Below are 240,079 nucleotides of genomic sequence, written 5' to 3' on the forward strand. Positions count from 1 at the left end.
GTTGGCTCTATCCTTTTAGTATTATCTAGTGACCTTCTTTGCACCCTCTCGCAATCCGGAACCCCTTGGGGGATATAGTCGTACTCAAAGCGGCAAGTGGCTAGGGAGGAGCCCAAGCCCAGGCTTGGCATCGTGCTGCTCCCACTCATCCCAGCCCTCTGTGCCTGCCGTGGGCTCGTGCCCAGTCAGTCCTGATCATGAGAGGCTTGTGCCACCATAGTGGTGCTTGCCAGCCATGAGCCCGGTGTCTGGCACCCGTCAGCTGAGCGGTGCTCCACTGTGGGTGGGTGGAGATCAAAGAACTTGTATGCATATATGCATAACCCATAGACACAGACAATAGGTTGGTGAAGGCCTGGGTTGCGGGTGGGGAAGTGGTAGGCTAGAAGGGGTCAATGGAGGAGAAAGGGGGACATATGTAATACTTTCAACAATAAAGATTTAATTTTATAAAATAAATCCTATATAATAAAAGGGTAATATACAAATTGACCTTAACTGAGGAACACTGGGAATGACAGGTTGCTATCACATGCACTGAGCACCAGGGGGCAGACATTCAATGCAGGAGCTGCCCCCTGGTGGTCAGTGCACTCCCACAGGGGGAGCTCTGCTTGCTCAGCCACAAGCTGGGCTGATGGCTGCAGGTGCAGTGGCAGTGGCAGGAGCCTCTCCCACTTCCTCAGCAGAACTAAGGATGTCCGACTGTGGCTTAGGCCTGCTCCCTATTTCCTTGGGGACATCGCCCGAGGGCTCCTGGGCTTCCAGAGGGATGTCTGACTGCCAGCTTAGGCCCGATCCCCTGGGGATGGAAAAGATAGTCATGAGTATGTCAAGTACAGCCTAGGGCAGTGGTCGGCAAACTCATTAGTCAACAGAGCCAAATATAAACAGTACAACGATTGAAATTTCTTTTGAGAGCCAAATTTTTTAAACTTAAACTATATAGGTAGGTACATTGTTATTAACTTAATTAGGGTACTCCTAAGCTGGCCTTCGCTAAAATGTCCTCAATCTGATTGAGGTATGTTCGCTGAGGTCAACCCCTTCCAACTCTCCCATCCACACTTGTCTTGTATACTTGTTTCGTCTATCTCCTTTTGTTCATCCTCTCTATACATCCACCCCCCACTTCTTCTAACGCCACTTCTTCAAAATAGACTTACCCAGGCCAAAAACTGACTTCTGTGCATGGGCCATGAAGTTTCAATCGCACTGTACGTGCACGCCCGCACGTGGTATTTTGTGGAAGAGCCACACTCAAGGGGCCAAAGAGCTGCATGTGGCTCGCAAGCTGCGGTTTGCCGTCCACCGCCCTAGGGAATATAGTGAATACTATTGTAATATATATGTATGGTGTCAGATTGATACTAGATTTATGGAGGGAGGTGGTCACTTTGTAAGATATATAAATGTCTAACCACTAGGTTGTACGCCTGAAACAAATATAACATTAAATGTCAACTGTAAATGAAAATAAAAAATACATCAGAATATAATGCAGGAGAGAAACCCTTTATATACAGTGAATGTGGGAGAGACTTCATAGAAGGGAAATCTCATGGTACATGTGGACTCATATTGGAAACCAGTGTACATATGCAACAAATGTGGAGAAGGCTTCAGCCAAAAGACATTTCTCAACATTCATCTTCTTCCAGGACCGAACTGGAATTTCCACCAAATCATAGAACAATCATGCTGAATAGCCAACTGAAGAAGGATTTATAGAAGCCTCATCGATACTTTAGGAAGGATGGGGATGCAAAAAGATTGCCCCACATGCACAGGTGCTGGTTTAGGCTCTGGAAGTATATCTGAGCTGTGGGGGGGGTTCCCCCTGAGAAGCAAGTGGCCTCAACTCCAAAGCTGGGCTCCCCAACCCAGACCACCAGAGCTGGAAAGAGTCACCCATATGACAACTGACTGTAAAAAACAGTGGGGTTTTTGCCTGCCGGGGAGAGACAGGAGTCTTCTAGAGATACAGTTTCACTCTTAAAGGGCTAACACACACAATTTCATTCTCAGCCACTTTCCCTGGGCCCCGTCAGGAGGGCAGAGTGGACTGGAGTCATGTGAGGAGAGTCTGGGGTTTGTGACTCTGGGAGAGGGCTGAAGGAACAGCCACCAGGATCCCAATCTTCCATACCACAGACACCATTTTTGGGGGTGAAGCACTCCTTTTGTGCAGCATAAGCCCTGGGGAAAGCTATAGCCCCACCTCTGGACTCCTTTCCCTCCACCGCGCCGCCCCCCCGCCCCCCGAAAGCTTACACCTTGCTGGGAAGTCAGCTGCCTTGGCCAAGTTGTAGAGTTCTGGGAAGACTCAGAGGATGTCAGTGACTGAGTTGTGTGCCTTTGGTATGAGTACTATTTCCCCAATTTCCAGTGAACTTGACTGGCACATTCCCCTCAGTGGAGATCCGCTAGCTCCACCCTCTGGGCTTCTGGTGGACTCACCCACTCAACTGGCAGTGGCTCCACCCTGCCAAGGTTGGAGCAAAATTTGGGACAGACCAAGTTGTGTGGCTCTTGGGCAAAGGGGAGGCCACACCCCTACCTTTCCCAAAGCCTGACTGGCACCTCCCTCACATGGGAGATTCACTAGCCTCAACCTCCCAACTCCCAGGGGTCCCACCCTGTTGAGCTCCATTTCCTTTCAGCAGAATCAGGCAGCCTGATTTGAGTGATTCTAGGACTGGGGCAGAGCCCTCCCTTTACATGGCCAAATCTTGGTCTGTTTGGGCCTGATAAACTCTGCTGCCCTCATCCAGACTCCCTGGGACCCCCCACTCCCCAAAAAGGTGTGAGAGCATGCAATGGGCAGCAGCAAGACTAGTTATACCTGGGACATTTGCTGAGTGGCACTGACATTTAGTTTGAACCTGTATCTATCTGGTGAAAATCGATCACCTGTACCTGGTGACTCGCCTAGAACCTAACTCATGCAACTCAAGTACTGGAGAAGCTCTTTCTGTGACTGAGCCTAACAGGCAGCTGGCAGTCAAAGGCAGGTGGAGGCAGATCTCAGGGTCCCTTGGGACTTTTTCTAACCTGCCCTGGGCCCAGTGCTGGTAAAGGCCAGCCTTGGTACACATCTTGGTCCTTCCTGTGTAGAAACAGGCCCAGCAAGGAAACCACACATTGTGGATCACTGATAGCTCCAAATTGGTTGCCCATGGCCTGCATCAGAATCCTTCCAAGAGACCCAGAGCCAACAGACCCAGTGGCCAGCTTCAGACAACATCAGAGCAGGATCATACACTTCACAAGAGATCTTGGCAAGCACCAGACCATGGAGAGGCGAATTCTACCTCATGTGGTCAGGACCTGCACAGTAGCCTGAATGCCATGTTTAGAGTTGAGCCTTATAGTCAGCAAGCCTGAGGGTTGATCCCATGTGCAAATGGGACAATAGCAATCAGTACTCAATTAAAACAGGAGGGCCCACATAACCCACACAAGGGGCATTGCTGGAGCACCTAGCTCCAGGGATTAAGGAGTCTGCACCACCGGAAACCACAGAATATCTATTACATAAGAATACCCTACCATGCCTGGGAGTCATAGCAGATATTCTATATAATAAAAGCCTAATATACTAAGTGTCCAGTCATCTAGTTGTCTGTTCAACCAATCAAAGCATAATGTGCTAATGATATGCTAAGGATGCTCAACCATTCAATATGATGTGCACTGACCACCAGGGGGCAGATGCTTCAACCAGTAGGTTAGCTTGCTGCTGGGGTCCAGCCGATCAGAACTGACTGAGAAGGGCCAGACATGCTCTGAAGCCCTCCTGCGTCCCTCCTCAGCCCCGATCATGCACCAATGGGGTTCCTTGGCCTGGCCTGTGCCCTCTCACAATCTGGGACCCCTCGGGGGATGTTGGAGAGCCAGTTTCAGCCTGACGTCAGAACGACTGGTCGCAATCCCAGCGATAGATAAGCCGTATAGCCTCAGAGGCCAACCACAGAACACTGCCACCCAGAGGCTGAGCCACAAACTGATTCTTTGCTAAACACAAAATAAGGCAGTCTGGGAAACAAATACGGCCTGCTTTAAAATAAGGACTGTGGTTTACAACACAGAGGAACAGGGTATCGCAGGGAAATTCAACACTCTCCTGAATGCAGGACTAAGGTGAGCCAGACAGATGAGTAGAAGAACCGAAGGAACTTCACTACTGCAATTTTTTTTTCTTTTTTCACCTTTTAACTAAGAAACCAATTTTTTTTTTCTTTCTTCTTTTTCCATCACCTGACTTTACCTTTTTAATTACTACCTTCTTATTTTTAACCAGTATTATTACTGCTACCATTTTACCATTTTTTAAAGTGCCATTTTATTTTCTCTTTATTTTATTTTGGGATTACTGTTCTCCATTCTATTTTCATCGTTCCTTTAGCAACAATTTTCCCTACCTCAATTTTACCTCTATGCTAAAACTCTCTCCCTCACTTTTCCCCTCTTGTTGTCCTGTTTCTCTTATCCTATTCCTGCTTTAGATTTTCCCTATTCCTTCTGTTTATCTCCTGTCAAAATTTCACCCTACTTATATATCCAATTTCCAATCCACTGCTCTAAATCTTATACGCATACCCCTTATCTTTCTTCACTATCCAAAAATTTTTTCTTTTTTTCTTCTTTTATCTTTCTATTGTTTTGTTGCTGTTTGCTTGATTGTTGAGTATATTTTTTGTTGTTGTTGTTGCTTGTTTTTGTGTGTGTGTCTGTGTGTGTGTGTGTTTTAGGACTGGTTGTGAGGCTGTTTTGCTTTTTCTTTTTACTTTTTTCTGCTGTTTTTTCCCCTCCCTCCACCCATCCCCCCAGGTTATTTTTGTGCTTCTGTTTTCCCTTGCCTCTCTTGATATTATTGGTTGTTTCTAGTTTGCATTCATTTCCAGGGAGCTGTTGCTGGAATTTGTTGGGATTAGTGGCGGTTCTATAGGAGTTTTCTCCTCATATAAATAGTCTCTTCCCCTCTTCCACTTCATTCTCTCTTTTCACTCTTTTTTTTTCTTTTCTTTTCTCTCTTTTATTTTCCCCCATCCTTTTTCCCAATTTCATTTTTGCACTCCTTTTTTTTTGGTCCATACTTTTCTTTTCTTTTTTTTCTTTTATCTTTTTCTCTTCATTCTTCCTTATCCCCTAATTCTCTTAATTCGGGTGGTCACCTGTATTTGGGGTTATTAATATCATGAATATATTTGTGTTTAGTGCCTGGTACGTGGTGCCTTGTTGTGTTGTATTTTGTGCCATTAAATCAACGCAGCAGAACCAAGCAACAGCAGCCTCCTGAGCACCACACCCTCTGTCTGAGGAACAGCAGCTGTACGTGAAACCTCCCCCCGCCAGCCAGAAGAGCCACCACAGCTGTGAACAGACCCACCAGAGGAGCTGCTGCCAATTGAGGAGCAGCTGCTACCACAACTGCCTGAGGAGCAACCACATCCCAAAGAGTCACTGCCACCCAGGGAGCAGCCACTGAATGACTCAATGTCTAGATATGTCAGTGAGATCACACATAGGTAGACAAAGAAACCCCCAAATGAAAGAAAAAGAGGACTCGCCAGAAAAGCAGCTAAATGATACAGAGGCATGCAACATGACAGAAAAAGAATTCAGAATAAGGGTTCTAGAGTGCATAAACCGGACGGAGGAAAAAGTCAACAACTTATGCAAGAAGCTAGAAGAAACAGATGAAAAAGTCAACTACCTATGCAAGAAGCAAGAAGAAACAGATGAAAAAATCAATAACATATGGAAGAAGCAAGAAGAAACAGATGAAAAAATCAACAACTTAAGACCCAAGAAGAAATGAAGAGTGATATAGCTGCAATAAAAAACACCATTGAAAGTATCAATAGTAGACTAGGAGAAGCAGAGGACCAAATTAGTGAATTAGAAGACAAGGAAGCAAAACACACCCAAACTGTACTGCAATTGGAGAAAAAAAATTAAAAGACAGGAGGAGAGTCTAAGGGAGCTTTGGGACAACATGAAACGAAACAACATACTAATAATAGGGGTGCCAGAACAACAGAAAGATGAACACGGATTAGAAAACCTATTCTAGGAAATAATATCAGAAAACTTCCCTGAAGTGGGGAAGAAAAAGTCACACAAGCCCAGAGAGTCCCAAACAAGGTGAACCCAAAAAGACCCTCACTAAGACACATCATAATTACCATGTCAAATGTTCAGGACAAAGAGAGAATCTTACAGACTGCAAGAGAGAGACGGAAAGTTACATACAAGGGATCTCCCATTAGATTATCAAATGATTTCTCAACAGAAACACATCAGTCCAGAAAAGAATGGACAGAAATTTACAAAGTGATGCAAAGCAAAGGACTGAATTCAAGAATACTCTATCCAGCAAGGCTATCATTCAAAATTGAAGGGGAAATAAGAAGCTTCACGGACAAAAAAAGGCTAAGGGAGTTTATCACCACCAAGCCAGCAATGCAAGAAATGCTAAAGGGACTAGTGTAAAAAGAAGAAATAAAAAGCTCAGAAAGAAAACAGCCACACAAAAAAAGAAATGGCTACAAACAAGTACCTTTCAATAATAACTTTAAATGTAAACGGGCTAAATGCTCCAACCAAAAGACATTGAGTGGCTGAATGGATAAAAAAACATGACCCATACATCTGCTGTCTACAAGAGACCCACCTCATTAGAAGGGACTCACACAGACTGAAAGTGAAGGGATGGAAAAATATCTTTCAGGCAAATGGAAATGAAAAGAAGGCTGGGGTAGCAATACTTATATCGAACAAAATAGACCTCAAAGTGAAGGCCATAACAAGAGATAAGGAAGGCCACTTCATAATATTGAAGGTATCAATACAACAAGAAGATATAACTCTGGTAAACATATGTGCACCCAAATTCATAAAAAAAACTCCTGGAAGATATCAAAGGAGAGATTGACAACAATACAATCATAGTAGGAGACTTTAATACACCACTGACATCACTGCATAAGTCCTCTAGACAAACAATCAGCAAAGAAACAGCATTCCTAAATGACTCACTAGATCAGATGGACTTAATAGACATCTTCAGAATACTTCACCCCAAAGCCATGGAATATACATTCCACTCAGATGCTCATGGGACATATTCAAAAATAGACCACATATTGGGTCACAAGTACAGTCTCCCCAAATTCAAGAAGATTGAAATCATACCAAGCATCTTCTCAGACCACGATGGCATAATATTAGAAATAAACTACAATAAAAACAACCCCAAATACTCAAACACTTGGAAGCTGAATAGCATGTTATTAAATATTGATTGGGTTAACAATGAGATCAAAGAAGAAATCAAAAACATCCTGGAAACTAAAGACAATGAAAACACAACAATCCAAAACCTATGGGACACAATGAAAGCAGTCCTGAGAGGGAAGTTTATAGCTCTACAGGCCTATCTCAAAAAACAAGAAAAAATGGTAGTAAATCATCTAACTCTACAACTCAAAGAATTAGAAAGACAGCAACAAGAAAACCCCAGAGTGAGTAGAAGGAAGGAGATAATAAAGATTAGAGCAGAAATAAATGACATAGAGACCAAAAAAACAATACAAAAGATCAACAAAATCAAGAGCTGGTTCTTTGAAAGGATAAACAAAATTGACAAACCTCTAGCCAGACTCACCAAGAAGCAAAGAGAGAGGACCCAAATAAACAAAATCAGAAATGATAGAGGCGAAATAAAAACAGACCCCACAGAAATACAAATGATTGTTAAAAAATACTATGGACAGCTCTACTCCAACAAACTAGACAACCTGGAGGAAATGGACAAATTCCTAGAAAAATACAACCTTCCAAAATTCAATCAGGAAGAATCCAAAAATCTCAATAGGCCAATAACTATGGAAGAAATTGAAGCAGTCATCAAAAAGCTTCCAGCAAACAAAAGCCTGGGGCCAGACAGCTTCACAGGGGAGTTTTACCAAACATTCAAGGAAGACCTAAAACCTATCCTCCTCAGACTACTACAAAAAATTCAAGAGGAAGGAACACTTCCAAGCTCATTCTATGAAGCCAGCATCACCCTAATACCAAAACCAGGTAAAGACAACACAATGAAAGAGAACTACAGGCCAATATCCCTCATGAACATAGATGCCAAAATCCTCAACAAAATCTTAGCAAATCGGATCCAGCAGTACATCAGAATGATCATACACCATGACCAAGTAGGATTTATCCCAGGGATGCAAGGATGGTACAATATCCACAAATCAATAAACGTGATACATCACATAAACAAATTGAAAGAAAAAAACCACATGGTCATATCAATTGATGCAGAAAAAGCATTTGACAAAATTCAACACCCATTTTTGATAAAAACTCTCAGCAAGGCGGGAGTAGAAGAATCATACCTCAACATAATAAAAGCCATATATGACAGGCCCACAGCCAACATCATACTTAATGGACAAAAACTAACACCATTTCCCCTAAGAACAGGAACAATACAGGGATGCCCACTCTCACCACTCCTGTTCAACATAGTACTGGAAGTATTAGCCATTGCAATTAGGCAAGATGAAGAAATAAAACGCATCCAAATTGGAAAAGAGGTAGTAAAACTGTCCTTATTTGCAGATGACATGATATTATACATACAAAACCCTAGAGACTCCATCAAAAAGCTACTAGACTTAATACATGAATTTGGCAATGTAGCAGGATACAAAATTAACCCCAAGAAAGCTGAGGCATTTCTATACACCAATAGTGAACTTTCAGAAAGAGAGATTATAAAAACAATCCCATTCACCATCGCACCAAAAAAATTAAGCTACCTAGGAATAAACTTAACTAAAGAGGTAAAAGACCTCTACTCAGAAAACTACAGGACGTTGAAAAAAGAGATAGAGGAAGACATAAACAGATGGAAGAACATACCGTGTTCATGGATTGGTAGAATCAACATCATTAAAATGTCTATACTACCCAAAGCAATCTATAAATTCAATGCACTTCCCATTAAAATACCAACGGCATACTTTACAGATCTAGAACGAACTCTCCAAAAATTCATCTGCAATAAAAAAAGACCCCGAATAGCTACAGCAACCCTGAGAAAGAAAAAAGTAGGTGGGATCTCAATACCAGATATCAAGATGTATTACAAAGCCACTGTTCTCATAACTGCCTGGTACTGGCACAAAAACAGGCATATAGATCAATGGAATAGAATAGAGAGCCCAGAAATTGGCCCGAACCAATATGCTCAATTAATATTTGACAAATGAGGCAAGAACATACAATGGAGTCAAGACAGTCTCTTCAATAAATGGTGTTGGGAAAATTGGACAGATATATGCAAGAAAATGAAACTAGATCACCAACTTACACCATACACAAAAATAAACTCAAAATGGATAAAGGACTTAAATGTATGACAGGAAACCATAAAAATTCTAGAAGAAGCCAAAGGCAACAAAATCTCAGACATATGCCGAAGCAATTTCTTCACTGATACAGCTCCTAGGGCACTTGAAACTAAAGAGAAAATAAACAAATGGGACTACATCAAAATAAAAAGTTTCTGCACAGCAAAAGAAACCATCAACAAAACAACGAGAAAACCCACTGCGTGGGAAAACATATTTGCCAATGTCATATCTGATAAGGGTCTAATCTCCAAAATTTATAGGGAACTCATACAACTTAACAAAAGGAAGATAAACAATACAATCAAAAAATGGGCAAAGGACCTAAATAGACACCTTTCAAAAGAGGACATTCAGAAAGCCAAGAGACATATGAAAACATGCTCAAAGTCACTAATCATCCGAGAGATGCAAATCAAAACAACAATGAGGTACCATCTCACATCTGTCAGAATGGCTATCATCAACAAATCAACAAACGACAAGTGCTGGAGAGGATGTGGAGAAGAAGGAACCCTCGTGCACTGCTGGTGGGAATGCAGACTGGTGCAGCCACTATGGAAGACAGTATGGAATTTACTCAAAAAACTACAAATGGAACTCCCATTTGACTCTGTGATCCCACTTCTAGGAATATATCCCAAGAAACCAGAAACAACAATCAGAAAGGATATATGCACCCATATGTTCATAGCAGCACAATTCACCATAGCTAGAATCTGGGAACAGCCTAAGTGCCCATCAGTAGATGAATGGATTAGAAAACTGTGGTACATCTACACGATGGAATACTATGCTGCTGTAAAAAAGAAGGAATTCTTACCATTTGCAACGGCATGGATGGAACTGGAGAGCATTATGCTAAGTGAAATAAGCCAGTCAATGAAGGAAAAATACCACATGATCTCACTCATTCATGGATAATAGAGACCATTATAACCTTTTGAACAATAATAGATACAGAGGCAGAGCAGCCTCAAACAGATTGTCAAACTGTAGCGGGAAGGCTGGGGAGGTTGGGTGGCAGGAGGGAGGGGTGTAAGAGATCAACCAAAGGACTTGTATGCATGCATATAAGCATAACCAATGGACATAAGACACTGTGGGGTAGGGGAGGCCAGGGGATTGTCAAGGGCGGGGGAAAAAAAGGGACACATATGTAATATCCTTTGTAAGACTGTAAGCAATAAAATAAAATATATTAAAAAACATCAATAAAGACAAAAAATTTGAACTGCAAAAAAAAAACAACAAAAAACGACTGGTCGGTATGACGTGCATTGACCACCAGTGGACAGCTCCTGTGTTGAGTGTCTGCTCCCTGGTGGTCCGTGCACTCCCACAGGGGGAATGCCACTCAGCCAGAAGCTGGGCTCACAGCTGGCAAGCGCAGCAGCGGTGGCAGGAGCCTCTGCCGCCTCCACAGCAGCGCTAAGGATGTCTGACTGCCAGCTTTGGCCCACTTCCCTTGGGCAGTAGGCCTAAGCCATCAGTTGGACATGCCCCAAGAGCTCCCAGACTGTGAGAGGGTACAGGCTGAGCTGAGGGATCCTTACCCTTCCCTGCACCCCGCAGAGTGCATGAATTTCGTTCACCGGGCCTCCAGTATCTAATAAATAGAAATGAACACAAAGAGGCAGTCAAAATGGGGAGACAAAGAAACAAGCCCCAAATGAAAGAACAGGAGAAATCTCCAGAAAATAAGCTAAGTGAAAGGGAGGCAAGCAATTTATCAGATATAAAGTCAAAGTTCAAGGATTCTCAGCACCATGAAAGAGGACATAGAAACCATAAAACAACCCAACTAGTCAGAAATGAAGAATACAATGTCTAAAATGGACAATACACTGGAAGGAATAAATAGTAGTCTGAATATAGCAGAGGATCGAATCAGCAATTTAGAAGACAAAGTAGAAAAAATACCCAATCAGAGCAGCAAAATGAAAAAAGAATTTAAAAAAAGGATGTTTTATGGGACCTTTGGGACAGCATGAAGCATAGAAACACTCACATCATAAGGGTACCGAAAGGAGAAGAGAAAGAGAGAGCAAAGAATTGGCAACATATTTGAAGATATAATGGTTGAAAACTTCCATAACCTAGTGAAGGAAATAAACACACAAGTCCAGGAAGCTCAGATAGTCCCAAACAAGATGACCCCAAAGAGATCCACACGAAGACAAATAATAATTAAAATGGCAAAGCTTAAAGACAAACAGAAAATCTTAAAGCAGTAAGAGAAAGACAGTTAACAGCAAAGGAGCTCTCATAAGACGGTCAACTGTTTTCCAATAGAAACATTTCAGGCCAGAAGGGAAAAGCAAGGACCTACAACCAAGATTACTTTACCCAGCAAAGCTTTCATTTAAAATTGAAGGAGAAATAGAGAGGCTTCCTGAAAAGAAAAAACTAAAGGATTTTGTTACCAGTTTTACAAAAAATGTTAAAGTGCCTTTAAAAACATTTTTTTTTTATTGATTTCAGAGAAGAAGGGAGAGGGAGAGAGAGAGATCAGAACATTAATGATGAGAAAGAATCATTGATTGGCTGACTCCTGCACTCTCCACATTGGGGATCAAGCCCACAACCCGGGCATATATCCTGACTGGGAATTGAACTGTGACCTCCTGGTTCATAGGGCGATGCTCAACCACTGAGCCACACCACTGGGCTGACTTTTTCCTTTCTAATTTGGATGCTTTTTCTTTGTCTAATTTCTTTGGCTAGAACTCTCAATACTATCCTATCCTATATAATAAAAGCCTAGCAACCAAATGGTGGAATGACCAGGACGACCAGTTGACTAGTCGCTATGACATGCACTGACCACCAGGGGCAGACCCTTAATGCAGCAGCTGCCCCCTGGCGGTCAGTGTGCTCCCACAGTGGGAGCACTCCTTGGTGGGGAGCCCCGCAGGCCATCCACCAGTGCGGGAAAACAGCACTAAAGGCTGGCGGCTACTAAGCACCGTCCTTGTGGCAGAGAACACCACGCACTCTCCACGGAACCTCAGCTAATCCCAGAACCCGCCTCACAGGGTTGATCTAAAGGTTTCTATTCACAGCTTTCAGAATGGAAGGAGATTGTCAGCTTTTAAGTAGTTGAGGGAAAACACACACTGTTCCTTTTCCATTCTCTTCGTCCTGCCTTCTCGTGAGAAAACAAACACCGGGCTTCCACGCCCCACCCCGAGCACTGGCCCAGAGCTCAGGGCCCTGGGCCCCCGGTGAGTCTGCCTTCCCATGGCCTTCACACCCAACCGTCTCACTGCTGAGCCCCCCCCGTCCCGGGCGGAGCCCGGTGCTCGCAGAGCAAGAGGGAGCCGGCTGCCCTGTCCTACAGAGCGTGCGTTCCGCCAGGAGAGGACAGGGTGCGGGGAGGAAACAGCCTCAGACAGACGTGAGGTGCAGCCGTCAGAGGATCGTACACCATGAACACATGGGAATGAAGCCACATAGGGGTGAAAGGGCGAGGGCTATGCCCTCCATCTTGCCCCAAATCCTCCATTTTTGGGCAGCAGCCATTAGCCATGTGGTCGGCAAGGAGCTTCTTCCCGGAAGCCCAAGCCTCTGCTCTTTAAACTAACCAATGACAATCAAAGGAAGTGTGCGCCATAGACATAACCACATCCTGGGTAACAAGACCCTGACTTGCACCTGGCCAATCGGCAGGGCCCACAGTCCTCTCTCCTCCCCTTACTCCAAACCCCCCATAAAACCCCTCTTCCCACAGGGCTCTGTCTCTCTGCCCACCCCGCCGCTGCGTCGGCGAGTGTGGTCGGGGAGCCTGAGCTAGCCCGAATAAAGACTCTTTCTGCTTTTGCATCAGACTCGGCTGGCTCCCTGGTGGTCTATTGGGGATCCTGAAATCTGGGCTTAACAGGGCCTCCGGAGGAGGGAGGACGGAGGACGGGGCACAGGGAGGCTCGCTGAGGGGAAGTGGCCGGAGGGAGGAGGGCGGAGAGCAGGCGGGCGCCTGGAGAAGGGCATTGCACGGAGGGGCATCACGCGGAGGGGCAGCGGGAGGAGCAAGAGGCTGAGCGGAAGGGGGTCGAGGCTGGGCCGGGGCACATCCTGCAGGAATGGAGGGCCCGTGAGACCCTGGTGTCCCCCGACTGCAGGGGGAGGCGCCCGGGCTGTAGGCGAGGGCCCGCTGGCTCCTGTGTCAGGAGCAGAGGGGCAGAGGAAGCGGGGAGACAGCAGGAGGCGGCAGCACCCCCCGGGCGGTGCGGAGACCGTGGAACCGGTGGGAGCCGAGGTGGCGGCTCTGGGGTGCGCTGGAGGGAAGCCAGAGCCTGAGGGACAGTGTGGGGTGTGGGGGGAGGAGGCCCATGCTCCGCTCCCCCCGGGAAGGCAGGGTCTCCGGCAGCTGGCTGCAAACCCAGCCCTTAGTGTGACTCCACGCGAGGGACGTGGAGTGTTCACGACCGGCCTCCCACCCTGAGGTCCAGGCAGCGGGTCATTGCCGGCGGAGGTCCTCATCCCTCCACAACCCCCGCCTCGCCGCCCCCCCAAGCTCTCTTCAGTGGTGACAAGTACTTATTGGAAACAAGCAAATGGTTTTATTTTTGGTACAAAAAACAACAAAACAGAAAGTACAGTATTATTTAAAGCAAACGTTGAAAACTAGGAAAATGAAGCCCCCTGTGGACACACAGATCAGCTGTGCCTAGAACCAGGGTCACGGGTGACACAAAAGGGCTCAGGGTCCAATGCAACGGGCTTGCCCAGGGCGTCCGACTCCAGTTCCCGGACAGAGAGGATCCCGCACACAGAACGGAGCGGCCCAGACCAGCCCAAGCCCCACAGCCGAAGGCAATGCTTTTGGTGTTTCCAGAGAAAGAAACGCTCCTGAGATGCTGGGACAGGCGGTCAGCTTCCAGATCAGGGCCTCTAACTCCCACCGGGGGTCTGTGGTGCTCCCAGCTCTGCCCCTCCCTCCCCCTCCCACGGCCCCTCCCGGTTGAGCCCTGGATGCCTTCCCATCCTCCACCCTCCTCAGCTCCCAGGGCAGGTAGGGCAGGTGGGGTCATGCAGGGAATCTGAGGGCCTCGAGGGGGTGCTGCTTGGAGAGTCAAAGAGAGTGTCTGTCCACCCGCCTGCCTGGCTGAACTGACATCAACGAGGAGAGCAGGGAGAGATAGTTTTTTGTTGATTTTTACTTATCTGTTGGACTCAAGGCCGCAAGCTGCTAAGCACAGTAAGTTTTTTCTCTGCCCCGTTTTGTTTTCTTTAACCCCTCCAATACTTGAAATTGCATAGGGAAGGAAGCACCTGCTCTTAGTAATCTAAGAAATACTGGCTGTTTACTTTATAGTAATCATTAAAGGATTGAGGTTTCTAAGAATAAGGAATTACTGAGTAGAAGGTCTGAGGCATGGTTATGCATTTTTAAAGGACATAGAAAGAAGGTTTAAAGGCTAATTTGAAAGTATGAAATTTAGAAAGGTTGTGTATGTGATAAGAAGGAGAAGAGAAATGTTGAAAGGAAATTAATCAAATGGTACAGGCCAGTAAGTCAGAAAGAGTAAATAATTTATATTCTGCCTCCTAAACAGAGGGTAAATAGTTATGCCAAAGTACTTAGGAAGGACTGATAAAAGAAATCCAACAGTTACTGTTTTGTTATAACTCTGGAAAGTCCTTAAAAAGGACTGGCAAGGAAAATCAAAAGATCTTAAGGCAGGTCAGTGGCTTTTTCTCCTTATGTAATTCCTCCGAAATTTGGCAATGCTTAATAAATCATGGCAATACATTTCTTTGCATATATTCAATAAGTCCGGTTTCCAATAGTGGTTTTATTGAATGAAAACTTCGACTGGAGTATCATGTTTTAGAGAGCCCTGTCTGAGCTCTGAAGACTTGAAGCCAATAAGAGTGCCACGGAGAAAGCCTGGTATCTTGCTTGGTAGCCCTGAAAATAGCTGGCCCTGGAGCGTCAGGCCTATGCCCTACCATCACTGGCGGTTGGTCAGCGTAGAAGGGGAGCACGGAACCCCCATGCACTCTGGGCCAAGACGAGTAGGAGGGCTGCTGAGAAGGGCCTTGAAGCAAGGACAATGGGCAGCAGATACTGCAGGCAGGCGGCTAGATGGCTTGGCTTCCTGGCCCTATGGGCCACATTAAGATTCAATCATGAGATTCCAGCAAAGGTAGTCGGTTACCATTCTTGTTGTGTTTATGCAAACAATCAGGCCAAATTGAATACAGTAAGTAAAGTAGTATTTTAATAAACAGAGGGATAATTTTAAGGAGAAAAACTCTATTTCAATGGAGGTTATTAAAACTGAAATGTTTTCTTTCCCTCCCGCCAGACCATTTGTTACAGTTTGTCTCTGCCAGGTCACAAACCCACCTCTTTCTATGCCCAGGCCTCATCGTCCCTCTGACAGACAGCAAGGATCTCTTGGCTCTGAGAGAAACTTCTGTCCCTCCTCAGCATGAAGCAGCTACAGAAGAGAATTCAACGCCCATTTTCCCTGAAAGAATTCAGAGCCAGGATCCTTGAGGTAATATAGTAGGCAGTTAGACAGACATGAGCAGAGCAAGGACGATGGGCCAACTGGCACTGACTCCCCAGAAGCAAGAGGGAACTAGGCTGCAGATGAAGCAGCCCAGGAGGCTGCCCTAAAACCAGTGGGGCCTCTACAGATTCTAGTGACTCTTCCAGACCCTGAACTACTCATCTCACCAGTTTACTCACGTTCTTTCAGGCTTTACAGTCTACCCAGAAAGCAGACCAGAAGCACGTCCAAGATGATCTGCCTGTATCCGGTTCATCCCTTCCAACCTGGTGACTCTGTTTGGGTAAAGAAATTTGCCACCCAAGGACTGACTCCTGCCTGGAAAGGACCACCCCCACGGCAGTCAAGGTCGACAGGATCCCGACATGGCTTCATCACACCCGGCTTAAGACAGCCCAGGCAAAATAGAGAGTCCAGCACTCTTCGGACCCTCTGAAGATTACTCCTGGCCCTTATCTTATAAACAGGCCCACTGACATTATTCTGCAAAGAATTAATTCTATCAAGCTTATAGTCCTCAGGGGTCAATATAACTCCCTCCCCAACAATGACCCAAAAGAGTCAATGATTTGACTCATGTACATAAAACCAGTGGGGAATGTACTGGGCTGCATATCTGGCACTTCGGCCAGATGGGTCGCGCTGTGCTGTCTGTCCCTAAAACACACAGATAGGAAGGTACTGACATCAGGCCAGGCCTTGAGATATGGTCTCATGGCCCCTTCCCAGCACACAGGCCTTCTTTCTCAGATGGCCCGGAAGTCTCATTCCAAATTTGGGAGACAAAAGACTGGAAAAAGTATAAATAAAGAGAGTTTCCACCATAGTGGGGGGCCCAGAATTTGAAAGACCCATTTTTCTCTGGGCCTCCACAATATTTAATATAAAATGTAACTCCTGTAGTCATCCCTGCAGTTCGGCCTCTGCTTCGGCAGGGTGCTGTGACTGTGATCAGCTGGCCAGCTCAATAAAGGCTCTTAAATTTAAATTTGGAGTTGGTGGTCTATCTTGCTGAGTGAACCCATAACATATTGATATGTTAGAATTTTGAGGCTTGCAAAACGGATTTTAATTGAATTACCCACTTCTTAAGAATAAACATATATTAGTGATAATTTGCATGTACTCTCAAAGGTAAAGGCATTCCCATGTCAAAGGGCTACAGCTGCAGCAGTTACTCAAATACTTCTAGAAGGGCCACAGTAACTGGGAAGTCCACATTACCTATATATTTTATGAGAGTTTTGTGAAATTTGGCCAGTACTGCAACATTACCATTGCAATTATCACCTCTAGCCCTCTGGTATTGTGGACAAACTGATGAGGTAATAAGAATCAAATTGTCAAAATTTGTTGAATCTTTTTGTGTGTGTGTGTGTACTGACTTTAGAGCAAGAGCAAGGGAGTGGGGGAGAAACATCAATGTAAGAGAGAAATGTCGGTCGGCTGCCTCCCATACCCATATCAACTGGGGATTGGACTCACAGCCTGGGTATGTGCCCCAACCAGGAATCACACTGGCAACCTTTTGTGCACAGGATGACTCTATGAGCCATATGAGCCAGAGCACTTATTGATTCTTATTTTTTATTATTTTAAACAACAGAAATTAATTTTCTCACAGTTCTGGAGGCTGGAAGTTCAAGAACAAGGTGTTAGCAGAGTGGGTTTCTCTGAGATCTCTACCCATGACTCACCGACTGCTGCCTTCCCCTGCCTCCTCACCATGGCCTGTGTGTGTGCACTCCTGGTATCTTTTCCTCTTCTTACAAAACAAAACAGACACTTTATTGATTTCAGACAGGAAGAGAGAGAGAGAGATAGAAACATCAATGATGAGAGAGAATCATTAATCAGCTGCCTCCTGCACACCCCCTATTGGGAATTGAGCCCAAAACCCGGGTATGTTCCCTGACCAGGAACTGAACTGTGACCTCCTGGTTCATAGGTCAATGCTCTATACTGAGCCACACCAGCTGGGCTTTTTCTCTTTCCTTTCTCCCTCCCTTCCTCCCTCCTTTCCTCCCTCCCTCTCTCCCTCCCTCCCTCCCTCCTTCCTTTCCTTCCTTCCTTCCTTCCTTCCTTCCTTCCTTCCTTCCTTCCTTCCTTCCTTCCTTGTAGAATTATCTTTATTGTTGAAAGTATTACAGATTGTCCCACCTCTCCGCCCCCACTGACCCCCTTATTGAATCTGCCTTTGTTTAAAGCCCTTCCCTTGATATTACTTAACCAAAGACCCACTCCCTTTGGTAAACATTGATTGTCCCCTATAAAAAGTCATTACTAGAAGACCTTTTTTAAAAAAAAATATATATTTTATTGATTTTTTTACAGAGAAGAAGGGAGAGGGACAGAGAGTTAGAAACATCGATGAGAGAGATCGATCAGCTGCCTCCTGCACGCCTCCTACTGGGGATGTGCCCGCAACCAAGGTACATGCCCTTGACCGGAATCGAACCTGGGATCCTTCAGTCCGCAGGCCGATGCTCTATCCACTGAGGCAAACTGGTTTGGCACTAGAAGACCTTTGAGTTCAGATCAGGAATGTATTAACCTGTCTTATTAAGCAGACCGTTTGGCTTATTGTAAAGAATTTATAGAAACTCTTGAAATTAAGACAAGCTTGCAGAGTGATCTTTTCACAGTATGCTCCTGGGACACAAAGACATTGAACATCATAACCTATAACCTGGAGATGTGGTCTGTTGAAAAAGACACCTCTTCAAGGACTCCCTCCAGCCTTGCTGCCGGGAACACACAGGGTAGTTAACTAAGCCTTGCACCACAAAGTTAAAAGGTATTAACTCAGGGATTTATGATTCTCATTTAAAAAGCTCCTGCACTTGCAACCCATTTACCTGATTAGACATAACAGCCTATAGGAAAATTCAAATAAAATTATCCCCTTGTCTGCGACAACGACTCAGACAAAAAGGAGATGGAACTAGAAGCAGACTGACTTCCCACGATCGGGGGCCAGCCAGTAGTCAGCTTCTGCGATGCATAATCCTCATGTGTATTTCATTATTGTCATACTGTTTTTATTCCTGGGCAAATTAGTGACCTCAAATCTCCTGTGACAAGCTGGTCACCCCTCCTATGTTTGTGTGTTCTAGTTATTTCATGCCTTGGCTATATAGTACTTACTGATTTTTTCTGTTTCAAACCTTGTAAATGGGAAACCTTGATATTCAAATAATATGATAAAACTAGAGGCCCGGTGCACGAATTCGTGGTGTCCCTCTGGGTGGCCTGCAGGGATGGGGCCAAAACCCACAGTCCAATGCCGCCTGCAACTCCTACCTGCCGCTCCTTCTCATCCCAGCCCCACTGTGCCTGCCTTGGGCTTGCGAGCCCTGTGTCTGGCGCCCTCCCAAGGGGAGTGGCCTGTGGGATCAGGCTGAAACTGGCTCTCTGACATCCCCTGAGGGGTCCCGGATTGCAAGAGGGTGCAGAACAGGCTGAGGGACCCCACTGGTGCACGGTCTGGCCAGGGAGGGACCACGGGAGGGCTCCAGGGTGTGTCTGGCCCATCTTGCTAAGTCCTGATTGGCTGGACCCCAGCAGCAAGCTAACCTACTGGTCGGAGCTTCTGCCCTCTGGTGGTCAGTGCATATCATAGCGAGCGGTTGAGCAGCCTTAGCATATCATTAGCATACTAGAGGCCCGGTGCACAAAATTCATTCACGGGGTCAGGGGAATCCTTCAGCCCAGCCTGCACCCTCTTCAATCTGGGATCCCTCTTGCAATCCAGAACCACTGGCTCCTAACCGCTCACTTACCTGCCTTCTTGATGGCCCAAACTGCTCTCCCCTGGTGGCCTATCCCCCTAACTTATCTCCCCTCCTGGCCTGATCCCCCTAACTGCCCTCCCCTCCTGGCCTGATCCCCCTAACTGCCTCTCTGCTCTCCCTTCCTCTCCGTGCCCTTTAGACCCCCGGTGCAGGCATTCTGAGACCTCTCCGCCATGGCTCCGCCTCCGTTGTGATTGGTCGTTATGTAACGGTGTCCTGGACAATTTGCATATTCCTCTATAATTAGTATAGATTACACTTTGGTTGTTTGGTTGTTCTGCCATTTGGTCTATTTGCATATTACCCTTTTATTATATAGGATGCTTTCAAACCTAAGCCTTCACAGGGAACCTGTCTGAATGCTTGATTGCCATCTTATGTATGCCTCTATCTCTGGTAAAACCAATAATCCCATAGTTATTCCTAATAGCAATTTCTTAATCATCCCCACCTTTACTGTTGATTTTACAAAACTTCCTTTTAAAGCTCCTATGGCAGGAAACAGCACTATTCAGCATGCTCCTGACTCTATGCAATAAAAATTAACATTCCAATAATTTTACACACTATTAAGGGGGAAATAATTAGTTATTAAGAAAGAATTGTTGAGAAATCAGTTGACAGTCTTGTAGGAGCTTTTTGTAGGTAACTGTGTTTCTTTTGATGCTTTTAAGATTCTCCCTTTGTCTTTAACTTTACTTGTGGTGTGGGCTACTCTGGGTTCATCTTGTTTGAGATTCTCTGTGCTGTATGGACTTTTGTGTAATTTTTTTCACCATATTAGGAACACTTTCAGTCATTATTTTTGTTCTTTTTTCCTTCTGGTACTTATATGATACAGATGTTATACTTGACTAGAGGCCTGGTACATGAAATTCGTGCATGGGTAGGGTCCCTAGGCCTGACCAGCAATCAGGGCTGATATGTGGGGCAACCAGCAGGGTGACTGGGGGGCCCCCGCTGGCACCTGCTTTGGCTGGCCTGACACTGCCCACTCGCTGGCCCCACCCACTGGTGCCACCACCACCTCCCTCTGCAGGGCGACCAGCAGGGCAAATGGAGGGACCTCCCACTGGCACTGGCCTTGGCTGGCCTGGGGCCTGTGGGCAGCTCCTGTGTTGAGTGTCTTCCCCCTGGTGGTCAGTTCGTGTCATAGCAACTGGTTGTTCCACCAGTCGTTCTGCTGTTCAGTCGATTTGCATATTAGGTTTTTATTATATAGGATATTGTCCCAGAGGCCAGAGATCCCCTAAACTATTCTCATAGTTTATTTTTAAAAAAATATTTTTATTGATTTCAGAGAGGAAGGGGGAGAGAGAGAGAGGGAGATAGAAACATCAGTGCTCAGAGAGAACCATTGATTGGACGCCTTCTGCACACTCCCCACTGGGGGTTAAGCCCGCAACCCAAGCACATGCCCTTGACTGGAATCAAACCTGGGACCCTTCAGTCTGCAGGCCGAGGCTCTATCCACTGAGCCAAATCAGCTAGGGCTATTCTTATAGCTTAAGATCCTTTTTTTTTTTTTATTGCTCTGCTTTGGTGTTTTCTGCTACATTGTCTTCTACATCATTGAGTTAATCCTTTGTTTTATTCAGCCTTCCTCTCTGAAATCAATAAAAATATTGATTTCTTCTAGAGCAGCGGTTCTCAACCTGTGGGTCGCGGCCCCTTTGGCAGTCGAACGACCCTTTCACAGGGGTCGCCTAAGACCATCCTGCATATCAGATATTTACATTACGATTCATAACAGTAGCAACATTACAGTTATGAAGCAGCAACGAAAATAATTTTATGGTTGGGTCACAACATGAGGAACTGTATTTAAAGGGCCAGAAGGTTGAGAAACACTGTTCTAGAGTATTCTTCATTTCAGACTAGCGTATTTTATTTGACTGGTCCTTTTCTGTTTTTGTTTTTGTTTTTAAATATATTTCTTTATTGATTTCAGAGAGGAAGGAAGAGGGAGAGATAGAAACATCAATGATAAGAGAGACTCATCGATTGGCTGCCTCCTGCACGTCCCCTACTGGGGATCGAGCCCGCAACTCAGGCATGTGCCCTTGGCCGGAATCGAACCTGGGACCCTTCAGTCCACAGGCCGACGCTCTATCCACTGAGCCAAACCGGCTAGGGCCCTTTTCTGTTTTGTTTTTATTTTATTTTTTTCAATTCTTGCTATCTTTCTATTGAAGTACTAAGCTCACTGAACATTTTAATAATCATTTTGAACTCTGTATCTGGTAGATTGCTTGCTCCTATTTGGTTTGTTATTTTTAGGGAGGTGGGTTTTCTCATGTTCTTTCATTTGGGGCATTAAATCTTTGTCTCCCCATTTGGTTGCCTCTCAGTATGTATTTCTGTTTATTAGGTAGATCTGCTATGTCTCCCAGTCTTGGTATGGTGGCTTTATATAGTACGTGTTCAGTGGGCTCAATGGTGTAGCTTCCCTGTTCATCCAAGCTAGGTGCTCCAGGAATGTTTCTTCCATGGATTATGCTCTCTCTCCTGTTATAGTTCAGTCTTGAATTCTGTTGGCCCAGCAATGGCTGGGGTTGACCCATAGGTTGACTAAGAACTGACTTTGGCCACAGTGTATGAGCTGCTGTGTGTGGGCTGACCCCAGCTACTGGAATTCACTCCAACAGGGTCTGGTGCCTGCTGTTCTCTTTTTGGGCATGCTGCTTGTGGAGCTAATTGGGTCATGCTATGATGTGGTTTGAAGCCAGACAATGGGTGTGTTCATGCTGGAGCATGTTGAAAGGGACTCCAATGCATCTCAATCTGACACTGCCAGTGATTGGCCCTTGGCTACCTGTTAGATGCTACAAGGCAATCCACATTTTTTGGCTTCCTTTGCTGAACCTGTGTACTGAGGCTGGCTTTCACCAGTACTGAGCTTGGGGAAGGCCAGCAAGAAGCCCAAGGCACCTCAAGAGCCACCTCCACCTGCCTGCTGCTTCTTAGGCTCGGCCACGGAAAGATCCTCTGGTGGTATGAGAGTTGCATGAGGCAGTTTCTGAGTCACAAGGTAAGTGTAAGTGTTGTTTACCCGGTTGATACAGATTTAAACTCTGCACCAGTGCTGGGTCTGAGGCCACTCAATAAAAGCCTCAGGCTACACCAAGGCCAGCCACTACCAGCCATGGGTCTGTAGATTCTTTTTCACTGGGGTGGGGTCTCAGGGAGTCATCAGGAGCCAGTTAAGTTCATCAGTTGCCGGAAGCCAATTCCAGCATGTCATAATTTCAAGAGTTTCATCAAAAGGTTGATGGAACTTGGGGACTCAACAGGGTTGAGTCACACATGTAGTCACCTGTTGGAATGGCTAAAGGCATTTCCCCAAACCTGAATAGGATACATTAAATTGATTCTTGGCTGCCAGACAGCTAAAGGGCATCTTAATCTATATGTTATTGCCTCCTACTGGCCAAACACCTGAACAGCCATAGGCTAATTCCCCCATTCTGACAATGGACTCTGTATGAAACCCTGACCTTTGAAGTGTGTATCTCCACCTCGCCTCAGGACAAATTGTGTTAGTAAAAAGCATGGTGTCCTGAGACGAGGAGACCTGAGACCTTAGAACAGGGGTCCTCAAACTTTTTAAACAGGGGGCCAGTTCACTGTCCCTCAGACCGTTGGAGCGCCGGACTATAGTTTTAAAAAAAACTATGAACAAATTCCTATGCACACTGCACATATCCTATTTTGAAGTAAAAAAACAAAGCGGGAACAAATACAATATTTGTATTTGCATGTGGCCCGCGGGCCGTAGTTTGAGGACCCCTGCCTTAGAACTTAGATCTTAGTTTCCTTCAAACTAGGCTCCTCTGACCTCCAAATGCCTTTCAAAATTATGCTTCATCTCTGGACTCTTATTTAATCTACGCACAGCCTTCTCCAGATTGCTGAATCCTTCTAGATGCTGGGACAAGAACCCCGGCAATCAGGCTAAAGCATATTAAAGTTTGGCCATTTGGATAAAGGCTGTATAGAGGAATGTTGACATGTTGGGGCACTCAGAAAAAATGGCTTTTGTATCAAAGCCACACAATTCAGTCTCTCCCTGTGCATCTCTGACAACCCAAGTCTGCCGGTACCTCCTGGAAAGCCTTCCAAAAAGACCGCAGTGCAAGTCTAGGCTTGTGGCAGCCAGCAGACTTTTCTGCAGGCATGAGCAGGGCAGGGCGAGGCCACAGTGAGCTGGCAGTGTGAGGCTAGTCTAGTGCATCTCTTCACACCCATGCTGTAGAGCAGTGGTTCCCAATGAGTAGTGCCCACAGGGAGGCAATTTTATTTTTAATGTTGGCAATTCGAGAATGAGTTATTAACAGTGAATTTTTTTTTTGCATTTCTTATGATTCTAGGGGCCTCATATACAGTAAATAAATATATATAGTGACATATTTATGCATTTCAGTTCTCTATTATGTTTTGAAACTTTATTTGCTATATTTCCATATCGCTTCATATTATTTTTAAAAACAATTTCTTAGTGATTTCTTCCTCAGTACTTCAACTGTCCTTTCATTCTTATTTTTCTCATTCCTGGATGCCATGTTCTTTGGAAGCTTGTTTAGTCCAAGTTAATGGCCTTTTAGGCTTCCTCCCCGTGAATGATAAGAATTGTGTGTCACAGGGGGGCATCCGGAGTTTAGAGATGCTCAGGTGGGCGTGGCCAATAGAAGGCTGGGAACCACGCTGTAGGGGTGACATCCGTCAGGAGCACAGGGACATTGGCACTCGCCCTGAAGCCGCTTCACTCAGTCTGCCCTTGTCTTTGAAACCTCCTGAGTCTGCCAGATCTCCTCGAGACCCTGCCACGGTCTGCAATACTACAGCTAGCTAATTCCTCCACAGGGCAAGAGCTTGACAGGGGGGACCAGAGAAGTCAGGAAATATGTCTAGTGTATCTCCCCAAGTTAATGCCATGTAACGGGTATGCTTGACCAGGAAAGATGGTGCCTGTGGGAGGTGTGGGAGAGGGACTCAGCACAGGAACCTTGACAGCTGTTTCTTCAACTCTTTCCCTGAAGCCAAACAACCCAATCTCTCCCTGTATGACTCCACTGTGCTCTGAGGTGCCATTTTCTACTGGAATTGAGAGTGAGTGGCACAAAGAAAATTTTGTGTGTTGTCTCTTTCAGAGGGTGCCAGGGTTTTTAGCAGTCTTCCATCCATCTCACCCTGGCAGACTGAATCCTCACTAATGTTCATAGCCAGATGTTAGGTGGGTGCCTCTTCCTGGCACTGGTGCTCTGAGCTGGAAAGCCAAGCATGGTGTTGAGACCCTTTCTTTTTAGGGGTACCTCTCCAGCTGAGATAGTTGAGATGGATTCTCAACTGAAGCACATGGGTTCAGGGCCATCTCCTTTCACATTTCTGCCTTTCCTACCAGTCTTGGTGTGACTTCTGTGCATCCTTAGTTATAAGATCTGTTAAACTAGTTTTCAGATGGTTGACCTGGTTGATTGTTGTATAATCCTCACCCAAGGATATTTTTCTTGGCTTTTAGAGAGAATGGAAGGGAGGGGGAGAGACAGAGAGAAACATCCATGTGAGAGACACATCGATTGGCTGCCTCTCACATGTGCCCTGACCAGAGCCAGGATGCACCCGAGGTGTGTGCCCTTGACTGGAATGGAACCCAGGATCTTTCATTCCACAAGCCAACGCTTTATCCACTGGAGCCAACCTGGCTAGGGTGATGTTTGTATAATTTCGTTGTGATTTTTATTTAGTCCTGAAAGGAGGTAAATACGACATAATTTTAAAAGTTAGTGATTTTGTAAATTGTATTATTAGAATTGAAGTGCCATGCGATGGATGTGTTTTCTCTGAGCCAGATTATCACCCACTAAATGGTACTTACGCCCAAAATCTTTAGTAGGTGCTATAGAGGATACAGGAAAAGAATAAGACCTACTCAAAAAAAAAAGAATAAGACCTACTCTTATTCACTAATATTATTTTAATTTAATATAGAATATCAAACTGCTATCTGACAATTAGGGGAAAAATCTGTCTTTATTGGCGGTTGGTCTTAACCCCTCAATTACTGATCCAAGAATACAGTTGTACCACAGACATGCTTTTTGGGGTGCATAAGGGAGGCAACCAATTGATTTTTCTCTCCCACAATGATCTCTCTCTCTCTCTCTCTCTCTCTCTCTCTCTCTCTCTCCCTTCATTGATCTCAAAAAAATCAATAGAAAAACTTTAAATAATAAAAAAGAATCATGATATGAGAGGACATAAAATGGAATTATATTAAATGCTCAATTCACAAAAGAGATGGCAGCCCTGGCCTGGGTGGGTCAATTGGTTGGAGCCTCACCCTATACAAAAAGGTATCAGATTTGATTCCTGGTCAAGGTACACATCTAGGTTGCATGTTTAATCCCTGGTCAGAGGCGCACAGGAGGCAACCAAGTAATGTTTCTTTCTTGCATCAATGTTACTCTCTCTCTCTTCCCCCCTTCTTCTCTTTCTAAAATCAATAAATATATCCTTGGATGAGGATTTAAAAAAAAGAGATGGCAGAAAAGAGGGAATGATTATAAAAAAACAAAACAGAGAGCAAACATAGTGAACAAGGAATCATACAAACATGAAAGAATAAACAAGGATAAACTGTGGTAGGTCCATACAATAAAATATTATTCAGAAATAAAGATAAATGAGTACTCACACTGCAAAAGAAACGAAGAAAACTTAAATGAATATGCTAAATGAAAGAGGCCTATCTGAAGGCTACATACTGTTTAATTTCAACTATGTGACATTTTGGAAAATGCAAAACTATACAGATTTCTTAGTCCTTTCTGGCTGCTCTAAAGAATAGCAGAATCTGGGTAGTTTATAGACAAAATAAACTTATTTGTCAGAGTTCTGGAGGCTGGAAAGTCTAAGATCAAGTCTCTGACAGATTTGGTGTCTGCTGAGGGCCCACTTCCTGCTTTATAGTCAGTTGGCTATCTTCTCCCTATGTCCTCATATGGTAGAAGGGCTAGGGAACTCTCTGGAGTTTTTAAAATACGGACACTTAATCCCATTCACAAGGGCTTTACTCTCATGACCTAAGGTGCCTCCCAAAGATCCTGCCTCCGAATATCATCACTTTGGGGATTAGGTTTCACATATGAATTTTGGGGAGGGACACAAACATTCAGTCTATACAGATGGTAAAAAGGCCAGTGGTTGCCAGGGATTTGGGGGGAGGCAAATTGGTGAAGCACAGAGTTTTTAAGAGTGGTGAAACTATTCTGTATAAATCTGTATGGTGGATGCATATTTTTATACATCTGTGAAAATCCATAAAACTGCAATGCTAAGAGTATACATTGATGTAAACTACGAAGTTAAATTAACAGTAAAAACATTATTTCTATAATATTGAATTTTGAGGGTCCTTTATATATTTTATTTTTTATTTTTAAATATATATATTTTATTGATTTTATACAGAGAGGAAGGGAGAGAGATAGAGAGTTAGAAACATCGATGGGAGAGAAACATCGATCAGCCGCCTCCTGCACATCTCCTACTGGGGATATGCCCGCAACCCAGGCACATGCCCTTGACCGGAATCGAACCTGGGACCTTTCAGTCCGCAGGCCGACGCTCTATCCACTGAGCCAAACCGGTTTCGGCTATTTTTTATTTTTATTTATTTATTTTTTTAAATATATTTTATTGATTTTTTACAGAGAGGAAGGGAGAGAGATAGAGAGCCAGAAACATCGATGAGAGAGAAACATCGATCAGCTGCCTCCTGCACACTTCCTACTGGGGATGTGCCTGCAACCAAGGTACATGCCCTTGTCTGGAATTGAACCTGGGACCCTTGAGTCCGAAGGCTGACGCTCTATCCACTGAGCCAAACCAGTTAGGGCTATTTATTATTTTTAAATAAATTTTTATTGTTCATATTATTACAATTGTTCCTCTTTTTCCCCCCATAGCTCCCCTCCACCTGGTTCCCACCCCACCCCATGCCCTTACCCCTCCCCACACTGTCCTCGTCCATAGGTGTATCATTTTTGTCCAGTCTCTTCCTGCACCCCCACACCCTCTTCCCCCTGAAAATTGTCAGTCCACTCCCTTTCTATGCCCGATTCTATTCTATTCACCAGTTTATTCAGTTCATCAGATTTTTTTATTCACTTTTTAGATTCACTTGTTGATAGATATGTATTTGTTGTCACTTTGTTGTTCATAATTTTTATCTTTACCTTTTTCTTCTTCTTCTTCCTCTTCCTAAAGAATACCTTTCAGCATTTCATATAATACTGGTTTGGCGGTGATGAACTTTAGCTTTTTCTTATCTGTGAAGCTCTTTATCTGACCTTCAATTCTAAATGATAACTTTGCTGGGTAGACTAATCTTGGTTGTAGGTTCTTGCTATTCATCACTTTGAATATTTATTGCCACTCCCTTCTGGCCTGCAAAGTTTCTGTTGAGAAATCAGCTGACATTCGTATGGGTACTCCCTTGTAGGTAACTGACTTTCTTTCTCTTGCTGCTTTTTTAAATTCTCTATTTGTCTTTTGCCCTTGGCATTTTAATTATGATGTGTCTTGGTGTGGTCCTCTTTGATTCCTTGTTTGGGGTTCTCTGTGCATCCTGGACTTGTAAGTCTATTTCTTTCACCAGGTGGGGGAAGTTTTCTGTCATTGTTTCTTCAAATAGGTTTTCAATATCTTGCTCTCTTTCTCCTTCTGGCACCCCCATAATTTGGATGTTGGTACGCTTGAAGTTGTCCCAGAGGCTCCTTACACTATCTTCATATTTTTGGATTCTTTTTTCCTTTTGCTTTGATGGTTTGGTGTTTTTCGCTTCTTCGTATTTCAAATCTTTGACTTGATTCCTGGGATCCTCTAGTCTGCTGTTGGATCTCTGTATATTATTCTTTATTTCAGTAAGTGTATGCTTAATTTCTAATTGGTCCTTTTTTATGTCCTTGAGGTTCTCACTAAATTTCTCAGAGGTTTCTAGAAGATTCTTCAGTAACCTTATAACCGTAGTTTTGAACTCTATATCCATTAGTTTGCTTTCCTCCATTTCTTCAACTTGTGACCTGTTTCTTTGTCTCCACATTTTGGCTACTTCCCTGTGTTGATAGAGTGGCTTTGTGTGCTAAGTGACCTACACTGAGTGGCCAGATTATTATGACCGCCCATCAGTACTTCGTTGGGCCACCTTTTGCCTTCAATATTGCAGTGATTCTTCTTGGCATTGACTCCACGAGATGTTGAAAGGTGATGCAAGGAATCTGACACCATGCCTGATGAATAGCACTGTCCAGTTCTATGAGATTTGATGGTTGTGGAACCAGCTGCCTGATGGCTCTTTTAACTTTGTCCCAAAAATGCTCAATTGGATTGAGATCTGGTGATTGTGGGGGCCACCTAAGCAAGGTAAAGTCTCCCTCATGTTCTTGAAACCACTCCTGTACAATAAGAGCACCGTGGCATGGCACATTATGTTGTTGGAAGAAGCCATCTCCATTGGGATACGCCATCAACATGATAGGATGAACTTGATCAGCAATAATACTTAGGTATGTTGTGCTATTCAAACGTTTATAATGGTCTGGCCCTCTAGCAACTTCAGTGCGAAATTATATCTAATTTGTCTACGAACATCAGGTGGTCATAATAATCTGGCCACTCAGTGTATAGGGCCCAGTGACTCAGCCTCCCTAATTACCTGAGGTGGACTCTCTTGGTGCACTCCTTTGTGGGCTGGGTGCACAGTCTTGTTGTAGTTAAGCCTTGATTGCTGTTGGTATCACTGGGAGGAATTGACCTCCAGGCCAATTGGCTATGAGGATCAGTTGTGTCTACACTGGAAGAACTGCTGTGCTGGAAACACCCTTATGGGGCAGGACTTGCTTCATTGGGGCTTTGTCGCTCACTGAGTCTGCCCCCTGAGTGTGTCTCTTATGGATGTGAAGAGTTGTAATCTGGTATGCTCTCACTCTGATCACTGGGTATACTGGTTCTTGTATCTCCAAGAAGTTGCAAAGTCAGCCATTGCCTGAGGCCACCCAGCAGGAGCTACAGAGAGATCTACAGATTCCTCCTCTTTGTTTGGGGTTTGGAGGTGCCCAGATGAGGTGCAGCTGTGAAGCAATGCAGGCTGCTGATTAGCCTTAGGCCTTCTTTTGGAAGCTCTGGGGTTCTCTGACCCAGCTGCAGTTTGACAGGTTTTTAGGTGGAGAAAGGCCAGGCCATTCATATGCAAAAGCCTCTGAGTGCAGCTTGGGTGGGGTTGTAAATTGGGTGGGGTGTGGTCTCAGGGAATCACCAGGGTGGAGCAAACAGCAATGGTTGCCCTTTGGCCCTGCCCTGGATAGGTCCCTGGGTCTCTGTGTCCTGTGGCCCCGTACAGGAACAATGATGGCTGCAAGCACCTCTGTGAGAAAGCCGCCCTCATGTTCCGGCCGGATGCCAGACCATCCAGTTTCTCTCCATATGGATCTGAGTCCCCAGATTCTCGCCTGAAACTGAAGTTCAGAGCAATCGGGAGCTTGTATCTCCCTCCTGATTGAAAAAGACCACAGTGGACCCAGTTGCCAGCCCTGTTCTCATGCCTCCGTACCTCCACACTTCCACACCTCTGCACCTCCTACTGGACTCAATGTGCTTTTCTCTTTCCTTCTAGTTGTAGAATTTCCACTCAGCCAGCCTTCCCGTGGTTCTGGATGATATTAATTTTATCTTTTAGTTGTAGTTTTAATGGGGTTGTGCACGGCAGCAAGTTCAGGTGTTTACCTATGGTGCCATCTTGGTTGTCTCTCTCAGATTTGTCCTTTATATATTTTAGATATGTGGTTTGGAAATTATTCCACTTGAAAATAATTTCCAATACTTCATTGTATTTATGTAATTCTAATGTGCCACAATGATGCAAGATGGTAAAAATATCAGAAACTCTGGACTGGGTGTTGGGGTGGGTGGGCATATAGAACCATATGAATTATTTGTTCAATTCTGTAAAATTAAAACTGTACTAAAAAATAAAGCATATTACTTATTTTTAAAGTCTGAGTCTCCTTCATCCTCATTTTACAATGAGCACAAGGAGTTAGGTTATCTTTTTATATATTTTCCATGTTTAAAATTTATGATTTCTCTATTTTAAATGTATTGTACTGCTCACTTTTACCGTATACTAAAAATTGGAATGCTGCAGAGATTAGTATGTTCTCTGAGCAAAAATGACACAAATTCATGAAGTATTCCATTTCAAAAATATATCTATACTTTACTTTTTAGAGCAGTTTTAGATTCATAGTAAAATGAGCAAAAGTGCAGAGTTCTTCTACATCCTGCCTTGCATGGCTTCCCCCACTAACAACCTGCAACAGAGTGGTAGATTTGTTACAACTGATGAACCTACATTGACACATCATCACCCAAAGTCCATAGTTTACATTAGGGTTCACTCCTGGACCCTATGGTTCTATAGGTTCAACAAATTTATAATGTATCCAGTACTAGAATATCATAGAATAGATATTTCACTACCCTAAAATTCCCCTTACTTGTCTCTTTTTCCCCTAACCAATCAGAGATCTTTGTGGTGCTGAAACAGTTCTGTATCTGGATTTTGGTGGTGGCTACACAAATCTATACATGTGATAAAATGACAGAACTATACACACACATTATACTAATTTCAATTTTCAGATTTTGATGTACAATTTAGATATAATCATTAGGGGAAACCACTGGAGGTACTCTCTGTACTTTGTTTACAACTTCTTGTAATTTGATTATCCTATCTTATATAATAAAAGGCTACTATGCAAATCGACCAAATGGCGGAATGATGTGCACTGACCACCACAGGGCAGATGCTCAATGCAGGAGTTGCCCCCTGGTGGTCAGTGTGCTCCCACAGTGGGAGTGCCGCTCAGCCAGAAGCCCTGAGCCAGGCTCATGGTGAGCACAGTGGCAGTGGCGGGAACCTCTCTTGCCTCTGTGGCAGCAGCAAGGATGTCTGTCAGACAGCCCCCGAGGGCTCCTGGACTGTGAGAGGGCGCAGCTTGGGCTGAGGAGCCTCCTCCCCCCAGTGCACAAATTTTGTGCACTGGGCCTCTAGTTTCAAAATAAAAAGTTTAAAAAAATAAATGTCTTCATACAAAGAAAATTGCACTGAATTGTCTGAGGTTTAGAAAAAAGGAAACCCAACTTTCTTCAGAGCTCCCACTTACTAGTAGTTGTATCTAATAACTAAGCAAACATTGGTGATGTCAACTAACAGTCTCTGCCACCTATTCAATGCCATCAGGAGTTCCCATTGTGGGGTTTAGTGAAGGGGGAGACTTTAAGCAGCTCAAATGCTGCAGCTAGTGTTGCTGCTCTGATGATACAGCAGAAACTGGGGCAACTCAGCAGAATATGTGCTCTACTGATACAAAGGGAAGGCTGGCTTATTTAGAGAGAAGTTACTGCCCCCAGGCCCTGATTGGTCTATTTCTATGCAAAGGGCGCCAAAGGCACACAGATTGATCCAAATAGCACTGCCTTGATTGGCCAGCTCCACGTATTCTGATTGGTCGTTGTGGAGCTGTTCTGACTGGTCAGTAAAGGTGCAAATGAGGCCAAAGCTCTACAGCTCCAATTGGAGGAGGCACCTCTCAGCCCCATTGGCCGAAATAGTATCCCAGGAACTCCTTTATAAGGATCAGCTCCTGGCAGGAGCACAGTGCAGGAGGTGGCCGCCAGGCCTGGGGGCTTTCCCTGAAATGCAGCCCCTCATAAACAGTGGCTGCTAGGCTCTGGTTATGGTTTTGGGTCCGGTCAACCACAACCAGGTACATTCTTTCTTGGGGTCAACAGTGGTGTTCATGAATCATAGAGAAGACAAACTCAAATAAAAAAAATAAGTAAAAAAATCAGCTCTGTAATGTGAATTAAAAAACTGTTGTTGTTTTTTGTGTTGTTTTTATTGGAAGCATCACCTGAAGTAATTTAAAGAGCAGCAAAAACACCCAACAGAAAGCTACTAACAATAAGGTTCACTCAAGAATTTTACAACACTCATTTTCATTCCTTAAAATCATTTTTACCTCCTTTGTCCTAGCAAAGCACAGAAAAACCAATAGCCAGTCCTTAGGTTCTTAAACAGTCCAGACACACACCTGTCGGGTGAAGCAAGTGCTTCTGCTCATCCGGCATTCTCAGGGGAAGGGTTGTCTCACCTTTTGGTACTTTTCTTTGTTAATCGCACAGGAGGATTTTGAGAGAGTGGGAGGGAGGGGAGGAGGGGGGAGAGACAGACGTTGGTGTGAGAGATGGAGGACCGGGCTCCCTTACCCCCCAACCATGAACCTGCAACCCAGGCTGGTGCCCCGACCGGGAACCCAACCTGGGACCCCGCGTGTGCGGGCGAAGCTCTAACCACTGAGCTGCCGGCCAGGCACCTTTTAAGTACTTTTAAAACTAATTTTGGTTTTTAGTTCACTTTGACTTAATAGTTAAAAATATACCCTCTAAAGACATAGTCATTATTGGGTGGGTAAAATGATCTGCCCAGTTTCACATATTTGAAAACAACTTTACATAGTGATTTATACTGTCAAATAAATAAATAATTCAAAGGACAAAGGAATCCCTGTGGATGAAGTTGCTACTGCCAGTATAAAATTAAATTTTATAAAATTCTCCATAAAACTTAAGAAGTCTTCCTTTCCCTGAAACGGAAGCTACCAAAATTTGTGGTTTCAAATAAAGCCTAAGATAGTCGGAAATATTATCATTGTTTCCTTTATTGTGATTTTAAAAAATTTGTTTTTAATCCTCACTAGAGGATATGTCTTTAGAGAAACCCTGTGCGACTGCCTCCCGCAGGGCTGGGATGGAATCCTCCCTAGGTCTGTGCCGAGGCCGGGCGTTCGGCCAAAGCCCCTGCAGGCGACCACCACCCCGAACCCAGGGCGGGCAGAGGCGCTTCCCACAGACTGTCTCTATTCACAGAGACGGTCTCCCTCTCTACATAGACGGTCTCTCTCTCACACAGACGGTCTCTCTCTCACACAGACGGTCTCTCTACACAGACGGTCTCTCTCCACACAGGCGGTCTCTCTTTCTCTCTCTCTCCACACAGACGGTCTCTCTCTCACAGACGGTCTCTCCCTCACACAGATGGTCTCTCTCACACAGACCGTCTCTCTCTCACACAGACGGTCTCTCTCTCACACAGACCGTCTCTCTCTCACACAGACGGTCTCTCTCTCTCACAGACGGTCTCTCTCTCACACAGACGGCCTCTCTCTCTCACACAGACAGTCTCTCTCTCTCACAGACGGTCTCTCTCTCACACAGACGGTCTCTCTCTCACACAGGCGGTCTCTCTCTCACAGACGGTCTCTCTCTCACACAGACGGTCTCTCTCTCACACAGACGGTCTCTCTCTCACATAGACCGTCTCTCTCACACAGACGGTCTCTCTATCTCACACAGACGGTCTCTCTCTCACATAGACCGTCTCTCTCTCTCACACAGACGGTCTCTCTCTCACACAGACAGCCTCTCTCTCACATAGACCGTCTCTCTCTCTCACATAGACCGTCTCTCTCTCACATAGACCGTCTCTCTCTCTCACACAGACAGTCTCTCTCTCACAGACCGCCTCTCTCACACAGACGGTCTCTCTCTCACACAGACGGTCTCTCTCTCTCACACAGACGGTCTCTCTCTCACACACACAGACGGTCTCTCTCTCTCACACAGACGGTCTCTCTCTCTCACACAGTCTCTCTCTCACAGACCGCCTCTCTCACACAGACGGTCTCTCTCTCTCACACAGACGGTCTCTCTCTCACAGACCGCCTCTCTCACACAGACGGTCTCTCTCTCTCACACAGACGGTCTCTCTCTCACACACAGAGGTCTCTCTCTCACACACGGACGGTCTCTCTCTCTCACACAAACGGTCTCTCTCCCACACAGACGGTCTCTCTCTCACATAGACCGTCTCTCTCTCTCTCACACAGACGGTCTCTCTCTCACACAGACGGTCTCTCTCTCACATAGACCGTCTCTCTCTCACATAGACCGTCTCTCTCTCACAGACCGCCTCTCTCACGCAGACGGTCTCTCTCTCACACAGACGGTCTCTCTCACACAGACGGTCTCTCTCTCACACAGACGGTCTCTCACACAGACGGTCTCTCTCTCTCACACAAACGGTCTCTCTCCCACACAGACGGTCTCTCTCTCACATAGACCGTCTCTCTCTCACATAGACCGTCTCTCTCTCTCACATAGACCGTCTCTCTCTCTCACATAGACCGTCTCTCTCTCTCACACAGACGGTCTCTCTCTCACACAGACGGTCTCTCTCTCACATAGACCGTCTCTCTCTCACATAGGCCGTCTCTCTCTCACATAGGCCGTCTCTCTCTCACATAGGCCGTCTCTCTCTCTCACACAGACGGTCTCTCACACAGACGGTCTCTCTCTCACATAGACCGTCTCTCTCTCACAGACGGTCTCTCTCTCACATAGACCGTCTCTCTCTCACACAGACGGTCTCTCTCTCACATAGACCGTCTCTCTCTCACATAGACCGTCTCTCTCTCACACAGACGGTCTCTCTCTCACATAGACCGTCTCTCTCTCTCACACAGACGGTCTCTCTCTCACACAGACGGTCTCTCTCTCACATAGACCGTCTCTCTCTCTCACATAGACCGTCTCTCTCTCACACAGACGGTCTCTCTCTCACATAGACCGTCTCTCTCTCTCACACAGACGGTCTCTCTCTCACACAGACGGTCTCTCTCTCACATAGACCGTCTCTCTCTCACACAGACGGTCTCTCACACAGACGGTCTCTCTCTCACATAGACCGTCTCTCTCTACACAGAAGGTCTGCGGAGGGGACTCGGCACCGCCCCGGAGTCTATGAGGAAAGAGCGCTGAACTCATTTCTATGGGCCTCACCGGCCGAGTCTCCGTCCTCCGCGTCCACCCCTTCCCTTCGTGGAGCCCGGAGGAAGGCGGGGCCGCCTCGGGACAAGATGGCGGCCACGCGACGCTCTGGGCCTCCCCACCACGTCTCGGTAGCCGGAAGTCCTGTGGGTCTCGCCAATCGGAAGCGGAAGTAAAGGGCAGTCGGCTGTCGGGCTCGGGCTCAGCGAGGCCGGCCGGCGAGCGGAACGGCGGGAAGGCGCGTGTCGGCCGCTCACTGGCGCCGGCGCCGTCCCCGCCCCCAGCCCCGCCCCGGCGCCGTCCCCGTGCCGCCGCGGACGGAGCGCGGTCCCCGCCTGGCCGGAAGGGCACGCGAGCTGTGTGGTGTCGCGGCTGCGCGGCAGTGACAGGTAGGTACCCGGGCTGGCGCGGGCGGTCTCGCGGACGGGAGGGGTGTGGGGCGAGGGGTCCCTCTGCCCTGTCAGCCGAGCTTCCGCCTCTCCCTCTCCCCCGACTCAGTTTCCCCTCCGTGTCCCAGCGCTGACCCTTTGCGGGTGCCCCACCGTCGCTGGCTTCTGTGCCGTCCGTCCTGCGCGCGCGGCCGCGGCCCCGAGACCCACGTGCCCGGCAGAAGCGCCCCGCGCCGCCCGGCCGAGCGGCAGCAGCGCGCGGGCCCGAGCGGAGAGCGCCGGGTCTGCCGCCGCTGCTGGCGGGTGATGCGCGTCGGGGGCTGTCGCGGCTGGAGACTGGGTGGTCGGGTCCACTCCTCGTGCGTGAGCCGCGGGGACACCAGGCCTGTGCTAGGGCCGCAGGTGGAGGATGTGCCCTGTGCTTGGTCCTTGGCCAGACTCTAGATTGCTTTGCATTTCTTGCCAGATTGGAGAACTAGCATATTTTGTGCTACACTATTTTGGCAACATCCGTCATGCACTTGCTGGCTAGTTTTAGTTCGGAGTTTGAAGGCATTTTAAAAAGCGACTTAGCAACATTACAAAATTTGGGATGATTGTTTCCTTTCTTTTTAGCTTGCTTTTGATAAACTTAGCTGAAACTCATTTTTTATTAAAGGAAATGAACATTGCATTGTGCAGTAGCATGTCACCTTTACAGTGCACATTTAACATCAGGGGAATAAATGGAACTCGAGAAAATTCTATTGGACTTATTTTCTGCAGCTACCTGTGATCATTTTCATATCAGATGGATAGATTTATGTGGTTCACAATAAATGGTTTGTAATAGGTATACACGTATATTAAGTTTAATTATTTGAGAAGTCAAGTTATTTTTAGGGAAGGGTACGTCCTAATATTTTTCCTATTAGGATATATGTTGAAACACAGATGGCCATCTCTACACTTGCAGGGTGTGAGTTGTTTAAGAGTTTATTAGCTATTATTTCAGTTTAACAATGAAAGAAGAAAAAGTTGTCAATGACTTATAATTTTATGCCTTTCTTGTTTTCCAAAAAGTGAAAAGCATTCCCATATTGTAAATCTTAATGTTTCCAATATCTTACTGTAGATTCAGAGATAGTGTCTTTAATTTAAACTGAGAAAAATAGGCCACAGAGCAGATTTTACAGATGATACATTTGGACCTAGAACTTTAAAAAAATTTTTTTTCTTTATTGATTTCAGAGAGGAAGGGAGAGGGAGAGAGAGAGAAACATCAATGATGAGAGAGAATCATTGTTCGGCTGCCCCCTGCATGACCCTTACTGGGGATCAAGCCCACAACCCAGGCATGTGCCCTTGACCAGAATCGAACCTGGGACCCTTCAGTCCACAGGCCAACGCTCTATCCACTGAGCCAAATCAGGTAGGGCGGACCTAGAACTTTTTCTTTTAATCCTCACCCGATATTTCTGTTGATGAGAGAGAATCGGGGGGAGAGAGAGAATCAGTTGTCCCCTGAACACACCCCAAATGGGGATCGAACCTGTAACCTCTGGTGTACAGAACAGTGCTCCAGCCGACTGAGCACCGGCCAGGGTTGGGCCTAGGACTTTCTAAAGAGTTTTTTTTTTATTTACCCATCATGCCACATTGCAGCTGCTGACAGCTGTTGTTTCTCAGACTATTCATCTTTATAAACAACATTTAAAGACCAATAAGGTCAGAGTGATAAGGGATCTTGTAAAATGAAGGCATCCTCAAACAAAAGTCCACTTCAGTGAGGTTCTTACCTTTGCTTCTCTAGACCAGCGGTCGCCAACCAGTGATCCGCGGACCACTGGTCTACAAGGTCCGAAAGGTTGGTGACTGCTGCTAGACAGCCATTTCCTCTGGTATCCTGTGGAACCAAGGAAGTGGGGCCAAAGTTGGAAGGCTCTTTAATGAGTACCTTTCCTCCCTTTCTCATCTATAAGGGTGTATACGTTGCCCAAGAACTTCTGTTGCTCTTTTTTATTAAAAAAAATTTTTTTTTGTCTTTGCTCTTTGTGCCACTCTTCTTTCGTTCCAGTTTCTTTCATTTAACCCTTAATAATGAAGCCTGCATTTATTTATTTTGTTTTGATAGTTCCCCGTGTTCTGAGCAGTCAGCTGGGCATATGACAGTGATAGGCAATGCTGCCAGCTGTCGAGGGGCCCAGCCTCAGGACGGGTCCGTTAGGCTGGTTGGATGGTTTACTTTGGTCCCAACTTCAGACCCACGCCCTTGGTTTCAGTTAAAACTGCTCCTCTCTCAGCCTCCTGTGTCCCAAGACCTCTTTCCCTAGAAAATCCTTGTGCTTGCCCTTGGTCTCACAAGAAAGCACCTTGCTCAGTCTGGCTCTGCACAGTTTGAATTCTTACCCCTTGTAAAACAGAGAACCAGGAGAGAGAGCATGGTAGAGAACTTGTAAAATCTGGCAGATGTGGGTTCAAAGCATTGCTGTAGATTACTCAGCCTCTCTGAGCTTCCATTTTCTTATTTTTAAGCAGGAATGGTAGTGCGGATGCAGCATATTCATGGCGTATCTACTGCTTGCCAGGCGCTGTTGCTGTGGTGAACAGGGTAGACATGGCTGCTCCCACCCTCAAGGAACTGCAGTGTTTGCAAAGCACCTGCCCTGCTCCACCCTGAGTGCTTGCTCATTAAAGGCTGATGCTTCCTCAGTTCCTGTAACGCCCCTGTGCAGTGTTGTCCAGTTCCTCATCTGGAATCACCTGCCTTTGGGGGATGACACATCTGGACCCCTTCCGGAAAAGCCATACATGTGGGCATCATGTACCATTGTTCAGTAGTTCAGATGCTCTTGCCAGTTTATAAATTTAGTGACTTTGGGGAGGATTTATTTTTATTTTTTCCCTAGCCACAGAGTTTAGGTTTTCAAGGCATATTTTTGAGGCCATGTAATAATGGTGATATATTATTCTGTAATTTAAAGATAGTTTTTAGTTTTTTTCCATGATGATGTATTTTATTAGAACAGTCTGGCATAGTACTTGGCACTTTATGCAGTGATTTTCATGTTGCCTTTTCATTTTCACAGGGACCTGGTGTGGCAGATACTGTTACTCCTATTTTAGCGACTGGGAGACTAAGGGCCAAAGAAGTTATTAGGTAACATGCTTGTGGTTAAACTGCTAGTAAGTAGCAAACTCAGGAATTGATCTAAAATGTTTTCTCTTTTCCCTGATGTTGTTTTTTCTATCAGGCAGGCTTGTGGGGGAGGGTGTCTATTAATACCCTGAGTTGGGGTGGCCTGAAATTGTGAAAGTTGGTGTCCTCCTTTGCACTTCTGTGGGAAATGTTGGTAGCTTCTGCCAGGTTCAGAAAGGGCCCCACGTTATCCTCTCTGCAACCTCCCTCCAGCAGCTCCCTCCCCCACACTGCTAGTAGGTTTCATTGTCAAAAGTCTAGTTTGGTTAGTGCTAGTCTGAAAATACTGATTGCTTAAAAATACTGATTTATATCAGTATTTTATATCAGTATTTATATCAGTATGGGATGTTCATATTTTTTGTTTCCAAAGAAGCTGGCAGAGCCTGAACTTAAAACCCACGTAAAAGCAACTTTTCTATTTGGTAGAATTTATTTTGCTTTTGACCTTTGCCCTTTAGCGATATTGTGTGTTATATGAACAGAATGATGTCATAAGTGATAATGCTTTTTCTAAAAGAAAGATACTAACTGGTGGCCTGCAATATGGACTGTCTTCCCCAACAATAGACTTTATTGTTTTGTTTTTTGTTAATCCTCACCCGAGGATACTTTCCCATTGATCTTTTAGAGAGAGGAAAAGACAGAGAGAGAAACATTGATGTGAGAGAAACACATCATTGGTTGCCTCCTGCTTGTAGCCTGGGCCAGGCGGGGAGGAGCCTGCAACCAAGATACATGCCCTCGACCAGAATCGAACCTGCGGACCCACCCTTTGGTCCACAGGCCGATGTTCTAGCTCTATCCACTGAGCCAAGCAGGCTAGGGCCTCCAACAATAGATTTTACCGCCAGTATTGAGGAGTTGGGACCAGCCTTTCCAGATGTTAATGCTCAGAAGCACAAGTTTGGTTTAGTGTTTCCCACACTCATTCCCTTCAGGATACAGGTGGAACTTGGATGTTGACTTAGAGAGAGCTCAGACGGAAGTCTGATTAGGAATGAAAAATCAGATCAAAGAAGTCTGAAGCTGGAGACCTTTCTCTGAGGCTCTCGGTGTGCTGGAGGAGGCTGCTGCTGAGAGTCCAAGTGGCCTGCATTTTATGGCTGTGCCAATTTACCAGTGACCTCAGCTTCTTTATTTTGTGGTTGAGTTCTTACATTTCCTTGTTTCAGAACCTACCTGTGAGTTTACTTTGAGACCCATCATATTAGCTTCCTAGGGCTCCCATAACAAAATACCACAACCAGGTAGCTTAGAACAACAACAATTTATTGTCTTACAGTTTTGGAGGCTAGAAGTTATAATTGTGGAAGAAAAGGGGCCATATGCTACACCTGACAAGCTCAGGGAAGGTCTGCACGGCGGCTTTACAAACTCAAGTGACCTAAAATAACCACAAAAGATAGTCTGAAATTAAAACTCTTTTAGCTGAAAGCAGTTTATGGTGGGTAGTCATGTTGTGTCCGTTACTCAGCAAATATCTGTTGAACTATGTACATCAAGCATGTCAGACTTGCGGCTGACAGGCCACACACCTCACGAGTTTGACATGCTTGATGTAGATAGTAGGGCCATTATATTTAGGAAGCATTTCTGTTTCTGTAATATTCATGTTATTTTATGTCTCTAAGTATTAAGATTGAGGTTTAAACAGTTCCTTGTAGCAAAACATTTTTTTTCTCTTTTAGGGATTTGCTGTAAAATGGGACTTCTGATTGTATTCACTGGACTGTGGCTGTTTTCCTTAGTAAAGGCAGATTCAAAAGCCATTACAACCTCTCTTACGACAAAATGGTTTTCTGCTCCATTGTTGTTAGAAGCCAGGTAAGAGACATTTTTCCCTTTCACATGTTTGAGCAAAATACAGACTCTACTAGTGAATTTTCATGAGCTTTTTAGGAAGTGAGGTTATCATCAAATGCATTTATTGAAAGCCTCTTTCCCTGTGCACTGTGCTGTTAGAACACAGAATCTGTCTAGTACAGGGGTGGGCAAACTTTTGGGCTCGAGGGCCACAATGGGCTCTTAAACTGGACCGGAGGGCCGGAACAAAAGCATGGATGGAGTGTTTGCGTGAACTAATATAAATTCAAAGTAAACATCATTACATAAAAGGGTGCGGGTTTTTTTTTAGTTTTATTCATTTCAAGCGGGCGGTAGTTTGCCCACGGCTACTTAGAGACTTCTTAGACAAATGTGTTGAGTTGGTTAGATTGTTACGCTGTCTTCCAGGAAGAGTGTATGTGGTCATAAGGGAAGAGAGAATCATACTTAAAGGAAATTTTCTATTTATTTATTTAAAAGGAAGAGAAGAGAGCTTGGCAAGATTGGGAAAATAACACATGCTCCTCTAAGAACTTGGGAGAAGACAAAATAAGACAGTGCAGGGGGAAGCTGAGGAAATTGCCACACTTTATCTGTTCTAAGATATGCTTGTTCGACATTTGAACATTGCCCCCAAAATCATCAGTGGCAGGGGGAGGGGACAGACTCTCTCTACACATATACAGGCTCTCTACATCTGGCCTCATGGACAAAAGCTATTCCCAGGTATATATTAAGATTGGGCCTGATGCTTTGTAGTTATCCGTGAAGTGGTATATATTTAACTGAAGTCAAACACTGGATATGTTTTGAACAGCTATAGTTACTAACAAATATTATGTAAATGAAGTGCTGTTGAAAACGAAAACATAATCATTTATTGAATGCTAGATAGTATAATGGTCAAGAATACAGCATGATGGAGATATAAATCAAGGGTATTGGAACTTACATTCTAGATTTTCCATTTACTAACTCTGTGCCTTTAAGCAATTCAGTAACCTTTCTGAATTGTAGGGTTGCTGTTAGGATTTGGAGACGTGGATAAATATGCTGAGCATAGTGTCTGCCACACAGAACCACTTAAATACTCATTTCCCTTTCCTTTCTAGCTCTGTATCAAAGAGAGTCCTACTCTGATCTCCCACAATAACTTTAGAAATCGAAGAAAACAAGTTTATTACCAGACTTAGGCTGATTGGTAGACATTTGGTTTTTTCTAGTTTTTTGTTTTCTTTTGCCAAAGATTAAAATCATCTTATTTAATGGCATTCCAAAAACTATTAAAATAGGAGAGAATGGTATAATGTGCCCTTCCTCTACTTTTTTTTTCCTGTTTATTTTTTAATTTTTATTTTTGCTTAAAATATTACAAAGAGTAGTACATTTGTCCCCCCCCCGCCCCCCCATTGACCTTCCCCCAGCCTCCCCTACCGCCCAATATCTTGTGTCCATTGGTTATGCTTATATGCATGCATACAAGTCCTTTGGTTGATCTCTTACCACGCACCCCCCCCCCCCCAATCCTCCTCAGCCTTCCTGCTGTAGTTTCACAGTCTGTTTAATGCTGCTCTGCCTCTGTATCTATTTTTGTTCATCAGTTTATAATGGTCTTTATTATCCATATATGAGTGAGATCATGTGGTATTTTTCTTTCACTGACTGGCTTATTTCACTTAGCATAATGCTCTCCAGTTCCATCCATGCTGTTGCAAGTGGTAAGAATTCCTTCTTTTTTACAGGAGCATAGTATTCCATCGTGTAGATGTACCACAGTTTTCTAATCCATTCATCTACTGATGGGCACTTAGGCTGTTTCCAGATCTTAGCTATGGTAACTTGTGCTGCTATGAACATAGGGGTGCATATATCCTTTCTGATTGTTGTTTCTGGTTTCTTGGGATATATTCCTAGCTGTGGGATTACAGGGTCAAATGGGAGTTCCATTTTTAATTTTTTGAGGAAACTCCATACTGTTTTCCACAGTGGCTGCACCAGTCTGCATTCCCATCAGCAGTGCACGAGTGTTCCTTTTTCTCTGCATCCTCTCTAGCACTTGTTGTTTTTTTGATTTGTTGATGATAGCCATTCTCACAGGTGTGAGATGGTACCTCATTGTTGTTTTGATTTGCATCTCTCGGATGATTAGTGACTTTGAGCATGTTTTCATATGTCTCTTGGCTTTCTGAATGTCCTCTTTTGAAAAGTGTCTATTTAGGTCCTTTGCCCATTTTTTGATTGTATTGTTTATCTTCCTTTTGTTAAGTTGTATGAGTTCCCTATAAATGTTGGAGATTAAACCCTTATCGGTGATAACATTGGCAAGTATGTTCTCCCATGCAGTGGGCTTTCTTGTTCTTTTGTTGATGGTTTCTTTTGCTGTGCAGAAGCTTTTTATTTTGATGTAGTCCCATTTGTTTATTTTCTCTTTAGTTTCCAATGCCCTAGGAGATGTATCGGTGAAGAAATTGCTTTGGCATATGTCTGAGATTTTGTTGCCTTTGGATTCCTCTAGTATTTTTATGGTTTCCCGTCTTACATTTAAGTCCTTTATCCATTTTGAGTTTATTTTTGTGTATGGTGTAAGTTGGTGGTCTAGTTTCATTTTTTTTGCATGTATCTGTCCTATTTTCCCAGCACCATTTATTGAAGAGACTGTCTTGACTCCATTGTATGTTCTTGCTTCCTTTGTCAAATATTAATTGAGTATATTGGTTTGGGTCGATTTCTGGGTTCTCTATTCTATTCCATTGATCTATATGTCTGTGCTTGTGCCAGTACCAGGCTGTTTTGAGAACAGTGGCTTTGTAATACAGCTTGATATCTGGTATTGAGATCCCACCTACTTTGTTCTTTCTTAGGATCCCTGCAGCTATTCGGGGTCTTTTTTTATTCCAGATGAATTTTTGGAGAGTTTGTTCTAGGTCTGTGAAATATGCCGTTGGTATTTTAATGGGAAGTGCGTTGAATTTATAGATTGCTTTGGATAATATGGACATTTTAATGATGTTGATTCTACCAATCCATGAACACGGTATGTTCTTCCATCTGTTTATGTCTTCCTCTATCTCTTTTTTCAACGTCCTGTAGTTTTCTGAGTAGAGGTCTTTTACCTCTTTAGTTAAGTTTATTCCTGGGGATCTTAATTTTTTTGGTGTGATAGTAAATGGGATTGCTTTTTTAGTCTCTCTTTCTCTAAGTTCATTTTGGTGTATAGAAATGCCATAGATTTCTTGGCATTAATTTTGTATCCTGCTATATTGCCGAATTCATTTATTAATAGTTTTTTGATGGAGTCTTTAGGGTTTTTCATGTACAATATCATGTAATCTGAGAATAAGGACAGTTTTGCTTCTGCGTTTCCAATTTGGATGCCTTTTATTTCTTCTTCTTGTCTAATCGCAATGGGTAATACTTCCAGTACTATGTCGAACAGAAGTGGTGAGAGTGGGCATCCCTGTCTTGTTCCTGTTCTTAGGGGAAATGGTTTTAGTTTTTGCCCACTGAGTATGAATGATGTTGGCTGTGGGTTTGTCATATATGGCTTTTATTATGTTGAGGTACGATCCTTCTATTCCCACTTTGCTGAGAGTTTTTATCAAAAATGGGTGTTGGATTTTGTCATGCTTTTTCTGCATCAATTGATATGACTATGTGGTTTTTATCTCTCAATTTGTTTATGTGATGTATTACGTTTATTGATTTGCGGATATTGTACCATCCTTGCATCCCTGGGATAAATCCTACTTGGTCATGGTGCATGATCTTTCTGATGTATTTCTGGATCCGATTTGCTAGGATTTTGTTGAGGATTTTAGCATCTATGTTTATGAGGGATATTGGCCTGTAATTCTCTTTCATTGTGTTGTCTTTATCTGGTTTTGGTATTAGGGTGATGCTGGCTTCATAGAATGAGCTTGGAAGTGTTCCTTCCTCTTGAATTTTTTGTAGTAGTCTGAGGAGGACAGGTTTTAGGTCTTCCTTGAATGTTTGGTAAAACTCCCCTGTGAAGCTGTCTGGCCCCAGGCTTTTGTTTGCTGGAAGCTTTTTGATGACTGCTTCAATTTCTTCCATAGTTATTGGCCTATTGAGATTTTTAGATTCTTCCTGATTGAGTTTTGGAAGGTTGTATTTTTCTAGGAATTTGTCCATTTCCTCCAGGTTGTCTAGATTGTTGGAGCAGAGTTGTTCATAGTATTTTTTTTTAACAATCCTTTGTATTTCTGTGGGGTCTGTTGTTATTTCTCCTCTTTCATTTCAGATTTTGTTTATTTGGGTCCTCTCTCTTTGCTTCTTGGTGAGCCTGGCTAGAGGTTCATCTATCTTGTTTATCCTTTCAAAGAACCAGCTCTTGGTTTTGTTGATCTTTTGTATTGTTTTTTTTGGTCTCTATGTTGTTTATCTCCGCTCTGATCTTTATTATTTCCTTCCTTCTGCTTATACTGGGCTTTTCTTGTTGCTCTCTTTCTAACTTTTTGAGTTGTAGGGTTAGGTCATTTATTATCATTGTTTCTTGTTTTTTGCATTTGGCTTGTAGAGCTATGAACTTCCCTCTCAAGACTGCTTTTGCTGTGTCCCATAGGTTTTGGATTGTTGTGTTTTTATTGTCATTTGTTGCCATGATGTTTTTTATTTCTTCTTTGATCTCTCTGGTAACCCAGTCATTGTTTAATAGCATGCTATTTAGTCTCCATGTGTTTGATTTTTTTGGATGGTTTTTATTGTAGTTGATTTCCATTTTTATGCCATTGTGCTCTGAGGAGGTGCTTGATATGATTTCTATCTTCTTGAATTTGAAGAGACTTTGCCTGTGACCCAATATATGGTCTATCTTTGAAAATGACCTGTTTGCACTTGAGAAGAATGTATATTCTGTGGCTTTGGGGTGAAATGTTCTGAAGATGTCAATTAATTCCACCTGATCTAGTCAGTCTTTTAGGATTGATGTTTCTTTGCTGATTTTTGTTTAGAGGATTTGTCCATTGGTGATAGTGGGGTATTAAAGTCACCTACTATGATTGTATTGCTGTGAATGTCTCCCGTGATCTCCTCCAGAAGTTTGTTTATGTATTTGGGTGCTCCTATCTTGGGTGCGTATATGTTTACCAGAGTTATATCTTCTTATTGGATTGTTCCCTTGAGTATTATGTAGTGGCCTTCCTTATCTCTTTTTATGTCCTTCACTTTGAGATCTTATTTGTCAGATATAAGTATTGCTACCCCAGCTTTTCTTTTCATTTCCATTCGCCTGAAAAATCTTTTTCCATCCCTTCACCATTAGTCTGTGTGCGCCTTTTTTTCTGAGGTGGGTTTCCTGTAGACAGCAGATATATGGGTCATGTTTTCTTATCCACTCAGTTACCCTATGTCAGTGGTCGGCAAACTCTTTAGTCAACAGAGTCAAATATCAACAGTACAACAATTGAAAGTTCTTTTGAGAGCCAAATTTTTTAAACTTTAACTATATAGGTAGGTACATTTGTTATTAACTTAATTAGGGTACTCCTAAGCTGGCCTTTGCTAAAAACATCCTCAACCTGAGCTGGTTCCTTTATTGTTACTGCCCGCTCTGATTCCCAGGTTCCACAAAAACAACTTTCCCCTGCAGTCTCTGTGAGTGACCCCAATTTGGCGATCCTATGTATTGGGTTTAATAATCAAGCAAAGATTTAAGGAGAAAAAAAAAAAAAGCCAGAGTAAGAGCACGAGCATGCAACCCTCCACCGTCCAGCTCTGTGTGCAATTCTCCCAAAGTCTCTTCCACGTGTCCTCTCTCCCCTGGCACTAAGCAGCTGGCACACTGGCAAAATCCGAAGCTGCCTTTTTGCACCCAGTCCAGCTATGGGCTGATTTTTAGAGTTCCCTTCTGCCAGCAGCCCTGCGGGACCCCTTCCACACTCGCGGATTACGCTGGACCCAAAGGCTGCGTACTTTGTGGGGCACAGACTTCCCCCACAGGCGTTGCTCTCTCCAACCTGAATTACAAACCACACCTTTATCTAGGCAAAATCTGGCCTTTCCGTGAGGAGGAGCAGGGCTTGCCTGAGTCCACGTATTCGTGCTGCTTGAGATCCGGTGTTTCTGGGTTTGTAGCTGGTCCCTGGGTGCCATGGTTGCAGGGTCTCTGGATGTATACGCTCCCAATATCAGCCATTCACGATGGCACTGTCTCCGCGGATGAGCTGGTCGCTTTGGGAGAGATTTCAGCAGCAGTGGAGGCTGCCCGGTTAGGGGAGCCCGATCCGGCAGTCTCCCACAGTCCCCTGGAGTATAGCTTTCGCTCACCCACAAATTTACACTCTCGGTATGTCCACACACTCTCCTTTCGTTCTCTCACTCTCACACTGTCTTGCAGCCTTCCTCTGCTTATCATCAGGTTTTTACAATTATCAACTCAAGTCCAATAAACATCACTAGCACCATTCTCCTCCCTTCCCCCGATGGAATTTTATTTTTATTTTTATTTTTTTATGTTTCTGTTGATTTTTAGAGAGAAAGGAAGAGGGACAGAGAGATAGAAACATCGATGAGATAGAAACATCATCGATTGGCTGCCTCCTGCACACCCCTGCCGGAAGCCGGTCCATCCTTGCTGCTTGACACAGTCGCTGCAGGAAAGAAACATCTGCACAGCATATGTTTCAAGGGACCTGGCGTATATAGCATACTGTTCTTAATATGTTTGCTCCCTTTAGCGCTGTGTGTTTTAACCAAGGTCACCTCTCGGAGAAAGGTTGTTTCCCCAGGTAGGAATTTTTCCCTGAAGTCAGGGAGGGGATGCCTCTCCTAGAAAGGTTGTTTCCCCAGGTAGGAATTTTTCCCTGAAGTCAGGGAGGGGATGAAACTCCTTAACTAAGTGCCAGGCGGGTAGTTAATCACTACAAACAATCATGCTTAAGCTACATAATCTTTACTCCCTGGAATGGAGATAAGAAACGCCCTAACCTTTGTAATAGAAATTGACAGGATTAAAATCAACTGGGATAAATACAGATGTAACAAGACAATAAACAGCAGAACCTCTCTGGAGATCGAGACCAGAACTTGGCTGGAGATCCTGGCTGGAGATCCTGGCTAGGCTGCTGATCAACTGAACGCTGTCTCCGTGTCATTCCTTCTTCGCCGACTCCGTCTACGCCTTTGGGAACCCCTGGACCTGCTGGGGTTGGACCCCGGCACACCCCCCGCTGGGGATTGAGCCCACAACCCGGGCATGTGCTCTGACCAGGAATCAAACCAAGACCTCTTGGTTGCTAGGTCGACAGTCAACCACTGAGCCCTGCTATAATGCTTTATTTTTATTTTTTTTGGAACGCTTCTCGAATTTGCGTTTCATCCTTGCGCAGGGGCCATGCTAATCTTCTCTGTATCGTTCCAATTTTAGTATATGTGCTGCTGAAGCGAGCACACTATAATGTTTTAAAGCAAATCCCAAACAGCATATAATTTTATCTGTAAAACTATAGATTTTTTTTTTTTACTCAGTGGAATAGATATAAGAAGCTAACAAACGATTTAAAACAAAAAGCAAACAAACTTAAGTGTACTGTAAACAAATGTCAGCATGCCTTTGAATAGTATCTTGTGTTCTTATCTTTCCTGAGTTAGTTCAGTGGATCTAGTAATTATTTTTCTTAAGACAAATTTAGATGCAATGGGATGAAAAAGAATATATGGTTTAAGAAGTTTTCCTGTAATTATCTGAAAAGCCTATATTTACTTACAGTAAGCCTTTATAGGGGGGCCTTAGCCTCACTGAATCCTTGTTCTCATCATACAGTTGATCAGTGTATTCCTTCCCCCTTCTGCTCACTCATTTGTGAGTGAAGCTTTAATTTAGGAATTTGGTGTTTGTCTGCATATCATAATCTATCTGTCTTAGTGTCTGCCTTCTTCACTGTAAGCCACTGTCAGGTTGGTATGAAGTCTTTGTCAGTTACTAGAAAGCCTAGAAAAATGCCACACTTAGGGAGGCACCAAATACTTCCATACATAATGATCATGCTATTTTCAGAAACCTGTTTTTAGAGCAGCTGTGCATTACCAGGAAATGTTTCCTATTTCCCCCATATACCTGTATTGAACTGTGAAGTAGGGTGAGAATTGTACACCTGAGTGTGACAAGTAATGGGAAAGTCTTCCCTTGGCTAGGTAAGCTGAGCTCCACTGTCGCTCACTTACAGACAGTGAAAGATCACCCCTGGAGGAGAAGAGAACCAGTTTATGTGAATCTTTCACTTAATACATGCATTTTCTTTTAGGGATAAATGACTCTTGAATGAATGAAAATTTAATGTAGTTATTATTTAAGATCAATAGTGTTAAGTAAAAACGAAAAAAGAAAATTAAAATGGCATTGAGTTCTAAGACCTGATTTCATTAGGTCAGTGTTATCTTTAAACTAAAATTTGGTTATTTTAAGAATGTGGATTTGTGGCTATTAAAAGACTAGAGGCCCGGTGCACAAAAATTTGTGCACTTGGGGGGGTGGGGGACGGTCCCTCACCTTGGCCTGTGCCCTCTCGCAGTCTGGGACCCCTCAGATGTCGTCCACCTGCTGGCTTAGGCCCACTCCCCGGGGGGATCGGGCCTAAGCTGGCAGTCAGACATCCCTCTGGCAGCCCGGGAGCCCTCGGGGGATGTCCACTTGCCAGCGGGGAGCAGGCCTAAGTTGCAGTCGGACATCCTTAGTGCTGCTGAGGAGGTGGGAGAGGCTCCCGCCACCACCGCTGTGCTGGCAGCCATCAGCCTGGCTTGTGGCTGAGCAGAGCTTCCCCTGTAGGAGCGCACTGACCACCAGGGGGCAGCTCCTGCATTGAGCGTCTGTCCCTTGGTGGTCAGTGTGTGTCATAGTGACCAGTCATTCCCAGTCGTTCTGCTGTTAGGGTCAATTTGCATATTACCCTTTTATTATATAGGATAGAGGCCTGGTGCATGGGTGGGGGCCAGCTGGTTTCCCCTGAAGGGTGTCCCAGATCAGGGTGGGGGTCCTGTTGGTGTGCCTGGCCAGCCTGAGTGAGGGGCTGAGGGCTGTTTTCAGGCTGCGCACAACCCCTTCAGGGTCGGGGAGTCCTGCTGGGGTGCTTGGCCAGCCTGGGTGAGGGGCTGATGGCTGTTTTCAGGCTGGCCATGTCCCCCGGCAACCCAAGCTCCCAGCCTCTCCTTTTTTTCCTGGGATTTATTTATCTTCTATACTTGAAACTTTGTAGCCTTGGTAGGAGCTGAGGGCCGGCCCCAGGCAGGCGGGCAGGCGGGCAGGCAGGAAGCTTGGCTTCATCACCAGGGGCAAATGAAGCCTCCTGCTCGCTCCAGCTCTGTTGCTGCCATCTTACTTGGGTTAATTTGCATATTTGCTCCTGATTGGATGGTGGGTGTGGCTTGTGGGCATGGCTTGAACGTATTGGATGGACGGTTAATTTGCATGTTTCTCTTTTATTATATAGGACTAGAGGCCCAGTGCACAAAAATTTGTGCACTCGGGGTGGAGACGGGGTCCCTCAGCCTGGCCTGTGCCCTCTCGCAGTCTGGGACCCCACGGGAGATAACGACCTGCTGGCTTAGGCCTGCCACCGGGTGGCAGAGGGCAGGCCCAATCCCTGGGTGCAGCCCCTGGTCGGGCTCTGCTGAGCAGGGCCGATTGGGGAGTTGGGGCGCTGCCCCCTGTCATCCACAGAGCAGGGCAGATTGGGAGGTTGCGATGCCACCTCTAGTCACGCTCAGGGTAGGGCTGATTGGGGGGTTGGGGCACCGCCCCCTGTCACACTCAAGGCAGGGTTGATAGGGAGGTTGCGGCACCACCCTGTCACGCACAGAGCAGGGCGGATCAGGGGGTTGGGGTGCTGCCCCCTGTCACTCACAGAGCAGGGCCCATCACGGGGGTTGGAGCTCCTTACCCTGTCACACACAGAGCAGGGCCGATCAGGGGGTTGAGGAGCTCCCCCCTGTCACGCGCAGAGCAGGGCCCATCGGGGGTTGAGGAGCTCCCCTCTGTCACTCACAGAGTAGGGCTGATAGGGGAGTTGGGGCACCGCCCCCTGTCACACACACAGCAGGGCGGATCAGGGGGTTGGGGTGCCGCCACTGTTGTACTTAGGGCAGGGCCGATGGGGAGGTTATGGCTCTACCCCGTCACACACAGAGCAGGTCCCGTGGGGGGGCCGTTGCGGCACCACACCCTGTCACACACAGAGCCGCAGGGCGATCAGGGGGTTAGGGAGCTCCCCACTATCAGGCACAGAGCAGGGCTGATCAGGGGGTTGGGGCGCCTTCCCTGGTCACGAACAGAGCAGTGCGGATAGGGAGGTTGTGGCCCCGCCCCCAGTCACACACAGAGCCGCAGGGCGATCAGGGGGTTTGGGCGCTGCCCCCTGTCACGCTGATCCCGGTGCCGGTAGGCCTTGCGGCTCCGCTGATCCTGGTGCTGGGAGGCATATTACCCTTTTACTATATAGGATAGAGGCCTGGTGCACGTGTGTGGGCCGGCTGGTTTGCCCTGAAGCTTGTCCTGGATCAGGGTGGGGGTCCCACTGGGGTGCCTGACCAGCCTGGGTGAGGGGATGATGGCTGTTTGCAGCTGGTCACACCCCCTTCGGGGTGGGGGTCCCCACTGGGGTGCCCGGCCAGTCTGGGTGAGGGGTTAGGGCTGTTTTCAGGCTGGCGGGTGACTGAAGCTCCCAACTGCTCCTTTTTTTCTTTTTTTTTCCTTCTGGGCCAGCTTTAGCTCTGAGGCTTGGCTCCAGCTCTTAGGCCTCGGCTGCTGAAAACAGGTATCTGGTTTGTTTGGGTTCTATAATCGAAACACTGTTTCAACTCCAGCTCTGAGGTCCCGGCTGGCTGAAAGCAGGTTTCTGGGGTTTTGTTTAGCTTCTATATTTGTAACAATGTTTCAAACTGCAAGCTCAGAGGCCGGCAGCGGCAGGCGGGGAACGTTGGAGTCCTCCATCACTGAAGCAAGCAAGCCTCATGTTCGCTTCAAGCTGCCTGGCTGCTGGCTGCCATCTTGGTGGCAGTTAATTTGCATATCGCCTTGCTTAGCCAATGCGAAGGGTAGCGGAGGTACAGCTAATTACCATGTTTCTCTTTTATTAGATAGGATTATAAAATGCTGCCTTTAGTTCTAGAAATATTTCTGAGGTTTATGTTTTTCTTGGGAGATCCTCAGATAAAACGTATTTTTTTTGTTCTTTGTAAGGTCTTCAAGAAAATAAGTGAGCAGAACTAGTGCTAGAAAAAGAAATTTATTTCTTTAAAATATTTTAAAATTGATTTTAGAGAGAGGAAGTGAGAGAGAGAAAGAGAGAAACATCAATTGGTTGCCTCCGGCTCTTTCCCAGATCTGGGATCAAACCCGCCTCCTGGGTATGTGCCATGATTGGGAATAGAAGGCTTTGGTGCACAAGAAGACATTCCAGTCAAGTGAGCCACCCGGTCAGGATGAATTACCAGCTTCTAACTCTGTTTCTACCGCTGATAGCATGTTCACAATTAGCCTTCCTTATTGTTTCTCTGTTGTTTCATTTTATTCTAGTTTTTTTCTAAGGAATATCCATTAAACTATTAAATTATTAATAGCTAGTTAGCTAGTAATATTTGCTTATCATTAAATGTATGTATATATTGTGTATGTTTACATAATCCTATATAATCAAAGGGTAATATGCAAATTGACGAACGGCAAAATGACCTTTCACTATGACGTGCACTGACCACCAGGGGGCAGACGCTCAATGCAGGAGCTGCCCCTAGCAGGCCAACCTCTTGGTCCCTCCCCCAATCCAGCAGGCTCAGATCGCCTGATGGCGAACATGGAACTGGGGGTGGGTGGCGGCAGGGAGTGGGGCCGGCTGCTGGTAGCCAGGGAATATGGCTCTGATTGAGGCCAGGCCTAGGCACCGTACCCATGCACGAATTTCGTGCTCCGAGCTTCTAGTCTGTATTATAAGTTAAAAGATAAACTGAACATTTGGAAACTCATAAAAACTTAATTTCCTTTCTTTAGTAATAGAGCTTATATTCAAAGATTTTTATTTTAAAGTTATTTTATTTTATTTTTCTCGCAGTGAGTTTTTAGCAGAAGACAGTCAAGAGAAGTTTTGGAATTTTGTAGAAGCCAGTCAAAATATTGGATCATCAGATCATCACGGTAAATTGAAGCCAATGCTGCTTTGACTTCGTTCTCTGGGAAAATATTGGAAAAACGCTCTTTCAGAGCACGTGTGGCATGGCAGTTAATAGGACCCACTTTGAACTTAATGACTAGAGTTATGATGGCAGCCAGCAGAGCCAACACAGACTAATAATTATTTTTGAAGTTTATAACTTCGGTTTTAAGCACTATCCTTGACTTTCACCTTCTTCTTTTTGTGTTGTTTTATTAAAAATGTGTGACTATTTTGTGGAAGTCACAATCATTTAGTATTAAGTTAATACCCATCAGATTTGACTCACTTTTTTTGTTATGAACCAATTACGTAACCAATCTATTATCTGTTAAGTCTAACTTGTTTATTTATTTGTTTGTTTATTTATTGGTTAATCCTCAGGATACTTTTTCCATTAATTGTTAGAGAGAGTGGAAGGGAGAGAGGGAGGGGGACACAGAGAGAAAAATATCAATGTGAGAGGGACACATCAATTGGTTGCCTCCCACATGTACCCCAACTGGGGCTTGGGATCCAATCTGCAACCCAGATATATGCCCTTGACTGGGAATTGAACCCGAGACCCTTCAGTGCGTGGGCCGATGCTCTAACCTCTGCACAACACTGGCCAGGGCAAGTTTGTTATTACTAAGTTAGTGCCACCAAAAATGTTTTCTATTATGTCTGCCAGACACCCACAGCTTGAGTGTCAAGGTATCAAGTAATTGCAGTGTAAATTTTCTCATTTGTTTACAGATTATGATGTGCTTTTCTATACATTTTCTAATTCAATATAAGCTATATAGAGTATAAACATTAATAGTTAAAGACATATATGAGTAGCTAAAACCTTGGTATTACATTGACAGGCACATACGCCTTTTTTGACGAGAAAATATGTAAAAATTTCGTAACTGCTGCCGCTGCTAACAGTAAACTAAATTGATTTTAACTTCGATTTTTATTCAAACAATATATTAAAAAAGTTATGTCTGAATTTTTTGTGGTATAAATACAGAACAATTTTGAACAAGCATCTGTAAGTTTAAGTTATGTAATTCAGAGTCAACTAGAATTGTTTGAGTTATCAGAAAAATCATTTTACATTTTATAATTTCATGAAACAAATTATAAAGTGGGTTTTATAATGAATTTGAACTCTGACATATAAATGACATGTCTTCATTATAAATGGTAGTGTTCTTGGTTAGAATTATGTGAGTATGAATTCTTGGAAGTGATCGTAAAAGTATGTTAAACATTTTATTTGAATTATTATCTGTAGTCTACCACCCAAAAATATTCATCATTAACATTCTGACACAACTTTGAGATAGTCCTTTGTGATCTCTTTTTCTACTTAGATGCTAATGCAGAATGACCTTTTATATTTTGATTTTTAAAATGTTAATATTTTCTAAAGAAAAGCTATGAGAAAGGTTATACTTACACAGAAAAATCTTGTTGCCTTCCTCTTTTTGTTTCTCTTCCATTTTAAAAAAATATATATTTTATTGATTTTTTTACAGAGAGGACGGGAGAGGGATAGAGAGTTAGAAATATTGATGAGAGAGAAACATCGATTAGCTGCCTCCTGCACACCCCCTACTGGGGATGTGCCCGCAACCAAGGTACGTGCCCGTGATTAGAATCGAACCTGGGATCCTCCAGTCCGCAGGCTGACACTCTATCCACTGAGCCAAACCAGTTAGGCCTCTTTTCCATTTTTTATAACCATTTAATTTAATTTGTTTAGCCTTTAATTTTTTTGCAACAAATACATATGTATTCTTATTTCTCATTCTTTCTTAGAAAAATGATAGCTTATGGTATATATTGTTTTATATGTTGCGCTTTTCATTTAGCAACATATCCTTGGGATTTTTTCATATTGGTTCATGTACTTTTTTCTTCCTAGATAATTTGTTCCAATTGTTTGGTTAAATGCTTTATCTCAAACTGTAGTTTTATCAGTATCCTTTAATACCTTGTACTTCCTCATCACCTGGCTCAGGAGTGTTGGGTTATTTGAGTAGATAACATGTAGCAGGCACTAGGGATACGAAGACAAATAAGTCATAGTTTCTGCTTGTGGGGACTCAGACTATATGGGGAGGGGTAGATAGCGAATAATTTAGTAAATAATGTGAATGAAAGTGGTAAGCAAAGAAATATGAGAGTAAAGAAAAGATGTATGTGGTCCAGTGAAGCATGGGTGGTATTGGGGGTGTCTTCTTGGAGTAGGTAACTAGCAATCCCATGGGGAAGGAAGACTGAACAAAAGGTAGAAGGGAGGAAAAGTCCACTTGCGTTGTGTACTCCAGGGAATTCGAAGCATCTGACAATAGTTCAAGACAGTATATTGGTAAAATGCTGCTTTCATATATATGTCTTTGTATCCCATACCTCTATACCTTACAAACTATCTTACTTGGATATCTCTAGTCATATGATTATTTTGGTTCATATTTTTCCTTGGCAGGCACTGATTACTCCTATTATCATGCAATATTGGGAGCTGCATTTCCGTTTCTGTCACCTCTGCAGCAGAATTTGCTGAAATTTTCTCTGTCTCTCCATTCGTACTCTGCTACAATTCAAGCCTTCCAACAGGTGAGTTCAGTGCTTACACATGACAGTATTTGTTAAGGGATGTATAGCATGATAATCGGATATATTGTAGTTGCATTGCAAAGCTGTAACTTTTCTGCCTAAAATTTTCTAGGATTTATGATTTGTTTGTAAATAAGCAAAGTTGTTAAATCTTCAAACCACATATTATAAGAAATATAATTGCACTTATTTTTATTTAAGAATGAAAAAAAGAATATGTACACAAAAAAAGAGACTACGAGACTTCATTTGTACAACAGAGCCTAGGAGGTAGTCTTTGTTTTGTTAATCATCACATAAGGATATTTTTTTTTATTGCTTTTCCAGAGAGTGGAAGGAAGGGAAAGGGGGAAGAGAAATAAAGAGAGAAACATTGATGTGAAAGAGACACATCGACTGGTTGCCTCCTGCATGAACCTTGATCGACCATGGTTGGGAAGCGAACCCGGAACCCAGGTGCATGCCCTTTGACTGGGAATTGAACCTGAGACCCTTCTGTGTGTGGGCTGATGCTCTCACCACGTAGAACACTCGCCAGGGCAGGAGGTAGGGTCTTGCTAATCCAGTGGACCTTGACTCTGATCACAGCCTATAGATCTCAAAGCAGTTCACAGGAAATAGGGAAATGGGAAATGTGAGGCAGTATCACAGGGTGGTACAGTCAGGAAAATCGAGCATGCGGGAGACTTTAGGGTAACATGATTTGATATCTTCAACAAATAAGTTAAATGGAAAGGGAAAGTGGGAAGGAGACACTTCAAAAGAGATTAAACATATGTCAACTTAATGCAATTTGCAGATCTTGTTCGATTTTTCTAAAAATATATTTTTATTATTGACTAGTGGCCTGGTGCATGAATTTGTGCACATTGAAAGGAAATTAATTAGAAGAAATATTTTAATATCACTATTTGCTCTTTCTCTATAATAGAAGTGTCAGATGAAAGAAAATTAGTAAAATGTATATAAAAATAATATATAAATTGATTAGTAAATAAACAACATGACAACAAAGACATATAAAAACAAAAACATGATATAAAAACAACAAAAACATGTTATAAAAACAACATTGATAAAAACAATGACTGATGAATTGATTAAACTCATTCTAATATCTCCTTATATACCACATTAAGAGTAAAAACACTTTCAGGGTGCTTGACTTATGTCAACAAAAACAATCAAATTCACGATCGACAGTGACAGATTGAAACATGCATGTGATTGGTGCCTGCGAGAGCTTTATATGTATCGCACATACGCGAGTCAACATTTATTTTTAAATTGCCAGTGTGCGTCATATGTACTGGCCCTGGTCAGTCATTTGGACGAACGGATGGACGGTTGGTCAGTCGGTTACTTAGCCATTTATATATATAGATAGTATTACAGATATCTCCCATTTCTCCTCTTTTACTCCGCTCCTCTGAGCCCAGGTCTTCACTACCCTACTGCCTGTGTCCATGTGCTATGCATATAAGTATATAAGTTCTTTGGTTTATTTCTTCTCAAACCCCACCCCCACATTGAGGTATATCAGTCTGTTCCATGCCTCCCTGCTTCCGGTCTTCTTTTGTTGGTTAATTCATTTTTGTTCATTAGATTCCACAAATAAGTGAAATCATGTGATATTTATCTTTCTCAGATTGGCTTATTTCACATAGCATAATAGTCTTCAGATTCATCCATGATGTCACAAAGGGTAAAAGACCCTACTTTCTTACAGTTGCATGTGCTCCATGGTGTATATGTTTGACAGCTTTTTTATCCACTCATCTACTGGTGGGCACTTGGGCTGTTTCCAAATCTTAGCTATTATAAGCACTGCTATGAACATAGGGGTGCATCTACTCTTTCTGATTGGTGATTCAGGTTTTTAGGATATATTCCTAGAAGTGGAATAACTGGATAAAACAGGAGTTCCATTTTTAAATTTTTAAGGAAATCCATACTGTTTTTCATAATAGTTGTACCAATCTGCATTCCCACCAGCAGTGAACTAGTATTCTCTTTTCTCTACATCCTTGCCAGCACTTGTTGTTTGTTGAGTTTTTTATGTTAGCCATTCTGACAGGTGTGAGGTGATACCTCATTGTGGTTTTATTTATTTTTTAATATTTTAAAATAGTTCTTTATTTTTAAAACTATTACATATGTCCCCTTTTCCCCCCCATTTCGCCCCTCCAGCCTGCCCCCGCCCACCGCCCCAGGCCTTCACTACCCTATTGTCTGTGTCCATGGGTTATTCATATATGCATACAAGGTCATTGACTGATCACCTCCCACCCACCCTCCCCCACCTTCCCTCTGAGATTCTGCACTCTGTTCCATGCTTCCATGTATCTGGATCTATTTGGTTCATCAGTTTATTTTGTTCATTAGATTCCACCTATGAGTGAGTTTATGTGATGTTTGTCTTTCTTGCTTAGGATAATACTCTCCAGGTCCCTCCATGCTGTCTCAGAGCGTAAGGGATACTTCTTTTTACTGCTGCATAGTAAAGACAGTTTCTTCAATAAATGGTGCTGGGAGACTTGGATAGATACATGCAAAAAAGTGAAACTAGACCACCAACTTACACCATACACAAGAGTAAACTCAAAATGTATAAAAAGACTTAAATGTAAGTTGTGAAACCATAAAAATCCTAGAAGAAACCATAGGCAGCAAAATCTCAGAGTGATATGTTTACAGATACATTGCCTAGGGCAAAGGAAACTAAGAAAATATATAAAGCTATGTAAAGATGAAATCATGAGTTCATACTGATATTTTCAATTTAAATTAAGGATTACTTTGTTATATGTATGTTTCTTTTCTTCCACATTGAGAATCTTAGTTCTGAAAGATAGAAGGGATGATAGAATTAGACTGTCTCAATATTACTTGTTTGTCTATGTTACATACACAATAGCATTAACAATAAGAGTCATACTATTGCCACCATTACATTTACTGAATACAATAAAAGAATTTTCTTTTGGCCTAGTGATCCCTATTCTCCATCCCCCCATTCTACAAAATGAGTATATTCTACCTAGAACATAGATGTTTCATTTCATATACTATCTCCCTTTAATCCTCATTTAGTTGTGCTTATTTAAATAATAATATCTTTAATGTTCATCACTAGTCCTTTTGCCAACTGTCTCTAGTCAGTTGGCTTTCCGGATGCTGCTTGTTGGTAGGTTTCTCAGGAAGGGCTCACGGAAATGGTATTTGAGTTTTTGCATGTTTATATAACAGTCTGTATATAAAATAGTTGGTTTATATTTTTCTTTCTTGAATATCTTAAGTATATTTATTTACTTTTAGTGTATGTCTTTCTTGTAGAAAAATGATAGTATATTTTTTTCCCTTAAGAGTCTCTTGGTTTTTTGTCTAAAGCCCAATGGATTTCTTTAAAGTCATAGTTTACTAGAATATAATATAACAGTGATTGTTCTGGGCCAGTTTTTTTAGGTATATAGTATGTTCTTTTAATGTAGAGTTTCTAATCATTTTTTATTTCCAGAAAGTTTCCTTAAAAACTTAAATTTGTTCTGTACTGTGTTTTGAAATTGTTTATTATCTATATGTTGAATTTTCTTTACCGGCACATGCCCAGGTTGCAGGCTCAATCCCCAGTGTGGGGCATGCAGAAGGCAGCCCGATTAATGATTCTCTCATCATTGGTGTTTCTAGCTCTTTTCCTTTCTCCCTTCCTCTCTGAAATCAATAAAAATATATATATATATATTTTTTTTTTTTTTTAAATATATTTTATTGATTTTTTACAGAGAGGAAGGGAGAGAGATAGAGAGTTAGAAACATCGATGAGAGAGAAACATCGATTAGCTGCCTCCTGCACATCTCCCACTGGGGATGTGCCCGCAACCCAGGTACATGCCCCTGACCGGAATCGAACCTAGGACCTTTCAGTCCGCAGGCCGACGCTCTATCCACTGAGCCAAACCGGTTTCGGCAAAAATATATATTTTTTAAAAGTGTAGCTCTTCAGCTGGTATCAGGCAGTGCTAGTGTAGAAGATTTCCGTCACCATAGAACTTTCCCTGTGTAACGCTCATCTGTAAGTGCAGAGTGATAGGTTCCCTCTGGGCGGGAGCTGGCGGCAATGGTGGCAGTGGTATCCCCACCCTAATGCACCACTCCCTGTGTCCAACCCATGCCCTGCCTGGGAACTGCAAGGACCCCTCACAAACTGCGGCCTGGTGAAACTCGACTGAGCTACAGTTATCAGGTTCCCCTTGGCCCATTCTGGACCCGCCCTCCTCTGCAGCCTTGCCCTGGGACCAGCCAGGGGCCTCCATCCTCCTCTCAGAGGTGTAGTTGCGTGGCCCCAGCCTCTCTCTTCATCCACCGGCTCCAAGGCAAAATTCATGTTGGAGGGAAATATAAACTGTACGAAAATTGGGTCTGGCTCCTTCGGGGACATTTATCTGGTTATCGACATCACCAATGGTGAGGAAGTGGCATCCCTGTGCTGCAGGAGAGCAAACTCTATAAGATTCTTCAAGGTGTGGTTGGCATGCCCTACATAAGGAGGTACGGTCAGTAAAAAGACTTCAGTGTGCTACTCATGGATTGTGCTGGGCCCAGCCTGGAAGACATGGATCGTATGGGCCCAGCCTGGACACCTCCTCAGTGTCTGTTCAAGGAGGTCCGTAATGAAAACTGTACTGATGTTAGTTGACCCGATGATCAGTAGAATTGAATATGTGCACATAAAGAATGTTATATACAGAGACATTATATCAGATAACTTCCTAATGGTTATTGGACATCACTGTAATAAATTATTCCTTATTCATTTCGGTTTGGCCATAAGTACAGAGTCAACAGGATGAGGCAACACATACCATGGATCGTTTTGGCAACACGATTTTTATACCATGGATAAAAATCTTACTGGCACTGCTGATACGCTAGCATCAATGCACATCTTTGTATTGAACAGAGGTGCTGAGATGACATGGAATCAATAGGATCTGTTTTGATGTATTTTAATGGAATCAGTCTGCCATGGCAAGGACTAAAGGCTGCAACAAAGATATTAAAAAGACATGTGAGAAGATTAGTGAAAAGAAGTTTAATGTAAGGGGTTTCCTGCAGAATTTGCCATGCTTAAACTATTGTCGGGGCTGTGTTTGAGGATGCCCTGGATCACGTGTATCTGAGGCAGCCACTTTTAGGACCCTGAGCCACCAATAGGACTGCACGTTTGGACAATGTTAAAGCAGAAAGCAGCACATGAGGCAGCTTCAGGTGGGCAGGATCAGCAGGCCCATCCCCCACAGGTTTCTGAGCATGAATCGATGAACAGAAGCAGCTGTGTTGTGATCGGAGAAGTATTTATTTCTCCCCAAATGTAGAAGTTTTAGTTCTTATGTACACTAGCCAGTGGTTATGAGGAACCATTTACTTGGTGTAAAGAACTTAATTTCAGTATAAACTGAGTCAGGGCAGCACTGGTGATGCTCTGTCCTGGGTTGTAGACACTCTAATTGTGAATCTTAACACAAAGTGAAGCATTTTTTTCAAGTGGAAAAGTTAACTAAATGGTTGCTTCACACAAATTGGTGAAGAAGTTGTGCTTATACCATTTTTTTTGTTGTTAAAATCTTTCACTATACTTTTAGTATACTTTGAACTATACTGCTTTGAGATCTCATTTCAGAAGAACAGCATGAACAACCTTCAGCCATACCTGTTTTGGTTGTAAATGTGCACAATTGTGCGTTCTTAGAGTTTATCCATGCTGGGGGATTTGCAAGTTGTTCACCTAAAACAGTCTTAATGTGGTGGCTTCTTGTTGCAAGCCAGCTGATTTGGTAGCAGCCAAAGATTCTGTGTTTGAGCGTATGAAAGACTGCCTGCTTACCTGTGCTGGACACAACAGCATTCAAAGCAAGGACTCAACAGTTTAGTGACCACTAGATTATCCTTAGGATTCTGCATTAACTCTGTAATGTTATTGGTATCTCTATATATAAAAAGGCAGCTACCTAACAGCTGGTCACTATGACGTCCACTGTGGCCAGCAAACTGGCCCGATCAGGGGGTGGGGCCGACGGCCAACCTTGAGACCCCTCCCCACTGCTGGCCTGCCTCTGATCCCACTCTCCCACACCGATCAAGAGCGGGACCTCCTGGCCCAACTTTCTCCCCCCACCCACCTGCCAGCCGCGCTCCTGATCAGCCTGCCCCACCACAATAGGTTCACAGCCCCTTCCCCCGGCCAGCCCCACCCCTGACCGCCCCCCCCATCCCAATAGGGGGCAGAGCCAACTGGCCAACCACCCATGGCCCCTTCCCCAGGCTGCTGGCCCTCTATTGGAACCCCCCACCTACCCCATTTGGGGGTGGGGCCTTCTGGCCCACCACCCACAGCCCCTCTCCATGGCTGGCCCTGCCTCCAGTCGGCCCCTCAACCCCAATTGGGGTTGGGGCCCACTGGCCAATAGCCCGCAGCCCCTTTCCCCAGCCGGCCGGCCCTGATCCGGGGCCCTGATCGGGTCCCAGTCCGGGTGGGCGGGCTGGCCGGCCAACCCCCTGCCATCTCCTGACAGGCCCAGCCCCGATCCACCCGGATTGGGGCCAGGCCAGCTGGACCCCATCCATGCACGAATTTGTGCACTGGGCCTCTGGTTAATAATAAAAAAAGCAGTCCTGGCCTGGTAGCTCAGTTGGTTAGAGTGTTGTCCCTATACGCCAAGGTTTTGGTTCCATCCTGGGTCAGGGCACATACGCGAATTAACCAGTGAATGCATAAATAAGTGGAACAACAAATCAATATTTCTCTCTTTGTCTTTCTCATTTTCTCTCATTCTCTCTGAAATCAATAAATTAAAAGCATGTTTGTCACAGAAATTTAGTTAACATCTTAAAACTGAAAATGTATGTATCTTGTTTAGATAAACTGTAAGCACTTATATTATAGTCATGAATTTTATTTTTATTTTGAAATGGAGCTTATTGATTTACAAGTTCATTAAAAACTAAAAAATGTTTCTGTAAAAATAAAAGAAAGGTGTATTTCTGTTATCTCTCCACCCCTTTTCTTACAGTAGCTTTGTATGGGATTTGACATTGAGGCTTTTCTGCTCATTTTGATGTGAAATTAGTTTTACTTAACTTTTAGAAATGACATGGCTCCCCTTTCTGTTGATTTTATGTAAGTTTTAAAAAATAATGGTGGTTTAAAAAAAATAGTGGCTTGCTTTTTGAAATTTTCTGACTTTGTTCCTCACCTGCGCTTTTACTTGGACTTTCTCTCTCATTGCCTCTATCTCTTTGTCTAACTGAAGTTTTATTTCACCCTCAGCAGTTTTTCCTTAGAATGGGGCCCTAGAAGGGAGTCCTGTTTGTGAGTTTGAGAGTTCTGAGTGGCTTACCTGCCCTAACCTCTTTAAACTTTACCGTGAGCCCTTGGGCTCCCCTGACACTAGATTGAACAAAACCCGTTGGCCTGCCACTTTCCAGTGAAATCTCTTGGCCAGTGTGGGTTTTCTTGTTCTCAGGGTCATCTGAATCTCTTGTTTACCTCTGTGTCCTTTTCCATGGCCCCCTGATAAGTTGAATCTTGTTTGGGTTTTGTATCATGGGGATTTCTTTCCATCTAGTTTTTTCATAAACGTGTCCATTGGTTTTTGCTTTTTGTTATCTAGTTGCTTTGTTTTTGTGGGGAACTTGGGAAAATTGAAAAATTATGCTGTCAGTTGCCATTTGTGCAGAATTTTATTACTTTTTTAAAAATATGTATTTTTATTGATTTCAGAGAGGAAGGGAGAGGGGAGAGAGAAATAGAAATAGCAATGATGAGACAGAATCATTTATCGGCGGCTTCCTGCATATCCCCTACTGGGGACCGACTTGGGCATGTGCCTGTGACTAGGATCGAACCCAGGATCCTTCAATCCACAGACTGATAATCTATCCACTGAGCCAAACTGGCTAGGGCCAGAATTTTATTACTTTTTAATGATAATGGTAGTATGTTATTTTAAAAAACTCTTATTGCGCCATACTAAAACAGTACAAATGAAATGAAATGTTATTTAGAATTTATGTTGTAATGATTCAGTGATGTGTCCTAGAAAGGTAAATGGAATAGATTGGCCATGAGTTGATAATTATTGAATACTAGTGGCCTGGTGCACGAATTCATGCACATTGAAAGGAAATTATATAGAAGAAGGTGTCTTAATATGTTACATTAGTGGGATCAGTGCGTACGCCAGTGCTTGTCATTTTATCCTGTCCTTTTCTCTTATTATCATACTCACTCTTCTCAGTGTGCCTCTCAGGAAAGTTGTAGATTGACTGGTCTCATTCTGCACTGGCATTAATGCATTTCACTCTAAGCATAATCACCTAGTGTTCAGCCTTTCCCTTGATTATCTTACTTTTATCTTTCCACATCTACAATTTTTTTAAGCTCTGTTTTTCTGGATCTGGGTTATTCCTCTTATTTTGGTGAGGGGCTTCATGTTAATTTGCATATTACACTTAATTAAGACTGCATCCTTATACTTTGGCACTTAAAATAGACATTTGCAAGCTTAGTTTTCTACAAACTACATACTGCCTTCCCTGGATACCTTTTTATATCTTCTGAGATAGATTTTTAAAGTTCTGTTTTGGGGGTAATAACAACAGCTTCCTCATGGGGCGATATTGGGAGGAACTAGAGGAAATTATACAAAGAAAGCAGCTACGGCCTTGGTGTGCGTGTTGGCCCCATGAACTGTGGACCAGCTTGGCTGCATGCTCTCCCCGAGCAGTTCACTGCATGGTAGAGCGTGGTGCGCCCCCAACCCTGCTGTTGCCTCCACCTCCACCTCGGGACCGGCTGTAGGTTAGGCTACAGTCTTTAAGGAGTAGACGTATTCTTCAATTCTGTGGTGTCCTTGGTCACACATTTATGGAGTTTCTGAAGAACAGTGGAGATTATTGCCAGGCACAGCACGAGCTCTGTGCAGACGAGTGGACTGTAGAAATTCATTACTGCTCCACCAAGAAGCCCCCATGTGAGTGGTTAACCTGGACACAGAAGTGTTGAAAGCTGCAGAGCATTTTGTAAGAGTTCTAACCTGGATGGGGTCGCCCTCAGTGCACTTGCTTGCTATCGCCTCAGTATGACTGGGTTGAAGAATTGCTGCTTCATTTCCCATTACTCCCAACGTCACTCGCAGCACTGAGAGTGTCCATTGGAGTACCCCTGAAGTAGACTCAGTTTCTTTGCATCACTTCTGCATTCAATTTTTAAATTCTTTCATCACCCTATTGAGTGTTTTTTAACTAAATTATCATAGCTCGCATGAATCGTCTGCTCCTGTGGAAGTCACATACAAGAACATGAGATTTCTTATTACACACAATCCAACCAATGCGACCTTAAGCAAACTCATAGAGGAACTTAGAAGTATGGTGTTACCACAGTAGTGAGCATGTGTGGAGCGACTTCTGGCACTCCTGTTGGGGGAAAGAAGACTCCGTGTTCTTGAGTGGCCTTCAATGATGGTGCACCACCATCCAGCCAGATTGTTGATGACTGGTTAAATCTTGTAACAATTAAGTTTCATTAAGAGCTGAGTGTTGTATTGCTGCTCATTGTGTTGCAGGCCTTGGAGGAGCTCCGGTGTTTTCTGCCTTAGCATTAGTCGAAGGTGGAGTGAGATAGGAAGAGGCAGTACAGTTCCTAAGACAAAGCGGTGTGGAGCTTGTAGCCGCAAACAACTTCTGTATTTGGAGAAGTTCCGTCCTAAAATGTGTTCGGCTGTGCTTCAAAGACTCTGATGGTCATAGAAACCACTGTTGCATTCAGTAAAATGGGGCCTGATGCCATTGTCTTGGAAGTGGAACTTGAGATGGGACCTAATTTGTCTTACATCTGAGTCAACATGTTGACATGGTGCATAAGTCTAATGAGGCTTTCATAGGAGTGTTGAAAAGCAGTTTTACCAGGCCATGAGCTTGACAGAATTGCAGTGTCTGTGTTTGGGTTCTGATCAACCTATTTTGACACTTAGCAAAAGATTCTTACTGTTCAGCATTTAAAATGTGCTTATCATTTGTACCAATTCACTTTTCCTGAAATTATGCAGTATTGAGTTATGTCTTTAAATCTATTCCCATGCCAGAATCTTATCAATATACTAGAGGCCCAGTGCACGAATTTGTGCACAGGTGTGGCCCTCTGCCTGGCCGGTTGGCTGGCAGGGGGAGGGACCACGGGAGGTTGGCTGGCTGTGGGGAGGGGCCAAAGGAGGTTCTGATCAGTGCCATCGAGGCTGGCTGGCTGGGGGAAGGGGCCATGGGAGGTTGGCCTGCCGCCCCATCGGAGGAGATGGAGCCTTCTGGCCGGGGGGAGGGACTTTGGGAGGTTGGCTGTGGGAGCGCACTGACCATCAGAGGGCAGCTCCTGCATTGAGCTTCTGCCCCCTGGTGGTCAGTGCACCTCATAGCTACCAGTCGACTGGTTGTTCGATCATTCAGTCGCTTAGGCTTTTATATATACAGTTTGATAAAATGGTGGTGTGTATTGATGTTAGTTCAACCATATATTTATACTGTTTGGGAATGTGTGGTTATAGTTCTGTGGGAAAAATAATTTGTCAGTGTTCATCAGCTTGTAAAATTTAGTGCGAGAGCTTAAACATCTAAATGAATGAGAAGCATTTATCATCATTGTTTTTGCTTAAAGTTAACTTTAGAACATGTTAAGACTGAATTGCGTTTCACTTAGTACCTAGTACCATTTGAAGTAAAGTGTGTGTGTGTTTTAACGAATGATTAAAGGAAGTTGTCATTTTAGTAAACTCCTTATAGACACAGTTTGTGAGGGTCATGAAAACTATTTACAGTAGGTCCTTGGGTTACGTCTGATCCGTTCCTACCATGCGACGTAATGTGATTTTTGCCGTAAGTCGGAACCCACCTACATAAGCACCTACGTCACTCACATGGAGCACGTACACAGCAGTAATGAAGTGAAACAGAAAAAAAATTCAAAAGATAAGAATTCCTGACCTTTACTTGTGGTAAATAAATAATGAAAAACATAAAGCACATATGTACATACGTCGAAATGACGGAACTTTTTTTTTTTATAAATAAATGGGAGACGGCAATGTAACCATGAAACAACATACGTCAAGTCCAACGTAACCCGAGGACTGCCTGTATCCATTATAAACTGCTTTTTAGAGATTTAGATAATTTTGAACCATTGTGTACTATTCTGTACTGAGAAGAAACAGTATATATAGTAGGGGAAGTCTTTGATTTTAATTTCAATTCTACCAAGTAATAACTGGTTAGGGTCAACGTCTGAGCTTCAGTTTTCTCATTTATAAATTAACTAGAGGCCCGGTGCACAAAAATTTGTGCACTGGTGGGGGAGGGGGGTGTCCCTCAGCCCGGCCTGTGCCCTCTCACAGTCTGGGACCCCTTGGGAGATAACGAACTGCTGGCTTAGGCCCACTCCCGGGTGGCAGAGGGCAGGCCCAATCCCTAGGTGCAGCCCCTGGTCGGGCTCAGAGCAGGACTGACTGGGGAGTTGGGGTGCCACCCCCTGTCATGCACAGAGCAGGGCAGATCAGGAGGTTGCGATGCCACCCTCAGTCACGCTCAGGGTAGGGCTGATTGGGGGCTTGGGGCATCGCCCCCGTCAAACTCAAGGCAGGGTCGATGGGGAGGTTGCAGAACCACCCCCTGTCACGCACAGAGCAGGGCGGATCAGGGGGTTGTGGTGCCACCCCTGTCACATACAGAGCCGGCCGATCAGGGGGTGGGGTGCTGCCCCCTGTCACACACAGAGCAGGGCCCATCAGGGGGTTTGGGGCTCCGCACCCTGTCACACACAGAGCAGGGCCGATCAGGGGGGTTGGGGCTCTGCACCCTGTCACACACAGAGCAGGGCCCATCAGGGGGGTTGGGGCTCCGCACCCTGTCACACACAGAGCAGGGCCCATCAGGGGGGTTGGGGCTCCGTACCCTGTCACACACAGAGCAGGGCCTATCAGGGGGTTGGGGAGCTCTCCCCTGTCATGCACAGAGCAGGGCCGATCAGGAGGTTGTGATGCCACCCTCAGTCACACTCAGGGTAGGGCCAATTGGGGGGTTGGGACTCCGCCCCCTGTCACACTCAAGGCATCGTCGGTGGGGAGGTTGGAGCGCCGCCCCATCACCCACAGAGCAGGGCCGATCAGGGGGTTGGGGCACTCCCCCCTGTCACACTCAGGACAGGGCCGATGGGGGGGTTGCGGCCCCACCCTGTCACACACAGAGCAGGGCCCATGGGGGGGTTGGAGGACCGTACACTGTCACACACAGAGCAGGGCCGATCAGGATGTTGGGGAGCTCCCCCCTATCAGGCACAGAGCAGGGCTGATCAGGGGGTTGGGGCGCCTTCCCCTGTTACGAACAGAGCAGGGCGGATAGGGAGGTTGTGGCCCCGCCCCCAGTCACACACAGAGCCGCAGGGCGATCAGGCATCACGCTGATCCTGGTGCTGGGAGGCTTATTACCCTTTTACTATATAGGATAGAGGCCTGGTACACAGGTGGGTGCCAGCTGGTTTGCCCTGAAGGGTGTCCTGGATCAGGGTGGGGGTCCCCACTGGGGTGCCTGGCCAGCCTGGGTGAGGGGCTGAGGGCTGTTTGCAGGCTGGCGGGTGACTGACGCTCCCAACCGCTCCTTTTTTTTTTTTTTTCTTCTGGGCCAGCTTTAGCTTTGAGGCTTGGCTCCAGCTCTTAGGCCTCCGCTGCTGAAAACAGGTTTCTGGCCTTTGTTTACCTTCTGTATTTGAAACAATGTTGCGATCCTGCTGGCTGAATCCCGGTGGACTAAAGTAGGTTTCTGGGGTTTGGTTTAGCTTCTATATTTGTAACATAGTTGCTTAGAGTTGCAGCTCAGAGGCCGGCAGCGGCAGGCGGGGAACGTTGGAGTCCTCCGTCACTGAAGCAAGCAAGCCTCATGTTAGTTTCAAGCTGCCTGGCTGCCGGCCGCCATCTTGGCTGGCAGTTAATTTGCATATTGCCCTGATTAGCCAGTGGGAAGGGTAGCGGTCGTACGCTAGTTACCATGTTTCTCTTTTATTAGATAGGATTATATAACTTTATAGGTTTTTAATTAATTTAAACGTAAGTATTTGGAACAAGAGGGCTTGATAAATGTTAAGTTTCTTTCAGTAACCTGAAATATGCATACATAGCTCATGCTAATCTAAAAGGTCCTTGTCTGTTTCTTTTTTTAAATTACAGTTACATCCAAGTAAAAGACTCAAATTTGAGTGAAAAAAAAAGAAAGCAGCTACATGTAAAGCTCTTCGTGTCACATAACGGGTGTTCAATAGATGATAATTTTTGCCTTTACTGATGTTTTGTTATTTTATTATCTATTTAGATTATGCATGTCTTTAGCTTGTCTTTGGTTAGAAGTTATTTTTAAAAAGACTTGTCTTAAAATGACAGATAGCGGCAGATGAGCCTCCACCGGAAGGATGTAGTTCATTTTTCTCAGTGCACGGAAGGAAGGCCTGTGATGTCGATGCCCTTGAGACTCTTCTGCTGACAGCACCTGAAAGGTAGCTTGTGTGTTTCTCTCTGTAAATGTCATGCGTTTGTTGTGCTCCTTTTTCGTAAACATCAAGATGACTTCTAGTTTTTCATGAGCTTTGTAGTCTCGAGTATGGAATGTGGAACCAGGCTGATTAGATTTGGCTTCCAGCTCTGTGGCTTAAAATATTTTGTGAATGCAGGCAGATTACTTAACCTTTCTTTCTCATCTCATTTTAAAATGGAAATAATAAGAGTACTTGCCGTAAACTGGTTTGGCTCAGTGGATAGAGCGTCGGCCTGCAGACTGAAAGGTCCCAGGTTTGATTCTGGTCAAGGGCATGTACATTGGTTGCGGGCACATCCCCAGTAGGAGTTGTGTAGGAGACAGCTGATCGATGTTTCTCTCTCATCGATGTTTCTAACTCTCTATCCCTCTCCCCTCCTCTCTGTAAAAAATCAATAAATATATTTAAAAAGGAAAAAGAGTACTTAATATTACTATTATTTAGTAGTGACTGTATCTGAGCAATTACGTGTGCTTTGTCATCAGCTCAGTGAGGAATGCTCTGTGCACTAGAGCCAGAGCCTGAAATAACTATAGTCATGATAATGAACTCTCAGGGTAGGATTAGTTTCAGACAAAGAAAACTATTTAATTTGAATATTAAATTGGTATTCAGTGGGCTAGCTTCTGCTTAAAGGTTGATTTCCTGTGGTGGACAAACGTAATAATACCTCTTCTATTGGGCTAGGGCGGTGGTCGGCAAACTCATTAGTCAACAGAGCCAAATATCAACAGTACAACGATTGAAATTTCTTTTGAGAGCCAAATTTTTTAAACATAAACTATATAGGTAGGTACATTGTTATTAACTTAATTAGGGTACTCCTAAGGCTTAGGAAGAGCCACACTCAAGGGACCAAAGAGCCGCATGTGGCTCGCGAGCCGCAGTTTGCTGACCACGGGGCTAGGGCAGTAGGTGTGCACCCTTCCACTGGCCTGATGAACTGGATAGCAATGTCCATTTTTTGTGGTGTTGCTCTGCTGGATCAGAAGTGCTGAGGGTGTTGTCAGTGGGGGTAGTTCTTTCCTGAGGTTATCTGCCCAGCACTTGCTCTCTGTCCAGCAGATGACATGAGTGCTTCTCACTCAGGTGACAACTAAAACCCAGCGGGCCAAGGTGGCTGTGTGGGAAAGTGGTGCTCCTTTGGGGAAAACAAAACAGATTAACTTTTTTTTAATTTGTTATAACAATAATGCATACTTTGTAAGGAAAAGAGTGACAGTGTATCCTCTTTTGAGAGGTGGTAACTATTTTTAATGGTTTGGCTTGTATCCTTTTAGACTTTTTTCTGTGGTTATGCATTTGTACAGGAGGTAGGTTTGTTTTTACTGGAGTCATCTTTCTTTAGTACACGTAAGTCTATCTCATTGAGAGAAATTGGTAGGTCATAAAGTCTATGCAGTAATTTCTATTGGTGTCCTGATGTTATTTTTAAAGAAGTGTTTTTGGAGGGTAAGTTTTAAAATTTAAGGAAAACATAAGTTAGGAAGATCATAGTGAAGATGAAGGAGATGCTCTAATTGGCAAGTTATATGCTTGAAGCATTCCTCTGCTTTTTTGCTTTATTTGTACTTATGTTTTCAGATAAAAGGATAATTATATTCTATTTATGGTAGAGTCATTTATTTATTATTTTAAAAATATATTTTATTGATTTTTTTTTTTTTTTTACAGAGAGGAAGGGAGAGGGATAGAGAGTTAGAAACATCGATAAGAGAGAAACATCTATCAGCTGCCTCCTGCACACCCCCTACTGGGGATGTGCCCACAACCAAGGTACATGCCCTTGACCGGAATCGAACTTGGGTCCCTTGAGTCCGCAGGCTGATGCTCTCTCCACTGAGCCAAACCGGTCAGGTCTAGAGTCATTTATTAAAGTTTTAGTACTATGAGATCTAGATATATATATCTTATGGCTTTCCCCCCTTTTCTAGGAATTGGTAACAATTACTAATCAAAGTCTGCATTTTATAGCTAATATTTTATGTAATGTACTATTATTATTTTTAATGATGATGAAGTAAGACTCATACCTGATAGTATTCTTCCTGAAAACTATTTAACATTTTGATACTTTTATATTAAGATGCTCACAATCTTTACTTAAATTATTGTTGCAGCTATATTTTCTTTCAAAACTTTTTAAAGTTTATAATTTTAAGCTTTTGCTATTTATTTTCAGACCCAAGCCCTTATTGTTCAAAGGTGATCACAGATACCCCTCATCCAGTCCTGAGAGTCCAGTGGTGATTTTCTATTCTGAGATTGGTTATGAGGCGTTTTATAATTTCCACCGCCAACTTGTATCAAAAAGCAATGCAGGCAAAATCAATTACATATTCAGACATTATGTATCTGTAAGTATTGACTTACTTTACAACTCTTTTAAATATTAATTTGCCCCGCATGATTTTATCACATAAGCTAATAATTTTTCCGTTTATAAAATTTTACTTTTTTGAAAAGTTAAGTACTTTCATAAAATGCTTTTTGCACATAGGAGATACTTTGCTTACTTTTCTAAAGTTTAAAACAGTTATGCTTAAAAATAGCGTAATAAAGTTCATATTCTATTTCAAAATGAACCACATAAATTATATTTAATTTGGCCCAGATTTAATATGCTTGCATACTATGGAACTAATTCTTTAATTAATTTCCTTTCTAAACTTCTTTTTTTAAAAATCTTTTCATAAGATGGAAAAGGAAGGATTTCTGGAGGTAAAAACCAGGCAGAATTGATTGAAAATGAAGGTTTTGAATCCTTGTATAGCATTTAGCTTTAAATTATTTATGTGTACAGATTGTTAGCCTTAAAGTTTCTATGTTCTAATAAACTCAATAAATATTGAGTAAAAAATTTTGACTGAAAATTTGTATGAGCAGAAACATTCAAATTAATATTTAATTTTTGACAACTGCACTCCTTCCCTCTGCCCCCATACTCTGTTGTTGGTCTTAAAGATTAAAATGTCTAAAGGCCCATCCTTATTCAGGGTGGTGGTAAGCCTGTGACATTGGGTCAGCCCAAACCCTGAGTGAAGACATTTGAATTCCATCAATGTAAACGTGCCTCCATGTACACATGGCCCCAACACTGCACTGCTGGGCGGAAGTCTCCCTCACTGTTCCCAGCCCTGCTGCACAGGTTGTGAAACTCCTCCTCTTTCTCCATTTCTTCACATGGTTTGGTTCCTTTTCCTTGCCTTTTCAACTGTTCCCTTCCCTGGTTTGGCTTCCTCCTTGGAATCCCCATTTTCATACATGTGGCAGGATATGAACCTAAAGGAGGCTAGGATTTCCTTTGCAGTTCAAGTGTATTCTGAGTGCATAACCCGAGGTGTTAGCTACACGGCATTGACACAGTCACGTTCTGTACATTGTGACATGTGAAGAGCTCAGTGGTGATGGTGGAATTCTTGCTCTACTTGCAGCGCCCCAGGAGAGAGCCTGTGTATCTCTCTGGCTACGGCGTGGAGCTGGCCATTAAGAGCACCGAGTACAAGGCCAAGGATGATACCCAGGTGAAAGGTGAATTTGTAAATTAGACCAATGTGTTTTCTTTTTTAAAAATAATGAGTTAAAGGAGAACCTTTTTCCTAATGATAAAGAATAGATTTAGGAATATGATGAACCTGAGTCTTCTGTCCCATGTGAGTTGGGTGACATTAAGCAAATTCCTATGTCCTAATTTTTTCCTGTGTACAGATAATGATATATGCTTCTTAAAGTATTTGTGTGGAGAAAATAAGATGTATAAGTAAGAAATTAACACAGTTTTTTGCACAAAAATATTCAATAAGTAGTAGCTATTGTTATTGATGATACGCAGTTCACAAATAGCCATTAATTTGTGGCCCAATGTGAAATCTTAAATTCTCCTATAATTAACAAACGTTTTAATGGTTTATATTATTTTCGGTACTTGGAACAGTTTACTATGGATACTTCTTGTCATACTCTAGAGTTTTTCATTTATTATTTCAACCACAAGTTTTATTTTTATTTTTTCAAATATGTTTCTATTTATTTCAGAGAGGAAGAGAGAAGGAGAGTTGGAAACATCAATGATGAGAGAATCATTGCTTGGCTGCCTCCTGTATGCCCCCTACTGTGGATTGAGCCCACAACCTGGGCGTTTGTCCTGACCAGGATTCGAACTGTGACCTCCTGGTTTATAGGTCAATGCTCAGCCATACTGGCTGGACTCAACCACAAGTTTTATGTACAGTCTCCTTTATTTCTTTTGTTTTAACCTTTAAATTTTTTTTTAAATGTTTAGTTATTAAGTTGTTTGTGGTTCTCTTTCTTTTGAGCTCATTTTAAAGTTAAAAAGGATTGGCTTGGCACATGGAAGATAGCCTAGTAACTCATCATTCTGTTCTCAATAATCTATTTAGGGTTAAGTTGCTGGTTGCATATTCTTTAGAATTTTGATATTGAAAATTCCATTGTTTGTAATTTTAAAGGTATTAATTTAGAAAATTTTAATATGTAATTTTCCAAATTTTAAGGAAAAAAATATATTCGTACTTTATCCAGGAGCATAGGCCATATTAAAAACAAATTAATTTTCTCTGTTTGTTTGTTACCATTGCAAAATTAGGTATGAACATTTTAAATGGTATCATAATATTGGGTGTTCTGATTTTTTTTTTTATATTACTCAGATGTATGAGGTTATAGTATTTTTATTTCTAATCTGAGTGATTAGACATGACTTTGCTGTGCCTTTACAGGAACTGAAGTAAACACCACAGTGATTGGTGAAAATGATCCTATTGATGAAGTTCAAGGATTTCTCTTTGGAAAATTAAGGTATGTATATTCTTTTGGGAAATGGTCTTACTCTATTTAAACCTCCAGGCTTCCTCACACTTTACACCATCTTCCATATTGCTGTCTGAGTTACAGAACTCCCAACAGTATTTTATGTGTGTCATCTCATAGGAAGAGATGACCACTTAATTATAGGACAGTTTATGATCTCTAGTCATTCTGAGCACGTATGACTTACATTGAGTTCCTTTTCTGGGCTTTGTGATCGATGGCATAAAATTGCATGTCATTTTTTTATTCACATAGTAGGAGAAATATAATTGTTTCAGTCAATATTTTCCCAAGAAATTAAAATGTATTTTAAGTTAGCGAGGTAATAGCTATTTACTCATGCTAAACGTAGTCTGCAAAAAATGCAAAAGAGGTGTAGCAGGATGTGTAGTAGATTTTATACATGTTCAGTCAAAATATATTAGTATTTGCTCTATGTGAAAGAGAATAGAATATGGTTTTCTTTTGAAGAAAATTTCATAGTCATCCTATGAAGTATCAAAGGATTTTATAGCTGAAAACAGTCTTCTTAGCTCTTTTTTTTATTCATTTTACTAGAGGCCCGGTGCACAAAAATTTGTGCACTGGGGGGGCGGGGGGGAGGGGGGTCCTTCAGCCCGGCCTGTGCCCTCTCGCAGTCTGGGACCCCTCCGGAGATAACGCCCTGCTGGCTTAGGCCTGCTCCCAGGTGGCAGAGGGCAGGCCCAATCCCTAGGTGCAGCCCCTGGTTGGGCTCAGAGCAGGGCCGATTGAGGAGTTGGGGCACCTTCCCCTGTCATGCACAGAGCAGGGCAGATTGGGAGGTTGTGATTCCATCCTCAGTCACACTCAGGGTAGGGCCGATTGGGGGGTTGTGGCACCGTCCCTGTCACACTCAAGGCAGGGTCGATGGGGAGGTTGCGGCGCCACCCCCTATAACGCACAGAGCAGGGCCAATCGGGGTTGGAGCGCTGTCACCTGTCACGCACCGAGCAGGGCCCATCAGGGAGGTTGGGGCTCCGTACCCTGTCATGCACAGAGCAGGGTCAATCAGGGGGTTGGGGAGCTCCCCCCTGTCATGCAAGAGCAGGGCCGATCAGGGGGTTGAGGAGCTCTCCCCTGTCACTCACAGAGTAGGGCCGATAGGGGAGTTGGGGCACTGCCCCCGTCACACTCAGGGCAGGGCGGATCAGGGGGTTGAGGCGCCGCCCTCTATCACCCACAGAGCAGGGCCAATCAGGGGGTTGGGGCGCTGCCACTGTCACACTCAGGGCAGGGCCGATGGGGAGGTTATGGCTCTACCCCATCACACACAGAGCAGGGCCCGTGGGGGTGGGGGGGTTGGGGCGCTGCCCTCTATCACCCACAGAGCAGGGCTGATCAGGGGGTTGGGGCGCTGACACTCTCACACTCAGGGCAGGGCTGATGGGGAGGTTATGGCTCTACCCCGTCACACACAGTGCAGGGCCCGTGGGGGGGTTTGGTTGGGGCGCCGCACCCTGTCACACACAGAGCCGCAGGGCGATCAGGGGGTTGAGGCGCCGCACCCTGTCACATACAGAGCCGCAGGGCGATCAGGGGGTTGGGGAGCTCGCCCCTATCAGGCACAGAGTAGGGCTGATCAGGGGGTTGGGGTGCCTTCCCCTGTCACGAACAGAGCAGGGCGGATAGGGAGGTTGTGGCCCCGCCCCCTGTCACACACAGAGCCGCAGGGCGATCATGGAGTTTGGGCACTGCCCCCTGTCACGCTGATCCCGGTGCTGGGAGGCCTCATGGCTCCGCTGATCCCGGTGCTGGGAGGCATATTATCCTTTTACTATATAGGATAGAGGCCTCGTGCATGGGTGGGGCTGGCTGGTTTGCCCTGAAGGGTGTCCTGGATCAGGGTGGGGGTCCCCACTGGGGTGCCTGGCCAGCCTGGGTGAGGGGATGATGGCTGTTTGCAGCTGGTCACACACCCTGCAGGGTTGGGGTCCCCACTGGGGTGCCTGGCCAGTCTGGGTGAGGGGCTGACGGCTGTTTTGAGGCTGGCGGGTGACTGAAGCTCCCAACTGCTCCTTTTTTTCTTTTTTTTTCTTTATCTGGGCCAGCTTTAGCTCTGGCTCCAGCTCTGAGGCCTCTGCTGCTGAAAGCAGGTATCTGGTTTGTTTGGGTTCTATAATCGAAACAATGTATAGCTCCAGCTCTGAGATCCTGGCTGGCTGAAAGCAGGTTTCTGGGGTTTGGTTTAGCTTCTATATTTGTAGCAATGTTTCTTAAACTGCAAGCTCAGAGGCCGGCAAGGCAGGCGGGGAACGTTGGAGTCCTCCGTCACTGAAGCAAGCAAGCCTCATGTTCGCTTCCAGCTGCCTGGCTGCTGGCCGCCATCTTGGCTTGCAGTTAATTTGCATATCACCCTGATCAGCCAATGGGAAGGGTAGCGGTCGTACGCTAATTACCATGTTTCTCTTTTATTAGATAGGATTATTTTTTTTTTGCTGATAAATTGTTAAAGAAATAATTCTTCATTGTTGAAAGTCTTACATATGTCCCCCTTTCACCTGCATCAACTCCCTCCAGCTCGCCCCACCCCCTGCCCCAGGCCCTCACCATCTCACTGTCTGCAGCCATGGATTATGCATATGTCCATACAAGGTCTTTGGTGGTTTACCCCTCACCAACCTACCCTCCCCCGCCTTCCCTCCAAGATTCCACACTGTGTTCCATGCTTCCATGTCCCTGGATCCACTCCATTCATCAGTTTATTTTGTTACTTAGATTCCACATATAAGTGAGATCATGTGATACTTGTCTTTCTCAGACTGACTTATTTCACTTAGCATGATACTCTCTAGGGTTGCTCCGTGCTGTCTCGAAGGGTAAGAGATTCTTCTTTTTTACCATAGTACTCCATAGTGTAAATGTACCACAGCTTTTTTATCCACGCATATACTGATGGGCACTTGGGCTGTTTCCAGATCTTAGCTATTATAAATTGTGCTGCTATGAACATAGAAATGTATACATTCTTTATAATTGTTATTTTGGGTTTCTTAGGTTATATTCCTGGAAGTGGGATCACTGGGTCAAATGGCAGTTCTATTTTTAATATTTTGATGAAACTTGGTACTATTTTCCATAATGGCTGCACCAGTCTGCATTCCCATCTGCAGTGTACTAGGGTTCCCTCTTCTCCACATCTTCACCAGCTCTTGTCATTTGTTGATTTGTTGATGGTAGCCATTCTGACAGGTGTGAGGTGATACCTCAATGTCATTTTGATTTGCATCTCTCTCAGATGATCAGTGACTTTGAACTTTTTATTTTTTAATATATTTTATTGATTTTTTACAGAGAGGAAGGGAGAGGGATAGAGAGCCAGAAACATCAATGAGAGAGAAACATTGATCAGCTGCCTTCTGCACGCCCCCCACTGGGATGTGCCCGCAACCAAGGTACATGCCCTTGACCGGAATCTAACCCGGGACCCCTGAGTCTGCAGGCCGACGCTCTATCCACTGAGCCAAACCGGTTCTGGCTGAACATTTTTTTATCTGTCTCTTGGCCATCTGTATGTCCTTTTTGAAGAAATGTCAATTTACGTCCTTTGCCCATTTTTAAATTGGATTGTCTGTCTTCTTTTTGTTAAGTTATATGAGTTGCTTATATAGTTTGGATATTAACCCTTTATCAGATGTATCATTGCCAAATATGTTCTCCCATGCAGTGGGCTCCCTTTTCGATTTGTTGATAATTTCGCTGTAAAGAAGCTGTTTATGTCACATTTGTTTATTTTCTACTTAGTTTTCTTTGTCCTCGTAGATGTATCCATAAACATATTGCTATGACAGCTGTCTGAGATTTTGCTGCCTAAGGTTTTTTCTAGGATTTTTATGGTTTCCCAACTTGCATTTAGGTCTTTTATCCATTTTGAGTTTATTCTTGTGTATGGTGTAAGTTGGTGGTCTAGTTTCATTTTATTGCATATATCTATCCAATTTTCCCAACACCATTTATTGAAGAGACTGCCTCGACTCCATCATATGTTCTTGCCTCCTTTGTCAAATATTAATTGAGCATAATTGCCTGGATTGATTTCTGGGGTCTCTGCTATGCTCCATTGATCTATATGCATGTTCTTATGCAGTACCATGCTGTTTTGATTACAGTGGCTCTAGTATATCTTGTAAGCTGATATTGAAAATCTCTCCTACTTCGTTCTTCTTTCTCAAGATTGCTGCAGCTATTCAGGTTCTTTTTTTGTTTCCTATAAATTACTGGAGTATTTGTTTCAGATCTGTGAAATATGCTGTTGGTATTTTATTTTTTTTAATTTTAAAAAAATATATATTTTATTGATTTTAGAGAGGAAGGTAGAAAGAAAGAGAGACAGAAACATCAATGATGAGAGAGAATCATTGATTGGCTGCCTCCCGTACACCCCACACTGGGGTTGGAGCCCACAACCTGTGCATGTGTCCTCACTGGGAATCGAACTGTAAGCTCCTGGTTCTTAGGTTGATGGTCAATCACTGAGCCACACCAGCCGGATGCTGTTGGTATTTTAATATGGATTGCATTAAATTTGTTGATTGCCTTGGGTAGTATGGACATTTTAATGATGTTGATCCTACCAATCCATGAACACAATATATTCTTTCACTTGTTCATATCTTCTTCTGTCTCTTTTTTCAACATCCTGTAGTTTTCTAAATAAAAGTCTTACCTCCTTGGTTAAGTTTGTTTCAAAGTATCTTAATTTTTTTTGTTGCAATGGTAAATGGGTTTTTTGTTTAGTTTATTTTTCTGAGAATTCATTACTGGCCTCATCGATTTTTGGGTGTTGATTTTGTAGCCTGCTACATTGCCAAATTCATTTATTAAGTCTAGTAGTTTTTTGTTGGAGTCTTTAGGGCTTGCTATGTACAATATCATGTCATCTGCGAATAATGAGAGTTTTATTTCCTCATTTCCAATTTGGATGCCTTTTATTTCTTCTTGTCCGATTGTTGTGGCTGGGACTTCCAATGCTATCTACAATAATAAAAGCATAATATGCAAATCGACTGAAAAGCGGAACGACTGTGTGGACAACCTTCCGAACTAAGCTGGGGCTGTGAGGGCCAAGGCAGCCAGGGCTGCGAGGGCTGAGCCAGCTTGGGCTGCTCTTGCACAAATTTCGTGCATCGGGCCTTTAGTGTTGAATAAGAGTGGTGAAAACCGACATCCTTGTCTTGTTCCTGTTCTTAGGGGAAATTTTTTTTTTTAATTAAATCTTTATTGTTCAGATTATTACATTTGTTCCTCTTTCCACCCCTCCCCCCATAATTCCCCTCCTCCCAGTTCCCGCCCCACCTTCCGCCCTCACTCCCCTCCCACTGTCCTCATCCATAGGTACACGATTTTTGTCCAGTCTCTTCCCCCATCTCCCACACCCCTTTCCCTGCCAAGAATAGTCCGTCCATTACCTTTCTATGTCCCTGATTCTATTATAATCACCAGTTCATTCTGTTCATCAGATTATTTATTCACTTGATTCTTAGATTCACTTGTTGATAGATGCATATTTGTTGTTCATAATTTGTATCTTTACCTTTTTCTTCCTCTTCCTCTTCTTAAAGGATACCTTTTAGCAGTTCATATAATCCTGGTTTGGTGGTGATAAACTCCTTTAGCTTTTCCTTATCTGTGAAGCTCTTTATCTGACCTTCAATTCTGAATGATAGCTTTGCTGGATAAAGTAATCTTGGTTGTAGGTTCTTGGTATTCATCACTTTGAATATTTCTTGCCACTCCCTTCTGGCCTGCAAAGTTTCTGTTGAGAAATCAGCTGACAGCCGTATGGGTATTCCCTTGTAGGTAACTGAGTTTCTTTCTCTTGCTGTTTTTAAGATTCTCTCTTTATCTTTTGCTCTTGGCATTTTAATTATGATGTGTCTTGGTGTGGTCCTCTTTGGATTCCTTTTGTTTGGGGTTCTCCGCGCTTCTTGGACCTGTAAGTCCATTTCTTTCACCAGGTGGGGGAAGTTTTCTGTCATTATTTCTTCAAATAGGTTTTCAATATCTTGCTCTCTCTCATCTTCTGGCACCCCTATAATTCTGATGTTGGTACGCTTGAAGCTGTCCCAGAGGCTCCTTACACTATCCTCGCATTTTTGGATTCTTTTTTCATTTTGCTTTTCCGGTTGGGTGTTTTTTGCTACCTCGCATTTCAAATCATTGACTTGATTCTTGCGCTCCTCTGGTCTGCTGTTGGGAGTCTGTATAATATTCGTTATTTCAGTCCGTGTATGCTTAATTTCTAGTTGGTTCCCCAATATAACATCGAGGGTCTCATTAGTTTTCTTGTAGATCTCGTTAAGTTTATCGGCGGCTTCTAAACAGTTCTTGAGAGACCTTAAAAGTGTGGTTCTGAACTCTGTATCCTCCATGGACAATTTTGTCCTGTTTCTTTGTCTCCACATTTTGTTATGCTTCCTTGGTGCACCCCCTAGTGGTCTTTGTGCGCAGTCTTATAGTTAAACCTTGATTGTTGTAGCTAATATCAGGGAGGGTTTGACCTCCAGGCCAAGTGGCTATGAGAATCAGCAGTGTCTGCAGTGAGAGAACTTCTGTCCTCTAGGGAGGTGCTAATCTAGCCTTTGCCTGAGGCTATCCGGCAAATGCCTCTGTGCAGGGATTGGGCGGGGCGGGTCGCACAGGATCAACAGGGTGGGCCGGAGAGAGCAGTTATGGCGGCTCTCAGTCCTGTCCCCAGGGGCTCTGCCTCTCTGAGTCCCAGCACCCACTGCAAACCTCGGAGAGAAAGCTGCACTCGCTCTGATTGAAGCCAGACAATCCCGCTTCTCCCGTTTGTGTCTGGGTCCCTAAAGACTCGCCTGTATCTGGAGCTCAGAGTCTGCGACTCCCTTCCGATTGAAAACGCCAACCGCGCTCTCTGCCGCCAGCCCGCTCCGCGCACTCCGCACCTCAGAATTTGACTTCAACACTGCGCCTCCTCTGAGTGTCCATATGCGTTTCTCTTTCCTCTTAGTTGTAGGACTTCCACTCAGCCAGCGTTCCTGTGGTTCTGGGTGATGTCCGTTCTGTTTTTTTAGTTTCACTTTTGAAGTAGTTGTTCAAGGCAGCAAACTCCGGCGTTAACCTATGCCGCCATTTTGGTTCCCCTGTTCTTAGGGGAAATGTTTTAGTTTTTGCCCATTGAGTATGATGTTGGCTGTAGGTTTGTCATATATGGCCTTTATCATTTTGAGATATGCTCCCTGTATTCCGATTTTGCTGAGAGTTTTAATAAAACATGGGTGCTGGATTTTGTCGAATGCTTTTTCTGTGTTGATATGATCGTGTTGTTTTATTATTATTTTTAAAAAATATATTTTATTGATTTTTTACAGAGAGGAGGGAGAAGGATAGAGAGTTAGAAACATCAATGAGAGAGAAACATCGATCAGCTACCTCCTGCACACCCCCTACTGGGGATGTGCCTGCAACCAAGGTATATGCCGTTGGCCAGAATCGAACCTGGGACCCTTCAGTACGCAGGCCGATGCTCTATCCACTGAGCCAAAACGGTTAGGGCTGATCGTGTTACTTTTGTGTTTTAATTTGTTTATGTGTTGTATCACCTTTATTGATTTGCTAATATTGTACTAGCCTTGTATCCCAGGAATAAATCCCACTTGGTCATGGGTGTAATCTTTTTAATATATTGCTGGATGCGATTTGCTAATATTCTGTTGAGGATTTTAGCATCTGTGTTCATCAGGGATACTGGCCTGTAAATCTATCTACCTACCTTCATTCCTCCCTCCCTCCCTCCCTCCCTCCCTTCCTTCCTTCCTCCCTTCCTTCCCTCCCTTCCTCCCTTGCCTCCCTCCCACCCTCCCTCCCTCCCTCCCTACCCCCCCCCCCCCCCTATTGATTTTAGAGAGGGAAGGAAAGGGAGACAGAGATAGAAACATCAGTGATGAGGGAGAATCATTGACCAGCTGTCTGCTGCATGCCCCCTACTGGGGATTGAGCCAGCAACCCAGGCATGTATTATGGACCGGAATCCAACCTAGGACCCTTCAGTCTGCAGGCCAACGCTCCATTGACTCAGCCAAACCTGCTAGGGCGCTCAATTATTTTTTTTTTGTTTTTTTTATGAAATCTTTATTGTTCAGGTTATTACACTTGTTCCTCTTTTTTCCCCCCATAGCTCCCTTCCACCCAGATCCCACCCCCCCTTTGCACTTCCCCCCCCTCACTGTCCTCATCCATAGGTGCACGATTTTTGTCCAGTCTCTTCCGCACACCCCACACTCCTTTTCCCCCTGAGAATAGTCAGCCCATGCCCTTTCTATGCCCCTGATTCTATTATATTCACCAGTTTATTCTGTTCATCAGATCATTTATTCACTTGATTTTTAGATTTACTTGTTGATAGATGGGTATTTGTTATTCATAATTTGTTTCTTGACATTTTTCTTCTTCTTCCTCTTCTTAGGGGTACCTTTCAGTATTTCATATAATACTGGTTTGGTGGTGATGAACTCCTTTAGCTTTTCCTTATCTGTGAAGCTCTTTATCTGACCTTCAATTCTGAATGATAGCTTTGCTGGGTAGACTAATCTTGGTTGTAGGTTCTTGGTATTCATCACTTTGAATATTTCTTGCCACTCCCTTCTGGCCTGCAAAGTTTCTGTTGAGAAATCAGCTGATAGTCGTATGGGTACTCCCTTGTAGGTAACTGGCTGTTTTTCTCTTGCTGCTATTAAGATTCTCTCTTTATCTTTTGCTCTTGGCATTTTAATTATGATGTGTCTTGGTGTGGTCCTCTTTGGATTCCTTTTGTTTGGGGTTCTCTGTGCTTCCTGGACTTGTTAGTCTATTTCTTTCACCAGGTAGGGGAAGTTTTCTGTCACTATTTCTTCAAATAGGTTTTCAATATCTTGCTCTCTCTATTCTTCTGGCACCTCTATAATTCGGATGTTGGTATGCTTGAAGTTGTCCCATAGGCTCCTTACACTATCTTCATATTTTTCGATTCTTTTTTCTTTTTGCTTTTCAGGTTGGGTCTTTTTTGCTTCTTTGTATTTCAAATCTCTTACTTGATTCTTGTGATCCTCTCGTCTGCTGTTGGGGGTCTGTATAATATTCTTTATTTCAGTCAGTGTATGCTTAATTTCTAGCTGGTCCTTTTTCATATCCTCGAGGGTCTCACTAGATTTCTTGAGGGTCTCACTAAATTTATCGGCGGTCTCACTAGACTTATTGAGGGTCTTACTAAATTTATCGGCGGTTTCTAGAAAATTCTTGAAAAACCTTAAAAGTGTGGTTTTCAACTCTATATCCAGTAGTTTGCTTTCCTCCATTTCTGTCATTTGTGAGCTGTTTCTTTGTCTCCGCATTTTTATGCTTCCCTGTGTTGATAGAGTGGCTTTCTGTGCTAGGTGTCCTATAGGGCCAAGTGGCTCAGCCTTCCCAATTACCTGAGGTGGACACTCTTGGTGAACCCCTTTGTGGGCTGTGTGCACAGTCTTGTTGTAGTTAAGCCTTGATTGTTGTAGGTATCACTGGGAGGAATTGACCTCCAGGCCAATTGGCTGTGAGAATCAGCTGTGTCTGCAGTGGGAGAACTTCTGTGCTGGAGACACCCCTCTGGGGCAAGACTTGCTTCAGTGGGGCTTTGGTGCTCACTGAGTCTGCCCCATGAGTGTGTCCTTCATGCATCGGAGGAGTTGTAATCTGGATGGTCCCACTCTAACCACTGGATACACTGGCTCTTGGATTTCTAAGGAGGTGCTAATTTAGCCTCTGCCTGAGGCTACCCAGCAGGAGCCTAGCTGTGAAGCAATGCAAGCTGCTGTGGGGCCTTGGGCCTTCTTTTGGAAGTTCTGGGTCTCTGTGACCCAGCTGCAGTTTGTTAGGTAATTTTCAGATGCAAAGGGCTAGGCCTTTCATATGCAAAAGCCTCTTGGCACAGCTTGGGTGGGGCGGGGTCTCAGTGGATCAACAGGGCGGAGCAAACAGCTATGGCTGCTCCTTAGTTCTACCCTAAGAGGCCCCGCTTCTCACCGTCCCGGTAATCGCTGCAAGCACCTCTGAGAGAAAGCCATCCTCGAGTTCTGACCGATGCCAGACAGTCCAGTTTCTCCCCGTATGAGTCTGGGTCTCTAGAGCCTCTCCTGGAAACGGAGTTCAGAGCAGTCGGGAGCTTGAGACTCCCTCCCGATTGAAAAAGACAATCGCGTCCTCAGCTGCCAGCCCTTTCCACATGCCCCTCCGTACCTCTGCACTTTACTTCCACACCTCCTTTGAGTCTCAGTGTGCTTTTCTCTTTCCTTCTAGTTGTAGAATTTCCACTCAGCCAGCCTTCCTGTGGTTCTGGATGGTGTCCGTTTTGTCTTTTTCAAATCTCTTTCTTTATAGTGTCTTTATCTGATTTTGGAATTAGGCTAATACAGGCCTCATAAAAAGAGTTTGGAAGTGTCCTTCCTCTTCAATTTTCTGAAATAGTTTGAGGAGTATAGGTGTTAGTTCTTTGAATGTTTGGTAAAACTCCCCTATGAAGCCATCTGGACCCAGGCTTTTGTTTGCTGGCAGGTTTTTTTATTTTTTTATTACTGCTTCTATTTCATCTGTCGTTACTGGCCTATTCAGGTTTTCTGATTCTTTTTGATTTAGTTTTGGGAGGTTGTATTTTTCTAGGAATTTGTCCATTTCATACACATTGTTCATCTTGGTGGCATACAGTTGTTCGTAGTATTTTCTGTGGTGTCAATGGTTACTTCTCAATTTTCGTTTCTGATTTTATTTGATTAATCTCTCTTTTTTCTTGATAAGTCTTGCTAACAGTTCATCAATATTGTTTATCCTTTCAAAGATCCAGCTCTTGGTTTCATTGATTTTTTGTGTTGTCTTTTTAGTCTCTGTGTCATTTGTTTCTGCTTTAACACGTTAAGCGCCAATCCTGTTTTGTCTTCCTTACTGCTTAGCCCACTATCCGATATCACTGATATGCTGGCAGCACCAGTGACTGACCGGTCCAGACGGAAAGTATAGTGTCAGTCACCAGTGAGACATGGCACTTAATGCACTGAGCCATACCAGGCACACTATGTTTGTTTTTGAATAGCATTATGATTTCATGTATTTACAGCAGAATGTATTTTTTTGAGTATTGAATACATTTTTTCTTTTTGGACATTCAGAGTAGTTATTTAGCTATCTACAATAATTAGACCATTTTTTTCATATTTTTATCATGAAAAAGTTTATACTGACTGATTAGAAGTGGATTCTTTGGAAGGTAAAAGGTGTGAGTAAATATTTAACTTTATGCATATTGTATTTAAGAAATGTTTATGCTCTACATCTGAAACTCGTGTAGAATAATATTGAATGTAAACTGGTTGAAAAAAGTTAAAAATTACAAACAAGAAATTTTGAGTTTCTAGCATTTAAAAGAGCAGAAGGACTGTATCAGCCATTTGTCTGTCTGTCTAAATGATATATCTCTGCTTCTATCTTTTGTTGTAACTAGCTTTAAAAGAATGTACTATATTTGAAGAGAAAACTAAACAGAACCCAATACTCTTTGTTAGCTTTCATTGTATTCATGTGACCAAAGGATTTTTGAGCATTTGTGGAAAGAAACTCATTTGGGGATTAGTAGCAATATAGATTCAGTTTTATTTTGAGAAATTATAGACTCATAAAAGTATGGGAAATAGTATAACATACCCACGTATTATACTTGCCGCCTAAAATTGATTGTTGCTATCATACTTGCTTTTCTGTACCAAAGAATTGTTTATCAAGTCCCCCACCCCCAACATACATGTGCTTTTACTTAAGCAAAGAGAAACAAGGTGAAAATCATGAAATAAAAGTGGAGCCAACCTTTGAGTGTGCTTTGAGAAAGAGAAGACACATGACAAGGACTGATTTTATGTTTCTTTCAGAGACCTGCACCCTGACCTGAAAGGACAGTTGAAAGAACTTAGAAAGCATCTTGTGGAGAGCACCAATGAAATGGCACCTTTAAAAGTCTGGCAATTGCAAGGTAATAAAAACATACACAATCACTGGCCTACTTTTTTTTTTTTTAATATATTTTATTGATTTTTTACAGAGAGGAAGGGAGAGAGATAGAGAGTTAGAAACATCAATGGGAGAGAAACATCGATCAGCCACCTCCTGCACATCTCCTACTGGGGATGTGCCCGCAGCCCAGGTACATGCCCTTGACTGGAATCGAGCCTGCGACCTTTCAGTCTGCAGGCCAACGCTCTATCCACTGAGCCAAACCGGTTTCGGCCGGCCTACTTTTTGACTTTATTTTGTGATACTACAAAAAGGTAGAATTTGAATGCAATTGTATTCATTCATATGATTGTAAAGGTACCACTTATTTTAAAGATAGTCATTAATTATGATTAATCAGACAAGACAGTCCTTTTGTAGACAGATAACGCTATTCAGAAGTAATGTATGTAAATGAGTGCCAGATCTTTCATTGTGTGACCAGATGCATAAGTTTATAGTATCCTATATAATAAAGAATTAATATGCAAATTGACCCTCACTCCATCATGCCATTACAAGATGGCTGCATCCATAGTGGAGGCAGGGTTCCTGTAACACAAGATGGCTGCGCCCACACAGGAGGCAGGAACCTGAGGCTGCGTAGTGCCGGGCCAGGGTGGGGGACCTGAAGCTGAACCTCCCACCTGGTGGGGCTTGACAGGGAACTTAAGACAATGCCCCCCGCCTGGCAGGTATTGACAGGGTACCTCAGGCCGCACCCCCCTGCTCTGCAGGGTTTGATGAGGAACCTGAGGCTGTGCCCCCCGCCTGGTCGGGCTTGATGGAGGTGGGTCTGGCCTGGTCTGGATCTCGCCCAATGGGTTTGGGGCCAACTGGGTCTGGCTCTCGCGTGATTTTTAGGTGCACGCAGGTGGGCGGGGACTTGACTCTGGGCCCCGCGGTGTGCCCCAGACTCCGACAGGAGGAAGATTTTCATATACATTTTACTAATTTTCTTTCATCTCTGACACTTCTATTATAGAGAAAGCAAATAGCAATATTAAAATATTTCCTCTAATTAATTCCCTTTTAATGTGCACAAATTTTGTGCACTGGACCACTAGTCCTCATAATAAAAGGCTAATATGCAAATGGTCATCACACTGTCATGCCATAATGACCAATCAGCAGGGACCTGAGGCCGCGTCCCCCACCTCGGGGCCAAGGGACCTGAGGCCACACCCCCTGCTCTGGTGCAGGGGCTGGGGGACCTGAGGCTGCACTCCCAGTCCGGCGGGGCTTGACAGGGGTGGGGCTGGCCAGGTCTGGGTCTTGCTCAATGGGGGTGGGGCTGGGTGGGTCTGGGTCTTGTGCAATTTTGAGGTGCGTGCAGGTGGGTGGGGACTTGACTCTGGGTCTTGTGGCGTGCCACAAACTCCGACAGGAGGAAGATTTTCATATACATTTTACTAATTTTCTTTCATCTCTGACACTTCTATTATAGAGAAAGGCAAATAGCAATATTAAAATATTTCCTCTAATTAATTCTTTTAATGTCCACAAATTTCGTGAACCGGGTCACTAGTCTATACTAATAAAAGAGTAATATGCTAATTAGACCATATCGACCAGACATGTCCCAGACGTCCAACTTCCTTCCGAACAAAGCCACGGTGCCAAGGACTGAGGCAGAGGTGGTTAGGGGCGATCAGGCTGATAGGGGAGCAAGCCATTAGGGGCCCGATCAGGTCGGCACAGGGAAGCATACAGTTAGGGGGCGATCAGGCCGGCAGGGGATGGCAGTTGCGGGTGATCAGGCTGGCACAGGGAGGGCAGTTGGGGGCGATCATGCTGTCAGGGGAGGGTAGTTGGGGGCGATCAGACTGGCAGGGGAGTGGTTAGGGGGCTATCAGGCTGGCAAGCAGAGGGGCTTAGGGGCGATCAGGCAGGGAGGCAGGTGATTGGTTAGGAGCCAGCTATCCTGGATTACGAGAGGGATGTCTGACTGCCAGTTTAGGCCCACAGAGATCAGGCCTAAACTGGCAGTCAGACATCCCCTAAGGGGTTTCGGATTAGAGAGGGTGCAGGCCGGGTTGAGGGACCCCCCTCCCCCACCCCCCCCCCCGTGCATGAATTTCGTGCACCAGGCCTGTAGTTTGTAATAAGAAAAGTATAATATGCTAATTATTCAGGACAAAGCTGGGGTTGTGAGGGAAGCCCAGGTCCCGGGTGCCTGCTGGTGGCCAGAGGGAAGCCTGGGTTCTGGGTGCCAGAGGGAAGCCATTGCCGGCAGCCGGGGGAAGGAAGTTCTACTCTTGCATGAATTTCGTGCATCAGGCCTCTAGTAGAAACATATCTGCCTTGGTCTCTGTGTGTCTCTGTGTATACATTTATTAAATAGTATATCTATCAAATGTCAGAGGTATGTCAGTATGGGAGAGTGTATGTATACTTTTCTGGTCCAAAAAACTATTCATTAATTTTTTCTCCAACATAATTTACTAAAGTCTTATGTTATAATTTGAGATTTGTTGTAAATTCAGAAGAAGGAAATGTATTTGGGATGGATTTATCTTCTGCTCAGTGAATTAGTATATGCCCTATTGTTTCATACAGGTAGATGAAGAAACATTTATAATAGATACCGTAGGGACCTAGGAAGTCAATAAAATCTGAAGTTAAATGGTAGGCACTCTCATGGATGGTTGTATTCTAAGGCATTCTTAATTACCAAGAAAATAGTGGGAAATAAATGTGTTTTCTTTCCTAGTTTTCATTGCATCAGATTAATACACTTTATGTTATATTTTACATTGTTGCAGATCTAAGTTTCCAGACTGCTGCCCGAATCTTGGCTGCTCCTGTTGAATTAGCTTTGGTTGTTATGAAGGATCTTAGTCAGAATTTTCCTACGAAAGCCAGGTAATATAGGGGATTAAGGCTTTGAGGCATTCATCTCCTGAACATATACCTAATTATCTTCACATTTATATGTAATTTGAAGCAATTAAAATACGTAAATGCTTAGAAAATGAAAGTTCTCTTGCTAGCAACACCATTCTGCTAATGGTGCTCTCTTTCTGAGCAGAGGCAAGACTGCATTGCTTGGTTGAAGAGACCCATATTGGTTGTATTCCTGGCATTGCACTTCCTGGCTGTATGACCTTTGTAAATAAACTTTCTTCAGCAGTGAAATAGCTGCCTTTCAGGATTGGATGAATTAACAATCTAACCTAAGCAAACAACCAATCGAGGGTCTCACACGGATGATAGTATTTTTCTTTCTGAAGAGTTTCATATATATCATCTTATTTAATCTTGATGAAGAAAATGAGTTATAGAGGCTGACGGTTCCTAGTGACAGAGTAAGATTCTGAATGCAGCTTTTCCAGTGTCGGGTCCAAGCCCCTCTGCCAGGGGCTGGACCTCCTGGGACCCTGGGTATTTGATGAAGAAGCCATGAGAAGTCATGGGTAGATAAGGGAGTGTTCATTGTAGGAGACAGTGGCTATGTGCCACAGCTAACAAAGAGCCACTAGATAAAACAGTTCTTTAAGCAAAGATCCGCATAGCAGGTAGTCACACACCAGCTAGATAACAATACATCTTTCCACACAGCAGCAGCAGCAGCAGCCTCACCTAGTAGCCACATCTGAACTCATGGCCTCAGTAGCTTCAGTAACATACTTTAATACTACTTAGATAAAAGAGGCTTTCTGCCAAGAGTGACATCATTCATTTGGGTTATAGAAGCTCATGCTTATGCAGTCTAGATTGCTGTATCCTTGCACCTGGGTATCTTAGCCTTAAACATTCTTTTTAAGATTCCCACACTTAGAGTGGCCTTGGGCATCTGGCATACTGTGGCATGGTTCCCACATCCGGTATTGCTTTCAATTGAATAGTGTAGCTCTCCACATCTCATAAATGCATAGCAAAATTGTTTTAAAAGCCAAATTGTTATAAACTAATGACTTAAGTGGCAGTTTTTCTTAAGTCACTGAATGAGGTATTTTGAATTCTGATATGAGAGGTTTTATTAGTCTTGAAAATATTTCTTAGGACTTATAAATCATATAGTATGTTCTCCTTTAGTCAAGCATACTATTGAAGATGTACATGTAGGATTCCATCTTCACCCACAAGTGCTTAAATAGGATCAGCAGTCTGTCGCCTTAATTTATTTAACATTATCCTTTAGCCTGTTAACTATAGAGATCATGTACAGGAATAGAGTTACATATAGTTAACTAAGATCTTGGAAATAATTGTACTTGCATTAAAATGCTGCCATTACTGCTACTTTTCCATGATATTGTATCTTTTAATAATGAAAAAATATGTACACATCTGAGAGGAGAAATATGTTTATCAATTGTAAAGGTTTAAGATTTTTTCCATTAGGTTTTTGTATTTTATCAAGCAATTTGTTGTTTCATATGTAAATATAGGGAAGTTGAAGGTATTTATATAAATATTAAACCAAGTACTGTTAATGTTTTATTTCCTTAGAGCAATAACAAAAACTGCTGTGAGTTCAGAACTTAGAACTGAAGTGGAAGAGAATCAGAAGGTAATAACCAATGGAAAATAGTGGCCTTTCTGTTTTTTTATTATAGTTATAAAGTTGAGGAAATATGAGTTAAATCTGTGACATTAATAGTTTTAATCTTGTTTGATCAAAGATAGTGGTATTTTAATTCATTTCTGTAATCTTTTATATTTTTAGTTTTTAATCAAAGTTGAATATAATTTACAGCACCAAATGATGCCACCTGTTTATTAACGAAAATAGCACCCCCTCAACATGCCTCACTCCCTGTGGGTCCCTTTTCCCAGAAACATCTGCTTCCAACCCTTAGCTGATTATTTTGATATCTGTCTCCAGACTTGTAACAAGCTTAAATTGGTACTTTATTTTTGAATTTCAGACCTTATTTATTGACCTCTTATTACAAGGGTGAGGTGTAACTTTCTTTCACTATCCCCTCCCACCCTTGTCTACCATGACTCCATATTGGCACTTTCCCCATCTCTTCACTTTCCCTGTATTTTTCTGTCATGATTTTATCCATTTTTGATCTCCACTATGGACAGGTTGTTTTTCATGTCTAGTGCATAGCACTTGTCCTGGGACCTTCCTTTAACCTCTTTTGTTGGATGTACTGTTCCTTGAATTCCAGGTCTTTGTTTTTGGTTATTCCCTTATTTTAGTGCAGCAAATCATTCTTCATGAGAAAAGTAGCATGCAAGGTAAATTTCAGACTCTGAGAAATCAATTTTCTATTTTTGGTTTTATTGATAGTTTGGCTGGGTATAGAGTTTTAGATTGGAAATCATTTAGAAGTTTGAAGGCGTTACTGCTTTTAATTTTGATTTCCATTGTGGCTATTGAAAAGTCTGAAGTCTTTGAGATCTGGCTTTTCTTTCTAGAATCGTCTAGGATCTTTTCTTTGACCCTAAAAATCTGAAATTTCACAATGACATGTCATTTAGAAAAATCTGTACTGTTGGGTGATTGATAGGCCTCTTAATTCTGAAAATTATTTTCTCTAGTTTGGGGAAAGTTTTTGAATTATTTATTTGCACTTCTTCCATTGGCTTGATTTTCTGTTTTCCTAGAACTACGTATTTTAAGATTTTGCACATCCTTGGCCTAATTTAAAACAACAACCACCTTTTCTATTTTTCAATTATTTTGTCTTTTACTATTAAACTTTCTGGGAAGGATTTTCCACTCCTTGGTTAAGGTTTATTTGTCGTGGTCTCTTGTCTTTAGTGTTAGAGGCTTTCCAGGATGGCTGGTGTCTGTGATAAGGAAGAATGAGGCAGTCAGAAGCTGATTGGAAGCCCGAAGGGTGAGGCTTTTTGACTGTCAAGGGAACCCCAGTGACAGTGTCTTTCAACCTTTCCCCTTGAGCTGTTGAGTCTCAAGAAAAGGCTCTTCTATAGTCTTCTGCCTGGAGGGTGAAGTTGGCTGCCCACGTGGAAGAGGCCCAGGAGAGAAGAACAGTCAGGAACTTCCACTCAGTACCCTGTTTTCAGTGAGGGCTTTCCACCCTCAATTGTGCTTCATTTCCCATAGTTCCAGATTCTCTGTCTTACTCTTTCCAAGGATGAGCCTCTAGTTTTTTGGAGTGAATCATGACAACACTCACCTGCTGTGTTAAATTAGGGGAGCCTGGGGCTATCTTCAAAAGGCTTTCAATCAGAACTCATATTTAGCCTAATAATTGCCCCTCACACATGTATTTTTTGTGCTCTCACCTCCTGTTGTAACTGTTGCCTCTTCTACTGTTAGCCTAGCATTCAGCTTTCTCAGGATGACTAGACACTACTGCTCACACCTCTCTCTAGCTTCCCAAATTAGTTTCTTTTCTGTTCTCTTTTTTGTTGTGGATTTATAACTTTAAGAGAGTCATTTTTTTAAAAACTGACATTTCCAGAATGTTTCAAAAGATGGAAAAAATGCTTGTGTTCAATCTACTACCTATACACCAGATTTTTCTAAATCTTTATGTAGATTAGTTACTTAAATAGACCTGAGGAATAAGTAAACCAAATATATCAAATATTTGCTAATTTGAAGAAACTTGACAGTTTTTATTTACTTAATTTTTAATTTCCAGGATAACAGCATCAAATATTACCTTAATTTTAGGTCTCCCCCAGGAAAATAAAGGTTATACATCCTGAATTTTTCATTTTTTTGAGTAAAATATTTTATTAAAGTATAAAAAACAAAAATATAAAACACATACAAAAACATGCATGGAATTTTAGTGTGATGGGTTTTCAGTAAGCGACGCCAACTGTGTTATCAGCATCCATATCTACAAGTAGATGTGAGCTGTGTCTTTCTTATAGTCAGAGGGCGCTGTGCTTGCTGCCTGGGAGGGAGTGGACGTGCGTTTTTCTCTCCTGCATAAGAAAATTTAATTTTCATCGATACAACATCTTTCACTGATACAACCCTTAATCTTACTTGCCATTTAATCCTGGAGGGCACAGAAGCAAAGCCTTGGCTTCCTTGTTTGTGTTTTTCCCATGCAGCGCTAGATCTTAAAGATTTATTTCTCTTAGTCAACTGGCCACGGGAGCAGGAAGGAGCTCCAAGTCCCTGTCCTTCCCCAGCAGTGGGAGCATCTGGGTGGCCACGGTCTCAGGGAGCAGCAGCTGAAGGCGTCCCCTTTCCCCAGGGACGCCAGAGAGCTAGGTTGCATGTAGGTGCAGTCCTTAGCACAGAAATTCAGAGTTTCTTTGTGTACCTTAGTTTGGAAGTTGAAGGGAGGTATGAGGTTTTGAAGCCCTTCTAGATTAATTCCCTGGACTTTATCAAGAAGGCCCAGCTGTTATTGACTGCTGTCACCATCTTGGTTGGCATCACCAACAGGGGAAAGTAACAGAAGTCCTCTTTTATGAAAAGTGGCCCTCAGCACTTGGCTAATTTGAACACCCCTCCCTCCATTATAGGCAATAGTGGGAAGGAGCAGGGGAGAGGGTGGGAGGAGAGGAGTAGGCCTCATAAGCCAGCAGTTTGACCAGATAGGGTAGTAAACGCCAAATGGACGTCCGTAAAAGGAAATCTTCCCCCAGCCTTGGGGTTTCCTGTGGGACTTTAGAGGATGGCAGCATTAGTACACATAATAAAGCTAGAAACGTGGACGTTTCTGTTGAACATTCTCTTCTTGCTCAATAATTTTTTTTAAATATTTCAGTATTTCAAAGGAACTTTAGGGTTACAGCCCGGAGACTCAGCACTGTTCATCAATGGACTTCATATAGATTTAGATACGCAGGATATATTCAGGTATGGATAATATTTCCCATGCTCTGAAAGTCTTGATCATGTGCAGTTCCTTGCTGTGCATTCACATTGTTCTCCATGGTGGTGGCATGTTAGCAAGCCTGATGGCTCACCAGGCCCAGGGAGAGCACTCGGGAGGGTCTGTGTTCTGACTGGGAGGGTACGATGACACTTTGCCTTTTTTCCTTAATCATAATGTCCATTTAAGGCCTTGGGCACGTAAGGCCCAAGTGTCTTTTGAGAATGCCCTTTTAGAAGCTAAGTGTTCCTATTAACTAGGAAAGCCGAAAAGAGCGGCTTTTGCTCTGGGAATAGAGTGAAGGAGGTTATTCAATGTGCTGCTTCTGGTGTCCAGAACACCTCCCTTTCTGTTCTGAAAAAAGTGATTTAGGACTAAATTGTTCTAAATTGCCCTCATGAATTTTTGGAGCAGGTTGGTGGACAGTCAGGTGGACTTCCCATTTTATCCTTTGAATTAAAATTGACAGGCGACACCATGGCTTCATAGCAGCAGAAACAAAAGCTGTTGCTAATGCTTCAGAAGAAGCACTTTCCCCAGTGTGGTGTTTCCACACTGACTGAGCTGTATGTTCACACGCTACTCTACAGAGCTAGTGAAAGTTAATAAGGCACTACAAGATTGCCCATGTTTGTCTTTCTAATTAAAAATATATGTCTTTAATTTTCATAGTATTACAGACTGGGTACTTGCTCATAGTAAATTTTAAGTAATTCATCTATGTCAGAGAACTAAAGAGTCAAGTCTTTATCCTGTCCTCTTATTTCCTCTCCCCTAGCAAACCTCTCCAGCTGTGGTCATATGTTGTGTGCCTGTGTAAATTGCTACTGATATTAAAACATGTTAAACATATGTAATCTAGTATTTCTTTTTTTGGTGTTTTTTTTTAATAAACTCTTTGTTTTGAGATAATAGATTCATGTGCAGTTGTAAGAAATAACACAGAGATTACTGTAGCATTTTTTAAGGTGTGCAATGTAAATTCCAGATTTAGGATTATTTTGCTCTGAAATTGTATGTTTATATTAGATCATTACTATATGCAGTGTATATGTTGATAAGTATAAGTAAGCATGAACCAAGAAGTAAGTCCTACTTGCTTTTTTCTACATACTTGACCAGAGGAAACAAAGGGAAGATCACCCTTTTTTGATTTCTCAACTAATTCGATAGGGAATTGAGTTTGAACTGATACAGTTTTTTATGGCAAGGGTGTTTTTAAAAGCTTTTTCTTCTAAATACCTATTTTTTTTCAGTTTGTTTGATGTATTGAGGAATGAAGCTCGGGTCATGGAGGGTCTACACAGACTGGGAATCGAAGGTCTTTCTCTGCACAATGTTTTAAAACTGAACACCCAGCCCTCCGAGGCTGACTATGCCGTGGACATCAGGAGTCCTGCGATTGCGGTGGGTGTTCTGTCAGGCCCAGGGACACCTGGCCAGCTATTTTGTTACTTTTTTTTTATGAGAGGTAAGTTATTTCTGCCAGCTCTTTCGTTGGCATCAAACAGAGATTTACCACAGCTGCTTATATGGGAGTCTATGCGTGTAATACCAGCACTCAAATGCTCTAAAAAGTTGAGTTAGACTTAATATGGTTAAGACAGTGCTTTTTCCACTGGTGTACCACCGCGTGCTTCAGCGGAGCGTGTCTTAGGAAAGAGTGTTTAGTTTGTGTTTGCTCCGTTGCATATGCGACCTGTTTGTATGTGAAGGGTTCCTGCAGATTAATGTCTGCTGTGTGACGCTCTGGCCTTGGTCTTCACACCCGTGAGAGCGTGGGGGGAGTTGAGCTGTCTTGAGCAGCCAAGGCGAAGTGAGGTCCGTGTTGGAGATATGTCTAGCTCACCCTTGCCCCTCTAGTCCTTTATTTCTTGATTTTGTACTGCATTTATTTTAGGGAATATGTTTTTATTGATTTTTAGAGAGAGGGCAAGGAAGAAGAAAGGGGCAGGGGTCGGGGGAGAGAGAGAAATTGAAATTGATCGGTTGCCTGCCATATGTGTCCCAACCAGGGATCAAACCCAAAACCTGGGTATGTGCCCTGACCCGGAAATTGAATCCGAAACCTTTTGGTGTATAGGACATTGGACAGTGCTCCAACCTACTGAGCCACACTGGCCAGGGCTTTAGGGACAGTTTTTAAAAAGAAAATAATATAGAACTTAGATGGTCATTATTTGAATTGTCACTTGGTGCTATTTTGGTGAATACTGCTGTTATTTACTTTTCTATTAAAAATGTTTTTAGTTACAAAGAGTAAAGAGAGTAACATAATTAACAACTGTGTGACCCACCACTATACTTACTAAATGTTAGCATTAATTTTGTGTCAGATCTATTATCTCTCGCTGTTCCCCTCCTATATGTAATTCCTCTTCTGCAGTTGGTGTGCATCCTTTCTGTCCCTGTTTTATCATATTATTCCATACTGTATGTTTTAAAAGTTTGATAAAAGCTATATCAGTGTCCTTCACGAGTTTCCTTCTTATTCAACAATTTTTTCTAGACTTATATAGGTTGACATGTATCAGTCAGTTTTTGCATATGAGGTTTTATCTTTTACTGATTTAAAAATTTTTTTACACAAAGTTTAACATTTAAGACATACAAAAGAGTTTATATTGAAGTCTCATCTCTCAACTCTTCAGTTTTTCTTCCCACAAACAACAGGTATTAGCAATTATTTGTGTATCCTTTCAGAAATACTCTGTTTAAAGTGACTGCTCCAGATACCAACATACATGAGAATTCTTAGTGCTTTGTGTCCTTGCCCACTTTTAGATCTTGGCAAACTTTTACATTTTTTTCAGTTTAATAAGTTTGAAATTTTATTGTGCTTTCAGTTCATATTTCTCAGATGACCAGTGTCAATGTACCTCTTTCCTTATGTTAATTGCTCACATGAGTTTTTAATATAAATTTCTCATTCATGTTTTTTACTAATTTCTGTTTCTCATATATTGTTTGCCTTTTATTGATATGTTAGATTTTATTTATTTATTTTTTTTTTTTTAAATATATTTTATTGATTTTTTACAGAGAGGAAGGGAGAGAGATAGAGAGTTAGAAACATCGATGAGAGAGAAACATCGATCAGCTGCCTCCGCACATCCCCCGCTGGGGATATGCCCGCAACCAAGGTACATGCCCTTGACCGGAATCGAACCTGGGACCTTTCAGTCTGCAGGCCGACGCTCTATCCACTGAGCCAAACCGGTTTCGGCTGATATGTTAGATTTTAATACATATTCATTCTTTAATTGAATTTATTGGGGTAACATTGGTTAATAAAATTATAGTTTTCAGGTATACAATTTTACAGTACATCATCTGAATATATATATATATAGTGTGTTTACCACTCAACTCAAGTCTCCATCTATCACCATTTATCCCCTCTTCATCTTCTACTATACATATTCTCGACACTAGTCCTTTATTGCTTTTGTAGGTTGCAGGTATCTTCTATTCTTGGCTTATGTTTTAGCCACTCATTTTTTACTTGATCTTTATATTTTTGAAAATGGTGTTTTCCTGTGTAATTCTTAAAACAATTTAAAGTCTTACTATTTTTTCTGCAAATTTCATTCATGTTGACTAAAGTGTATGTACCATGTTGTATTTTTTTTTCTAGTGGATTAACAACCTGGAGGTGGATGCCAGATATAATTCATGGCCTTCTAGTCTACAAGAGTTGCTTCGACCCACCTTTCCTGGTGTTATCCGGCAGATCAGGAAAAACTTACATAACATGGTAGGTAAAAAAACTTTTTTAATTAAATCTTTATTGTTCAGATTATTACAGTTGTTCCTGTTTTTTCCCCCCATAGCTCCCCTCCACCCGGTTCCCACCCCATCCTCTGCCCTTAACCCCCCCCCCCCCCCCCCCGCATTGTCTTCATCCATAGGTGTACGATTTTTGTCCAGTCTCTTCCCACACCCCCCACACTCCTTTCCCCCCCGAGAATAGTCAGTCCACTTCCTTTCTATACTCCTGATTCTATTATATTCACCAGTTTATTCTGTTCATCAGATTATTTATTCACTTGATTGTTAGATTCACTTGTTGATAAATGTGTATTTGTTGTTCACAATTTGTATCTTGACCTTTTTCTTCTTCTTCCTCTTCTTAAAGGATACCTTTCAGTATTTCATATAATACTGGTTTGGTGGTGATGGACTCCTTTAGCTTTTTCTTATCTGTGAAGCTCTTTCTCTGGCCTTCAATTCTGAATGATAGCTTTGCTGAATAAAGTAATCTTGGTTGTAGGTTCTTGGCATTCATCACTTTGAATATTTCTTGCCACTCCCTTCTGGCCTGCATAGTTTCTGTTGAGAAATGAGCTGACACTCATATGGGTACTCCCTTGTAGGTAACTGACTGTTTTTCTCTTGCTGCTTTTAAGATTCTCTCTTTGTCTTTTGCTCTTGGCATTTTAATTATGATGTGTCTTGGTGTGGTCCTCTTTGGATTCCTTTTGTTTGGGGTTCTCTGTGCTTCCTGGACTTGTAAGTCTATTTCTTTCACCAGGTAGGGGAAGTTTTCTGTCATTATTTCTTCAAATAGGTTTTCAATATCTTGCTGTCTCTCTTCTTCTGGAACCCCCATAATTCGGATGTTGGTATGCTTGAAGTTGTCCCAGAGGCTCCTTACACTATCTTCATATTTTTGGATTCTTTTTTCTTTTTGCTTTTCCAGTTGGGTGTTTTTTGCTTCTTCGTATTTCAGATCTTTGACTTGATTCTTGCGATCCTCTAGTCTGCTGTTGGAACTCTATATAATATTCTTTATTTCAGTCAGTGTATGCTTAATTTCTAGCTGGTCCTTTTTCATATCCTCAAGGGTCTCACTAGATTTCTTGAGGGTCTCACTAAATTTATTGGTGGTTTCTAGAAAATTCTTGAAAAACCTTATAACCATGCTTTTGAACTCTATATCCAGTAGTTTGCTTTCCTCCATTTCTGTCATTTGTGAGCTGTTTCTTTGTCTCCGCATTTTTTATGCTTCCCTGTGTCGATAGAGTGGCTTTCTGTGCTAGGTGTCCTATAGGGCCCAGTGGCTCAGCCTCCCCAATTACCTGAGGTGGACACTCTTGGTGCACCCCTTTGTGGGCTGTGTGCACAGTCTTGTTGTAGTTATGCCTTGATTGTTGTAGGTATCACTAGGAGGAATTGACCTCCAGGACAATTGGCTGTGAGAATCAGCTGTGTCTGCTTGGGAGAACTTCTGTGCTGGAGACACCCCTCTGGGGCAAGACTTGCTTCAGTGGGGCTTTGGTGCTCACTGAGTCTGCCCCATGAGTGTGTCCCTTATGGATCTGAGGAGTTACAATCTGGATGTTCTCACTCTAACCACTGGGTCCACTGGCTCTTGGATCTCTAAGGAGGTGCTAATTTAGCCTCTGCCTGAGGCTACCCAGCAGGAGGTACGGAGAGATCTGCAGATTCCTCTTCTTTGTTTGGGGTTTGGAGGTGCCCATATGAGGTCCAGCTGTGAAGCAATGCAAACTGCTGTGGGGCCTTGGGCCTTCTTTTGGAAGTTCTGGGTCTCTGTGACCCAGCTGCAGTTTGTTAGGTAATTTTCAGATGCAAAGGGCTAGGCCTTTCATATGCAAAAGCCTCTGGGCACAGCTTGGGTGGTGCGACCTCTCGGGATCAACAGGGTGGAGCAAGCAGCTGCGGCTGCTCCTCAGTCCTACCCTAAGAGGCCCCGCGTCTCAGTGTCCCGGTAATCACTGGAAGCACCTCTGAGAGAAAGCTGCCCTCGAGTTCTGACCGATGCCAGACAGTCCAGTTTCTCCCCGTATGAGTCTGGGTCCCCAGAGACTCGCCTGGAACTGGATTTCAGAGCAGTCGGGAGCTTGAGAATCCCTCCAGATTGAAAAAGACAACTGTGTCCTCAGTTGCCAGCCCTTTCCACGTACGCCTCTGTACCTCTGCACTTTACTTCCGCACCTCCTCTGAGTCTCAGTATGCTTTTCTCTTTCCTTCTAGTTGTAGAATTTCCACTCTGCCAGCCTTCCTGTGGTTCTGGATGATGTCCGTTTTGTCTTTTAGTTGTATTTTTGAAGTGGTTGTGCGAGGCAGTAATTTCCGGTGTTTACCTATGCCGCCATCTTGGTTTCTCCCAAAATTTTTATTGTCTGATGTGAACTCTGTTTCTGCCTTGCCTGTTCTCCTACATTTTGTCACATCTAGAATGTCACTTCTTTCCTTACTAGCTGCTGTTGCCCAACACTGCACTGCCAATGTACTCTTGGTCCAGCTCCATATTCACACGAAAAGTGTTTTGAAATGTATTGATCATTTGTAGGGCTGTGAGATGTCAGTGTATTAGGAAATGCTTCTCAATAACCTGAAGATTAGACTATGTTATTTTATTTTTAAGACAGCTCTTTTTTACTAAGAAGATGCATATGTTGCTACTTGTTTTTCTTAAATATCTTAATCCCTAAACTTTAATAGATCAGCTTATTTCCTTAACTAAGTCTTCTGTCCTATTGGCTATTCCATATTTCAGTGCTTCAGGTAGATAGTGGAAGAGGGTTCTTAATTCACCCTCTTTTCCCTCCCATTTCCTTCTCTGCCCTTATTGGCTCCTAAAGAGGTCAGAGGCAGGTGAGTGCCAAAGCTGGCTCCCTCAGCACTTCAAGGAGCACTGTCCTCTGTACTTCCCTCATTCTCGAAACCACTTCTTTCCTTCCCTGTCAAAATGTCAATGTTTCTTTTTAACCATATGTCTGACTTATTAAATGAAATACTTTTAAAGCATGTGAAAACTAAATGATATTAGCTTTTATTGTATCAAAGTTGAATGCTGAATTTTGAAATCCTTAGAAATTTAATCTGAATTTTCTATGGTGGGATAGTTAATAAAACTAGGGTTTTTAAGGTGTAGTAAAAGAGAAGGTGTTAGCAATCTGGACTGTACCCCATGTTAGCATACAAAAGAGTTTATATTGAAGTCTCATCTCTCAACTGAGAAATTGACCCTGAGAAAACCCGGTATCCTTTCAGTGCCATGTTTTTGAACATAAAGGGAGGGTAATTGCTATTTGTGTGACTCCTGTCTTATGTGGTTCGTGAGTAGTTGGAAAAAGATGGCCTTTAGGTGAAAAGACTGTGGGCATTTTTGTAGGCCCAGGAACATCTTAGTGAATGTCATTTCATGCATTCCTTTCCCTCTGCCCACAGGTTTTCATGGTTGATCCTGCGCATGAGACCACAGCAGAGCTGATGAGCATAGCTGAGATGTTCCTCAGTAACCATATACCACTGAGGTAACACTGGTGTTGGTTTGAGGATTCTAATTAAACTGAGATTTTGTTCGTCATTCTTAAGTGGAAGTCTGGTGCTATTGAATTATAGGATAATTAATAGTGGGATCATTAATAGCAACATGAAGCCAGCATCTTTTCGGATAAAGAATTTGATTCTCAAGGAATAGAAGCTTACCACCACTGAATTATTAATCAGTGGTTTGTACACAAGGAATTTGTGGTCTGAGTTTGCTTGCCAGGGAAAGAGTTTTACTGAGTGTGTGTCTGTGTCACAAGCCTCTTCCCTTTCAGTGCAGACAGAGTCTTGCCAGCAGCTTTTGTTAGACTGTCGGGGACTGCATGTATAGGACAGTCATTGTTTAGGCGCACACAGACCCACTTAAATCACTTATGTTGTGTAATATACCAACAGGGAAGTTGAATGGCTAGCTTTCCACTGTGCCTTTAAAGAACAATTTTTTTTTCTTTTTTACAATATACTTTTACTGATTTCAGAGAGGAAGGGAGAGGGAGAGAGAGAGAGATAGAAACATGAATGATGAGAGAATCATTGATCAGCTGCCTCCTGCACGACCCACACTGGGGATCGAGCCTGCAACCTGGGCATGTGCCCTGACCAGGAATTGAACCGGTGACCTCCTGGTTCCAGGGTTAATGCTCAACCACTGAGCCACACCAGCCAGGTGGAAACAGTTTGCTTTGACAGTTGAAAGTCCCAGCCTCCTTTGGGATCCTGCTTTTTTATTCTGCAAGTGATGAATGCCTTTGCCAACCATATTAGAGTAGGATGTGAACTGTGTTTTTCAACAACGAATAGTTTTCTTCTATTAGTTATAGTGTTTGTGTGGGGTACATTCCTTTTAACCAGTTGCTTTTTTTTTTTTTCAATCACAGTTTACATTCAGTATTATTTTGTATTAGTTTCAGGTGTACAGCATAGTGGGTAGACAATCATATACTTTACAAAGTGTTGCCCTTCATATTTCCAGTACCCACCTGGCACCATACATAGTTATTACAATATTATTGACAATATTCCCTATGCTGTACTTTATATTCCCACTAGAGGCCTGGTGCATGAAATTCGTGCACAGGAAGGGTGGGTCCCTCAGCCTGGCCTGCACCCTCTCCAATCTGGGACCCCTCGCAATCCAGGACCACTGGTTCCTAACCACTCATCTGCCTGCCTGTCTAATGCCCGCAACTGCCCTCCCCTGCCAGCCTGGTCGTCCCAAGTGCCCTCCCCTGCTGGCCTGGTCGCCTCCAATGGCCCTCCCCTGCTGGCTTAGTCGCCCCCAACTAACCTCCTCTGCTGGCCTGATCTTGCCCCTAACTGCTCTCCCCTGCCGGCCTGATCTTGCCCCTAAGTTCTCTCCCCTGCCGGCCTGATCACCCCTAACTGCCTCTGCCTCGGCCCCCACTACCATGGCTTTGTCCGGAAGGAAGTTGGAAGTTCGGAAGATGGCTGGTTGACCGGTCTAATTAGCACATTACCCTTTTATTAGTATAGATGACTATTGTGTAACTACCAACTTGTACTTATTAATTCCTTCACCTTTTTCACCTCAACCACATTCCTCTCTGGCAACCATTAGTCTGTTCTTTGTTTCTATGAGTCTGTTTCAGTTTTGTTTATTCATTTATTTTGTTCTTTAGATTCCACATGTAAATGAAATCACATGGTATTTGTTTTATTTCACTTAGCTTAATACCCTCTATGTCCATCCATGCTGTCACAAATGATAATTCATTTTTGTGTGTGTGTCTATTGATGGGCACTTGGGTTGTTCCATATCTTGGCTATTGTAAATAATGCTGCATTGAAAATAGGGGTTCATTAGCCAGTTGTAGTCTTTACAATAAGTCCCCCCGCCCCTTCTGTCTTGCACTCAGACTTGGTTTAATCTTCGTGGTTAATGATTCTGAAGATGTGGATGGGATGCAAGATGCTGGAGTGGCTATTATGAGAGCATATAATTATGCTGCCCAAGAAGTGGATCATTATCACGCCTTCCAAACCCTGACACAGGTATGTTTTCATTCAAAATATTGAAGAATTTTTAAATCTAACTTACTCTAAGAAACAGTATGTGGTAAGAGAATTTGCTATATCTGTAAAGAGAAAAGGTAAGAAATCACTAGTTAGTTTCTTTTGGTAAATGTGATGTTTTCTACTTGTTTTTAAAAAATGTTTGCTTTTTCCCCTCTTTAAGACCATCATGATATTTTCATTAGGACTCAGTTTATTATTCAAGTCATAAAATTCTTAATGTCTGCTTTCTTCATATTAACTGGAAACTTTTAAATGCCCTAATTTTACATATACTTAAAATTCTTGCTCAAGTTCAAATATAAAAGCTTCATATTCAATAAATTTAAAAAATTATTATATTCAGAAGAAGTTGCAATTACTCTGTTTACAGATTAGTGGTAATCATTGAAAACCATCTGAAGCAATTGATTCTCACCACTTTTATTTTACTTGGAAACATGGAGTCAGTCTGCTGTCTATTATGCTTATTATTTGGAGACTAAAGGCCCGGTGCACGGGATTCGTGCACTGGTGGGGGGCGTGGCCTGGGGATTGGCCTACTGTGGGAGCACCACTCGTCCTGGTCAGCAGGGTGGCTGTGGACCCGCCCTCTGAAGGAGCGCACTGACCACCAGGGGGCAGCTCCTATGTTGAGCATCTGCCCCCTGATGGTCAGTGCCTGTCATAGCAACTGGTCGTTCTGCCATTCAATCGATTTGTATATTAGGCTTTTATTATATAGGATTCAGTCAGGGGTGCTTTTTAATTAGTTAAAATTCATGTTTATTTGGCTAACAGTTACCAAAGGCCCTTTTACCAGACATTGTATTAGCTGTGAGGGATAAAGAAAGGGGGTAGGAAGTCACTTGTGTCCTCAGAGAACTTAGAGTCCAGTGGAGACACCTCTAAACTGTGGGAAGCATAGCTGACTATGGCTACACTAGGGCCTCAGACCACACAGAGTGGCCGTGGGCATTGTTAGGGAGGGGACACTGTCCCAGCTGAGTATAGGAAGAACAACCGGAGTAGTTTGAACAATGGCTGCAAATCGGAGGTAGTGATTCTAAGTTGTTAATAGGAGTTGAGTAGAGTATTGTGAGAGCCAAGTGGAGAGGAGAACCTGGTTATTGAAGCCAGGGAGTGCACAGGCGTCCAGATCCCAGAGTTAAGCTATTAAAAACGTCATTCTGATCACATGTGGAGATGGATCTGATGAAGGTCAGGAGAGTGGCAGGGATGCCGTGCGAGCTGTTGCTGTTTCTCAGCGCAGTGAGGGTGGCGGGAGTTAGCAGGGCTGGGAGAACAAGGAAATCCAGAGGATGGTGTGTGAAGTCTGCTTTTTAAAGATTCCCCCCCATAGCGATGTGAAGAAAAGGATAATAAGAGTTTTCATTTATTTTTGTTTATTCTTAATTGCAAAAGTAAAAAAAATTTCATTGTAAATGTTTTCTCCAAATAATATTAAAGTGTGAATTTAAAATTTAGCTGTCTCCGCCCTCTAATCCTGCTCCTTAAAGTTAACCACCATTAAAAGATTGCCTTGTATCCTTCTAGATGTTTAACCGCACATGTATAGACATCTGTTTTGTGTCTCCTTTATAAAAACAGGGATTTTTGCCATATATATTTTGCAATTTATTTCCTCTAAACATCATGGACATGAGTTCTTATTTCCAGGATCTATGCTAATAAAAGCCTAGGTGGTCCTCCGCACAATGTCATCACAAGATGGCCGCCACAAGATGGCTGATGCACAGTGGAGGCGGGGCCTCTTGGAGGAGGTGGGTCACAGCAGGGGAGGGCAGTTGTGGGTGGTCAGGCCAGCAGGGGAACAGCTAGGGGCGATCGGGCTGGCAGGCAAAAGCATTTAGGGACCAGTGGTCCCAGATTGTGAGAGGGATGTCCCAGATTGGAGAGGGTGCAGACCACTAGTTACTTATAAATGTTCAGATTTTGAAAAATTAAACATAGTTTTACATTTGGGGCTTAATGTAAGTATGAACAGATTGGGTCATTTTAGCAATATATAGTTTCTAAGAAGGCATCTTGAAAATACTAGCAAATCGAATACAACAATACATTAAAAAAATAATATATCATGTTAGAGTGGGGTTCATTCCAGGGGCACAGGATGGTTTAACACACACAAATCAATCAATACAATACACCACGTTAACAAAACAAAGGATAAAAATCGTATGATTTTATTAATAGATGCAGAAAGAGCATTTGATAAGATACAACTTCAGAAAAGAAATGGAGCCCTAACTGGTTTGGCTCAGTGGATAGAGCGTCGGCCTGCAGACTGAAGGGTTCCAGGTTCGATTCTGGTCAAGGGCATGTACCTTGGTTGCCGGCACATCCCCAGTAGGGGTGTGCAGGAGGCAGCTGATCGATGTTTCTCTCTTATTGATGTTTCTAACTCTCTATCCTTTTCCCTTCCTCTCTATAAAAAAATCAATAAAAATTAAAAAAAGAAAAGAAATGGGAAAAAAATTCCTTTTTCAATTGTCACCAGAAGAATAAGATACCCAGGAATAAACTTAACAAAGGATGTAAAGGACCTAAATACCGAAAACTACAAAGCATAATTAAGAGATGAAAAAGACACAACACAATGGAAAGATAGTCTGTTTGTGGATTGGAAGATCAACATTGTTAAAATGGCCCTATTACCCAAAACAATATACAGATTTAATACAATCCCCATCAAAATCCCAATGTCATTTTTTAATGAAATAGAGGGAAAAAATAATCAGATTTGTATAGAATCACAAAAGACCCCGAATAGCCAAAGCAATCCTGAGAAAAAGATCAAAGCCAGAGGTATCACACTACCTGACTTCCAATTATACTACAGAGGTATAATAATCAGAACAGCATAGTACTGGCAGAAAAACACAGATCAATGGAACAGAATTGAGAGCCCAGAAATAAAACCACATGTAAATGGGCATATAATTCTTGACAAAAGGAAACAAAAACACACAATGTAGAAAAGAAAGCTTCTCCAATAAATGGTGTTGGGAGAATTGGAAAGCCACATGCAAATGAATGAAACTAGATTGCATTTTGTCCCCATGTACAAAAATTAATTCAGAATGCATAAAAAACCTAAATATAAGATCTGAAACAATAAAGTACATAGAAGAAAACATAGGAACTGAACTTAATGGACTGGACCTTGAACTTAGCAAACATTTTATGAATTTGACCTCAAAGGCAAGGGAAGTAAAGGCAAAAATAAATGAATGGACTTTATCAAACTAAAAGGCTTCTGTGCAGCAAAAGAAACTGCCAATAAAACAAAAAGGCAACCGACCAGATGGGAGATGATATTTGCAAACGACAGCTCCCAAAGGTTTAATATCCAAAATCTATAAAAAAAACATACAATTCACCACCAAGCTAACAATCCAATAAAAAAATGTGCACTTCTCCAAAAAGACAAGTGCCCAATGGATATATATGAAAATATGCCCAACCTTAGTAGGTAATAGGAAAATGCAAATCAAAACTACAATGAGATACCACCTCACACCTGTTAGAATGGCTGTTACCAACAAGACAAGTAGTAACATGTTGGAAAGGTTGTGTAGAGAAGGAAACCCTCATTCACTGTTGGTGGGAATGTAGATTGTACAACCACTGTGGAAAACAGTCTGGCATTCCTCAAAAAATTAAGAATAGGGTTACCATGTGACCCAGCAATCCCTCTCCTGGGTATCTACCTGAAATAAACGCAAAAATGTTTATTTGCAAAGATATATGCGCATCTGTGTCCATTGAAGCATTATTCATTTTGGCCAAGACATGGAGACAACCGAAGTGTCCTTCGATTGAGGATGGGATAAAGAAGATATAGTATATACAGTATATATTATGGAATACTACTCAGCCATAAAAAAGGATGAAATACTACCATTTGCAATAACATGGATGAACCTTGAGAATATTATGCTAAGTGAAATAAGTCAGAAGAAGCTAAGAACCCTATGCTATCGCTAATGTGGATTATAACTGAAACTTAGATACAGAGAACAGGATGGTGATTACCAGAGGGAACAGGTGGGAGGGTGGGGACTAACGGGGCCTAGTGTTTGGTGACTGAAGATGATTTGACTTTGGATGGTGGCACACTAGAAACCTGTTAATACATTTAATTTTAAAAAAGAAGGCATATTGAGATATATGGAAAAGAGAGTTGCTATTCCCTATTGACCCCATTTGACCTTTTAAGAAAAATAGTCATGTTTTCCTCCACATTCATTAATCTTTTGTAATAAACACTCTGAAATTTAAAAGTGTAGTTGGTTAACCAGTTATTTTTTTTCCAGATATATAACAAAGTAAGGACTGGAGAAAAGGTGAAAGTTGAACATGTGGTCAGTGTTCTGGAGAAGAAATACCCGTATGTAGAAGTGAACAGCATTTTGGGGATTGATTCTGCTTATGATCAGAATCGGAAGGTAAGGATTCTTCGGCATTTCTCATTTGACTACAACACGGTACTTTTCTTACCTCCCTCTTTTGATGTTGTTGTTTGTAGTGGTGCTGGTTAAAGTATTAGGTACTAGCATTTAAAAATTTAGAAACCAGATGACATCTCTGAGCTTGCAAATGTAGTTTATATTTCAGTTTTGTGAAGATAATGATTTTTTAGCCGGCATGTTAAATTGAAAAGCCTTTTCGTTTTCACAATGCAATGATAGTACTTGTATGATATATATTCTGTATAAAATCTATTGTAAGTATGATGTATGACTGATAGCCAGGATATGAGGTATGACAGTGTGTATCATTTATAGTTATTCAGGCTAAAGATGGAAATGTCTTAAGAAATGTAATAAACAGTATGGCAAAATGTGGTAATAAAAATATAGAGAAATATTTTAAAATTTTATTTGAAGCTCGTATGTTCCTTAGGGCAATATTAAGTACAGCAAGCAGGAATGAGGTGGTCAGTTTTTTGAAAACAAATGTTGTGGCAATGAATCAAAATACATTTCCAGAACATTTTCATTTAAAACTATAAAAGGATATTTGTTTACAAACTGCTTTCTTTTTCTCAAATGAAGAACAAGGCCTTTGGTTCTTCTGTTTGGAAATCTGAGCTAGCATTCCTGTAGAAGTCATACTCATGATTGTTTATTTCTCTTTCATCTGAGTACGGAATCCTTTGAGATTTTTATAATCTTCCTCTCCCCTTTTTTAGTTTTCTTACCCACATCTAATTCAGCATCAGCTGTTTTTAGTTTTTCACCTTTTTGAATTTTGCTACTCATTCATTTTTTTTTCTTGGGGAGACCAACTTTTTCTTTTGGCAGTCATATTTTATTTGCTGTATAATATTAAATTATGTGCCGAAACCGGTTTGGCTCAGTGGATAGAGCGTCGGCCTGCGGACTGAAAGGTCCCAGGTTCGATTCCGGTCAAGGGCATGTACCTGGGTTGCGGGCATATCCCCAGTAGGAGATGTGCAGGAGGCAGCTGATCGATGTTTCTCTCTCATCGATGTTTCTAACTCTTTCCATCTCCCTTCCTCACTGTAAAAAATCAATAAAATATTTTTAAAAAATGTTCCACATTTTAGAGATTCAACAAAATACTGTTCAGTAAGAACAAAACGTAACAACTAGAGACGTTTCTGAAATACTTTGAAATAAGGAATAATGTTTGACTTTTAAACATACCTGGTAGTACTGTGTCAGCCCTATATCATAGAAAGTGGAACAAGAGGTGGTGCCTATTGTGGGGGCGTCACACAGCCTGTTGGGGAGTGACACACAGGAAGAGCAATCAGTTTGGTGGTTGTGATGTTAATGTTTGCATGTTGTAGGTGGGTGGCTTACAGTGGGCAGCTCTGCCAGTTTGGGGCAGTGATTGATGAAAGCTTCCTAGAGAGGTGGTGACACTTGTCTACCCTGGGAATGAAAGTTTTTAGAGGGATAAGTGAAAACAAAACAAAACACAAACCCATAGGTTTACTATATGTGTACATTGATATTGAGTACAAAACTAATGAAAATACTGGCTCTCTACCAATTGGTTTGAAAAGGTAAATTCATACCAGGAGTTAGAGGGTCTATGAGGATGACAGCTTGTTTTTCCTCTTTACTATTTCTCCTCATTACTATTTGTATTATGTGCTTTAGTATTGTTGGGTTTACAGCCAATGAAAAATTTTTGTTTTAATTAACTCTTTATTGTTCAGATTATTACAGTTGTTCCTCTTTTTCCCCCCAAAACTCCCCTCCACCCGTTTCTCTCCCCACCCTCCGCCCTCACTCCCTCCCCCCCACTATCATCATCCATAGGTGCACGATTTTTGTTCAATCTCTTCCTGCATCCCCCACACCCCTTTCCCCCCCAAGAATAGTCAGTCCACTCCCTTTCTATGCCCCTGATTCTATTATAATCACCAGTTTATTCTGTTCATCAGATTATTTATTCACTTGATTTTTAGATTTACTTGTTGATAGATGTGTATTTGTTGTTCATAGTTTGTATTTTTACCATTTTCTACTTCTTCCTCTTCTTAAAGGATACCTTTCAGCATTTCATATAATACTGGTTTGGTGGTGATGAACTCCTTTAGCTTTTCCTTATCTGTGAAGCTCTTTATCTGACCTTCAATTCTGAATGATAGCTTTGCTGGATAAAGTAATCTTGGTTGTTGGTTCTTACTATTCATCGCTTTGAATATTACTTGCCACTCCGTTCTGGCCTGCAAAGTTTCTGTTGAGAAATCAGCTGATAGTCGTATGGGTACTCCCTTGTAGGTAACTGACTGTTCTTCTCTTGCTGCTTTTAAGATTCTCTCTTTGTCCTTTGCTCTTGGCATTTTAATTATGATGTGTCTTGGTGTGGTCCTCTTTGGATTCCTTTTGTTTGGGGTTCTCTGTGCTTCCTGGACTTGTAAGTCTATTTCTTTCACCAGGTAGGGGAAGTTTTCTGTCATTATTTCTTCAAATAGGTTTTCAATATCTTGCTCTCTCTCTTCTTCTGGCACCCCTATAATTCGGATGTTGGTACGCTTGAAGCTGTCCCAGAGGCTCCTTACACTATCTTCATATTTTTGGATTCTTCTTTCATTTTGCTTTTCCGGTTGGGTGTTTTTTGCTTCTTCGTATTTCAAATCTTTGACTTGATTCTTGTGATCCTCTCGTCTGCTGTTGGGGGTCTGTATAATATTCTTTATTTCAGTCAGTGTATGCTTAATTTCTAGTTGGTCCTTTATCACAACCTTGAGGGTCTCATTAGATTTCTTGAGGGCCTCCCGCCCTCCGATTGCGGGCGCAGGCCCTCCCGCCCTTCAATCACCATGGCAATCGCTCCATGCAGGCCAGCCGGCAACCCCAACCGGCTTTCCGATGGCGATCACCGGCTGAAGGCGGCCTTTGCCCACCCCCCAGCTCTCGCCTGCTGCCTGGGTTGCCGATCACCATTCTTCAGTCCTTCCCCTTTCACTTCCCAGCATTGCGGCTACATATTCAAATTAACCGCCATCTTTGTTGGTGGTTAACTGCCATCTTGACTGGCAGTTAATTTGCATATCGCCCTGATTATCCAATGGGAAGGGTAGCAGATGTACAGCTAATTACCATGTTTCTCTTTTATTAGATAGCATATAGGATGTCCCTATTTCCCCCCTTTTGCCCCCTCTACCCAGCTCTTGCCCCCCACTTCTCTCTGGCCATCACCATATTGCTGTCTGTGTCCATGGGTTGTGCATATATTTTCTTTGGCTAATCCCTTCTTTATATTCACTTCTTTAAATTTGTATTTTCAGATAAGTGATTATAACTGCACTATTATATATTTTCTATTATATCATTTAGAATTAAGGTTTTTTTAATTGAACCCTTGTAAATTTAAGTGCAATTTAATAAATTATGCTAGAAGCACTTAGGAGATTTTTCATGTGATGCAGATACATTTCAATTAATATTTTATTTTTAAATATTTTAATTTGAAATAATATACAATCTAAATAAACAATAAAATACTACAGCATATTATATATACACTTCACCCAATTTCTTAGGTGTTAATAATTTAAACACAACCATTATACAACTAACAGAATTTGGAATATGTTTTTCTTATAATCTCTTTAATGTTACTTAATCCATTCATTTTGTTTTTGTTAATCTTCACCCAAGGATATTTTTCCATTGAATTTTAGAGAGAGTGAAGGGAAAGGGAGACACATTGGTTGGTTGCCTCCTGCACATGCTCTGATAGGGACTGGGGATCAAGCCAGCAACTGAGGTACATGCTCTTGACTGGAATTGAACCTGGGACCCTTCAGTCCACGGGCTAATGCTTTATCCACTGAGCAAAACAGGCTTCAGCTTAGTTCATTTACTTTTAATCTATATGTGTCTTTATATTTAAAGTGGGTTTTGTTTTTGATTCACCCTCATAATCTGTCCTTTAATTGGTGCATTTATGCCACTGACTTTCAGAGTGCTTATTGATAGAGCTACTACCATATCAGGCAGCTTCTGGATCTTCTGGGTCCCTCCCTGCCTTGCCTTTTTTTCTTTTCTTTTTTCTAAGACATTTCAATTTATTTAAAAGAAGCCAATATACAGGATATAAAGGGTATGATATTTACAACAGTACAGTAAACAGGTTGGTTTCCCGGTAGGATCAGTAGTCCTTCAGTGAGTATTAAACCCCCTTCCCCTTGATGCTCGACCCAGCTGGCAGACAAACAGCAACAGTGGGGTGGGATGGGACTGCAGGATAGAAAGTCTCCTTGAAGGGATTAAAAATCATGTAGACGCTAAAATGTCCACGAAGGGGTCTTGGGGGTGAGGGGTGCCTCTGCCTCATTCCTTTGAGGGCTTGGCAGGAGGAATGCTGAGGGATTTGCCCCAAACTAACACATGGCCCACCCTCAGCCTGTAAATCTCCCACCCATGGAATATTCCCTTCCCGAGAGAATCAGCCCTAATCCCTCAGCCAGGGCCTGGAGGAGCCACCCAGGCCGTGGGCACAGCCAGGACTGTGGACATTTCATGGCCTTTCCACTCCCACTCCAGCTGCCTAACAGCTCTGCACTGCTCCCCTCGCCCACCTCCCCCGTCACCCCATCAGGACACCGTGCACAGGAGGAGACACTGGTTTCCCCATGCCCATTGGGAACTGGCTGTTTCTGTTTTCTGGAGTAAAAAGGTTCCAGTGGGTCGGGCAAGGTCTCTGCTTGGCAGGAAGTTCTGAAACAGAGCTACTGACCACACCCACCTCCTCTGGGCATGGAGCAGCTCCGGCCCTCAGAGCTCATCTCTCCGGCAAAACTGAATGGAAGACCGTGTGTACCCTTCTGTCCCTCACCCTTCACATGCCCAGAACCATCAGTGTCACACTTCCTAATGCCTGTCACTGTATTTCATTAGTTCCATACTGTTTTACTAATCATGAATCTGAACAGATTGGTTCAAAAGGAGATCCTTGTATTTTTAAAGTAGCTGGGGCTTCTGGGGGCGGGCCTTGCCTTGCAGCCTGGACCCGCTGATGGGCGGTTCCCAGGCCCCAAGGCAAGACCTGCTGCTGGGGGCGGGCCTTGCCTGGATCCGCTGATGGGCGGTTCCCAGGCCACAAGGCAAGACCTGCTCCTGGGGCTTCTGGGGGCGGTCCCCACTGGGGTGCCTCGCCAGTCTGGGTGAGGGGCTGAGGGCTGTTTTCAGGCTGGCCACACCCCCTTTAAGGTGGGGGTCCCCACTGGGGTGCCTGGCCAGTCTGGGTGAGTGGCTGTTGGCTGTTTTTAGGCCACCTGCACCCCTTTTAGGGTGGGGGTCCCCACTGGGGTACCTGGCCAGCCTGGATTAGGGGCTGATGGCTGTTTTTAGGCTGCCCGCACCCCCTTTAGGGTGGGGGTCCCCACTGGGGTGCCTGGCCAGTCTTGGTGAGGTCCTGATGGCTGTTTTTAGGCTGCCCGCACCCCCTTTAGGGTGGGGTCCCCACTGGGGTTCCTGGCCAGTCTGGGTGAGGTCCTGATGGCTGTTTTTAGGCTGCCCGCACCCCCTTTAGGGTGGGGATCCCCACTGGGATGCCTGGCCAGTCTGGGTGAGGGGCTGAGGGCCGTTTTCAGGCTGGCGGGTGACTGAAGCTCCCAACCCCTCCTTTTTTCTTTTTTTTCTTTTTTTTTATTCTGGGATTTATTTACCTTCTATGGCTGTCACTGGAGCTGAGAGCCGGCTTTAGCTCTGAGGCCGGTTCCAGCTTGAGGCCTCGGCTGCTGGAAGCAGGTTATCTAGGCTTTGTTTAGTTTCTGTAATTGAAACTCTGTTGCCATCACTGGCGCTCTAAGGTCTGAGCCTGCTGCCAGCTCAAAGCAGGAATCTGGGGTTTCTTTAGCTTCTATAATTGCAACATTGTTGCAAACGGAGCTCAGAGCTGGGCTGCCGCAGGCCGGGAACGTTGGCTTCCTCCGTCACTGGAGCAAGCAAGCTGCCTGGCTGTCGGCCACCAGCTTGGTTGGCAGTTAATTTGCATATCCTGCTGATTAGCCAATGGGAGGCGTTCGGGGGTTAGCCAGTGGGAAGGGTGTCGGGGTTATGGTCAATTTGCATGTTTCTCTTTTATTAGATAGGACTAGAGGGCCCGGTGCACAAAAATTTGTGCACTCGGGGGAGGGGGGAGGTCCTTCAGCCCGGCCTGTGCCATCTTGCAGTCTGGGACCCCTTGGGAGATAACGACCTGCTGGCTTAGGCCTGCTCCCGGGTGGCAGAAAGCAGGCCTAATCCCTAGGTGCAGCCCCTGGTCGGGCTCAGAGCAGGGCCGATTGGGGAGTTGGGGCGCCTTCCCCTGTCATGCACAGAGCAGGGCGGATTGGGAGGTTGCGATGCCACCCTCAGTCACGCTCAGGGTAGGGCCGATTGGGGGGTTGGGGCACCGCCCCCTGTCACACTCAAGGCAGGGTTGATGGGGAGGTTGCGGCACCACCCCGTCATGCACAGAGCAGGGCCCATCAGGGGGTTGAGGAGCTCCCCCCTGTCACTCACAGAGCAGGGCCCATCAGAGGGTTGAGGAGCTCCCCCCTGTCACTCACAGAGCAGGGCTGATCAGGGGGTTGAGGCACCGCCACTCTCACACTCAGGGCAGGGCCGATGGGGAGGTTATCGCTCTACCCTGTCACACACAGAGCAGGGCCCATGGGGGGGGGGGGGTTGGGGCGCCGCACCCTGTCACACACAGAGCCGCAGGGCGATCAGGGGGTTGGGGAGCTCCCCCCTATCGGGCACAGAGCAGGGCCGATCAGGGGGTTGGGGCGCCTTCCCCTGTCAGGGACAGAGCAGGGCCAATAGGGAGGTTGTGGCCCCGCCCCCTGTCACACACAGAGCCACAGGGCGATCAGGGGGTTTGGGTGCTGCCCCCTGTCATTCTGATCCCGGTGCCTGGAGGCCTCGTGGCTCCGCTGATCCCAGTACTGGGAGGCATATTACCGTTTTACTATATAGGATAGAGGCCTGGTGCACGGGTGGGTGCCGGCTGCTTTGCCCTGAAGGGTGTCCTGGATCAGGGTGGGGGTCCACACTGGGGTGCCTGGCCAGGCTGGGTGAGGCGATGATGGCTGTTTGCAGCTTGTCACACACCCTTCAGGGTGGGGGTCCCCACTGGGGTGCCTGGCCAGTCTGGGTTAGGGGCTGAAGGCTGTTTTCAGGCTGGGGGTGACTGAAGCTCCCAACCGTTCCTTTTTTTCTTTTTTTTCTTTTTTTATTCTGGGCCAGCTTTAGCTCTGAGGCTTGGCTCCAGCTCTTAGGCCTCCGCTGCTGAAAGTAGCTTTCTGGCCTTTGCTTACAATGTTGCGATCCTGCTGGCTGAAGCCCGGCGGACTAAAGGAGGTTTCTGGGGTTTTGTTTAGCTTCTATATTTGTTACATAGAGTTGCAGCTCAGAGGCCTGCAGCGGCAGGCAAGGAATGTTGGAGTCCTCCATCACTGAAGCAAGCAAGCCTCATGTTAGTTTCAAGTTGCCAGGCTGCCGGCCGCCATCTTGGCTGGCAGTTAATTTGCATATTGCCCTGATTAGCCAATGGGAAGGGTAGCGGTCGTACGCTAATTACCATGTTTCTCTTTTATTAGATAGGATAGTTTGAAATCAGGAAGTGTGATGTCTCCAGCTTTGTTCTTTCTCAGGATTGCCCTGGCTATTTGGGATCTTTTTTAGTTCCATACCAATTTTAGGAATGTTTTTTCTTTATTTCTGTGAAATATGCCATTGGAATTTTTACAGGGATTGCATTGAATCTATAGATGGCTTTGGGTAAGATGGACATGGGATCATGTACATGGGATGGGATATCTGTGTGTGTGTGTGTGTGTGTGTGTGTGAGAGAGAGAGAGAGAGAGAGAGAGAGAGATTCATTTTTCTTCATCAAAGTCTTATAGTTTTCAGTGAAGAAATTTTTACCCTCTTGGTCAAATTTATTCCTAAGTATCTTATTGTTTTTTATGCTATTATGAGTGGGTTCCTCCCAGCCCCCAGATAGTTTGTTGTTGGTGTATGGACAGGAAAATGATTTCTGAATTTTGATTTGTTTGCTGCAAGTTTATTGAATTTGTTGATTATTCCTATAGTTTTTTTGGTGGAGTCTTTAGGATATTCTACATATAAGATCATATCACCTGCAAACAAAAGTAGTTTTACTTCTTTCTTTCCAGTATGGATGCCTTTTCTTTCTTTTTCTTACCTGATTGCTTTTGCTAGGACTTCTAGCACTATGTTGAATAGGAATGGTGAGAGTAGGAGTTTTGAGTTCTTCTTGATCTTAGAGGAAAAGCTTTTAGTCTTTTACCTGTGAGAATGATGTTAGCTGTGGGCCTATTACATATAGCCTTTATTATGTTGGATAGGTTCCTTCTGGCTCAGTTTTTCTTTTTTTTTTCTTTTTTTTGTCAAATGCTTTTTTCTGTATCTATTGAGATGATCATATGATTTTTATTTTTCATTCTATTAATGTGGTATATCACATTTATTGATTTGCACATGTTGAATCTTCTTTGCATCCTAGGAATAAATTCCACTTGATCATAATGTGTGATCCTTTTAATGTGCTTTCGAGTATGGTTTGCTAATATTTTGTTGAGAATGTTTGCATCTATGTTCATCAACTTGTCATTTTCTTTAGTATCCTTATCTGTCTTTGGTACCTGGTAATGCTGGTCTCATAAATTGTTTTTGGGAATGTTTATTCTTCAGTTTTTGGGATGAGTTTGATAAAGATTAGTTCTAATTCTTCTTTAAATGTTTGGTAGAATTCTCCAGGGAAACCATGTAGTCCTTTTCTTTGTTGGGGGGTCTTTGATTACTGATTCAGACTCCTTACTCATTGGTCTATTCAGATTTTCTTTTCTTCATGGTTCAGTCTTGATAGGTTGTATGTTTCTAGGAATTTCTCCATGTCTTCTAGGTTTTCCAATTTGTTGGTCTATAAATTTTTTATAGTAGTCTCTTACGATCTTTTGTATTTCTGTGGTATTAGTTGTATGTCTTTTCTTTCATTTTTTATGTTGTTATTTGAGCGGTTTTTTGTTAGTTAAATCTAGCTAAAGGTTTGTCAATTTTGTTTATCTTTTCAAAAAACCAGTTCCTAGTTTTGTTGCTCTTTTTTGTTGTTTTTCTGGTCTCTGTGTCTTTTATTTTTTTCTGTGATCTTTATTTCCTGATGATTTTCTGATCTTTATTTCTGCCAACTTTGGGCTTTGTTGTTGTTCTTTTTTATCCTTCTTGTCATACTTTGCCTTTTGTTTGGAGTATTTAATACAGTTACATTTAGAGTAATTATTGTTAGGTAAGAGATGTATTAATGCCATCTTATTAGTTATTTTATGGCTGTTTTGTAGTTCCTTTGTCCCTTTCTTTCTGTCTTCTTTGGTGAAGTGATGATTTTCTGTGGTGTGCTTTAGTTCCTTTACCTTTTGTGAATCTGTAGATTCTGGCTTTGCGCTTACTGTGAGGATTACGTATAACATCTTTTATAGTCTGCTTTACATTGGTAAAAGCTTTTATCACATACAGAACTCTACCCTTTTACTCCATGTTTTTGATGTCACAACTTACCTCTTTTCATAGTGTGTATTCATGAACAAATTGCAGGTATGGTTATTTTTAATAGTCTTGTCCCTAAATACTAGTGTTAAGTGGTCAACAAACCACCACATTACAATATTAGAATATTCTGAATTTGACTGTATACTTACCCTTACCAGTGTGTTGTATGTTTTTATATTAATGATTAGAATCCTTTCACTTCAGCTTAAAGAACTCCTTTTGGCATTTTTTGTAGGGCAGGTTTAGTAGTGATGAACTCCTAACTTTTGTTTGTCTGGGAAAGTCTTTACTTCATTTCCAAAGGCTACCTTTGCCCAGGAGAGTATTTTCAGTGGGCAGTTTTTTCTTTCAGCACTTTGAACACACCAGGTCGTTCTCCTTGCCTACGAGTTTCTGCTGAGAAATCTGCTGACAGCCTTCCTTTAAAGCAGCAAGGTTCTTCTCTCTTCTGCTTTTAATATTCTCTCTTTGACTTTGACTTTCGACAGTTTCATGGTCATGTCTGTTGCTCAGGATCTCCTTTGGTTTGATGACTTCATGACCTTGGACATCAGAATCTCTCCCCAGATTGGAACGTTCTCAGCCATTTCTTAAAATAAGCTTTCTGCCTCTTCTCCGTCTCGTCTCCTGGGACTCCAGTGATTTAACCATATACCATTTCTTTCTTTCACATGTTTTTCTTTGTTCTCCTCTGGCTGTATAATTTCAAAGTTCCGCTCTTCTAACTCAAAGATTTATTTCTTCTGATTGATTGATTTGATGTTAAGGCTGTTTTCATTTCATTCATTGATTTCTTAGCTCTAGAATTTCTGCTTGGTTCTTTTATTATGATTTCTCTGTTTTTGTTAAACTTTTCATTTTGTTTAGATATTGTTTTCCTGATTTTGTTGAATTCTCTTTCCTTTTTTTTTTTTTTTTCTTTTGTAGCTTATTGCATTTCCCTAAAATAGCTATTTTAGATTTCTTCATTGGGTAAATCACAGGTCTCCATGTCTTTGGGATCAGCTAGTAGAAGATGATTGTGATTCTTTGGTGATGTTATACTTTATTTTTCATGTTTCTTGCAGTTTTGCATTGCTTTCTTTGCATTTGAAGTAGCAGTCACTTCCTCGAGTCTTTTGTAACTGCCTTTGGGTGAGAAATGCCTTTCTTCAGGCTGCTAGGAATTCTGAGGCATTCTGACTGTCTGTGGATACACCTGCTCCATGCTCTTTGTTCTCTGTGGGACAGAATTCAGAAGCTTGTATAGATTCTCTTGATTCTACAATGCCCAATATTGGACACTGACCAGCCCCCCTTTTGTTTTCCCCAAGATGGCCCTAAAGCTCAAGTTTTTTGGCTCTTTCTGGCCCACCGATTTGGGCTGACTTTCTGTACGTGCTCACTGGCCATCTGGCAAAACTCTGCTGCCACTGTCAGGAGTGTACACAGGGAGCCGCCACAGGGTGGGAGTGTGTCGGGTGAGCACTGGTACCCGTGAGCCCTTTGGGGAAATCCGTGGAGGAGGTGTCTGGGTGGCTCATGGCTGTACATCTTGATGAAGGCAGTATGATCTGCCTCCATTAGACACCTCTGAGAGCAGCGTCTGTGTTCCCAGCCTCTCCCACTCCCAGGCATGCAGCTTCCAAGTCAGTGCTTTAGGATAGATGAGAGAGAAATGAGCCCCTGTGGCAGCATCCTAGATAGTGGGGAAGCCAGGGGCATGCTCACTTGCTCTCACTTTCCCCTGCAGGAGAAGTCATAGGCATCGAGGATACCTCTAGGCCATGAGTTTGCACTGCCTTCGGGAGGGGTGGTAGTGTAAAGACAGACTTGCTCTTTCCCTGTTTACTATGTCCAAACTTGTAGTTATTTTCTCCAGTGCTGTCCTGGAGCTTCTCTGCTAGAAGCCTGGACTTCCACAAAGGCTCTCTTGTCCATGGATGATTTTGTAAGACATTTTTTCCAGGGGTTCCCAGGCTGTGTCCAAGAGGCTCTAGAGCCAGTTCATGGACCAAGCAGGTCCATAGGCAGGGCTGGAGTCTCTGTGCCCATCCCCTGATGCACCAGGGGCGGGGCTGGAGTCTCTGTGCCCATCCCCTGATGCACCAGGGGCGGGGCTGGAGTCTCTGTGCCCATCCCCTGATGCACCAGGGGGCGGGGCTGGAGTCTCTGTGCCCATCCCCTGATGCACCAGGGGGCGGGGCTGGAGTCTCTGTGCCCATCCCCTGATGCACCAGGGGGCGGGGCTGGAGTCTCTGTGCCCATCCCCTGATGCACCAGGGGGCGGGGCTGGAGTCTCTGTGCCCATCCCCTGATGCACCAGGGGCGGGGCTGGAGTCTCTGTGCCCATCCCCTGATGCACCAGGGGGCGGGGCTGGAGTCTCTGTGCCCATCCCCTGATGCACCAGGGGCGGGGCTGGAGTCTCTGTGCCCATCCCCTGATGCACCAGGGGGCGGGGCTGGAGTCTCTGTGCCCATCCCCTGATGCACCAGGGGGTGGACTCTGCCTGGGCCACGGGGCAGATGGTGCCGGATAACCAGCCCCTCACAAGGGCACTTGAGCCCGCGTTGGATGCCATATTTTGGTGGGAGGGACGTCTCCTTCAGCCGTGATACTGATGTCATCCTGCCCTAGTGTGAGGTCTCCTTGTGCTGTGATATATCAAGGTGGGTATGGAGCTGAAGCTGGGCATGAGATCTCTTCAGTTTACACTGGAGATGGATCCATTATGATATTGCAGCATTCTGCTCAGTCACTTACCTTTTATGATTTTTTTGAATAAGGTAATATTGATATGGACACCCAGTGATTTTTTAATTAAAATTTTAATATGTTTTTATCAAAAATTTTTAGAGGAAGGGAGGAGAAAGAGAAACATCAAAGAGAGAGCAGCATCAATTGGCTGCCTCCTGCACCCCCCGCTACTGGGGATCAAGCCTGTAACCCAGGCATGTGCCCTGACCAGGAATTGAACCAGCAACCTATTTTAAATATACGTATACATATTGTACATATACATATACATATACATATACATATACATATACATATACTATTTTTAGAGAATGGGAGAGGGAGAAGAAGTGGGGGGGGGAGAGAGAGAGAGAAAGGGAAACATAAACATCGATGTGAGAGAGAAACATCGATTGGTTGCCTCCCATATGTGACCTGAGCCAGGAATCGAACCTGAAACCCGGGTAGGTGCCCTGACAGAATCAGTCCAGCAGCCTTTGGTGCACAGGGTTGAACCCACTAAGCCACACTGCCTGGGCCTAGTACTTTTCTTCTCATGTCTTCAAACAGCAAGAATAGTAGGCTGTAGAAAAAGAGCAGATGAGATACAAGAAAGGCCACTTTGGGAAGACCAGAGATTTGAGGGAGTGAATGGAATTTTATCTATTTCACGTTTAGAAAATGTTTAATTCTAATTTATTCTATTGAAGAAAAAATTCATGTTGCCTTTTTATTGTGGGTGATTGTTATATCAAAAGTATTTGCTTGAAAAGTATGCAGTAGACAAGTTTGGGGAAAGGGTGTTCTTACATGTTGTCTTTTATGTGTTTAAATCTTTGTTTTGCTAAAGAATCAAATGGGTGTATCAGACCTAGCTCCTCAGGAATTTCCAGACTTGACCATTTTCCTCATCCGTACTGATTAGTAGCTCTTCCCATATATAAGAGATCATATTACTTGTATATACTACTTCATTCTCTAACTATTTGAGTCACTTACCTTTTATGGTTTTTTTTTTTTTTTTTTTTAAATATATTTTATTGATTTTTTACAGAGAGGAAGGGAGAGAGATAGAGAGTTAGAAACATCGACGAGAGAGAAACATCGACCAGCTGCCTCCTGCACATCCCCCACTGGGGATATGCCCGCAACCCAGGTACATGCCCTTGACCGGAATCGAACCCGGGACCCCTCAGTCCGCAGGCCGACGCTCTATCCACTGAGCCAAACCGGTCTCGGCACCTTTTATGGTTTTTGAATAAAGTAATATTGATATGGATGTCCAGTGAGAGTCTCACTAACCCAGAGCACTAAATCGTGAGCTGCATGCCTGGGAGTGGGAGGAGGCTGGGTATACTCTTAAGAGAAGGATGTTGTGAGATTCCTATAGGTTCTAAGAATCTAATGATTTAGTAAGATTTTTAAACTTGTGGGAGCTGTACCCTCACACAAAAAAAAGCCCAAGAAAATAGATTCTTTTGAAAAGGAGGAATGAGTGCATTCAGCAAATGTTTTTATACTTATAAATATCTGTAACTTTTGTTATAAATCTGAAGCTGTGGAATATTCTATCTCTGATACTGGAAGGAAGCAATTATTTCTAAAACTGGGCAGTACAATTAAAGTAGAACTTTTAAACTGAAGAGACTATCATCTGATAGGTGTGTATCTTTCAAAGCCAGTAAGATAATGGTAGATAAAAAAGTTCTAACTTACACATGCAAACATTTTGCATTTGGCATATTAATTCTGGGTCTTTATTAATCTTAGTTGTCACTTGTAAGTGGCTCATTCATAAGACTTTTCCAGTGATTAATGTTTTAACATTATTTATAATTAACATTTTTGGTGATCAGTTGATAGAAATTCTCACATGTAATTTTTAAACGTGGCTCTTTGGTAATTGGGCTGCATTTTGTTATTTGGTGTGGTAAACCCTTTATAAGTTGTAAAGATGGAAGCTATATAGTCAAAACGTCTTCTTCCCACTCCTGCCTTTCACTTTGTCGTCATTCCCAAAGACCACCGACATTACTTAACTTACTTTTCATTGTCACTTAGATTTAAAATGTGGGTTTTGTTTTGTTAGGGAAATCATTTTCAAAGCTCAAAGTATATTAAAATTGAGTTTTTATAAACATCTTTGAAAAAGCTGAGCTATCACAGAACAGAATTTACATGCTTACAGTTTTGAAAGGGTAAATTTTAAAAGTCTGAACATTGCTCTGGAGAAAAGGCCTTTTGTCCTGAGCCGTCTCCAGGCCTCAGAGAGGTCTCGCGGTCAGGTACTGCTTTGGCCAGATCTGGGTGGAAACTAAGCAGTCCCTGGCCCTGGCTGATGCTGGTGCTAGTTACCCAATCTCTGTGCTCTCTGACCAGCAGTTGCCAACCGGTGGTCCACGGCCACTGGTGGTCCATGAGGTCCGAAAGGTTGGCAACCACTGAAACGGTTTGCAGGTGAAAAAGTTCTGTTTTCAGAAAAATATCAGTTATAAGATATTTCACAAGGAAGTTTTAATTCTGGGGTCTGTGGTTGTTATCTGGGGAATGTACCTGTTTTGACCGGGAAAAATGGCAGTCAGGAAAAAATATATTTATCTGCCCTTTATAGCTGCCAGTTTGTCAGCCTGACATTTCCCCGCAAAGAAAACTCTTTTGTCCTGGAGAGGACAAAGCTTGAGCTCAGTATAGTGTAGAGCAGCGGTTCTCAGCCTGTGGGTGCGGCCCCTGTGGCGGCCGAACGACCCTTTCACAGGGGTCACCTAGGACCATCCTGCATATCAGATATTTACATGACGATTCATCACAGTAGCAACATGACAGTTATGAAGTAGCAACGAAAATAATGTTATGGTTGGGCCACAACATGAGGAGCTGTATTTAAAGGGCCAGAAGGTTTAGAGCAATTTTTGAACACTGTTTTCACATCAACTTTGTGTAGTTTTCTACATGTGTAATTTCTTTTTTAGTGACATGGACCCTTTTTCACATAGAATTGGGTGTAAATATTTCTTCTTAGACTATATGTCCAAGAACACTAATAATTTATGTCAGTCTGTTGTTGTGTTGCCCATTATAGTAGCCTCTAGCTTTCAAGTGGTGTGGTTAGTGGCTGCTGCATTGGAGAGCAAAAATAGAATATCTCCATCATTGCCAAAAGATCTGTTGTATAGTTTTGGTAGCTTGATCTACTTAAAATTACCCCTAGCCCCATACTACTTCCTAATTTACAAGGTTTTGTGTTTTTATAAAGTATCTGTAATTTAATCTCAGATTTACCCAGTAGGATATTAACTATGATATCACCTGTGATTTTTTTAAAATGAAATTTCTGTCGTTACTTCTTGGTGACAATGTTTCTGTTGCGTTTTTGGTTAGAATTTGCATGTATGAAAGATATTCTTTGTTCCATTTGTCTTATGAAGGACAAAAATGTGCTGTTTGTGGTCCCTTGTGCTGTAGGAAGCAAGAGGCTACCACGAGCAGACTGGGGTTGGTCTGCTGCCCGTCGTTCTGTTCAATGGGATGCCCTTGGAAAAGGCACAGCTGGACCCTGATGAGCTGGAAACCATCACCATGCACAAGATCCTGGAGACCACCAGCTTCTTCCAGCGCGCAGTGTACTTGGTGAGCTGACCTGCAGGCTGGTTTTGAAAGAGAATGGTTGCTTTCATTTTTGTCGTAGGCAGTAAACTTCTTTAAGTATCACTATTTTCTATACACTACTGTAAGTGATTTGCAGATTTCTAGCAAGTTCTGCAATAATGAAAATATTTTTAAAAAATATGTTTTTATTGATTTCAGAGAGAGTGGAGGGGGTGGGGAGAGAGAGATAGAAATATCAATGAGAATCATTGATCTGCTGCCTCCTGCACACCTCCTCCGTGTGATCAAGCTGGCGACCCAGGCCTGTGCCCTGACCAAGAACCGAACCTGCAGCCTTTTGGTGTGTGGGTTGACGCTCAACCATTTAGCCACACTGGCCAAGCTGTAATGAAATATTCATGAGACTTTCCATACATTGTTTTTGTAATAGCTGATTTTATTCGTTTCAGGATTAAATTTTATTTTAAAAATTCTTAAGATAGTCATTCTGGGAGATATTTGTTGTACTTGTAAGGAATTTTGACCTAAAAAAAGTTAAAATATTTCACATATATAGTTATTGTTGAAATATAACTCATATGCCTTAAAACTCAACCTTTTAAAGTGGACTGTTCATTGGTTTTTAGAGTAAGCACAGTTACGAAACTATTACCTCTGTCTAGTTTCAGAACATTATCATCACCCCTAACATATACCAACACCCAGTAGCAGTTACTCTCCATTTCCCTTATACGGCCCCTGCCAACCATGAATCTGTTTCTCTGTGGATTTGCCTCTTTCAGACATTGGATTTAAATGGATTCATACAATATGTGGTCTTTTGTGCCTGATTTCTTTCACTTAGCATAATGCTTTCAGGTTTATCCTTGTTAGAGTCTGTGTTAGTGTCTCATTCTCTTCCGTGGACAAATGTAGTTCCTTAGGTGGATGCAGCGCATTTATCTCCTCTGCAGCTGATGGTACTTGGGCTGTTTCCACTTTGGCTGCTATGGGTCGTGCTGCTGTGAGCAGCTGGATACACGCTGTCCTGGGCATAGATCTAGTAGTGGGATTGCCTGCTATGTTAACAGATTATGTTCCAAAGCAGCTGCATGAACATTCGTGTAAGCTGTGTATCCAGGTTTGACTTTCTCCACCTTGTAGCCAACACTTGGTATTATCCGTCTCTTTAAGTGTAGCCTATATTTTCTTTGCAGAAACGTCTATTCAGATTATTTGCCCATGTTTAATTGGGTTGTTTTGTTATTTTTGAGTTGTAAGAATTTTTTTATGTATTCTGGATACTAATCACTTATATGTATTATTTTCACACATTTTCTCCATTTTATGATTTGCCTTTTCTTTTATTGTTTTGTTTGTTAATCTTCACCCAAGGATATTTTTCTTTCCCATTGATTTTTAGAGAGTAGCAGGGACTGAGAGAGACACAGAGAATGAAATGTCAATGTGAGAGAGACATATAGATTGGTTGCCTCCCAAACGTGTCACAACCAAGGCTGGGAATTGAGCCTGTAACTGAGGTACGTGTCCTTGCCTAAAATCGAACCCACAGCCCTTCAGTCTGTGGGCTGGCGCTCTAACCACTGAGAAAATTGTCCAGGGCTGATTTGCCTTTTCACTATTGGGTGGTATCCTTTAAAGCTCAAATGTTTTTAATTTTGATTAAGTCCAATTTACTATTTTTTCTTTTGTTGCTCATGCTATTTGAATCATATATAATAAACTATTGTTTAATTCTAGGTCACAAAGATTTATACCTATGTTTCTTTCCTCCTGAGCATTTTATAGTTTTTCTCTTAACATTTAATTTTTGGATCCATTTTCAGTTAGGTCTCCCAGTGAAAAATCCTCTTTGTTTTTCTTTATCTGGGAATGTGTTTATTTGCCCTTCATTTAAAAGTGATAATTTACTTGAATATGGAATTCTTGGTTGACTGCCTTTTCTTTTCAGCACTTTGAATATGTAATTCCATTGCCTTTTGATCTCTGATTTCTCTTGAGAAATCAGCTGTGAGTCAGACTCAGGACTGGGTCTATGTGATGAGTCCTTCTCTCCCTGTTTTCAGGATCCTCTCTTTGGTTGGTTTTAGGACCTTTCAGGACCCCCTTCCACCTGTGACATTTCATCATTAGGTGTAGGTGTGGGATTCGGAGTTTTTCCTATTTGAAGTACATTACATTTCTTTCTCAACTTTCGTTTGTTTTTTAACAATAAGCTACAGTTAATCCTTGAACAATTTAGGGGTTAGGGTGCCAATGCCCCTGCAGTTAAAAATTTGCATATAACTTTTGACTCCCTAAAATTTACCTACTAAGCCTGTTGTTGGTGACTGGAAGCCTTACTGTTAACATAAAAAGTTGATAAACACACATTTTGTATGTCATATATTATATACTGTATTCTTATAATGAAGTAAACTAGAGAAAAAATGTTAAGAAAATCATAAGGAAGAGAAAATACATTTACAACATTTATTGAAAAAAAATCTGTGTTATCAGTGGACCCTTGCAGACCCGTGTACTTCAAATAGTATTTTTCAAGGATCAGCTGTACAGGTATTTCTATAACATGAGAAGTGTAAAAGGAAAGAAAAATAAATTATTTTTCTTCTCCCCACTGTAATTGTGATTCTGGAAATATGTGGTTACTTGGATGCCTGAAAGTGAAAAGGCTTGGGGCAGTTTTTATTACAAAGTATATTAACTGCTTGAGAGAATTTATATGGCTTTCTTCTTTAAGAGAAACTAACAATGAGCAGATCTCAGAATGTTTTTCTGCTTGTGTTAACTTTTGTTGTTGTTGTTGTTAATCCTCACCTGAGGATATATTTTTCATTGATTTTTAGAGAGAGTAGAAGGGAAAGGGATAGACATAGAAAAACACCCATGTGAGAGAGACACACAACATTGTTTGTGGTTACCTCCTGCACACGCCCTGACCAGGGACGGGGATCGAACCCACGATCAGGTACATGCCCTTGACTAGGAATCAAACCCATGACTCTGGTGTGTAGGCCAATGCTCTAACCACTGAATAACTGGCCAGGGCATGCTTGTATTAACGCTTTATTTTATTTTATTTTATTTACATTTTAAAGTATGGCAACATTTTATTATTTTTGGTGCATCTTCTTACACATTTCTTCAAGGGCTGCTTCTTTCTCTCTCGGCATCTGCTTAAGTCTCCTTATTTTTTCATCTCTAATAGTTTCTTCTAACTCTGGTGGTGTCATAGGAAAAGTGTCTTCAATATAATTTTTGGTAAAGGACTGACTTTGTCCAAAATCTGCATTTGAAATCAATGCCACTTTCTCCTGGTTCCCATGGGTATGTTTTCTGCCTCAGTTCTCCTTTCTCCTTCGGTTTTGCTGCAGCTTGTGACCGTGTTGTGGTGTGATACATGTAAAGTTGTAAAATACAGCTTATGAGTTGGGAACTGGTGACATTAACTCTTAACTAATTTGAGGAACTTGCTTATTTCTGGGGAAGCACAGTGGTATGTGGAGAGATAAAATAAACCTGGATTTGCATTTTATATTCACTTCTCATTAGCTCTGTGATCATGAGTTAGCTATTTAACCTTCTGTGCCATAGGTGCCTCATCTTTAAAAGGGACATCAGTAATATCTGCCTCACATTGTTGAAGGAGTTAACATTATACTGTGCATAATACACCAAGCTATGCTCGGCAATAACAGGGACCTATGATGTGATAGCGCCTGTTTTTAGCAATTACTGGTACATAAGAAGATAATATAAAGTTAATGATTTATTAGTTTCTAATAAATTATTTTGATCAGATGTGTTTTAACGCTCATTCCACCCATACCCTGTTTTTCTTTTTTTCTTTAGGGTGAACTGTCTCATGATCAGGATGTGGTAGAGTATATTATGAATCAGCCGAATGTTGTTCCACGAATCAATGCTAGGATTTTGACAGCTGAGCGAGAATACCTGGATTTAACAGCAACCAGTAAGAAGCATTTCAGGAACTACTTTCGGGCTGTTTTTGATTAGTTTTTCAGAATCTTTGCATTTATGAGATGTCAGTGTTCAGAAGATGACCCAAGATTGTGACACAATTTTATGTTTAAATTCATTGCACCTTGAATTTATAATACAAGCTTCTAAATTCACAAAAGTGTCTTCCAAAAGGAGAGAAATTCTTTCTGGATAAATCCTTGTAAACTTTGGAAAATATTCAGTGCCTTTTACCAACTAAACAAGCTTAGGTGATAAAAGGGACCTGTATCCTTCACTTTCTTAGTTATAAAACTCTCAAGCACTATCTTTTCTTCATCATTATTCTAGAATCAGCAATAATGTCAACAGATATTTTAGGTAGCTTTTCTTTGAGAACATAATGCCTTTCTAAAAAATAAAGCTTCATTGAGAAATAGTGTCATGCCATAAAACTAAATCCTTGAAAGTGCACAATTTCAAATTGTACAAATTTTAGTATATTTTCAAAGTTGTGTGATCATTACCACTATCTAATTTTAGAACATTATCACTCCCAAAAGAATTGATGTGCCCATTAATAGTCACTTTCCATTTTTTTCTTTTATCCTCCAGCAACCACTAATCTAGTTTCTGTTTCTATGTATGTTTCTGTTCTGGAGATTCATATAATGTGACGTTTTTGTGACTGACTTCCATTGTTTTTCAGGTTCATCCATGTTGTAGCATATGTCAGTAGTACTTCATTCCTTTTTATGGCTGATTAATATCCGTAGTATAAGTAGCTCACGTGTTGCTTATTATTCCTCAGTTGATGAGTGTTTGGGTTGTTTCCACAAGAATACCTTCCACGAGGCAGATGTACTACGCCCAGGTGTAGTTTGCTCCTTAGGCCTTCCTGTGAGATCTGAAGGCCACGTTAGCAACCAGCTGGGAAGAAGGGAAGTGTCATCCCTGTCCGAGAAGTCTCACTGCGGGGAAAGACGGGGACTGGCGAAGTCAGAGCCAAGTGTGTCTGTTGTCATGGTGAATGATGAATGTGTAGATCTACTTATGGCTGTTACTTTATGGCAACCATCTCCTAATCTAACTTGAGCCGAATATCTTTTCAGTAGAGGAAAATGCACATAAATGCTTATATTTGAAAAGAAAATAGTCAGAATGTGAACTGCATTGTTTCTTTACATTAGGTTTTTGCTTTTCACCAGAAATTTTTTGTTTCTTTTTGTTAATCCTCACCAAGGATTTTATTTTTCATTGATTTTTAGAGAGTGGAAGGAGGGGGGAGGGGTGAAAGAGAGAGAAAAGGCCATGTGAGAGAGACAACATCCATTGGTTGCCTCCCACATGTGTCCCAGGCCTGGGGATCGAACCTGAAACCCAGGTACATGCCCTTGACCAGGACTTGAACCTGCGACCCTTCAGTGCAACCACTGAGCCACACCAGCCAGGGCGCCGGAAGTTTTAATAGAGCAAGGCGAACAGTGTTGTGAATCTTTATCCTGAGCTTTTGTTGTTTTCATCACTTTAACTGTCAGTAGTTACCTTTGGGGTGTGCGTGAATGAAGAGGTCCTTTCTCTGTGGGCGCCGTGGTAACGAGCTGAGAAACGGTGCTGGTCCCGGGAGCAGTGCAGTCTGCGGGGCGAGCTGTGGGCCTGTCAGGGAAGGCACAGCTGGCCACCTTCTGCCCCAGCCCCGGCTCTGCCACTGTCGCTGCTCTCTTTCAGTCGTGGCGGGCACTGCTTTCTGTCTAGCTTACCAGCTTTCCTGTCTGGAGTCCTGATGGAAAGGGTTAGTGTGTTTTGTGGAATGAAAGTACAGGTGGGTGAGTGGGTGAGCAGACAGGTAGATGGGAGGATGTGCAAGACGTGCTTGGAGGACAGTGAGAGAAGGGTGGCATCTGTGTTGGGGTGAGATAATGCATAAGCTTGGGGAGGTTGCTAGAGATAGAGGGTTTATGATACCAGGCTGGGGACCATTTTGTAGGTAGGAAGAAATTACTGGGTAGATTAGAGCAAGGGAATGACGTGCTGAAACTGGAATTTTGGCAAGAGTAATCTGAGGGGAAAATGATTTTTTAAAAAATATATTTTATTAATTTTTTACGAGAGGAAGGGAGAGGGAGAGTTAGAAACATCGATGAGAGAGAAACATCAATCAGCTGCCTCCTGCACACCCCCTACTGGGAATGTGCCCGTAACCAAGGTACATGCCCTTGACCGGAATCAAACCCGGGACCCTTCTATCCACTGAGCCAAACTGGTCATGGCGGGAAACGATTATTGAGAGCATGTCCATGGGCACTAATCAGAGAAGCTATGTATCGGAAAATTACCTTTTATTTCTGTTTGGGCTAAGGATATACTATTTTCTGATCCATGAAAACATTAAAATGAGAATTTTTGGATTTTCTTTCCTATTTTTGCACACACAACACCCCCCCCCCCCAAAAAAAAATAAGGATAAGGAGGAGCTTATTATGGTGGATGGACAGTGGAAGGGAGAGATGACGCTAAGGGGGATCTTTAGGAAATATTCTCAGGCTGTGAAGTGATAGAAGTGGGACTAGAATAAATTCAAACCATTGAAATGACACATACATACATGAGAGTCATGTGAGATGTGTTCATTTTTATTAACTTTGTGTATTAAAATGTTATTACTGGAATAGGGGTCTGGGATTATAAAGTTGTTTAATAAATATGAAGCAATATATCTCATTCATGCATTCTTATAAAACTTATGGTCATGTCAGATTATCAGTTGAAATTAACATTAGATGGAATTTAGTCATATTAATTATGAATCTATTTCAATTTTTTTTCAGATAACTTTTTTGTGGATGATTATGCTAGATTTACTGCCTTAGATTCTCAAGGCAAGACTGCTGCTATAGCCAATAGTATGAACTATCTGACAAAGAAAGGTAATATTCTAGGCTTATCTTGGATTCAACATTTGTTTTAGTATTTGCAAAAAAATTTAATCATTAGTATCTGTTGGGAGAGGGATGTCATAATTTATTAATTATTATGATTTGAGCATAGAAAATATCTATTTAAAATTTAATTATATAGTTCTGAAAATTTAGATGTTGTCCTTGTAATTTTTAAATTAGATATTAAAGTAAAAAGGAAAAAAAATTCATGGCTCAGAATGGAAAAACATTTATGATGTATTAAAGGGTTAATGGATTGGAAATTGTTTTGTCTTGCCTCTTCAGTGACAGCATTGGGTTGATTTTTTAAAGGTAAACTTGGTTCTAGAAATACTTGTGTAAGTTTTAAAACTGATTTTATGTAGTTATTTATCTAGGTTAAGACTGTGTGAAATGATATCCTTTTGATGGCAGACAGAGGCACTACCCCTGTGGTCACACTGACTGTCCTTTCAGGCAGCTGTTGGCATCCCACTGCAGTCTCTAGAGAACAGGCCTAGTGCCGAGGCCTGTGTAAGTGCAGTCATGGCTCCATTTGATTCTTCAGGAAACTGGTTCTGAGGAGCACTGGACAGTGCTCAGCACGAGTGGGACTAAGGAGCAGAACGAAGCATAGGTCGTGTTAGGCGTTATTTAAAATTTGACTCTGATAATAGGCCATAACCCTAGAAATGACTTTTTTTTTTTCCTTTACCTTTGCCCAGGGATGTCCTCCAAGGAAATCTATGGTAACTTTAAACTTTAGAATGTTCTGTTTCTTTTCTTAATTATCATATTTCAGGGACTGTTATATTTCAGAATTTATTGACCTTTTATTGAGATGTTTATGGAACCTGTGGGTAACAGTAGATAATTTATCCATTTAGATAAAGTTTGTATAAATGTTTGCAAAGAAGTATATTTCAGAAAGTTACAAGTTAATATGATTAAAGACTATATGTTACCCACACGTTCAAAGGTCTTTTTCATTTTATGTGCTAACAGATGCCCAAACCTTAGTAGAATTAATAATTGCATGTCCCTAGTTTATAATTAAGCCATATGGAAGGTACCCTGCTTTCATTCTACTATCAGTTTCACTACTTTTGCTTTGTATCTTTATTAAACTTGTAATCTTCTTATTTTTTGCATGATTTTCAGAAATTATTTTACTTAATAACCATATTGAAACAGAATGTCCTTTCTTCTCTCCAACTCAGTCTATTGTTTTGTTTTTCTACAGATGATTCTTTTATCAGGCCAGTCACTTTTTGGATTGTTGGAGATTTTGATAGCCCGTCTGGAAGGCAGTTGTTGTACGATGCTATAAAACATCAGGCAAGTGTCTACAACTTAATTTTGTCCTCATGAGCATCTGTGTGCTGATATTGCTATTCTGGTGGGAAGGTCAGAGTTTGAGGGAGCAGAGCGCTGCTGCTTCACGGGTCCACCAGCCAGTAGGAGAACAGAGAAGATGGCGTATTCTACTTAGTTAAGGGGTATGCTCTTTTAGAGGAGAAAGAATGAGATCATCGTAGACAAGCTTTTATTGTGTGGCTGCGCACGGTCTTGTTGCCAGGAAGCTGCGGAGATTGTGGGGTGCATTGTGTGGGTGGGCAGGTTCCTACGCTGAGAGCCTGGGGGTGAGTGAGTGATACAGAAGCAGGCCCGGCGAGCAGAGTGCCCAAGCGTCGTAGGCCTGAGTGAATGGCAGTGGGCTCGTGGAGAAGAAACCGACTTCTGGAGAGTGTCATTGTCTGAGGTGTTACATCTCCTTTTCTTGGGCAGCTTCAGACTGAATCTTCAGTCCAGTGTCACACCCCCTGGGTCCCCTGGCACCTGTGTCTTGGAGGCTTACTAACACACTCATGCATCTAGGCAGCTGCAGCCTCACTGAGGAGCGGAGTTCCCTTCTGCTCTAAGAGGAAACAGATGAGTTGCTGTGGTTAATTCAGAGTTGAATCAGGAGCAGTCCTAGTGAAGGATGATCAATAACATGTGTGAGGTGCCTAACTCAGACTGACACGCATGTAAGATACATGTGTAAGGTGCCCTAACTCAGACTGACATGTGTAAGGTGCCCTAACTCAGACTGACACGTATGTAAGGTTCCCTAACTCAGACTGACCTGTGTAAGGTGCCCTAACTCAGACTGACATGTGTAAGGTGCCCTAACTCAGACTGACGTGTGTAAGGTGCCCTAACTCAGACTGACACGTATGTAAGGTGCCCTAACTCAGACTGACATGTGTAAGGTGCCCTAACTCAGACTGACATGTGTAAGGTGCCCTAACTCAGACTGACGTGTGTAAGGTGCCCTAACTCAGACTGACGTGTGTAAGGTGCCCTAACTCAGACGGACATGTGTAAGGTGCCCTAACTCAGACTGACATGTGTAAGGTGCCCTAACTCAGACGGACATGTGTAAGGTGCCCTCAGACTGACACGTATGTAAGGTGCCCTAACTCAGACTGACACGCGTGTAAGGTGCCCTAACTCAGACTGACACGCGTGTAAGGTGCCCTAACTCAGACTGACGTGTGTAAGGTGCCCTAACTCAGACTGACGTGTGTAAGGTGCCCTAACTCAGACTGACGTGTGTAAGGTGCCCTAACTCAGACTGATATATGTGTAAGGTGCCCTAACTCAGACTGATACATGTGTAAGGTGCCCTAACTCAGACTGACGTGTGTAAGGTGCCCTAACTCAGACTGACGTGTGTAAGGTGCCCTAACTCAGACTGACGTGTGTAAGGTGCCCTACTCAGACTGATACATGTGTAAGGTGCCCTAACTCAGACTGACGTGTGTAAGGTGCCCTAACTCAGACTGACGTGTGTAAGGTGCCCTAACTCAGACTGACGTGTGTAAGGTGCCCTAACTCAGACTGACGTGTGTAAGGTGCCCTAACTCAGACTGACGTGTGTAAGGTGCCCTAACTCAGACTGACGTGTGTAAGGTGCCCTAACTCAGACTGACGTGTGTAAGGTGCCCTAACTCAGACTGACGTGTGTAAGGTGCCCTAACTCAGACTGACACGTATGTAAGATGTCCTAACTCAGACTGACGTGTGTAAGGTGCCCTAACTCAGACTGACATGCATGTAAGGTGCCCTAACTCTGAGTGATAGACGTGCAAGTGGTGGTAGAATGGGAGCAGGAAGGGAGAGTTGAATATCTTTTTTTAATAAATCTTTATTGTTCGGATTATTACAGTTGTTCCTCTTTCCCCCCCCCCATAGCTCCCCTCCACCTGGTTCCCACCCCACCCCATGCCCTTAACCCCCCCACCCCCCCACCACTGTCCTCGTCCATAGGTGTAAGATTTTTGTCCAATATCTTCCTGCACCCCCCACACCCCCTTCACTCAAAAAATTATCAGTCCACTCCCTTTGTATGCCCCTGATTCTATTATATTCACCAGTTTATTCTGTTTATCAGATTTTTTTTCACTTGATTTTTAGATTCACTTGTTGATAGATATGTATTTGTTATCACTTTGTTGTTCATAATTTTTATCTTTACCTTTTTCTTCTTCTTCCTCTTCTTAAAGAATACCCTTCAGTATTTCATATAATACTGGTTTGGCTGTGATGAACTCCTTTAGATTTTTCTTATCTGTGAAGCTCTTTCTCTGACCTTCAATTCTAAATGATAGCTTTGCTGGGTAGAGTAATCTTGGTTGTAGGTTCTTGCTATTCATCACTTTGAATGTTTCTTGACACTTCCTTCTGGCCTGCATAGTTTCTGTTGAAAAATGAGCTGACAGTCGTATGGGTACTCCCTTGTAGGTAACTGACTGTTTTTCTCTTGCTGCTTTTAAAATTCTCTCTTTGTCTTTTGCTCTTGGCATTTTAATTATGATGTGTCTTGGTGTAGTCCTCTTTGGATTCCTTTTGTTTGGGGTTCTCTGCGCTTCCTGGACTTGTAAGTCTATTTCTTTCACCAGGTAGGGGAAGTTTTCTGTCACTATTTCTTCAAATAGGTTTTCAATATCTTGCTCTCTCTCTTCTTCTGGCACCCCTATAATTCGGATGTTGGTACGCTTGAAGTTATCTCAGAGGCTCCTTACGCTCTCTTCATATTTTTGGGTTCTTTTTTCCTTTTGCTTTACCGGTTGGTTGTTTTTTGCTTCTTCGTATTTCAAATCTTTGACTTGATTCTTGCGATCCTCTAGTCTACTGTTGGATCTCTGTATAATATTCTTTATTTCAGTCAGTGTGTGCTTAATTTCTGATTGGTCCTTTTTTATATTCTTGAGGTTCTCACTAAATTTCTCGGAGGTTTCTAGAAGATTCTTGAGTAACCTTATAACCGTGGTTTTGAACTCTATATCCATTAGTTTGTTTTCCTCCATTTCTGTCATTTGTGACCTGTTTCTTTGTCTCCGCATTTTTTATGCTTCCCTGTGTTGGTAGAGTGGCTTTGTGTGCTAGGTGTCCTATAGGGCCCAGTGGCTCAGCCTCCCCAATTACCTGAGGTGGGCACTCTTGGTGCACCCCTTTGTGTGCTGTGTGCACAGTCTTGTTGTAGTTAAGCCTTGATTGCTGTTGTAATCACTGGGGGGAATTGACCTCCAGGCCAATTGGCTGTGAGGACCAGTTATGTCTACAATGGGAGAACTGCTGTGCTGGAGACACCCTTATGGGGCAGGACTTGCTTCAGTGGGGCTTTGATGCTCACTGAGTCTGCCCCTTGAGTGTGTCTCTTATGGATGTGAAGAGTTGTAATCTGGCGTGGTCTCACTCTGACCATTGGGTACAGTGGCTCTTGGATCTCCAAGGAGATGCAAAGTCAGCCACTGCCTGAGGCCACCCAGCAGGAGCTGCAGAGAGATCTGCAGATTTTCCCTCTTTGTTTTGGGTTTGGAAGTGCCCAGATGAGGCGCAGCTGTGAAGCAATGCAGGCTGCTTCTGCCAAGCCTTAGGCCTTCTTTCGGAAGCTTTGGAGCTCTCTGACCCTGCAGCAGTTTGTTAGGTTTTAGGTTGCAAAAGGACAGGTTATTCATATGCAAAAGCTGCAGTGCACAGCTTGGGTGGGGTTATAAATTGGGTGGGGTGGGGTCTCAGGGAGTCACCAGGGCGGAGCAAACAGCAATGGCTGCCAGTCAGCCCTGCCCCAGAGAGGTCCCCGGGTCTCTGTGCCCCGTGGTCCCGTGCAGGAACAATGAACGATGCGAGTACCTCTGAGAGAAAGCCGCCTTCGTGTTCCAGCCCGATGCCAGACAGTCCAGATTCTCCCCATATGAGTCTGGGTCCCCAGAGTCTTGCCCGGAACTGGAGTTCAGAGCAATCAGGCGCTTGTATCTCCCTCCCAATTTAAAAAAACAACATCGCACTCAGTTGCCAATCCATTTTGTGTGCACCTCCGCACCTCCTACCAGTCTCAGTGCACTTTTTTCTTTCCTTCTAGTTGTAGAAATTCCACTCAGCCAGCTTTCCCGTGGTTCTGGATGATATTTGTTTTGTCTTTTAGTTGTAGTTTTGATGTGGTTGTGAGAGGCAGCAAGTATAGGTGTTTACCTATGCCGCCATCTTGGTTCTGAGAGTTGAATATTTTAAATGAAGTAAAAATATAGCTTCAAAAGAAGTGCACAAATCATAGGCTATACAGTGTCTCAAAGTGAGCACACGCATGTGACCATTCCTGGGAAAGAGAAGTGTCACATTCCTGAGAGCCCTCCCTGCTGTGGCCACACCAGGGCCCCAGCCTTTCCCTCTTCTCTCATCATAGAATAAGTTTACCTATTACTTTATTTTAATGGAATCTTATAATACATATTTGTGTTTTCTTTCCTCAGTATTTTTGAGATTCATGAAATTATGAGTAATGTTAGTTCTTTTTCCTTGTGTCATTTTGTATCATGTAATATATCAGAGTTTTGTTTATTTAGTACATTTGGTAGACATTTGGGTTGTTTCTAGGTTGGGGTATTCTGAAGAATGCTGCCATGGATATTCTTATACATGTCTTTTGATATACAGAATTACGAATTTCTGTTGCTTATGTTCTTGATACGAGCCCCTTTTTGGTTTTAAGGGTCCCAGATATCTTCTCTCACATGGATTCTTGTCTCTCTACTCAGGGATAGGTAAATCTTACTAGAAATCTGAGAAGGCCATGTGAACTAAGGAGGGTGGAGCAGAGCCCTAAAGAATGCTTGGGACCTAAGGAAGCAAAGATGGGTGTACTTGGGGTTCCCATGCCAATGTGAGGCATGATGTGTATTAGAAGAATACAAAATGTGTGTGTGGGGGGGAATATAGGACTCTGATGGTTTGTACTGTATGCTGTCTTTACAGGGTGGTAAAAATGAAGGTGGAAAGGTAGGGTAGAGGCCAGTTCATACAAGGGATCACATGCCTGGTTGTAGCATTTTAACCTTGTTCTGTATACAGAGAGGGACTATCCACAACTTTTAAGAGAGATATTACTTCCTTTTTATAGAATATGGCTGAAAATGCCACTTTTTAAGTTGCAAACATCTACCATTTAATCCTTATTTCCTGTTTTGTAAATAGAAATCTAGTAACAATGTGAGAATAAGCATGATCAATAATCCTAAGGAAGATCTCAATTATGAGAACACTCGGATCTCCCGAGCAATCTGGGCAGCTCTCCAAACACAAACCTCCAGCACTGCCAAGAACTTCATCACAAAAATGGCCAAGGAGGGGACTGCGGAGGCCCTGGCTGCGGGGGCTGATGTTGGGGAGTTCGCCGTTGGGGTGAGTATCTGTACTGCTGAGACCACCTCTCTGTTATTTACCACAAAAGTCTGCTCCTCGGGGCTGCAGTGTCTGAGCAGGATGGTGATTTTAGTTTTGAGTCTCAGGATTTCTCTTTTTGTCGTTGGAGGAATCTTTTAAGAAATAACCATTCTGCCACATTCCCTTTATTGCTTTTAAACTTGCTAGGTTTTAAGATGTATGTTTTTAGCACAGGCCATTTGTTTTTATAGTTTTTAAAAGATAGACAATATTTTGTCAGAGCAAAAGAACTGAGATTTAAGCTACTTAATGAGCTAGAAGCTAATGTGTTTGATGTGTTTCCAATGTAAGCCCATGTTTATTCAGTTATATGTAAAACGCCTTTTACTGTTTTTCAGTCTAAAAACTTATTATAAAATGATAAGTATACTTCATTTTTCAATTAAAAGAAAGTCTCTCACTTGAAATTAGATTTTACAATGCAGAATAAAGGTATCATGAACACTAGTTTGCCACTTGAACAATTACATAAAAGAAATGAGCAATACTTGATAGGTAGGAGGGTGGGGAAAATGGGAGGGAGAGTGGAAACATCATAATGCTAATTATTGAAATTAGTTGTTACTTCACTAATAGAGCGTTTTTATGATGTATTCATTATGCTATTCATTTTTATGGTTTAATAACTATTACTTTTCCTTAATAACAATTACTTTCCTAGGGCATGGATTTCAGTCTTTTTAAAGAGGTCTTTGAGTCTTCCAAAATGGATTTCATTTTGTCTCATGCCATGTACTGCAGGGATGTCCTGAAGCTGAAGAAGGGACAGAGGGCAGTGATCAGCAATGGAAGGGTGAGGACAAGCTTGACTTCACAGTAGATCAGTGACCAGTCTTGGCCGCATTCTCCTTGGAAGGTAGAAGCTCTTCAGACAGAGCCGCTCTTTTCCAAAGGGGAGGAGGGCTGACGCAATGCTGGCGATGGTTTCTGCTCATTTTGACATGTGTCCTGTGTTGACTTTTGTCCTGCCATGGTCAAGGCCGTGAGATGCGGTGGCTCTCAGAACACAAGTCCATGAGACCTGACCCAGGAACCACTCAGCCCGTGGGGATGTGCCTCAGCTTGGCAGCCTGTGTGCATGCAGCTGGGTTGGGCTGACACTCGTTCATTCAGCCTCGCAACACTGAGATGAGAATGTAGGCCGTGGTGGGCAAACCACACTTTAAAGTCTTAGCATGTAGGGCAAACCTTCTATATCAACTGCTACATCTCTGTTGTGGCTTTATTATTTATATTTGGTAAGAATTAATGAAAACTGTATTCTTTTACTTCAGAGTTTGCTTACTATAAAAATATTGCAAAGTATACAAGTCTACACTCTGTGCAGTTGAGGTATTGATAAGTAAATAACAGTGTGAGTTCATGGGGATGTTGCTTTTACATTTTCATTGCCTTTATTCTGACGTAAGCATGTCTTGGGTCTTTAACGTGGTTTGGTTCGTTAGGCACCCTGAGGACAACCAAGCCCTGCTTTACAGCATGCAGGTTTCCACACGGGCCACTCTGTTCTCCTTCACAGATCATTGGGCCACTGGAGGATAATGAACTCTTTAATCAGGATGATTTCCACCTCCTAGAAAACATCATTTTAAAAACTTCAGGACAGAAAATTAAATCTCACATTCAACAGCTTCGGGTAGAAGAAGATGTGTAAGTTCTACATAGAAGAAATTTATTATGTCGTAGGGGCTATATATGTTTTTCATCTATTTTTAAAATTTAATTTTTGTGTGTGTGTGTTTTCTTTATTGATTAAAGTATTACATATGTGTTCTTTTCCCGCCATTACCCCCCCCCCCCCACCTCCCCACTCATACCTCCACCCCGCTGTTGTCTGTGTCCATTGGTTAGGCTTATATGTATGCATACAAGTCCTTTGGTTGAACTCTCCCCCTAACCCCCACCCTCCCCTACCATCCCTCTGAGTTTTGACGGTCTGATTGCTGCTTCTCTCTGGATCTGTTTTTGTTCATCAGTTTATGTTGTTCATTTTATTCCATAAATGAGTGAGATCATGAGATACTTACCTTTCTCTGGCTGGCTTATTTCACTTAGCATAATGCTCTCCAATTCCATCCATGCTGTTGCAAATGGTAAGAATTCCTTCATTTTTACCGCAGCGTAGTATTCCATTGTGTAGATGTACCACAGTTTTAATGAGTTTTAATCCATTCATCTGCTGATGGTTACTTAGGCTGTTTCCAAATCTTAGCTATGGTGAATTGTGCCACTATGAACATAGGGATGCGTATATTCTTTCTGATTGGTATTTCTAGTTTCTTGGGATATATTCCTGGGAGTGGGATCACTGGGTCAAATGGGAGTTCCATTTTTAGTTTTTTAAGGAAACTCCATACTGTCTTCCATAGTGGCTGCACCAGTCTGCATTCCCACCAGCAGTGCACGAGGGTTCCTTTTTTTCCACATCCTCGCCAGCGCTTGTCGTTTGTTGATTTGTGATGATAGCCATTCTGACAGGTGTGAGATGGTACCTCATTGTTGTTTTTCTTCGCATCTCTCGGATGATTAGTGACTTTGAGCATGTTTTCATGTCTCTTTGCCTTAAGTCTTCTTTTGCAAAGTATCTATTTAGGTCCTTTGCCCATTTTTTTATTGGGTTGTTTGTCTTCCTTTTGTTAAGTTGCATGAGTTCCCTGTAAATGTTGGAGATTAAACCCTCATCGGTGATAACATTGCCAAATATGTTCTCCCATGCAGTGGGCTTTCTTGTTGTTTTGTTGATGGTTTCTTTTGCTGTGCAGAAGCCTTTTATTTTGATGTAGTCCCATTTGTTTATTTTCTCTTTAGTTTCCAATGTCCTAGGAGATGTATCAGTGAAGAAATTGCTTCGGCATATGTTTGCGATTTTGTTGCCTGTGGATTCCTCTAGTATTTTTATGGTTTCCCATCTTAGTTTAAGTCCTTTATCCATTTTGAGTTTATTTTTGTGCATGGTGTAAGTTGGTGGTCTAGTTTCATTTTTTTTGCATGTATCTGTCCAGTTTTCCCAACACCATTTATTGAAGAGACTGTTTTGACTCCATTGTATGTTCATGCCTCCTTTGTCAAATATTAATTGAGCATAGTGGTTTGGGTCGATTTCTGGGTTCTCTGTTCTGTTCCATTGATCTATATGTCTGTTCTTGTGCCAGTACCAGGCTGTTTTGAGAACAGTGGCTTTGTAATACAGCTTGATATCTGGTATTGAGATCCCACCTACTTTGTTCTTCTTTCTCAGGACTGCTGCAGCTATTCGGGGTCTTTTTTTATTTCAGATGAATTTTTGGAGAGTTTGTTCTAGGTCTGTGAAATATGCCGTTAGTATTTTAATGGGGAGTGCATTGAATCTATAGATTGCTTTGTGTAGTATGGACATTTTAATGATGTTGATTTTACCAATCCATGAACATGGTATGTTCTTTCATCTGTGTATGTCTTCCTCTATCTCTTTTTTCAGTGTCCTATAGTTTTCCGAGTACAGGTCTTTTACCTCCTTAGTTAAGTTTATTCCTGCTCACAGCAGTGGTGGCTCCTCTGGCTGGTGGGGGCAGGCTGCTCCTGCAGCTGATGTCCTTGGACGGGGGCGGGCTGCTCACCCGGCTGCTGCTCCTCAGATGGGGTCAGGTTCCTCACGTAGCTACTGCTCCTCAGGGGCAGGCTGCTTGCGCCTCCTATAATACTCTTGAAAAAAGCAAGAGTAACTGTGTCTCCAGGATTGCTGAAGAATTTTGGCAATTGGCTTCTCAGTCAGAGGGCTTATAAAGCAGACTGAAGTTATGCCTATGTACATCGAAGTTTTCCATTGGTGTTCCTTTTTGCATTCAGATAAGGACTTCTCACTGCCCAATGTGCTGAAAATGGTGGTCTTTGGGAAAGGTGTCAGACATATTCATGTCCAGAAGAACTGGAGACTACAGCATGGCTTGTGACCTTTTGCTTCGTGCTTGATTTCAGGCCATCGTGGGAGTGACTCTTGGACTCAAACATGGGAGAGGTGCCCTTGCTCGGCAACGTGCAGCCCAGGAGCTCGCGAGAAATTTTGCCACATACGAGTAGTGAGGCAGGTCCCTCTGAAGCGCTGGGTCCGTCCTTTCCCCTGGTAGGAGCCTGAGGGGCGAGTTCTTGCCCGCAGGCTGGGGGCTGCCCCGCAGTGGGCGGGACGGGGCCCAGGACTGAGCGCATCAGCTGCCTGTCCACTGCACTCTGGGGTGCAAGGTGCGCGCAGTCCCACCCGCCTACCCAGCCTCCGTGCCCGCAGGATTGGGCGCCGCGGTCCGCTAGCCTTTCCCGCTGAATGTTGCTATTACCACCATGCGGAAGGCCCGCGGAGGGGTGGCGGGAGGTCCAATGCCTCACGGGCAAGGGCAAGCAGTGAGCGGAGCGCCACGGCAGCGGCAGCGCAGGCACCAGAAGGCCCAGCCCTGGGCACGGAAACTCTAGCAACACCGCTCGGCTGGAGCTGAGGCCTGATGCTCGGCGGGAGAGTGGGAGGTGAAGGCGGGGAAAGGTCTGCCCTTGTGAGCCCTTGGGCTTTCCCGTGTCCCCAGTTTCCCCTCCTCTGTGCTAAGGCAGGTGGGAAGGCGCTGCTCTGGCTGCTCTGTCCCAGTTTTTGAGTAGTTGTGTTTTTATTTTCATTTGCCTCAAGATAGCTTTTGATTTCTTCTTTGATCTCATTGTTGGCCCATTCATTGTTAAGTAGCATGTTATTTAATCTCCATGTGTTTGTGCTTTTAGTTTTTTTTCTTTTAGTTGATTTCCAATTTCATACCATTTTCGTCAGAGATGCTTGATATAATTTCAGTCTCTTTAAAATTTTTTTGAGACTTATATTGTAGTCTAATATGTGATTCATCCTAGAAAATGTGCCATGTGTACTTGAAAAGAATGTGCATTCTGCTGCTTTGGTATGAAATGCTTTATAAACATCCATTAAATCCATTTAGGCTAATATGTCATACTAGTGCAGCCGTGGGCAAACTACGGCCCGCGGGCCGGATCCGGCCCATTTGAAATGAATAAAACTAAAAAAAAAAAAGACCGCACCCTTTTATGTAATGATGTTTACTTTGAATTTATATTAGTTCACACAAACACTCCATCCATGCTTTTGTTCCGGCCCTCCAGTCCAGTTTAAGAACCCATTGTGGCCCTCGAGTCAAAAAGTTTGCCCACCCCTGTACTAGTGGCTTGGTGCATGGATTCATGCACATTGAAAGGAAATTAATTAGAAGAAATATTTTTTTGTAATATATTTTTTTTATTGATTTTTTACAGAGAGGAAGGGAGAGGGATAGAGAGTTAGAAACATCGATGAGAGAGAAACATTGATCAGCCGCCTCCTGCACACTCCCCACTGGGGATGTGCCCGCAACCAAGGTACATGCCCTTGACCGGAATCGAACTTGGGACCCTTGAGTCCGCAGGCTGACGCTCTATCCACTGAGCCAAACCGGCCAGGGCTAGAAGAAATATTTTAATATCGCTATTTGCCCTTTCTCTATAATAGAAGTGCCAACCAAATTCATAATCGACAATGACAGATCAAAACACACATGTGCGACTGGTGACTACGAGAGCTTTATATGTATTGCGCATGCGCGCGTCAACGTTTATTTTTAAATTTCCAGTGCACATCATGTGTACCAGCCAGTTGGGCAGTTGGGCAGTTGGACGGATGGTCACTTAGCCTTTTATATATATAGACTAGAGGCCAGGTGCATGAATCCACGCACCGGTGGGGTCCCTTGGCGTGGCCTGTGCCCTCTTGCAATCCGGGACCCCTCGGGGGATGTCGGAGGTCTGGTGCAGGGATATGACCCAATCCCCGCAGGCCAGGCCAAGGGACCCTGGGCCTCTAGTATGCATATAAGATCTTTGGTTAATCCCTTCTTGCCCTCTCCCCTCCCCACTTCCCTCTGAGATTCATCAGTCTGTTCCATGTTTCCCTGCCTGTGTGTTGAGCGTCTGCCCCCTGGTGGTCAGTGCACGTCATAGGTGCCTGTCGAATGGTCACTTAGGCTTTTATATATATATAGATAAGCCTGTTTATTTGTTGATGTTCTGTCTGGAAGATCTATCCATTGATGTCAATGGGGTGTAAATCCCCTATAGTGACAGTACTACTGTCATTCTCTCTCTCTCTATGTCCAACTAGTAGCCCGGTGCATGAAATTCGTGCACATTGAAAGGGAATTAATTAGAGGAACGTAATTTGGACTCACTATCTAATATCAATAATATGTGTGCATGAGGCAGTCCACGTTTCTGAAATTCAATGACAAGAATTTTAGCTATTACTTTGCCAAATAAATGTAATTTACAGGTATTTAAAAGAGCATTCAGCTTAATATTAAAAACTTGGCTACCAAGTCAGGTCTGTTTGCAACTTTTTGCCAGCGTTGTAAATTGTTTGCAATATCTGTCCATTTGGGGTTGCATGTCATGGTTATGAATAAATTGGGCTTGCTATACCTCGTTACAATTGCCATAGCATCCTGATATCACATATTTCTGGGACTACCCTCAAAGGATGATGGAAGTATTATCGTTTTACCAATCGGCACATTGTCATTTTTGGATCTAGATGTGAGATAATCCATCAAACCACTATATTTTTCAACTCTCAACTTAGATTGGTTTGCTTTGATGAAGTTTATCCAATTGGCTTCCACTTTTGAATACGAATCCACAATAAACTGTTGAGTTGGTTTTCCTGCATTTGAAATAGGATTGATGCCCTAACCGGTTTGGCTCAGTGGATAGAGCGTCGGCCTGCGGACTGAAAGGTCCCAGGTTCGATTCTGATCAAGGGCATGTACCTTGGTTGCGGGCACATCCCCAGTAGGAGGTGTGCAGGAGGCAGCTGATCGATGTTTCTCTCTCATCGATTGATCTAACTATCTCTCTCCCTTCCTCTCTGTAAAAAAATCAATAAAATATATATTTAAAAAAAGAAAAGGAAAACTAAGGAAACACTTTAAAAAAATAAAATAATAAATAAAATAGGATTGAACGTGTCCCACACAGAGAGATGAAATCCATAATACTGCATTTGTGTGACTCGTGTCCTTACATTTTGTCTAGTATTATTGTCTATTACACTGTTGTCTCTGAGTCTTAATGCAATATCCGTTCCCCAGCCTTTTTCACCATGTGGAAGAAGAATAGGATATGTCATTGCATCTAATGTAGGAAGCAGGATATTGATTTGTTTCATTTTAGTGGCATTTGGATTATTGGGATCTGGTTTACAATGAATGAGCAAGTCTCTTTCAAAAGGAGGTTCTCCATCTTCGTTTCTGAATATGACAGCAACCTCGGTTATGTGGGGAGAATTATATCTACCTCGGTCACAGTTACGATTGTATTTAATCGCCATTGCTACCTCTGTGGGAGCAATACCTTTTGCTGCTGCTTCAGATTGGGCTTCCTTTTCTACCTCATGTAGCATCTTGTACGATTTGTTAATTCATTTATTTCATGCATGAGGTTGTTGATGTTGATCCTGAGTCTTTCTGAGCAGCCCTGGTTTTCTGGCATTGCTAATCTTTTACTTTTAGCTTTGGCTGTATCCAAAATATACAGTTGAGCAACCTTCTGAGAAACACCATCCGAAGAATGTAAAGTTCCAGTATGGTGATAAACTTGTCCATGTATTCTAAAACAGTATGGCCCATATCCTGATGGCAATGCAATATTTGCACCCATGGAAGCAAAAGCAAAAGAACTATTTATGGAACGAATATTTTCCATGAAATTTTTACTGTCAGAATCTTCATTTGTCATTAATCTTTTTAAATATGCCGGGTAATCTGAAAAATGTATATCATTTGGACAGACTTTCCCTTTGCTACAACAGCGAGTAAATTTCCCATCGGATGGTTTTTCAACAGAGAAATTTAGTGATAGGCAAAATTCACATCGAACAGTCATTCCACCACAACTACGTTTGAGGATTGCATCCTCATGTACTCCATTTTCGCTGAGAAGGCAGTTCCTACCGGTATTGGTAGTACTTGTTGATGACTGTTCTCTAGACATATTCTGTCGTCGCCACCGCCTTCTTTCAACTTTCAAGGCACATTGGTCTTACATTTTCTGTCGATGACACCAGTGTTTTTTGGCATCAGAGCGACGTTTTTCCAGTAGCTGGTGTTCAGATACATCCTGTTGCAGGTGCCGCCTTCTTTCAAGATCAGACGCACGCTCCTCTGCAGACACTTTCTGTCGATAACGCCGGCATCTTTTGGCTGCAGGGCTACGTTGTATCAACAGGTGTTCTTTTTTTTTTTTTTTTTTTTTTTAATATATTTTATTGATTTTTCACAGAGAGGAAGGGAGAGCGATAGAGAGTCAGAAACATTGATGAGAGAGAAACATCGATCAGCTGCCTCCTGCACATCTCCTACTGGGGATATGCCCGCAACCCAGGTACATGCCCTTGACCGGAATCGAACCCGGGACCCTCCAGTCCGCAGGCCGACGCTCTATCCACTGAGCCAAACCGGTTTTGGCAACAGGTGTTCTTTAGACATAGTCCCACCTCTCTACTGTCACGGTCTGAGATGCAGGTGAATGAGAGTCCTGGCTGTCAGGCTGCTGAGAGCTGTCTGACCAATGGCTGATTCTAGCTTATTCGATGGGGGTGGGACTTCCTCCTCCCTGCTGTCAGTTTCCACAGCTGTGATGAGGAAGCTGGGGTGACAGGGAGCCGCGCCCTCTCTCGCTCTGCTCTATGTCCAGAGGCCTCCTGCTCTGCCAAGTCCTCCAAACCTCCCACTCTCCGCCAGCAAGGTCCCGGGAGCCTGCGGGCGTGGCTAGGCGTGGGCGGCCGTGCCTCCCCAACCGGCGAAAGTCCCGGGAGCCCGTGGCCACAGCTGCCGTCACCTCCTGGGGCGCTTGACACCTGGGTATGCAAATTAACTGCCATCTTTGTTGGATAATTTGCATAGTTATTCAGATTGGCTTGTGGGTGTGGCTTTAGCGTAGCAGAGGGGCGGCTAATTTGCATGTTCCTCTTTTATTATATAGGATAAGATATGCTTTATATATTTAGGTGCTCCTCTGTTGGGTGCATAAATGTTTACAAGAGTTATATCCTCTTGTTGAGTTACTCTCTTTATCATTATGTAGTGTATTTGTTTGCCTTTTACTATAGCTTTTGTGTTAAAGTCTATTTTGTCTGATATACATATTGCTGCCCCAGGTTTTTAAAATTTCCATTTACATGAACTATATTTTATTATCACTTTCAGTATCTTTTGACCTGAGGTGGGTCTCTTAAATACAGCATATATATATATGGGTCTTGTTTTCTAATCCATTCAGTCACCCTCTGTCTTTTGATTGGAACATTTATTTCATTTATATTAAAGTGATTATTGATAGGTATATAGTTATTTTCATTTTATTATATTTATGTGTTCTTTATTTCCTCTTAAAAGTCACTTTAATATTTCTTATAATACTGGTTTGGTGGTGATCAGTGTTGTCATAGAGACTCCTTTAGCTTTTTCTTGGCTGGGAAGCTCTTTAACTGTCCTTTGATTAGAAATGATAGTTTTGCTGGGTAGAGTAGTCTTGTTTGTAGGTCCCTGCTTTTCATAACTTTAAATATTTTGTGCCAGTCCTTTCGACCTGCAAAGTTTCTGTTGAGAAATGAGCTGATAGTCTCATGGAAGCTTATGCTTTTCTCTTGCTGCTTTTAAGATTATCTCTTTGCCTTTAACTTTTGGCATTTTAATCATGATGTGTTTTGGTGTGGCCTCTTTGGTTCATCTTGTTTGGGAGTCTGTGCTTCCTGGACTTGCGTGTTTTTTTCCTTCAGGTTAGGGAAGCTTTCTGTCATTATTTCTTCAACTAGGTTTTCATTTCCTTGCTTCCTCTTTTTTCCTTCTGGTACCCCTATGATGTGAATGTTGTCATGCTACCCAGAGGTCCCTTAAACTATCACCTTTTTTAAATTCTTTTTTTCCATTCAGATTGGGTGTTTTCTGCTTCCTTTTCTCTCTAATTGCTAATTTGACCCTCTGTTTTATCTACTCTGCTGTTGATTCCGTGTAGTGTATTTCTCATTTCAGTTCTTTTAGTCTTCATTTCTGATTGGTTATTTTTTTATGATTCCTACCTCCATTTTTATGTTTCCTATCTTTTTGATGAAGTTCTCACTGAGCATGCTTATAACCTGTGTTTTGAACTCTGCATCTGGTAGATTGCTTCTCTCCATTTTTTTAGTTCTTTTTCTGGAGTATTGTTCTGTTGTTTCATTTGGGACGTGTTTCTTTGTCTCATCGTTTTGGATGCATTGATGTGTTTTGTTTCTTTGTATTCGGTAGAGCTGCTGTATATCCTGGTCTGGGTAGAGTGGCCTATTGTATTAGTAATCCTGGAGGGCCCAGTAGAGGAAGGAGTCTCCTTGATCACTGCACTGGTGCGCCCCCTGTGTGGGTTGTGTGCCCCCTCTTGTTATAATGGAACCTTGATTGCTTTGGACAGGTCAGTGGAAGGAATTTATCCCCAGGCTGATTGGCTGCGAGGATTAGTTGCAACCACAATGGGGAGCTGTTGTGCAGGGGCTGACCTGATGGAGCAATACTCATCACTTCACCAGAGCCCTGATGCCTGAAGAGTTCACCCCTTGAATGTGTCACTTGGGGTAGTATTTGGGTGGTGAACTTGCATGGTCTGAAGCTGACCACCAGTGGTGCTGGCTCTGGGGCCTACCTGGAGGGGCAGGCCAAAATCAGCTGCCACCTGTACCCTGCCAGGGCTACCCAGCATGACCTACAAAACAATCTGCAGATGGCTGCTACTTGTGGTGGGCTTGGAGGAGCCTAAGAAAGATCAGACTATGTACTGTGGCCAGTTGCTGCTAGTGCCCAGCTTGGAGCCACTTAGCAAAAAGTATATGGCATGCCTTGACCAGATGCTGCTTGTGTGGGGTTTGTGAACCTTTAAGAGATTTTAGGATGGAAATGGCTTAGGTGGGTATGTAAGTTGGATGGGGCAGGGTCTCAGGGAGTCATCAAGATGGGGCAAACAGTGTTGGCCAGGTTGACAGAGACTCAGATCGGGCTCCCGCCTGCTGGCTCTGTGGTGTTGTGGTGGCTCAGCAGAGGAGCAGTGGCCTCTGCCAGCACTTCTTTCTGGGAGAAGGCTAGCTCTTCAGCTCCCACTCTGATGCCAGACACTTCAGTTCTTCCCTGAATGTCCCTGATGTGCCTTTTGAGCCACTGCCCCAGCACTGGAGCTCAGAATGAGTGAGTTTGAGTAAATTCATGTGCTGGCCCTTTAAGAGGAACACCTGGGACTCCAGCAGCCTCTGTGTCACTCAGCCACAATCCCTGCTGGTTTTACACCCAGAACTTATGGGGACTTCTCTTTCTGGCACTGGAACCCTGGCAGGGGGGCTTGGTGTGGGGCTGGGACCCCTGGCACCTCAGGGGCACTTCTGAAGACGAGGTATCCCTTTCTTTCTTTTTTTTAATCCTCACCCAAGGATATTTTTCCATTGATTTTTAGAGCGAGTGGACGAGAGAGGGAAAGACAGAGAGATATTTTGATTGGTTGCCTCCTGCACGATCCCTGACCAGGCCAGGGAGGAACCTGCAACCGAGGTACGTGCCCTTGGCCAGTATTGAACCCAGGACCCTTCGGTCTGCAGGCTGACTCTCTATCCACTGAGTCAAACCAGCTAGGGCCCAAGGTAACCTATTTAATTCTTAAGTGGCATACATGGATGTGGGGCCAGTCTTTTCCATGTTTCCAGCCCTCGTATCAGGGCTGTCATAGAGGCTGTACCATTTTACTTATCACCAGGAATGCTAAGGATTCCAAGTTCTCCACATCCTCACCAACACTTGTTATTTTGTGTTGTTGTTTTCATAATACCCATTCTAATGGGTATGAAGTGGTATCCCTTTGTGGTTTGGTATTTACTAAGGATCAGTGATATTGAACATCTTTTCATGTGCTCATTGGCCATTTGTATATCTTTGCTCATTTTGTTTGATTGTTGTTGTTTTGTAGGAGTTCTTTCTATTCTTGGTAGCAACACTTCACACATATATGATATGCAGGTAGTTTCTCCCACTGCATGGGTTGCCTTTTCACTCTTTTGATATTGTTCTTTGTTGTGTAGTGGAGGATATAAAATTTAAAAGTTCTGGAGCTTTATTCATCTTTTTCATAATACCATCATGCTGTAGAATTCAAGATGCATGTCTTAGCGAGGTGTTGACTTCAGTAGTTGCCAAATAGTCTCTTTGCCAAGTCTTGGGTGATATGGCAAGGGATCTTTTTTTCCTTACAGATCAAGAGGTACCCTTTTACCTCCGTGGCTCTGAAGTGACGCCCTGAGCAGTTCCCTAATGCAGGCCAGGAGGTGCCCATGACTTGAGGCACCCTGTCATAGGCATAGGCAGGGGCTTGGTATGGTGTGTGCTCGTGGGTCCCTCCCTCTTTCTGCGGGGGCTCAGGGGGTAGCCCCTTGGAGTCTTTGTGGAGTAGTGTAGAATTGCCCGGAAGCCTTGCCTTTCATTAACCAGAGATGGCGCTGAGCCTGTCCTGGGTGAATTTCGGGAGATAAGGTAGTTATGGGGCTGCCAAATGACGGGTGCTAACACTGTCAGCAGTTCCGTGCCCGCCTAGGTCTTTTCACTGACGCCCATGCTGCTCCACCTTGGAGCGCACCCTTCCCTCACCACAGCCACAGCTCCATGTGTGCCCAGGCCTGCAGGCACGAGACTGTTCTCAGCTTTTGGAAGCTCAGCTGCGGGCTGTTTGATCGTGGTGCCCTCTGAGCCTTTATGAAGTTTCCTTTTTTTTTTAGTATATTTTTATTGATTTCAGAGAGAGGAAGAGAGAGATAGAAACATCAATGATCAGAGAAAATCATGGGTCAGCTGCCTCCTGCATGCCCCACACTGGGGATCGAGCTCACAAGCCAGGCATGTGCCCTGGCTGGGAATCGAACCGTGACCTCCTGGTTCATAGATCGACGTACAACCACTTGCAAAATATCATCTCCATTCACATAGGAAAAATCAGTACCTTCCCCAGAGTTATAAAACTAACCATTCTCAAAATCAGTACTTTTCTCATGCCTGTTGGTACAAAGTTCATACTTTCTTCAAGCCATCTTGTTGGGTTCACTACTCTGGCTGATTATACTATGTTCAGCAATAATTGGAAAAACTTTCAGCTTATTAAAGAGATGTTGAATCTTTACCAACCACATCTTTCAGGGCAAGTGACTTGGTCATGAAGGTGGACGCTCTCCTGTCTGCTCAACCAAAAGGAGACACGAGAATCGAGTACCAGTTTTTTGGAGACAGACACAGGTATGGGACTAACACTGAATTTGTGTGTATCCTTGAATGTTAAACTCTTTTTTTAATGACCTTGAATGTTTTATTACTAAACTGTTTCTTGTTTTCCTATAAGGCTGTTGCTTTTCTGTATAAAAATAGCACCAGCAAATACAGTATATTGTAAAATTAACATAGTTTTGTTTGTCATCAGACACTGTACAACTAACAAAACTTTTCTCCACTGCTGGTTATATCCAATGGAAAGATCACTACATATTTTGAAAGTTACAATGTTATATAAGGCTTAAGATTACAATGTTATCCTTGAATTACATGATTTTTATAACTGGATTTTACCACAGAAATTTCAGGAATTCTGAATGTTATAACTGTAGCCTCACCTGAAAATCATAGGGCGTTGAGAGAAAGATGCATGTTGTGGTGTCTGCAGTCATTAGAAAGCCCAGGGCATTTTCTCCCAGGAGCGTTGCTGTAAGTAGTTTCTTTTCCCATGGGTGTTACTAAATGGGCTACGTCCCGTCCTCCACGAACTTAAGATGCTAGTTACGGTGTCGCACCTGCGCTATTCGGGGGCTCCATTTTCCTTGCCAGTAGACTGTCTGTTTCTCCTGCTTCTTCACTCACTGGTTCCGTCTTCACAAGATCTGCTGACAATCCTGGATCCTCTACAGGAGCTTCATTGCTTTCACTTGCTTCTCAACAGGGCGAGTCAAGTTCATGGGCAGCTTTCACTCTTTCTAAAGCACCACACTCGTGTTCGCTTTGCTCCAGCATCAGGCTAACAATAGTAAACAATGTCTCCCAAAGCTTCCTGAGCAAATGCTGACTCCCACTGTTGCAGAACCATTTCTGTCACTTGGGCCCATTTCTCTGTGAGTTTATGCCTGAGAGTAGCTGGGCCCGAGGCAGTGCGCAGCCGCAGCCGGGGGCAGCACCTCGCGAGCACGGAAGTCTTAGGTTGCCTTTCCCTCAGACCAGCGGTCGGCAAACTGCGCTCGCGAGCCACGCTGTTTGCCGACCACTGCCTCAGACCCATCTATTTTTCATATAAAGTCTGTGTAGAAGTTCTTACATGACCGGAAAATTTGTCTGGCATATGGTTTTCATATGTACTCATATTCATATGTAAAACTTATATATAGATCTCAGTTGTCTAAAAGTTGACATTTATTTCTAAATCCATCTGAAATAGTTCTGGCTGCACCCTTTCAGAAAACAGAAAGCATTTAATTACATGGATCAATTGTAATTTTCTGATATTCAAAAAGAAACAGAGTTTGTTAGAACACTTTCCTTGTTCATCTTTTGTGGAAAACTGTTTTGTTTTCAATAAAATAAAAATGCGTTTAGCATTATGAGGATGTCCTTTCCTTTTCCCCCCAGTTTTTTATTTGGAAAAGTTTCAAACCAAGAGAATAGTTGAAAGACAATTACAGTGAACACCCAAATATATTTAACCTAGATTTACCAATTTTTTTTTTCCTACACCAAAGAAAAATGTTACTGAAGTATTTAAAAATATACGGGGAAAAATACATGGGAAAAGACAGACAAAGGCATTGTCACACAGCTGATTTCTAAAGTCAATACTTTTGAAATATAAAACGATCGTTTTCCCCAAAAGTCAGTTTATTGAAAAAAAATTGATTTTAAGTTGGTCTATGATTTTTCATTCAATTTTGTTTACAAATATTACTAGGTTTCTCAGTTTCATCCCATATCAGAACTTTGTTTTTTGGAAATATTTACTTCTCAAAGTTGTATATAGTTACTTCTTGCAATTAATGTCAGCAACTATAGGGAGCTTCTCTAGTCACAAGAATTCCGTATGGCTGCTGCTTTGGAAACAGTTACCATATTGGGTTACCTATGTGAAGACTCATGGACTCAAAGTCCAAATATTGGGGGCAGTATGAGGACTGAGAGCAGGAGGACGAAGGAAAGATGGTATTATCTGTAACTGCAGACCTGCTGGAAAAGACTCCACTAATTACTTTGGTACTAGGGCTAGAGAAGCAGTTGCTGCCAATCCACAAGTTGGCTATATAACTGTCCATTTTGTATTTCCTTCTCTAAAGAATGGCAGGCCTAAATATTTAGGTTGCGCAATAAAATGAGCAGAGACTTTTGAGTTACAATATACTTGAACTGTGAAATAAATTATTTTCTTAATTGGTTTAGCAGCCTTGGGTCTGCAAAGGAAGCAAACCCAATTTTGTTTCAAAATTAGAAGGCTGACTCAGAGGCTGTTTGTAAGATGCCTAACTATCTTCTATCGCCAGTCAGTCTTGAACATGGACCTTCGTGAACTCAGTAACTTAATCAGTGTGAAAATGATCTCATCCCTCAACACACAGTGTTGAGCCAGCAAAATGAGAGGAAAAAAAGTACACTCACAAGCTAGGAATTGGCTTATATAAGACAAGAGAGCATGTATCCTCTTACACAGCACAAGAGGAATATAATGGCAACAAACACAGTCTACATTAGACTTGTAAGAGATGATTTTGGTGTACATGTAAGTTGGCTTAAACTGACCATGACGGAATGATTGGAAAGTTTCTTCTCCTGACATAATGCCCATTCATTATAAACTGAGCTGGTCTCAGTTTCTTATAAATCTTAATTTCCTTGGATTTATCTGCTACACCCTCATTTTATAGCCATTTAACTTACAAGCTGGGCCTGCCCGGCCTCCCTCTGAAGCCTCTCTTGAGAAAGGTACCAGGTGCATTAAGCACAGGCACCCTCCCGTAAGAATCTGCACTTCACACAGCATATGAAGAACCAGCACTAGGCTCTCCAACGTAAATACCTCTCATTTCACACTATCATGGGAGCAGTTCACTGACCACTCCTTCCTTACAGGCGACTCAGCAGCTGTAAGCGCTTTCCTTCAGTTCCAAAGCCTTTCAATACTTGTTAATTCCAAAATCCGAACACATGTAGCTGTGGCACTTTGGGAACTGGCTCACTCAGGAGAGAAGCTGTGTTCAGCATGAAGTGAGCTAGAGCATACTTCATATAGCAGCTTGCCAGGAAATACAGAATTATTGGAGAAATTGTGAAAAACTTGCGCGAAGATGTAAACTGTACTCCATAGTCTGGTTGTTCCCAAGGAGTTAGGAGCCTTGCTTTACCCTGGCCAGGAGTTTCAAAATGTGTTCCTTTTACAGCGTGCAAAAACACATACACCCCAGCTTACACGTAACGTGTTCAGGCCGTGCCGCAGAACACCGAAGAAGGGAATACCGAGTGAGACAGTATGAAGCAAGCCAGCGCCTCATGCGTGTGTCAGCCACATCCCTGGCTGTCCGTTGCCCGGGTGTTTGGGTTCATTGCCCCTCCGCCACACGCCCAGCGGGCGGTTCGGAGAAGGACCGGCTCCGCAGGACGGTGTCTCCTTGCAGCCGAACGCCAGCGGTCGGCCCCAGAGCACTAGATTCACCGATTGTTAACAAATGCCACATTTTTCTCTCATCTGGGCATGTGTATAGTACATCTAAACTATATTTGTGTGTTTGCGTACAAATATGTGCGCCCACGTATTTTCTGAATTACTTGAAACCATGTTTCAGACATCCTTACACATCATGCCTAAATTCTTCAGCCTGTCTCACCCAAGTACCAGTCTTTCCACAGGCCTTCTTAGCATGCCCCAGCAACTTAATCCTGATACAGTCTCATTAAATAATGCACAGCTCAAATCTCTCCATCGCCCTAGTAATGACATTTACAGCTATTTCATTACTTCGTATTGATCAGTCTCCTTTAATCTAAAGTAGTTACCTGCTCCTTCTTTTTTTCTTTGTTTTCTTTTTGTCTTTTATGACTGACTTTTTAAAGAGTGCAGCCCAGTGGTCGTGTGGAATGTTTCACAGTCTGGTTTGTTTCCTCCTCGTGAGATTTAATAGTAACGTGTCTTTAGGAGGAGCCCCTAAATTGGTGTATGTGGCCTTTGCCTGAGTGGGCGTGTGTACATCCTCATCGCCCCTTAGAAGCAGCAGGGAAGCTTCAGGTAGAGAGCCTGCCCTGCCCTCCAGGGCCTGACATACCCGCCTGAGCAGAGTGGTGTGGCTGACCTGTGCTGGCTCACCCAGCCCTGGGGAGACCAGGTGTGAGCAGACTGACGATTCCAGACTAGAATGAGGCCCTCTCCCTCCTCACTTGTGTGCCTTCTGAATTCTTACGTTGCCAGTGGGTGAAATGTCTGTCTCCTTGCTCAGACCCTGGTTGGATTTTCCCATTGGCATCCATCTTCTTATCACTCCATACTTTGAGGAAATAACTCTGACCTAGTCACTGCCACAGAAAGCATGTTTCCTGGCTGACCCATGGCCAAGGTGGGGAATCTGGAGCAAGAACTCTCTCTAGAACAGTAGTCGCCAACCTTTTGGACCTCGCGGACGACCGGTTGGTGACCGCTGATCTAGAACACCCCTTTCTCCATGAGTCTTATACAATTAAAATGCCCTAATTGCAGATTTTGTTACGATACAAATTATAATTAGAGAAATTCTTTTTATTGGGTTTGTATTAGTATTTGCTTTATATCAGAAGTTACTTATTTTTTCAAGAATGGAGGTCTGAATTATGGGTATGTGCATCCTTGCCCTAAAGTGTGTCCCTGGACCAGTGGCACGCATTGTTGGGGAGAGGGTGGGCAATGCGTTCTCTGGCCCCAGCCCAGACTTCTGACAGCATATCCACTGAAATGAGGTCCCCCAGGTGACTCCTGTGTACATCAAGGTTGGTGAACACCTGCATTCTTTGATGTTTGCTCTACTCATCACCAGGTGGCCTTGTTCTAGAGCTAAGGTTTTTTTGAAATGCTAAGAGGACTGATAAATTATATTGGACTCTGCCCTACCCCATGCCCCTCCAAACCCCTGTGGCAAAAACAAATTAACTTTGTTTCTTGTTTTCCTCCAGATTAATGCTTTGTCTTTTGATCTCTGTAGTGCAATTAAACTCAGGCCAAAAGAAGGAGTGACGTACTTTGATGTCGTGGCCATCCTTGACCCTGTCACCAGAGAGTCCCAGAGACTGGCCCCGTTGCTCTTGGTATGGACAGCGCAGAGGCGGTACACATCCTGTGAGGCGACCCCATGGCCTGTTCCTCTGAGGCTGTCAGTGTCCCTTGGTTACCCTCAGAGGGCATTGGAGCCCCGTAAGGCATCTTGGGCGACTAATGTCTTCATGCAGAGTGGGAACGGCTCTGCAGACAGCTTCGTAACCTTAGCTGGTACAGGTTTGATTGGTTGGCTACTGTAATGAAGAAAAAAATTATCCTTACTTAGAGCAAAATGTCTTTGAATTAAATTGATTATGCCGTACTGTAATTTATGGTGAAGAGCTAAAAAGGTTTGCTTTATCATTTTCCCTTTTATAACTAGCATGTCTTTTAGATATGTATAAGGTATGACCGTTTTGAGAACATTTAAAAGAGCTCTGCCTAGAAGACAGTTGCTTCAACTTGTTTTATGTTGTGGTTTTCTTCTTTAAAGATAAAGTTTTAATGAAGTGTAATGAGCTGACCTTCTGTTGTGGGTATTCGTGTGCATGTGTTTTCATGCCATAGTACAGGGGTGGGCAAACTTTTTGACTCGAGGGCCACAATGGGTTCTTAAACTGGACCGGAGGGCCGGAACAAAAGCATGGATGGAGTGTTTGTGTGAACTAATATAAATTCAAAGTAAATATCATTATGTAAAAGGGTACGGTCTTTTTTTTTTTTTAGTTTTATTCATTTCAAACGGACCGGATCCGGCCCGCGGGCCGTAGTTTGCCCACGGCTGCCATAGTATCTAAGCTGCACTGAGGGTCTTTCAACATGCTGCTGCTTCATGCCTGCATGGGGGCGGCTGGCAGTGGCCATGGCATGTGTGCGTGTGAGATTGTGCGCTGCAGTGTGTCTCTTTTCTTGTGATATTAAGACATGTTCTGTCTTTTAGTATCAAGAGATAAATTTATGTTTTGTCATCTGGTTTGCTCTTTTAGGTGTTAACTCAGCTGATCAACATGAATCTAAGAGTATTTATGAACTGCCAATCTAAACTTTCTGACATGCCTTTAAAAAGGTAAAGCAAGCTCTTTAAGAAATCAACAATTGACAAACATCTAAAAGCTGGGTTTATAGATGGATTGTCATATTTGAAAAGATCACTTACTGAATGCTTAGGTTTGCTAACTCCCCGCTCTAATCAGCAGTTGTAGGAACTCTCTGGGTGTGGGTGGGGGGGCACTTCCGTGGCACTAGCCACACTCCCTGCGCTGTGCTCCCCCTTCCCCCCCTCTATCTCTGTCTCTCTCATTGGTCAGAATTATACAGTTCTCTAATTTTAGAACATGTGATCAGTGTAGCTGTTACGTTTACCTCTCTGTGCCGTGGTGAGAAAAGACCGGTTCGTGCTTTTTTATCTTAGAACTAGAGGCCCAGTGCACAAAAATTTGTGTACTCGGGGGGAAGGGGGGGTCCCTCAGCCCGGCCTATGCCCTCTCGCAGTCTGGGACCCCTCGGAAGATAACGACCTGCTGGCTTAGGCCTGCTCCCTGGTGGCAGAGGGCAGGCCCAATCCCTAGGTGCAGCCCCTGGTCGGGCTCAGAGCAGGGCCGATTGGGGGGTTGGGGCACCACCCCCTGTCACACTCAAGGCAGGGTCAATGGGGAGGTTGCGGCACGACCCCCTATCACGCACAGAGCAGGGCCAATCCGGGGGTTGGGGCAATGCCCCCTGTCACACACAGAGCAGGGCCCATCAGGGGGGTTAGGGCTCCGTACCCTGTCATGCACAGAGCAGGGCCCATCAGGGGGTTGGGGAGCTCCCCCCTGTCACTCACAGAGTAGGTCTGATAGGGGAGTTGGGGCACCGTCCCCTGTCACACACAGAGCAGGGCGGATCAGTGGGTTGGGGCGCCGCCCTCTATCACCCACAGAGCAGGGCCAATCAGGGGGTTGGTGCGCCGCCACTATCACACTCAGGGCAGGGCTGATGGGGAGGTTATGGCTCTACTCCGTCACACACAGAGCAGGGCCTGGGGGAGGGGGGGGGTTGGGGTGCCGCACCCTGTCACACACAGAGCAGGGCCGATCAGGGTGTTTGGGCGCTGCCCCCTGTCATGCTGATCCCGGTGCTGGGAGGCATATTACCCTTTTACTATATAGGATAGAGGCCTGGTGCATGGGTGGGGGCTGGCTGGTTTGCCCTGAAGGGTGTCCTGGATCAGGGTGGGGGTCCACACTGGGGTGCCTGGCCAGCCTGGGTGAGGGGATGATGGCTGTTTGCAGCTGGTCACACACCCTTCAGGGTCGGGGTCCCCACTGGGGTGCCTGGCCAGTCTGGGTGAGGGGCTGAGGGCTGTTTTCAGGCTGGGAGTGACTGAAGTTCCCAACCGCTCCTTTTTATCTTTTTTTTTTTATTCTGGGCCAGCTTTAGCTTGAGGCTTGGCTCCAGCTCTTAGGCCTCCCTCTGGTGCTGAAAGTAGGTTTCTGGCCTTTGCTTACAATGTTGCGAATCTGCTGGCTGAAGTCCGGTGGTATTTGTTACAATGTTTCTTAAACTGCCCACTCAGAGGCCTGCAGCCGCAGGCGGGGAACGTTGGTTTCCTCTGTCACTGAGGCAAGCAAGCCTCATGTTAGTTTCAAGCTGCCTGGCTGCCGGCCGCCATCTTGGCTGGCAGTTAATTTGCATATCGCCCTGATTAGCCAATGGGAAGGGTAGCCGTCATATGCCAATTACCATGTTTCTCTTTTATTAGTGTAGATAAGAGCAGTTATCTCACGTTGGAGTGTGTGTGTCCGAGGAACCTACGGAGGCTCCTTTGTGTGCATCTTCAGAAGGAGGCATGCTTCCTCTGAGCTTTGAAATGGTCCTTAGGAAAAAAGAGACAAAAAGCAGTTAATAGTAATAATAGGACACATGTTGGGGCTATGGGAAATTTCCAATTTACAAATATGCTGTGTTCTATAGGTTAGATTCTAAGTGAGTTTGTTTATTTACCGGTGCATGGTGGGGGCCAGCCAGCCCGCCCCAATCTCGGGCCGGCTGGGGGGAGGGGATGCAGGAGGTTGACTGGTCGGTCTCCCAGTCGAGAGACACATTGATTGCTTGCCTCCTGCATGAGCCCGGACCAGGGCCTGGGCCAGGGAGGAGCCTGCAACTGGGGTAACATGCCCTTGACCAGAGTCAAACCCAGGACCCTTTGGTGCACAGGCTGACATGCTATCCACTGAGCCAAACTGGCTAGGGCTGATTCTAAGTGAATTTAAACTGTTTGAAAGAGACAAATGAGTTCCCAGCTCCCACCATTGCCCTTGTTCAGGAGAAATGTTTAAATTATTACATACAGTGTCTTCAGGGTGCATCTGACAACCCAGTCACCATTTAGGACTTTGTAAGGTAAAAATGAGTTTTTCTCACTGAAGAGAGGAAACACTCAGGAAATGCCTGCAACCCCACGAGCAGCCCCCACAGCAGTACAGGAAGGGGTGGCCTCCCTCTCGGTCCTATTCCTCTGGCTCTTCTTTGCATCTTCAACAACCATAGGTGGCTAGTTAGGTCAAGAAACAGTTTTGGAAACACTTTCCCAATCTGGAAGGAAACCTTCCAAATCTGTTTGTTATAAGCCAGTTTACCTTTATGGAGACCTGTAATCTCAAGGGTTGTGGTTGTATTATTTTTAAAAATTAACACTTTTCTTTTTAATTTCAGCTTTTACCGTTATGTCTTAGAACCAGAGATTTCTTTCACTTCAGACAATAGTTTTGCTAAGGGTCCAATAGCCAAATTTTTGGATATGCCACAGTCTCCTCTGTTCACTCTGAATTTGAACACACCTGAGAGTTGGATGGTAGAGTCTGTCAGAACGCCATATGACCTGGATAACATTTACTTAGAAGAGGTAAGAATGTTGCTGCGTCCAAGTGTTAATCATGTGTAGTGGTGATAGTTCCTGACTGAATAGACTGGATGCCCATCTAGGCAGGCCTTTGAGATGTCAATATTCAGGCACAATTATATTCTTTAAAATAATAGCTTCATTGAGATCTGATTCCCATACCATAAAATTCACACTTTTAAAATGTACAGTTGAGTAGTTTTCATATACTCAGAGTCCTGTAACCAGTATCACTACCTGATTACAGAATATTTCCATCCCCCTTAAGGACACTCCATAACTGTTCGCAGTCACTCTCATTCCTTCTGGCCACCACTACTGTGTCTCTGTGGATTTGCCTGTTCTGACATTTCATCTAAATAGAATCATATTTTTAGGACTGCCTTCTTTCACTTAACTTATTTTCAAAATTCATCCTTGTTGTAGCATATATTAGCACATTGCCAGATAATTTACTGCCAGATTATATTCCATAGTATGGAGAGACCATATGTCAATTATTCACTCATTGATAGACATTTGGGTTGCTTCTACTTTTTGGCTATTATGATTAATGCTTCTATGAACATTCGTGCACAAATTTTTATAGATATGCTTTTATTTCCCTTGGGTATATACTTAGAAGTGGAATTGCTAGATTGGATGATAATTCTATGTTTGACCTTTTGAAGGATGGCTTAGCTGTTTTCCAAAGTGACTATACCATTTTCCATTCCTGACCCAATGACAAATGATGATAGGCATTTTTTAATGTGTTCGTTGGTCATCTGTATACCATCTTTGAAGCAATCTGTATTCAAATATTTTGCCAATTTTTAAAAATTGCTTGTCTTTGTCAAATTGTAAGAGTTCTTTATATAGCCTGGATACTGTTCCTTATCAAATATATTATTGGCAAATAAGTTTTTCTCATTCCATGGGTTGTATTTTCACTTTCTGGATAATGTCCTGTGAAGCAGATGTTTTAAATTTGATAAAGTCTGATTTACCTATTTATTTCTTTTGTTGTATTTGCTTTTGGTGTTCTACTTGAGAAACCATTGCTTAATACCAGGTCGCAAAGATTTGCTCCTGTGTTTTCTTCTAAGACTTCCAAAATTTTAAACTCTTATATTTAGGTCTTTGATTCATTTTGAGTTATTTTTGTGTATAGTATGAGGGTGTCAGCTTTATTCTCTCAGTGGATTTTCAGTTGCATCATTTATTGAAAAGACTGTTCTTTCCCCAGCTGAATGGTCTTGGCGCCTTTGTTGAAGATGAATTAATCCTAAATGTGAAAATTTAATTCTAGACTCTCAGTTCCATTCCATTGATCTGTGTCTATCCTTAGGCCAGTACCACATGTTAATACCACATGGCTTTGTAATGAGTTTTGAAATGGGTATGTGTGAGTTTCCTAATTTTGTTTCTTTTTCAAGTTTATTTTGGCTTTTTTGTCTTTTGGAATCAGCTTGTTAATATCTGCAGAAAAGGCTGTGGGATTTTTATAGGTATTACATTAAATCCCTAGATTTGGAGATTTGCCATTTAACAATACTGTGTTCTGATCTATGAATATGGCTGTTTTTCCATTTATTTAAGTCTCTAATTTCTTTCAATAACGTTTTGTAGTTTTAGTATATACAAGCCTGTGCAAGATCATGTCACCTTCAAATAGGTGTAATTTTACTTCTTTCTTTCCAAACTGGATTTCTTTAATTTTCTTGCCTAATTGGGAAATTTAAAAATTACTAATTCAATCTCTTGTTATGGGCCTATTTAGATTTTCTGTTTTAGCTTGTCAGTTTTCAGAGTTTTTATATCTTAGGAATTTATCTTTCTACCAGGTTATCTAATTTGTTGGCATACAGTTATTCATAACATTTTCATATAGCCTTTTCTTGTCCCTTTTTATTTTTTATTTTATTATTTTATTTTTATCCTTTTGTCTACAGTTTTATATATGTCTCCTTTTTCCCAATTGATACTCCCCCCAACCCCCCAGTCATTCCCACCCCGGGCAAATACAGCCTTTTAGTTTTAGTAGCAATGGTTCCTGTTTCCTTGCTAATTTCAGTAAATTGGCTCTTCTCTCTTTTTTTGTCCTGGTCATTCTAGCTAAAAGTTTGTCAATTTGTTGATATTTTTGAAAAACCAGCTTTTGGCTTCACTGATTTTTCTCTGTTTTCTGTTTTCTTGGGAATTGGGAGATCAGTAACTTGAAATCCTTTGGTGGCTACCAAAGGATTTCAGTCTTTTTTTCATGAGGTTAAATAAGTCTGATTTCTTTAAGAAGGGTCCTTTAGGTACTGAGTTAGGGAAGAGTGTTTGTGTGTGCACACTTACCTTATTCCCCACCCCAATCCTGTCCACCATATTTTTTTAAAAATATATTTTATTGATTTTTTTTTTTTACAGAGAGGAAGGGAGAGGGATAGAGAGTTAGAAACATCGAGCAGCTGCCTCCTGCACACCCCCTACTGGGAATGTGCCCGCAATCAAGGTACATGCCCTTGACTGGAACCGAACCTGGGACCCTTCAGTCCGCAGGCTGATGCTCTATCCACTGAGCCAAACCAGTTAGGGCCTATCCACCATATTTTTAAGAAATAGGAAATATAGTCTTGCTCCTGAGGAACCAGCTTTTGTTGAAGAGGCTATGAAATAGCCACAAGAACCACTAAAGAGCAGTACAAGGAGGTAGAGAATGAGATGCAAAACAAGGTTTCTTCCATATCTTCAGAGCTTTTGTGCTCTTTTCTATTATTACTAGAGGCCTGGTGCAGAAATTCATGCGCTGGCGGGGTCCCTCGGCCTGGACTGCACCCTCTCGCAATCGGGGACCCTTCAGGGGATGCCAAACGGCTGGTTTCGGCTCTAGTATGCATATAAGATTTTTGGTTAATCTCTTCCCGCCCTTCCCCATCCCCCTTCCCTCTGAGATTCAACAGTCTGTTCCATGTTTCCATGCCTTTGTGTTGAGCGTCTGCCCCCTGGTGGTCAGTGCGCATCATAGGTAACGGTCGAATGGTCACTTAGGCTTTTATATATATATATAGACTAGAGGCCTGATGCACGAAATTCGTGCAAGGGGCTTGGCCCTCGCAGCCCTGGCTTCGTCCAGGAGGTCATCCGGAAGGACATCTGAAGGTCATTTGGCTGTCTGGTCTAATTAGCATATTATACTTTTTTATTATAGATTATTTTTAAAATTTATCTTTATTGTTGAAAGTATTACAGATGTCCCCCTCCTTTTCCCCATTAACCTGCTCCATCCCATACATGTCGCCCCGACCCAGGCCTTCACTACACTGCTGTCTGTGTCCATGGATTATGCATATAAGTACTTTGGTTGATCTCCCCCCCACACACACACCCAAGGCTTTCTTTTGTTTCTCCGCATTGCACTGCACATTCAGGGCCTAGACGTGGTGAGCAGGTGGAGGCTTACCTCCTTTACTTTTTTAAATATATTTTTTTAATAAATCTTTATTGTTCAGATTATTACAGTTGTTCCTCTTTCCCCCCCCCCCCCATAGCTCCCCTCCACCCAGTTCCCACCCCACCCTCTGCCCTCACTCCCCCTCCCCCCCACTGTCCTCATCCATAGGTGCACAATTTTTGTCCAGTCTCTTCCCGCATCCCCCTCATCCCTTCCCCCCCCCCAAGAATAGTCAGTCCACTCCCTTTCTATGCCCCAGATTCTATTATAATCACCAGTTTATTCTGTTCATCAGATTATTTATCCACTTGATTTTTAGATTCACTTGTTGATAGATGCATATTTGTTGTTCATAATTTGTATCTTTACCTTTTTCTTCCTCTTCCTCTTCTTAAAGGATACCTTTCAGCATTTCATATAATACTGGTTTGGTGGTGATGAACTCCTTTAGCTTTTCCTTATCTGTGAAGCTCTTTATCTGACCTTCCCTTCTGAATGAAAGCTTTGCTGGATAAAGTAATCTTGGTTGTAGGTTCTTGGCATTCATCACTTTGAATGTTTCTTGCCACTCCCTTCTGGCCAGCAAAGTTTCTGTTGAGAAATCAGCTGATAGTCGTATGGGTACTCCCTTGTAGGTAACTGAGTTTCTTTCTCTTGCTGCTTTTCAGCTTCTCTCTTTGTCTTTTGCTCTTGGCATTTTAATGATGATGTGTCTTGGTGTGGTCCTGGAGGCTTACCTCTTAGCTCTTGTTACTACACTTCTGGAATTTAGGTTAGCATTGCAGTGTTAATACACAGTAGCTCCAAGAGTGTATCAGTAGCATTGGCTCGGGTTACAAAGCCAAGCCTGGGACAGAAACTCTTTAATAAGCGAAATCCAAGCTGCCCCAAGACACTGCAGCTATGTTTTCTGCAAGGAATCAGTGATAACTTTGCCAGTTGGTGTAGAACACGGATGATTCTATGCCATTATGGAGCTATTAGAACATTTTGAACATTTGCATTTAGAATAGTAGTATTTTCAGCTGTATTCTGAAGGTCAAGATGAATTTGCATTTCTGATGTTTCTTGGATTTTTCTCATTGTTTCCATGTTATCTTATGTAAACGAATCCTTGTAGGATTGTCTTTTCTATCTTCTCCATTAGTTAGCTTTTAGATCTGTTCATTTGTTTGGCAGTTGATGTTCAATGCTTGCCCTGTACTACCTTTCTAGTTAGAATCTTCCCATCCTTACTGTTTTTTATGTATTTTTTTTATCTCTTTTCAACCCACCTTAGTTTTTAAAAGTGTATACTGTCTGCAGCCATAAGCCAGTGAAGTTACAGAGAAGTCATTCCCCCTGAAAGCTTCCCTGTGCCCCTTGCAGGCAGTGCCCTTCCCACTCTTGGCCCAGGCAACTGCTGATGTGCTTTCTGTCCCTGAAGTTGTACTTTCTTTGAATTTCTTATAAATGTGTCATACGATATGTCACCCTTAAACATACAGGCTGCGTTCACTTTGCAGTACGCACTTTAGTTTCATCCATGTAGTTACATGTAGTTTGTTCCTCTTATTGCCAAGGAGTCTTTAAGTGATGGCATTGTGGTGTTGCAGGTGGACAGCGTAGTGGCTGCTGAGTACGAGCTGGAGTACCTCCTCCTAGAAGGTCACTGCTATGACATCACCACCGGGCAGCCTCCGCGAGGCCTGCAGTTCACGTTGGGAACTTCAGCCAGCCCCGTCGTCATGGACACCATTGTGATGGCCAACCTGGTAATGATCAGTGCATCGAGGCGGGGGTGCCAAGTCATGTGCCCTTCAGCACTACAATTTATGATGGAGCCGTTAGCATTCTGAACATGAGTGAGATTAAAATTCATGATTAACTACATTTGGTCAATATAAAAACCCTGTTTAAATTATAGGTTGTAATTATATGTCGCTTTAGAAGAAAACATGCTCGAATTGTCTATTCTCAACCAAATTGAAGCCTGAAAATACATTGCTTCTGAGCCGATAGCGTTTCTCTTTTCGTTGGAGGCGTGCAGCTTCCTCCATTACACATTGATTCTTCACTGAAGGGCGGCTCAAGGGCAGGCTTCTTGGCTTGACTGGCCTGTATTTTTCTAGTGTTTCTAATATGTAGATTTTTTTTGAGTTGCACTGATTTGTTTATAGCTATCTTATTTTAAATATAGGTGACTATTATTTCAAAAAAGAAATGACTGTTCCTCAGAACCAGGATATTGATGTTTGAAAGAGAACTAAAATTTGTCTTTTTTTTCAAAGATAAAGAGAAGCTATTTATTTTCATGACACCAGCAATACATGTATACAACCTCCTTGTGATCATTTTTTCAAATACAGATAAAGCAAACATTCTCCATTATTAAGCCACCAGTTCCTCTTCCTAAAATTAACCACAATTCTTTTAGAATTTTCTATGTATTTGCATGCACATATGTAAGTATAAAATATGTAAATTTGTTTTGTGTGTTCCATTGTTCTGCATCCTGTTATATGACAGTGCATACAGATCCGCCTCATTGTTTTAACAGCCGCAGAATATGCCACAGAACACACATTCCCCTAGGTTAGCAGTTCTCAAAGTGTGGTTTGGGAACCCTTCGCAGATGCTTTCAATGGGTCTCTGAGGTCAAAATTCCTTTAATAATAATAGTTAAGACATACTTGCTTTGCACCCTCACTCTCACAAACGTACAGTGGAGTTTTTCAGAGGCTCCATGTGTGACGATGTCATTGCTCTGACAGCTAATGAAATGTGTACGCATATTTCTTATGTTTTCCAAAATGTTCTAAAGAAGCAGATTTAGGGTATAAATATGTGCATTTTCAAGAGATTAACTCTGTTCTTGGATTCCTACTAAAATTTGTCTTTTCTTCTTATCCTAGGGTTACTTCCAGTTAAAAGCCAACCCAGGAGCTTGGATTCTCAGACTGAGGAAAGGCCGTTCCGAAGATATTTACAGGATCTACAGGTAGGATTAAGTGATGCTAGTACATCTTTTCAGAGCTTGCTCTGAAAATCCTCTCAAATTGAATACTGCATGGGCAGTTAGCCAGGGTATCAGAGTTTAATTTGTAATCGTACTGTGATGAACAGTGATTTCCCAGGAAATTAAACATGGGAGAACTGTCAGTGTGGAATTGGATGGTAATACTTCCCAGTACTAATAAGTATGGTCAAGTTGTCACGTTTTTAGATCCGTGTCAGTTTTACAAACATTTTTACAGTTTTATTTTTAAATCAATGGGACCATGGTTGTTAAAAAAAAGTTTCTGACCATTAGCTACTAAAGACGAGGCCAGAGGCTCAGCAGCCGTTTCTGGGGGTCAGCGTAGCACCCCACGCAGGAGACCATGGAGCAGAGGCTGGGATGCTCCCTCCTTGCAGAGGTCCTCGGGGGGTAGGTCTTCATCGCCCCCGAAACGCGCAGGAAACACAGGAGAGACCTCAGGTAGCACTCACTCCCTCTGCTAGGGACCTGGAGAGGCGCCGTGCTGAACCAGCTTCAAAAGAGCTGGCTTGCTCCTCCTCACCCGTCTTTCCCAGAGGAGGGGCTCAGCATGCCCTTCCCTGCTCTCTCCTCCCAGTAGAGGCCACAGGGCAGCACCCGTGCTCGGAGCCCACCTGGCCCTTCGAGGCTAAGTCCACAGATGAGCCTTCCTGCTCCCCCCGATACTTGTAGCAGGTGACCCCAGCAGCGCTCGTGGATCCGCAGGGAGTGGTGCCAGCATCACTCACGCAGCCTGGTACCCAGGGAAGCTGAGTGACAGCCAGGAGAGGCCCAAGAATAACAGACCTCGGAGCCCCTGCCACAACTCAGCCCTGCCTAGCTGAGCCAGCATTTAAACCAAACAGGCCGACTCCTGACCCATCCCACCTGGATGTGGTCATCACAGAGGCCACAGCAGAAGGCCCCCGATTCCCAGTGAGGGGGGAGGAGCAGACCTCACCGATGTGGTCTGAGGGCCTATGGGACGCGGCCCTATGAGAAACGGCAGCTGATGCCCACAGGCACCCACGCCGCTGGGCCTGCCCAGAAAGCAGCAGCAAAGGGCATGGTGAGCAGAGGTCTGTAGTTGGATGTGCAGCCCTTGAATTACCAAGGGACTCAGAGACAGCGTGGCGGGAAGGTAGGCACCCACCTGGCGTCCAGGCTGCTCCTGGAGGCCGTGACGCTTATGGTCATCAGCCCACCCTTAGTCGGCCCGTGCAGGAGAGGGAATCATAGCCAGAGTGGGTCCCCTCTAAGTGGACACTCACAGGGCAGCCCATCCCACTGTCACTGGTAGCAGATCCCGGGCATCAGCAACCCTATAGGCATCACTCTGGCCTAACGTAGACAGTGCCACCCACAGGGTGCCCCAGATGTCCTCGGGCCTGGCACCCCTCCCCCTGAAGGCCTTTCCTTTGCATGTCCAAGCCCTCCAGAAAGTCCCACAGCCTCCCGGCGAGCCCAGGGTTGGTGCCGCTGATGCCCAGGCTGTGTAGCGGGCCCGTGTAGAACGGGCTGTGGCTGCAGGCCCGTGGGCAGCGGCTCCTTCACTCTGGTTTTCTTGGGTCAGGGTAGCCCTCATTCATCCCACACTGACAGTCCTTGGAGGGACGCTGCAGGCAGCTGTGAAACAGCCACCAGCTTGCCTTCCTCCCCACTCTGGCTGCACAGTAGGGTCAGTGGGTGCAGGGTCCAGGCACACTGCTGCCGGCAAGAGCCTTTCACTTCAGGAGACAGGGAGTCAGCCCACAGAGATCCCAGGATGCTCTTGCTGGGCCCGCCCTGCGCCTCTGGCCCCTTCCTCCCCAGGCACGGCTGCTGTGCAGGGAGCCCTGAGGGGGCCCATCGCAGGGTTTCACAGGCCCCGCTTGGGGTGGGCAGCGCCCTGGCAGCAGCGCCCTTCTGCAGTGCACTGAGGGCACTAGTTCTTGTGCGTTCTCTGCCTGGGTGGTACCCAGATTCTACCAGGCTTCCATGTGCTTGGGGTCATTCTGCACAGCTGCCTCAGAAAGAAGCCCAGCATTCGGCAGGTCCCCCTCCTGAAGTCACCGCACTCCCCATTCGGCCTCTGCCAACTCCCACATTGCCACGGTGACTGCCAGCTCTCACAGCGCCACTCCACACGACCCTCCGGGGCACCTGGTGTGCGCTGGGCGGGGGAGGAAGAGATGGGCCTTTAGGTCCCATTTTCTTTCTGCTACCAGCACCCCACAGTCAATCATCTCACTGTGATGGAACCAGGGGCTATGAGAAATGCAGTCATTTCAAGAAGGGAGAAAGGAAATGTAGAACAGATAGCCTGTTTCCTGACCCTGAGTTACAGGTGAGCAGTCCCTGTGAGCTTCAGCGTGGGTCCTGGTGCTCACGTGGCCCTGGCCTGCGGTGGGCTGGGAGCAAGGCCTCAGGGCGTTTCGTCAGCAGCAGGGATTTGGCTTTAAGGTTTGCAACAAATGACTATTCGTCTTAAAAATTACACTGCCTCTAAAAAGGTGTGGTCTGAATTCTGCTAACGCAGTTGAAGTTGGTGTTAAACTGTGCAAAAAGGCGTCCTCTCAGTTTATCTATAGGAAATGGCTTCCGTCAGCGTTTGTTTGCACGGCCTCTTGCTGTGTCCGCACCTGTGCTCCCTGGGACGGACCGGACCTGACTGTGCATTTCTTACCCAAGACATGAAGGCTCTTGTATTAGAACAACATCTTCATTATCAACAGCAGTTTTCTCCAAATGATGTTTTCCCTAAATAGGATTTTACAGAATTGTAATCTGTCGTAAGACATTTATCCGTTTTTCTAAACCACGGTTCCTCCACGTGTCCTTTCTCTGACCACTCCCCTAACCCCCACCCCCTTACTTCCTCTTCCTGCCTCCGAGCCTCCCAGTGGGCATTCCCAATTCCCAGCCTCCGGAGCATCTCGGGCACCCCTTTGCCTGAGAACTCTCTCTGCGTGACAGTGAACCCAGTGGGTTCATAGTCATCTGGCTCTCCGCACTCCCTATGGAAGGTGCTGGGCGGGGCTCAGGCCTTGGGAGCACAGATGGTGGTGGGTGTCGGGCACACAGTGGGCGGCCCTGGCAGCTCTCACGCTGAAAGGTCATTTCAGTGACTCGGGAAGGAAGTTTGGGCTGTGACTGACGGGGATGCATGGGGTTTAAAGGTAGAGATTTTGGCAAGTGCTTCTGTGGACCTTAAAGGGGCTTCCTGCAGGTCATGAAAAATAAATTTGTTCTGAAAAACTCCTTTATGATAAAGTGATGGACAGATAAGGTGATTGATGTCAGCATTTCCTGCGTGTGAGAGCTGTATTTGTAGCGTCCATCTTACTGCTCCTTCTCTCTCAGCCATGACGGCACAGACTCTCCGCCCGATGCTGGTGAGGTTGTCGTCGTCCTCAACAACTTCAAGAGCAGAATCATTAAAGTGAAGGTGAGTCTGGTGCATGCAGGCAGCCGCTCTTTCGTCGTTAAAAAGGGCAGGGCTCCGGCATAGGTGTTATCTAAAACATGTATCGCGCCAGCTGGTGTGTCTCGGTGGTTGAAAATCAACCTGTGAACCAGGAGGTCCTGGTTCGATTCCTGGTCAGGGCACAGCCTGGGTTGCAGGCTCCATCCCCAGTGTGGGGCATACAGGAGGCAGCCAATTGATGATTCTCTCTCATCATTGATGTTTCTATTTCTCCCTCTCCCTTCCTCTCTGAAATCTGTTTATTAATAAAACATGTTAAATAAAAATATGTATCAGTCTTAGAATCTCAGAATCTCAGAAGGAAGGTGGGGGTGGGGAGAAATTAACCGAAGAATTTATAAGCATAACCCATGGACACAGGTGAAGGTCTGGGGGAGGGGGTGAAGCAGGGGGAAAGAAGGGAGGCATCTGTAATACTTTCAACAATAAAGATATAAAATTTAAAATAAAACATTTTTACACTGAAAAAATAAAAATACATATCTTGAAACCAGCATCAAACTTTGTGAGTTAATGGATGTGTTAACTCTAATAATAATGCTATTATTGTGGTAATCATTTCACAGTATGTATGTATACAAAATTATCACATTGTATACCTTAAGTTTATACAGTGTTATTTGTCAATTATATCTCAGTAAAGCTGAGGGGGGAAGAAAAAGAAACCCAAGACTAATTTTTCATTGGAATTTCACTGTAGTGTTTATAGGAATGCAGCTTTAATTACAAAATGTCTTCTAAATATGCATTTGTGGTTTGCTTCAGCTGAGAGGGCACCTTTTGGGTAATCTCAGTGACCAATATAAGTCTCATTTCAGATAAAATGTTTTCATAGACATTGTGGTGCAGATACCGCCATAATTTACATGATTATTCATAACTATATTCTCAGAAAATTGGTGATAATGCCAATGAAAATTTCAACAATTATAAATGGTAGCTCATTTAACTTCTTTTTACTTCTTTTAGTGCCTTAAACTCAGAGGTCCTTATGGAGTAAATACAGGCATGCCTCATTTTATTGTACTTTTGTTTGCTTCGTTGTGCTTCACAGATTTTGTGTTTTTTACAAATTGAAGGCAAGACCCTCCACCAGCAAAAAGATTACGACTCACTTTGTTGACAGCTACTCACTTTACTGTGCTGGTCAGGAACTGAACCCAGTTCTCACACCCGGGAAAGCCTATCGCAGCCGCACATCATGGCGTGAGACAGCCCTCCCTGTGCTGTCCAGGAGCCCTGCTGGCTCGGCCAGTGAATCCGGACAGAGGCTACGCACACAGTGCCTCCTGCCGGGACGCACGCAGCTGCGCCTCCCCTGAGAGCTGGCTCTCGGGTGGTGAATTACACTTGCAATTTCACTCAGACTATGTTTCCCACACAATTGTTTGAGGATTTTTTTGCCCATTTTTCAAACTGAAAACAGCTATTGTCTAATGAAAAGAGGTTGCTGTCTTTTCACTTCAGGTTTTGTGTGATGTGATTAAGATATTTCTGTTGAGGACGTCTAGCCTCTGAGTGGGCTGTACTGCTTATGGGAGAATTAATGCCCTGTGGTTGGCAGTACCCACAGTGAACGCCAGTTAATGCCTGTTAAAACAACAGGAGGACTAATAAGTCCATCACCTGTGATTGCAGGTTCAGAAGAAGGCAGACATGGTGAATGAAGACTTGCTGAGTGATGGAACTAATGAGAATGAATCTGGATTCTGGGATTCCTTCAAATGGTAAATTGGCATAACAAAAAGAGTGCTTTTTTAGGAAAAACAGACATAAGCATCCTCCCTCTCTTCTTTGGAGCGTATTCGTTCTGTCTTGGACCTTCCACATGCTGTCCTGTGCAGCCAGAAACGGCCCTTCCCTTCCGTGGGCAGGAGTGTCTCCACGGTAACGAAACGCCCTGTCCCTGGGAAGGGGTCCTCTCTCCTGCTTTTGACTCTGCGGGCTGTGCTGCTCGTTGCAGGGCTGGCGGAGCATCGCTCAGGTTCCTTCCACAGAGCCTGCTGCCGCCTGTGTTCTGTCTTTTCCTGCAGCTGCGAGGCCTGTTAGCTGCCCTCCCCTTACCTGCGGGTGGTGTCCTGGCCCTGAGTCCCCGGGCAGAGGGGCCCTGCTCCTGGTCCGCTGCACCACTTGCTAGGGAAGGAGCAGGACTGGGCAGGACCATCTCTCCCGCTCCCTTCACGGCCAGTGTCTGTCTGAGCATTTCCCCTTTTGTGCTTACTCTCACCTTTATTATTATAGGGGCTTCACGGGAGGACAGAAGACTGAAGAAGTGAAACAAGAAAAAGACGACATAATTAATATTTTCTCTGTTGCATCTGGTCATCTCTATGAAAGATTTCTTCGGTTAGTCCTGTTGGTTGTTTCCGTATATATGAATGAATTTGTCACCGTGTTCTTATGTAGAAAGGAAGTGTTCTGTGCGCTCCTGCCCATCGCACCTCTGCGTATCTGAAGCACTCTGAGGGTTGTGAAAGATGTCCATATAATTGTGCTTGTTTTGATCTGGCTAGCAGCATGGACTCAAGCTCTATAGTAAAAGCATCGGTGTGGCTGTTACAAGGCTATAAACCTTTAATATCATTGTGCACATATTATAGATAGTGTTTAACTGGCCACCAAGCATTGCTTAATCCATCAATTAAGAGGTTAACATAGAGAACAGAAGTGGGATAGGACCATGGGCCTGCCTTCTATAGATTCGTAGGGTTTGAGAGCTGCAGTGAGACCTGTTTTATAGACAGCTGGAGACTCGGGGTGAAGGGGCCTGCCTGAGGTCACAGCCAGAGCCAAGGAGAGGCCCTGGCTTGGGCTGCTTGCCCCGGGGTTGCCAGGGGGAAGTCCTCGGGAGTGCCCTGCCTGAGAGGAACTTTCTGAATGCCAGGTTCTTGTTGCTTTAATGTTCCACTACAGACCTAGTGTAGCAAGTAATCAAAATGTCATTTTATGCCGGAACCGGTTTGGCTCAGTGGATAGAGCGTCGGCCTGCGGACTGAAAGGTCCCAGGTTCGATTCCGGTCAAGGGCATGTTCCTGGGTTGCGGGCACATCCCCAGTGGGAGATGTGCAGGAGGCAGCTGATCGATGTTTCTCTCTCATCAATGTTTCTAACTCTCTATCTCTCTCCCTTCCTCTCTGTAAAAAATCAATAAAATATATTTTTTTAAAAATGTTCAAAATGTCATTTTACTCATGTCTTAGACCTCCTGTTTCCAAGAAATAATATCTGACCAAAACAGTAAGGCTAGATGTTAGTAACAGCTAAATTTAATTAAATTCCTTGACTCAAAGTGTATTTTTTTAAAATATATTTTTATTGATTTCAGAGAGGAAGGGAGAGGGAGAGATAGATAGAAACATTAGTGATGAGAGAGAATCATTGTTTGGCTGTCTCCTGCATGCCCCCTGATGGAGTCCATACCGGGGCATGTGCCCTTGACCGGAATTGAACCCGGGACCTTCAGTCTACAGGCCGATGCTCTATCCCAGGGGTCCTCAAACTACGGCTCGCGGGCCACATGCAAATACAAATATTGCATTTGTTCCCGTTTTGTTTTTTTACTTCAAAATAAGATATGTGCAGTGTGCATAGGAATTTGTTCATAGTTTTTTTTAAACTATAGTCCGGCCCTCCAACGGTCGGAGGGACAGTGAACTGGCCCCCTGTTTAAAATGTTTGAGGAACCCTGTTCTATCCACTGAGCCAAACCAGCCAGGGCGCAAAATGTACTTTTGTTTGTTTTCAAAGTAGGGAATCCTGGGACTGTAACCGTCTGCCATTCCTTCTCCTCGCGGCCCCACAGGCTTGGAGGCAGCCAGGGCTTTGGGGGGCGCAGTCCGTCAGCACGGCCTCCGCTTTCAGTTGTGTCCTCACTGACAGAGCAGGTCACGGAGCAGGCTCTTTAGGAGGCAGCAGGACCACCGCGTTTGCCTTTATTGTTGGTGTGTGTGTGGGTGAGAGAGGCGCCTCCTCACTCAGTGATGGTCACGCCGAGGACAAGTGCCGCTCTCCGTTGTGAGGTCCCTCTGAGCCTCACGGCCATCAGCGAGCTCTGCTGTGAAGAGCTCTCAGTGGTCGCGTCATTAACGACGTGATTTTGCTGAGATTAAAAAGCATTGGAAGGTCATTGGTATTATTTCTTTTCTTTGGCAGCATAATGATGTTATCAGTACTGAAGAACACCAAGACTCCTGTGAAATTTTGGTTTTTGAAGAATTATTTGTCCCCTACATTTAAGGTTTGTTCCTCAGAAAAAAGAAAAAACATTCTTATTGAGGAGATACGTATAGTATAATATACTTTTTACTACTTGTTATCTGTATAATTTAAAATTTTTCCTTTTATTGACTTACCCTGATTCAGTTGCCTATTTCTATGGTGATTACTCTTCCAGACTGATCTATTTTGGGGGGAAGAGTTGTTATAAAACTGAACACAAAAGTATGTCTTGTTGGAAGCTTGGATAACCTAGGAGGAGAGCCCATGTCATTTGTTTGATGAAGTAACGTTCTCTTCTGCCGAGTGTGCAGACCCTGGTCTAATGACAGAACACGGCTGGTTTCCAGTCGGAACGATGGCTCTCTCCTGAGCAGCTCCCCAGCGTCCACACAAGTAGTGCCTCATTGGTGTCCAGCAAAAACACACTGGGAAGACTTTATGCTTTGTTTATGTCAGTTAGCATTTGCCCTCTAAATGGACTTATTTGCATCTTTTTTGTTGCTATTCTGTGGAATTTACTAAATAACTTTTAAGGCGTTCAGTAATTTCTCTTTTAGATGAGTATTCATTCCTGGTCCCCTGAAGGTTCTTGTGTTTAGAATTTGGAAGACTTAATGGCAACCCATTTGTCCGGAGTGTGTGGTTGCCACACCGTTGCCTGGGTGGGACCTAGCGGAGATGAAACAAGCCCCTCAGAGACAGATGCCACGTGACCTCACTGACATGTGGGCTCTGGTGAGCACGGTACACTGACAGACAGAACAGGTCCAGAGCCTGGGTGCACGGCACAGGCTGACAGACTGGGGAGATTGGAAGAGATGAGCTAAAGAGCTTGTATAGCCCATGGACATAGACAGTAGGGGGGTGCAGGCCTGGGTGGTGGCAGGGAAATGGGGGCATCTGTAACAGTGCCAACAATAAAAAAGGCCAGCTCAAAAAAACGCTTTACTGATCGAGTTTAGACAAATGAAGTTCATTTCTCTTCAACACACCCACACAAAATGTGAATTAGTTGTCTAAAAGCCTTTACTTACAGATGTCTGTCATTTCATGTAGTGCTCGAAAGTCATAAAGAAATGGGGATTTGGCAAACGTTTATATGTATTCTTTTATGTCCTCACCAGGGGCCAGGCCAGAGTTTTTCTTAGACCATTGTTACTTGTTACTAAATGTGTTTTACTTGTGCCATCATTGTGACGGCTGTCTTGCATCATGAAGTCAGCTTTCTTACAGTAAATGATGGTTGTTCCTGTGTCTGAAAACAGGAATTTATACCTTACATGGCAGACAAGTACAGTTTCCACTACGAGCTTGTGCAGTACAAGTGGCCCCGGTGGCTCCACCAGCAAACGGAGAAGCAGCGCACCATCTGGGGCTACAAGATCCTCTTCCTGGACGTGCTCTTCCCCCTGGTTGTGGACAAGGTCCTCTTTGTGGATGCTGATCAGGTGAGCGCCTAGAGGCAGCGTCACCAGTCTGTCTAAAGGCGCTAGGCTTCCTTTTCCTTTTTGAATTATTTTATTTTTCCAGTTATGAAAAATACATGTTTATTTTATATTATTTAGAATATATGGAAAAGTGTCGCCTAGATGTGATCACTTTTAACATTTGCATTTGATGTGTCCTTTTTATATTTTCTTCTATGTCTTTGTTACATAGTTTTCATTACATCATTATTTTTATCTTAATTCGTTTTACATACAAACTAAAAATAGGCATTGTTTCACATTTGTCTGCATATTAATTCACATAAACCTCCCAGCAGTCTTGTGAGTTTCCCATTTTACAGATGAGGCAACTGAGTCACAGAGAGTCTAAGCAATATACATTTGTTTATCTCTCCTCTCTGTGTGCCAAGCAGTACACGGTGAGGGGGTGGCCAGCCGGTCAGTGGAAGAGGCAGAGGTGGCCAGTACTCCTGCTGCAGCGGGAGCCTGCGGTGCGGCTCCGGGTGCCAAGAAGTGCTGTCTGCGAGGCTGTCTAACAAACGGCTTGTGGCCTTTCCCCAGATCGTGCGGGCAGACCTGAAAGAGCTAAGAGATTTCAGTTTGGACGGCGCCCCTTACGGCTACACTCCTTTCTGTGACAGCCGGAAAGAGATGGATGGCTACAGGTTCTGGAAATCAGGGTACTGGGCCAGTCACCTAGCTGGGCGCAAGTATCACATCAGGTACTGAAAATGGGCCACTCCTAACACTTTTTTTTTATTTTCTTTAAATTAATTTTGTATATTTAATACTGAATAGCTAATACACTAATATGGTTCATAAATAAGAATTATAAAAAGTGTACAGTGAAAAACATCTTCTCAATCCTGTCTCTATTCCACCTGATTTTCATTCCATAGCAGATAACCTCCTGTTAATTTACTATATGTCCAATGGAATTTCGTAATTCCTTTTTTTAAATTTATTTTTACTTTTTTTATTGATTTCAGAGAGGAAAGGAGAGGGAGAGAGAGATAGAACATCAATGATGAGAGAGAATCACTGATTGGCTGCCTCCTGCACACCCACACTGGGGATCAAGCCTGCAACTGGGGCATGTGCCCTGACCGGGAATCGAACTGTGACCTCCTGGTCTACACTCAACCGCTGAGCCACCCAGCCAGGCGGAATTTCTTAATTCTTACATGAACAACTCTGGCTTCTTTTTGCACAAAATATGAATTTTCTTTTACACAAAATATACCATCCCTGCCCTGGCTGGTTTGGCTCAGTGGATAGAGTGTCGGCCTGGGGACTGAAGGGTCCCGGGTTCGGTTCCGGTCATGGGCACGTGCCCAGGTTGTGGGTTTGGTCCCCAGTGGGGGACGTGCAGAAGGCGGCCGATCAGTGTTTCTCTCTCATCATTTTATGTTTCTATCTCTCTCCCTCTTCCTTCCTGTCTGAAATCAATAAAAATATATCATATTTTTACAGGGAGCAGCACAGGGACTAGGGGGAGGGTTACAGGGAGCAGCACAGGGATGAGGGGGAGGGTTGGGGGAGGACTGCAGGGAGCAGCACAGGGATGAGGGGGAGGGTTGGGGGAGGGTTACAGGGAGCAGCACAGGGATGAGGGGGAGGGTTGGGGGAGGGTTACAGGGAGCAGCACAGGGATGAGGGGGAGGGTTACAGGGAGCAGCACAGGGATGAGAGGGGTTACAGGGAGTAGCACAGGGATGAGGGAGGGTTACAGGGAGCAGCACAGGGATGAGGGGGAGGGTTACAGGGAGCAGCACAGGGATGAGGGGGGAGGGCTGCAGGGAGCAGCAAGGGGGATGATGATTTTAGTGCTCAACTTTGTTTTTGGTCCAGAACAATGGTAACACTTGTTTTTTTCCACCTGCAACATTTAATACATCAGCAAGACATCTTGGACTAATGGTTATTTAGTAGTTACTATAGCTTTTATTACCTAACCTGCTGACATTTGCTAGAAATCTCTTGTCAGAGATTAAAATATTTCTTTTGGAAGGCAATTAAATAAGAACAATGACAAACTGTACTTGTGGTGGCAGAATGTGGGTTTTGTAATCATTTTCTTAGCCATCTTTGAAGTAGCATATACTGACCCCAAGGTCCACTCTCCGGCCTCAGCTTACCTTTCAAAGAGAAGCCAGAACGTTTGCCTAGTGACCTGTCCCATTGTTCAGTAGAGGCACATTCCTGCCATAATCCATGGTTGTAACAAATGGGTCTTCTCTGTCCAGTGCACTGTATGTCGTTGACCTGAAGAAGTTTAGGAAAATAGCGGCTGGTGACAGACTCAGGGGACAGTACCAAGGTCTGAGTCAGGACCCTAACAGTCTTTCCAATCTTGACCAGGTAAGTGTATTGTTTTGGAGAACACTTCCAGTGCTGGGTATACAATGTTGTGTCAGAAAAAGAAGTATTTGCTTCTCAGTTCTCTCCTCTGTTGGGACAGTGCTTTGTTTCTTCACGGGGAGGAATTATGTGTGTGTGCGTGACATTTTCATCTGTTCTCCCCAGAAGACACACACAAGGAAAATGTCGTGGGCTCAGTGTTGCTTGGAGGAGGCGCTGCCCCCCTGAGCATAACTATCTTTTCAGTTTGTACCCAAGCTTCTTGGATACATTTGTTTCTCTGCCTACTAGGGTCAGTCTATTCCTTTTCTTTAGGAACTAACTAGCTCAAAGTCACAGTGTAGAATACAATATCACAATACTCCTTTTTCTATGTCAGAAACCATGGTGTTTTTTAAGAAGTTTCGCTGAGCTAAAAACTGTTCATTAGTGCCAAACAATTTTCAGAGGTGAAATTATAGTTTAGGTGTTGTATATAGTTTCACTTAATTTGTTTTACTTAAAAGTCTGCCTTAAACACACTTAAGCCTTTTTGTGATGTATAGCACCCATAAAGAAAAGTGTACAAAACAAAAAATATTCACATATTCACGTGCATTAATAAATCACCACAAAGCCAATGCTATATACCACCACCTAGTTTAAGAAATAGAACATTCCTAGCATCCCAGAAGCCACCCTTCTCTAACAAAAGTATCCAGCATCCTGACTTCTGTGGTAATCATCTCACTGCTTTTCTATAGAATTACTATACAGAAGCATATATTAAACATGTTTTCTAATAAACTAAACTTTAGCTTCACCTGTTTTTTTCCCTTTCTATCTCTATGGCATCATACAAGATGAACTCTTCTGTTCAGCATTATGTCTGTGAGATTCATCCATGTTGTGTGAATGTAGTGCATTATGTTTTGTTTATCTATTCTACATTTGGGTTGTTTGCCATTTCTATCTTCCATGGGTAATGCTGCTGTGATCACTCGTGCACGTGTCTTGGTGCATATGTATACAGTTTTCAGGTGCATGTACAAATAGAATTGCTTGGTCATCAGACTTGTGTATTTTTATCTTTACTAGATAATTCCAAGCAGTTTTCCAAAGTAATTTTAATGTATACTCTCATCAGCTATATAAGAATTCCTGTCAATTCATGTTTTGACCAATATTTGTTATCAGTATATTAATTTGGTAGGTGTGAGCTGACATCCCATGTGGCTTTCAGTTGAAGAGTTTAATGCTTCTACACTTAATGTAATTATCAGTGAAATGGGATTTACATCTGCCATTTCCTATTTTATGCTATATGTCCTCTGTTTTTTGTGTTCCTCAAGTCCTACATCATTGCCTTTTAGGTTAGATATTTTAATTTCTTTGTTTCTTTTGCTATATACTTTTGAGTTATTTTCTTAGTGGTGTCTTGATGATTATCATTAACGGTTTAATTTATGACAATCTAGTTTGGATTAATAACAGCTAAACTTTAGTAGTATACAAAAGCTTTGTACCCCCATACTGTTACTGTCATATAGTTTACACGTTTACACATTATATGCCCATCAATACAGATATATAATTATGGCTTTTTGTAGTTGTTTAGTTATTTGTTTTCTAAATATATTTTATTTTTATTTTATTTTTTCAAATTTTTAAATTCTTTATTGTTTAAAGTATTACATACAGTATTACATATGTCTCCTTTTTCCCCCATTGAGCTCTCCCCGGCCAACCCACACTCCCCAACACATCCCCTCACTCCTCTAGTGTCTGTGTCCATTGGTTATGCTTATATGCATGCATATAAGTCCTTTGGTTGTTCTCTTACCCCCCACCTCACCACCACCAGCACCCACCCTCCTCTGACTTCCCTTTGAAGTTTGATGGTCTGTTCGCTGCTTCTCTGTCTCTGGATTTTTTGTTTGTTTGTTTATCATTTACCTTGTTCATTATATTCCACAAAGGAGTGAGAACATGTGATATTTATCTTTCTCTGACTGGCTTATTTCACTTAGCATAATGCTCTCCAGGTCCATCCATGCTGTTGCAAATGGTAAGAGTTCCTTCTTTTTTACAGTAGCATAGTATTCCATTGTGTAGGTGTACCACAGTTTTCTAATCCACTCACCTGCTGAGAGATATTTTTAGCCTGTTTTCAGATCTTAGCTATGGTGAATTGTGCTGCTATGAACATAGGGGTGCATATATCCTTTCTGATTGGTGTTTCTGATCCCTAGAAGTGGGATCACTGGGTCAAATGGCAGTTCAATATTTAATTATTTGAGGAAACGCCATACTGTTCTCCACAATGGCTGCACCAGTCCTCATTCCCACCAGCAGTGCAGGAGGGTTCCTTTTTCTCCACATCCTCGCCAGCATTTGTAGTTTGTTGATTTGTTGATGATAGCCATTTTGATTTGCTTCTCTTGGATGATTAGTGACTTTGAGCATGTTTTCATATGAAGTCTCTTGGCCTTCTGTATACCTCTTTCAAAAAGTGTCAATTTAAGTCCTTTGCCTATTTTTTTTATTGGATTGTTTATCTTCCTTTTGTTAAGATGTATGAGTTCCCTATAAATTTTGGAGATTAGGACCTAATCAGATAGAACGTTGGCAAATATTTTCTCCCATGCAGTGGGCTTTCTTGTTGTTTTGTGGATGGTTTCTTTTGCTGTGCAGAAGCTTTTTATTTTGATGTAGTCCCATTTGTTTATTTTCTCCTCAGTTTCCATTGCCCTAGGAGCTGTATCATTGCTGTGACATATGTCTTATATTTTGCTGCCTATGGATTCTTCTAAGATTTTTATGGTTTCCCATCTTATGTTTAAGTCCTTTATCCATTTTGAGTTTATTTTTGTGTATGGTGTAAGGTGGTGGTCTAGTTTCATTTTTTGCATGTATCTGTCCAATTTTCCCAGCACCATTTATTGAAGAGACTGTCTTGACTCCATTATTTGCTCTTGCCTCCTTTGTCAAATATTAATTGAACATAATGGCTTGGGTCGATTTCTAGGTTCTCTGTTCTGTTTCATTGGTCTATATGTCTGTTTTTGTGCCAGGACCAGGCAGTTTTGAGAACAGTGGCTTTGTAGTAAAACTTGATATCTGGTATTGTAATCCCTCCAACTTTGTTCTTTCTCAAGATTGCTATGGCTATTCAGGGTCTTTTTTTTTTTTTTTTATTCCAGATGAATTTTTGGAGAGTTTGGATCTTAGTCTGTGAAATATGCCATTGGTATCTTAATGGGAATTGCATTGAATCTATAGATTGCTTTGGGTAGTATGGACATTTTAATGATGTTGATTCTACCGGTCCATGAACACAGTATATTCTTCCATTTGTTTATGTCTTCCTCTCTTTTTTCAATGTATACGTTTTCCAAGTATAGGTCTTTTACCTCCATAGTTAAGTTTATTCCTAGGTATCTTAATTTTTTTAGTGCAATGTAAATGGGATTGTTTTGTTCTTTTTTTTGTTTCTCTTCCTGTGTGTTCACTATTGGTGTATAAAAAAGCAATAGATTTCTGGGTGTTAATTTTGTATCCTGCTACATTGCCGAATTACTTATTAAATCTAGTAGTTTTTTGATGGAGTCTTTAGGGTTTTCTATGTACAATATCATGTCATCTGCAAATAATGAGAGTTTTTACTTCTTCTTTTCCAATTTGGATGCCTTTTATTTCTTCTTCTTGTCTGATCGCTATGGCTAGCACTTCCATTACTATGTCGAACAGGAGTGGAAAGAGTGGGCATCCCTGTCTTGTTACTGTTCTTAGAGGAAATAGTTTTAGTTTTTGCCCATTGAGTCTGATGTTGTCTGTAGGTTTGTCATCTAAGACTTTTATTATGTTGAAGTATGATCCTTCTGTTCCCACCTTGATGAGAGTTTTTATCAAGAAAGGGTGTTGTATTTTGTCAAATGCTTTTTCTGCATCAATTGATATAATTATGTGATCTTTATCTCAATTTGTTTATGTGATATATTACATTTATTGATTTGTGGATGTTATACCATCCTTGCATCCCTGGAATAAATCCCACTTGGTCATGATGTATGATCTTTCTTATGTATTGCTGGATCCGATTTGCTAGAATCTTGTTGAGGATTTTAGCATCTATGTTCATCAAGGACATTGGCCTGTAATCTTCTTTCTTTGTAGTGTGGTGTCTTTATCTGGTTTGGGGATTAGGGTAATGCTGGCTTCATAGAATGAGCTTGGAAGTGTGCCTTCCTCTTGAATTTTTTTGGATAGACACGTTTTAGTTCTTTGAATGTTGGTAAAACTCCCCTCTGAAGCCAGCCCAGGGCTTTTGAGCCCCTCCTTGAGCGAAGTATAGGGCCGGCGGGAAGCTTGGCTTCCTCTGTCACTGGGAGCAACCCAAGCCTCCTGCTCGCTTCAGCTCCGTGGCCGCTGCTATCTTCAGTTGTCTTTAGTCTTCGCTCGGCACCTGCATAAGCAAATTAACCGCCATCTTGTTGGGTTATTGGGTTAATTTGCATAGTCGCTCTGATTGGCTGGTGGGTGTGGCGGAGTGATGGAGTGATGGTTAATTTGCATGTTTCTCTTTTATTAGTGTAGATATTATGCCATTGTGATCTGAGAAGATGCTTGATATGATTTCAGTCTTCTTGAATTTGAAGAGACTTTGCCTGTGTCCTAATATGTGGTCTGTCTTTGAAAATGTGCACTTGAAAAGAATGTATATTCTGTACCTTTGGGGTGAAATGTTCTGAAGTAGTCGATTATTTCCATGTGATCTAGTGAGTTGTTTAGAATTGCTGTTTCTTTGCCGATTTTTTTGTCTAGAGGATTTATCCAGTGATGTCAATGGGGTATTAAAGTCTCCTACTATGATTGTATTGCTGTCGATCTCTCCCTTGATATCTTATTGTAGAAGCTTTTTTATGTATTTGGGTGCTCCTGCATTGGGTGCACAGAGTTAAATCCTCTTGTTGTATCGATCACTTTAGTATTATGAAGTGGCCTTTCTTATCTCTTGTTATGGCCTTCACTTTGAAGTCTATTTTGTCAGATATAAGTATTGGTATCCCAGCTTTTTTTCTTCTTTTGCCTGAAAAAATTTTCCATTCCTTTGCTTTCAGTCTGTGTGAGTGAGTCCCTTGTTCTGAGGTGGGTCTTTTGTAGACAGCTTATATATGGGTCATGTTTTCTTATGCATTCAGCCACTCTATTTCTTTTGATGGGAGCATTTAGTACATTTACGTTTAAGGTTATTATTGATAGGTACTTGTTTGTAGCTATTTTCATTCTTTATGCCTGTGTTCCTTTTTTCTTCTTTTTACAACAGTCCCTTTAACACTTCTTGCATTGCTGGCTTGGTAGTGATAAACTTCCTTAGACTTTTTTTGTCTGCAAAGCTCCTGATTTCCCCTTGAATTTTGAATGATAGCCTTGTTGGGTAGAGTATTCCTAGATTCAGTCCCTTACTTTGTATCACTTTGTATACTTCATTCCATTCCCTTCTGTCCTGTTATGTTTCTGTTGAGAAATCATTTGATAACCTAATAGGAGATCCTTTGTAGGTAACTCTATGTCTCTCTCTTGCAGCCTTTAAGATTCTCTTTTTGTGATTAATATTTGCCATTGTAAGTACAACATGTCTTGGTGTGGATCTTTTGGGGTTCATCTTGTTTGAGACTCTGTGCTTGTGTGATCTTTCTTTCCCAAATCAGGGAGGTTTTCTCTGATTATTTCTTCAAATATGTTTTCTAATACTTGTTCCTCTTGTCCTTCTGGCACCCCTCTTATATGTATGTTACTTCATTTCACATTGTCCCAAAGCTCCCTTAAGCTCTACTCCTGCTTTCTAATTTTTTTTCTCCAGTTACTGTTCAGATTGGGTATATTTCCCTGCCCTATCTTCTAACTCACTTATTCAGTCTTCCACTTCTTCTAGTCTACTGTTGAAACCTTACATTGTGCTTTTTATTGTAGCTATATCATTTTTTATTTCCTCTAGGTTCTTACATAGGTTGTTGATTTTTCTCATCCATTTGGTTTATGAACTGTATGACCTTTACTCTGAATTCTTTTTCTGACGTATTGAATGCCTTTGTTTTATTTAGATCCTCTTCTGGTGATACCTCCTTTTCTTTTCTTTGGGGTTTTTCTTTGTCTCCCCATTTTTGCTATCACCAAAGGGTCCAGGCGCTGTGTCACATGGGGCCTGTGACTGAAGCGGAGGGCTTGGCGGGAGAGTGTGTGTCCTGAGAGTCACCAGAGAGCCCAGGCTCCAGGACACATGGGGCCTGTGTTCGCAGTGGTGGGTCGGCAGGCGCATTGCGCGCCTCAATAGTCACTGGAGAGCCCAGTTGCCAGGATGTGCAGGGCCTGTGCCACAGCGGCGGGTCAGGGGGAAGGTTGTGCACTCTGAGACTCACAGGAGCCTGCGGCCGAGGAAGCTAGAGTCCCGATGTCTGTGGGTCTACATCTGTGGTGGCGGGTCTTTCTTCGGAGTGGCTGTAAGGTCTCGGGTGGTGTCTGAGGCCACTCTGGGTGGTGGTGAGGCTGGGCTGTAGTCACAGCAGCTCTCCCTTTCAAGATGGTGTGGTTTATATGGCAATGGTCGCTGCCCGGAAGTGCTTGCAGCAGTAACAGGGGCTCCCTGTCTAAGAGGGTCCTCTCCGTCAGCCCCCAAAAGTCCTGCAGGATCTAACTGTCCCTCACTCACACACACACACACACACACACACACACACACCACACATGTCCACACACTCCCCTTTCGCTCCCTCACTTACTCACACTCTTTCACTGCCGTCCTGTCAGCCGCCATCTTGACTCCTAAATAAATTTTATTTTTTTTTAAATATATTTTATTGATTTTTTACAGAGAGGAAGGGAGAGAGATAGAGAGTCAGAAACATCGATGAGAGAGAAACATCGATCAGCCGCCTCCTGCACATCCCCCACTGGGGATTTGCCGGCAACCCAGGTACATGCCCTTGACCGGAATCGAACCTGGGACCTTTCAGTCCGCAGGCCGACGCTCTATCCACTGAGCCAAACCGGTTTCGGCAAATTTTATTGATTTCAGAGAGGGAGAGGGCAAGAGATAGAAACATCAATGATGAATTAAGATAATGAGTAAAGAATTATAAGTGGCAGCCGAGTAGGTGGATGCTGTACAGACAAGCTCCCAGGAACAAGCTGTAATTACAACTGAAATACAGAAAGGCTTTCTGAATAATCAATGGAAAACTCACAATAAAGAACCCTAATACTCAAGGACCGAAGGTGGAGACCGCATAGAGACTGATAGGAGGGGTGGAGGCATGAAAGGGCTGGCTGGGCACCCACAGACGGCAACTGAAGTCCCAGAGAGATATCTCAGCTGTGGTGGGTGGGGCACTGAGAGCTCTGGGATCTAATCCCCAAGCCGGGTTCCCCAACAGAGAGCACCAAATCTGAGGAGGGTACCCACATAATGTCTAGCTGTGAAAAGCAGTGGGGTGCTATCTGCCAGGGTGTGGCAGCTGAAAGTTCGGGCACCCTCTTGAGGAGGCAGTGCACAAAAATTCACTGTGGAGTCACCCACCTTGTGCTCTGGCAGAGGGAGTGTGATGTGGACTGGACCTGTGAGAGCAGAATCCAGGACTGGGGACTTGGGTTATAGAGCTCAGAAGGCAGACACCCCAAGTTTCCTGGGCCGAGTTATTCCCTCACACAACGGAGGACATCTTTCACACATAGACATCTGCCTTGCCTGGGGGGAAGACAGTTGACACACCCTATTGGAAAACACCTTTCTCTGAGGCGATTTAAGAGATTAAAAGTAATAATTAGCTTCTAGGCAGAAGCAACTGTCCCACCCTGTTGAAAAAAAAAACTCTCCCTAAGACTGAGGACAATTGCCTGGGGGCAATTTAAGTCAGAATCCTTAGTCTGTATACCTAGGCTGTCTCTGGAGGCTTTGAGTATTTGCTAGATCCAGTGAGTCAGAAACACCCTTTTAACACTGACCTGCACTGGAGATTGAGAGGTGTAGAGGGTATACCTAAAACATAGTCACAAACCCAAACAGACAACCAAAATGAGGAGACAAAGAAACAACCCCCAAATGAAAAAAATAGCAAATTCTCCAGAAGAGATAAATGAAGCAGAGATAAGAAATTTATCTAAAACAAGAGTTCAGAGTAATGATGGTAAAAATGCTCAACAGTATGAAAAATATATATATTAACTATGAAAAAAGAATAGTCTGAGATAAAGAATGACATAACACAAGTAAAAGACACATTAGAAAAAATACATAGCAGATTAAGAGAACCTGAGGATTGAATCAGTGAATTAGAAAACAGAGTTGAAAATATCAGAGAACCAAAAAGAAAAAAACAATTAAAAAACAGGAGGACAGCTTAAGGCACCTGTGGGACACCGCGAAATATAACAGTATTAGAATAGCAGGTGTGCCTGAAGAGGCAGAAAGGGAGGGAGGAGAAGGAGTTTGAAGAAATAATGGCAGAAAACTTCCCTAACCTGGGAAAGGAAAAAGTCACACAAGTTCAGGAGGCACAGAGAACCCCAAATAAGAAGAACACAGCCGAAACCGGTTTGGCTCAGTGGATAGAGCGTCGGCTTGCGGACTGAGAGGTCCCGGGTTCGATTCCGGTCAAGGGCATGTACCTGGGTTGCGGGCACATCCCCAGTGGGAGATGTGCAGGAGGCAGCTGATCGATGTTTCTCTCTCATCGATGTTTCTAACTCTCTATCTCTCTCTCCCTTCCTCTCTGTAAAAAATCAATAAAATATATTTAAAAAAAAAAAAAAAAAAGAAGAACACAAACAGTTACACGCCTGGACACATCATAATTAAAATGCTAATTATTAAAGACAGAGAATCTTAAAGGCAACAAGAGAAAAGCAAACGGTTACTACAAAGGAGTTTCCATAAGGCTCACACCTGATTTCTCATCAGAAATTCTACAGGCCCGAAGGGAATGGCATGAAGAACTCAAGGTAATGAAAAGCAAGGATCTGAGACCAAGATTACTATATCCAGCAAGGCTATCATTCAAAATAGACGGTCAAATAAAGAGCTTCCCAGACCGAAAAAAAAAGGCTAAAAGAGTACATCATCACCAAGCCAGCATTACAAGAAATGCTAAAATGACTGCTGTGAGGGATTGCTAAGAAGAAGAAACAGAGAGAGAAATCTAGCCATACAGAATTAAAATGGCTATAAATAAGTACCTCTCAATTATAACCCTAAATTTAAATGGATTAAATGCTCCAATCAAAAGACATAGGGTAGTGGGATGGAAACAAAAACATGACCCAATTATATGCTGTCTACAAGAGACCCACTTCAGAACAAAAGAAACACACATGGAGCCTCCATCGGGGCGAGAGCTGGCGGCAATGGTTGGTAGAGAACTGTGGAGAACCGCTGCCTGCACCATTTTATCCTGTGCAAGCTCCAGGGGGTGATCAGACAAGATCCTTCTTACAAGACAGAGAGAGAAAGAGAAGTACTGATGTGAGAGAAACACATTGACGAGCCCTGAGCTGGAGAGGATCCTGTAATCGAGAAACTTACAGACTTTTCCTGCTAAGACGTCAATTTGTGTCTTAGAAAAACAGAAATACTGTGAAAGATTGAAATAACCTAAGTCATCTAAAACTAAACAACTTCTAGTACTTATATAGAAAAAGGACATGTATTTGTAGACATTAAAATATCAGAATTTGAAGCAATTAAGAATGTCTCTGCCAAGTAGACAAATAGCTATTATTAACCTCTCCACCACCAGAGTATATAAATACTAAGGAAAATGGGAGATTGACAAATCAACTGCAGTATCTACAAAAAGTTGTCTCGAAGGCTTTATGAAAGCATAGTTTTTCCTGGCCTTTTCAGCAGCCTGTGGATGCCGTGAAACTAGAGTTGCTTGATTATTACACCATTATCAAAAACCCAATGGATTTAAGTACAATTAAGAAGCGCTTGGAAAATAAGTATTATGTGAAGGCTTCAGAATGCATAGAAGACTTCAGAACAATGTTCTCGAGTTGTTATTTATACAATAAGCCTGGAGATGACATTGTTCTTATGGTACAAGCTCTAGAGAATTTATTTAAACAGAAATTATTACAGATGCCAAAAATAGAGCAAGTTGTGGGTGGTAAGGAAAGAATAAAGAAAGGCCCTCAACAGAATGTAGTAGTTTCTTCTGTTAAAGAAAAACAGTCTCCTAAAGGATCAGAAAAAGTATTTAAGCCACAAGTGAGTCCCTCTGTATTTCCTGAAACATCTACTTCTCCTTTAAATATGGCACAAGGTGCTCCACCCAACTCTACCTCACAAACAGTGGCCCAGGTTACAAAGGGTATAAAGAGGAAATCAGATACAACAACTCCTACAACTTCAGCAGTTAAAGCAAGTGGTGAACCTTCCCCAGCACTTACAGAAAAAAACCCAGCAAAAATGCCACCCATAAAAGAAAGTGGGCGGAAGAATGTTTTGCCAAATTCTCAGCAACAATATAAAGTTAAAGTAACTGAACCATTAAGGCACTGTAGTGAGATTCTGAAAGAACTGTTTGCAAAGAAGCACTTTTCATATGCATGGCCTTTTTATAATCCTGTTGATGTTAATGCATTGGGACTCCATAACTACTATGACATTGAAAAATCCAATGGATCTTGGAACTATCAAGAGAAAAATGGACAACCAAGAATATAAGGATGCATATGAATTTGCTGCAGATGTTAGATTAATGTTCATGAATTGCTACAGATACAATCCTCCAGATCATGAAGTAGTGACAATTGCAAGAATGCTCAGGATGTTTTTGAAATGCATTTTGCAAAGATCCCAGATGAACCTGTTGAGAGTAAGCCTGTATATAATATCAAAACAGATACCACAAAGTCCCTTGGTAGAGAAAGCAGTACTGAAACTTCCTCTGAAGATAACTCTTCTGGTGATTCTGAAGATGACCAAGTTCAGTGTATTGCAAGGCTTCAGAAGCAGCTTAAAGCTGTTCATCAGCAACTGTTCTATCCCAAGTACTACTCCATAAGCTAAAAAAAATGACAGATCTAAACAGGAAAAGAAAAAAAGAAAGGTTAATAACATAGATGAAAATCCAAGAAAGAAGGTTAAGCAAATGAAATTAAAGGAGAAGTCTAAGAGCAATGAGCCAAAGAAGAGGCAGCAACCAGTGTTGGCTCTGAAATCTGAGGATAAAGATAATGCTAAACCTATGAGCCATGATGAGAAAAGGCGGTTAAGTTTGGATATAAACAAACTCCCTGGAGATAAACTTGGAAAAGTCGTTCATATAATACAATCAAGAGAACCTTCACTGAGAAATTCCAACCATGAGGAGATAGAAATAGACTAAAACACTGAAAACAACAAAACTGAGAGAGCTAGAAAAATACGTTGCTGCATGTCTAAGAAAAAGACCACTAAAACCTCATGGTAAGAAAATTATGAAGTCAAATGAAGAACTTCATGCACAGAAAAAACAGGAGTTGTAAAAGCAATTAGTAGATGTCAATAATCAGTAAATTCCAGAAAATGCCAAACAAAATCTGAGAAAACGCCATCATCCACAGCTGTTGTTGGAATTGGTTCCCGGTTGAGAGACAGCAACAGCAGTTCGTCAGAGTCTGCAAGTAGTAGCAGTGATTCCGAATCAGAAATGTTACCTAAATTTACTGAAGTGAAACAGAGTGGATCTCCTTCTAAAGAGAAAGTAACGATACAATCTTATATGCAAGATACAACCTCTAGTACTATTGCCCTTTTTCATCAGACTACACATTCAAGTGGAACCGCACCAGATCACCACCAGTTAGCAATTAATCATCAAGAATTAGAACATAAACTGAGTGTGGAAAAACATTTCACCTTTACAAATCCTGCCTTTCTCAGGTGGTTCTGAAAATCACTTCAATGGCCTAACTGTGATGCATCGGTCTGGGGATGACACAATGGTGGTCGAGTCTGAATGTCAAGTTTCTGTGCAGAAGGATATAAAAATCAAGAATGCTGACTCTTGGAAAAGTTTGGGCAAACCATTTAAAACTTCAGGTGTACGGAAATCCTCAGATGAGCTCTTCAACCAGTTTAGAAAAGCAGCAGTAGAGAAGGAAGTAAAAGCTCGAACACAGGAACTAATACGGAAACATCTGGAAAAGAATACAATGGAACCCAAAGTATTTCAAGAAAATCAAAGGCACCCTGGCTCCACTCTAGAATCCTTTTCAAATAAGATGCCAAACAAGTGCCTTGGAGACAAGCAAAAAGAACATCAGCAGTCATTGGAAGCTCAAGAGAACAGTAGACTTGGGCTTCTCAAAGACCGTAATTTAGCAAGGGAGAGAGAGCAAGAGCAGAGGAGGAGAGAAGCAATGGCTGATACCATTGATATGACTCTTCAACGTGACATTATGACAATGTTTGAAAACAACTTTGATTAAAACTCAGTTTTTGAATTAACCATCAACTTAAAATGAGTGATATAAAAGATTAAGATGCATATGGCAAAATTATTGCTGTTTCAGACATCAAAACACCAATATTAACGTTGTATTTTGACGGCTCTAAAATGATTAAAAAATTTTCACTACATTTCTTAGTAGGTATATGTTCATTTTTTAATGACATTACAGGAACTTTTGTAATATTGGATCCCTAAAAATTGAATAAATTCCCAGATGTTATTAAAAAAGAAAAAAGAAAGAAACACATGATGAAAGTGAAGTGATGGAAAAAATTTTTCCATGCAAATGGAAAAGAAAAAAAAGGTAGAGTAGCAATACTCATATCTGACAAGATAGACTTTAAATTGAAGGCTATCATAAGAGATAACAAAGTATTATATAGACAACTATATAATACTAAAGGGATCGATCCAACAAGAGGATATAACCTGGGTAAACATATATGCACCCAATGGATAGGTGCACCTAAATGTATAAAAAAAATTTGTAGAGGTCTTTAATGGAGAGATCAACAACAATACAGTCATAGTAGGGGACTTTAACACCCCTCTGACTTCACTTGACAGATCTTCCAGACAAAAACTTAACAAGGAATCAGAGACTCTAAAGGACACACCGGATCAGATGGATTTAATAGACATTTATAGAACATTTCACCCCAATGCAGCAAAATATACATTCTTCTCAAGTGCACTTGGATCATTCACAAAGATATAACACAGGTTAGGACACAAAACAAGTCTTTACAAGTTTAAGAAGATTGAAATCATATCAAGCATCTTCTCAGATCACAGTGGAATGAAATTAGAAATCAACTAGAGTAAAAACACCCAAAAACATTCAAACACATGGAGGCCAAATAGCACATTATTAAACAATGAATGGGTTATCAGCAAGATCAAGAAAAATTTTAAAAAAACTTCCTGGAAACAAATGAAAATGAACACCCAACAACCCAAAATCTCTGGGACACAGAAAAGGCAGTCCTGAGAGGGAAGTTCATAGCACTACAGGCATACCTCAAAAAAGAAAAGAGAAGAGAAAGAAAGAAAATCATCAATAAACTAACCGTACAACTTAAAGAACTAGAAAGAGAACAACAAGAAAAGCCCAGGATAAGTAAAGGGAGGAAATAATAAAGATTAGAGCAGAAATAACATAGAGACTAAGAAAAAAAAAAAAGAAAGTCAATGAGACCAAGAGCTAGTTCTTTGAAAGGATAAACAAAATTGATAAACCATTAGCCAGACCCATCAAGAAACAGAGGGAGGATCCAAGTAAATCAGAAATGAAAGTCAAGAAGTAACCACGGACACCAGAGAAATACAAAGGATTGTAAGGAAATACTATGAACAACTATATGCCAACAAGCTGGACAATGTGGATGAAATTCCCAGAAAAATACAATCTTTCAAACTGAATCAGGAAGAATCAAAAAACCTGAATAGGCCAATAACAACCAATGAAATAGAAGCAGTAATAATAAAAACTCAAAAAACAAAAGCTCAGGTTCAGATGGCTTCACAGGGGAATTTTTCCAAAACATTCAAAGAAAAACACCTATACTTCTCAAACTATTTCAGAAAACCCAAGAGGAAGGAACACTTCCACACTCTTTTTATGAGCCCAGTATTATCCTAATTCCAAAACCAGATAAAGACACTACAAAGAAAGAGAATTACAGGCCAATATCCCTGATAAACATGGATGCTAAAATCCTCAAAAAATCTTAGCAAATTGCATCCAGCAATATATTAAAAAGATCACACCCATGACCAAGTGGGATTTATTCTAGGGATGCAAGGCTGGTACAGTATTCACAAATCAAAAGATGTGATACATCACATAAATTAGAAGACAAAAATCACATGATCATATCAATAGACGCAGAAAAAGTGTTCGACAAGATCCAACACCCATTTTTTGATAACTCTCAGCAAAGTTGGAATAGAGGGAGCATATCTCAACATGATAAAGGCCATGTATGACAAACCTACAGCCAACATCATACTCAATGGGAAAAAAAACAAACCATTTCCCCTAAGAACAGGAACAAGACAGGATGCCCACTTTCACCACTCCTGTTTGACTTAATACTGGAAGTGCTAGCCATAGTGATTAGACAAGAAGAAGAAATAAAAAGCATCCAATTTGGAAAAGAAGTAAAACTCTCATTATTCACAGATGACATGATATTGTACATAGAAACTGTACATGATATTGACATGATATTGTACATAGACTCCATCAAAAAACTACTACACTTAATAAATGAATTTAGCAATGTAGGAGGATATACAATTAACATCCAGAAACCTATGGATTTTTTATACACCAATAATGAACTAACAGAAAGAGAAACTTAAAAAAAAAATCCCATTTACCATTGCACCAAAAATGTTTGGATACCTAGGAATAAACTTAACTAAGGAGGTAAAAGACCTGTATTCGGAGAACATTCAGGACATTGAAAAAGGAGATAAAAGAAGGCATAAACAAATGGAAGAATATACCATGTTCATGGATTGATAGAATCAACATCATTAAAATGTCCATACTACCCAAAGCAATCTATAGATTCAGTGCAATCCCTATTAATATATCAATGGAATATTTCACAGACCTAGAACAAACTCTCCTAAAATTCATATGGAATAAAAAAAGACCCCAAATAACTGCAGCAATCTTGAGAAAGAAGAACAAAGTTGGAGGGATCACAATGCCAGATATCGAGCTTTACTACAAAGCCACTCTTCTCAAAACTGCCTTGTATTGGCACAAAAACAGACATATAGACCAATGAAACAGAACAGAGAACCCAGAAATCAACACAAGCCATTATGTTCAGTATTTGACAAAGGAGGCAAGAATACACAATGGAGTCAAGACAGCCTCTTCAATAAATGATGGTGGGAAAATTGGACATATATATGCGAAAGAAAAATGAAACTAGATTACCAACTTACACCATATGTAAAAATAAACTCAAAATGGATAAAGGACTTAAACATAAGATGGGAAAACATAAAAATCTTACAAGAATCCATAGGCAGCACAATATTAGACATATGTCAAAGCAATATCTCCTAAGGCAGTGGTTCTCAACCTTCCTAATGCCACGACCCTTTAATACAGTTCCTCATGTTGTGATCCCCAACCATAAAATTATTTTCATTGCTACTTCATAACTGTAATTTTGCTACTGTTATGAATCGTAATGTAAATATCTGATATACAGGATGTATTTTCATTGTTACAAATTGAACATAATTAAAGCATAGTGATTAATCACAGAAACAATATGTAATTATATATGTGTTTTCCGATGGTCTTAGGCGACCCCTGTGAAGGGTCGTTCGACCCCTAAAGGGGTCGCAGCCCACAGGTTGAGAACCACTGTCCTAAGGTAATGGAAACTAATGAGAAAACAAACAAATGGAACTACATCAAAATAAAAAGCTTCTGCACAGCAAAAGAAACCAACAAAACAACAAGAAAGCCCATGCATTGGAGAATATATTTGCTAATGTTATCTCTGATAAGGTTTTAATCTCCAAAATTTACAAGGAACCCATACAACTTAAAAAAAGGGAGACAAACAATCCAATCAAAAAATGGGCAAAGGACCTAGAACTTTACAAAAGAGGACATAAAGAAGGCCAAGAGATATATGAAAACATGCTCAAAGTCACTAATCATCCAAGAGATGAAATCAAAACAACGAGGTACCATCTCACACCTGTCAGAATTATTATCAACACATCAACAGATGACAAGTGCTGGTGAGGATGTGGAGAAAAAGGAACCCTCGTGCACTGCTGGTGGGAATGCAGACTGGTGCAGCCACTGTGAAAACAGTATGGCCTAAATTAAAAATGCAACTCCCATTTGACCCAATATTCCCACTTCTAGGAATATACCCCAATAAATAAGAAATAGCAGTCAGAAAGGATATATGCACCCCTATGTTCATAGCAGCACAATTTACAATAGCTAAGATCTGGAAACAGCCTAAGTGCCCATCAGCAGATGAGTGGATTAAAAAATTGTGGTACACCTACACAGTGGAATACTACGCTACTGTAAAAAAGAAGGAACTCTTACCATTTGCAACAGCATGGATGGACCTGGAGAGCATTATGCTAAGCGAAATAAGCCAGTCGGAGAAAGATAAATATCACACTGTCTCACTCATTTGTGGAATCTAATGAACAACATAAACTGGTGAACAAAAATAGAGCCAGAGGAGGGGAAAATATTTTAAAATACATACATAATGGCATTACAAGACTATAGTATGAATGAATTGTGGGAGAGGTCTGAGACAAATGCTGAGCTCTACGCAAGTTAGTTTAAGTAGCTGGAGCTTCAGTGTATCTATAAATTTCATAGTACATGATAAGTAAGTGCATTCTTAGACTTTACTAAATGAGAGAAGTAGTGAGCTGGTTAATTTAAATAATAAATCATCACCAAATTTTAATGCATTGTGAAAAATCTTATTTTTCTGCATTTTTTGGCCTGTGTTTTACTAATGAAAATACCATGTAATTTTTCTTTGTAAATTTTAAAATATATATATTTTATCTATCGATATATATATATATATATATATCGATCTCGGGGCCGTCACATCCGAAACAACTGAACGGACGACCAAACAGGCTGTGTGGTGCGATAAGGCCGGCAGGGGGGTTAGTGAGGGACAACCAAACAACTGAACACCAGGCTGAGTGGGATGACCCAGTTGGTGGGGGCGGGGCAGTGAGGGGCAACCAAGCTGGCAGGGGGGCACAGTTGGGGGTGACCAGGCCAGCAGGGGGGAGGGCAGTTGGGGATAACCAGGCCGGCGGGTGGGGGGGGAGAGGGCAGTGAGGGGCGACCAGGTCAGCAGCGAGGAGCAGTTTGGGGCAACCAGGTTGGCAGAGGGGTGCAGTGAGAGGTGACCAGGCTGGCAGGTGGGGCAATTGGGGGCAACCAGGCCGGCAGGGGGGGGAGCAGTTGGGGGTGACCATGTTGGCAGGCAGAGGCAGTTAGGGGTGATCAGGCCAGCAGGGTTGCCAGTAAGGGGCAATCAGGCAGGCAGGCAGGTGAGCAGTTGGGAGCCAGCAGTACTGGATTGTGAGAGGCATGTCTGAGGGGCCCCAGATTTGAGAGGGTGCAGGCTGGGCTGAGGGGACCCCACCTCATGCATGAATTTCGTGCACTGGGCCTCTAGAGTATATTATAAAAATCCAGTGGTCCTAAAACCATAATGACCAAAGACTGCTCATCAGGAGGCTGTGTGCATAGTAAGGCACGTATGGATGGGCAGTGCTGTGTGCGTAGCGAGGCACACACGGGTGGGCGGGGATTAGACTCTGGGACTTGACTCTGGGACTCACGGCGTGGTGGGACTCGGGGGGGAGTTGCGGGTCGCGGCGGGGTCTGGGGTACCAGGCCTTGCGCGGCATTCCACAGGTCTGGGTCTTGCACGATTTCACGCATTGGGTCACTAGTATTCCATAAAGGGCAGCTCAAAAATATTCTGAACATCAATGCAGTGGCTAGGATTAAAAATAGGTCATGAATAATTCAAATAGTGAATAATCCATTGGAGATTAAAAATAATTTCCAATAGGTACTAGAGTTAGCAGAGGTTAAGGGTGAAGGGAGGATTCAGAATCATGAGGATCCGTGAGACATATAAACTGGTTATATATGTGAGTGAACTTTATCTTACTGTTTGGACATTGCTCACAAAATGTTCTCATATATACTTTTTCATCTCCTTGAATACATTTTAAATAAATTTTAATATTTTTACATTATGCTAGCTTTTGTTATATAACTTCTTCAGAAAGTAAAGAAAGTGGAACTTTTATTTTAAAATCAAGAAACATCAATGATAAGGGAATACTTTCTTGCTTTTTGTCTATTTTTGACTTGCATGTCTCTTCATTTTCATTGTAAACTAAACATTTGAAATTATATAGTATGCCAACTCTGGATATGAGATTTCCCCCTTCTCCAGGGATTGTTGTTGCTGCTTGTTGTACTAGTTGTCTGTTTTGTGCCTTCTAAGCTAGTTCTGTGAAGTCTGCATTGTTCGTCTCCCTGATTTGCTTTTAGAGGTTAGCTAAAATGGAACAGAGATTTCCTTAAGTGCTCAGAACCACCAAAACCCCCCAGTTTTTGGCAAGGGCCTGCAGTTGCCTGTTGGGGCACATCCTCAACAGCCAATCAATCACCTTAGAACTCTACCTTAGCCATCACTTGCTCCTTGTATGGAGCCTCAAGGTCAGCCAGAGGTGAAAGCTTAGAGCCATCCTAAGTCTTTCTTGATTATGCACACAGCCCTAAGCATATGCAGGGCATTACACATGTGCGTGGTCTTCTGTATTCCCAGGAATATGTCTTTTCTTTTCAAAGTCTCCTATGGACATCTCATTGGTTAGCTTCTCTTTCAAAGATTTTTGTTTATTCTGTTTTTTGCTCTACTTCAGGCAGCCTCAGGAAGCTTAATACATTCAAGAAGTACTTCCAAGGAGAAGATTTTAGCACTGGGCAAGTTCCATAGAGAGAGGCTTTGATGGTGCAGTCTTCCAGTTAGGTCAAATAATGACTGCTTTGTGAACGATGCTTTGAAAGTCCTCCATCCTTCTTCCTCTAGTATGGTAAAGCAGGCTATTGATTTTTGAACTTGGAAGAGGTGAATGGGAGTAGGGTAAAAGTTAAAATTCCACAAAACCACACTTCTTACCGATATGCAACCATGTTGGTTGGCTTTTAGATGCTCCTTGGGTTGCTGCAAGCCTTTGGTTAATTGCAAGAGTTCTGAAAAAATTACTCTGTTTTTGCCGATTTTGGTGTTGCTTTTATGGAGAGGTTAACTTTCATAGCTCCTTACTCTGGCATTTTTGCTGACGTTGCTCTGATACATTATGGTTTTATTTTACATTTCCATAATTAATAATTAAGTGGAGTACCACTTTGTATGTTTTCAGCTCTTTCGATATTCTCTTTTGTGATGTGCTTATTTAAGTATTTGGGTTGTTTGGTGTTTTCCTTTTTGATTTATGAACATTCTTTATATATACTTACTGGAGGCCTGGTGCATGAATTCCTGTATGGATGAAGTCCCAAGGGGTTGGGGCGGAGGGGCCGGTGGGACTTCCTTGTCGGCCCGGGATCCAGATCCATCCCACTGATGTTCGTGTCAGTTTTCAGGAGCCGCCTTCAGCCACTTTTATTTATTTTATTTTTTTAAAATATATTTTATTGATTTTTTTACAGAGAGGAAGGGAGAGGGATAGAAAGTTAGAAATATCGATGAAAGATCTGGAAACAGCCTCAGTGCCCATCAGTAGATGACTGGATTAGAAAACTGTGGTACATCTACATGATGGAATACTATGCTGCTCTAAAAAGGAAGGAACTCTTACCATTTGCAACGTCATGGATGGAACTGGAGAGCATTATGCTAAGTGAAATAAGCCAGTCAATGAAGGAAAAATACCACATGATCTCACTCATTCATGGATAATAGAGACCATTATAAACTTTTGAACAATAATAGATACAGAGGCAGAGCTGCCTCAAACAGATTGTCAAACTGCAGCGGGAAGGCCGGGGAGGGTTAGGGGGCAGGAGGTAGGGGGGTAAGAGATCAACTAAAGGACTTGTATGCATGCATATAAGCATAACCAGTGGACATAAGACATTGGGGGATAGGGGAGGCTAGGGGACTGTCTAGGGCGGGGGGATAAAATGGACACATATGTAATACCCTTTGTAATACTTTAAGCAATAAATTTAAAAAAAAATAAAAATAAAAATAAAAATGGAAAAAAAAATATCGATGAGAGAGAAACATCTATCAGCTGCCTCCTGCACACCTCCTACTGGGAATGTGCCTGTAACCAAGGTACATGCCCTTGACCGGAATCGAACCTGGGACCTTCAAGTCAGCAGGCCGACACTCTATCCACTGAGCCAAACTGGTTAGGGCTCTGCAGCCACTTTTATATTCTTTCTTCCTTGGGAAGCATCTAGGGAGAGGAAGTGGCCGTGGTGCCTGAGGCTGACTTCCAAGTCTGGCGGCACTGTCAGGGTCTTGCTGGCAGCACTGGTCCGTCTGTGCCTGGCGTGTTCTCTGGAGATTGGACCTGCAGGACTACTGATGGAGGGAGTGGCTGCCGCCAGGTCTGTGGGCCACTGGGTCAGGTCTGTCAGCTGAGCAATGCTCCCACTGTGGAAGCACACTGACCACCAGGGGGCAGCTCCTGTGTTGAGTGTCTGCCCCCTGGTGGTCAGTGCATGTCATAGCGACCGGTCATTACAGTTGTAACAGCGGCTTAGGCTTTTATATATATACTAGAGGCCCAGTGCACAAAAATTTGTTCACTGGAGGGGTGGGTCCCTCAGCCCAGCTTGCCCCCTACCACATACTGTGAGCCCTAGGGGATGTCCTACTACCTGCTCCATGCTCCCCTTGGGGAGTAGGCCTAAGCCACAGTCTGGCCTCCCTTTGTGGGAGTCGACCGGTCTGATCAGGGGAAGGCAGCAGCCCCGTCACCGCACTGTTGCAGCCACTGCCAGTCACGGCAGCCACCAGGTGTTTTCATCAACACGGACTCCAGTCCCTTCACCATGAAAAAATGACAACTTTCTTTAGGCATTTTCAAGAAGTGTCTTTCATAGGATATGACCTTTCTTTCTTTCTTTTTTTCTTTCTTTCTTTCTTCCTTTCTTCCTTTCTTTCCTTTCTTCCTTTCTTTCCTTTCTTTCCTTTCTTTCCTTTCTCTTCTTTCTTTCCTTTCTCTTCTTTCTTTCTTTCTTTCTCCTCACCTGAGGATATGTTTCCATTGATTTTTAGAGAATGTGGAAGAGAAAGGGAAAGACAGAGAGAAACATCAAAGTGAGAGGAACACTGATTGGTTGCCTCCTGAATGAGCCCTGACCTGGACCCGGGCCAGGGAGGAGCCTGCAACCTAGGTACATGCCCTTGGTCAGAATTGAACCCAGAATCTGCGTTGGGCAGGCCGAGGCATTACCCACTGAGCCAAACCAGCTAGGGCAGGATATGACATTTCTTAACACTCCAGCAGCAGACCTTCCTTTTTTTCTCCAGGAGTGTGGTAAAAAAAAAAACCCTAGATCACCTATTTGGACTCTCATTACCCAAGTTACTAAGAATATTACCAGTGGCATACAGGGAGCTTAGCCAATCAGCAGTCAGAAAAGTTGTTTCCTCTGTAGCTCACACTAATTGCCGGTTTGGCCCTTGCCCAGGCCTAACGCCTTTGGCGAGTCATTAGCCCTGGGCCGGGGCACCCCCACCTCCCCACCGCTGCCGCCATCAACGATCGCTGGCTGGCTCCTCCCCGGCCCAAACCTAAAGCCTCAGGCCGAGGTGTTAGGCCTGGGCCGGGGCACCCCCAGCTCCCTGCTGCCGCCATCAAGGATCGCTGGCTGTCTCCGGGCCGGTTCCCCATCGCTGCCACCATCAGCAATCGTTGGCTGGCTCCTCCCCGGCCCAAGCCTAAAGCCTCTGGTGAGTCATTAGCCCTGGGCCGGGGCACCCCCAGTTCCCCGCGGCCGATCGCTGGCTGGCTCCGCCCAGGTTCCCTGCTGCAGCCGCCATCAAGGATCGCTTGCTGGCTCTGCCCAGGCCCCAGCCTAAAGCCTCAGTCTGTGGCTTGGGGCTGACATATGCAAATTAGCCACCATCTTGGCTGGCGATTAATTTGCATATCTCGCTGATTAGCCTATGGGAAGGGTAGCAAAGTTACGGTTAATTACCATGTTTCTCTATTATTAGATAGGACTAGTGGCCCAGTGCATGAAATTCGTGCACAGGGGAGAGTATGTTCCTCAGCCTGGCCTGCATCCTTTCCAATTTGGGACCCCTCGAAGGATGTCCTACTGCCAGTTTACAGGGATCAGGCCTAAACGGGCAGTCGGACATCCCTCTCGCAATCCAGGATTGCTGGCTCCTAATCATTCACCTGCCTGCCTGCCTGCCTGATTGCCTCTAACCACTCTCCCTGCCAGTCTGCTTGCTCCCAACTGCACGCCCCCCCCCCCCCGCTGCCGGCCTCCTTGCCCCCAAATGCCCCCCCGCCAGCCTGATCACCCCAAACTTTCTCCCCTGCTGGCCTGCTTGCCCCTACTTTCCCTCCCCACTGGCCTGCTCATCCCCAACTGTCCCCCTGCTGGCCTGCTCACTCCAAACTGCCCCCCCTCCCCCACAGTCCTGATCACCTCCAACTGATCCCCACTGATGGCCTGCTTGTCCCCAACTGGCCCCCTGCTGGTCTGCTTACCCCCAACGGCCCTGCCCCCCACCAGCCTGATCACCCACAACTGCCCTCCCCTCTTGGCCTCTAGCTGCCTCTACCTCAGCCCCACCACCATGGCTTTGTCCAGAAGAACATCTGGAAGGTCTCCCAGGCTAATTAGCATATTACTCTTTTATTAGTATAGATGAATTGTTTTATAGAATGGGCATTTGATTACAGATGGTTTCCCATGGCATTTTTTCTAAAGAAGTAAAAATTACTTAAAAAAATGTCTCAGGAAGACTTTGAGAAATTTACAGTATCTGCTTTTCTTCCAAGAAAGTTGTCACTTTTATGCCAGAGTGAGAATTATTTGTATGCTTTGTATGTCAGCATTGGGCCACTGTGACTGGGGGGCACTTAGCTTGACTTGAGAGTAATTATCTTGCTCACTGGCTGGGAGGGAGGGTGTGAGGCAGAGGAGATAAATACTCGGTTCTGGATTACTCGTAGATTGCTGACTTTCTGGATTGCTTGTGCAAGCCCCTCCTTTTATTGATGTCCACCTTCTATTGACAGACATCTACCCTGGTAGAGAAATGAGATGAAACTCTCTTTCTTTTCATTGTAAAAAGCATTTGAATTCCTAAGGTGTGATAAGGCCTCCCAGCCATCAACAGTCAAGGTACACATTTTCATGGAGGATGTTCCCACTCTTGAATAAATCAAAACAATTTTTTCTTTTAATTTAAACTTTCTTCTATAACTGTTTTCTTGTTACTTAAAAGCTAGTTTTTTTGAAACTACTTCCAAAGCTTTTCAAGCTGTATATGTCCTTGGAATGAATTTATAAATTAGAATTGAGCCTGGCCAGTGTGACTCAGTGGTTTAGCATCGACCTATGAACCAGGAAGTCACAGTTTGATTCCAGGTCAGGCCACGTGCCTGGATTGTAGGCTTGATCCCCAGTACGGGGCATGTTGGAGGCAGCCGATCAATGATTCTCTCTCATCATTGATGTTTCTTTTTTTTTTTTTTTAAATATATTTTGTTGTTTTTTTACAGGGAGAAAGGGAGAGGAATAGAGAGTTAGAAACATCGATGAGAGAGAAACATCAATCAGCTGCCTCCTGTATGCCTCCTACTGGGGATGTGCCCGCAACCAAGGTACATGCCCTTGACCAGAATCAAACCTGGGACCCTTCAGTCCGCAGGCCGACGCTCCATCCACTGAGCCAAACCGGCCAGGGCTCATCATTGATGTTTCTATCTCTCTCCCTCTCCCTTCCTCTCTAAATCAGTAAGAATATATGAGAGAGAGAGAGAGAGAGAGAGAGAGAGAGAGAGAGAGAAGTGTGTATGTTTGTAAATAACAAAACATGTATTTGATGCTCTCAGAAAGTCTTATTTTCTTTCATTAAAACTTGTGCAGTATAGGGAACTCCGTAGATTCTCTGAATTTGAAGAAAGTTAGGCGGAAAGGTACTAATTCAGAGTTCCTTGGGAAAATGTGTCACTTATATATTTTTTTAAGTTTTTTTTTTTAAATCAAAAACTGAAATATTTTCTATTCAGAAAATATATTTGGATCTAAATATCTGCTATAATTTAAAACCTAAAATGTCGATTTAAATATTTTAAAAATGGTTGGGATGTTTGTTTGTTTTTAAATAAGTTAGGTTACTAAAGTTCTACATGTTACTGGATCACCTGGGGTAATTTTCTGATTGGAAAATTAAGAATTATAGTCAGAGGGGAGGACATGAGAATTTTTAAAGAGCATACTCCAGTGATTCCCAAAGTGGGCGCTACCGCCGCCTGGTGGGCGCTGCAGCGATCCAGGGGGGCAGTGATGGCCACAGGTGCATTTGTTTTAACTTTTTTTGTATTACCTTTCTATTCTGAGTTCAATAAATAGTTTCATAATTTCAAACTTCAATGTTTCTAATGTACACCTTTCTTTACTATATTTTACAAAAAAGGTAGAAACATTAATACATATATCTTTCTGTTTAATTGCTATTAAAATTTTTAAAAAATTAATTTCCAGGGGGCAGAGTAATATTTTTTCTGGAAAGGGGGCGGTAGGCCAAATAAGTTTGGGAACCACTGACATATTCAATTTACTTTAGAAGCTGAACCTCCTTATCATGTGACTTGTTTTGTTTGAATGTTAAACTATATTATCACATAAGCATTGCTGCTATTGGAACAAACAGTGACAGTTGATTCAGGTCATTTGAATGTCCACTGTCTGTTTTAATTTGTATGTTCGTTTTGACTCTATCGTATGCTCAAACTTCAGTGGAAGTCATGACAACCTATTATTTTTGCCTGCTCCCTCCTTTAGTTTGTACCAGTCCCTTTAGCATTCCTTGGATTGCTGGCTTGGTGGTGATAAACTCCCTTAGCCTTTTTTTGTCTGTGAAGCTTCTTATTTCCCCTTCAAGTTTGAATGATACCCTTGCTGGATAGAGTATTCTTGGATTCAGTCCTTTGCTTTGCATCACTTTGTAAATTTCCGTCCATTCTTTTCTGGCCTGATGTGTTTCTGTTGAGAAATCATTTGATAATCTAATGGGAGATCCCTTGTATGTAACTTTCCGTCTCTCTCTTGCAGCCTGTAAGATTCTCTCTTTGTCCTGAACATTTGCCATGGTAATTATGATGTGTCTTGGTGTGGGTCTTTTCGGGTTCACCTTGTTTGGGACTCTCTGGGCTTGTGTGACTTTTTTCTTCCCCACCTCAGGGAAGTTTTCTGATATTATTTCTTCGAATAGGTTTTCTAATCCTTGTTCATCTTTCTGTTGTTCTGGCACCCCTATTATTCGTATGTTGTTTCGTTTCATGTTGTCCCAAAGCTCCCTTAGGCTCTCCTCCTGTCTTTTAATTTTTTTCTCCAATTGCAATACATTTTGGGTGTGTTTTGCTTCCTTGTCTTCTAATTCACTAATTCGGTCCTCCACTTCTCCTAGTCTACTGTTAATACTTTCAATGGTGTTTTTTATTGCAGCTATATCACTCTTCATTTCTTCTTGGGTCTTACTTAAGTTGTTGATTTTTTCATCTGTTTCTTCTAGCTTCTTCCATATGTTATTGATTTTTTTCATCTGTTTCTTCTTGCTTCTTGCATAGGTAGTTGACTTTTTCATCTGTTTCTTCTTGCTTCTTGTAGAAGTTGTTGATTTTTTCCTCCATCCGGTTTATGCACTCTAGGACCCTTATTCTGAATTCTTTTTCTGTCATGTTGCATGCCTCTGTATTACTTAGCTGCTTTTCTGGCGAGTCCTCTTTTTCTTTCCTTTGCGGGTTTCTTTGTCTACCCATGTTTGATCTCACTGACATATCTAGACGTTGAGTCGTTCAGTGGCTGCTCCCTGGGTGGCAGTGGCTCCTTGGGCTGTGGTTGCTCCTCAGCCGGTTGCGGTAGCAGCTGCTCCTCAGTTGGCAGCAGCTCCTCTGGTGGGTGCTGTTCACAGCTGTGGTGGCTCTTCTGGCTGGTGGGGGGAGGCTTCACGTACAGCTGCTGTTCCTCATACAGAGGGTGTGGTGCTCAGGAGGCTGCTGTTGCTTGGATCTGCTGCGTTGATTTAAAGGCACAAAATACAACACAACAAGACACCACCTATCAGGCACTAAACACAAATATATTCAGGATATTAATAACCCCAAATAAAGGTGACCACGTGAATTAAGAGAATTAGGGGATAAGGAAGAAGGAAGAGAAAAAGATAAAAGAGAAAAAAGAAAAGAAAATTAGGGACCAAAAAAAAGAGTGCAAAAATGAAATTGGGAAAAAGGATGGGGGGAAATAAAAGCGAGAAAAGAAAAAAAAAGCGAAAAGAGAATGAAGTGGAAGAGGGGAAGAGACTTTTTATATGAGGAGAATACTCCTATAGAACCGCCACTAATCCCAACAAATTCCAGCAACAGCTCCCTGGAGATGGATGCAAACTAGAAACAACTAATAATATAATGATGAAAATAGAATGGAGGACACTAATCCCAAAATAAAATAAAGAAAAAATAAAATGGCACTTTAAAAAATGGTAAAAATGGTAGCAGTAATAATACTGGTTAAAAATAAGAAGGTAGTAATTAAAAGGGTAAAATCAGGTGATGGAAAAAGAAGAAAAAAAAAGAAAAAAATTGGTTTCTTAGTTAAAAGGTGAAAAAAGAAAAAAAAATTGCAGTAGTAGAAGGTCCTTCTGTTCTTCTATTCTTCAGTCTGTCTCGCCTTTAGTCCTGCCAGGTATTCAGGAGAGTGTTGAGTTTCCCTGCGATACACTGTTCCTCTGTGTTGTAAACCACAGTCCTTATTTTAAAGCAGGTCTTATTTGTTTCCCAGACTGCCTTATTTTGTGTTTAGCAAAGAGTCAGTTGTGGCTCAGCCTCTGGGTGGCAGTGTTCTGGGGTTGGCCTCTGAGGCTATACGGCTTCTCTATCGCATTTAAAACTGATTTGGAGAGGTCAACTATCCAGAGCTGGTTCCTTAATAGTTACCCGCTCTGCGTTGTTGCTGGGATTGACCTTTAGTTTGGAAATACTCTTTTTTACTCAGAGGGACCTTAACTTTGATGTAAGGGATTGCTTCCGTTGCCAACTGTTTTCTTCCTTGCCAAGTAAGACAGTTGTTGTGAACTCTTCGTGATGCCTTCACCAGGATATTTGCAGGTGTGGTTGGGAAAAGTCATTTCATCCCCAACCTTTGCATCTCAGGTGCTGAGGTGCTGGGGGTGCCATGGCGATCACGGTGAAGCAGGCCAGCCAGCACCCCTGGCCCTGGGGTGCCGGCTGGCCTGTGCCACGGCTCTCTCTGCCTCCAATCCACAATGCAATCACCGATCACCAGCCGCCTTTGCTCGCCCCCCACCTCTTGCCTGCCGCCTGGGTTTCCAATCCCTTTTGCCTCCCAGCGTTGCGGCTACGTATGCAAATTAACCACCATCTTTGTTGGCGGTTAACCTCCATCTTGGCTGGCAGTTAATTTGCATATCGCCCTGATTAGCCAATGGGAAGGGTAGGGAAGTTACGGTTAATTACCATGTTTCTCTATTATTAGATAGGGTAGATAGATAGCTAGTATGCTAGAAGCCCAGTCGGGCCGGGTCAGCTGTGGGGGGGGCTGCAGGCAGTTGGCCGGCTGGCCCCAACCCCTGGTCGAACTCCTGGTTGAACTCCCAGTTGAGGGGACAATTTGCATATTAGCCTTTGAGCTTTTATTATAAGGATTCTTTTTTAACTATGTTGCAAAATTTCCTTCTTTGACTCTCTTAAAGGGATCTTTTGTAGTCTCACTGGTCAGTATTTTCCTTTTTGGTTAATGCTTTTTAACTCTTGTTAAGGTCATGTAGGTTATATATATATTATTGATTTCAAAGAGGAAGGAAAAAGGAGAGAGAGATAAAAACATCAGTGATGAGAGAGAATCATTGATTGCTTCAAGGACACCTCCTACTAGGGATCGAGCCTGCAACCCTGGTATGTGCCCTGATTGGGAATCAAATCAGTGACTTCCTGGTTCATAGGTCGACATACAATCACTGAGCCACACCAGGCAGGCCATGTAGATGTTTTTTATATGTGCCTTATTTTTCTCTTATATTTAGATCTTTATTCCAGTAGAAATTTGTTTTTTGTGTGGTGTGAGATAAGAGTTCAGCTCTCATTCTTTATGTGCGCACAGCATGATTTTCTTCTTTAATGAAACATGCTGTTCAGCAGTGCCATCTTTGTCAGATACGAAGTACTCATGGATTTGGTTCTTGGCTCTCTACTTTATTCCATTGGTCTGTTTGTCTATCTCATACTGATACTAAAAATATTCCAATTCCTATAGCTTTATAATGAGCCTTGATTTCTAGTAATTCAGATACTCCTGCCTCATTCTTTTTCAAGAAAGTCTTACAGTATTCTTTGTCTTTTGTTTTCCTATATATATTTGAGAATTAAATTGTCAGGTTCAGGAGGGAAAAAAACATTTACTAGGATTTATATTTGGGTTGTGTTTAATTTCACTCAGTAAGTTTTCTTCATAGAGATCTTGTACATCTTGTTATTTTTTAAAACTTATTTTTTTGGCTGAAACCGGTTTGGCTCAGTGGATAGAGCGTCGGCCTGCGGACTGAAAGGTCCCGGGTTCGATTCCGGTCAAGGGCATGTACCAGGCTTGCGGGCACTTCCCCAGTGGGGGATGTGCAGGAGGCAGCTGATCGATGTTTCTCTCTCATCAATGTTTCTAACTCTCTATCTCTCTCCCTTCCTCTCTGTAAAAAATCAATAAAATATATTTTTTTAAAAAACAACTTATTTTTTTGTTTGTTGCTAGTATCTTTGATTTTTGTTCATTGGTGTAGTCAGTTACCTTGCCCATCTGTATATACTTTTGTGTTTTTTATTTACATAATATTATCTACAAATGATAATTTTACCTTTTTCAATCTTACATTTAAAGATTTTTTTCATGCTTTTTCTATTTGCTAGGACTTCGATATTGTTGAATAGAAATGTTGATAATGGACATTCTCGAATCAAAAGGAAAGTTTTCAGTATTTCAGCAGTAAGCGTTGTGTTTGCTGTACTTGTCCTGTAGGTGCCTCTCATTCAGATCAAGAAAGTTCCTTGTATCCCTAGTTTGTTGCTCTTTTTAAAAAAATCTCTTACGTTAAATTTTGCATGTTTTTAATTATATTTTTCTTTTATCCTGTAATGTAGTTATTTACTCAATATAATTTCTGAAATATATTACAATGTGGTCATGATTTACTACTCTTTTGTATATGTTCCTGAACTCTTTGTGCTGGTGTTAGTTTAAGAAATTTGCATTTATGTTTTTGTGTGACATTGGCTTGTAACATCCCTGTCAGGTTTTCATAACAAGCCTATCTATGTTGGCTTAATAAAATGAGGTATGTTTTGTTCTTTTTCATTTAATTGATTGGATTATTTATTTCTTAAATGTTTGGTGGAATTCACTAGTGTAAGTTGTATCTAAATGTCCTAGCATATTGTCACTGAGTTGTTTGTACTAAATTTTCATCTTTCTTATTGAGATATAATTTATATATAATGACATGGTTAAGTATACTGTTTAATAAGTATTGAAATATGCATATCAACAGCCAGAATGTTTTCATCACACCAGTTACCTTTTTTAAAGTCTGTAGGATCTGTACATATTTCTTCTCTCTCTCTCTCTCTCCTTCTCTCTCCCCCCCCCTCTTTAATTCTTGGCATTGTTTATTTGTGCTTTCTCTGTATTGCAGCTTAAAATTGATCAGTTTTACTAGTCTTTTCAGAGATCTAGCTTTTAATGTTTTTCATCTTGTCTATAGTGTTTTTCTGTTTCACTAATTTCTGTTTGTAAAAGGCCATGGCCAGCGTGGCTTTTGCGTTCAAAGGCTTGGAGAAAGAACTGACGCACAAATTGACACACAAGACGAAATGTTAATTTTGAAATTATGGGGGGAAGCCAGGGAAGACTCAACCCTAGCAGTCAAGTTCCGCTGAGTCTCCCTTCCGTCTGCTTTTATTTGCTAGAATACACAGTTGCCTTTTAGGATTCCAAACAGGCATGTCAATGGTAATGTTTAGTGAACAGTAAGATTGTCAGGTTTTGGGGGAGTTTGCTTTAGGCCATTGAGTCATCAGTAGGTAATAAAATGTAAATATTCACCCTGTGAATATCAAAAGGAGTACCAGCCAGCCTTCTGCTGGACTCCTCACATTTATATTAATTACTATTGATCTTGGTTTCCAGCATCTGTTTATTATTTACCTTTTATTTAATTTCATTTTTTCTAATTTATTGAGATAGATGTTTAGTTCATTATTTTTAGTCTTTTCTAATACATGCATGAAAATTTCAAATTTTGCCTCAGCAAGACTTTGGCTGCATTCCACACGGTTTCTATGTGGTAATCCCGTATCATTTAATTCAGTATGTTTCTAGTACCATTGTGATTTCTTCTTTGACTCATGAGTTGGATGTATAGTTTATATGTATATGTATAGTTTTTATCGCAGTGCTCGCTTTACTCGGGGGTCTGGATGGGAACCTGCAGTGTCTCTGAGTGCGCCTGCGCTGTGCTGGGGCCGTGAGTTCAGAGTGAAAACCGACCGCGCGCTCCACTGTCTCCAGAGACAGCGGGAGTGGGCATCTCGGAGGAAAGGGGCTCTGCCCACAGGCACGAGCCTCCGGCCCGTCGCTGCAGCCAGGTGGTGTGCGCGCCCCCAGCCTCTGGGCGCCAAGCGCTCCCCATTTAGGTCGCACCGATGATGCCTTCGCCCTCAGCCAGCCGCTTGCTGCGCGCAGCCTGGGCTCCGCCATTTCCGAAGAGGGCTCCCCTGAGCCTCAGCGCCGCCCTCTCAGGGTGCAGAGGCGCCATCTTCCGGGGCCCCTTCGCATACTCACACCTGGCCCTTGGTTGGCCCAGGTGGGACTGCTGTGCCCACCTGCAACTTTGCAGCGGCCTCCACATGACTGTCGGCCCTGCAGCTGTGGGGGTGCGGGCGCTGAGCCCTCCCTCCTCCCCTGTGCACAAGGCCGTCGTGGTTAATGATGCCACCTTCCAGCTCCTTCCATCCTCTCGCAAGCGGCCCGGCCCTGGGCGGCCGGCTTCCTGGGGGCGGCCCCCCACCACGGGCGCTGCCCCGCACCCACTCGCTCTGACAAAACATTGAAATGGTGGCGGCCTTCCGCTGTGGTTTCGTTCCTGATTTCTGGCTCCTTTGCTCTCTGATCTGAGCATGTATTCCGGTGACTTCGGGCACTGAAGTTGACTGAGATTTGCTTTTTGACTCAGATATGGTCAGTCTGGATAAACAATCCATCTGGCTTTATCTATAGTCGTTAGGTGTAATGATTTTCCATATGTGCTCAGGGCCAGTTTAGCAGTACGTTATGTGTTTGTCTTTTTTTTCTATTAGTTACTGAGAAATTGTTTTAAGATCTTTTTCTGTACTGTGAAATCTTTCTCGTTCTTGGTTTTGTCAAGTTTTGCTTTACGTATTTTGAGACTGTTATTGGGTGGCTAGAAACTTAGAAGTCTTATATGTATTTTTGACAAATTAACTTTTTATTATCTCTGGTAATACCTTTTTAATTTTTCTTTTTTGGGCCTTAAAGTGTGCTTATTCTAATATTAGTCTTCCTTTCAGTTAGGGTTACATTGTATTTTTTTTAAATCCTTTATTTTCAGTCTTTCTCTACCCTTATATTTTAGTTCTGTTTTTTTTTTTCATAAATAGCTTGTATCTGTTCTTTATTTGGTGTGACAGTCAGTTAATTGGGACATTTCGCCCATTTATGTAAGTGCCCACAGGTCTGTCTTTCTGTGTTACCCTCCTCATTACATGTGTCCTGTGCTTCCTTTTTCTCCTTAGTCCGTTTCTTTCAGATTGAGTGAGAGTTTTCATTTCATTTTCCCTCGATTAAACTATACACTTTTTTACAATTCTTTTAATGACTATTCTACCAATTATAGTATTATGTCTGACTTTCCAAATATTAATTATTTGGTATGTTTTACCCACCTACCACACAGTGCAAAACAATTGGGAAGTTTGATGTCAGATTTTAGCATGAACAAAAGAATCACCTGGAGAACTTCCCAGAGCCTGACTCCTGGGTCCCGTTGGCACAGGGGCTCATGAATGAGTGGCGGGGCCTGCGAGCTGCCTTCCTCTCCAGCTCCCCTGCTGCGAGCCTGCCTGCTCCCGGCTCATCCCAGCCTGACCACCTTGCTGCCTCGCGTTGACACCTCTCTGACTTGAATCCTCAGAAGAAGTCCTGGATCAGCGCAGTCAGTGTCTAGACCAGGGATGGGCAAACTTTTTGACTCGAGGGCCACAATGGGTTCTTAAACTGGACAGGAGGGCCGGAACAAAAGCATGGATGGAGTGTTTGTGTGAACTAATATAAATTCAAAGTAAACATCATTACATAAAAGGGTGCGGTCTTTTTTTTTTTTTTAGTTTTATTCATTTCAAACGGGCCAGATCCGGCCCGCGGGCCGTACTTTGCCCACGGCTGGTCTAGATTCAGCTTTATTATAAAGTTGCCCTCTGGTTACTCTTCATTCTTCCCTGTATTTCTGGGCTTCTATAAAGGGTCATTTTTCTTTTCCCTTAAGAATATTCTTTAATTCCCCTTACAGTGAGTTCACTAGGAAAAAAAATAAATAACTGGTAAAATATACATAGCATAAAATTTACCATTTTAGTCATTTTTAAGTGTACAACTCAGTGGCATTAAGTACCTTCATAGTGTTGTGTAACTGTCCATCTCCAGAACTTTTTTATCCTCCCAAACAGAAACTGTGCACCAAAGAGTAATCCCCCGCCCTCGCCAGTTTGGTTCAGTGGATAGAGCGTCAGCCTATGGACTGAAGGGTCCCAGGTACATGCCTGTTTGCGGGCTCAATCCCCAGTAGGGGGCGTGCAGGAGGCAGCCTATCAGTGATTTTCTCTCATCATTGATGTTTCTCTCTCTCTTTCTCCCTCTCCCACCCTCTCTGAAATCAATAAAACTATATTTTTTTAAAAAGAATAATCCTTTTCTCCTTGTAACCACTAGTCTGTTTTCTGTCTCTATGAATTTGCCTATTTACATACTTTTGAAGTCATAAAATATTTTTCCTTTTGTATCTGGCTTATTTCATTTGGCATATGTTCAAGGTTCATTCACGTGACAGCATGTATCAGAGTTTTCTTCCTGTCCAGATCGAATGACATTTCATTGCTTGCATGCACCATGTTGTGTTTATCCATCTGTTGATGGACATGTAGCTTATTTCTATCTTTTGTCTATTGTGGGTAATGCGTCTATGAACATTGACAGACAAGCATCTGTTGGAGTCCCTGCTTTCTGTTCTTTTGTGTACATACCTGGAGTGGAATTGCTGGCTCATAATGGAACATTTTTTTGTGACAAACTCAAAAGGTTTCCTGAGGAAAAAAGCTTCAAAGCATAGGTACAGTTGGCTAGAAAACATGTGGGCTCCATCCATATGGGATTAGGCCTCAGGAGGACAAGATGAATTCAGAGTTTACATTAAGCAAAACTGAATAGTGAGAGCCCTACTCTATTTTCAGTTGACCCTCAAAAGGCAGTAGTACTTTTTCTTAGAATTGCCCTCATGGTGGAAGGTCTAGGTGCAGGCTATTAGACGTTTTATGGATTCTCTAAACTTTGTGGTTTTAGGAAACACTATAAATAAGTATTTTAGCTTCTCTAAGGTTTTTGGTAAGCACCCTTTCAGTTCTGAAAATTTGTGACTGGCATGTATTATGTAATGAGCAGCTAACATCACTAATTTGCTATGCATTTATTTAAATTTCCCCCAGACCTTTACATTGTTGTATTGTTGTTGTTTTTTTACCAAATAGGATTTGCCCAATAACATGATCCATCAGGTGCCAATTAAATCGCTCCCTCAAGAATGGCTGTGGTGCGAGACGTGGTGTGATGACGCCTCTAAGAAAAGGGCCAAAACCATTGACTTGGTAAGCTGGCCGCCTCTCCTGCCTGTCCCAGGGTGTGTGACAGACAGTTCCTGGGGCACAGTCTCACTTAGTCTGTCTCTGCCGCGTAGGTTTAGGGAGCGCAGGGCACAGCCCTCCTGTGTGTGCGGCTGTCCCAGCAGCCAGGCCCTGCCCTGCTCTGCTCTGCTGACAGGCCTTGGGTCCAGCGAGGGCCTGGAGCAGAAACACCTTTGAGCTCCAATGATGCTCCCTTTCTCCAGCTCCACTGAAGCATGTATGTCATTTTTCTGGTCTTCACAGTGTAATAACCCAATGACCAAAGAGCCCAAGCTGGAGGCAGCTGTTCGCATTGTCCCCGAGTGGCAGGACTATGACCAGGAGGTCAAGCAGCTGCAGATCCGCTTCCAGGAGGAGAAAGCGGCGGCCGCCCGGGGGAAGGAGCCACGCGCAGACGGTAGGCCGGCTTGGCGTCGGGAAGGACTGCGTCGCCGTCTGGTTCCTGGTGGCTGCAGACGACAGAGCGGCCTCTGTTTTGATGCCGTCCAGTGTGTCGCTCGCTCCCTCAGTCTCAGCTCCAAACAGAGTCGCCACCCACACAGTCGCTGCCTTTTCTTCCCTTTTTTTTGAGAAAGGGTGCTTTCCTTGTATTGTTGTTATTTAGGTTCAGGAGTTTTGTGGTACAGAAGCCAAACCTGACATAGATTGGAATCTCTTGCCAGATCCCTTGGTTTCTCATGACACCGTCCAGGCACTAGTGAGTGAGCACATTCAGGACCAGCAAATGTGCTTGTCTGTGACTCAGGCCACAAGTGGAGAGCCGTCTGCGTGCCGGCCTCGCTCTGATGTGTCTCTGTGAACCCTGGCCATTAGGAAAAGTTGTGTGGCCTTCTGTGAACTGCTAAGCTGAATTCGGGACTTAACACTTACACAGCTCAAAATTAATTTTAAAAAAGCAATTAGAGAACATGGATCTTGAGCGATTCATCCAAACATCCTGAAGATTATATCATGATATTGAATATCACAGCTTAAAAGGTTGGATATTTAAGATAAGAAAAATTCAAATTCATTGGTAAAACTAAGGATTTCCATAGATGGGCAAAGAATGTAGACATCCTGTTCAAGTAAGAGGGAAGCACATAATGAGTGAATTTGAAGAAACAGTAGGGAGGTGACAGGAACCTTATGCAGATTTTCTAACCAGGGAAGCTGTTCATTCCGACACAGCCAGTGGGCCTGGCCCGCATGCTCTCGCTGTCCTTGCCACAAAGCAGCAAGGCTGTCCTCAGGTGGCTCCCAGGGTCTGCCTCAGTAATTCCTCTCTCTCAGAGTCACCTCCAAGAATCATTCAACAGAAGAAAAAGTTATGGAGAAATTACTTTACAAACATTGATAAGCCAAAGGTACTGAAAACAGCTTAAACATCCAAGCGTGCCAGTAGAGATGGTGAAGGAGCTACATAGGAAGATGTTTATTAAATGAAAAGGGAAGGGTCCTGACTGAAATAGTGCCTTTTACTGGAAATAAATGCTGTGCTTTGAAAACAGTTCCTATTGTGTAGGGATATGCAGGTAGTTTCCTTGTAAAAATATAAATGTCTTTTTTTATTTTGTTTTTGCTTTCAAGCACATCAAGCCAAAGTTTCTAAAAATTTAAAAAGAGATAAAATGGAGGTGTGGGCACAAATGATAGGTCATGGTACTAGAACATGCCCAGTCCGTATTGTATAACTTTCTTTGCAATTATTGTCTTTTTCTGTAGGACCTCAGACTCACGAAGAATTATAATCTGCAGAGAAGGGTAGGAAATCGCACCGTTGGAAACACTTTTTATACTAAACGCTCGTTCTTTTTGGCCTGTCCAGACAACTGCTGAGGACTTGGCTGGGCAGGTGCCCAGCACCTTTGGATTCGGAGCATTTGCCTTGGGCGTGGCGGCTCTGGGTCTCTGGAGTGACGACTCCCGTGGTTTGTACCTCAGAGGAAGACCAGTGGCTGAGCTTCGGGGACTCTGTAAAGAGCAGTCTTGTAACCAGAAGGGGAAACGGCCAAGGCACTGGGGGGTGGGAGCCGGGCGGCCGGGGGGACACAAGCCCTGTGCGCCCCACCCTGGGCACCGGCAGCCAGGCCCCTCTGCCTCCTCGCCTGCCTCGCTGATGGCAGCCAAGTCCGCCCTGCAGCCTGGGTCGTGCCCACGCCCTGCACCTCGAGGTTTGCGCCTGAGCCCTGCCCTGCTGTCTCCCAGCATCCGTGCAGCATGGAGTGAGACCCAGCCAGCTAGTGTGTCATCAGGGTGGGCTCAGGACCAGGTAATTGCTACAGGATGGGGTGGGTTAGGGCGAGAGGAAAACGAGGAGTAGAAGGCTCGGGGTGTGGCGGGGAAGTGAGAAGAGGGAATGGGCTGTTCCCTTGTAAACCATCAGAACCATTGTGACTAATTTGAAATGAAAACCTTCTGTTCCCACCCAGTTTCACTGAATACTTTAGGTAATTATTTTGTGAACAGTTTTTGTATTTGTGAAAGTATTTGCTTTTTCCCCATTTTCTAAATGTTGACTGGAAACAGCCATAGTGAGCCCCAGGGGTCTGGGCTGCCCCGGGAGACACTTTGTCATCTCCCTCACGGCCTCTGAGGACTTTCCCCTCAGACACAGGGAAGTTGGCTTCGATTTTCTCTACTAAAGACTCTGACATCTGAGACCAGGAGAGGTTTGGACTGTGACTTCATGTGCTTTAGACACTGTCCCTATTCCTGCTAGCTCCGCGCTGGGGCAGCCTTTGGCTCTCCCCGCCCTGACTTCACATGGTGGCATCTTGAAGCCACATGAACTCTTTAGTCATTGAGTGGCCCGTGCTGGGAGGCCTGGGGCAGCCTGTGCTGGGAGGCCTGGGCAGCCTGAGCTGGGAGGCCTGGGCAGCCTGAGCTGGGAGGCCTGGGCAGCCTGAGCTGGGAGCCGGCGGAGCTGGCAGGCTCCCACGCAGAGGCTGATGGTGTGCTGGTGGTCTGTGGTGGACGGTTCCAGGTCGCCCTCAGCTTCCCAGCGGCAGTAGCACGGCCACGGGCTCATATTTGCCTGCTCGTTAAAAATAAGAGGAGGGGTGCACATGGGTAGCTAAGCCAGGTAGTATTAATTTGTAATCTTTTTTTAAAAATCTAAGTCTTATGACAAATATCAAGTAATTTGTCATTTCCATATTCACATGCAAAAGGTAGCTTAGGAGTCTCTCAAGCTCTGACGGAGCTTTGGAGTTTGCTCTGTAATCCCCGTAAGCATGGGGGGGGGGGGGTGGGGGGGGCAGGCCAAGCCTGGAAGTGTCCTGGGAGTCACTGCAGCACCAGGCCCCGCCCAGCTCCTCAAGGTCGCGCGCACGGAGAGAGCAAGAAACGCTTCTTCCGCTTCATCTTAGATTCCTTTAAGCTGCTCCAGGCTTCCACCGCTGCCTCTTCTGTCTACGGCCCTGGGCAGAACTTCATTTCCCCAGTTCATTTTCTGGGAGATTGAGCAGAAATACTAAAGTCACTGGGATGTGCTTTTTGCTGCTGGTTCCCGTGGGCCCTGAGCCAGACCACCTTTCTCCGGGCCTTTCTACCCGGTCTCGTGTGTAGCCTGTGAGGGGCACAGTGTGAAATCTGTTTCTCTGTGGCCTCAGTGCCCCTTACTGCCACACCCTGCACGAGGTCCTGTTAACATTTGAATTTAAATATGAAGACGCAACTGGGCTTTCCTTCTGCCAGTAATTCTTGACTCGTGGCATAAGTGTCTTTCAAAAAGAGCCTCTGACTCTAGGAAAGGATGTCGCCACCGACAGCTGGTCATGGTCAGCTGCGCCTGCTGACACTGCTGTGTGACAGGTGAGCGCCTTGTGACTGGGAGGCGTGCGAGGGCTCCGAGCACAGGGGTGATTGATGGGAGCTGGGGAGCTCTGGAAACAGCGCCCTGTTTCTAACCACCTGACCGTGACGGAGTTTCCCTCATGATGCCGTGATGGAAATGTCCTTTCTGAACGAGTGCCAGAGGATATGAAATCCTGTGACTCTTCTGTTCCATGGACAGTGGCACTGGGCCAAGCTCAGAGCCCAGGCACACAGCCTGCTGCGGGCAGGCCTCTGTTTCGTGTTGAGCGTGTTCCTTTTCCATAAGATTGACAAAGTGTTGGATCTGTCAAAATGGCATTTCACAGGGGAACAGACACGTCTGCCTGCCCACCACGCGCATGCGTCGCCCTAGGCCCGCCGCGTGTGCACTCAGCGCTTGGGAGACCAAAGCTTTCACATGTACTAGGAAGTGGTTTCCGAGAATGGAGCTTAATGTGCTCTGCTGCCCATAATTCCTCACATCAGGGCTGCCCTGCCTGAGTGGACACTGTAGTCTGGTTGCCGGCTAAGCCCCTGGATGAGGCTGCACGCTGAGGGTGGCAGCAGTTTCCCTCTGAGACTGGCCTGTGCTGGGGAGGAAGGAACCCCGTGGCCTGGAGCTGGGAGTCTGCTTTTGGACACCCACCTCATAGCCACGGGGGTACCGATTCCATCCCATCCCCTCCCCTCCCCGCTCTGCCCCTCTCCAGACTTGAAAGCAGTCCTTTCTAAAATTGCCATGAATGATGAAAAGAAAGAATTCAACTCAAGAGTTACAGGGGACAGTATCTAGTGCATTTTTCTGAGTAAAATATTACTATATCGGATTTTGTGGAAATGGAAATGTTTTGGTCAAGGCACCTAAGGTTACCACTTTTCCTTGGTAACACAGTGGGGGGTGCATTGTGTGCAAAGTTATTTAAATACATAGACCATTGCTGTGTGATTTTATGATTAGTTTTTTTAAATACTTGATTTTATGGGGAAATGTGGGGGATAATTAGAGTTATCAACTTAAATATAGCTGCCATGTGTCCAGTTTGGTTGGATAACATTTTGAATTTGAAGTCGTGTTTTCCCTGCTTCATGCAGGAAGGAAAGGGCTCAGGCAGGACTCTGGTCATCATGTGGTCAAGCTCACACCCATGAGACTCGCTCACTCGTGTCGTCATTGATCTTCCAAAGCGTCCGCAGGACACCAGGTTCTCTTTTGTCATTTGGTCTTTGGTCTCTGCTCTACCACAGAAGGGACACTGGTGGCCTGAGTCCGCACTTGGCCCCTCCCCTGGGACTGTGCCGACTGAAAACCACCACAGGATCAGCCGCGCTGCATGCTCTCCAGAGCCGAGCACAGAGTGGACCCTCCATGGTGATGACACCAGCAAGAAGCCATCTCCTGAGTCTCCCAGTTACTTAGCAACACCCAGGCTGGGTCTGGAAGCTTTAATTGCATACGATACAAGTTAGGGTCAGAGCGAAGGCCTTCACCCCATCTGTAATCTATGCAATGCCTTACTTATGATTTAGATTTCCAGAGAAATAGGCATAATTTCTCTTCAAAATGAAAGTATGAGAATACATTAACTTAAAGTCAACAATTTGAGAAAAAGATGATCAAGTACTATGTTTTCCAACCAGCTATCATTGGTATAACGATGTAAACATAGAAAAACTGAGAAAAATGTTATAATTTTTTAAAAAACTATGTACTTAAAAAACACATCCTTTTTATAAAAACTATTCTATTTTACTGTAATTCTGTTCCACTAAATGCAATGTAGGTCCCGGTGCTGCCCTTGCGTGGCACACGCCCTGGGCCCGAGGTGAACTGTGAATGAACCTCCTGCTGCTGTCAGGACAGTAAGGTCTGCTCACACAATAAACGCCTCTTCTTTAGAACTGTGGTTGGTCATCCAGCTCTTACACTCAGGAAGGCAGAGCATCCGAGCTCAAGGTCCATGCCTTCGCCTGGCAGAAGCAGCAGAGCCCCCAGGAGAGCTTTGCTGACCCTCGAGGCTGGTGGCCAAGCTGGGTCCGGCGGCAGCAGTTTTCTTGAGTCAGGATGGCACCCAGGCCTCTGCTAGGTGCCCAGCCTTGCAGGCTGCCCAGGCAGGGTCTGGCAGGCGAGCTGCCCAGCAGCACTAACCATGAGGGAAAGGACAGCAGGTTTGGAGTTTGAAGATGCGGTCCCTTGTGGCAGGTTCTCCTTGGACACTGCAAGCGAGTGTAGTGAGTGCCTTGCTGAGCTGGCGGTCGTGGGTGGGGACCTTGTGGCTGTGCAAACACACAGAGGGCACCTAAGGTGTCGGCAGAGGGGCTTCGTGGTCAGGAAACGCGTCTGCAAGGTGATGTTTAAATTGAAACCTGCAGAATAAGGAGTTATCCGTGGAGGGGGAGGGAGATGAGGATGGAGGGGAACAAGAGCTACTGTATCTAATTTAGGGAGTCATATGTGAACTTCGGTGGCCAGAGCCATGGCAAGGAGAGAAGTTCCAGAGAGGGGCCTGACTTTGATCCCAGGCCACAAGAGGGCCCCTGAGGGGTTTTAAACTGGGTGCCAACATGAATTTTTTTTTCTTGTAATAATTTTTTAATTGACTTATAGCAGATGTAGACACGAGTACATAAACATGCACCTTGATTGGTTTTCAAAATGAACACATTTGTGTACCCATCACCCAGAAGCCAGGGTTGGGGGCTATGGGGTTGGAGCTCGGATGGCAGCACCCCAGTTTCCTGTGCTGAGTCATTTCCTCACACTGCAGAGGACATCTTTTGCCAGTGAACCTTTGCAATCCAGACGGTTTGGGCCTGGGAGAAAGGCAGTCGCCACACCCTGTTGGAAGACCTCTTGCCCTGTCCTGTGGTATATAGCCTAAGGCCAATCAAGGCTGCTGATGACAGCAGGCAGAGGTGGCTCTGTGGAGGCTTTGAGTCTTTGCCTGATCTCCTTCCGGGCCTGGGGCTAGGAAAAGCAGACCCTGATGCATATCTTGGCCCTTTCAAAAGGCACCCAGCCCCCGCAGAGGGAGCCACAAGCTGTGGATTGCTGACAGCTCCAAACAGGGCCAGTCACAAACAGCGTCTGATATTGTCCCACACTAGAGACAGGGTTGTAACAGATCCACCTAACACACAGACACAAACCCAAACAGGCAGCCAAAATGCAGAGGCAAAAGAACAACAAAACAAAAAAACAACCTGTAAATGAGAGATAAATGAAATGTAGATATGAAATTTATGTAATATTAGAGATATAGAGTTCAGAATAATGATGGTAAAGATGCTCAACAGCATGAGAAAAGATATAGTAACTATGAAAAAAACACACACGGAAGTAAAGAATGGCATAGCACTAATAAAGAACACCCTGGAAGGAATACACGGCAGATTAGGGGAATCTGAGAATCAGATTAGTGTATTAGGAGACAGGGTAGAAAAAAAGCACTCTTTCAGAGAATCAAAAAGAAAAAAAAAACAATGAAAAAACAGGAGGGCAGTTTAAGGGAACTGTGGGACAACATGAAATGTAACAATATTCATGTAGTAGGCATGCCAGAAGGGGAAGAAAGTGATCAAGGGATAGAGAACGTGTTTGAAGAAATAATGGCAGAAAATCTACCTAACCTGGTAAAGGAAAAAGTCACACAATTTCAGGAGGCACAGAGTCCCAAGCAAGAGGAACACAAATAGGCCCACACCCAGACACATCATAAAATAACTAAAAATAAAGACAAAGAGAATCTGAAAGGTAGTAAGAGAAAAGTAAACTGTTACCTACAAAGGAGCTCCCATAAGGCTGACAACTGATTGCTCATAAGAAACTACAGGCCAGAAGGGAATGGCATGAAGTACTCAAGGTGATGGAAAGCAAGGATCTGAAACCAAGATTACTATATCCAGCAAGGCTATCATTCAAAATAGATGGTGAAATTAAGAGCTTCCCAGACAAAGGCTAAAGGCGTTTGTTACCACCAAGTCAACACTACAAGAAATGCTAAAGAGACTGCGATAATGAGAAGATATATATACATACATATATATAGAGAGAGAGAATCATAGGCATACAGAATTAAAATGGCAAATAAGTACTTCAATAATAAAGTGTAAATGTATTAAATGCTCCAATCAAAAGGCATGGCTGAGAGTGAAGGGATGTATGGGGGTACTCCAGCCATGACTAGCACGGCTAAAGAGCAAATGAATCCTGAATAGGGGCGACTGGGGATTGAGAAAAAGAAAGAGATGCAGAGACAGTGGGTAAAGCTGGGGTCAGGTGGGACACTGTTCTCGGATGGAGAGACAGTGACCCAGAGCTACTGCAGCACATTTATTATGTACAGCATGATACCAGGAAGTTTTACTAGAGTTTAAGACAAAGGAAATTATGCGAAATCATGCTTAAAGATCAAGCTGCAATTCTTCATCCTTTTTTTTTCAGATTTAGTTTTTTATTAGGTGCATGTATTTCAAACACAGATTATGATTACAGATGTTCACCTGTGGGTAAGGTGCTTAAGCACTGATTGTGAAACAATTCTGTATTTAACAGGTCAATATCCAGTAATTTAAATATTATTTCTCAGAATCTGAACTGTCAAGAAATACTCAAATGAGATGAACATGGTGCTTTTTACTTCAATCTTAACACAATTGTCAATCCTCCTGGCGGAGAGAGTAAGGCTTGTGTCGACAGACAAGCATTCCTGCTGGGCCTAAAATTCTCCGATTACTGGGACAGATTTTATGTCAGGTCCCAGGTAGGAATTAATTTCCATGAACTACAGCACTTCCTCAAGACAGTTCTAGGACAACCAGCTTCCTGAGGCAGAAACAACTGATTTCACAGATAACCGTTAGCAGGTTAAAAAAATTAAAATCAAGTGATGTGTTGTTTTGAAATTGATTTTAAGAATATAACTCATTTAAGAGATACATGTTTACCCTTTACATATAGAATGATTGTGTAAATTAGATTTCAGTTGAAAGAACAATTTAGCAGTTCAGATAAAACTCCTAGAAACATACTGAAAATAAAACCAGATGTATAGTAAGAAACAGATTCTATGCAACTTCCATTTATCCTTCAGCCATAGTTCCAATGGTTATATTTTCTGATCCAAAATCAGAACACATGGTTCACGAAGGGCTTTTCCTGTGCTACCAGGGGCGTAAGAGGCAGCCTGAGTGATGCTTTTACTTGTGTCGTGCTGGGTGCTGGAACCTCCAAGCATGTTCATGGTTTAGCCAAAATGACAGCACATATGAAATCTGGATTGTTCCAGGCTTTCCAGTGAATATGGCCACCAAGTCACAGTAACCGTGACCGAGAGCTCTCCCTACACTTACTCCACCAGGAAGGAACGGTGATGCTCTCCTTTCTTCAGCACCACCTTCAGGAAGTTAGGGGAAGAGGGCGGGAGATCAAACACCAATGATTGAAGTCCCATCACTGCCAAAGGTCCTATGAGATAACTTCACTACCTACCTCTTTCCAAGATGTTGGGGACAAAGGGAGTTGCAGCGCTACTCCAGTGACAATTTAGCGATCCTGCAAATGGAAGATTCATTCCCAATTGCACCGGACCATGACCTCGCAGTGGGCCTGTGCCGAAGAAATACTTGTGTTGGACAAATGCTACTGTGAACAATTAGGAAGTACGTCAGCAATATCAAGAGCAAGCAGGCAGAAAATGTGTCAAGCCGGACTCACACCGAATTTCCCGATTAGTTTATTTCTCCCATCCGTTTTCTTCGGAACTGCTTTTAAGCCAGGGCCCATGGTGGGAGGGGTAGGGCATTCGGCAGGAAAGCTCAGAGGGTGCTACCCCACTTCAAAAATATGTCTGCTTAAAAACACTATTATCCAGGGATTAGCAATTAAGAGTGAAAAATTAACTACTTAGTAGTTAAACTCTATGAATTATCAAAAGTTAGGGCCTGGGATCAGCAGCGTTACAAAGGAAAATCATACTGCATTTCTTAGAGATTTTTCTGAATGCTTAGCGGGTCTCTTTCAATGTTAATTGCACTTAAAACATTTGTTTTTTCATTGAATCTCTGAAAGCTGGTCATTGTTTTCTTCATTTATAACGAGGAAAGGGTCAATTTATCATGTGCTCCAAAGCTCTCTGCATTGGATCAAGATTCTGTGCAGGTTTGTGTGGCAGGTGCAGGGGCGTGGAGGACTGAGGTCCTGACCTTCAGAGCTTGGACTGCAGTGGCGTCAGGTACTTGTAGAAAGATTCATGGACCTCGGCTTTGTTAAGCGGGGAGGTCTTGGCCCACTCGAACAGGTTCTCATACCCGTTGCCATCGTAGCGGCCCAGCACGGAGCCCAGCGACACGTCCTGGAAATCAAACGCATCGATGAGCGTAACAGCGTCCGTGCGGATCACGGGCAGCAGCTCCTTGATGTGCTGGTGCACCTGGGTGACCTGAGAGTCTGTCAGGATGTCCTCCAGAAGAAAATCCCCCGCCTTCTGACTGATCCTGTACAGGGAATACAAGAGGCACAAATGCCTCAAGACGGTCTGGATGGACTTATCTTGAATTTTGAGGAGCTGCTCTGAAAAGAGCTTCACTGTCACATCGTGGCAGTGCGCCTCACTAGCTCGCACGAGGTCCATGGAAGTCAGGTTCCACACGACCTCCTTGCTTTTTCTGTGACTCACTTCAGTTTGAAGGTTTTTGGCAGCGATTTCTACTAATCTGGCCGCCCGGAGCCGATAGGTTTCGGTGAGGCTGTGGGGCTGTCGATGTCCACCACGGTGGGCCACACGGCCGCTGACTGGGCAGGTCCTTCAAGTAGGACACCATGCCACACACCAGCTTTCCCGAGTGCACCTGGTCGTAACTTTTCATCAGAAACCGGGCGGTCTGCAGCATCGTGACGGCGTTTTCTCCCTCGAAGGTGCAGGTCGGGGTGAAGGTGACGTAGATGTTTGGGAGGCCGCTGCAGTGACAGTAGCCATGCGTGCCACCGGCCGTCCGACAGGCTTCAATGGCGGTGTTAGTCACCAGGAGGTGGAAGCCTTCAGCCCGGCGGTGAGGGCATGAAGCTCGGGCAGCTCCCTCAGGCCCCCTTGGCCAATGTCTTCATTAATGCGATGATAGGTCTCCTTCATGTAGACGCCTACAAAATGGAAGGCATAGGCAGTGGCCAGCAGTGGGAAGAGTTTCTATTGCTGGGTTTGAAAATCCAAAATCTGTGGTTCTGGTTCACCTGGCTTGATTTCCAATGGGTGCCTCACGGCGCTGTATCGGACGTCAATGGTGCACGCCTTCGCCAGGCTCCGAGCAGCTTCTCCCGCGAGGAAGGACCTGATGGACACCATTGTCCCGTAGGTCTGCTTGTTACTCACGGGTTTCACATGGGTGCCACCAGGCTTCACCTGGGCGTACTTCATCAGCATGTTTTCTCTGGGGATACGATAATGGTCCATCTTCAGGTAGCCATTATCCATCTCATCATAGCCGACATGGGGCTAATGTCGCCAACGGTGATCCCTGGCAAAGGCTTGTGGGTTCCAATTTCACGAATAGGTACAATGAAGGCATGTAATCCATAGCATTTCCCCTGGGTGTAGAGCTTGGCTCGTACTATCACATGATTTGAAGTCTTTCCAAGTTCACCAGGCCACCACTTGATGGAGGTCACAGTAGGACTATTAAGAATAAACTCCTGGGTTTCAGGGTCATATGTGGCTGTGGTTTCCAAGCCTCACAGATGAGTCCCATGGCCCATCTCTGCCTGGGCATAAGTGCAATGACCACCAGGTTCCAGGCGGGCATGAAGAAGCGCTCCTGCTGCTCCGCAGTCGCCTGGTGAAGCAAGGTGGGCAGGAACATGCCCAAGTGGAGATCCAGAGGCGAAGGCCCTGGGTGCACAAAGGTTTTAAACCACATAATTTCATCAGGGTCTGAGATGCCAAACTCCCTCATCTTCTTCACCATGGTGGCACTCTTCCTGACAGCCACCTCGTACCACTGGCTGCAAGTGAGGAAGTTCAAGTCCTCATGCTTGAAGTCTGGGTCGTTCAGAATCAGGTTCTCGATCTCGGCGTCACCAGGTGTTCTCCGGGCTGCCGTCCGGGATGTGTGTGAGCAGCTCGGGGTTGAAGCTGGCAGAGGCCTGCTCCCAGCGCAGGTCCCGATTCATGGTGACAACCATTGGGAGCAGCGGAGGCCAAGGTGGCGTCGACAAAGGCTGTCAGACTCTCCGGCCTGCAATTCTTCATCCTTGTGGCTTTTTGTAATCATCAGGCCTAACTGGACTCTGATAATCGCATCTGCCCCTGGCACCTGGCTGAACTTAGATAATGACACCCACCCCCGGCACCTGAGCTATAGGTTCGGACCGACAGCATCTTGCCTTTTGAGAAGGTCTCTTTTCCAGGAGATGGCTTTGCCGATGCCGCTGGACTCAGCCAACGGCCCTTGCTCAGGTGCTCTTCCAGGCGCTCTCTACATCATGGAAAAAAAGTTTACAGGAAAATGGAAATGAAAAACAAAGCTGGAGTAGCAATACTCATATCTAACAAAATAGATTTTAAAATGAAGGCCATCACAAGAGACAACAAAGGTCACTACATAATATGAAAGGGATCCAACAAGAGGATATAACCCTGGTAAACATGTGTACCCAACACAGGAGCACCTATATATATACTTCTAGAGGACTTAAGGGAGAGAGGGAGAACTCAACAACAATACAGTCATAGTAGGAGACTTTAACACCCCACTGACTTCACTGGATAGATCTTCCAGACAAAAAAAATTAACAAAACTGTCATTTTTCTCAGATAACAGGATATTGTACATAGAAAACCCTATAAATTCCACCAAAAAACTACAAGATTTAATAAATGAATTCAGCACTGTAGCAGGATACAAAATTAACACCCAGAAATCAATGGCATTTTTATACACCAATAATGAATTCTCAGAAAGAGAAACTAAGCAAACAACCTCATTTACCATTGCAATAACAACAACAACAACAACAAAAATACAAACTTAACCAAGGAGGTAGAAGACTTATATCAGAAAACTACAGGGCATTGAAAAAAAAAGAGATAGAGGAAGATATAAACAAATGGAAGAATATACCGTTTTCATGGATTGGCACAACTAACATCATTAAAATATCCATACTACCCAAAGCAATGTAAAGATTTAATGCGATACCTATTAAAATACCTACAGTACATTTCACAGATCTAGGAGAAATACTCCAAAAATGTATATAGAACCAAAAAAGACCCCAAATAGCTGCAGCAATCTTGAGAAAGAAGAACAAAGTTGAAGGTATCACAATAACAGATAAGAAGTTATACTACAAAGCCACCATAATCAAAACAGCATGGTATTGGCACAAAAACAGGCATATAGATCAATGGAACAGAACAGAAACCCCAGAAATCGACCCAAGCCATTATGCTCAATAATATTTGACAAAGGAGGCAAGAGTATACAGTCTCTTTAATAAATGGTGTTGGGAAAATTGTACAGACACATGCAAAAAAATGAAACTAGACCACCAACTTACACCATAACAAGAATAAACTCAAAATGGATAAAAGACATGAAAGTCAGGAAACCATAAAAATCCTAGAAGAAACCACAGGCAACAAAATCTCAGTCATTTCTCATAACAATATGTTTATAGATACATCTCTTAAGGCAAAGGAAACTCGGGAGAAAATAAACAAGTGGGACTACATCAAAATAAAAAGCTTCTGCACAGCAAAAGAAACCAACAAAATGAAAAGGGAGCCTACTTCATGAGAACATATTTGGCAATGATACATCTGATAAATGATTAATACCCAAAATATATAAGGAACTCATAAAACTTAACAAAATGAAGACAAAAAAATCTAATTTAAAAAATGGGCAAAGGACATAGACACTTCTCCAAAGAGGACATACAGATGTCCAAGAGACATAGGAAAAATGCTCAAAGTCACTGATAATGAGAGAGATGCAAATTAAAACGACAAGGAGGCATCAGCTCACACCTGTCAGGATGGCTACCATCAACAAATCAACAAATGACAAGTGCTGGGGAGGATGTGGAGAAAAGGGAGCCCTAGTGCACTGCTGGTGGGTATGCAGACTGGTGCAGACATTATGGAAAACAGTATGGAGTTTTCTCAGAAAATTAAATATGGAACTGCCATTTAACCCAGTGATTTCACTTCTAGGGATATATCCTAAGAAACCTGAAACATCAATCAGAAAGAATATATGCACCCCTATATTCATAGCAGCATTATTTATAATAGCTAAGATCTGGAAACTGTCCAAGTGTCCATCAGTACACGAATGGATAAAAAAGCTGTGTAACATATACACAATGGAATACTATGCAGCAATAAAAAAGGGATCTCTTATTCTTTGAGACAGCATGGAGAGACCTGGAGAGGATTATAAGTGAAATAAGTCAGTGAAAGACAAGTATCACATGATCTCACTTATTGTGAAATCTAAAGAACAAAATAAAGTGACAAACAAAATAGAAGCAGAGACAATGAAGCATGCCACAGAATAATATATTTCAGAGGGAAGGGATGGGTGTGGGAAGAGATTAACCAAATAATTTACATGCATATACGCATAACCCATGGACACAGACAATAGGGTAGTGAAAGCCTGGGGTGGGTGGTGGCAGTGGGCTCAAAGGGGTCAAGGGGGAATAGGAGGACATACGTAATACTTTAAATAATAAAGATTTAATTTAAGAAAAAAAAGACATCAGGGAACACACATCAAGGAAGGCATACTTTGTAAAATTAGTTTGGGAAAGTCACAGATCCTCAACAAGCCAAAATTGCCAATCCCGGAGAAGTGGGAGAATCAGATTTCCAGAGTTAACAATATAATACCCAGAATGTCCATTTGTCAACAAAGAGTTTAAAAAAAATAACAGCACACATACAGTCACAGGGAAAAACATAATTTGGAAGAAACTATATCTGAGGCAGCCCAGATATTGGAATTATTGGACAAAGACATTGAATCAGCTGATTTAATATGCTCAATGAGCTAAAGGAGGTCATGGACAGAGAACTAAAGTAAATCAAGGAAATAGCATATGAGCAAAATAAAAATATTTAAAAAACAAGAAACAGAAATTATAGGTAGGAGCCAAACAAATTCTGGAGCTGAAAAGTACACTATTATGAGCATTTACTAGAAGGGTTCAACAGCGGATTTGAGTAGGCAGAAAAAAGAATCAGAGAAATGAAAATTAAGACAGTTGAAATTATCCACTCTGAGGTCCAGAGTCTATGGAACCTTGGGGCACTATCAATGTACCAACATATGCATCATAGATGTCCTAGAAGAAGAAAAGTGAAGGAAAAGAATTTGAGAGAATAATGGTGAAAAACTTCCCAAATCTGTTGAAGGACATGAATCTGCATATCCAAAAAGTTGAATGAACTCAAAACAAGATAAATTCAAAGAAATTCACACCAAAACAGTTGAATTGTTGAAACCCAAAGACAGAATTTTAAAAGCAGCAGTAGAGAAGCAATTTATCACATAAGGGATCCTCCTAAGATTAACAGCCAAATTCTCATCAGAAGCCAGAAGATAGTGAAATGACATTTTTATGTGCTTAACACAAACAATTCTATATCTACAAACTCTTTTTGAACAATGAAGGAGAAATTAAGATATTCCTAGATAAAAAATGAAGGGGCTCATTACCAGTAGACCTGCCCTACAAAAAAATGCTAAATAGTTCAGGCTGAAAGGAAAAACACTAGACAGTAACTCAAAGCCATAAGAAGAAACATTGTTCAAGGTAACAACATCAGTAAATATAAAAGCCAAGTATTAACTTTCTTTAACCTCTTTTTTACCTATATAATTTAAAGGGAAATACTTAAAATAATAATTAAAATTTTATGCTAATGAGCACAAAATAGGAGGAATCGACAATAGTATAGTGACACCAGCCCTCTTTTGGTTACTATTTGCATGGACTATCTTATTCTGTCCTTCCACTTTCAACCTCTTTGTGTCTTTGAATCTGAAGTGAGTCTCTTGTTGACAACATATAGATTGATCAGGTTTATTTTTTCCCCCCGATCTGTCAATCTCTGCATTTTAACAGGAGAGTTTAACCCATTCTATATAATAAAAGCCTAATATACCAAGCATGAGACCCTTTGACCAGTTGCTATGATGCGCACAGACCACCAGGGGGCAGACAGTCCGACCGGTAGGTTAGCTGGGGTCTGGCTGATCAGGACTGGGTGAGATGGGCCGGACCTGCCCTGGAGCCCTCCTGCAGTCCCTCCCCGCCACGATTGTGCACTGGTGGGGGTCCCTAGGCCTGGCCTGTGCCCTCTTGCAATTCAGGACCCCTTGGGGCATGTTGGAGAGCAGGTTTCGGCCCGATCCCCGCAGGCCAGTGTACCAGGCCTCTAGTTTACATATAAAGTAAATACTGCTAAAAAATGATTTGCTTCTTTCCTAGCCAGTTTGGCTCAGTGGATAGAGCATCAGCCTGTGGACCGAAGGGTCCCAGGTTCGATTCCAATCAAGGCACATGCCTGGGTTGCGGGCTCAATCCCCAGTAGAGGGCGTGCAGGAGGCAGCCAATCAATGATTCTCTCTCATCATTGATGTTTCTGTCTCCCTTCCTCTTTGAAATCAATAAATATATATTTAAAAAAGAATTATAAAAAAATGATTTGCTTCTGCCATTTAGCTATTTGTTTTGTCATACAGTTTGTTCAGTTCTTCCATTACTGAGTTAAATTTTTGAAGTGTATCAGTTTCACTTGATCTTAGCCAGAAAGCTTTGTCGCTCCTCTGCCTCTGAGTCCAGGAGACACGCGTGCGGGTGGCTGACTCCCTTGCCATGGCAGCCTCGAACGAATAGCCTTTGCCTGTTCTCACTTGTTTCCATAATAGGACTGCACTTTCCTTCAGGGGAGATTTAGTAAGAAAATCTACCTTTTAAAACCAGAGAAGAGATGTCGGCCTCAAAACTGGACCTTCCAAGGAAGATGAGCAGGTGCTGGGGGGGCGGCGGGCGAGCAGCAGCTGGGTCTGGGCCTGGCAGTGGGGAGGGGGGGGGGGGGTTGGGTGCTCCGCGGGGCCGCAGAGGCCCGGGGACTCCCCCGCTCTCCGGTGTGCTTCTCTGAAGGCTCTTCCTCTCCTTACGGGGACCCCGGTCACTGAAGGCCCCACCTTTACGACCCGTTTACCTTAGTTACCTCCTTAGAGGCCCCGGTCCAAATACAGTCACGCGGGGGTGGGGGTCGGCACAGGCGAGGGGCGCGCCCCGTCCTGTGGAAGGGGAGGGCCGGCGCAGGCTGCCGGGAGGACGGCGCGCTCCCCGGTTGCTCTCTCCACCCTCTGGCCACAGGCTGTCCCGGGCGCGCGTGGCTGCGGGCTGCGGGCCGGCCCGAGCGGAGGACACAGCCCGCCGGCGGGCTCCTGGCGCGGGGCCCTGGGCTGCGCAGAGCCGCGCCCGCGCCCGTTCCTTTTCCAGCGAGGAGGTCGGCAGCCTCCACTTGGCTTCTCGCGGCGTCCGGGTCCGAAAGGCGCGGCTGCGGCGGCTCCGGGGGAGGGTCGGCTGGGCCTTGGCGTGGGGCCCAGGGCCAACCTCAGGGCCCACGCAGGACACCTGCCGGACCTGCGAAATCCACGATCGCGTCTGCTCCTCAGTCAGCGGGCGGGCGGGCGCCATGGCTCGCAGACTCGGAGCCCAGAGGAGCGAGGCTCACAGTTATGGCCCCGGCTGGTGGTTCCCCGGGGTCCCCGAGCCCTGTGCGTGCACCTCCCGCGGGGCGCACCCCGATGAACCAGGCTGGCAGCTGATACCCACGTGAGTTACAGCCCGGAGTTCAATGCTATTGTCTCTCCCTCCTGGGTCTGTTCTAGCTGCTCCTCTCACCGGGCAGAGCTCCGCCCACACCCCGAGCACCGGGTCTCAGCCTGGACGCCAGGAGGCCCGGGAGACTCGGAGCCAGCGGCCCCGGCCAGCCCAGCCCGGTCCCCAGCGCATCAGCTCAGCGGTGACCCAGGGACAGGGGGCCAGCGGCCCCGGCCAGCCCAGCCCGGTCCCCAGCGCATCAGCTCAGCGGTGACCGAGGGACAGTGAGAGCGGAGAGCCGGCAGGGGAGTTCCGGGAGCGCGCCTGCTGCCTGCTCCTTCCTTACCTGTCGGTTATGACTGGCCTCAGCTGTGAGGAACCGAGTACTAAGAAAGATGGAAGTTATTTGTCTCACAGAAGTCTGGGAGTACACAGTCCGCGGGCGAGTCCGTGCCTGTGGCTCTTTCCATCTGCGGCTTCCATTCCCACCATCACCCAGGGCCTCCGCCGGCCGGGCAGAAAGAAGAGACTCTGCCCTTTCAGGCTTCAGTGACGTTTGTCCAGAAAAACACTGTGAACTACAAAACACTGGTGGCTTAGCCTTTATTAACATTGAGGGCTTGTCTTCATCAAAAGAGCTCACCAAGAAAGTCACTGAGCCCGGCCGGCGTGGCTCCGTGGTTGAGAGTCGACTGCGACCCAGGAGTCACGGGTTCGATTCCCGGTCAGGGTACAGGCCCGGGTTGCGGGCTCCATCTCCAGTGTGGGGTGTGCAGGAGGCAGCCGATCGATGCTTCTCTCTCATCGTTGATGTTTCTCTCTCTCTCCCTCTCCCTTCCTCTCTGACATCAATAAAAACATATATTTTAAAAACAGAGGGTCAAGCCGAAGATCGGCAGAAGGAATTCAGAACACAGGGAGAGTTCCTGCCAGGTGATAAGGACACACAACCCACTTCTCAAGCAGTCGGCAGAACACACCTTTCCCAGAAGATATGCAGCTGCTCAGCAGCACCCGAAAGGCACTCACCATTCCGTCTCCACCACGGGACAGACAGTAAGACCTCACTTAACGTTGCTGGTAGATTCTTGGAAACTGTGACTTTAAACTAAATGACGTCTAGACTAAGTGATACAGATTAAGTTTCTAGGGCATATTTCCGGTCACAAAAACCAAGCTTCTAAATAAAGGCCCAAAAGCCTACTAATATTAAACAGAAACTAAACGTGTGCTATATACACATTAAAGAAAAAGTAATAAAACAAGTAAGATGATGATGTCCCGGTTCAGGGTTGAGGGTGACTGTTCAGGGATGGGCACCTCCCACGCGGGACCCCCTCCCACACCCACACTCTCTCAGCTGGGACAGGGCAGGCGCCGGGTCACGTCACAGGCGTCTCTGGGAGGTGGGAGGAACCGGAGTCCCCGGAGAAACCCGGCAGACACGGTGGCCCCGGCCAAGAACCGGTTTCCGCTCACCAAGATGATGATGACTGAAATGAGCTGCTGGATGGCCTGCTGGAATGCGAGAACTGAAAAGACGGACATTAACAATGGTTGGCAAGAATGTGGAGCAATGGTGACTGTCATCCATTGCCCGTAGATTAGTTCAAACACTTCGAAAAACTGGAAGTTTGTTATAAAGTTAAAATGTACTTTTTAAAAAATAATTCTTTTTTAATTTTTATTTTATTGATTTTTTTACAGAGAGGAAGGGAGAGGGATAGAGTTAAAAACATCGATGAGAGAGAAACATCGACCAGCTGCCTCTTGCACATCTCCTACTGGGGATGTGCCCACAACCCAGGTACATGCCCTTGACCAGAACCAAACCTGGGACCTTTCAGTCCGCAGGCCGACGCTCTATCCACTGAGCCAAACCGGTTTTGGCAAGAGCCAAATTTTTTAAACTTAAAAATATATAGGTAGGTACATTGTTATTAACTTAATTAGGGTACTCCTAAGCTGGTCTTTGCTAAAAATGTCCTCATTTTATAATAATAAAGCCACCAACACAAAATAATTACAATTCTTAAATTGATGACAAAAATACCTGTAGGATTTGCAGTTGGTTGGAAAAATACAGGTAACTTTATGCTTCGAGTGGGTACTTTTGTCACCCGCGCGCGATTTGTGGCCGTGACTAGCACTAACCACTGCACGAGACTGCTGACTGACTGGCTCATCAACTCGCACATGAATCACCCGTGCCTCCCCGGCGCTGTGTCTCCCGTTGCCTGACCGACCGACACCCCCAACTTCTTCTAACGCCACTTCTTCAAAATAGACTTGCCCAAGTCAGAAACCGACTTCTGCGCACGGGCCACGAAGTTTCAATCGCACTGGACGTGCACGTCCGCACGTGGTATTTTGCGGAAGAGCCACGCTCAAGGGGCCAAAGAGCTGCATGTGGCTCGTGAGCCGCGTTTTGCCAACCACTGGGTGAGGGCAAATGTACTTTTCTATGGCCCAGAAGTTCTACATTTTGGTATTTACCCAAGAGAAATTAAAATATGCCGTAGCTGGTTTGGCTCAGTGGATAGAGCATTGCCTATGGACTAAAGCAGTGGTTCTCAACCTTCCTAACGCCGCGACCCTTTAATACAGTTCCTCATGTGGTGGTGACCCCCAACCATAAAGTTATTTTCGTTGCTATTTCATAACTGTCATTTTGCTACTGTTATGAATCGTCATGTAAATATCTGATATGCAGGATGTATTTTCATTGTTACAAATTGAACATAATTAAAGCATAGTGATTAATCACAAAAACAATATGTAATTATGTATGTGTTTTCCGATGGTCTTAGGCGACTCCTGTGAATGGGTCGTTCGAGCCCCAAAGGGCACATGACCGGATTGCGGGGCTCAACCCCCGCAGGGATGTGCAGGAGGCAGCTGATGAGTGATTCCCTCGCATCATTGATGTTTCTATCTCTCCCTCTCCCTTCTTTTCTGAAAACCATGTTAAATATATGACTGTATCTCCAGGCTGGAGGACCCGCCCAGGCGGGCAGGTGGCCCGACACGCTCAGGGCCTGCGGGCGGCGCTCCCATCCTCACCGGCGCCTCCTCCGTGGCGGGAGCGGTTGCTGGGCCACCACCCCCCATCCCAGCCACGCGGGGGGACTCTCCGGCGGCTGCGGGCTCCCTCTCCAGCTCCGGGTGGGCGTGTGGGGAGCCGCACTGAGAGTGGGAGGAGGGGAGACTGAAAGATCAGACGGAGGCCTAAAACCAGGACTACAGGCTTTATCAGAGGAGAAGGACCTGCCGGGCTGCCTCACAAGGGGAGGACAGCAGCACATGCAGGGGTGGGCACGCCTTTTGAGGGGCGGAATGGGAAGGGGTGGGGGGCTTAGTGTACTCGGCGCACACTGATTGGTGGTTTACTGTATTGTCCATATAGGACAAGGGCTTAGGGTATTTGGCAGGTGTGGATTGGTGGTCCAATGTATAGTCCATATAAGGTACCTGGTTAGTCACTCAGGTATTTCTGGGCTGCAGGTTACATCATACCCCGCCCACCAGTTGGGGGAAGGGAGGATCTATCATTCCAGGCTTTTGGTAATAGTAAAAAAAAAAATTGAGAGTCCGGGCAAGGTCAGGGGGTGAAGGTCTGTCTTCCATAGCTACTTCCTGCTGAGAGGGGACGTCGTCAGGGGCATCTGCCCGGGGTCTCAAAGATTCCGGTGACATAGGTGTCTCTAGGTTCTGAATTCAAGGCCAGATAGATTTCTCCCACCTTCTGGTTGGCGAACGCCTGCATTCTGTTCTGCAAAAAACTAGTGAAACAGCGCATGAGACAGGGGCCAAAGAGCATGATTAAAAGAATAAATACCAGTGGGCCTAATAGTGGGAGGAGCCATGGTATAAGTGAGCCAAAGATGTCATATCCCCCTTTTAGCTGGTTACGTCGTCTTTGGTCAATCCTGTCCCGGAGGGATTTAATGTGATCTTTGACAATTCCTGATTCATTTACAAAGTAGCAGCATTCTTCCCCAAGAAAGACACAGGTACCTCCTTTTTCAGCTGTCAAGAGATCTAAAGCACGCCGGTTCTGTAGGGCTACTGCTGCTGAGGAGTCTACCTGCCTTTGAAGGGATTCCAGGGAATTGCTAATGATGGAGATATCTTCTGAAAATTCAGCAGACAATTTGTGGTAGAAATGAACAGAGGAGGAAATGCCTCCTACGCCTGTCCCTACTGCAGTGAGAACTCCCGTACCCACTAAGAGGGGAACAAGGGCCGCCCTTTTGTGGCGAGACCTGAGAAGACCAAGAGAAGATTCGAGTTCTCCCTCTGTTCTGATAGAAAGGTTGGGAGTTAGGAAGACATAAAGGCAGAGCGAGTGTGACAGGTCCCTGGGGACACAGGTGTAGGCTGTAGTCCCACAGAGGAGAAAAATACCCGGTGGAGGGCAGGCTAAAGGAGGGGGTAAATTTATAGATTGTGTACAGTAGTAAGGTGCTGGAGTAGTTGAGGTAGTGGTTTGAGACGTATTTGTTAAACAGGTAGTGTTTTCCATATTAAAGAGAGAGATGTTGTATAGGGTGCATTGAAGTCTGGTATAGGTAAGAGTTAAGTTAGTGGTCCAATAGGTTGGGATTGGAGTGGCTATGATGAGGGTTCGAGCCAGTGACAGACAAATCCAGCAGGATGTAGAGAAGGAGGGATTGATGTTAGAGAGTAGATAGAAAGTTGTGTTGATGAGGGTGGGCAAAGGAGTAGGCCCAAGGTTTGCAGGGTGAGAGAAAATGTCCTTTAGTGAGGGAGGGATAGGTCGGGATTAATAAAGACAATTACAGTAGAATTGATGACTCCCTCATCATCCCAAGTCCATTTCACCTGAAAAGACCAAAACCCTTCATTGGTGCACTCATTGCTAACTGCCTGTAGGAGGATTATGGTGAGGAGATGATACATATAAAAAGGAATTCGAAAACCTGAGCTTCTTCCGGTGTAAAAAATTGGAGGGTCCCTTGCCAGGTAAGAGCCTGTGAAGAGTGAGGAGTCATCAGGTCCTGGATGGTGTCACCGAGTCTTCTTCGGGGATGGTGGGAGGCATTTGGTGAGCCTGAGAGAGGAAGGTATTGCAGTGAAAGTGGGAGGGAATGTTAGAATGGGCTGTATCCAAGGGAAAAGAAAATAGGAAGGAAAGGAGCAGTGGAAGCCGGGGACCTGGATGGTTGGATAAGAAGTAAGACACTGTGCTGGCTTAACTTCTAATTTTTACTGAACCTTAATCCTTGCTGTTTTTCTGAATATTCTGGTTTAGCTTGAGAAGTGTCCAGCTACCTTGTCCTGCCAGGCTTGGAGACCGAAACCTCACTTTCTTGCTCAGAGTAAAATGGCCCTTTTACACTTCTTGTAAATAGTTAATTTAGAACTCTCTTTCTTTCTTTCTTTCTTTCTTTCTTTCTTTCTTTCTTTCTTTCTTTCTTTCTTTCTTTCTTTCTACATTTCTCTTTTCCTTCTCATCACATACACAACCTTCATAAATTTCACACTTTCAAATTAGCCTTCAAACCTTCTTTCTATGTCCTTCAAAAATGCATAACCATGCCTCAGACCTTCCATTACTTTCAATAAAGTATACATTCTAAGAGCAGGTGAATTCATTTAACCCAGCAATGCTCCAAAGTCTTTAAGTTAATAAAGACTTTGGAAAATTATGTATAGGTATATGAGGCTGGAGAAAATGCAGGGGGAGGAGGGAGCAGGCCCTGCAATCTGTTCTCAGGCCTCTAGCCGCTTGGATTTTAAAACTGCCACATTTTTCCTAGAGATAACGATCTCAGTTTCTGATAGTAGCTGGACTGTTGAGTCCTTTGGAAAGGGTGGAGTGGGGGAGAGGGGTGGGGTGAGAAGGCGCTGAGGTCAGAGGAGTTTTCAGAGCATTAAAGGGGTGAGAATGGTGGCCTTGGGATCTAAAGGCTCAGTGAGGGGGGTCCCTTCGCCATGTCATGTCATGGAGGAGCTTTGCAAGAAGACCTCAGTTGTGAACCCAGAGGCGAGAGTACCCAGTGAGCCTGAGAAAGAAGATTTCTTTTTCAGAGGAGGGGACAGTCACAGAGGAGATAAGATAAGGCATTTACAGTCCCAGGAATGGCGCAGCCTTGGGGGGTGAGACAGTGAAACTGAGGTAGGTGACTGTGGTTTGGGACAACTGGGCTTTATGAGGGGATACATGGTAGCCCTGGCTGGGCACCGAGGTAGAATAAGAAAAGAGTGAATGGGGGAATTTAGTAAGATGCAGTGTGGACATGAGGTGGCTAATGGCTGTGAGACTAATCCATCAACCCCCATAATAGAGACTGAGGAGTGGACAAGGGTCCCAGCGAATTCGGAGAGGGCAGAATAAGTGGCCCAGTGTCAAGTAAAAAGGAGATCGGCTTACCTGTCGCCACATTTGTTACCCGAGGCTCTGTCCTAGTGATGTAAGTCTGTGGGGCCCTGTCGAGGCCTGGGCAGCTTCTTCAGTGGCCAGTCCCAGAAGGTCTGGGAGCTCCAAACCGGATCCAGAGGGCGGCCATGCTGGACTGGCTGAGGCCTGGACCGGAGGCCAGACTACAGTCTGATTTCCAGTGGCCTTTCCTTCCACACCTTGGGCAGGGCCCAGGCGGGGGTCTTGGGTTTGAGCAGGACTTGGCTCACTGTCTTTCCTTGCTGCATTTGAAGCATGGGGCCCGGAGGAGGCTTAGCCCCTGACTTACCCGCAGTTGGAGGACCGGCACTTCATTTGGGGTTTGAAAGCGGTGGCTAGGAGCTGGAAGGCTCCTAATGGGCCTCAGCCTTGGCCTGATCTCGTCTTTGATTTTGGATATGGGTTTCCTCGTCTCTATTATTAAAGACCTTAAAGATCAGATTAATGAGGTCTTCTTGAGGGGTTTGTGGAAGTTTGCTGCGCATGTCGGGGGGAGTAAAGGTGGTCAGGTCAGTGGAAAAAGAAACCTGAGATGCCTCGCAATCTGTGAGGCTAGATACAGAGAGTGGGGCATGGACTCAGACTATGTCCTCAGTTCCTGCTGCCTCCCTCAGGGGTAGAATGGATGCAGGAATAAAAGAGGCTGTTGAGGAAGGCAGTCTGTGGGTGGCCTGAGAATGAGTGTTAGTGGGAAAAGCCGTTTTAGAGCTCACGTTCCCAGGATTTGGGCTCTCAGGGACTGGGGAGAAGGTGGCTGCTGGTTAAAGGGTCTGAAGAGAAAGAGTCAAGATATTTTGAGAAATATCAATTTGAGAAAGATCAGAGAGTGAGAGGGGAATGGCTACCCGGGTAATACCCTCCCCCCTGCGACTTTCCAGCAAAGGGAACTTGCCAGCCACCTGAATTCGGTTGCTGGCGGTCAGTGGGCGGAGATTCGGCAGAGAGCGCACAGGGGAAGGCTGGCGGTTAGAGATCTCAGAAGGTAGAGGATGCAGGTTTCTACGGCAGGGTTGTAAGAGTCAGAAGACAGAGAAAGGAGCTGAGAATCAGTTTGAGAGGCAAAGAGGACTTTGCGAGGAGGATCTGATGAGTAGAACATGAGAAGTAAAGCGAGGAGCGAGAGCAGAGGGAAAAAGAAGCCTGTTTGTAGGGATTTCGAAAGCTTTCCCCGTCCAGTGGCAACATTATCTAGATCTCGGAATCGAAAGTGCTGTTTTCGGGCCACTGAGAACCATTGTCGAGTTTATATCGTGGCCAGGCAGTGTTACAGAAAAAAACGAGCTTCTTTGGTTTGATATAGCCAGAAAGACCAAGGGTCGAGAGATTGGCGAGGAGACATCCTAAGGGTGTGTTTCGAGGGGGTTTGGACTGAGAGGTCCCCATGACCAGAGGGAAGGGCGATTGGAAGTTGGGGAAGGAACAAGGAGCGTCCTCCTGTTCCCTCAGCCAACCTGTAGCGAGAGAGAGAGAGACGAGAAAAGGTTCCAAGGTCGTCACCCCGAGACCTTTCCCGCGGAGTAGAAGAGAATTCCCGGCCAGGTACCTGGGCTTTCGTAGAACGCACGAAACGTGTAGCCGAGTAGACGGGAAACTCTGTAGGCCCTAATGCCCCTCCAGGTCACAGGGAGCTAGCAAAAAAAAGTGGCGGGGGGGGGGGGGGTCCCTGAAGCCTACCGGAGAAGGGAAGCGACGAGATCCCCACGTGTCCTGGTGCGGCAGGGTTCGAGAGGTGTCCGGAGCGGGCCAATCAACTCAGAACCGTACCACCGAGCAGAGCCAGAGCAGGAATCAGAAGCTCGGGCCTAGGTTCGAGGATCGTCCACGCTCCTGTTCACCTCTCCCGGGTCTTCGGCACCAAAATGAAAGATCAGACGGAGGCCTAAAACCAGACTACAGGCTTTATCAGAGGAAAAGCACCTGCCGGGCTGCCTCACAAGGGGAGGACAGCAGCACATGCAGGGGTGGGCACGCCTTTTGAGGGGCGGAATGGGAAGGGGTGGGGGGCTTAGTGTACTCGGCGCACACTGATTGGTGGTTTACTGTATTGTCCATATAGGACAAGGGCTTAGGGTATTTGGCAGGTGTGGATTGGTGGTCCAATGTATAGTCCATACAAGGTACCTGGTTAGTCACTCAGGTATTTCTGGGCTGCAGGTTACATCATACCCCGCCCACCAGTTGGGGGAAGGGAGGATCTATCAGAGACCACACCAGGGCCGTCGGCAGGCGCCCCTCCCGCCCGGGCTTTCAATCCCCGGAAGTGAGGGAACTGCTTCCGGAACGAGTGGGAGCGCGGAGCGCGGAGCGCGGCCTCGCCCTGCAGTGCGCCCACCGACCCGTCCCGTCCCGCCGGAAGCCCAGGTCCCCGCCAGCCCTTCCCGCGGAGCCGGACCCTCCAGCCGCGGCGCCCGCACCGCGCGGCCCCTCCCGGGCTCCGGGCAGGCCGCCCGCGGCTCCAGGCCCCGGCCCACGAGGCTGCCGGAGGCCAGGCCGGCCCCAGGACCTGGGCGAGGCCTCCGTTAGAGAGCGGTGTGTCCCACAGCCCCAGGCCCGCTTCGGAGAAACCCCGGCTCCAGGAGCCACAGGGCGGGGCGGGAGAGCCCATTGGGGGGCGGTGAGCGCTGCGGGGCGCCGCGTGGGGAGCCCTCGGCAGAGGAGGGGCGGCAGCCACGGCCTTGGGCAGGGTCAGGCCTGGAACGGCGTGGACGGGCTCCGAGAGGAAGTGTCCGGCCAGTCACGTGGCCCGGAAATGGCCCTGCGGCCAATCAGAGCCGGGCCTCCATGGCTGGTGGCGGGGGACCGTCTGGTGAGCAGCGGGTGGGGGCGGGGCCCTGGAAGGGGGAGGGGCGGCGGGAGGGGCCCCTGGAAGGGGGCGGGGCAGCAGGGCCAAGGGAGCTGGGGGCTCGGCGCGGAGGGACAGGCTGCCCGGGGACCGCGTCTCGCCCAAGCCAGGCGCTGACACCGCTGCCCGGCTGGCTGTCGCCTGGGCCGTCGCGCTGAGGACGGCGGGGTCCGGCCAGGCCCGGGGGCTTTACGACAAGGTGGCAGGGGGCGCGGGGGCCGTCGCGGGACAGGCGTGCCCCTGGGCCCGTCCCCCAGAGCACAGGGGCCCTGACCCACGGGCTCCAACTAGGAGACTGACATCGAACAAGTCAAGGAAAGTCAATCCCGCTTCAGAGGACATGGGAGTCGGGCTGCGAGCAGCTTCTGTAAAAAGGGCGTGTCTGGGGGGGCTCTGGGCAGGGCCGGGTGAGGTCGGCCCCCCTGGCCTGCCGGGGCTGGGTCCCCCGAAGCCCGAGGCCGGCGCGAGCACCCAGGCAGGGGCGGCGGGGGCCCAGCCACCGAGGCTCCTGCGCTGACCGCCGGCAGCCGGGCTGGTGGGCAGGAGGCTGGTGGGCAGGAGGCCGCTGGCTGGTCCTTCGAGGCAAAAGGAGAAGGCGGGCTCTGCTCGGTGGGCAGGAGGCGGGCGGGACCGAGTGGGCCGCTGGAGCAGGGGCTGAGGCGGGGGGCTGGGGGCCCCACACCCTGCTGCATCCAGCCCCCTCCCCCTCCCCCCCCCCCCCCCCCGCCCCCCGTGTCCTGAGGCCCGAGGCCGGTTCCTGCCCAGGGGCCCCAAGTGCCCTGGGCTGCGAGCAGGGGGGCTGTTGCTGAGCGGGGTGGGCGACCCCCTAGGGCAGTGGTCGGCAAACCGCGGCTCGCGAGCCACATGCGTGTGGCTCTTTGGCCCCTTGAGTGTGGCTCTTCCACAAAATACCACGTGAGGGTGCACGTCCAGTGCGATCGAAACTTCGTGGCCCGTGCCCACAAGTCGGTTTCCAGAAAGGAGGTATGTAGACGAAACAGTGCACGAAACAGTGCACAAGTGTGGGTGGGAGAGCTGGAAGGGGCCGACCTCAGCGAACGTACCTCCATCAGACGGAGGACGGTCTTAGCAAAGGCCAGCTTAGGAGGACCGATTCAGTTAGTAACAATGTACCTACCTATACAGTTTGTTTAAAAAATTCGGCTCCCAAGAGAAATTTCAATGGCTGTACTGTTGACATTTGGCTCTGCTGACTGGTGGGTTTGCCGGCCACTGGGCTGGGCAGAGGCGAGGATGTGGCCCAGGGCAGCCCACAAGGACAAGCGCCCGCTGGACGGTCTGAGGTGAGGCC

General features: G+C 43.8%; 1 protein-coding gene and 4 pseudogenes across 5 annotated transcripts; 3 read left to right on the top strand and 2 right to left on the bottom strand.

Moving 5' to 3' along the window:
• Positions 1–40,957: 40,957 nt before the first annotated feature.
• UGGT1 (UDP-glucose glycoprotein glucosyltransferase 1) lies at positions 40,958–215,072 on the top strand. The gene is made up of 40 exons (XM_081096304.1): positions 40,958–41,091; positions 53,151–53,233; positions 55,714–55,844; positions 69,323–69,435; positions 71,657–71,831; positions 72,909–73,005; positions 74,214–74,292; positions 86,211–86,311; positions 89,097–89,196; positions 90,787–90,847; positions 93,993–94,084; positions 95,357–95,507; positions 97,738–97,857; positions 101,298–101,383; positions 103,277–103,412; positions 107,753–107,884; positions 123,657–123,821; positions 127,653–127,773; positions 130,589–130,687; positions 131,404–131,427; positions 131,922–132,016; positions 137,198–137,404; positions 138,108–138,239; positions 138,966–139,096; positions 150,691–150,786; positions 155,739–155,841; positions 156,778–156,857; positions 159,488–159,677; positions 164,691–164,849; positions 165,990–166,075; positions 169,436–169,520; positions 171,198–171,286; positions 171,801–171,905; positions 173,712–173,796; positions 175,043–175,225; positions 175,787–175,947; positions 177,472–177,586; positions 211,711–211,827; positions 212,107–212,260; positions 213,568–215,072. The coding sequence occupies exons 1-40, from the start codon at positions 40,970–40,972 to the stop codon at positions 213,591–213,593; spliced, it is 4,587 nt and encodes a 1,528-aa protein (XP_080952430.1). The 5' UTR covers positions 40,958–40,969; the 3' UTR covers positions 213,594–215,072.
• LOC308522744 (protein tyrosine phosphatase type IVA 1-like) lies at positions 65,167–65,676 on the top strand (annotated as a pseudogene). The gene has a single exon. The product of its transcript is annotated as a protein tyrosine phosphatase type IVA 1-like (transcript).
• On the bottom strand, positions 153,690–154,116 carry LOC308522511 (ORM1-like protein 1; annotated as a pseudogene). The gene has a single exon. The product of its transcript is annotated as an ORM1-like protein 1 (transcript).
• LOC308522742 (bromodomain testis-specific protein-like) lies at positions 186,414–191,532 on the top strand (annotated as a pseudogene). Its single transcript has one exon. The product of its transcript is annotated as a bromodomain testis-specific protein-like (transcript).
• A 6,756-nt stretch (positions 215,073–221,828) lies between the features above and the next one.
• LOC308522743 (peroxisomal acyl-coenzyme A oxidase 1-like) lies at positions 221,829–223,822 on the bottom strand (annotated as a pseudogene). Its single transcript has one exon. The product of its transcript is annotated as a peroxisomal acyl-coenzyme A oxidase 1-like (transcript).
• Positions 223,823–240,079: the final 16,257 nt, after the last annotated feature.

Source organism: Myotis nattereri (assembly GCF_964212035.1).
Source record: "Myotis nattereri genome assembly, chromosome: 7".
In the NCBI taxonomy this organism is placed as follows: domain Eukaryota; kingdom Metazoa; phylum Chordata; class Mammalia; order Chiroptera; family Vespertilionidae; genus Myotis; species Myotis nattereri.

Bases quoted from the DNA above. Each gene is read 5' to 3' on its own strand.
- UGGT1 (XM_081096304.1), top strand. From the start codon at position 40,970: ATGGGACTTCTGATTGTATTCACTGGACTGTGGCTGTTTTCCTTAGTA. The intron at 86,312-89,096 runs GTAATAAAAACA...ACATTGTTGCAG, and splicing joins AAAAGTCTGGCAATTGCAAG to ATCTAAGTTTCCAGACTGCT. The intron at 123,822-127,652 runs GTGAGCTGACCT...TTTTTTCTTTAG, and splicing joins TCCAGCGCGCAGTGTACTTG to GGTGAACTGTCTCATGATCA.